The following is a 270,360-nucleotide window of genomic DNA, read 5'->3' on the forward strand; positions in this document are numbered from 1 at the left end:
ATATCTGATGTTTAATTGTTTCAGCTTGTGGTTCAACCATTAACAACTTGCCCATGTTATCCAGTGGTACGTCCTGTTATATATCTGATGTTTAATTGTTTCAGCTTGTGGTTCAACCATTAACAACTTGCCCGTGTTATCCAGTGGTACGTCCTGTTATATATCTGATGTTTAATTGTTTCAGCTTGTGGTTCAACTGTTAACAACTTGCCCATGTTATCCAGTGGTACTCCCTGTTATATATCTGATGTTTAATTGTTTCAGTTTGTGGTTCAACCATTAACAACTTGCCCATGTTATCCAGTGGTACTTCCTGTTATATATCTGATGTTTAATTGTTTCAGTTTGTGGTTCAACCATTAACAACTTCCCCATGTTATCCAGTGGTACTCCCTGTTATATATCTGATGTTTAATTGTTTCAGCTTGTGGTTCAACCATTAACAACTTGCCCATGTTACCCAGTGGTACTCCCTGTTATATATCTGATGTTTTATTGTTTCAGTTTGTGGTTCAACCGTTAACAACTTGCCCATGTTATCCAGTGGTACTCCCTGTTATATATCTGATGTTTAATTGTTTCAGCTTGTGGTTCAACCATTAACAACTTGCCTGTGTTATCCAGTGGTACGTCCTGTTATATATCTGATGTTTAATTGTTTCAGCTTGTGGTTCAACCATTAACAACTTGCCCGTGTTATCCAGTGGTACGTCCTGTTATAAATCTGATGTTTAATTGTTTCAGCTTGTGGTTCAACTGTTAACAACTTGCCCATGTTATCCAGTGGTACTCCCTGTTATATATCTGATGTTTAATTGTTTTAGCTTGTGGTTCAACCATTAACAACTTGCCCATGTTATCCAGTGGTACTCCCTGTTATATATCTGATGTTTAATTGTTTCAGTTTGTGGTTCAACCATTAACAACTTGCCCATGTTACCCAGTGGTACTCCCTGTTATATATCTGATGTTTTATTGTTTCAGCTTGTGGTTCAACTGTTAACAACTTGCCCATGTTATCCAGTGGTACGTCCTGTTATATATCTGATGTTTGTTTTGTTTCAGCTTGTGGTTCAACCGTTAACAACTTGCCCATGTTACCCAGTGGTACGTCCTGTTATATATCTGATGTTTAATTGTTTCAGCTTGTGGTTCAACTGTTAACAACTTGCCCATGTTATCCAGTGGTACGTCCTGTTATATATCTGATGTTTAATTGTTTCAGCTTGTGGTTCAACCGTTAACAACTTGCCCATGTTACCCAGTGGTACGTCCTGTTATATATCTGATGTTTAATTGTTTCAGCTTGTGGTTCAACTGTTAACAACTTGCCCATGTTATCCAGTGGTACGTCCTGTTATATATCTGATGTTTGTTTTGTTTCAGCTTGTGGTTCAACCGTTAACAACTTGCCCATGTTACCCAGTGGTACGTCCTGTTATATATCTGATGTTTAATTGTTTCAGCTTGTGGTTCAACCATTAACAACTTGCCCATGTTACCCAGTGGTACGTCCTGTTATATATCTGTTGTTTAATTGTTTCAGCTTGTGGTTCAACCGTTAACAACTTGCCCATGTTACCCAGTGGTACGTCCTGTTATATATCTGATGTTTAATTGTTTCAGCTTGTTGTTCAACCATTAACAACTTCCCCATGTGATCCAGTGGTACTTCCTGTTATATATCTGATGTTTTATTGTTTCAGCTTGTGGTTCAACCATTAACAACTTGCCCATGTTATCCAGTGGTACTCCCTGTTATATATCTGATGTTTTATTGTTTCAGCTTGTGGTTCAACCATTAACAACTTGCCCATGTTATCCAGTGGTACTCCCTGTTATATATCTGATGTTTTATTGTTTCAGCTTGTGGTTCAACCATTAACAACTTGCCCATGTTACCCAGTGGTACTCCCTGTTATATATCTGATGTTTTATTGTTTCAGCTTGTGGTTCAACCATTAACAACTTGCCCATGTTATCCAGTGGTACGTCCTGTTATATATCTGATGTTTTATTGTTTCAGCTTGTGGTTCAACCGTTAACAACTTGCCCATGTTATCCAGTGGTACTCCCTGTTATATATCTGATGTTTTATTGTTTCAGCTTGTGGTTCAACCATTAACAACTTGCCCATGTTATCCAGTGGTACTTCCTGTTATATATCTGATGTTTAATTGTTTCAGCTTGTGGTTCAACCGTTAACAACTTGCCCATGTTATCCAGTGGTACTTCCTGTTATATATCTGATGTTTAATTGTTTCAGCTTATGGTTCAACCATTAACAACTTCCCCATATGATCCAGTGGTACTTCCTGTTATATATCTGATGTTTTATTGTTTCAGCTTGTGGTTCAACCATTAACAACTTGCCCATGTTATCCAGTGGTACTTCCTGTTATATATCTGATGTTTAATTGTTTCAGCTTGTGGTTCAACCGTTAACAACTTGCCCATGTTATCCAGTGGTACGTCCTGTTATATATCTGATGTTTAATTGTTTCAGCTTGTGGTTCAACCGTTAACAACTTGCCCATGATATCCAGTGGTACGTCCTGTTATATATCTGATGTTTAATTGTTTCAGCTTGTGGTTCAACCATTAACAACTTCCCCATGTTATCCAGTGGTACGTCCTGTGATATATCTGATGTTTAATTGTTTCAGCTTGTGGTTCAACCATTAACAACTTGCCCATGTTATCCAGTGGTACTCCCTGTTATATATCTGATGTTTTATTGTTTCAGCTTGTGGTTCAACCATTAACAACTTCCCCATTAACAATTTGCCCATGTTGTCCAGTGGTACTTCACATTATATATCTAATGTTTTATTGTTTCAGCTTGTGGTTCAACCATTAACAACTTGCCCATGTTATCCAGTGGTACTCCCTGTTATATATCTGATGTTTTATTGTTTCAGCTTGTGGTTCAACCATTAACAACTTGCCCATGTGATCCAGTGGTACTTCCTGTTATATATCTGATGTTTAATTGTTTCAGCTTGTGGTTCAACCATTAACAACTTCCCCATGTTATCCAGTGGTACGTCCTGTTATATATCTGATGTTTAATTGTTTCAGCTTGTGGTTCAACCATTAACAACTTGCCCATGTTATCCAGTGGTACGTCCTGTTATATATCTGATGATTAATTGTTTCAGCTTGTGGTTCAACCGTTAATAATTTGCCCATGTTATCTAGTGGTACTTAACGTTATATATCTAATGTTCAATTGTTTCAGCTTGTAAATCAACCATTAACAACTTGCCCATGTTATCCAGTGGTACGTCCTGTTATATATCTGATGTTTAATTGTTTCAGCTTGTAAATCAACCATTAACAATTTGCCCATGTTATCCAGTGGTACTTCCTGTTATATATCTGATGTTTTATTGTTTCAGCTTGTGGTTCATCCATTAACAACTTGCCCATGTTATCCAGTGGTACTTCCTGTTATATATCTGATGTTTAATTGTTTCAGCTTGTGGTTCAACCGTTAACAACTTGCCCATGTTATCCAGTGGTACTTCCTGTTATATATTTGATGTTTAATTGTTTCAGCTTGTGGTTCAACCATTAACAACTTCCCCATGTTATCTAGTGGTACTTCCTGTTATATATCTGATGTTTAATTGTTTCAGCTTGTGGTTCATCCATTAACAACTTGCCCATGTTATCCAGTGGTACTTCCTGTTATATATCTGATGTTTAATTGTTTCAGCTTGTGGTTCAACCGTTAACAACTTGCCCATGTTATCCAGTGGTACTTCCTGTTATATATCTGATGTTTAATTGTTTCAGCTTGTGGTTCAACCGTTAACAACTTGCCCATGTTATCCAGTGGTACTTCCTGTTATATATCTGATGTTTTATTGTTTCAGCTTGTGGTTCAACCGTTAACAACTTGCCCATGTTATCCAGTGGTACTCCCTGTTTTATATCTGATGTTTAATTGTTTCAGCTTGTGGTTCAACCGTTAACAACTTGCCCATGTTATCTAGTGGTACGTCCTGTTATATATCTGATGTTTTATTGTTTCAGCTTGTGGTTCAACCGTTAACAACTTGCCCATGTTATCCAGTGGTACTCCCTGTTATATATCTGATGTTTAATTGTTTCAGCTTGTGGTTCAACCGTTAACAACTTGCCCATGTTACCCAGTGGTACTTCCTGTTATATATCTAATGTTTAATTGTTTCAGCTTGTGGTTCAACCATTAACAACTTGCCCATGTTATCTAGTGGTACTTCCTGTTATATATCTGATGTTTAATTGTTTCAGCTTGTGGTTCAACCATTAACAACTTCCCCATGTGATCCAGTGGTACTTCCTGTTATATATCTGATGTTTTATTGTTTCAGCTTGTGGTTCAACCGTTAACAACTTGCCCATGTTATCCAGTGGTACGTCCTGTTATATATCTGATGTTTTATTGTTTCAGCTTGTGGTTCAACCGTTAACAACTTGCCCATGATATCCAGTGGTGCGTCCTGTTATATATCTGATGTTTAATTGTTTCAGCTTGTGGTTCAACCATTAACAACTTGCCCATGATATCCAGTGGTACGTCCTGTTATATATCTGATGTTTAATTGTTTCAGCTTGTGGTTCAACCATTAACAACTTGCCCATGATATCCAGTGGTACGTCCTGTTATATATCTGATGTTTGTTTTGTTTCAGCTTGTGGTTCAACCGTTAACAACTTGCCCATGTTACCCAGTGGTACGTCCTGTTATATATCTGATGTTTAATTGTTTCAGCTTGTGGTTCAACCATTAACAACTTGCCCATGTTACCCAGTGGTACGTCCTGTTATATATCTGTTGTTTAATTGTTTCAGCTTGTGGTTCAACCGTTAACAACTTGCCCATGTTACCCAGTGGTACGTCCTGTTATATATCTGATGTTTAATTGTTTCAGCTTGTTGTTCAACCATTAACAACTTCCCCATGTGATCCAGTGGTACTTCCTGTTATATATCTGATGTTTTATTGTTTCAGCTTGTGGTTCAACCATTAACAACTTGCCCATGTTATCCAGTGGTACTCCCTGTTATATATCTGATGTTTTATTGTTTCAGCTTGTGGTTCAACCATTAACAACTTGCCCATGTTATCCAGTGGTACTCCCTGTTATATATCTGATGTTTTATTGTTTCAGCTTGTGGTTCAACCATTAACAACTTGCCCATGTTACCCAGTGGTACTCCCTGTTATATATCTGATGTTTTATTGTTTCAGCTTGTGGTTCAACCATTAACAACTTGCCCATGTTATCCAGTGGTACGTCCTGTTATATATCTGATGTTTTATTGTTTCAGCTTGTGGTTCAACCGTTAACAACTTGCCCATGTTATCCAGTGGTACTCCCTGTTATATATCTGATGTTTTATTGTTTCAGCTTGTGGTTCAACCATTAACAACTTGCCCATGTTATCCAGTGGTACTTCCTGTTATATATCTGATGTTTAATTGTTTCAGCTTGTGGTTCAACCGTTAACAACTTGCCCATGTTATCCAGTGGTACTTCCTGTTATATATCTGATGTTTAATTGTTTCAGCTTATGGTTCAACCATTAACAACTTCCCCATGTGATCCAGTGGTACTTCCTGTTATATATCTGATGTTTTATTGTTTCAGCTTGTGGTTCAACCATTAACAACTTGCCCATGTTATCCAGTGGTACTTCCTGTTATATATCTGATGTTTAATTGTTTCAGCTTGTGGTTCAACCGTTAACAACTTGCCCATGTTATCCAGTGGTACGTCCTGTTATATATCTGATGTTTAATTGTTTCAGCTTGTGGTTCAACCGTTAACAACTTGCCCATGATATCCAGTGGTACGTCCTGTTATATATCTGATGTTTAATTGTTTCAGCTTGTGGTTCAACCATTAACAACTTCCCCATGTTATCCAGTGGTACGTCCTGTGATATATCTGATGTTTAATTGTTTCAGCTTGTGGTTCAACCATTAACAACTTGCCCATGTTATCCAGTGGTACTCCCTGTTATATATCTGATGTTTTATTGTTTCAGCTTGTGGTTCAACCATTAACAACTTCCCCATTAACAATTTGCCCATGTTGTCCAGTGGTACTTCACATTATATATCTAATGTTTTATTGTTTCAGCTTGTGGTTCAACCATTAACAACTTGCCCATGTTATCCAGTGGTACTCCCTGTTATATATCTGATGTTTTATTGTTTCAGCTTGTGGTTCAACCATTAACAACTTGCCCATGTGATCCAGTGGTACTTCCTGTTATATATCTGATGTTTAATTGTTTCAGCTTGTGGTTCAACCATTAACAACTTCCCCATGTTATCCAGTGGTACGTCCTGTTATATATCTGATGTTTAATTGTTTCAGCTTGTGGTTCAACCATTAACAACTTGCCCATGTTATCCAGTGGTACGTCCTGTTATATATCTGATGATTAATTGTTTCAGCTTGTGGTTCAACCGTTAATAATTTGCCCATGTTATCTAGTGGTACTTAACGTTATATATCTAATGTTCAATTGTTTCAGCTTGTAAATCAACCATTAACAACTTGCCCATGTTATCCAGTGGTACGTCCTGTTATATATCTGATGTTTAATTGTTTCAGCTTGTAAATCAACCATTAACAATTTGCCCATGTTATCCAGTGGTACTTCCTGTTATATATCTGATGTTTTATTGTTTCAGCTTGTGGTTCATCCATTAACAACTTGCCCATGTTATCCAGTGGTACTTCCTGTTATATATCTGATGTTTAATTGTTTCAGCTTGTGGTTCAACCGTTAACAACTTGCCCATGTTATCCAGTGGTACTTCCTGTTATATATTTGATGTTTAATTGTTTCAGCTTGTGGTTCAACCATTAACAACTTCCCCATGTTATCTAGTGGTACTTCCTGTTATATATCTGATGTTTAATTGTTTCAGCTTGTGGTTCATCCATTAACAACTTGCCCATGTTATCCAGTGGTACTTCCTGTTATATATCTGATGTTTAATTGTTTCAGCTTGTGGTTCAACCGTTAACAACTTGCCCATGTTATCCAGTGGTACTTCCTGTTATATATCTGATGTTTAATTGTTTCAGCTTGTGGTTCAACCGTTAACAACTTGCCCATGTTATCCAGTGGTACTTCCTGTTATATATCTGATGTTTTATTGTTTCAGCTTGTGGTTCAACCGTTAACAACTTGCCCATGTTATCCAGTGGTACTCCCTGTTTTATATCTGATGTTTAATTGTTTCAGCTTGTGGTTCAACCGTTAACAACTTGCCCATGTTATCTAGTGGTACGTCCTGTTATATATCTGATGTTTTATTGTTTCAGCTTGTGGTTCAACCGTTAACAACTTGCCCATGTTATCCAGTGGTACTCCCTGTTATATATCTGATGTTTAATTGTTTCAGCTTGTGGTTCAACCGTTAACAACTTGCCCATGTTACCCAGTGGTACTTCCTGTTATATATCTAATGTTTAATTGTTTCAGCTTGTGGTTCAACCATTAACAACTTGCCCATGTTATCTAGTGGTACTTCCTGTTATATATCTGATGTTTAATTGTTTCAGCTTGTGGTTCAACCATTAACAACTTCCCCATGTGATCCAGTGGTACTTCCTGTTATATATCTGATGTTTTATTGTTTCAGCTTGTGGTTCAACCGTTAACAACTTGCCCATGTTATCCAGTGGTACGTCCTGTTATATATCTGATGTTTTATTGTTTCAGCTTGTGGTTCAACCGTTAACAACTTGCCCATGATATCCAGTGGTGCGTCCTGTTATATATCTGATGTTTAATTGTTTCAGCTTGTGGTTCAACCATTAACAACTTGCCCATGATATCCAGTGGTACGTCCTGTTATATATCTGATGTTTAATTGTTTCAGCTTGTGGTTCAACCATTAACAACTTGCCCATGATATCCAGTGGTACGTCCTGTTATATATCTGATGTTTAATTGTTTCAGCTTGTTGTTTAACCGTTAACAACTTACCCATGTTACCCAGTGGTACGTCCTGTTATATATCTGATGTTTAATTGTTTCAGCTTGTGGTTCAACCATTAACAACTTGCCCATGTTATCCAGTGGTACGTCCTGTTATATATCTGATGTTTAATTGTTTCAGCTTGTGGTTCAACCATTAACAACTTGCCCATGTTATCCAGTGGTACGTCCTGTTATATATCTGATGATTAATTGTTTCAGCTTGTGGTTCAACCGTTAACAATTTGCCCATGTTATCTAGTGGTACTTAACGTTATATATCTAATGTTTAATTGTTTCAGCTTGTAAATCAACCATTAACAACTTGCCCATGTTATCCAGTGGTACGTCCTGTTATATATCTGATGTTTAATTGTTTCAGCTTGTAAATCAACCATTAACAATTTGCCCATGTTGTCCAGTGGTACGTCCTGTTATATATCTAATGTTTAATTGTTTCAGCTTGTGGTTCAACCATTAACAATTTGCCCATGTTATCCAGTGGTACTTCCTGTTATATATCTGATGTTTTATTGTTTCAGCTTGTGGTTCAACCATTAACAACTTGCCCATTAACAATTTGCCCATGTTGTCCAGTGGTACGTCCTGTTATATATCTAATGTTTAATTGTTTCAGCTTGTGGTACAACCATTAACAATTTGCCCATGTTATCCAGTGGTACATCCTGTTATATATCTGATGTTTTATTGTTTCAGCTTGTGGTTCAACCATTAACAACTTGCCCATGTTACCCAGTGGTACTTCCTGTTATATATCTGATGTTTTATTGTTTCAGCTTGTGGTTCATCCATTAACAACTTGCCCATGTTATCCAGTGGTACTTCCTGTTATATATCTGATGTTTAATTGTTTCAGCTTGTGGTTCAACCGTTAACAACTTGCCCATGTTATCCAGTGGTACTTCCTGTTATATATCTGATGTTTAATTGTTTCAGCTTGTGGTTCAACCGTTAACAACTTGCCCATGTTATCCAGTGGTACTTCCTGTTATATATCTGATGTTTTATTGTTTCAGCTTGTGGTTCAACCGTTAACAACTTGCCCATGTTACCCAGTGGTACTTCCTGTTATATATCTGATGTTTTATTGTTTCAGCTTGTGGTTCAACCATTAACAACTTCCCCATGTGATCCAGTGGTACTTCCTGTTATATATCTGATGTTTTATTGTTTCAGCTTGTGGTTCAACCGTTAACAACTTACCCATGTTACCCAGTGGTACTTCCTGTTATATATCTGATGTTTTATTGTTTCAGCTTGTGGTTCAACCATTAACAACTTCCCCATGTGATCCAGTGGTACTTCCTGTTATATATCTGATGTTTTATTGTTTCAACTTGTGGTTCAACCATTAACAACTTACCCATGTTACCCAGTGGTACTTCCTGTTATATATCTGATGTTTTATTGTTTCAGCTTGTGGTTCAACCATTAACAACTTCCCCATGTGATCCAGTGGTACTTCCTGTTATATATCTGATGTTTTATTGTTTCAGCTTGTGGTTCAACCGTTAACAACTTGCCCGTGTTATCCAGTGGTACTCCCTGTTATATATCTGATGTTTAATTGTTTCAGCTTGTGGTTCAACCATTAACAACTTGCCCATGTTATCCAGTGGTACGTCCTGTTATATATCTGATGTTTTATTGTTTCAGCTTGTGGTTCAACCATTAACGATTTGCCCATGTTATCCAGTGGTATGTCCTGTTATATATCTGATGTTTTATTGTTTCAGCTTGTGGTTCAACCATTAACAACTTGCCCATGTGATCCAGTGGTACGTCCTGTTATATATCTGATGTTTAATTGTTTCAGCTTGTGGTTCAACCATTAACAACTTGCCCATGTTATCCAGTGGTACTTCATGTTATATATCTGATGTTGAATTGTTTCAGCTTGTGGTTCAACCATTAACAACTTCCCCATGTTATCCAGTGGTACTCCCTGTTATATATCTGATGTTTTATTGTTTCAGCTTGTGGTTCAACCGTTAACTACTTGCCCATGTTATCCAGTGGTACGTCCTGTTATATATCTGATGTTTAATTGTTTCAGCTTGTGGTTCAACCATTAACTACTTGCCCATGTTATCCAGTGGTACTTCCTGTTATATATCTGATGTTTAATTGTTTCAGCTTGTAAATCAACCATTAACAACTTACCTATGTTACCCAGTGGTACTTCCTGTTATATATCTGATGTTTAATTGTTTCAGCTTGTGGTTCAACCAGTAACAACTTGCCCATGTTACCCAGTGGTACGTCCTGTTATATATCTGACCTATGTACAGATGTAAGATGCTGTGTGTCTGTTCCAACATTGAGAAACCATACATTTGATTTCTCACTTAATTTGGATGGCTGTACACAATACATGGAGATAACTTTGGAGAACTACAAGGAACAATTCATGTTGAGAGACGTCACCTTTGGACAGGAGAATTACCTGTGGATTAAAGGAGTATTGAGACTCAAGTAGGTTTATTTTCTAAACTAGATTCAAACCAAGCACAATAGCAATAATTTGATTTTCGACAAAATTCTATGAAAATTGATAAAAAAACTTTTGGTTTTAGGACCAGAAATATAATGTGTATGCATTGCCAAAAAAGGTCTTTAAACATTATGTTTTTATAACAAATTATTTATCTGTGTGATTATTTATAATTAGTTTGTTGAACCCAGCTTTTTATGTTGCCTAGACCTAAATGTTGTTGAAATCTGTGTGATTTTCTGGACTTCGCCAAAATCCCTTCTTTTGGCCTTTACATGCAGTAACTATTGAAGATTTATAAGATGAGCTGACAATAATACTTCTATTTCTATTTCTAAGATGTCTTTTCATCAATTTTAAACACCTGTTATTTCGAAACGATAGACTTTTCCTTGCAAATTACTAATAAGGCTACTACAGAACTTGCTCATTTGTGATCTTAATATATACTATTAATATTTTACAATTTATTGCTACTGGAAAATCTAACCTTAAAATATTTATCAAAACAAATTGTAAGATGCATATGTTTTGGCAGCTTTAGCCACTCTAACAGGATTAATGAATAAAGGATGACTGCAAGATACTTTTACATAGGATTAATGTTATGATTATTTTTTTCTCGCCAGGTACACAATAGATGATTTACCGGCCCAGAATCTGTACAGAGTATCTGTTATCTTTGAGGTGTGTACCACAAATGGTTCACCATGTGAATACAGCCTTACAGTAATGGACAGTGTTGAACTAACAAGATCATCATGTCTTCCAGAGTGGGGTTATGGATATGCTGAAGTTGGTAAGTTTACTCTCACATTGATATTCATTTGATGTCAGTCACATCTTTGAGGGGCAATAATAAGGGTGTGATGCCAAATTCCAGATAAAAATTAAGTATTCTTTCCTTAGATCACAATAAGTGTAAATCTTTAATTATGTTGAAAATAAAAGCCCAATCCTAAATTTCTGCAAAAATAAAGGCCCAATCCAGATTCCAGAAGTCCTGAAAAAGGTCCTTCTGCCCCTCATCTTTATGCTTCCTTTTGGGTTAAAGTGTATATATTTAAAGATTATCGTTGGTTATCTCAACAAGATTGATTTTCTTGCTTCAGCTGGTCACAGCGAAAGCGAGAAAAGCAATCGAGTTGAGATGACCAATAATAATCTGTTTATCGCTATGTTACCTATGACAACGTTGTCAATTTCATGTTAATTTCATTAGCAACGCCACATGGCTCCTAAGTTTTTAGCGATAATTTTCCATCTCAAACAAGAAGTATGATATGAAAAATTATCACAAAAAAAAAAAATCAAAGGAAAAATGCACAAAAAAGCAATAAAATGGATTCTTTACATGTTTTACTTTCTTTGCAAAATAGCAGTAGATTTAAGGGCCAGCATGATAAGGCCTTTAAGAATGTGTCGTAATAGTTTTATGATATTGTAAATGTTTGGAATCTTATGTTGGCTGTAAAACCTTCAGGCCTCAACATTTAGTGAAGAGAATTTTCTCCTTTTTGAGACTTGATGGAAACAGAGATCCATTGGTGGCCTTCTGCTGTTGTCTGCTCTTTGGTCAGATTGTTGTCTCTTTGACATATTCCCCATTTCCATTCTCAATTTTATTTTATGCAATCATTTGTAAACTTTTGAATGTAATTTAGTTGCTAACCTATCAGTTTTTCTAATATCATTTTCAGGTTTTACAAAGGAACAATGGAAGACATCTCGAGGCCTTGCTGATGATGCCACACTTAACTCCTGGCAGATTGCCAAGTTATTGGAAGAAACTGAAATAGCACTTTACCAGAACAAACCACGCTGTGATCATACAATGGGAGACTACCAAGGATCTCATGATGGCTGGGTTAACAGTAAGTCAAAAATAGTCCTATTATTTAATTAAACATGCAGTAATTCAAATGTATGTAAATTAAAAAATCTTTCAAAAAGTGTAGCTGAATGGAAGCTTATTTTTGTATTTAGGTTTTTTTTTTTAAATGAAATAACTTTTCCAGAATTTTAGATGAAAAGAATTCTTTTAGCAAACAATCAAAAATTAATCTACAATTTTTACTTACTCAAATAGCCACTATAAGTATGCCCTGAATTAAAGCACAATAAAAATTCAGGATTCATCCTTTTTACAATTGCTGCATATATAAAAAATTATTTAGAAAAAGGCTATAACCAAGCAAAAAAGGAGGAAAATAAGCAGGAATCTGAAATTTTAATTCATCAGCCACCCAGATCGTTTGCAAATAATAGGAAAGTTAAATTAGATAAATTTCAAATATAGTTATAACATATTTGTTTACAGACTGTACACTAGGTGTGTCCCCTGGTATCCTGGATGGAGATATTGTTTGTTTGATTGGTAGTAAATGTTCTGAAGTATCCTGTTGTGTCAATGACCCTGAGACCAGGAGTGACTTCAATGCCTACCTTAGTCTGGACCCCTGTGAATTCTCCTTACTGGTTGGAGTAGAGAAATATAGCTTTGAAGTATCTCTCCTAGGCTTTGACTTTGGTGAGTATGGATTTGTTTTATGTGTTATAAAGCTTTGAAATATCTAATTTTGCTTTTGGCTTTGGTATGTATAAATTTGTGTTGTGTACTTATGCAGCTTTGAAGACCCTCTAATTGGTTTTGACTTTGGTGAGTATGAATTTGTGTAACTTTGTTGCAAATTTCTATGGCCTTTGCCATTTAAAATAGATAGTGAATATAGATTTACTCATGTTTGTCTGATTTCATTATATGAAGATTTGGTATGGTCTCACATTTTTGTTGTAAAGTAATGATTTGATCTTAAAATCTCTAAATCAAAAGAAATAAAGATAAAAAGGTTACTATTTTTTCTCTTTATCTCTTGAGATTATAATATTTGTTTATTTTATACTTTCAGAGAAGAGTTATGAGCTGGACCTTGGTGGTATATACAGAGTGAGGTAATTATTAAAATCAAACAAACAAGCAAACCCATTTAACGTTTGATAAATTTTAATACATGCCAAGGAAAGATCTGCATAGCATAAGCAATATTTTCGTATACTACTTTAAATGAAATTACCCACTATTTTTCAATGAAATTATTATCTATTTTTTGGAATTCTTCAAATTTGTGATAAAAGGGCTTATTGTCTTGGTCTTTTATAGTTGACTATAGTATATGAGTTTTTCTCATTGTTAATGGATGTATGGTTGCCTATCATTGCTTACATCCCCTTACTTGGATAGTTGTCTCATTGGCAATCATACCACATCTCCTTATTTTTAGTTTGATAGTTTCTGACAGTTGTTATTTTGTAGACTGGCATTTATCCTTTAATTCATATTCAAATATTAAAATGTATGTATGGGTATTGTGATGGTCAAAAGGTTGAGATTTGAATTGTATTGTAGAATGATGTAATTTTCTGGTTTATAGATATTGACCTATTACTCTGGTTGCCTTCGGCTGTTGTCTGCTCTATGGTCGGGTTGTTGTCTCTTTGACACATTCCCCATTTCCATTCTGATAGAATATATATATAAAAAAAAGTTTTAAACAATTAGAAGCTATACTCAAATTACAAGATAGTCACAATATTGTTTGTAGTATTTGGAAGTTTTGCCATTATATAATATTAAAGCCTGTGAACCAATCAGCCCATAAATGAACTTTAAGTGTCACGATAATTAATCAAAAATATTATCACTAGTAAAACCTTGTCCTGTTTCAATCCAAACATGATCACCTTCATTTACTCTGCAAATTACGAACTGAGTACTTTGAAAGTGTCCAGAAGGTATGCTAAGGATTTGCCTTGCTTTTACTACATTATCAACCCTGAGTTCTGTATCAATATTTTTTGCACCAGAGGTTCTTGTTGTCCAAGTAAACATGAAGACACCAGATACAGGTGATACAAACACACCATCCCCAGAGTTGAAATCAGCTCCTTTTTATACGACCGCAAATTTTGAAAAAATTTTCGTCGTATATTGCTATCACGTTGGCGTCTGCGTCGTCGTCGTCGTCGTCGTCCGGCGTCCGAATACTTTTAGTTTTCGCACTCTAACTTTAGTAAAAGTGAATGGAAATCTATGAAATTTTAACACAAGGTTTATGACCACAAAAGGAAGGTTGGTATTGATTTTGGGAGTTTTGGTCCCAACATTTTAGGAATTAGGGGCCAAAAAGGGCCCAAATAAGCATTTTCTTGGTTTTCGCACTATAACTTTAGTTTAAGTTAATAGAAATCTATGAAATTTTGACACAAGGTTTATGACCACAAAAGAACGGTTGGGATTGATTTTGGGAGTTTTGGTCTCAACAGTTTAGGAATTAGGGGCCAAAAAAGGGCCCAAATAAGCATTATTCTTGGTTTTCGCACAATAACATTAGTTTAAGTAAATAGAAATCAATGAAATTTAAACACAATGTTAATGACTACAAAAGGAAGGTTGGTATTGATTTTGGGAGTTTAGGTCCCAACAGTTTAGGAATTAGGGGCCAAAAAGGGACCCAAATAAGCATTTTTCTTGGTTTTCGCACCATAACGTTAGTATAAGTAAATAGAAATCTATGAAATTTAAACACAAGGTTTATGACCATAAAAGAAAGGTTGGGTTTGATTTTGGGAGTTTTGGTCCCAACATAATAAGGGGCCCAAAGGGTCCCAAATTAAACTTTTGTTTGATTTCATCAAAATTGAATAATTGGGGTTCTTTGATATGCTGAATCTAACTGTCATGACTGTATATGTAGATTCTTAACTTTTGGTCCCGTTTTCAAATTGGTCTACATTAAGGTCCAAAGGGTCCAAAATTAAACTTAGTTTGATTTTGACAAAAAATGAATCAGTTAGGTTCTTTGATATGCTGAATCTAAAAATGTACTTAGATTCTTGATTATTGGCCCAGTTTTCAAGTTGGTCCAAATCGGGGTCCAAAATTAAACTTTGTTTGATTTCATCAAAAATTGAATAAATGGGGTTCTTTGATATTCCAAATCTAACTGTGTATGTAGATTCTTCATTTTTGGTCCTGTTTTCAAATTGGTCTACACTAAAGTCCAAAGGGTCCAAAATTAAACTTAGTCTGATTTTAACAAAAATTGAAATCTTGAAGTTCTTTGATATGCTGAATCCAAAAATGTACTTAGATTTTTTATTATGGGCCCAGTTTTCAAGTTGGTCCAAATCAGGATCTAAAATTATTATATTAAGTATTGTGTAATAGCAAGTCTTTTCAATTGCACAGTATTGCGCAATGGCAAGAAATATCTAATTGCACAATATTGTGAAATATCAAATTTTTTTTTAATTAGAGTTATCTTTCTTTGTCCAGAATAGTAAGCAAGAAATATCTAATTGCAAAATATTGTGCAATAGCAAGATTTTTTTTTAATTGGAGTTATCTTTCTTTGTCCAGAATCAACTTAAATCTTTGTTATATACAATATACAATGTATATTCACTTTTTACTACCAACTGATAAATTAAAATAATCTTTACCATTCAGTGATAACAAGCAGTTTTTTTACATCTTAATATTTTATGATGTATTTAAATGAGTAGTTATTGTTGCAAACTCCATTAGAAATTTTAATTGAGATTAGTTTTGGAATAAGGGAAAGGGGGATGTGATTAAAAAAATTGGGTTCAATTTTTCTCATTTGAAATTTCATAAATAAAAAAGAAAATTTCTTCAAACATTTTTTTGAGAGGATTAATATTCAACAGCATAGTGAATTGCTCTAAGAGAAACAAAAATTTTAAGTTCATTAGAACACATTCATTCTGTGTCAGAAACCTATGATGTGTCAACTATTTAATCACAATCCAAATTTAGAGCTGAATCCAGCTTGAATGTTGTGTCCATACTTGCCCTAACCGTTCAGGGTTCAACCTCTGCGGTCGTATAAAGCTACGCCCTGCGGAGCATCTGGTTCATATTGAACCTCGTTGAATTCCACTATAGAATTTGATTTCAGTACAATATCAGTTGACAGTGAAACATATATAGAACATTACATTTTGGTCATTCTTTCCTGAAAATAGCATAAAAAGATTATTTATATTTTAAACATTAAAAATTCATGAAGTTTTTAAATGCCATCAATTATTTTGAATACATACACCACAGGACTTTTCAACATGATTTCAACACCAAATATGTTTGTATAGAAAGAACATAAAATTACACTTGGAAAACAATTGGTCAAGTTCTTACTGTTGAAAACTCTGGTAACTTTTATCAAGAGCAATCAAATCTGGCATTTTGTGCTTGCTTTCTCGAGTGATAGTACGTACGTTTTATCAACATTTCTCAGAGCATGTCACGAAATTAAAAAAAATTAAACTAGACAATCATAATCCATTTTTTTCTCTACCACATGTGCCAAAACCTGCAGAAAAAAAGTTATTGACTTGCAGATAACACTATGTTTGTTTATTCTTATAAATGCATTTATAAAGAAATATGAAGCTGAAATGTTTTGTATATAATGTCAATGATACAGGTATCCAAAGACCCAAAAAAAATAACTTACTTTTAGATAACGTTGTAACCTGATTGGTCAGATTTAAAATCCTCTGCTCTGTTTTTTCCATGGAGGTTTCCATGTAGTACATTCTGCTATCAGTATCTGTGTTATTTCTAATAGACTTTTTTTATTTGGTCGGGTTGTTGTCTCTTTGACACATTCCCCATTTCCATTCTCAATTTTATTAGATAGAACAACTTGCAGTAAAACAAATTTAAGGCATAACTTAAAAAGAGAATCCATCCTTGTTCAAGCTTAGTCCAAAAATTTATGAGAAATTGACCGAATTAAATTAACTTAGAGTAATATTTGAAACCTTTTGCAAAGTGTTTCCTTAAGTATTTCCATGATAACAACCAGTAGAAAGAGGTTGGGTATCAAGGGAACCATATTGAATTAGATACCACAAAAATGATGGATGAAGTATTTTGTTTTTCAAACACAGTAAAATGACTCAGGGGTTTTAGTTTTCTTGAAATTAGGTGTTTTTGGAAATTTCATCAGAAAAACTTCCTTGATCTATCTGTTTATATAACACACTTTTTATCAAATTTAATTAGAAAAAAAATCAAAATTGTATTGGAGAAATGTGGATTTTTAGTTTATGCATGGCTAAAAATCACATTTTCCTTGATATATATAATTGCAAGGAGACCTAGAAATCCTACAAAACAATGTAAACTTTTTGTATACGACTTTATATTTGAGAAGGTATAAGACCTTGATGATTGTTACTTTGTATACAGATGTCTATTGTTTTTGGGTTTTGGTCTGTCATACGATCAATGTCCCAGACCTCATTTTTAGCTCACCTGGCCCAAAGGGCCAAGTGAGCTTTTCTCATCACTTGGCGTCCGGCGTCCGTCGTCGTCGTCGTCCGTCGTCGTCGTCCTGCGTCCGGCGTTAACTTTTACAAAAATCTTCTCCTCTGAAACTACTAGGCCAAATTTAACCAAACTTGGCCACAATCATCATTGGGGTATCTAGTTTAAAAATTGTGTCCGATGACCCCGCCAACTAACCAAGATGGCCGCCATGGCTATAAATAGAACATAGGGGTAAAATGCAGTTTTTGGCTTATAACTCAAAAACCAAAGCATTTAGGGCAAATCTGACATGGGGTAATATTGTTAATCAGGTTAAGATCTACCTGCTCTGAAATTTTCAGATGAATTGGACAACCTGTTTTTGGGTTGCGGCTCCTGAATTGGTAATTTTAAGGAAATTTAGCTGTTTTTGGTTATTATATTGAATATTATTATAGATATAGGTAAACTGTAAACAGCAATAATGTTCAGCAAGGTCAGATTTACAAATAAGTCAACATGACCAAAATGGTCAGTTGACCTCTTTAGGAGTTATTGCCCTTTAAAGTCAATTTTTAACCATTTTTCGTAAATTTTATATATCTTTTACTAAAATCTTCTTCTCTGAAACTGCTGTGCCAAATTGATCCAAACTTGGCCACAATCATCTTTGGGGTTTCTTGTTTAAAAAATGTGTCCGGTGACCTGGCCATCAAACCAAGATGGCCGCCACGGCTAAAATAGAACATAGGGGTAAAATGCAGTTTTTGGCTTATAACTCAAAAACCAAATAATTTAGAGAAAATCTGACATGAAGTAAAATTGTTAATCAGGTCAAGATCTATCTGCCCTGAAATTTTCAGATGAATTGGACAACCTGTTTTTGGGTTGCGGCCCCTGAATTGGTAATTTTAAGGACATTTTGCTGTTTTTGGTTATTATATTGAATATTATTATAGATATAGGTAAACTATAAACAGCAATAATTTTCAGCAAAGTAAGATCTACAAATAAGTCAACATGAACGAAATGGTCAATTGACCTCTGTAGGAGTTATTGACCTTTGTAGTCAATTTTCAATCTGCTTCCTTTGTTTAATATTCACATAGACCAAGGTGAGCGACACAGGCTCTTTAGAGCCTCTAGTTATGGTTTATCTATTGCTAAAAATATATGTACAGTTTTTATACCCTTATTTAAAAAAATGGGGTATACTATTTGTTTGTCTGTCCCATGAATATTTTTTGTCACATCTTTCTCAGGAACTATATTTCAAGGATTTCTGAAATTTGGTTTCAGGGTTTATATAACTCAGCTATACTGTGTGATGCGTTTTCAGATTCATCACTCTACAATTTCCAGTTTACCGAACACTAGTATCATTTTACACATGATAGCCAAGTTGGAAATTTTTTATGCATCTTCCTCAGGAACTCTGATACAAGGATTTCTGAACTTTGGGTTCAGGGTTTATTTAAAGTCAGCTAAACTGTGTGATATGTTTTCAGATTCATAACTCAACAACTGTCCTGTTCTTGTCATCGCAATTCCTCTGAAACCACACAAAAGAATTTCATGAAACTTCGTAGATAATAAGGACATAATATGTTAGTGTGACCTATGGTTGTTAATTTCTGTGTCATTTTGGTCTTTTGTGGAGAGTTGTCTCATCGGCAATCATACCACATCTTCTTTTTTATATAGACATGAGAAATGTTTTATCTGTTCACTATGTAGATGTGCATATTGACAGGAAATTATGATTCAATATTTTTTCTAGAACTTCCTGAACTCAATATACATTACAGTCTGTCAGTCCTGTTCTTATCATTGCAACTCTCTGAAACCACACAACAGAATTTCATGAAACTTTATAGATAATAAGGACATACTATGTAGATGTGCATATCGACAGGAAAATTATGATTCAATTTTTTTCTTGGAGTTATGCTCCTTTGAACTTTTTGAAAATTTTGACCTAAATATACTACTGCAACAGTTTGTAAGCGCTCCTCTGAAACCATACAACAGAATTTCAAGAAACTTTGCAGTAGATGAGGACATAATATGTTAATGTGCATATTCACAAGAATTTTTTTATCAGTTGGCTTTTGTAGAGTTATGAGACTTTGAACTCAGGAATTTGGTGAGATTTTGTTTGTCCAGTGACAATGTGGGTGTGTGGGGTATGTATGTCTGCACACAAAGGTTCTTTAATTTTCATATTTATAGTTTCTACAGTAGTTATTTTGTAAGCCAGTTTTGATATTGTTGGGTTGTTGACTCATTGACATTTATCCTTAAATTCATAATAAGAATTTTTAAATGTAGTATGGATATAGTGATGGTATTATGGTTGAGCTCCTGCTGAAGGTCTTTGTTTTCTCTGGTACTACTTCCTCCATCTATATAAACTGACAGCCAGGAAATAGTAAGGTTTAGATTTAAGTTGTTTTTTGTAGAACAAGGATTGATAGATTTTCATCCCCGCCCGCCCCAATTTTCTTTTACCAAAATTTATGATTTCAGGCTATTGTTCATCTCTGTTACCGATAACCATCGATAATTTAGTTTGATTCAAAACTTCCTGTTTCAGTATTTCAACCGAAATGATTAAGTCGACATATTTGGCTGCTCTGTAATGAAAACACCACCAACCGAGAATAAAGATGGATTACGAGAAGGGCATGAAATATTAGGTTACGAGTAATACTCTGTCCAAAAACACAATCCTGGTATGTCACAAATTTCTGGGATAACAAAACCGTGATTTCTTTTATTTATACAATGACTTTGTGTCAGGAAATTTGGACTGTGAATGATATCCAAAGCACAAGAATAGTGGGACACATTGGAACAAAAACATGACTGTATTAAAGAAATTAACACAAGTACAAACTTGCGAGATTCATGACCCTATATTGAGTTCAAAAAGTTGGCAAACATACACATTTTGTTATAACTTATAGCAAGCCCTTAGTTTTAGCCATGACTGTTGTTTTTTGTTGACAAACAGCAATTAACCTCTCTCCTTATTCCCTCAATAGAGTCATTAAACAACTTCTTTATGGTTAAGTTCTTGTTTTTCATTGTAATTATATTTGTATCTTGTACAAGAATATTAAAAGCACCAATCCTATTATTATTATTACTGTTTGAGTTTTTCGTTTTACTCTGTTCTCATTATACTTGTGTCGCATACCAATGAATTTCTTCATTTTATGGGCATTACAAAACCATTGCTTAGAAATCAAAATAAATGTGTTGTATGTTGTCTAACCGAATAGAACATTTCACCATGTTTTTGCTATTTACTGAAAAAAGGTTGTAAAGCAGAAATTTAATACATGTAGAACAGTGGTTGCCAATCAGAAACATTTATTTAAGAATTTGAAAAATTATGTAGGATTCCTTATACATTTTTATACGTGATATCAGCTTAATTATTATTACACCTGCACGTTTGAAGAACACGTCACAAACAGGGTTTCGTATGAAATAAAAATAGAAAAATAAAATACTCCCACCTGCCCCATTTTTTCAAAAACGGATGAAATTTTACTAATTTAAGGTAGCACAATACAAAGATTTTTCATCCCAATCAGACATCTTTAAACTGATGTAATTCCACTCATCCTTCTTTAAATTTTATAAATGAGGTACCAAAAGAAAGAAGAATGATTTATCTTTCAAATTGTGATAATTTCATGATGACATAATTATTACATAATTAATTGTTATGTAATTAGTTGCTATATTGTGATATCATTACTTGAATGAATTTAACTTCTTTGTTATTCATAGCATCCCAAAATATTTTATAGATTCTTGCACAACACAGTTTGACCTCCAAAACTGTGTCTCATATTTTTCCTATTGTATTTCATTCTCTCATAAATCTTCAATGAAGTTTGCAACAGCAATTCATAAGAGATCACTAAATTCAATGTGGCATAAAATTTGTTCTATTGATGTTTTTGGAAATCTGAGACACAGTTTTGGAGGTCAAGCTGTGTTGTACAAGAATCTATAAAATATTTCGGGATGCTATGAAGAACAAAGAAGCTAAATTCATTCAAGTGTGGACATCACAATATAGCAACTAATTACATAATAATTGATTATGTAATAATTATGTCATAATAAAATTATCACAATTTGAAAGATTAATCTTTCTTCTTTCTTTTGGTACCTCATTTATAAAATATAAAGAAGGATGAAATGAATTACATCAGTTTAAAGTTGTCTGATTGGGAGTGAACAAATCTTTGTATTGTGCTACCTTAATTTAGTTGGCTTATTACTTTCTGGTTATTAATTACATGTAAAAACTAATATTTTTTGGCTCAAAATCGAATGTTCTAAATGAGATAAGTATTTTTCCGTCTCTTATTGTCAATGTTAATATTCTTTTTACTACATGTATTACTAATTTTATTGTAATTAAACTAGTATATAATATATTTTATGCTTTATTTTTACAATTAGAAACCATCCTCAATTGAAAGATAGCAATAACATTGTTTGAAGTTATGTCATTAGGTTAAAGTCTGTGAATCAAAATGCCCATAAATGAACTTTTACTGCCATGATATTCATTGAAGAAATTTTCACTGGTGACACCTTGTCCTGTTTCAATCCAAACATGATCACCTTCATTAACTCGGCAAATAACAAACTGAGAAGTTTGAATTCTTGTAGAATGTGTTCCTTGTAGGATTTGTCTAGCTTTTACAACATTATCAACCTTCAGTTCTGTATCAATAGTTTTCCCATTGTATGTGCGTATGGTCCAAGCCAACATGTAGACACCCGATACAGTTGATACAAACACACCAGTTCCTGAGTTGAAGTCTGCTCCTTCATCATACTGAATCTCATTGAATCTCACAATTGAATTTTTGTTCAGCACAGTATCAGATGCCAAAGTCGCATAGAACATTACATGTTCATCCTTCTTTCCTGAAAATAGCCAAACCACATTATTACTGTCATTATACAATCACCTTTGTGGTATTTAAATACCTATTACCTGACCAGTATAAAAAATTGTCAACACAATTTGTCCATTTAAATTGTACAATTTATACCTATTCCTGTCAGAACAGTAGATGTCTCCTTAAAACAATGACAAGTCTCATATACCATACCACATAGAAACAGTAGTAGTCTCCTAATAAAACCTAACAAGTCTCATATACCATACCACAAAGAACAGTAGATGTGTCCTATAGACAATAACTAGTCTCATATACCATACCACATTGAACAGAGGATGTCTCCTTATAGACAATTACTAGTCTCATGCATCATACCACATTATCTTTACTAATATAGATACTAAGAGTAGAAAAGGAAATGTTCTACTTGAATGGAACATTTATTCTGCCATACTGGATACTTGATATTTTATGCAAAACTGTATAATAACTATTCTAATTTTATTAACAACAAACTAATATACTAAGACACCATTGTATACACAGTATACTAGTTTCATATTCACAATCAATTCTAAATCTATTATACTGAATACATATGAAAATAATAATAAATGTATCATTGGGGCTTTCTAGGGGGCTACTCATTAAAACTTACAAAAATACTAATTAAAATAACCAAATCGAAAAACACTACCTAAATTAATTAAAAAATAAATTGCCTAAATTATGCAATTTTAAGAACCTGCAGTAGAGCCCTGACAGGTGAAAAATTTATTTTAGAACCGGACTGGTAGAGCCCAGACAGGTATAAATTTTAAAAATGAGAATACCTGCGGTAGATCCCAACAGGTACTTTTAGAACCTGAGTGGTAGAGCCCAGACAAGTATGAAAAATCTTCACTATTCCTTAAAGGTAAAATTTAAATGACTGATAGGTAGCTTGCTTTCCTCATGTTTCATGACCAATGTCCTGAATAGACTATTCTATTTAGATATGGGACTTTTTAAGCCATTTCTTTCTGTGTCTCTAAAAAGTCAAGATGGAAATATCAATCAGTGAATTTAGTTTATAAAAAAGTAGAATGTTTGCTTCATGGTGTTTTTGGGGAAAGACGGCTTCAAGCCGTCAATCCCCTATGGGGTTGACCAGAGTGACACTCCCTCACATCATTCATTTTGTTTTTATACATGTTATAGTGTGGGAAAACCCCCAACAAATCTTACTTAGATTGAAGAGAAGGAGACCCAGAAATGAATAGTTTGACTTTAAACACTTTTTTACACATTTCCCTTCTGTTTCTCACGAAATTATCGTATCTTGAACTCTCCTTTACACTATTTACGTTTATTTAACAATCCGGAAAAATTAGTATGACGAGATATTCTAAATATATCCAACCTACATTGTATTTTATAGTGACGTCATTCTTGGAAGAAGCAGGGATATCCTTCACCAGTTCACTGGTTATTTAAATCATTCTTAGAGATCGTGCACTAATCACAAATTTGTATTTGTTAAATCTAAACATAATATTGTTTACTGTAGATGATTTAAACATCAACATGCAATACTTTAATTTGTAGGTCAACAACTTTCAAAATAAACAAAGATCGTGGGGTTACATGACACAGGGGAAAGAAACAATTTTATTACTTTTTTCGGGTCTCACTAATTAGAGACAAGAAGCGTCAAAAAGCGACAAGAAGCGTCAAGAAGACTATTTAGCGACAAGAAAAACATATTCTTCTTGTCGCTTCTTGTCGCTAAAATTCTTTTTGTTGTTAATTAGTGAGACCACTTGTTTCTGTAAAAATTCTGAGAATCTTCCTCCAATTCAGGAGCACCTCAATTGATGAGTAATTATCCACTAAAATAAAAGTTAAAGTATTTAAACACTTCAAATGTGACATTTCATTGGATTAGCAGTCTTCTATTAAAACTAAATTTTTGTGTACCTACATAATCATTGTAATGGTAAAAAAAAAAAAAAAAAAATTTGCATTTTTATAGTTTTAACATATTTATATTTACAAATATTTCAAAATTATGATTTGGAAACAAGCTTCACACAGTTTACATCACTCATATTGTTTTTTTTATTAGTACCTGTTTCCCTGTGATGAGAGTTGTAACTAAGAACTTTAACAATGGAAATTTAAAACTGAATAGATTTTTCAGTCCACACTTTCTAAAGAAAAAACTTTAAAATCCAAGAGTACTGTCACAAAAAATGGAAAATGGCCCTAGCCTGCAGTTCAGTGGTACACAATCAAGATTTCCAAAAATATTGTAGTTGTTGTGAAATGACAGAATTCAGTTGAGTTTTAGATAATTAGCTATCAACTTTAATCAAATGTTTAGATTTAACAGATGCAGATCACTTCCATTGGTCCAAATTGAATCCTAAACTAAGGAAATGAAATTACATAAACAACAATTGATTTCAATATTGTCAACCTTTCTACATGTTCTAGCGGTTCTCTTTTTCATTCTTCATATGTAAACTATCAAAAGATACCCCCCCCCCCCCCTTTCCAAAAACATAATAAAATAGAAACAAGGGCCGTCTTTCCCCTCAGAGCTATTCAGCTCTTTGATTAATGTGGGATGTATTTTAAGTTTCTGATTCCTGATATGGAATTAAAGTGTTTGTGATATGGATTTTTTTGGATAGCCCATCCAATTGTGAATACTTATACAAGATGAATTATGTGTGGCTTGGTGTTTTCTAATGGGATATATTTTCATGTTATATTACGATTCCTGAAATTAAATAGTAGTGATGCTAAGTTTCATTTAATATTCAGGATCTACTTCAATTGGAATTACTGTTAAAAATTTATTTTCAATATATCAAAAAAAGTACAAATGGCTTAGTGAATAGAAATTTCAGTGCTTTATTCTTCATTATGAAAGTGGGATTTACCTACAATGATTTATTTGTGATTGTAAGCAAAATAAATAAATTTAAAATATATATCTTTATTAGAAAGAACAAATAGTGTATTAAATGTAAAATGTCAGGTAAATCTACAGGTAGTTAAATGACCACCTGTTGACAATAGCTCTCACAATACCTATTGTACAATTTAAATGGACAAATTGTATTGACAATTTTTTAAACTGGTCAGGCAATAGGTAATATACTACCGCAAAGGTTATTGGATAAGCACAGTAATATTAACAGTGAAATTTATGGAGTTAAAAAATAAGGAAATAAATACATAAACTAAATCACTACCCATCATTATTCCAACATTAAATGTGTTTGCATAGAAAGAACATAAAACTACAATTGGAAAAACAAATTATCCAAATTAAAGAACAAGATAACAAAATTAAACTTTCAAGCATTGTAACAACATTATTTTTTTAATAAACTCTTGAAAACTTAGGTAAATCTTGTAAATAGGAATCAATTCCAGCTTTCTCTATTTACAGCATGTTTTTTCAACTTTTCTCAGAGTATGTCACAAAATTTATTTAGGTTAGACAATCATTACAGGAAAATATATCTCTGCCATATGTGACAAAACCTGTGGAAAATAAATTGATGACTTGCAGAACACACTATACATGTTTATTCATTCTCATGCATGTATTTGTGAAGAAATACGACAAAGCTGAATTTTTTGGTATAATATTTCAATGAGACAGGGATAAAAACAAAAGATACATTGAAAAAGAAAAACTTACTTTTAGATAACTTTGTAACTTGATAGGTCAGATTTAAAATCCTCTGCTCCATGTTTTCCAATGAATTTTCCATCAAGTCCATTTTGCTATCAGTATCTGTGTTATTTCGAATAGATTTTGATGGTACAACTTGCAGTAAAACAAACATTAGACATAGCTTAAGAATAAAATCCATCCTTGTTCAAGCTTAGTTAAAACAAATATGAGAAAATTACTGAATTAAGTAAGTTAGATAGTAATATTTTAAACCAATTTGCAATAGTGTTTCCTCTTTAAGTATCACATTTTGCTTATTGGAAACTCCCAGTACTTTTAAAACTTTTATTTTTATGAAGGGAGGGGATTTTAAGGAAACATATTTTATAAGATGATGGAAGTGAAGTATTTTGTTATTCAAACTCAGGAAAACGCCTCAAGGAGTTAAGGTTTTCTTAAAATTTAGTGTTCTCGTGAGAAAAACTTCCTGGATCTGTCTGTTTATGAAACACCCTTTTCATTACATTTGATTTTTCAGAATATTACTCAAAAGTCTATTAAAGAATTATAGATTAGGTGTTACATGGTTAGAAATCTTACAAACAGCCTCTATATTGATATTTTGATTAGAATACATAAGAAAATAGACATTTACTATCGATTCTTGTCTTGACTGAGATGAAAGTTGACTACTGCAAGACATAGGAATCCTATATAACAATGTTTACTTTTTGTATAAGCTTTATATTAGAGAAGGTAGAAAATCTTTATGGCTTGTAAATAGCTATCAAAGGTACCAGGCTTATAATTTAATACGCCAGATGCGCATTTTGTCTACAAATGATATGAAGTTTTGGCACTGTGAGTTTTGGTCTGTAATACAATTTTCATGGTTTAGCGATTGCAGTACAGTTTTTATCAAGTGAATTTCTCACTTATTATTATTGAAAGGGTTTGAATTAATACTTTGACCTTATTTTCATGGATCTTGATAATGTTAACTTTATAAAATATCTGCTTGGTCTTAAAAACTATTAACATGAAATTTAATCATGATCAGAAATGCAGGTGCACATTTTACTGAAAAATGAGAAAACATTTTTCAAATGTAAAGGTCCTTCAGACTTTGATTTTTGTTTTTAGTTTAAATATTTATCTGATTTAACCTGTAATTATGCCTCCATCTTAAGCAACAGGGACATTATGTGTTTTCCATGACCTCTGTCTTTCCATCTGATCTTCTCATTTTTCATTTCCGCACTCTTACTCAAGTTTGCCTCATTCAATGTTATGAAACTGAAATACCATGCTAAGAAATAAAACTTGCAGACAGAATTCAAATTTTGGCAGTGGGTCATTTACTGTTCTAGAGTAATGCTCTATTTAACTTAAAAAGTTGCAAAGCTTGATCAGGGGCGTTAGTGTCCTCAGACACATTTTTCTTTATTTTTCTGATATTTCTTAGTACAATTCTTCCCGCAAAAAAACCTTAAATCAATGTTTGAATATATTTTTGCTGTAACTTATTAAAACATTTTGTATTTATAGTTTCTCTGTGGACGATCTGGTGAGCAGTGGAATGTATGTGGTCAACATGACGGTCAGTATCTGTTGGAGCAGCGGACAAGATTGTCAGTTTGTGTCACAAGTTTTCCAGAATACATTGTTACCTAAACATACATGTGATACACAGACGGATTTTGCTCATTCTGGTAACTATAGAGAAAGCAATTCTTTTCACATCATGGGTATTAAAGGTTGTTTAACACCTTCTATTAGTAGTACATAAGAAACTCTTGAATGTAAAAGTACTCATAAGTCATGAACATTTTTGTTTAGCTCGAAACAGAATTTCATCTTAAGTTGGGTTTTTTAACAAGCAGCAGGATTGCAATGAAAGAAATTAATATTGAATGTTGAACAGGAAATTTTTTTTCTAAACTTTTTGATTTGAAAACACTAGCCAGTTACTGTGTTATGGATCAAAAGCTATATGCTGACCTATAAATGTCTTAAATATTTCTGTTTAAGTGTTTAATGGTTTCTGTCTGATTGACAATTACCCATTGTCTGTATTTATTTGCATGCAATACAAGACAGTCCAGTTTTTTCTAAAGTGCAAGTTTAAAAAAAACAAGTTACTGATTTTTAAATACTCTAACCAGTTTTGTCATAACTTACTCTAAAGATTTAGATAGAGGTAAAGAATCAATAACAAAAATATATAATTTTTTTATCGCTTTCTCCATGAAGAAAAGGGGAGGGCTAAACAATCAAGTTCTTTTAAAGGGATCTAAAAAATCAGGATAAAGAAATGATTGATGACTTGTTTTCCTGATGCTAACATGAAATATATTGGTTTAATCTTTAAATTTTAGGATTTAGTTATAACAGCTGGCTTAATACAACTGGATATACAGATGCCACACCCCTGACAGGTGATGCCCTAGACGACCTTGAAGAAGTCCTTGACATTGTCAAGTTCTATGAACCTACTGGTTATACTGTAGTTAATGTCAGTAGTAATGGTTGGAATAATGGTAAGTGCATACACATGTTTTCATTGGAATATGGCATATATTAGAGTAAGGTTCCCTGAACAAATATATTAAAAGATTTTGAATTTATCAAGAGAACAGGTTTTTTTTTTCACACTCTTTACTCCACTTGAGTATTTCTTAATAAAACTATGGAAGACATTTGTGAGATGTCTTTATGCTGTTTATACAAGCGAGAGAAAGAAATAGGTAACTGTTCAGGCCCATTAACATATTTGATTGTATGATTGAAAAGCTTTTATAATAGATTTTACAGTGCTTCGATTTTCTCTGAATCGTTTAGATATAATATTAGAATATAAGTTAACATCCAAATTTAATTTTCTTGTTATTAAGAAATAAAAGATTTTTTTTTCTGAATAGAAAAAAGAAAGATAGATGTCACCTATTAGCAAAATAAACACCTTATCGCTATTTGTCTGCCATTACTGGACATTACAAAAGTTTCAGTAAAACTTTGACATCATAATAGAACATATCTGACGCCACAATGGAAAGTTATTGTTGTATGACGTTAAAGTATAAGCCTTTCAGATTTCCAAAAAGCTATAAGGTGTATTGCAACAGATCAACTCTTTTTGAATTATTCCTGTTGAGAAGCTGGTTGTTGTTAGAATAAAAATTGTTTCAGTAACTGTTGTCCTTTTAGCATAATGAGGGAAAAGTCTTCTGATTGTAGTCATAAGTGATTATATTCAAACAGTGAAATGAAAAATAGTTAAAATCCATGATATTATTTCATAATTTCAGAATGTGCATTGGGCATGGTAGAGTTACCCGACATTTCTCCTGCAGCTAATTGTACTCTTCAGCCACATTGTACTGCAGTAGACTGCAGTGTGTTCTCACCAAGACTTGGCAGGAGTTTCCATGCTGCTGTAGATATTGACCCCTGTCATGCTCGTATGATGGTACAGATAGAAAAAATGAACTTCAATGTTGGACTACTGGAAAAACAATATGGTAAGAATTTAGGTGAAAAAGAACTTAATCACAGAATAGAACCAAAAATTAGTCCCATTCATTTCAGCTGACAGAGAATGACTTAAAAACAGTTACATGTTCAAATGACCCTCTTTTAGGAAAAGATAAACCTTGAACAATTACTGTTCATCTAATAAATTTTACCTTCTAAATGTATTTGTTAAAATTGATACTATTACACAAAAATTACAAATTTAATGGATTACTAATGAAACTCTTTCATTAGGAATCCATTAAATTTGTAATTTTTGTATAATGGTATCAATTGGGATGTAAGTCTAACTCAAATTTTATGAGGTATAGTCTTGGAAAATTAGATTTACTAAGTCTAATGTCTGTACCTGCAACAAGTTTAGCTAGAAGTAAATAATACCTGCAGTTAGTCCTACTGATTTTTATCTAGAAAATGCAGCCTAAAATTACTGTCATGTAATATGTCTCCTGCTGAAACATTAAATATTGCAATAGATGCTTAAGCTATATAAGTGTATTAAAGTTAAAGTGTTTTGTTATGACATGGTTCTGATAAGCACTTTATGTTTAATTATATTTTAGGAGATTTGTGGCAAGTTTGGCTGATAGGAATTGTTAGAATTGAGTAAGTTGTCATTTTTACTAAATTTTTGTAATAATTTTACAATGTGTAACATCTAATTTTTTAATGAAGATATCTTGAGGATTGTATTAAATTCTTGTCAATTTATGACATAAATACAAGCAAACATTTAACCCTCTTTGTGAAAATTAGATTTTTTTTCTGTACACTTACATGCTTCCGTAATCAATTAAAACTATGAACAAAGAATCCTAAAAAAAATCGTTTTAGCTAGTCTATATCTATACTATTAAACGAGAAGACCTCATTTTTGGTGTCGCTTCTCTTCTTTCCAGAATAAATTAATCAACACGCCTCTGTGTCCTATAGGTACAGTGCATAGTCGCATTTGTCATCCATTCATATGATTATTCAGATTGAGTTATTTTAGGAGAAAAACGAGAAAAAAGGCATCCGGATATTGTCCCGTCATTGTACGAAATTTTAAGTCAGACTAGACTTCCGGTTTGCGTTTTTCTGCATACTTTGAACATACATACGAATAAAGTGTATTTTCAGAATTTTATCTGCTATCATTTTCAAGTTTACTATCCACGGCGGTCACAGAGTTTATGAAATAGAGAGGGTCTGTATACTATATCAATGATCACCATGGATCGATTAGTAAACTTAGAATTGAAAGTAAATACGCTTTATTTATATAGTAATGAATGTTCATAATATACAGATAAGCGCTAAAATTATTCATGTGAACTTTTGATACTTTTTCTGAAATTCTCCAGTCATTAAATCTTTTACAAAATTCATTGATTACATAAAAAAAAAGAAGATGTGGTATGATTGCCATGTTAAGACAACTCTCCACAAGAGACCAAAATGACACAGATATTTTAAAACAACTATAGGTCACCGTACAGCCTTCAACAAAGAGCAAAGCCCATACCGCATACTCAGCTTCAAAAGGCCCGAAATGACAATGTAAAACAATGCAAACGAGAAAACTAGCGGCCTTATGTATGTACAAAAAATTAACAAAAAAAAACCAAATATGTAACACATAAACAAACGACAACCACTGAATTACAGGCTCCTTACTTAAAATAAATGTTCATAACATACTAAATGTATGTTCATATTGAAATTGATAGAAAATAAAAAATTGGGAACTTTGGAAATAAAGGTAGAGGGTAAAAAACCATTTTCCTGTCCCCAATAACCTATGACTTATGATACTTTTGCTGAAATTCTCCAGTCATTCTGTATTTTACAAAATTCTTCCAACAACACTTTACATACTTTAAACTACCCTCTGAATGCCTGCGATTTCACGGGTGTGTTCTAGTAAGTATTTAAACTGAAATCCTCAATTACACAAATTATGCAATGTCATCATCATACTATCAACATGTAGTCCTCTGACAAATGATTTCATCAATACAAAATTCTTGGCTTTGGATGAAAACATATACAATGTATAATTAATTTTTTAAAAACAATTTTAGTTTCATCATCAATAATTTACCAAGTGAGAACCTGTACTTGGTGAACATGAACTTGAGTGTATGTTTCGAGTCGTCAGGAGCATGTGAAGTTGGACCTGTGAACATTTTTGTCAACACTTTACTACACAAGAAAATTTGTGACTTCTCCAGTGATTTTGTTGTAACAGGTATGCAGGGAAATATACTTTATAGTACAGTATAAACATTTAATGTGTTAACCAAGTTTCTTGCAAGTGGTCATTTATTATTTTTAAAAGGACAAAACGAAATTGAAACTAAACCTCAGATGAAACTTGGAATGGCGAGAAAGTTCTCTAAAATTAAATTGTCAGTGTTTTATCTGAATATTTCAAAGATAATTTTAAATAACTCGTTGTTTAGATTAAGAATTGGAAGAAAGGTTAACATTATATAAATAACATTTAGCTGAGAGGGTGATAGAGCAGATTGTAACCCCGAGAAAACATTGTCAACCGCGGCGAAGCAAAATTTATAAATCATATTTTTCTGTTCATCACAATTCTGTGTCTACAGTTTGTTTTACAATAGTTAAATTGTTCCTGTTAACGTAATGTGGTAGTATCATGTTGTACACTCATTATTGTTAGAGGAAATAAAGTCCATGTAGAAAGTCACTAACGTGATATCATTAGGTAAATCATGTGCAATTACATCCATTGTTATTTTTTAGGATTCTCCTTAGAGGCAATGATACAGACTTATCAATTAACTGAAGTGACCACACTTCCAAGCTACTTTGTACAGCAGGTTTTGAATACAGCCAGTGTGTCACAATATCTACTGGAGCAGTCATGTAACAGACTGACTTCACCATTTGGTACCACTTACGATGGATGGATGAAAGGTATATATTGATAGTTGTCAAAAAAAGGAGTTTGCATAGGCAGATTTAAGGAGGCCACCACTTTTTTAGCTTTATAATGATAAATGCATGTGTTTTACTCCAAGCGTTTGCTTGTCAGGGGGCCTTTTCTTGATGCAAACTACTTTTCAATAACAAAAAAAGAATATTTCTATAATTTTATTGCTATTTTTTTTCATTAATAGATAAACACATATATATTAAAAAGATACTGCAAATGAAAAAAAGAGTAAAAATAAGTTTTATGTTCAATTAGTCATTTCAGCCACTCAGGAATTATGAGTAATATTTCAAAATTGACTTGTACATCAAAATTTTGTGATTGGTCAACAGCTTTTAAAACAATGTGTATGTAGTCAATGAGGTAACTTTATTTTCAATTTGATGTATGATCATAGAAATCACCCATAATCCTAGATTCTTAAACAGAAAATTGAATACATCGAGACTATGGATTATAAATTCTGATTTCTATTGTTAACAGGTTGTACTACTCAGTCCCTGACACTGGAATATATCAAACCAACAGAGACAACCTGTTATACGTTACCAGATTGTACAGGGTTCCAGTGTTGTGTAGATGCCTCTGTCATTGGAAGGTCATTCTTGTACAAAATATCTGTTGATGCTTGTAAATACAAATTGACTGTCGCCATTGAAGGTCTGGAATATGAACAGAATCTTTTGACTTACAAGTTTGGTAAGTTAGATAAATTAGGAATACAATTGATGAATCATTGCATGAATAATAAAATAAACAAAATGATATGCAAATTGATTAGCAAAAAGAGAAAGACGAAATATTTTTCAGTTACCGGTACTCAGGAATTTTTCTAAAACTTTTTGTCTGAACATACAATCTTTGCAAAACAAGGTATTTATAGAGATTAGTTTTTGAATTAATAATGCTATAGTCCATTAATAATCGCAGTTTCTTTTTCAGTGAATTAAACAAATGATATCTCCTGTATATATAAAAGATGTTTCTTGATATATTTCAGGTACACAAGATAAGTTCTACATAAATGGTGTCTTCAAAATGGAGTAAGTTAACATTTTTTTGTAAAAACATCATATTCTGCCAAAAGAAATGAGCTTTGTCATAACATGAAATCTTTGAATTCGTTAAGAAAGTTTGTGTTTCTGATGCTATCTGATTGGCTGTTGAATCAGAATGTGAAATCATGCTAGATGAAGATATATGTTTAAAGATTAAAGATATGAAATTTTAATGAAGGGAACATTTTTTTTATATAAAAGTAATCCAGAAGAATTACTTTCAAGTTTAAACTTTTAGAGAATTATCACCAGGGCTGTTTGAAATACATAGCAAAATATGATACTAGAAAAAGGAATGAAAGAGTGTGGATATAAAATAAGATTATGTACATTTCAGCTACCAGATAGAGGAATTACCAATTGATGGTTCCTTCTTGTTGACAGTAACACTGAGTGTATGTTTAGAGGCCAATGCTGATTGCACTGTACAGAGAGTAGTAGCTAGTAGTCTCAAGATAGACAAACCTACATGTACATCCACTGGACAGTTTGCCATTCCAGGTAACTTAATAATTTATAGCGTGTAAACTTGAATGGATTCTGTTCGTTTTTAAAATCAGAAAGAGCAAATTGTGGAATTAATAAAAAGACATTACTTTCAGTTTTGGTTGAATTTTTAAAAAGTTTTCTGGTAAATTGCTTTTAATTTTCCACTTCAATGAATAGTTGCAGGTAGTCTAAAGTTTAACCAGCTTATGGGTTTGATAGTTACTGAAAACCACAAGTGCAAAAATAATGCCAATATACTTTGTCAAGAAATTTATCAAACTTAGAATTTTTAGAAAAAATTGCCAAAAAAGCCACTAGAAATTACTAAGCATGAAAAAATGTTTCTGCAAAAATAAGTAGGTTTACAATATACAATGTACCACAGTCAATATGCAAAAAGTAAAATAATAAAAATATCAAACTCTAAAGGGAAATTCAAAACAGGAAGTCCTTTATAAAATGTCAATATCAATAGCAAAAGCAAATTTACCAAATGGTAAACAGCTGTCATATTCCTGATTTGGTACAGGGATTTCCTAATGTAGAAAATGGTTGCTTAAACCTGGTTTTCTAGCTAGCTAAACTTCTGCAAGTTACACTGTACTAAAGCATAAATGATTTAAATACTTGCCCCAAATTGAAGGTCATATGATGACCTTTTGATATAGAATTTCGGTTAAGTTGTGTCATCATCTCTTTATGAAAATTATATTTGCAGGATTTTCAGTGACAGATTGGAAGGCTAGTAAAGGATTGGGTACATTTGATGAACTACCAGAATATGCTGCTTCTCTCCTTATGAGTGATATGAAGATAGCCAAGTATATGAAGGATCCACAATGTACCATTGCAGCACCAGGATGGCAATCTGGAGGTAATGACAATAGGATGAAGAACAGCAATTGTAACTTTTTTTATCCTGGATATGTTCCATGTATTGTATTTTCTAATTAATAATAAAATTGAGAACGGAAATTGGGAATGTGTCAAAGAGACAACAACCTGACCAGCGAGCAGAAAAAAACACAGCAAGATAATCCCACACCTAGAGGCATGCTTTATCTGGCCCCTAAACAAAAATGTGTAATAGTTCAGTGATAATGGACGTCATACTAAACTCCGAAATATATTTATGAAATAGAATTTAAAAATCTTACAAGACTAATAAAGGCCTGACTTGGGACAGGCTAAAAATTGTGGCAGGGTTAAACATGTTTTGTGAGATCTCAACCCTCCCTCTATACCTCTAGCTAGTGTAGAAAAACAAACACACAGCAATATGTAAAGTAAAACTAAAGTTTAAAAGTATGCCAAGTCTTTTCATTGAGATGCTACATTGCACCTCAGGAAATAAATCATTTTGGCATTTCACATCTCAAATGAAGGTTACTGAATATTAAAACTAGACAGTATTAGCTATATCTTGTTTTTAAATTTTTGTTACAGGTTGTCCATTGACTGTCGACAAGCCAATGCTCCATGACAATGTAACATGCCAAGTGACCAGTAGTTGTACTGGTGTCAAGTGTTGTGTGTACACAGAGGAATTGAATCGTAACATTGATGTGCACCTTCTACTGAACCCATGTGACCAAAGTTTGTCTCTCACCATTGATTATTTGGAGTACAACAGAAGTTTGTTTGACTTTGACTTTGGTAAGTTAAATCAGTTTCCAAATGGAAATAAAAAACTTTGTCAAAAAACATCTACATACATTAAATAAAATATTTTTTTCTGTAGAAAATTCTTTAATTTGTCCACATTTTGTTTAATTGGTTGCTTTCAGGGAGCAATTCGCCGACATATTTTCCGTATGCAAAGTGACCTTAGCGTGAACCTTCTCGTAAAAATCCAGTGATCGCAATACGCATGGATCTGTCACTGAAATAAACTGTTATCTGATTGTACATGTTAAACACGTGCTCAATATCCATCCTTCTTTGTTGATTGTTTTCAAACTGGTGACAATTGTTAAAATTAGGCTTCAAAACACAAACTTTAATAACCTGCCATATTTTAACAACCACACTGACCGATTGAAAATAAATTGACGATTACACGAAGTTTATGCGAAAAAAATTATAAAATCATGCACAGAAGACTAAGTTTATGATAGATGTATGCATTGGGGCAAGAATTGAATTAACATTATTTTTTACCTGTCTCTTTTTTCATATGACTTTAAGTGTAAATTGAAGTGTTTCCAGTAAAAAATGAATGTATTTTAAAATAAATCTTGTTTGTGTGGTCTATATAATGTTTTAATCTTTTACAGGAAGTTTACAGAAGTTCTACATGGAAAATGTTGTAAGAGTAGAGTGAGTATGATGATAAGAAATAAAAAAAAATTAAAAAGAAATTACTTCTTATAACCTAAGTGACTTTTGGATTTCTATATCAAAATAACTAGCATATATAAACACAGACTTCAAATAGAATTCTGTAATTGTTAAAAAGAGAAATATTTTAATCAGACCTTTTCTCTAAAGTCATATTTGATGCATATTAAAAATGTCCTCATATCCCAATGCAAGATTTCCTACAGAGCCAATTTACTAACTATGTATTAGATGCCTATTAAATATTAAACAACTTCAATATAACATGCACTTTTGTTTCAGTTCTTTTCTTGCGACAATAGTAATGTTATTTTAAGATATATTATGACTTTGTAGCTTGCCATAGTTCATATTATCAAACAATATTTCAGTTACATGATATATGATCTGACCAATGAATTCCAGTACCTTGTTGACATGAATATCAGTATTTGCTACGAGTCATCAGCACCATGTGAATTAGAATCAATGATTTTCCATAGTTCTGTTTTGCATAAAAAGCCGTGTCAATGGAAAACAGGCTTCAGAGATCCAAGTAAGTGAATATTACTCATTTCTAGGATCTGATTGGTTCTCTTCCTGAACATTCATAAAATATTTGCCACTGGACCTTAATCAACCAGCAATTGTCATCTAGGAATTGTCAAATGTTGTATTTATCTGATTTCATGAATTAAAAGAGATGTGGAAAATAGGTGAACGATTTTGAAACTTTAATAAAGATATTATTAAACTATAGGACATCTAGAGATAAACATGCCTTCTTTTTCAATATTTAAAAGATGTCTACAAAATATGTCTTCAAGTCTTGTATATTTTATTTGTTACATGATTATGAATGTAAAAAAATGTCAAGAAATATAATGTTCTGCCTGCATATCTGTGATATATTATAATTGTTTCAAAATATTATTTCAAATCATCATGTAGTTTGCATATTGGACTTGTTTATAGTTTTAATGCTGGCCAAAAGAGAAAAGGAATTATAGTAAATAAGGAAATATAGATTTTTTTTCTGATTGAGAAGCAAAGTTGACTGATTTCAAGAAATTAAACCCAAATATTTGGAATCTATAATGACTATTTTACAGATTTCTCTGAGTCTGGGTGGAGAAATGAGATGAACATTACATCTGATGCCCAGCTGTTCCCTGTAGACATAGCCAGACTGACAGAGGCTCTATATGTTGGACCTTATCAGGAAGATACACCGTGTCAAGGATACAATTCACCATACACAGGAGCTATCAATGGATGGAAAGATGGTAGGTTTTATGCATAAAATTATGTGTTTTTGTCTCCACTGCAGTACATGACAGAATTAAGACTTTGTGCATGAACATCAACAATCGTTAAAGTTTGTGATTGAATGACATATCCCTGTTTTACCATATAGTTTTTTTTAAGAAAATAGTGGTTTTTAAATTTTTGGTAATGTAAATGTACTTAGATTTATTGATTGTTTTACACCAGCTTTAGCACTATTGTCAATTTTGTGGTACCGTAGTAAGATTTTATTGGTGGAGGAAAATGGAGTGCCAGAGAGAACTTCCAACCACAGTTAAACAAATAAACAAATAAGCAGTACAGAGTTGCATGTTCCATTGAAATGTCAACTCAACAAGCTCATTTTCAAGATTGTTTGTTGCCTGATGGTAACCCTATTCTGCAGCAGATTGGCTTAAATGTTAAAAGTTTGATAAGATTCAATGATAAACATACTTTCTACATTACAGAATGTTCAGCCTCTAACTTGGAGGACTTACCATCTGATATAATGAAGTGTTACATACCTGCCACTTGTAGTTTTATCAGATGTTGTCATGAAGTTGGCCTCCTGGGTACACCAATGGAAACAGAGCTTGGAATTGACTCGTGTAACTTTGAACTGTCTGTCAGGATTGAAAAACTTGAGTTCAAAGTTCCCTTCTATGACTACCAGTGGGGTAAGTTCTAGTTTGGGATCAGTTTTTTTAACATTAATATTTCAATAATTCTTTTCATTTTTATTTTATTTTTGTATTGGGAAAGGTGAATGTTATGAAAAGTAGATAATCAAATATTTTCTATTGTGTACTACAAATTAGAAATATGAATTAGGAAATTCAGGCTATCTCCTGTAGTGATATTTACATGAAAAGTATGTTACTGCATATAAGAGAGAGACAAAAGATACCAGAGGGACATTCAAACTCGTGAACTCGAAAATAAACTAACAACGCCTGGCTAAAAAAGAAAAAAAAAACATCAGACAAACAATTAGTACAAACAACATAGAAAACTAAATACTAAGCAACACAAACCCCACCAAAAACTGGGGGTGAAGTCATGTGCTCTGGAAGGGTAAACAGATCCTGCTCCACATGTGGCACCTTAATACCATTTTATAAATTAATCATTAATGGAAATGGAATATAAGCTTATTTTTTCAGGACCCTATTCTTTCTAATGAAATTGTTATTTCAGGGGTTTTTCCTTCTTATAGTAAACTTGTTCTTTCTTCTTTATATTAATTGTAAGATTTTGAAATTTGATATTGAAGATATATATATATCTGGCTGAATCAAACAGTAAAACTAACAATGTCTTCCTCAATTTACAGGAGTTGTACAAAGTATGGACTTGTTTGGTTTGTTGACTATGGAGTAAGTATTGACTTATTTTTGTTCACTAAATGCAGTAAAGCATAATTAAAAAAGTAAGACTGAGTATAATCATTTGACCATCATACAATCGTTAAAGCCCCTAGGGTAGGATATAGAAATATGCTCAAAGAGTTCCATGCAATATTTCTTTCATAAGACCCTTCTGTTTTATAATTGCAAAATTATGAGTTGATTTATAAAATGCTATTTTTTTCTCTTTTTATATGTTGCAGTAGATGTTCAATTGTGATATTTAAGTAATCACATAAAATCAAAAGACATCAAGAGACCAACAAACACTCATCTAATAAACAACATACTTTGCACTAAATTGTTCTGAGTCTTAAAAAATTGTAAATAATATTAACATATTATATAGGATCTGTCATTCCAATCAATTTCTCTATAAAACAAACACATGTACACTCACATATAAATAAAGACAATGATGTATGTGGCAGAGTTAGACTAGTTTTGCTTCAGCAGTTAAGGCAGTTAACCCTCCAATTGATCTTGACCAGTGAAATAACAAAAATCAAATGATTAATGATACTTTCTTGATAGACAGTGATAACACAAGTGAATATATATATAATAAAATAGATACTTTTACCTACAGCTTTGTCATAGAGAATATATATGAAGCCAGACAGTTTTTCTATGAATCGACATTATCCTATATATATTTTTTTCTTACAGCTTTAGCATAGAGAATCAATATGACGCCAGACAGTTCTTGGTTTCTATGAATCGACATTATCCTATATATATCTTTTTCTTACAGCTTTGTCATAGAGAATCTATACCAGTCCAGACAGTTCTTGGTTTCTATGAATCGTCATTATCCTATATATATCTTTTTCTTGCAGCTTTAGCATAGAGAATCTATATGAGTCCAGACAGTTCTTGGTTTCTATGAATCGTCATTATCCTATATATATCTTTTTCTTACAGCTTTAGCATAGAGAATCTATACGAGTCCAGACAGTTCTTGGTTTTCTATGAATCGTCATTATCCTTACATATATCTTTTTCTTACAGCTTTAGCATAAAGAATCTATACGAGTCCAGACAGTTCTTGGTTTCTATGAATCGACATTAGTCAGTCAGGAGCCTCTGGCCTTTGTTAGTCTTGTATTATTTTAATTTTAGTTTCTTGTGTACAATTTGGAAATTAGTATGGCGTTCATTTTCATTGGACTAGTATATATTTGTTTAGGGGCCAGCTGAAGGACGCCTCTGGGTGCGGGAATTTCTCCCTACATTGAAGACCTGTTGGTGACCCTCTGCTGTTGTTTTTTATTTGGTCGGGTTGTTGTCTCTTTGACAAATTCCCCATTTCCGTTCTCAATTTTATCTTTTTTTTTACAGCTTTATCATAGAGAATCTATACGAGTCCAGACAGTTCTTGGTTTCTATGAATCTGACATTATCCTATGAATCCGCTGGACCAGTTGAAGCAGCCAACATACTTATGGACAAAGCCCTTCTATCTAAGAAGCAATGTGATTGGAGCTCAGACTTCCATATATCTGGTTAGTATTTATATATGTAGTAATATATCTTTCATGGTTTTGATTAGAAAGTATTAGATGTTTGAAAAAATAGTTGCTCATTTTGTTGATTGATAAACAAATGGAATAGATTATATTATAGTCGCCGTCACGTAAAATTGGCACCATGTTTTTTGTCAAAATTTTCTAAAATATCGACCGTGTTTACTAAAGATCATGTTTTTCAATTAGCGGAACTAAAATCCTGTCCAAATATCCACTACTGTCCTACCTTTTATTGTTTTTGCACTGTATAATCCTGACCTTCACATAATCCAAGATTAGTTTGTATGGTGGAATCCAACATTGTTATTACCGGAAGTGTTGTCGTGGAGTTCCACGTGCTCTCCATTTTCTTGTCTCTCAGAGCTTTTCGTCATCTTTACGTAAAAAGCGCTGGAAATTGTATCATCAATGACAATGATATTACCGGAGAGTAACGAATGTTATGGAAAAAGGGATCCTCATAGAAACCAAGATGGCGGTTTTACAATGTAAATAATCTTGAAAAATGTGAAGGTCAGGATTATACAGTGCAAACACAATAAAAGGTAGGACAGTAGTGGATATTTGGACAGGATTTTACTTCCACTAAATGAAAAACATCATCTTGAGTAAACGTGGCTGATATTTTTTTTTTTTTTTACAAAAAACATGGTGCCAATTTTACGTGACGGAGACTATATACCTGCTACTGTTTAGTGATTTATTGTATAGTTAAAATTTTTGTGATTTTACCTTCAATGTCAAAAGAAAAGGGCCAATTTTTCGAAAAAAAAATAAGTAGCTTGGGTATAAGTTCTTTTCAAGTTTATCAAAATACTATTTTGGATTCAAAATCAGATGAAAAGTCAAATACTATAATATATCTAATTGCAACTTAACTTGGAAATATGATTATATATAATGAGAGAAAAAAGCCTATTGATTTTGAGGTCTGATGAGCATTTAGGTATGTGTGCTTGCCCCTTGATTGATATAAGATTGTTAATTTTCATAAAGTTTTGAAAATTTGAAAAAGTGTTTAATTTTAGAAAAATATTTCAGGTTTTTCACTGAATGCGTATTTGTTAAACAGAAACCACGGACCTACTGATCCTTTGACACCAAACTTGTTACTACAGTTTATGGAAGATACCAACCTGGCTCCATTCATGCAGGATGAAATGTGTAACAGAACTGGTGACCTGTCTAACAATCAATCATGGACACAAGGTATAAAACAAATGATTATCTTATTTCATAGCATCAACTTTTCAAACCTATAAAGCTTCAGATCTTTCTCTGAGGAATAAAGTCAATGGGAAAATGTGCTGTAGAACCTTTTAAAGACATTTTATGGTATTTTGCAGTAATAGAAATATTGTTCAAAAAGTTCTTAAAATGAACATTTGATTGAATCACAAAGTAAATTGAACAAAAGAAAATGATTTGATCAATTTGCATGAAAATTTTGGTGAATTGTATATGTATATTCACATACTAAGTTCCCTCTCAATTTTGTCAAGCTTGTCACTTTTGTTGCAGAAAGCTTGACATAGGTATATTGATCCTGTGGTGGACGTGGCAGTGGCGTTAACTAACTTCTTTTTAAAAAGCTTTAGATTTTAGAAGGTGGAAGACCTGGATGCTTCATACTTTGTATATAGATGCCTTATGTTACAAAGTATTTTGCTGTCACATGTCCATTGTCCTTGACCTCATTTTCATGGTTCAGTGACTATTTGAAAAAAAAAATCAAGATTTTTTGTAATTATAATTTCTTTCTTATTATGAGTAATATGATAACTATATTTGGTATGTGTGTACCTTGCAAGGTCCTCATGCCCGTCACACAGTTTTAACTTGACCTCAACCTCATATCATGGATCAGTGAACAAGGTTAAGTTTTGGTAGTCAAGTCCATATCTCAGATACTATAAGCAATAGGTCTAGTATATTCGGTGTATGGAAGGACTGTAAGGTGCACATGTCCAACTGGCAGGTGTCATCTGACCTTGACCTCATTTTCATGATTTAGTGGTTATAGTTAAGCTTTTGTGTTTTGGTCTGTTTTTCTTATACTATATGCAATAGGTCTACTATATTTGGTGTATAGAAATATTTTATGATCTTTATGTCAGTTGTGCAGGTTTTATTTGACCTTGACCTCATTTTCACGGTTCATTCCTAAGTGTTAAGTATTTGTGTTTTGGTCTGTTTTTCTTAATTTATAAGCAATAGGTCAACTGTATTTGTTGTATGAAAGAATTGTTAGCTGTACATGTCTGCCTGACCTTGACCTCATTTTCATGGTTCATTGATCAATGTTTAGTTTTCTTGGTTAATGTTGAGTTTATGTGACAGTAGTAATAAAGCTTTATATTTAGGACTATCAACATAATATCAATGATTATTAAAGAAGGCGAGACATTTCAGCGTGTGCACTCTTGTCTTAACAGGGTTTCAAATTAACATTTGGTACTGGAAGGTCCTTTGACACTCCATACTTAAAGGTCAACAACCAAATTTCCAGGTCCTACTTTTACTTGAAATATTTCATAACTCAGTAAGATACAAAACTAATGTGCTTTTGGTTTTATGTTAGCTTGTTTCATTTTCAGTGTCACATGTTTAATAATATAGGGTTATTGCATGAATATTGGGGAATATTGTCCCGAGTAGAATTTTATATTGCACAAGCTTGCGAGTGCAATATATGTTCTACGAGGGACAATATTCCCCAATATTCATGCAATAACACTTTTATTATATAGCAATATAATATTTGAAAGTAAAAATTGGTTTAAACTAAGATTTTGTCATTGATGACGTCATGAATTTTGAAGATTTATTGCACCAGTGCAATATTAGAATTTATTGCACACTAACTTTTGGTTAAAATCTGTTGGAAATATTATATTGCTATACAATAATAGATGTAACTGTCTTGTATATTATGAATTCCGAAAATATTTTATTTTTTTTGGTATTGGGGAGGGTGTCACTTTCAGTGGGTGTGTTGTCTCAACGATTGGAAATTAATTACTAATTATACAATTATCTTGCTACAATGTTGTTTTTTTTACTATGATTTAAAGGACTATATGTATCTCTTTTTTTATATTGTTTAATCTGAGTATACAATTAAAGTAGCAGTTCCATTTCAAAGCTGTTTAAGTGTATCATATCTAGTTGCACTATTAGTGAAAATAAAGCAATAAACTTCCAGCTTTTTACTGGCCCTTCAAAATTGGGAAGAAATGACCCCTTGGAATTGAAATAATATGTTTACACTTTAAAAACATCTACATATAATATCAACATTTATTAATGATAAAGAAAATTACAATCCCATTGTATTGAATTTTGAGTTTCTGTCTAAAATATTTCTTGCTTTTTCTTCCATTACCATATATCTTTTGTTTTTCAATTCTAGTGTTATCATTTCATCATCAAAGATGTATTTTGTCACCTGCCTGTAATTATTTATTTTTTTATTTTATTTGATTGGCAAACCCAGAATTACCCTTATCTGGTATTGTAATTGTCTTCATTTTAGGTTTAGGCATCCATTGTTTTTCTATGTTGTTTGTCTGTCATTTACGATTTTACTCTGATTTACACATTACTTGTCAGCGATTCTCAGTATAAAGCTAGCAGTGGAACAAAATGAACATCGCTGCCATGAATAGTAAAGATGAAAATAAATTTTGAGATCGTTTCTTTGAAAATTTTAGTAAAAAGGTCAGGAAAGTAATTTTTTTTTCAAATCAAAGGTCCTTCAGGGGTAGCTAGTAACCAAAACAAAAGTCTGATTGCAAATGTGGAAGGTCCCAGACCTTGGAATACTGCTAATTTGAATCCCTGCTTAAACTATAAGTAATAGGTCAACTATATAGTTGTATGGAGGGATTGTAAGTTTCTGATATTTTCTCCTTTACACCGATTCCTATAATTTATGGTTTCTATGTATTTCATATGTTTAAAGAGGAGAAAATTGTCCACTTCTGGTAGTTTAGTTTAAAAATATTTATTTATAGTGGATTGGGAAACAAGTTATTGCAACTTTTATTTATCCCTTTCCACTTTGCGTGTGTGAGTGCTGCCTTATAGCTGCATTAGCCTGTCTTTTTTGAAATCTAAAAGGGTATCTTTTACATGCAAGCGATATGGCTCTCTCTTAACACAGGTCAGCCATTTATCATCCCCTTCCGATGGACTATCATTTTTTCTCAAGACCATACTCACAAATGGTGTCAAGGGAGATCCCAAAATTCAGTCCCTGAAATTTTGTCCCCTGATACGGGGATCAAACCGGGTACATTTGTGTTAGTAGTCCGATGCACTAACCACTTCTGGTGTCAAATGAGAGCTTGTAATCTAAGTATTTAAAGAAATATATGGTTTCTTAGTACTTTTACATTGATTGAGTGCAAAAATAAGTTATTTTGATTTAGATAATCTCACTTCCAACCTAAAGCAAGAAATGTAATTGATTTATCATGAACCAGCAAGAAGTTATAAAAATTGTCAAAATCTTGATTTTATATAGTCCTGCGACCTTGACCTCAATTTCAAGGACATAAAATCACAACAACCCAGATCTTTTACATGTATGATGGAGATGTTATACTGATTTCAAATATATATGAGTTAATAACATTAACGGTTTCTAATTTTCCTGCACCAGATGCACATGTCTCTTCCGTGATGCTTGTGGCCAAAATATTTGAAATCCAAAGCTTATATAAAAGATGAAGAGCTATAAGCTTTGCATGAGGGAGATACATTCCTTCATTTATAATAATTTCTATCATTTTGTAACAGAAAATTTTAATAACACAAAAAATCTGTATGTTCATGCCAGTACCGAAAAACTGGCTACTGGGCTGGTGATACCCTCTGGGACTAACAGTCCACTAGCAGAGGCATTGACCCAGTGGTAGTAATAACATTAATGATACCAATTTTCCCTCACCAGATGGGCATTTCAACAATACATGTCTCTTCACTGATGCTCGTGGCCAAAATATTTGACATCCAAAGCTTAAAATTCCCATAAAAGATCATAGAAACACTTAGACTCAAATGCATCAAAGTTGCAACATATTTTAACCAATTTTTTTACAAAAACCTTTTATTGCAGTATCTGTGGAATAAAAATAACATGTGAAGGTCAAAATCAAGAACATGACCTTGACCTCACCTTTCTCTCAACGGTTCAAGAACTACATAAGATGTCATTGGATCAATTTTGTCTCATTTGACTGAAGCATCCTTTAGGTAAAACAAACAAATTGGAACAAAACAAATAATTTCCTGTATGGTTACAAAAGAATAAAAACAACAAGAAAAAGAAAGTGTTGGGAGATAAATCCTAGAGTAGGTTTTCAACTAGGCAGTGTTAATGGTGATACTTTAATCCCTATGTCATGGGCCAAAAATCCTTTTATTAAAATGTGTCTTGAAATAAAACAAAAAAACATCTCAGAAGTGGATAAATGAATGTTGGAACAAATATAAAAGGTCTTCCCATGAAAAGTGGAAAGACTTTATAAAATAAAAAATACAGAAGGAAGGACTATCACTTTTATTTATTTCATTTCTCATTTTACTAACTAAGCAATATAAACTGCTGAGAAATAGGAATAGTTGTTACCATAGGTTTTATATGAACCCATGCTTCTCACTGAAACTTTATCTCCTTTCTCAAGGTTTAGCACAGGAGTGGCAGTTTCAGTTGCATCATGAAGCATTGGGCCATGCAGGTTCATGAGGTTTGCTCCATTTTTACTGATGTAAGCGTCTAAATAACCACCACGATTAGACATGACTGTTGCAGAAATAAGATAAAGTCCTGTCTTTGTTGCTGTAAATATTCCTGTCTTTGGACTATATCCTCTTCCTTGGTTCAAAATTACCCTGTCATATTTAATTGTATTACCTCTAGAAAGAGTTAAGTGGCTTTTCAGTGTTGCTGTGAAAGCAGGTCTGTCTTTTTCATTTCTTCTCCCTAAAAAGATGAAACGGTTGTAAATTAGGAAAATTATATTGTTTTGAAGGTCTTGCAAACCAATTCTTACTTAGTGAACTCTTTTAAAACATTTTAAATCAGTGGATTGAGCCTGGAATCCATTTCTGTATTTGTGATGGAACATTACAGTATTCTGTTTAAGATAGCTCAACAAATGGAAGTTTGAAATGACCTTGACTGGCTATACAGCCCTTGCATGGTCGCCTTATTAAGATGGCAACAACAAATGGAAGTTTTTAACGACCTTGACTGGCTATACAGCCCTTGCACATTAGGTACGATGGCTGGGGATTCTTCTTCCATCTTAGATTTGAAAAAGCAGATAACAAGCAATCGTTATAGATCTTAAATGAAATGTGCAAATTTCATGAGTATAATGTAATTCTTGCGCAAGACTTTTCATATTGATATAGAAAATGATGTATTTTATCATACTTACTGCTCTAGTTTGCAAAAAGAACTATTTTCGGTTTGGTTTACCTTTTTTAGCTCACCTGGCCTAAAAGGCCATGTGAGCTTTTCTCATCACTTGGCGTCCGTCGTCGTCGTCGTCGTCGTCGTCGTCGTTGTCTGTCGTCGTTAACAATTTTTCAAACATCTTCTCCTCTGAAACTACTGAATGGATTTGAATGAAACTTAACATGATTGTTCCTTAGTATATCCTGCACAAAATGTGCGCTTCGATTTTTGATCCGTCAAAAAACATGGCCGCCGTTACTTAAAATAGAACATAGGGGTCAAATGCAGTTTTTGGCTTATATCTCAAAAACGAAAGCATTTAGAGCAAATCTGACATGGGGTAAAAATGTTCATTAGGTCAAGATCTATCAGCCCTGAAATTTTCAGATGAATCAAACAAACCATTGTTGGGTTGCTGCCACTTAATTGGTAATTTTAAGGAAATTTTGCAGTTTTTGGTCATTATCTTGAATATTATTATAGATAAAGATAAACTGTAAACAGCAAAAAAGATCAGCAAAGTAAGATCTACAAATAAGTTAATATGACCAAAATTGTCAATTGACCCCTTAAGGGGTTATTGTCCTTTAATGACAATTTTTCACAATTTGTTCATCATATTTGCCAACTTTAAAAAATCTTCTCCTCTGAAACTACTGAATGGATTTGGTTAAAACTTAGCATGATTGTTCCTTAGATTATCCTGCACAAAGTGTGTGCTTTGATTTTTGATCCGTCAAAAAACATGGCCGCCGTTACTTAAAATAGAACATAGGGGTCAAATGCAGTTTTTGGCTTATATCTCAAAAACAAAAGCATTTAGAGCAAATCTGACATGGAGTAAAAATGTTCATTAGGTCAAGATCTATCAGCCCTGAAATTTTCAGATGAATCAAACAAACCATTGTTGGGTTGCTGCCACTTAATTGGTAATTTTAAGGAAATTTTGCAGTTTTTGGTCATTATCTTGAATATTATTATAGATAAAGATAAACTGTAAACAGCAAAAAAGATCAGCAAAGTAAGATCTACAAATAAGTCAATTTGACCAAAATTGTCAATTGACCCCTTAAGGGGTTATTGTCCTTTAATAACAATTTTTCACAATTTGTTCATCATATTTGCTAACTTTAAAAAATCTTCTCCTCTGAAACTACTGAATGGATTTGGTTAAAACTTAGCATGGTTGTTCCTTAGATTATCCTGCACAAAGTGTGTGCTTTGATTTTTGATCCGTCAAAAAACATGGCCGCCGTTACTTAAAATAGAACATAGGGGTCAAATGCAGTTTTTGGCTTATATCTCAAAAACGAAAGCATTAAGAGCAAATCTGACATGGAGTAAAAATGTTCATTAGGTCAATATCTATCAGCCGTGAAATTTTCAGATGAATCAAACATCCAATTGTTGGGTTGCTGCCACTTAATTGGTAATTTTAAGGAAATTTTGCAGTTTTTGGTCATTATCTTGAATATTATTATAGATAAAGATAAACTGTTAACAGCAAATATGATCAGCAAAGTAAGATCTACAAATAAGTCAATTTGACCAAAATTGTCAATTGACCTCTTTAGGAGTTATTGCCCTTTAAAGACTTTTTTCACAATTTGTTCACCATGTTGACTTACTTTAAAAAATCTTCTCTTATGAAACTGCTGTATCAATTTCAGCCAAACTTAGGCTAAATGAGTTTCAGAGTTTCAGAGTATCTAGTATAAATTTTATATTTCATTTCCTTGTATGTCAAGAAACATAGCTCCTATGGCTAAAATAGAACATAGGAGAAAATGATTTTTTTTTGCTTTTGAAGAAAATAGGACGATTCAAAGAACATTTAAATAAATTGAAAAGCCAAAATAATCATTGATGAGAGATTAAACCAAAAAAATTCAGGTGAGCGATTCAGGCTCTTGAGAGCCTCTTGTTTAAATTTGCATCATGAAGATAGGTAACTCAGATATAAGCGGAGATTTCTCATATAAAGTAATTTTTATAATAGAATGTGTTTTGATTTGCCCATTTTATTGTAAAGCAAGTAAAGGAATCTGGTGACTGAATTTTTTTTCTGTTTCTGATCTGAAAGCATGATATTAGAGCTATCTTCTTACATTTCTTTAAATTCTTTATTATTCTTTTTATCCCACATAATTGGTTTTCCATGCATAATCTTTTACAAAATCTGACAATTTTGCACACCCCATAGCATGAAAAAAAGCTTGGTAATCCATACTTTTTATTACATTTTTTGAAAAAAGCATAATATATAAACTATATTTTGACAAATGGTTAAAAAAATCCATAGATTTTTAGTCCCCCCCCCCCTCCCCCATCTACCTTAAGTATACCATGTATACATAGAGATATTGACTAATAATAAAACTGAAATTATAATGAAATCAGCTATTTACCTGATATTTGAGATCCAGACTTAATGGCAGCCATCATATCCACCAACTTGTCAACTATCTTGTTTTCTGAAAATGAAAGTTCAAATTAAACTTTGATTTATTTAGAGACTTTTTTATTATATATTGAAAAAAAAGCATGACATAAATACTACTTTTGACAATTCATTAAAAAACTATGGATTTTGGTTTTAATTCCACCTTATGTAATAAAGCTGTATTTTGATTGGATGAGAAACATGGTATTTTTCACCAATTTCTATATATTGAGATTTTCTTTTCTCTGCCGGGGTATTTGCCATTAGGGAATTCCATGTGCCGGGGTATTTGCTAGCAAATACCATGGCAGATGGGAAATACCCTAGCAAATACCATGGTAGATGGGGAATACCATGTCTAAAAATAACTCAATGAATTATTTCTATTCTAATATGACAAATTCATGGTCATTCTAAATATATGGTTCCAGATGAAATATTAAGGATAAAAAGCATAATTATTGAATTTGGACCGAATGACGTAAAAATTCCCGGAATGACGTCATAATTAAAACTCAATGAAAACGCATTGTCAACTGGTCACATAAAACTGGAATCCACTTGTATTACGCTTCAATGAAACTGATGAACAAAGTGAAGTAGTAAGCCGAGCACCAGCTTATTATCATAAAAAGGGAGATATATATAAAGTCAGTGACTGTACATAAAAAAATGATAAGAAATGTTCATACAGTCAATACAATTTGACTTCGCAAATAGCACAGCTGCAGTGTATACAAAAATTATACATTCAAGTTAAAATTTCATATGATACCTGAATATAATAAACTTTCTGAGGTGAAACATTCGGTGGAATTAAACAATTATATCATGCTTACAAGGGGTATTTGCCAAAAATACCGGTTTCGAGGTAATCGAATTTCCCTCGCCTAACGGCTCTGGAAATTTGTACCTCTCAACCGGTATTTTTGGCAAATACCCCTTGTAAGCATGATATATTTGTATAGAACCCCCCCCCCCCCCCCCCCTTCAACCTTAAGTATTCATATAAATTAGAAATGTTGACTAATAATTAAATTATATTGAAATTAAATTAATTAAACTATTTACCTGATATTTGAGATCCAGATTTAATGGCAACCATCATATCCACTAAGTTGTCAAATATCTTGTTTTCTGAAAATAAAAGTTTAAATTAAAATTTGATTTATTTAGAGACTATAGTGGGGTAGGGGTTATATGATGGCTGATTCTGGATTCACATTGAATTAAATGGCAAATCCTGAACTTACAATAAACTAATGTGTCTGATCCTGCATCATGATAAAATCAAATCTGAATTACTGAAGATTTAACTGATATTCCCTGTGTCATCACAATTAGACATCACAAATCCTCATTCCCAAAATGGACCTTCTGCCCCTCTAGACTCGGCATGGGTTAAATTTTGAAAAATTGTAAAGATAACTTTTTATTTTTATGCCCCACCTACGATAGTAGAGGGGCATTATGTTTTCTGGTCTGTGCGTCCGTTCGTCCGTCCGTTCGTCCGTTCGTCCGTTCATTCGTTCGTCCGTCTGTCCCGCTTCAGGTTAAAGTTTTTGGTCGAGGTAGTTTTTGATAAAGTTGAAGTCCAATCGACTTCAAACTTGGTACACATGTTCCCTATGATATGATCTTTCTAATTTTAATGCCAAATTAGAGATTTTACCCCAATTTCACGGTCCACTGAACATAGAAAATGATAGTGCGAGTGGGGCATTCGTGTACTGAGGACACATTCTTGTTGAAGACTGTATGTTTATCTTCTGATGTCTATTAGTTTTGATTTGATTGCTGTGTTCACTTTTGATTTTCCTACTTTCCTTTTCAATCATTACAGTTTAAATAGTTAGTTTTTCTTGAAATTGAACGAATACTAACAAAATAATTTGTTAACATATGCAGGTTATTTTTTCTAATGTAAATATGGAAACTTACCAAGTTTTGGGCATGATCCACTTTCCACTTCTTTGGCAAGCATTGAAATCAACAACAGACAGGTACTAAACACCAACATTTGGAAATACATCATGTTGAGCTTTTTGGAACTTTGATGTGAACTACGCAGTTTAGCTATATTATACTTTTAGAATTCCTGCTACACTGTTTCAAAATGATGTCATTGCATGTTTAACACTAGAATATATGTTAGGTATTCATTACACCAGTAAAAGGTATATGTATCGAGTTTCATATCACATTTTGAAAAAAAAAAGAAAAGATGAATTTGTACTTGATTTAAGACTTTTTTAAATGCTTTCTGAAAAAACAATTTTACAGAGACTGCATATGTTTTTAAGAACATCTTTATGTTGATGAATGATACTAGTTATTGTGTCATTTTGGATGTGATCACCAGTTACAACCAAAACATCTGTCATTATTGTGCATGTGAAAAATTTGAAGAAAAACAAATTTAATTAAAGTTATTTCATTACTTTCCAAGGCAAGAAGTAAAGATTCTTTATTTTAAGCTCCAAACATGCATTTGTGGGGAATTTCCCCAATGAGAAGTGTTGATGTGAATTTTGAAATTCTTACTAACATAAACTGAACACCTCAAAAGAGGCATTCAAATGAGTTAAAAAAGGTATTTGAGCATATTCATACTCATTCAAACAATATTATTTTAGAATGAAAACACTTATAACAACATACATAAGAGAAGCATTTGGTTCTCGAGCCCTAAACCTCCCTCTTGGAAATTTGAAAAGTTGGCAGTGTGGTACTCTTTTTTTATCCTTGTGACTAAAACAAACGGTTTATGAGGATAACTTGAGTCTCACTTATTTGATTGGAATGGACATTATACAGATGAAAATTAAAGAGATTAGAAAGGGGGAGAACTCTATTTTAGGGACAACAATTCATGTTCAACACTAAAAATTGACTATTTTTTTTAATTTGCTTTTTAGATGAAAACATTGTAACACATTTATATTAGTGAAAAATCAGTAATTATAGTAAATAATGATTTGTATCTTTCAAGAATACTTTAGTTTATTTTGAAACCTTCAAAAATGATTTCTTAATATTAATTTGTAGTTCAATGAGCATCAGCTTGCAGTGCCAGAGTTTTACTAGTTTTCTTTGATTGTAAACAATAGTTAGTCTTACACATAGGAGATAACTGAATTGTAATTTAAGCTCCGACGGCATCAATTGGGGAATTGATTGTAGCAAATTAAGTTTACTGATGACACTTTAGCTTAGACAGTAAACTGGTATTTGCGACCATCAAATCCCCAATTAATGCCGTCAGAACTTAAAATACAATATTGTTATCTCCATTCTAATGAAACTGACAGAAAACAATGTTAAAATATGTATTTAAAAATTGTCATATGTCGTCTGCGCTTGCATGTAAGTCCCATAACATCAATTGTCAATTGATGCAAGTGACGTTATCCAATCAAAATGGATGTTACAGACATTGTTGCATTAGAATATTAAGTAATGAGTTCCTACTGAAGATGTCAAACTTCTTAGTTATCATTGATTTGCAAATTGTCTTACTAATATCTGGTTGAAATTACAACTAAACATCCTGCATGTACGAACAAAATACTTTATATGAATAACTAATATATATTGATACTAGATTGCTGTAGTTTTCGCGTTGTCCCTCCAAACATCTGTCTTCTCAATCTACCTTTTCATCTTTCTGTCTGTCTGTAAGTCAACAAATTTTGTAATGGTGAAAACACCAAACGTTTGGTAGGACCTTTATAAAATTTTGAACAGTGATTGCACATATTATCTCTTATGTGCATATTTTTAGCTCACCTGGCACGAAGGGCCAAGTGAGCTTTTCTCACCACTTGGCGTCCGTCGTCCGTTGTCGTCATCCGGCGTCGTCGTCGTTAACAATTTACATTTTGAACTTCTTCTAGAGAACCACTGAATGGAATGGAACCAAACATGGCATGAATGTTCCTTATGAGGTGCTGACCAAGTGTTGTTACTTTGTAGCCGATCCATCATCCAAGATGGCCGCCAGCGGGGGACTTAGTTTAACATAGGACGCTATGGGAAATGCATACAAATGACTTCTTTTAGAGAACCATTGAATGGAATGAAACCAAACATGGCATGAATGTTCCTTATGAGGTGCTGACCAAGTGTTGTTACTTTGTTGCCGATCCATCATCCAAGATGGCCGCCAGCCGGGGACTTAGTTTAACATAGGACCCTATGGGAAATGCATACAAATGACTTCTTTTAGAGAACCACTGAATGGAATAAAATCAAACATAGCATGAATTATCCTTATGGGGTGCTGACCAAGTGTTGTTATTTGTAGCCAATCCATCATCCAATATGGCCGCCAGCGGGGGACTTAGTTTAACATAGGACCCTATGGGAAATGCATACAAATGACTTCTTCTAGAGAACCACTAAATGGAATGAAACCAAACATAGCATGAATGTTCCTTATGGAGTGCTGACCAAGTGTTGTTACTTTGTAGCTGATCCATTATCCAAGATGGCCGCCAGCCGGGGACTTAGTTTAACATAGGACCCTATGGGAAATGCATACAAATGACTTCTTCTAGTGAACCACTGAATGGAATGAAACCAAACATGGCATGAATGTTCCTTATGTGGTGCTGACCAAGTGTTGTTACTTTGTAGCCGATCCATCATCAAAGATGGCCGCCAGCCGGGGACTTAGTTTAACATAGGACCCTATGGGAAATGCATACAAATGACTTCTTTTAGAGAACCACTGAATGGAATAAAACCAAACATAGCATGAATGTTCCTTATGGGGTGCTGACCAAGTGTTGTTACTTTGTAGCCGATCCATCATCCAAGATGGCCGCCAGCGGGGGACTTAGTTTAACATAGGACCCTATGGGAAATGCATACAAATGACTTCTTTTAGAGAACCACTGAATGGAATGAAACCAAACTGGCATGAATGTTCCTTATGAGGTGCTGACCAAGTGTTGTTACTTTGTTGCTGATCCATCATCCAAGATGGCCGCCAGCCGGGGACTTAGTTTAACATAGGACCCTATGGGAAATGCATACAAATGACTTTTTTTAGAGAACCACTGAATGGAATAAAACCAAACATAGCATGAATGTTCCTTATGGGATGCTGACCAAGTGTTGTTACTTTGTAGCCGATCCATCATCCAAGATGGCCGCCAGCGGGGGACTTAGTTTAACATAGGACCCTATGGAAAATGCATACAAATGACTTCTTCTAGAGAACCACTAAATGGAATGAAACCAAACATAGCATGAATGTTCCTTATGGAGTGCTGACCAAGTGTTGTTACTTTGTAGCTGATCCATTATCCAAGAAGGCCGCCAGCGGGGGACTTAGTTTAACATAGGACCCTATTGGAAATGCATACAAATCACTTCTTCTAGTGAACCACTGAATGGAATGAAACCAAACATGGCATGAATGTTCCTTATGTGGTGCTGACCAAGTGTTGTTACTTTGTAGCTGATCCATCATCCAAGATGGCCGCCAGCGTGGGACTTAGTTTAACATAGGACCCTGAGGGAAATGCATACAAGTGACTTCTTTTAGAGAACCACTGAATGGAATGAAATCAAACATGGCATGAATGTTCCTAATGTGGTGCTGACCAAGTGTTGTTACTTTGTAGCCGATCCATTATCCAAGATTGACGCCAGCGAGGGACTTAGTTTAACATAGGACCCTATGGGAAATGCATACAAATGACTTCTTTTAGAGAACCACTGAATGGAATAAAACCAAACATTGTATGAATGTTCCTTATGAGGTGCTGACCAAGTGTTGTTACTTTGTAGCCAATCCATCATCCAAGATGGCCGCCAGCAGGGGACTTAGTTTAACATAGGACCCTATGGGAAATGCATACAAATGACTTCTTTTAGAGAACCACTGAATGGAATAAAACCAAACATGGCATGAATGTTCCTTATGAGGTGCTGACCAAGTGTTGATCCGTCATCCAAGATGGCCGCCAGTGGGGGACTTTTGAATGAAATTAAACATGTTCCTTTCCTTATAAATGAGGTTGTGTTGTCACTAATTTAGCCAAATTTTATATTTTTTTATATGATTTCAAAAACCCAAGTAGAATCAGGTGAGCGATACAGGCTCTTGAGAGCCTCTAGTTTCAATGTTAAAATGGACAAATTGATTTTGGAAAAAAACTCAGTATTTGTTAAAAAAAAAATCACAATTTTTAGACATACTTTAATTTTGAAGTATTTCGACCTTTCATTCATTGCAAGTGGGTCATGATAAGCACATTAAGTCATTAAGACATGCAACTTTTTGTTTATCTGCCATTTCTGAATATCCCAGATGTTCCCATGTCTTCGAACATGTTTCATGCCACATAGCAAGCCTTTCAACCAAATGAAGTCCAAAGCTTTGTAAGTGTTGTAAATGTTTGGTTTAAATTCTACAGATTTCATAATAATTATAAAGTATATAAACTATTTCTTTCTTTTTTCAGATTGTGCTGCTAACTTAACATTGCCAACTTTATCAGACAAAGTCAATGGCCACATAACTACTATGTGTACAGGTGTTCAAGGCTGTATAGAAAATGATTTGATTCAGAGGTCAATTGAGTTCTCTCTTCTACTGGATCCTTGTTCAAACAGACTCAGTATCAGTATAGAGAGAGCTAGATACAACAGAACACTGAGTGATTTTGAATATGGTAAGTTAATTATTGAAATATATGAATACAGATAACCCAAAATATTTTGAAATTTGTTGAAGCCTTCTCAACTTAACCCTGCATTTATTTAAATCTCAGTGTAGTAGACCAGACCAATCTACTTTTCTGATTCATGGAGAATTTCCCTTATTAGAGGTGTTCAACACTCAACAGGCACTCAAAAGAAGTTTACCTATCAAAAACATAGTATTGAAAACTGTCACTTATGACATATATTAAGGATTCGTTGAAAGAGAAATTGGTAGTTATACACTTTGTCTGCCATTACATAGGTTCCTGTCAAATTTTTAGGTCACAATAGAAAAAATCTAAGGTAATAATGGAAAAGTGATTGTTGTATAACGTCAAAAGATTCTCTGGTCAAAGGGCACTGATTTCCAAATAGCAAAAAGGTGTATTGTAAACTGAAATACAAGAAATACAGTGAAAAGCCTATTATTTTAACAACCCTATGTGACTAAGGTTTCTGCAAAATTAGAATTTAAAGCCCTGACACGATTTTGTTTTTGCTTGCTTATATATTTTTGAATAAAAAAAGGGTAAGTATAATATGCTATTTTTATTCAAGCATAAGCCCATGACAAGTTGGTTCCATTCATTGAAAGTTATTCAAAACATATATATTGTTGCAAAAATAAAGAAAACTTCAGAGTTAGTGTTGCCCTTCCTAATCCATAAATGGCTTATTCAAGAAAAGGTCTTAACCATGACTGTATTTGTACAAAACAAGAAGTATTATTTTAAAATATATTTTAAAAACACAAAAAAAAGTGATAATGTTTAAAACAATAATAATAATAAGGCCTAAATTAAAATATTGTTTGTTTGCCCTTTTCCGACCATATGTTTAGAAACAGGGTAGGTAGCTAGGTAGGTAAAATATTTTATTTATCTTTCTCAAAAAATAACATAGCTCGGTACATTTTTTTTCATGGGTAGGCAGGTAGGTATAATAATTTATCTTATAGATACAAAATCTGCATGACGTCATTTTTGTCTGTATTGCTTTTGTTTAATTATGCTTTTGCTAATAAGTTTCTGGGACTATTAGTATAAAGTCCCAGGAAGTATTGAAAAAAAATTATCCTGTAGAATGTGAAATTAATTCATATATCAAATATCAAAATATAGGGCTGTGCGGCATATTTTCAACGTTTATATGCCTGGAACTTTTAAGAGTTTTAACTTGCACTAATATTCTGTACTACGTACCTTGTACGCTTACCTCACCCTATAGGTTTTCTGTAAGAGATAACTTTGTCCTGGTAAAATATGTCCGGGCAGACATACATGACCAGTAGAAAAAGTCCCTAGAGTGTTAAAACTTTCGTGTGTGCCTGGGTTTCCATTAAAAATGATACAAGACTTGAAACTCAATTGTCACGTATTTTACATCGCATTTATAAATGATCTGTATGGAAAAACTTGGAGATTTGATTGCCAAATATTTACCACTTTTATACAGACGTTTGATTCATGTCAGATATAAATAATATATCAATGCTGGTTGAAGGCATTGTTAACATAATCATCCTGATCAACGGATCACAAAAGGCCATTCCTACATAGGATACAACGTCCGTTTACAAAATATTTTGTACACATGTTGATAATTTTGTATTGGAAGAACTTTTTTTTGAATGAACCCTACTCTTCAAATAAAAAGACACAGAGTAACGTTCGTCATATCATGATTTCAAAGCTTTCAACATCGATTTCAAACAAATGCTTTGAAACTCTAAATGCAAGTGTTCATGTCAAACGATCACATGATATCAAATGGACTAGACCTTATACGGGAAAGATAAAACCCGAGGATTCTGGTAAAAAAGTTTTGAGCGGGAAATACAAATATAAGATTTTTTGTAGGAACGGAAAAATAAAAGGGCAAACAAACAATATTTTAATTTAAGCCTAAGGCTTAAAATAGGGAAATATGGGAAAAAATAGCAAGCAAGATTTTCTTTAGAAATGTATTCAACAGAATATAAAAAAACATGATAGATGTTTTAATATCTTTTTTTGTGAGAATAATTCCATATACTGTTTAATTTCAGAGTTAACATTTGTTGTGACTTCATATTTCATGTTCCATCTTTTCTATTTGTAGGAGAGGATCATTTCTACAATTTACAAGGAATTGTCCGTCTCAAGTAAGTATTTGTAATATAATGATTGAACAGTTCTTGAAAAACAGATTGATATACCAAAGATACATGGCTTATAATTTGATAGGTTGTTTATGTTTGGGGAATAAAATAAAACCTTGGTGTGTCAATTAATTTAACATTTCATAAAGAGTTCATTTACAGGAAATGTACTGTATACAAAACACAATATAAAAAACTAAAGACTGAGCTACACAAACCGCACAAAAAACTGAGAGTGACCTCGGGTGCCCAAGGAGGGTTAAGCAAATTCTGCTCCACACGTTGCACCTGTCTTTTTGCTCATGTAGGTTCAAACCCAGTGATAATTAACTCATAAGCTTTCAAAAGGTGAATCTGGAATATCTTATTGTTGAACTCTGTGAAGTTGCTGTGGACTGTGTTCCAGTTCATCCCAAGGTTTGGTGGCATTTACTGGATATTTGGTCCAGTAATGTCTTAGATATTACTGGACAAGCTAACATTTGATTGTTCATTTTCTCAACCACCCTTCACTATGTTCATCTTCTTCAAACAACATATAATTCATTTCATTCACTGCCACCTTGATGAATTTCAGACCAAGTATTGTTATTACCTATATTGGTGGCTCATCATGGTTTTGTTTCCAATGATCACTGTTAAACTAGCACTTTCATCCTAATAAATCATATATCTTTTAAAGTGCAAAGAGGATCTTGATAATTAGATAGGCTATAGACCAATTGTTTCACCCCTGTAGATAGAAATGATGTAGTATATATCAATGATTTTACTTTTGGACTATCATCTGTCTGACAATTTGTGACCTATATAATGAGTAAACAAAAAATTCAAATGGGACATTGACAGATTAATTTCAAATTGTTTTATTAAATGAGTTTATAGTGTCCAAGGTGCAACAGAAAATTAATGGGCCAGTCCAAAATAATAGTACTTTTGTCAATAAAATTGAGAATGGAAATGGGGAATATGTCAGACAACAACCTGACCAAAAAGCAGTAGAAAAAAGAAACATACTTGATAGAACTTTGAAATCTTTGATGTTCACATAAATCCTTTATTTCAGATATAACATAGAGGATCTACATACAGAAGGTTATTATCTGTTAAATGTGGTTGTTTATTTTTCCTATGAGACATCTAGTTCCTATACACTGGAGAACACCTTTACAATCTTTGAGAACACCAAGCTACCTAAAAGAGTATGTAGCTGGAATCAGGGATTCAAAACCTCAGGTATGGAGTCAACTATTCTGATTAACATTTTTCTTATGCCCCACCTACGACATGTACATAGTGGAGAGGCATTATGTTTTCTGGTCTGTGCGTCTGTTCGTCCGTCGTACCGTTTGTTCATTTGTCCATCCGTTCGTCTCGCTTCAGGTTAAAGTTTTTGGTCAAGGTAGTTTTTGGTGAAGTTGAAAATGATTGTGCAAGTGGGGCATCCATGTACTTGGGACACATTCTTGTTTCAATATCTGTTTTTATGAAGAGCTTTTGAAGTTATAATATTTGCTGCTAATGTTGTTAATTTCAGTCTGTGTAAAAATATGGTTTGTTTAAAGTGAGCCCCTTAAGAATGCACAATTACAATTTATAATTGATATATGTTTAAGTGACAACAGTGATGGTCCAGGTAGGAACACAGTTAGGAGTTTTAACTGTGAAATGCTAATCCAAAGAATTCAACTAATTATAGTCAATTTGTATAATAAATATTTTTTTGTCCAATATTTTCAGGTTTCTCCAAGACCCAGTGGTATGCTGACAATGGAATAGTAGACGGACAAGTTCTGCCTGACTGGGCAGCATCATCATTCCTCAATGACCTTCACATTGCTGCTTATTTACAGACTGACCAATGTGGTCAAGGGGATCTTCAATATACAGATGGATGGAATCTTGGTCAGTTTATACTTTTCATTTTTTTGTTATTTTGGTTAATTCTAGAAGTAATATCAAATGATCACATTTACTTATTCTCATCACGCGCAGTGTTGAATACTTCAGGTAAAGATAACTTCTCCTTCACATGAAAATATTGAAAGTGTAAAGATTTTTAAATACTTTAGGGAATAGTAACTTCTCCCTCTAAGGAAAATATCAAGATTTATTTTTATGACTTTTGGGAGTAAAACAATTACATGAATAAAGGACTTTGTGCAAAATAAAGTATCTGCTAAATAATTTGGTTTATTGTCTGTTATACAAGTGAGAGGTTTATCTAGCTGTAAAATCAGGTTTAATCCACCATTTTCTACATAATAAATTGGCTGTACATACCAAGTCAGGAATATGACAGTTGTTATCCATTCGTTTAATGTGTTTGAGCTTTTGAATTTTCCTCAGAATTCGGTATTTTTGTGATTTTACTTTTTACAGTAAATGCAGTTATCGCTATTTTGTGCATTTTTCCTTTGATCTTTTTTTGTGATCATTTTTCATATCATGCTACTTGCTTGAGATGGAAATTATTGCTAGAAACTAAGGAGGCACATGGCGTTGCTAATGAAATTGACATGATTGTCATAGGTAAAATAGCAATAAACAGATTATCATTGGTCATCTCAACTTGATTGCTTTTCTCAATTTTGACGTACCGGCACAAGCGAGAAAATCAATCTTTTTGAGATGATCAACGATAATCTATAAATATTGCAGAAAGATTGATTATTCTGTTATTGGTTGCGTAACTTTGTAGCAAACTTGAATAACAAAAAATGAATTAAATGACTGAATTATTAAGGAGACTGTTTAAGAGGCTTACTTCTACAATCTATCGTCTCCAGGTCTTCAAAATTGAATTCTTAAGACCTAATGAGCACAGCTGCATATATATGATATTTATTTAGCATGACAAAACTCCACACATTGATGCTTCCTGTAAGATTTAGAAGGGATGATTATAAAAACAGATATTAAACCTAATATTTTTTCAGGTTGTACAAAGACTGTCATTTTACCCAACATCACCGACTCCACAAAATGTCACCTGACATCAGCTTGTACTGCAGTAGAATGTTGTACTGAAATCGACTTCCTCTCAAGGTCATTCAGGACGTACCTACATATTGACCCCTGTACACAAATATTGTATCTTGGAATTGAACATTTCAATAGAAATGTTTCTTTGATTGGTTACATGGATGGTAGGTTCAATAATGTTATTTGATTAGGGCAATACTTCACATATTATACAGCTGGGGGTGTAAGCTGACTATAGTAAGTGTAACAGTTCCCAGATTTAATGATAATTTTAATTAATCTTTTTTGTGCACAATTATTGAAATTTGGTATTAAATTGTTTACGTTGAATTTAATTATAAATTATCTGTTCACTAAACTTTGAAATTTTCAAAATTCTAAGGATTATTTCCCACAGGAATAGCTAAAGATAACCTAGGCTAAAACAGTGAAAGACACAATTTTTTGTGTCATGTTTGTTCATAGTATTTATCAGACACAGTTTGTTCACAGTATTTTAGAGACACACTTTTCACAATCAATGCAAATGATTGTAAACTTTGAATTAGAAAATCCTTCAATTTACTGAACATGGTGAAATTTTATTGAAGTTTCAGTAGATATTTTATATATTTTAGGAACCAAGAAACAGTTTTCACTTGTTGGATCTGTTATGATTGAGTGAGTATTGTGATTTATGTTTTTCATCACATAAGAAAATGTTGTTTTAGCAACAAACAAAAAGACACAGGCAAATTATAATTCATAGGTCGGAAAAGGCAATAAGACAAACAACTGTCAACAAAACACTACATAGAAAACTTGTTCTCTCAAAGACTTCTTTTCATGTAAAATAAGTTTTGCAAAACTCGATAAAAAGTTTGCTTCATTTTTTTAGCTTTGTTTTGTTGTGTGACTTCTTTTGATTGAGGCTTATATTTTATTTATATTATAGAAAATTTAAAAATTGACATTTTAATATCATTTATCTAATGGATACTTAAATTTTACATCTTGTTTATATTTTCTAGCTACATGATAGAAGATATACCAGGAGAGAGTATGTATTTGGTCAGTATGAATATATCGTACTGTTACGAGGATGGACAGCCGTGTTATATGGTCACTACAGTGTTTGACAATACCAGATTACCTAAAGATATATGTGAATGGAAAACTGACTATCATATTCCAAGTAAGTCAAGATTAGGTGCTTCCTATAAATTTTGATTTAAATATATTTACATTACTTTTAAGGTCAAGGTCACATTTAGTTATAATAGACTGTGATTTGTGTTTGAAAGTTGTTTTCAGGTCACATCAAGCTCCTCCATTTAATTAAGGGTATGAGGTATGTGTGCTTGCTTATTAAAGGTTTAATTCTTTTAACTTATCAATATTTGGTCAATAACTTATTTTGATAATACAGAGTTTTGTCCCATTAGCATTGTAAAACTAAACTTGAAATATATATAGCTAGCTATAGTTACAGTAATAGCAAAGTCTGATAGGTATAAGAATGCACAATTTTTATCTGCTGCATTTTTTTTTTTTTTTTACAGATTTCTCATTTGAAACTTGGCAAGGAGATCAAGGATTGACCATAGGTGACCCGTTACCGATGTGGGCAGAATTTTTATTGTACGAACAAACTGGTCTATCTCCTTATTTACAAGACAGTCTGTTTCAATGCAGTAGAACTAGTGCTAAGTTTAACTCATCTATTGCTGGTGGATGGAGTAATGGTAGGTGTCGTCATTAATATTTTAAGATATAAATGGCCTGTCCTGTTAAACTTTCGATAGTGAACCCTTATAGGAATTTGATTGCTCCTAAAATATTTGAAAAAAAATATTGTTTTATGTTTATATACCTGATGTGCAAATGAATGTTTTATTACATCCTGTTAGTATATTTTTTTTTAATTTTTTGTAAGTGTCAGTGTCTGAGGAAGAAGTAAAGCAAGTTCATCAATCTATTTAAATTACTTTTGAAAAACGAAATCACGGTAAACTATGACTAGAGTTATTGTTTTCATTTTTTATACAAAACATATTAGATAAAGAAGGCCTCACCAATTTGATTCTTAGTTCTTTGGATTTTCCTTCTCTGTTTTGGAGAAATTAACTTATCAATTAAAACAAAAAATTACTGCTTCCATGAATTTTTGGTACGCTTCTGCTCTAAGTTAGAAAAAAATCACAAATGCTTCTGATTTTGTATACGTTGTACTACAAAGTCAAAGGTGTTTTTTTGTTGTTTTTTTAAGTATATATATACAATATTAATTAGTGTCAAAAGTATCTAATAGAATTCATTTTGGAATATGTTGTTCAATTTTACAGTAATAATCTTGTTTTATTTATTTTTAGAATGTAGCCTGAATACCACCATACCAGATCTACCTAGCAGTTACACGGATATAACATGTCATGTGACATCAAGGTGTACAGAAATCGAGTGCTGTGTTGACTCTGTCAAGCTTCAAAGACCTTTCCATGTGGTTGTCAAATTAGATCCATGCAAGTTTGTCATCAATGTAGGAATTGAAAACTTTCAATTCATATTGGCCATGGCAGACTATACATTTGGTAAGTTATTTCTCAATTTTCATGTCTCAATTTCGTCTTTGATATACATGAAATATTTATCACTGTTCTTGAAGCAAACACCAACCATTGAAATACTGATAAATCTGTACAATAGACAGAAATTTTACTTTTACAGTGGTGTGACCATACATACATGAATACAGGGGTGTAACCATACATGTAACCATGTTGTCTGTGCTATTGTCGAGTTGTTGTCTCTTTGACATATTCCCCATTTCCATTCTTAATTTTATACATGGTCACAATAATGTATGTGGCCAATGGAAGGCCTTTTTTCAGAAGAAAACTAATGACAACACTGGAGTAACATCCCATGGTCTAAACTTGTCCATTTTCTAGAATTCTTAATAATATCTTAATCTAAATAATTCTCTGTTTTTACATAATCAAGGTATGATAACAGCACTTATTTTACTGATTGAATTTAAAAATCAAAAAGTAAGATGACAGGCCTTTACTTTTTCTTTTTTTTAATTGAATATTCAGGCAAGTTACAAAATATCAACCCACTTCTAAAGTTCTCAAATAAGTTAATGCTATCCTTACATAATGACACTATTTTTAGATCATGTTCAACTTCTAGCATACATAATAAAGGCAAATAAAGGAGAGCATTTTGTAAGCAATTAATGGTTTTTATCTGAGATCAGATTCATATATTTTTTACATACACAATACCATTGCTTTTATAACATCTTCTATTTTAGGTGAACAGAGGAACTTCTCCTTAGGAGGAATAATCAAGGTTCAGTAAGTGAATATGATTAAAATCACTCATAGAAACTTAAAAATCAAGATTGACATTTTTCCAGATGTGTCCAGAAATTGTTGAAAATCACAGTTATACAGACTTTTTTTTCTAAACACCTTCAGATATTGGGCTGAATTTTGGTATGCTAGTTAAGCATGATGAGTTACAGATCAAGTTTAAGTTTCATTCCGCTCCACTAATTTTTGACGAAATTACAAGCTTTGGACTTTAAGAATTTTTTTTAAATCACAGTTATACAGACTTTTTTTTTCTACACACCTTCAGATATTGGGCTGATTTTTGGTATGTGAGTTAACCATGATGAGTTACAGGTGAAGTTTAAGTTTTGTTCCGTTCCGCTAATTTTTGCTGAAATTACGGGCTTTGGACTTTGATAAATTATTGAAAATCACAGTTATACAGATTTTTTTTCTATACGCCTCCAGATTTTGAGCTGATTTTTGATATGTGAGACTACCATCATGTTTGTGTCCACATGTGTTTATAGTGAAATTGCAGATTTTTCAACTTTTTGGGACAGGGCCATTCGTGTCGCTTTGACACATCTACTTTTATAACGATTTTGCAGTATGAAACTACACAGTTTGATGTTAACAAATACCATAGTACCAATATTCTAATCTTTTTAGCTCACCTGGCCTAAAAGGCCAAGTGAGCTTTTCTCATCACTTGGCGTCCGGCGTCCGGCGTCCGTCTTCCGTCGTCGTCGTTAACTTTTACAAAAATCTTCTCCTCTGCAACTACTGGGCCAAATTAAACCAAACTTGGCCACAATCATCATTGGGGTATTTAGTTTAAAAAATGTGTCCGGTGACCCGGCCAACCATCCAAGATGGCCGCCATGGCTAAAAATAGAACATAGGGGTAAAATGCAGTTTTTGGCCTATAACTCAAAAACCAAAGCATTTAGAGCAAATCTGACAAGGGGTAGAATTGTTAAACAGGTGAAGATCTATCTGCCCTGAAATTTTCAGATGAATCGGATAACCCGTTGTTGGGTTGCTGCCCCTGAATTAGTAATTTTAAGGAAATTTTGCTGTTTTTGGTTATTATCTTGAATATTATTATAGATAGAGATAAACAGTAAACAGCAATAATGTTCAGCAAAGTAAGATTTACAAATAAGTCAACATGACTGAAATGGTCAGTTGACCCTTTTAGGAGTTATTGCCCTTTATAGTCAATTTTTAACCATTTTTCGTAAATCTTAGTAATATTTTACAAAAATCTTCTCCTCTGAAACTACTGGGCCAAATTAATCCAAACTTGGCCACAATCATCTTTTGGGTTAGTAGTTTGAAAAATGTGTCCGGTGACCTGGCCATCAAACCAAGATGGCCGCCATGGCTAAAAATAGAACATGGGGTAAAATGCAGTTTTTGGCTTATAACTCAAAACCCAAAGCATTTAGAGCAAATCTGACACGAGGTAAAATTGTTTATCAGGTCAACATTTATCTGCTCTAAAATTTTTAGATGAATCGGACAACCCGTTGTTGGGTTGCTGACCCTGAATTGTTAGTTTTAAGGAAATTTTGCTGTTTTTGGTCATTATCTTGAATATTATTATTGATAGAGATAAACTGTAAACAACAATAATGTTCAGCAAAGTAAGATTTACAAATAAGTCAACATGACTGAAATGGTCAATTGACCCCCTTAGGAGTTATTGTTCTTTATAGTCAATTTTTAACAATTTTCATAAAATTTGTAAATTTTTACTAACATTTTCCACTGAAACTAATGGGCCAAGTTCATTATAGATAGAGATAATTTTAAGCAGCAAGAATGTTCAGTAAAGTAAGATGTACAAACACATCACCATCACCAAAACACAATTTTGTCATGAATCCATCTGCTCCCTTTAATATTCACATAGACCAAGGTGAGCGACACAGGCTCTTTAGAGCCTCTAGTTTAACATTCTAAGTGTTTTCAGGGATCTTAATTTAAAAGAAAAATAAATGGCCAACTACTGATAGTTTAAGTAAAAAGAATTTCCATTGCTCACTATTGTACTCCCTTTATAGTAATTAATTCATTTTCTGTTTTATAGGTTTACTGTATTAGATATTGAGTCAGAAAATGCCTACCTAATAGATATGAAAGTTTCTGTATGTACGGAGAGTGCCCAGGCTTGTGAGCAAGATTATGTGATTGCAGAAAATGTCCTTCTACCAAAAAAGCAATGCACATGGGACACAGGATTTGTTCATACGAGTAAGTCAAGTACACAGAACACTAATTGTGTGTGCAGTGCAACAAATATCACATGAAGCATGAAAATATAATTTATTATCAAGAAAACCTCTTTCATTAATACTACTCCATATCAACAGTCACTTGTAAGTCTTTTCAGGAAAAAGGCTATTACAAATATTTAATCATCAATGTTTAGTGAGAAAAATGTTTAGTAAGAAAAAAATATCAGTTTGTAATTTGCATGTGCTAAAGAAATGATTTTTATGCCCCACCTACGATAGTAGAGGGGCATTATGTTTTCTGGTTTTGTGGGTCTGTTCGTCCGTCTGTCTGTTCTTTTGTCCCGCTTCAGGTTAAAGTTTTTGGTCATGGTAGTTTTTGATGAAGTTGAAGTCCAATCAACTAGAAACTTAGTACACATGTTCCCTATAATATGATCTTTCTAATTTAAATGCCAAATTAGAGTTTTTACCCCAATTTCACGGTCCACTGAACATTGAAAATGATAGTGCAGATGGGGCATTCGTGTACTGGGGACACATTCTTGTTTTTATTTCTCTGATGTTACCATGTTACTGAGAAATCAATTTTATACTATAGACACAAGTTATAATAGACTAGAAAAAAAGCTTCTGTTCATTGGAAGAAGCAGTCTATTTGATGTCAGATGGATTATGCCCCTTGCTTTCTGAAGCAGTTCTTTTAAATTAAATGGACAATGAAATGTTCATGTTCTGGTAATTCTGCAGTAAAATGCCCATTGCAAACATAGCAATAATTTCCAAATATTCTTTATATGTCTGAAAGGCAAAGTAAATACAAGTTGGAAGCATACTTGCCAACCTCTGACAATGAGAAATCATGTCATGTCAACAATGTTCATAATTTTACGTTATACAAATTTGTTAATATAAAAAACAATATTTTACTGTAAACTTTTATTGTATTCAACAGTGGTCTGTTTTGATGCTTTTAAAGCAACACCAATAGATATAGGCACATATTCAAAATAACTGCCAGTTTGGTTACATTGACTTGATAACAAGGCACACAATATATCATTGTCAAGTTCTGATCAGATTTCAGTGTTAAATTATACCCCCGCTTTGAAAAAAAGGGGGGTATACTGTTTTACCTCTGTCTGTCCTTCCGTCAGTCCATCAGTCCATCAGTCCGTTAGTCTGTCAGTCAGTTCGTCTGTCCCATGAATATTTTAGTCACATTTTTCTCAGGAACTACACTACCAGGATTTTGAAATTTGGTTTCAGGCTTGATATGAGTCAGCTATACTGTGTGATGCGTTTTCAGATTCATCACTCGACAACTTCCTGTTTACCGAACACTACTATCATTTTACACATGATGGCCAAGTTGAAAATTTTCGTTCCATTTTTCTCAGGAACTACAATGCCAGGATTTCTGAAATTTGGTTTCAGGGTTTATATAAGTCAGCTATACTGTGTGATGCGTTTTCAGATTCATCACTCAGCAACTTCCTGTTTACAGAACACTTACATATTTTTACACTATTAACATTATCCACTTGCGGCTGGGGTATCATCAGTGAGCAGTAGTTCACAGTTACACTTGTTTCTTTAGAATTCTAAATGCTCTCTCACAGTCATAATTAATATTTGGCTGTCCAGAATAGCTTTATCAAGCTTTGAAAGAGTGTCATCATGGTTATAAAGTTTTTTATGCTATCTAAAATTTCATCTGTTATCTCTGCCATTGCTCCCAACAAACTGTATATGTTGCTATTGCCTGGTCAAAACTATGTAGTTCATCAGAACACAGCTGGTACTATGAGAACTAATCCAACAGTTCTGTGATATTTCAATCCCATATGGCCTGTAGAAATCTGTTGGCTAGATTTGAAACTGAAAAATATTTTATAATTTGAATACCATTAAACAGGATAAATGTTTAACCAAATAGCTACATTGTAGTTCTCCTCTCACATGTATTGTTATGATTGCAACATAGGTTGCACATTGTTTTACTCGTTCCTCGATCATTCAAACTGGAACTTCCAAAATTATAATGAAATATAATATATAAATCTTGAATCTTCAAGGTATGTGCACATTGTTTTTGCTTAGCAATCGACTCTTTAGGAGACGGTATAGGTCCTGAAAGCGACCTCTTTCTGTGGGCATTTCCCCTAAGTGAATTTGAAAGAAAGAAAGTCACAAAAACTTAAAAACTAATCACTACTTACCATAAGGGAATTTGCTGTTTGTCATAAATATAGAGAGAAAAAAAAATGGCGACCAAACAATTACGTCGAAATGTTTAGTATTTATCATCTTATAATAAAAAAAACTTGAGAATCGCAATATCACTAATGTCCAAAAAATAGAAAAACAAAGAAAAAGCGTGTAATTGCATGGAAAGTGGCAAAATACCTGTTCATGCAATGTGACAAAATCCTCACATGTAAACCGTTGAAAAAGCTTGTATTACAGGTGAATATCATGTCAGTTGGCAACTATGGTTCGACGATTTTTCGATACATCTTCTTTATAAGCAGGTTTTTAATTGTCACCCAGTGATGATGAGTTTACATTTTTAAAAAGAACACAATATAATAATGAAGATACTCTAACATCTATGATAAAAATTATAATCCAGACAGCAATAGGTGAATAAAATCACATTTGTTTGCACAAACAAGGAAAGAAATATACAAACACAAAAATAAACATTACGAGGGTACATTAGGTCCAAGGGCACAGTTATCGTCCTTTGGTTTTCGTTGTCTACGAATATAGTCCCTAGTATGAACAGTGTATAACTTGCATGTTTAATTTGATACACTTTCCCAATTTATAAGTAGGGGGATGTAATTACATGTTATTAGTATTTTGGTGCTGAATCTTTATGTTAAGTAGTGATTTGGTCCAGTTCAAAAAGGTCAAATTTTATCACGTCTGAATCTGTCAAACTGAATTTTACACCCCCTTAACATAGAGTTGTCAATATTTTGAGTTAGAGCTGGTAGAAGTTTCTATAATTTTGATATTATTTGTCTCACTAGTAGTACACTACACTGTAAAAATCTTTTTAAGAAAGAGCAGGTGCGATTTTTTTAATTTGAATTTTTTGTCTAAAAGAAATGCACTACGAAATAACTGTGTTCTCAGGCCATTACACAATTTATTAGTGCCTATTTTTATATTTTTTCAGACATCTCTTTAACACAGTTTAAAGTTGATAATCAGATCTCTGGAAACTTGGAAAGCCATGATGCCTCTCGGTTTTTGAAGGAAGCTTTGATATCTTATTACCTATTAGCCACACCATGTGACAGAAACAGTGACACATATTCATCTGCAGTAAATGGATGGACTTCAGGTTAGTGAATCAGAATTTACAGTAGGGTCACTTAATACAAAGTTGACTGTATAAAAGGAGATGCTGGGTCAGGGGTCGAAATTAGCACTAGTCCGGTAGTCCGGGACTAGTAAAATTTGCGTCGGACCAGTAGATTTTGTAAATTTGTCAATAAAAATCACTGATTGCATCGCAATCTCCGTTTGTTTACAAAACAATTTACCTGTGAAATCAATTACACGGTACTGGGGGGTATTACAATTGATCAAGTTAATTAATGTCTCGGGTGAGCGTCCTTCACAACAATATAAAATGTGGAAATTTTTGGAAAGAGTTAAACTGCCGGACAAAAAAATTAAGATAACTGAAAATCAAAAGGAAGATCGAAATAAAGTATACGAAAGTGACAAAAGGAAACGCAAATACCAAAAATCATGGGAAAAAGATCGTGAATGGTTGCATTATATAGTAGATCGGAATTTAATGAACTGTACAATATGTGAAAAATTTGCAGTGACAGACCTAGATAGGAAATGTATTTTCGTAACTGGATCGTCAAATTTCAGATTGGATTCTGTACTTGCTCATGAGCAATCAGAACAGCACAAAAAATCTTTCTGTCCTTGATCCTGAAAATCATTGAGATTACCAAAGCCTTTATCAAAATCATAATAAAGACTATTCCTTTGTCTAACTTATGTAAACGAAAGCATCAAAATAAAATTAAACATCTGTCATTTATATTAGTGTTTGTCAAATTAATGTCATTTTTGCAGGACCAGTAGATTTGGAGCCGGACCAGTAGAGTTTTCAGTCCATTGGTCCGGCTGGCCAGTACACAAAAAAGCTTAAATTCGATCCCTGTGCTGGGTATACATCATTGAGACATTAACCCAACATCACAAATATGAAAATTACATTAAGGGGCCAGTATACAGACAGTTAATCTTATTTTACAGTAATACATATGATGATATATAAAAAAGAAGATGTGGCATAATTGCAAATGAGACAACTTTTCTAGACAACTTTTCTAAAGTGATCAAATGACACAGAAATTAACAACTACAGGTCACCATAAGGCAAATAAGCAATAAGCAAAGTCATACCACATAGTCAGCTATAACAGGCCCCAAAATGAAAATTGTAAAGCAATTCAAACAAGATAACTATGATGATGGTAAAAATTTATTGCCTTTGTCTTTTTTTAGCTTGTTCTGTTCTTCCCACAAGTAGCTTGCCAGCACTCATGAATACTGTTTCATGTAGCTTTGACATATCCTGTGAAAAAGTTACATGTTGTTTTGAAGAAACAGAAGTAGGTAGAAGTATTGAGGCCAGTGTTCAGATAGATGCATGTAAAGGAGAGCTGATTGTGACACTTGAGAGAATGACCAGAACTATATCCTTGACTGGCTATGTCTGGGGTAATTATTCAATGTTTTTATGTCACCAGCTCCTAAGAAGGTATACTGGTGTACCTCTGTCCATATATTTGTTTGACAGTTATATATTTCTGTCTAATTTTCCTCTGCAACTACATTTAGCCTTTAGATGTTTATTTTCAAGCTTTATCTTGGTAAACAACACTGTGAAACATGTTTTCAGTTTCTACAATGGTCTACTTCCTATTTGCCAAAAATTATATCTTTAAAATGTCATGCACATATATTTGAAATTTTCCTAACTTTTTTCAGCAACTACATGTCAGAACATCTATATTTCTTGAGCAATAGAACTCATTATGTCTTTGTGAACTTTTAAAAGATTGGAGAGAAAAAAAATCTGAGTTAACTTCAGTATCGAAAATTATTAAAAAAAATTATTTTAAGGACATATGTAAAATTAGATGATTTTATTTTGAATAAAGGAATAAATATTCCATATTTTCAAAATTTGTACTTACTTCTTCTCAACATTTATAAGATATTGCCACATAGAATGAAAAACTAATTAATTGTATTCAATATATGAGTTTACTACTTAAAAAGCCTCAAATTTTTTTTTAAACAAACAACATTACTTTTTTAGGAACAGAGGAAGTGTACAAGTTGAATGGAGTTTATGGCCTTAGGTAAGTAAAATAGTTATGAAAGCACTGACAATTATATGATTAAAAGGTACAAAAAATTTGTTCTGGCATGATATTTGTTCTGCCAGAACATAAATATTCCATAGGAAATATGTTCCACTGGAATTTATATCACAGAAAATTTATATATTTTATAAAGAAATGTGTTCCTGCATTGTAAATTTTTTAAGAATTATATAGAAATCATCTGTGGAAAACAGTCCTTCCAGAATATATTTCCATTGGAACAAATTTTGGCTCACACAGTGTGTTACAGGTTGACATACGAAAAATTATCTAGTATGTATTATCTTTGGTTCTGAGTTTTGTTCTAAGAAATTTAAGCATCCTAGAAATTCTATTGCTGTTCTTCATCTTAAAATTATTTTCACAATAATTCAACAGCACATACTCTTTACAATGTGTTTAATATTAAACGACAAGTCCCTTTGATCGTACTTTGAAGCTGATTATGACTATATATTTAAATGATAAATTACATGAAAAAAGAAATGAATTAAGTTTTTCATTTCAAATAATTATTTTAAAAAGTGGAGGTATACTACTGTGTGATGAGATTTCAGATTCATCACTCAAAAACGTCCTGTTTACTGAACACTTACATCATTTTAAACATGACATCCAAGTTGAAAATTTTTGTAACATTTTTCTCAGGAAGTACAAAACAAGGATTTCTGAAAATTGGTTTCAGATTCATCACCCAACAACTTCCTGTTAAAAAAAAATGTAAAAATTTCAATTTCGCATAAAAATTAGTACGTTGTGAACAATTGTATGGGTTTGTTTCTATAATATTATATATATAGGATATTGTAGATTTACAGCAAAAAACATTTCATGATATTGTAGGTTTAGAGTGAACAATCTTGTGACCAGTAACAAATACTTAGTGAATATGGACCTGATGGCATGTTATGAAGCCAGCGGTGCCTGTGCTTAACAAGAAACCATTCTAACTAACTTATGTACATAATATTGTAGGTTTAAAGTGAACAATCTTGTGACCAGTAACAAATACTTAGTGAATATGGACCTGATGGCATGTTATGAAGCCAGCGGTGCCTGTGCTTTACAAGAAACCGTCTTCACTGACTTTGAACTTGCAAAACAAGTTTGTGATAGGTCAACAGGATTTATTAATTCTCAGTGTGAGTGTGCAAAACTTTGCATGTTTTTTTTCTGAGTCTCTTTCAACTTGTTGTTTTCTTTTTCTTTTTTTCATCAAAATTTATGTATCTATCTTTTCTATTATTTTTGTAGGATACATTTCTGTTTATTCATAAATTTTGTAGAAATCTATTTTTATGTGAATTATCAGGCTTAAGATTTTTTTTTCTTATTCTAAGAATACAATATCAAATATACTTTTTGTGTCTGACACATTCCCCATTTCCATTCTGATAATATTTTTCTGATAGTGACGTAATTTTTCAATAGCTATATATTGGCTGAAAACCTTAATACAAAATATTGGCAAAAACAATTTTATTACAGTTTCCTATAGTTCATGGCTATCTTCAGTTGGTCTACCAGACAATACTTCACCCCTACCAGAATGGGCCAGACTACAGCTGATAGATGATCTTGATGTCAATAATTACTTCAGTCTTGAAGACAAATGTTACAATGTAATGACTCCATTTATGAATTCAACTGCAACAAATGGCTTCAATAATGGTATGTAGTATGCTAAATTAAGCCGTTAGTGGTCTCCTTTAAATTTTGACCTTTCAGAGCCTTTTATTGATTGCTATTCTGTATGGGGTTTATTCATTGTTGAAGGCAAGATAGTGACATGTGGTTGCAAAATTCTCCACCTCTAGCAATCATACCACCTTTTCTTATTAAAAAACTTTTAATGTAACTGAATTTTTTAACTGTTACCTAGAAGATGAGTAAACTGTGATGTGTTTTAAAATTTTTCATGGATTTCAAAAGATTTGATGGTTTCAAATTTAGTGCACAGTTTATATGAGATTGAAAAAGAAAATAATTCAACTATAAGATCATGTTTTGCTTAAAATCACATCTAAGCTGGAACTTAGGCAAATCATCAGTCTTGTGAATTAGGTTTCTTAACTTATATTACTAGTATTCTGATTTCATTTCTAATAATTTATTTGTAAAACTTCTGTCACAGACTAAATATAACATATACAGGTACTGAAAATATGTTTAAAAAAAGAAATGAAAGGGAGAGGGGTGCAAATAAATTCTGAAGCCCACCTACAGATGTGAGATTTTCTCACTGTGTTGAAGACCTATTGTAGGCCCTGGGCTGTTATCTGCTCTTTAGAAGGATTGTTGTCTCTTTGACTTATTCACCATTTCCATTCTCAATTTTATTCTGTCACTAAACTTGAAAGTGTAAATAAATTGTATTGATAAACACATTTATTGTGTGTTGTGTAGAATAATAAATATGCATACCTGTCAGATGGTTGACAAAATGATTTGTTTCTCCTTTACTATAAAAAATAAATTAACATGTATTGACAAATGTAAACAAAACAACATTTCATATTTTTGTTATTCAGAATGTGTTACAACAATTGCACACAATACATTTACATCAGCTGATACCATTGTGTGTAGTATCCCAACAGACTGTAATGGGGTACGTTGCTGTGTTGATGTGCCTCAGCTAGCTACATCACTGGAATATAAAATGATTGTGGACACATGTGGCAATAGATTACGTCTAAAAGTAGACAAACTGGAAACAGACATATCATTACATGATTATGACTTTGAATCTAGTGGCAAATTCTCCTTATATGGCTTGGCTGAAATAAAGTAAGTTTTGTTTATATTTTATATTTATTATTATCTAAATATGGCTTCTTTCCTGTTTTTTAAACCAAATTTTCAATTTGATAGTTAATTGCTTCATATTATTCTTTTGAAATGTAGGAAAGCAAATTTGTATTGATACAAAAAGTAGCCAATTTACTGAATATATTTTTTCTCCATAAGATAACATGTGAAACAAGCTAAAGGTTACATCCAATTGTTTCAATAGTTTTAACATATAGATATACACAGTGGCAGATCTAGAAATTTTCATAAGAGGGGGCCCACTGACACCTAGGGGGTGGGGATTCCGTCACGCTTCAGTGATTCCCTATATAACCAACCAAAATTTTTCTGAAAAAGAGGGGGCCCTGGGCCCCTGCTCCCCCTCTAAATCCCCTTCTGATACATAGAATCTGTGATTTGCCTTATTTATAATATTTTCATATTTCTTTTTTATAGTTACCTAGTAAGCAATCTGTTGCTAAGTAACCAGTATGAAGTTACAATGTCAATAAAGTTCTGCTTGAATGGCGATACTTCATTGGCGTGTGACCAGGAATACACTATCTTTAATCAGACAATCATTGATAAAACAAGCTGTGATTACGATACAAGCTTTAAAGATTCAGGTAAGATATAGACTGGTTTTAGTTTTCTTCTGGGTGACTTTTGGTTACTTTTGTCATTTGGTTGCTGTCTCATTGATGTATACCCAACATCTCCTTCACTCATATTTGGAATAAAAAAAAACATTTATGATACATTGTACTGACTTCTTCTTCATCTCAGGTATAGAACAAAACTTCAGGATACTAAAGATTATTCGTCATTGCGCATGAGTGCTATTTATCAAAATTACGATCTTGTCAATGCCAAAAATTATCATCTGGGTTAAATCAGTTGACAAAGAACACATGACAGACAGACAGACAAAGAACACACGACAGACAAAGAACACAGGACAGACAAAGAACACATGACAGACAAAGAACACAGGACAGACAAAGAACACAGGACAGACAAAGAACACACGACAGACAAAGAACACAGGACAGACAAAGAACACACGACAGACAAAGAACACATGACAAAGAACACACGACAGACAAAGAACACACGACAGACAAAGAACACACGACAAAGAACACACAACAGACAAAGAACACACGACAGACAAAGAACACATGACAGACAAAGAACACACGACAGTCAAAGAACACATGACAGTATAGATGCCTATCAGACAAATATTTTTAAAATCTGCTTAGCAGGAAAGTTACTAATTAGCAGTATCATCATGATCATTCAATAGAAATGATTAAAGAGCAAGATTACCAAAATAAGCTTAAAGTTGTTATCAACAAAACACTTCATTATATTTCAAGCTCAAATTCATATTTCCCTGAATTGTGGTGGTAACAATGTCTATTTTCTGCACATAATAAATTGTATAGATTTTCATGTTTCTACAGAATTTATCTGTTTTTTTTTGCAGGATTCTCCTTATCAACATGGTTAGCAGACAGAAGTCTTGGACTAACAAACATGTCAACAGTTGATGCTGATGATTTATTACAGTTACTACAGATAGATGATTTTATGGAGTATTCCAACATTTGTAACTTTACTGGAGCACCCTATGCTGGGGCTGTAGATGGATGGAATAATGGTTTGTATCATATAGAAAAATCTGACTTGCATTTTTGTATACAAATTTTTTTGTCAAAATGACAGTAAAGATGGACAACTCCAATCTTTTTTTAATTTAGTTGTCTCCCCTAGAGTTTCATGAGATTATCAACCCAATATTATTACCTTTTCCAATCATTTGTTGAATAAAAAATAAAAATACTGTTTCATCTATAGAAAGAAGTTCTTTAAACAATACTAAACTAACATTGCTTCTTCCAAAAAGCTGGTTTGAAAATAGGTCAATGAAATAGACTAATTTTCAATAAAGAAAAGAGATGGCTTTGGTTTAAGAATCATTCCTTAGCTTCGGGTTTATATAAGTGCATTTTAAAAACTGATATAATTGTGCCTTTGCTTGATTGAAGTCTTAATTCTTCAAAGCTTTATCTTTACAACATATATGATAACTCTAGATTTGGCTTTTGCTTCTGAGTGAGTCTGTCATATATAGTGATGGTTAGTTTGATTTTTATTTAACTTATAAAACAATAAAAATATTCTTTTACAGAATGTGACAATGTAACATCAGGGGACTTAACTGCTCTAACTTCATCAAAATTACTCTGTCATATTGCAACTGATTGTATATCAGTTTCCTGTTGTGCCAAGTCTGAAGTTCTGAAAAGAGACTTTTATGTTGCTGCGACTATGGACACTTGTAGCTACACACTTACGATACAGTTGGAAAATCTTATCATTGAAAAAGATTTATTAAGCTATGCATGGGGTATGTTACTAAGCACCAGAAGCATAACACTATGAGTCAAAATAGTTACAATGAATTCATTTCAGGTTTCATTATATCTTATATAAATTTTGATTGTAACATTTTTTGGGAAAAGAATATATGAGGTATTTTTCTTCACTTAAATTGCTCTTTTCTTTAATAAATTTTATTTTTACATACGAAAATAGAGCTCTCAGCTCTTTGCCTCATCCAAATTTATAGAACTCATACACAATGCTAAGAATCAACACTCACAGACAGAGTTTGAATTTGGGCAGTAAGTCTATTACATTTCTGGAGTTATGCCCATTTGTTCTTGTAACTTAAAATATAACAAAAATACCTAAGATTAAAACAATAAAACTCGTTTATAACTGGCAGTGACATCAATTGCTCTCAAAAAGTATTTTTCAATTTATTAGAAGTAAGCTTTAGCAGGGCATACATGTCCTCAGACACATTCTTTTTTTTTTTTTTATAAATTTGTCTTCATCTAGAACCTGCATGAGTTATGTCATTAACAATTAATCATCTCATACAAATTTTTAGACAAATGACACAATTTTGAAAGACAAATATACTTTATTGTATCACTATTTAAATGATAAAGCACTTATTTCTGTTTTCAGGAACAATGGAATACATAAACCTCTATGGAGTTTTGAGAGTTGTGTTTGATGTTACCCATGTGGCATCAATGAAACACTTTAATGTTGATTTAACTATAAAATTGTGTTATGATTCTGCATCAGGGTCATGTTTACAAGAGCATACCATATTTACCAATAGCAGACTTTACTATCCTGAGTGTACAGAGCCTACTGTACCTTTCTATGGTAAGTATCAATTATTGACTTTTTCTTTTTATGCCCCATTTATTATGCCCCATTTATGGGCATTATGTTTTCTGGTCTGTGTGTCCATTCGTCCCTCCGTCCGATTGTCCTGCTTCAGGTTTAAGTTTTTGGTTGAGGTAGTTCTTGATGAAGTTGAAGTCCAATCAACTTGAAACTTAGTACACATGTTTCCTATGATAGGATCTTTTTAATTTAAATGCCAAATTAGTGTTTTTACCCCATTTTCAAGGTCCACTGAACATAGAAAATGATAGTGCGGATGGAGCATCCGTGTACTAGGGATACATTCTTGTTTAATGCAAAACCATTTTCTCCAATCATATTTTATAATTCAAAACTCATATGTATGAATAATTAACCTCATCAAAATAATAATGATTCCTTTGTTATATTGTCTGCTGATTTGTCCTACTAACTTTCTATGGAAGAGTTTGTTATTATTAGCTCACCTTGCCCAAAGGGCCAAGTGAGCTTTTCTCATCACTTTGCGTCCGGCGTCCATCGTCCGTCGTCCGTCGTCGTCCGGTGTTAGCTTTTACAAAAATCTTCTCCTCTGAAACTACTGAGCCAAATCAAACCAAACTTGGCCACAATCATCATTGGTGTATCTAGTTTAAAAATGTGTGGCGTGACCCGGTCAACCAACCAAGATGGCCGCCACGGCTAAAAATAGAACATAGGGGTAAAATGCAGTTTTTGGCTTATAACTCAAAAACCAAAGCATTTAGAGCAAATCTGACATGGGGTAAAAATGTTTATCAGGTCAAGATCTATCTGCCCTGAACTTTTCAGATGAATCGGTCAATCGGTTGTTGGGTTGCTGCCCCTGAATTGGTAATTTTGAGGAAATTTTGCAGTTTTTGGTCATTATCTTGAATATTATTATAGATAGAGATAAACTGTAAACAGCAATAATGTTCAGCAAAGTAAGATCTACAAATAAGTCAACATGACCAAAATGGTCAGTTGACCCGTTTAGGAGTTATTGCCCTTTATAGTCAATTTTTAACCATTTTTCGTTAATTAAAGTAATCTTTTACAAAAATCTTCTCCTCTGAAACTACTGGGCCAAATCAATCCAAACTTGGCCACAATCATCTTTGGGGTATCTAGTTTCAAAAATGTGTGGCATGACCTGGTCAACCAACCAAGATGGCCGCCACGGCTAAAAATAGAACAAAGGGGTAAAATGCAGTTTTTGGCTTATAACTCAAAAACCAAAGCATTTTGAGGAAATCTGACATGGGATAAAAATGTTTATCAGGTCAAGATCTATCTGCCCTGAAATTTTCAGATGAATCGGTCAATCGGTTGTTGGGTTGCTGCCCCTGAATTGGTAATTTTGAGGAAATTTTGCTGTTTTTGGTTATTATCTTGAATATTATTATAGATAGAGATAAACTGTAAACAGCAATAATGTTCAGCAAAGTAAGATCTACAAATAAGTCAACATGACCAAAATGGTCAGTTGACCCGTTTAGGAGTTATTGCCCTTTATAGTCAATTTTTAACCATTTTTCGTTAATTAAAGTAATCTTTTACAAAAATCTTCTCCTCTGAAACTACTGGGCCAAATTAATCCAAACTTGGCCACAATCATCTTTGGGGTATCTAGTTTAAAAAATGTGTGGCGTGACCTGGTCAACCAACCAAGATGGCCGCCACTGCTAAAAATAGAACATAGGGGTAAAATGCAGTTTTTGGCTTATAACTCAAAAACCAAAGCATTTTGAGGAAATCTGACATGGGGATAAAAATGTTTATCAGGTCAAGATCTATCTGCCCTGAAATTTTCAGATGAATCGGTTGTTGGGTTGCTGCCCCTGAGTTGGTAATTTTGAGGAAATTTTGCTGTTTTTGGTTATTATCTTGAATATTATTATAGATAGAGATAAATTGTAAACAGCAATAATGTTCAGCAAAGTAAGATCTACAAATAAGTCAACATGACCAAAATGGTCAGTTGACCCGTTTAGGAGTTATTGCCCTTTATAGTCAATCTTTAACCATTTTTCATAAATCTAAGTAATCTTTTACAAAATCTCCACTGAAACTACTAGGCCACAATCATCTTTGGGGTATCTAGTTTGAAAAATGTGTCCGATGACCTGGCCATTCAACCAAGATGGCCGCCACGGCTAAAAATAGAACATAGGGGTAAAATGCAGTTTTTGGCTTATAACTATGAAACCAAAGCATCTAGAGCAAATCTGACAAGAAGTTAAATTGTTAATCAAGTCAATATCTATCTGCCCTGAATTTTTCAGATGAATTGGACAACTGGTTGTTGGGTTGCTGCCCTCCAATTGGTAATTTTTAAAGAAATTTTGCCGTTTTTGGTTATCTTGAATACTATTATAGATAACGATAAACTGTAAACAGCAATAATGTTCAGCAAAGTAAGATCTACAAATAAGTCAACATGACCTAAATGGTCAATTGACCCCTTAAGGAGTTATTGCCCTTTATAGTCAATTTTTAACAATTTTCATTAATTTGGTAAATTTATGTAAATTTTTACCAAATATAGTTCTCTGTTACTAATGGGCAAAGTTCATTATAGATATAATTGTAGAAGCAAAATCGTTCAGTAAAGTAAGAACTTCAAACACATCACCATCACCAAAATACAATTTTGTCATGAATCCATTTGTGTCCTTTGTTTAATATGCACATAGACCAAGGTGAGCGACACAGGCTCTTTAGAGCCTCTAGTTATGCCCTACCTACGATAGTAGAGGGGCATTATTTTTTCTGGTTTGTGCTTCCGTCTGTCCATCCGTTCCGTCCATCCATGCGTCCGTTCACTTCAGGTTAAAGTTTTTGGTCAAGGTAGTTTTTGATGAAGTTGAAGTCCAATCAACTTGAAACTTAGTACACATGTTCTCTATGATATGATCTTTCTAATTTTAATTCCAAATTAAAGTTTTGACCCCAATTTCCCAGTCCACTGAACATAGAAAATGATAGTGCGAGTGGGGCATCTGTGTACTATGAACACATTCTTGTTTTTTTAACTTATAAAACTATTTTCTCCATTTGTAGTTTATAATTTAAAAGTCCCATTTATGAATAATTAATCTCATCAAGATAAGGATAATTCTTTTGTTTCGTATGTTGTCTGCTATTTTTTTCCTGTGAACATAGCATGATAGAGTGTTTCTCTTTTAACTTCTGTGCCATTTTCTCTTAAGTAAATTTGTTATTAAATAGTAATAATTTTCTATGGCTGATTTATGCTGTTTAATCCTGACCATATATTAAGGGGATGTATTTATACAGGCAGAATTCTATTATGAACTGAAATGATAACTGACATGCATTAGATTAGTCACGTTACGAATGATTTTACAATAATTACATTTTATATTTTTTTCAGGAATTTCATTTGATTTCTGGAAGCCAGCATCTTGTTCTCTGTTTACCACAGGAACATACAATCAAGGTATAATTACACAAAATATGTTTGATCGTAAATTGAATAATAAGAAAATAAAAATAGTTGCTTAATATTATGAAGCAGTTAGCAACATTGAATAATACCCCATTCATTTATTTTTCAGGGGTAACAATTTTCATGAATGAAGGAAATCTTGCATGTTATTAGTAGATATTTAATTTCATGGTTTTGCCATAGTCTGCATACAACCCTGTAGAAAAATTGTCATTCAATGAACATTTAATAACGTTTTTTCACCTGTACTGTACTGACAAAATCCACGAAAAGGTATCCAACAAACAAAAATGAATCCACAGTATGAACTGGAAGGAAAAAAATATATTGCTATGTGATTTTTACATAAGAATATGGATATATATATTTGCAGAATTTAAACCGTAAGAAATTTTACATATGAATATTTGGTGTAGTTTTGTTGTCAAAAGATTGCCTTAATTTAAATTTACTACTGAGAATGACAAAAATTGTGTACATTGTTGCATATTTTGAGTAAAATATATTGTTTACATACTAGTTCCAAATAAATATTTACATGAGAGGTGTTTTTCATAGAGACAAACATTGTGGTATTTTATTTATTTGGTTTCAGCAAGGCCAAAACTAGCTGAAATTTGAACAAAAACATTTCGTTTTCAATATTCAAATGTCTGCAAGGATAGAAACTGAAAATCAGGATTTCAAAATTTGGTAAAAAATACCAGCTCTTTAATACCGTTTTGAGGCTATAAAAACTTATCCACTACACATGAAAGATTTTTGCTGTACCAGTTCCAGTGCAAATTTTCTCTTTGATCTTTATCAACTGGCATCGCATTACCTACCTATTATAAAATTGAGAATGGATTAGGGGAATGTGTCAAAGAGACAACCGTAACACACCAATTGGTCTTCAACACAGCGAGAAAATCCTGCAGCAGAATGGTCAGCTGCCTGCTGGTAACTAGTGTTTGTTAAATAATTTACTTTCTTGTCTTGAATATGCATGAAATATTTGTAAATGGATTTTACCCAAACAATTATCAATGAATTTTTTTCTTAAATGATATCTTCAAAGTACAGAAACAATAATGTTATTATTCAAATGTTTTTAGGCTGTACTGGAGTATTTTTTACCACCTATGCTCAGACAAGATGTCAGATGGCTGCTGACTGTTTCAGTGTCAAATGTTGTTTAGATTTGGACTTCATGGCTGGTTCACGTAACACTGAGCTTACCTTCGCTTTGGATACATGTGCTGATCAAATTGACTACACTCTAGAGAGACACGCATGGACAAGAAATGGACTGGCTTCAATTAATGGTATTACTTTTGTAATGTGACCACTTTGATATTATAAAGGGTTAAAAAGACGATGATATTTTTTTTATTTTAGAAGATCTGTCATGTGGGGATTTTTTGTTTTTTTTAAAAACATGGATTTATTGCTTCTATTAATGTTCCACATGTATCTATAAAAAAAATAGTTTCAATGGCTAAAAAGTAAATGCAAAAATGTAAAAAAATTAATAAATGTTGACTTAGTGAATTAAGGATGTTTGCTACCCAGTTTCAAAATAACAAGCTTTTATAAAGACTATTATATACTGATAGTATATAAATATACAAACAAAAAAAGCAAAAAACAATTATGGGTCAGTGTGCACATTTTTGAGATATAAGCCATTGAAATTTTGGCAGGTTATAATTCTCTATAGACTTTTCATATATTTAACATTGACAGCTTTTTTCTTACAAAACAGATGAAAAAATAACAAGGATTTTATAAGATTTTCAAAGAAGATATTTTAAACTTCATGTTTAATAAAAAAATGGAAAGAAAAGTAGGAGTTAATGGGAATTTTTTTAAATGGCTCTACATGGATAAAACCAGAGAATTCCCAATATCTGGTAAAAATTCAAAAACATGAGGAGGGAACTTCCTTAAGGATGTCTGCTGCTCTAATTTAAAATAACAAGGATTTCATGTGATTGCTTAAAATGAAAACAACTTTGATATTTAAACAAAATAAAGTAATAAAATCGATAGTCTCGTGTGTAGTTTTCAAAATACGAGACATTTAGAAGATGGCGGGAAAAGGGTTTTCTTCAGACTTTACTATTTGTTAACATTGGAATTGTTTTTTACCCTTTAAACCAAGAAAAAATAACAAGGATTTCATGACAAAAATTCAAATGGTCATAAATGATCTATTGAACAGATTTATGAAAACAAAAGTGGGGTCTCGTGTAAAAAACTTTTTAATACATTTGTATGGATAAAACCTGAGAAAATCGAAAATATGACAAGAATTCAAAAACATGACCAGCAGACATCCTTAAACTATCAAAACCATGATGACAGTTAAAACAGCTGTTATCCACTGATAGGAATGTTTTTTTCTGGAATTATTGAAATGATTATCATTTAATTTTTTTTTTTACAGGAGACAATATAGTTGAACCATTGAATAACTCATTCCAGTTTAACTTTACCCTGGACACATCAACCTCATTTACAGCTTACAAGACTACCATAGGATTGACTGCATGCTACATTTCTCCTGGAACATGTGAAGATTATCAGTTACTGACAGCATCTGACCTGAAGAAAATGACATGTGCAGGGCGTAGGAGACGAAGACGTGCTGCAACAACAGAGTAAGTGCTCTTATACTTCCCCTTAATCTAATTTTTTGAGGGGCCTCGGTGGCTGAGTGGTTTAAGTAGTTACTACTGTAATCACTAGCAGTCAACTCTGAGGTAACGGGAGTTCAAACTCCACTTGTGTAGGTGCGTTCAACTCCAATCTTAATTGACTAGGATTGTCAGTTTTCCTATCGAGGGTCAGTGTTTTTCCCTGGGCACTCCAGCTTCCTCCACCAATAAAAGGTGTCCACCAAGAAATAGTCTAAACAGGCACTTAAAAGTGGTGCTAAAACACCCAAAATAAAATCAGTCTAAGTTTTTGAAGAATATGAAGGAATCACCCTGTCCTTAATGATACTAAAATATAATCAAAGGAGTAAATTTGGTAAGGGACATATTTTGCCATTATCATCAAGTTCAATGTTACATGATAGAAAAGGTTTTGCTAAAGTCTTATAAAACCTCAAATATAGGATTTCAGTTTTTTGAAAATTTAATTTTACGTTTATTGCTTTGTTTACTTTCTAAGGGTTGACGTCACTGACATGAAAACAGGTCTACAGATATTGACGGATAGAAATGCAACTGAGGAAGAAAAGAATATTTATGTAGCTGCCTGTATTGAGTACAGTGTAAGTATAATGCAGTAGACTTTTCATTCATCCAGTTTCCTCACTTTGAAGAGTCAACCTAATAATAAACAATTATTGATAAAAAAATTTCCCCTAAATTATGCATGGAATATTTGCAATTATTATACTTCACGTTTAAATGCCAGATTTTGATTAGCTAAACTACACTCTTATATTTAGTGATAATGACGGAATGAGAGAAGAAACATCCTTTAAAAGGTAATACTGTACACCAATAATTTTTTGCGAGCCATTTTTAAAAAGATTTTTTGCATGTGGAAAAATATCGCTAGTAGAAAAATAAAGCGAATATTAATTGATTATCTTTGATGTTATTTTAGAAAAATAGTAAGGATTATTCCATAACATATGTGGGTGATGGTGATGAAAAATCTGGTGGAAAGTCTGCTCTTAAAGCTCTTGGCAGTGGAAATCCTACAACTGTTGGTGTGAGTGGAGAAGTCTTTAGTGGAACCTTTACAGTACAGGGAGGTAAATATAACAGTAGAAGTAGAAGTCTTCAGTGGAACCTTTACAGTACAGGGAGGTAAATATAACAGTAGAAGTAGAAGTCTTCAGTGGAACCTTTACAGTACAGGGAGGTAAATATAACAGTAGAAGTAGAAGTCTTCAGTGGAACCTTTACAGTACAGGGAGGTAAATATAACAGTAGAAGTAGAAGTCTTCAGTGGAACCTTTACAGTACAGGGAGGTAAATATAACAGTAGAAGTAGAAGGACAAAAATTACAGACGCGAAGAACAATGTTTTGAATATTACAATAAAAAGAGGTTAATATTACAATAAAGGGAGGTAAATTTGAAAGTAGAGGAAGGTCAATATTACAATAAAGGGAGATAAATATCTTCTTTTTATTTTTATTTGTTAGCTTAGATTTAAGGGAGATGGAGGTTGTAGTTTATAAAAAAAGGTAAAAACTTTGGAAATTGAAATAGTTCATTATAATCAAACATGGAAAACTATCCAAACAAGATTAGCAACACTAAAAAGCAACAAACCAATGATAAAATAAAGATTAACTGACAAGGATTGTCAAAATTCCTGCTGCTGAAGTGTGTTGCTCTATCCAGGGTCTCCTTACTTCCTCTACAATAAAAACTGGTCACTATGGTACAGCTAAGGGCAATGAACAAACAAAATAAACTAATATCCAACTATAATTGTCTAGTAGCTACAATATCATTTTCCACAAATGTACATTTAAAAAAAAATTGTCTACATAATTTAACTTTTTGTAGGTGAAGAAATCTTTAATTCACTGGATGTAGCTGTAACTGGTATAAAAGATGCCTATGCTATTGGTCAAGGATTGTCCGAGGTTGGAGCTAAACTTTTAGGAGAGAAGTTAGCCAATATGACAGTTGGTGACATTGAAACTTTAATGGACTTCAAAAATGTTGATCCAATATTAGTGGCCCAGCTTATGAAAGATCTGAGAGATTTAGCAAAGGCATTGGTATGTTTTTGATAATTGGTCTATATGATAGTTGTATTAACTGTCTCTGTGTTGACCCTGACATAGTATTTAGGTTAATTGTACTGGCTAAAGACTTGAAAAATCTAGTCCAGAGCTAAAACAAACCTGTCTTGAAGTTGTGCTATCCAAAGAATTTAAACTCTTCCAATATGGTATTTGACGCCATTAATGACAAAATTTTCATCTGGTTTTGTAGAAGTCCGCATACAAATTGGTATATTCATGGTTTACTTATATCCTGAAAATCCATGAAAATTGGTAACCCACATATAATAATGAATCCACAGTACCTCTAAATATTTGATAATAACTGAACAATGAACTGATTCCATTAGATTTTTTAACTCATTTAATCTACCTATATCTATATAAGATGCATTAATTTTGTTTGCTCTTACCTGCAAATTTTAGTTACAGAATAATTATGTGATGTGAATATTTTTTCTGTTCTTATATTTTGAAATCATGGAACATTTAGGTTTCTTATTGAGAAAGAAAATTTCAGCAATCATAAATAAAATCTTTGGTATTCATTTTTGTCTTTCCATTTTTCAATTTCAGTATTCTGAGTTTCTTTCCAAGCTACTGTCCAATGGAGACGAGGTGTTCAAATCTTTTGACTTCACACTAAAGGGAGACTTTAGTTTTCCTAAACAGGATGTAGATCTGTTTAAATATAGTATTCATATGTTGGTTGGAGGAATTTTACCAATGCAGTTTTGTAAGTTGTCACATGTTAATTTAGTAGAATGTTCAGTATATTGATCATAAGTAAATTAATTACTGTGTTTGGTTGTGGATAATGCACCCTTTTTTAGCAAAGACATAAAATTGATTGCTTCAGAATAAGCGTGTTATTTCAATTATAAGAATAAATTTTGATGTAAGTTTTTCTATTATTTCAGCGTTTGGTTCTGGAGCATACTATGGAATGAAGTTTGAGATTGGTGCCAAGGTGTTAGAAATGAAGGCTATATGTGGTGTAGAACCTTATGGTGGGGTGACAGTCTATGGTGAACTAGCTATTGGATTTGCATTGTATGGAAAACTTCGATTAGAAGGAAGAATAATGGACCTGCGTTTCCCAACAACAGCTGAAATTTCATTTAACAAGTTCCCTCTAGATGTTGGGTAAGTGGAAGATTTCATTTAACAAGTTATCTCTAGATGTTGGATAAATGGCAGATTACATTCAATAAGTTCCCTCTAGATGCTTAGAATAGCAACATCTACCTTTTTTTTATCATAATTATCAGAAGACTCATTAAAGGAGTTATTTCCCTTGAATGATGATTTTGGTTTGGCTAATTTTCATATTTTTACAAAAATTGAAAACAGAAACTGTTAACAAAAAAATGATCAGCTGTACCAGATCTACAAAATGCCTAATAACTGAAACCTTGGATGACTGATTGACCCTAAATGACAATTTTCTAAGAATAAGAAAATGTGGTATGATTGCCAATGATATAACTATCTACCAGAAATGACAAAAAAGTGGTTTTTTTTAAATTGGTCACTGTACATAAATCTATAGTAAATGGAGAGAAACTGTTAACATAGAAAATTATCACCAATACAATTTTCTTTTACAGCCTGGTTATGTTCTTGGAATTGACCCCAATAGAGCTGAACCTGTATGCCCTAGTGACCTTAGAGGTTGATATTGTTGTTGCTAAGTTTACGAAAACCTTGTTTAAAGCTACACTATGGTCTTATAAAGCTCCAATCATTTCTATGAAACTGATTGATAACAAGAAAGATGAAGAAGACAAAACTCCTCCAGATATTTCACCATTTACTGATGGAGCTGATACAAACAGAAAGAAAAGGGTAAGGAATTCATTTGTATGGTTGTTTGATGTCAGAAGTTCCCTGACTTGGGTGAATGTTCTGAATGTTGTAACTGAGCATGTTGAAAGTTATTAAAATTATTCATTCTTCCCACCTCCATGTCCAAAAGGATGGGTATAATAAAATATTTATAAACCAAACGGAATCAAAACTATTGTCTGTTTCTTAAAAACTCTTAAAATAGGCATTATTTCCATTGGGTACTTTCACTTTAAAGCAACTATCGACATATTACATCACCAACATTTCATGCCATTTAAGTTTTTTTGCTAAAGCAGTTGTTGATTGTTTCCAAAGTATTCAGTTGCCTCAGGGCTGTTATTTGTTATTGGAATAACTTAAGGATTTAGATAGTAGTATTTTCGTATAACAATTGAATTAAGAATTGAAAACAGAATAGATTGTGAGATGTGTTGATGACAACCCTCCTCCTAAAAAAATTGTTCTAAAAATGAGCAAAAACACTATTCAACATTTCAAACTTAACAACAATGTCTGCAATGAAATAAAATCTCCCACAACTCTCTAGTGAGATTGTTTTTTTTCTTTTAAATATTTAGGCCACACCAAGTTGTGAAGTAGAACAGATAGCAGATAGAGATTATGTAGAGCCAATGTTTGAAATTGCTGTACGTGCTGAGGACGACAGAAGTGACGTGGCTTACTTCCTTGATGTTGGAACAGTACCGGGAGGAAAAGATGTAATGGATCAGCATACTCTTGGTGGACCAAAGACTTCAGTTGATGAGGCAAGTCTTTATAACATGCCAACATTAAAGTTTTCATAATATTATTACTTCATCAAAATTGTATCCAAAAAAATACTTTTCAATTGCCTTGTCTTTGAGATGTTCTTGCAAACTGTGAAACAAATATACTTTTCTTGTCTTCAGATATTAAATCATATAAAAAGAAAACCTTCTTTTTATGTATGTATCTTAGACTGATTAAGTTTTGGGCCAAGGTCCAGATCTAAGCATCTAAATGAATGGATTTTGTCAGTTACAATCATGGTAAATAATGAAAATTTTTACAGAAAGAGGATCACTGCAACCATAATTATCTGTGGATTCATTTTTGTCAAGCCTTCAACTTGTACAATACTTGGACAGAAGCTTGTTAATGATCATAAGATAGTATCCAGAAGTAAATTTTGTAAAACAAAAAAAATCCTGTTTTTCCATATTTTACTTATAAATGGACTTAGTTTTTCTGCATGAAAATTTCATTCACTCTGTGGTTAAATGTTTTTAAAATTTTAATAACGTTCTTAAACTATCCTGGATTTGTACTGAACTTTGAGAGAAGCTTTCTTTTTATCTAAAGCTAGTGTCTAGAAGGAAATTTTGTAAAAATGTGTACCTATATTTCTGCATTTTACTTATAAATGGACTTAGATTTTCATCCAGTTAACAATGGTTAGCATTACATACAGTCTGCAGTTAAAGTTTTTAAAACATTTACTAGATTCATAAACTATCCTCAAACTTGGACAGAATCTTCCTACAATCAAAAGATAGTATCAAGAGGATTTTTTTCCAACAAAAATAGGCAAGACAAATTTTATTTTCTTAGGTACCAATTTTCAATAATTCATTTAATAAAAAAAATATTTTCATCAATACATTATTTTGTAGTTTTAGTAAAATTCTGCATACAATCTTTTAGGTAATTTATATTTCATTGAACTATGTGAAATGTAAGTTCACTTAAACCAAAGAAATCTGCAAAAAAAATAATTATTCTCAAATTTAAAATGAATCCACAAAATATTTTAGAGAAGAAAGTTTCCAGATAATATATATGTAAGGGTCAAGATGTAATGGAGAATGATTGACATTAAAATGAGCAAGATCACTTGCTAGTATGCAAAGTCCAATTGGAAAATTATTGGTCTTTTTAATTTATATGTTGTAATTTCAGAGACTTAGTGCTACTGGAGTCCCTCTATATTTTACAATGTACGCACAAAATGATGCTGGTGTGCGCTCCATGGCAACCTGTGATTTACATACATATGATGTAACTCTTCCTGGTGGTCGATTTACGGAAGACTTTTTATCAACCAGTAATCCAGCCGTTATGAAGGCATCTGTTGTTGTTTATGAAGACTCTGATATAGTCATGACACAGGTCGGATTGGGGTACGGAAAAGATGTGTGGGGCGATCAAATAATTCCATGGACTAGTGTCAATGTTGATGCAAATGCCTTTGTACCACCAGATCTAAGTAAGTATTTGAGTTTCATAATGTAACTGATGTATTAAAAGTTACAGGGGTTGCACTTAAGCTCCTCCCACTGATACAGGAATATTGATTTCATCGTTCAGCTAGCAAGCAAAGTATAATCCATCAGATTTTATAATTTAGATAGGAAACAAATGACTTTAAACTATTGCTCCTTTTTTTATTGGGTCCCTGCCTGTCTGAAAGTGGACTCCTTCCACAGAAAGTACTATCTGCATAATAAACAGCTGCTTTTCCTGTTTTAGGACAATAACTCTAAAGTGCTTTGAGCAGTTTTCATGATAATTAGGTGACTGCTTTATTTCTTTTGATGTGAGCTCCTTTTAGTTCTTTTATGAATTTCTGATATGCCATTTAGTAGTTATGGAATGCTATTCTTTGAAATAGCGACAGGGGTAATATGCCCTCATGGCACAGCTGTTTATTATAATTGACATACTCTTTTCAAATTATTCTATTGCAACAAAATTTTAGTAGAATTAAATATAAATTTTATATTGTACCTTCAATATTTATTATTCAGGTAATGACCCACATAACCATAAAGTTATGGAAATGTTCACAGACTTCAGAGTAGGTCGACTGATTGCACCATTAGGAGGGGAGATAACTCAAGAACATTCAGTTGGTGATTGTGCTAAACGATGTGCAGACTTACTGAACACCAAATGTATGAGCTTCAATTATGACTTCAATGATGGCACATGTGAAAGGCTGGAAGGAATAGAAGGCCACCACTTCAAGCTGGCTCAGTATGGAATGTTCCTCCATTACGAAAGACTTGGTATTGGACATATCTTGAGTTTTGATTATAATACTTTGTGGCTGACCCATAATAAGACACATTACTTCAACTTCCGTATCATTAACGATTTAGGATTTGAGAGTATTATTTCTACCCCGGGAATAATGTTGGATACTACACCTCCAGAAACAGGTGAGCTATCTTTAATCATAAATACTTTATAATTCAAGAGTTTTATTTCCACCCCAGTTAAAATGGTGGATACTATATGCCTCTAGAGACGGGTGATATATTTTTTAGAGGAGCTCTATGAACAAAATAAGAAAGATTTTATATGTTCATGATGTTATGGATGTATATGATACAACTTTCCAAAGTACATAGACCTATGATACCAGTTGTGGTACAAGATGCATGTTACTGAAAGAACCATTCATTGGTTAGGATCATAGCCAATCATTGTTTTAGGAAATATCATGCATGCAGTCCATTGGATATTGCAAACATGGATTATAGACCTCTTCCTAATTTTGTAGTAGACAAGTATGAAGGCTTATTTGAAAATGTCCATAACATATTAGGAAAGTAGAGAATTTTTTTTCTAACTGATTGAATAAATACTACAGTACAGCCTTTCAACGAAAAGAAATAAAACCCGTAGCACTACAGACTCCTAAGAGGATCTAAAACGATGACAAAAGACTCTGATTCAATCGGTAATGAAAGGTTGACTATCAAACGGGAGCGAGAAATAATAATTTACAGTCGTGCACCTGATGACGACAATCAAAGTCTCGATTTCAAGTTGTTTTACAAATATGCTTCTCACCACTCCAAAATCTACGTTCATACATTACTTTTGTACAAGTTAAACGACTTTCATGACCGCAGGTTAAGTTTTCTAAATGTTTCAACTCGAAATGAAACTCCTGACCACGATTGTTTATGATTCCGCCATTTTGTTTTTCACAAGGTTTTTTCTTCTCAACAAACTTTGAAAAAAACATATTTTGACAGCGTTTTTACGCCCGATACTAAAATGTAGAATGCATTTGATGTTTATCATAACATCTATGGTGCAACTGCACCAAGAAACATGTCTAAACGGTATTTTTACTGTTTGCACTGTGACCGTCTAAAAATAGAAATCTATGTATCCTTAAGGATAATTTCGCCCTCAGCTCCGTGGTGCCAAAAGGATAATTTCGGCTCGCGCTCGAGGGTGCCAAAAGGATAATTTCGGTAAGAAAGGGTTAAGAGGGATAGGCTATGTAACTTTTTATCAGTTTTTCATTTAAAATATAAAACTCAGTGAAAGTGTAACTTTCTGGGATGTTACTGCATTTATCTGACCAAACATATTTTGTTGTCTATTGAAATTGAAATTTCTTCATACTGAAAGATATAATAGGGGCAGATAGAGGAAAATGTTTAAGATGTGACGATTTATTAGAAAAGTTAAGTGTGATTGTTACGATTGCCCTGCTTATAAACATGAACATGATGATGAGTGGGACCCCAAAAAATTTCTATACTAATTGTACCAGAAGATGTAAAATAATGAAATATAACTATAGGTTTGCTTTTTATGCCCCACCTACGATAGTAGAGGGGCATTATGTTTTCTGGTCTGTGCGTCCGTCCGTCCTTCCGTCTGTTCGTTCAGGTTAAAGTTTTTGGTCAAGGTAGTTTTTGATGAAGTTGAAGTCCAATCAACTTCAAACTAAGTACACATGTTCCCTATGATATGATCTTTCTAATTTAATTGCCAAATTAGACTTTTGACCCCGATTTCACGGTCGACTGAACATAGAAAATGATAATGCGAGTGGGGCATCTGTGTACTATGGACACATTCTTGTTGTTAATTGATATGTGACAAGGTATATATTTTTGATAAACAAAAATATGAAAAAAGTACTTGATGTCTCAGCTGCTCACCCCTACCAAAAAAATATTGAAGTTATTTTGCAAATTTGATCTCCTGTACTAGATCTGATTTAAATAACATACTTTGGCATTCATTTTTAGCTCACCTGGCCCAAAGGGCCAAGTGAGCTTTTCTCATCACTTTGCGTCCGGCGTCCGGTGTCCGTCGTCCATCGTCCGTCGTCGTCCGGCGTTAGCTTTTACAAAAATCTTCTCCTCTGAAACTACTGGGCCAAATCAAACCAAACTTGGCCACAATCATCATTGGGGTATCTAGTTTAAAATATGTGTGGCGTGACCCGGTCAACCAACCAAGATGGCCGCCACGGCTAAAAATAGAACATAGGGGTAAAATGCAGTTTTTGCCTTATAACTCAAAAACCAAAGCATTTAGAGCAAATCTGACATGAGGTAAAAATGTTTATCAGATCAAGATCTATCTGCCCTGAAATTTTTAGATGAATCGGTCAATCGGTTGTTGGGTTGCTGCCCCTGAATTGGTAATTTTGAGGAAATTTTGCTGTTTTTGGTTATTATCTTGAATATTATTATAGATAGAGATAAACTGTAAACAGCAATAATGTTCAGCAAAGTAAGATCTACAAATAAGTCAACATGACCAAAATGGTCAGTTGACCCGTTTAGGAGTTATTGCCCTTTATAGTCAATTTTTAACCATTTTTCGTTAATTAAAGTAATCTTTTACAAAAATCTTCTCCTCTGAAACTACTGGGCCAAATTAATCCAAACTTGGCCACAATCATCTTTGGGGTATTTAGTTTAAAAAATGTGTGGCGTGACCTGGTCAACTAACCAAGATGGCCGCCACGGCTAAAAATAGAACAAAGGGGTAAAATGCAGTTTTTGGCTTATAACTCAAAAACAAAGCTTTTTGAGGAAATCTGACATGGGATAAAAATGTTTATCAGGTCAAGATCTATCTGCCCTGAAATTTTCAGATGAATCGGTCAGTCGGTTGTTGGGTTGCTGCCCCAGAATTGGTAATTTTGAGGAAATTTTGCTGTTTTTGGTTATTATCTTGAATATTATTATAGATAGAGATAAACTGTAAACAGCAATAATGTTCAGCAAAGTAAGATCTACAAATAAGTCAACATGACCAAAATGGTCAGTTGACCCGTTTAGGAGTTATTGCCCTTTATAGTCAATTTTTAACCATTTTTCGTAAATTAAAGTAATCTTTTACAAAAATCTTCTCCTCTGAAACTGCTGGGCCAAATTAATCCAAACTTGGCCACAATCATCTTTGGGGTATATAGTTTAAAAAATGTGTGGCGTGACCTGGTCAACCAACCAAGATGGCCGCCACCGCTAAAAATAGAACATAGGGGTAAAATGCAGTTTTTGGCTTATAACTCAAAAACCAAAGCATTTTGAGGAAATCTGACAGGATAAAAATGTTTATCAGGTCAAGATCTATCTGCCCTGAAATTTTCAGATGAATCGGTCAATCGGTTGTTGGGTTGCTGCCCCTGAATTGGTAATTTTGAGGAAATTTTGCTGTTTTTGGTTATTATCTTGAATATTATTATAGATAAAGATAAATTGTAAACAGCAATAATGTTCAGCAAAGTAAGATCTACAAATAAGTCAACATGACCAAAATGGTCAGTTGACCCCTTTAGGAGTTATTGCCCTTTATAGTCAATCTTTAACCATTTTTCATAAATCTAAGTAATCTTTTACAAAATCTCCACTGAAACTACTAGGCCACAATCAGCTTTGGGGTATATAGTTTGAAAAATGTGTCCGATGACCTGGCCATTCAACCAAGATGGCCGCCACGATTAAAAATAGAACATAGGGGTAAAATGCAAGTTTTGGCTTATAACTATGAAACCAAAGCATCTAGAGCAAATCTGACAAGAAGTTAAATTGTTAATCAAGTCAATATCTATCTGCCATGAATTTTTCAGATGAATTGGACAACTGGTTGTTGGGTTGCTGCCCTCCAATTGGTAATTTTTAAAGAAATTTTGCCGTTTTTGGTTATCTTGAATACTATTATAGATAGCGATAAACTGTAAACAGCAATAATGTTCAGCAAAGTAAGATCTACAAATAAGTCAACATGACCTAAATGGTCAATTGACCCCTTAAGGAGTTATTGCCCTTTATAGTCAATTTTTAACAATTTTCATTAATTTGGTAAATTTATGTAAATTTTTACCAAATATAGTTCTCTGTTACTAATAGGCAAAGTTCATTATAGATATAATTGTAAGAAGTAAAATCGTTCAGTAAAGTAAGAACTTCAAACACATCACCATCACCAAAATACAATTTTGTCATGAATCCATTTGTGTCCTTTGTTTAATATGCACATAGACCAAGGTGAGCGACACAGGCTCTTTAGAGCCTCTAGTTTAATGCAACACAGGGCTTACACAACTATCTATGGGCTTTAAGATGCAATATATTGTATTTGCCATTGCCAAATAACTTTTAGTGGCAACATATAACATATAACATTGTCAATTAACACTAAGTGGCAACATATGTCATATACTATAGTCACATATGGCATTTACAATTACCAATTGACTTTTAGTGGCAACTTATGACACAAACCTTTGCTATTTAACTTTTAGTGGCAATATATGCCATAAGCCATTGCCAATTCTTTTTTAGTAGCAACCTGTGGCATATACAGTCTATTGCCAATTGACTTATCAAGTAAAACTTAATCATACATAACATTGTATTCTAGGTCCTATAAACAACAGCACCATCGACTATTTGGAATTTGTAGATTGTAGTACAAAAATAATACCAACTGATAGACCAGACTTCCTTATGTGGTGTAGAGGTGAAAATTCAGCAGTTAAAAATCACAGGTATTATTCTGTTTGATGCAATTTTCAAGGGTATGTTATAATAGGATACATAGATAAAAGTGTGTACTCTATCTTTATGTAGAACACTAGGAGTTCTGTGAATGAAAAGTCACAAACTTTGTTTCTGTGGATTCATTTTTTTCTGTGGATATCAATTTTTTGCGGATTTCTTAAAACTTGCATATTCATGGATTTCTTGGTTTTGCCAATCTCTGTATACAAAGCCTATTGAAAATGTGATATTTGTTGAACATATGAATTTGTTCACCTTTACCAACGAAACCCATGAAATCGGTATTCAACGAATAATAATGAATCCACAGTATACAAACTACACAAATACCAGGTGACATCTTGAGGGCTTCATTGGTATAGAACTATTTCAATCTTAAAAGTGTATTGCTACAATCAGTTTAAGAAACCTTTAAAAGCATTTTAAGGGTCAGTAACTGCTTTTCTAAACAGTGTTAAACCTTTCATTTTTTACTTTTTTTTGTAGAGTAATACAAGATGGACCAGAATCATTAGCAGTTTTCAATGGAGCAATATTTATGAATGATATGCTGTATACAAGAGCAAATAATTATATCTCGGGTAAGAAGAAAAAAAAGTATTGGCTCACATAGGAGCATCATGTTTTTGGTCTGTGCATCTGTTTGCCTGTCCGTTCGTCCTTTTGTTTGTCCATTAGTTTGTCATGTCTCAGGTAGTCATAGATGAAGTTGAAGTCCAATCAACTTGCAACTTAGTACACATGCTTCCTATGATATGATCTTTCGAAAAATTAGTTTTGACCTCAAAATGCCAAGTGCGAGTGGGGCATTGGTGTGGAACACATTCTTGTTTTAAATGGTTGTTGATATAAGTAGATATAAACAATTTGACAACAAAATTATGTGTATTGTGTTGGTTGTTTTTTTTATGTTCCACCTTTTATTTAAAGTACATTTTTAATACAAGATAAATAACATATTGGTAAAACCCCACTATTTCACATCTTGAAAGCTGAAGCAGGAAAAGGAAACTGACAAAGGATAGAAATTATCAGGATATCAAGATCTATCTATAGTACTGTAAAATTTCATCACATTTTAAAGTTATTTCCTTGAAAAAACATTCTTCAAATATTTTCATTTTCAGACTAAATACCCTCTCACACAAATAAGAATAAGTGCTAATAAATAATCTATTGATTAGTGATTATAAAAAGATTGACTAAAGTTAACAAGTATTTGTAAAGTTTGCTCTTAAGGAAGTTCTCTAATCAGTTTCAAAACAACAAGCTTTTCATAACACTAGTATATATTGATAGGAGATTATTAAAGGAAACAAAAGAGCCAAAAAAAATATAGGTCAATGTGCTTGTTTTCGAGATGTCAGCGATTGAAATTTTGGTGTGAAAATTTTCTCTCTTGATTTTTCATAACTGTATCATTGACAAGTTTAAGTGCTCAAAAACTATTAAAAAATAACAAGGATCTTATAAGGCTTTTACAGATGGCTTATAATCATACATGTAAAAGATTTATAAAATAAAAAATAGGGGTTAATGGGCAAATTTTTTCTAAGGCTTTCAAATGGCAAAACCAGAGGATTCCGAAAATCTGACAAAAATTGCAAAGTATGACAAGCAAACATCCTTTAGATTCAATTGAGAATGAAATTCATTTTTTTATTGAATATTCGAACAACAACGAGCCATTCATGTTGTTCCGACACATCTAATTTGTATTAAAGATCATTATATTTTGATGTTTTAGCAAACTGGGATGGATTCAATGACAAGCAGTCTGGACTTTTATTTATCTCTGTTACTGTTGGTACTGAAATCTGTGCAGAAACAATCCATGAACATTATGATCCACATTCTCATCTGTTTGACATATCTCAGTGGACACATAGTGCTATGATAAGTCCTCTTCCAGCACCTTATGAGCAGCTCCCAGGTACGTGTAACATAATTTGCATAAATAATAAAATAATTTTCAACATATTGAATTATTTGTTAAAGAACAAGTGTGGACACAAATTAGTGTGGATAATATGTTTGGATGTTTGACTGTTTTCTAACTAAAAAAGAATCTGTGTTGCCATATAGGGTTCTATATTGAACTTTGCACAGTGACAGCCAACCTGTATCAAACACTGAAAATAGCAGTGTCTTTTATTTAATTTTTAGTTTTAATGTTCTAGACTGTCATGCAGGAGACACTAGTTCTAAATGAGTGCGGACTGTTCATAGATTTTGTTTTGCTTCCAAACTTGACATTAGTTTGAATATCAAATCTACAACTTGGCCAAAGTACTATGAGTGCTTCCTGTATATGATATGTTCAGTCCTGCAAATAAATTTTGTGCAACGTTCCATTGGAGGATTTCCTTTCAACATTTTAACTTTGAAATACCTTCTATGTGAATACTTTTAAAACATTTATAAAACTATTACCTTAAGGGAACATAGCTAGCTGTGTGTGCTCCAACACTGGAGAGATCTATGTCAAGAAGCAGAAGATTGAAAGGATTGTCAAATAATTCTGATCAAATATTTTTTAAGGAATAAAAATTTCATGCTTTGTGTAGATAACTGATGCTATTTCAGAATGCATATTTTAACCCAATAAAGTAATACATGTTGTTAACCACATAGTTCTACTGTTTAGCAGTATGCCAGGATCCAATAAAAAAATTCACGGATTGAACAAGCTAATATATATGTGAATATGTGTTTCTTTAGTAAGATAGTTCTTTTTATTAAAAGAATTTGAGTAGGCCACCACAGCATATACCAGTACTCAGTTCTGAAAAGACCTGGAAATTAGTAATTAAGACTTGTTATATTTTCAGATGGCCAGTATTTTATTACAGTAAGAGCTATAAATGGGGTGAAATATGGAGGTCCTTTTGCAACAACTGTGTGCCACACAACTCCTTACATCGTTGACAATTCACCTCCAATTATATATGAGCTATATAATATTCAGTATGATGAATTTCAGTATAACCTGACCTACAGACACAATTCTTCGTAAGTATTGAAAACTTTAACACAAGTCACAGCCCCTTACATCATTGACAATTCACCTCCAATTATATATGAGCTGTATAACATTCAGTATGATGAATTTCATTATAACCTGACCTACAGACACAATTCTTCGTAAGTATTGAAAACTTTAACACAAGTCACAGCCCCTTACATCGTTGACAATTCACCTCCAATTATATATGAGCTGTATAACATTCAGTATGATGAATTCCAATATAACCTGACCTACAGACACAATTCATCGTAAGTATTACTGGTATAATGCTATCATACTGTCATGCTAGTAAAAAGAAGACTGGGCTTCGATTGCAGCATGAGCAGACTGAAGTCTTATATTTATATTTGCTGAAATAGAATTATGAGCAACAACTGGTTGATTCAGAATCAGAAAATTGGTGACATGTCATATTGGGCACTGTATTGCTGCAGATATGATTTCTGTAAAGTTCCAGCAGTTTAATATCATTTGACATTGAGATGTTATCATCCTGAATATGCATTGGTAGTTAAACACAAATGATTCATTATTACAGTGTAAACTGCCTAATCCGACACCTGAGTATTCCAACATCCTTAATTAACCGACACATTTTCATGGTCCAAGAATATGCATATCCTTGCAAAAAAAAATAAGTATTCCTACATCCAGTTACCGGTAGTCCAACATTTTTTTCGGTCCCCCAGTGTGTCTGATAACCCAGGTTACACAGCAGGGCTTCCAAAACGGTCATATATTATGGTCATTTGTATAATGTCCGGTAAAAGTCCAGGCGGGCAAAGCATGAAACGGTAATATATTTTTTAGTTTTCAAGGCTTTTCCGGTCATTTTTACATAATTCACAATCTTTTTGACCCAACCTTTTGCCTTTAACATCAACACATTTCCGGTCATAAATGTGACATGATGATTAATTACTATCAAAACAACACCTACTTCAATACTTTCTAATTTTAATCAAGGCTAATTAGTAGTTGGACAGCTGAAATCTACCTTTTCAGGTGACAGGTGAACTATGTTCAGTATCGGACATCGTATAAATTGATCGGTTTATTCACAATTATTTTCTTACATTTCAGCGGTTTGTATCTAATTGATTTAGTCCAAAAGATTAAAATTATTAGAAATTAGTTTATCAACATGATTTGATGAAAAATTTAAAAGGGTTTTAAATGAAAAATCGCCAGAACTACGTCGTATGAACTAGAACACGTGTGCGCATGTGCACAGGTATTAAATTTAATAATGCATCCTACATTTCTTCAAAAATGCTAAAATTATCATTGATACCTGTATCTAACATTCATTTCAAGTATTTTGTTGAAGAAATAACGTGGAAAGAGCTTCTTCTCTCAGTCGTGCTTTGTAAACATACGCGGATTTTACGTATCCGTTTATGGTCCATGTTTTACCATTGTCAAGTCAACATCCGGTTAGAACAATTTGAAAACAAAAGTAAAGTTTTTGACAATGTCATTTTTCACAAATAAAAAGTCTAAAGCAGATATGAGCACGCTGATGTGCACACTTTGAATGATGCACTGCCAATTTAACAGTTACATCCGAACATCAAATTCATATCATATCAAAGTAAAGTTTAACATCAATTTTTTTTAAATGTAATGTCAATCATTGGAATGGCCATCTGATTACCATAATTCCCTTTTGTGACTAAGTCTTCAGGGATTAAAATCAGTATCAGATATGAAATGTCCGGCTGGCTCTAATATTTTTTGGAAGCCCTGTTACACAGTATATGAATTGTTGTCTGTTGACGTGCTTATTCAGTGCATTTTCAACTAACATGCTGGAAAGATGTGGATGAAACTTCAATCAGTTGTAGAACAATATCTGAGAATGTGAATAAAGGAATAAAAACCCACGTCTACATGTTCAAGTGAGATATTTTAACTTCATTAATTCAATACTGCTATAGGTTAAAATATTCTCTTGTCAGCACAGCTTCTCTAAATAAGCTTGATGGATATTGATAAAAACTTGAACCTTTGTATAACACTTCCCAAATAATATATATTAAACTATATATGTTTATGTTTTCAGTGATCCAGAATCAGGTATATTTTATTATGATTGCTGCCTTGCACTTACCCAGAGAGACTGTTATGGGTTAGTCTTTATATATGTTTATGTTTTCAGTGATCCTGAGTCAGGTATATTGTATAATGATTGCTGCCTTGGACTAACCCAAAGAGATTGTTATGAGCTTCCCTGGACACGACTAGATTTCACTGATTTTGTTACGATTACTGTATCCATAACAGCTGGTATACCAATATGGGTCAAGAACAAAGCTATTAATAATGGTAAGTAATGCTAATCAGATTCTATTTTTAATTTAGTGCTTCCGTCATTACTTTCTTTTTAAAAGGGCATATGTAGCAGTTTGAAATAACCAAATTCTGCACAATGTGATCTTCAATAGTAAGAGACTTTCAACCAAGTATGTTCCTCTGAATACTGCATAAATGAGCTTCCAACAACTGCTGTGAATGCAAAATTTGTAAAAAATGTTTTGATGTAAATAAAAAAAAATTATATGTACACATATATATTTTTTTTCTTGAGAATAAGTAAAATTGACTGTTGCTCACAGCATCCACAGTGCTTTGATTTATAAATGCTGTATAATTTTCAAAAAGTTGTAAATATATATTATACTAGAAAAATACCTGTTTTTACAGTTATAAGTATAGGACATAGCTAAAAAAAAATGTTCTAGATATTAACTCCCTTGAAAGCCAAGGATTTTTACAGTGAGTTGACTGTTAGTGTTGCTCTCCACCAATTGCAACTCATTCAAAATATTGCAATTTTACACATATTTTACTGAATATGAAATGTTTTAATTCACATTATGTCTGATTCTTATAAATATAGAATACTTTTAGAAAGAAAAACTATATGAAAGCTTAGTTTGGACAATTTAATAGCAATTCAAAAAAGTATTCTATATTTATAAGAATCAGACATTATGTGAATTAAAACATTTCATATTCAGTAAAATATGTATAAAATTGCAATATATGTTTGTAGGAAGTTTCCATGGGGGAGATAATAACTTTTCTTTCAAAAAGTCTTTATTCAAAAAAATAATATTTTAGGTTATCTCCCCTGAAAACTTATCAATAGCATATTGTTATTTCACACATATTTTACTGAATATATGATGTTTTATTTAAAATGATATCTGATTCTTATAAATATAGAATACTTTTAGAAAGAAAAACTATATGAAAGCTTAGTTTGGACAATTTAATAGCAATTCAAAATAAACAGTTCCCCTTCAGCATGGAAATGAATATAATATAACTATACAAACTGATAAACTAATTTTTGTCACAACATCATTAAAGTGGAGTTAAAGTCTCATAAGATTGTAAGTATATTTTATTTCATCACCTTGCACTTTCACATTTTGACTGAACAATTTTTTCAATTTTCTGACCAGTTGAACAATTTGGTTTAATAAAACAAATTGCAATTTGGTCAAAATTTTGAATGAGTTTCAATTGGTGGAGAGCAACACTAACAGTCAACTCACTGTAATTACTTTTATTGTCTATGTAAGTCTATAGATAAGATAAATACTTGTATGAAAAGCTCTGCTCAAACTTTGCATTTTAAATATAATTAACGGCAGAAGGAAAAAGAGTATCAGAACAGAACACAAAACGATTGAAACATTTTTTCTCCAGGTTTTTTCAAGGAATAGGAATGGAGGGCTGTATGGACCTTGTTTTACGTTACCAATCCCCAATACATTTTTTGGGGGGAAATTGGTGTATTATAAAAATATAGTTACACCTCATGAAGTATAAAATGATGTATAAACTCAAATATAACTTTTTCTAGAATAACCCTTAGTGTAATTTGATTTTAATTACAGTGGACCTGAGAACAATTAAAGCAGCAGACCAGCCAATCATTATTGACCCAACCCCTCCAATTGCTGGTAAAGTGTATGATGGACAAACTTCTGATGTGGATCTTTTGTTTACCAAAGAACAAGATGTGGTAAGATTTTCAGAATTGGTCAGTTTCTTCAAATATAAATGCAATACGATGAATGACCTCAATACATCATAATTGTTTGCACAATTGTTCTTCAAAGTTTTGAAATATATATATCTATTCTTCTTATTTTGTATTTTGCACAATTGTTCTGCAAAGTTTTGAAATATATATATCTATTTTTCTTATTTTGCAATTATAATACAAGGCATATAATTTTGTCTCTGTTGGAGAGTTGTCTTATTTTCAATCATACCAAATCTTCTAATTTTTAGGTAAGATTACATTGCAATACTGTGAATAGTTACCTTTTTTGAAAACTTAATGAAATACAGTCCAATTGTGGAATAATTTATGTTTACAACAAAGCATCTTAAAAGTGTTAATATTTTTCTTGAGAATGGTCAGTTCTAGTTTATCTTTTTAAAATGGTCTTCAAAAGACAACAGGTGTTAAACCAAATTGCTCAGTTTAACAAGGTTACTATCAAAGAAATAGGTTTTGCTAAGCTAAGGCTCTAGGTTAATCTAGTAGACCAGTAGATAATAAGTTCACACCTGTATGGAAATAAAAGTCTATAATCATCCAGTAAAAACAAGTCAATTCAATGTTTTTTATGCCCCACCTACGATAGTAGAGGGGCATTATGTTTTCTGGTCTGTGGCTCCGTTCGTCTGTGCGTCTGTCCGTTCAGGTTAAAGTTTTTGGTCAAAGTAGTTTTTGATGAAGCTGAAGTCCAATCAACTTGAAACTTAGTAGACTTGTTGCTTATGATATGATCTTTCTAGTTTTAAAGCCAAATTAGACTTTTGACCCCAATTTCACGGTCCACTGAACATAGAAAATGAAAGTGGGAGTTTCAGGTTAAAGTTTTTGGTCAAGGTAGTTTTTGGTGAAGCTGAAGTCCAATCAATTTGAAACTTAGTAAACTTGTTGCTTATGATATAATCTTTTTAATTTTGAAGCCAAATTAGACTTTTGACCCCAATTTCACGGTCCACTAAACATAGAAAATGAAAGTGGGAGTTTCAGGTTAAAGTTTTTTGTCAAGGTAGTTTTTGATAAAATTGAAGTCCAATCAACTTGAAACTTAGTACATATGTTCCCTATAGTATAATCTTTCTAATTTTAATACCAAATTAGATTATTACCCAATTTCACGGTCCATGGAACATGGAAAAAGATAGTGCGAGTGGTGCATCTGTGTACTTTGGACACATTCTTGTTTCTGCACATTTGAATAAAGAGTTTTATGCATATTTTTTTCTATGACAGATATGTGCCAACTGGCAAGGCTTCTATGATCCTGAATCTGGAATTTCATTCTACATGGTTAGCATAGGCTCTGAACCATTAGAAAATGTTACAGACGTTTCTAACTTGACACAAGTAAGCCGTCAGTTACACGATGCCTGCGTTCTCCTGCAAGAAGCTGCTTATCTTGAACATGGCAGAATTTACTATACAACAGTCTGGGCATTTAATGGAGCAGCTAGACAACTGAATATTTCAGGAATTTCAAATGGAGGTAAATTAAATTTATATACGTATACAAAATTTACAGGTTCTAAATAACAGTACATGTGTTTGATGAAAATTCAGATTGTCTTCAGAAGCTTCTGTAGACCATGTCAACTAGTTGTATCAGTCATAAATGGAGCCTGCATGGTTAGCCACTAGGCCCGAGAACACAGCTATTTCGTAGTGCATTTCTTTAAGACCATAAATTCAAATTTAAAAAATCGCACTTGCTCTTTCTCAAAAAGATTTTTACATTGTAGTGTACTACAAGTGAGACAAATAATATCAAAATTATAGAAACTTCTACCAGCTCTAACTCAAAATATTGACAACTCTGTGTTAAGGGGGTGTAAAATTCAGTTTGACAGCTTCAGACGTGATAAAATTTGACCTTTTTGAACTGGACCAAATCATTACTTAACATAAAGATTCAGCACCCAAATTCTAATAACATGTAAATACATCCCCCTACTTAATATTTCATGCATTTAATATTAAGAAATAAATTGGGAAAGTGTTTTAAATAAAACATGCAAGTTATACACTGTTTACAGTAGGGACTATATTCGTAGACAACGAAAACCAAAGGACGATAACTGTGTCCTTGGACCACTAGTCAGATGCTCTAGACTAGTAGAATTAAAATCAGGCTGGTGAATTTTTGCAAAACTTTGTTTAGGCATATTAGGAAAAATGTCTGAATTGTGATTGGTTTACTGTTAAAGGTCTTTCTAGGCGCTGCAGCTTCTACCATAATTAAAAATGAACGCCTTGATAAAGCCAATAATCCTGAAACTGGTATTTAACAAAAACAATCATGATACTTTTTAGCAGGTGACAAAACGGACGTGCTTTCAATTGATTGTAAGTTTTTGTGCAAAGATTTGGTAAAACCCCATCTTTTCTAAAAAAAAAAAAAAAATAGAAACAATCTGCAATTTTTTATACCTCATATATGACTTTTTTTATGCATGTAAAATATTTCTATTACTAGTATTGGTTGATTTAACTCCATCAGTGCCTGGGCAAGTTATTGATGGATTGCTGGATAATTTTATTGACTTGGACTACACATCAAGTCAGGCTAAGGTAGAGGCCCAATGGAAAGATTACTATGACCCAGATTCTACTATTAAACAGTATGATGTACAAGTGTCCAGTGCTCAGTAAGTGTATTTACTGTGGATTCATTGCTATTGGTTATACAGTGAAACCTGATTAAACCGAACCCTGAATAAACCGGAAACCTGTCTAATCCAAACTTGTTCTAAAGACCAATTATATCACATTTTATGCATTGTGAACCTTATGAAACCGAATACCTGCCAAAACCAAATAAAATCTCAAGTCCCGAAAGGGTTCGGTTTAGTCAGGTTTCACTGTATACCAATTTTGGTGGATTTCAAGGGTATAGATTAATCACAAAATTAAATTGTTCAATGAATGACCCATTTTCTTTAGACTTGTATGCAGACTTTCGCAAAACCTTGAAATGAAGTATCCCCGAACATTTTACTTCCTTAACCCACGGAAATAAATAGATCCACAGTATGTATAATGTAGTATAATTGCCATTGAGAATACTCTCCACCAGAGACAAAATGACGTAGAAGGTCATCGTATATATTTTTTGTCCATTCTTACGATTTCTTTGTAAATTTAATACTAAATGATTCGTAAATGGTAATACTTAAATCTTCATTTTGCTTAGTTTAAAAAAAACCTAATAGTTAATTTGATTTGCAATTAATTAGGAAGTCAGACTTTATCTAGTTTTTGATCACTTACATGAAATTTTTTATTAATAGGTTTTATACTATATAGATGGCTTTAAAGTAAAAACTTTCTTTCAGAAACATGTCCAACGACTTCTCGGTGATTAGAGAATGGGTGACATTCAGTAACGATTCCACCAGTGCTAAATGGCTTAATTTCCACTTGGCACACAGAGATAGAATCAAGATAGAACTGAAAACAACAAACGGAGCTTTGAATTCCATTGTTAATGAGACTGATACATATGTTGTGGACTTAACTCCTCCTGCCCTGAGTTACCTTGGAGACGGATTGACACAGGGTGGCGATATTGACTTCCAGGTAGGAAGTAAATTTTAGAAGGGAGATTTCCAACTTGAAATTGAAAAAAAGTCAAATTATTTTCTGTCTTATGTTTAATTTTTACTGCTGTATGTTCCGTAAATTAAGGAATTTTTTAACAAATATTAATAATGGGAATAATGCTTCTGGTTGAGTAGAATCAGTATCTTAATAATAAAAAACTTGCAATCTGATACAGGTATCTGTATGAAGCATTATCTGAAATCACTATTATTAATCTAGCGTTTTTGTTCAGTCTTCAAAATCATCAATAATACTGGTAAATGCATACTTTTTTTTTAATTTTCAGTATGTCTTAATGTATCTTTTGTAGTCTTATGCCACTTCCTTAAGTACAAACTTCAAATTTGAAGACCATGAATCTGGACTGGATTACTACAGAATACAGATTTATGAGAAGTACCAGGGTAGCAAGAGACAACTTGTCCCAAGTAAGTTAAATGGCTCAAATCTGCCAGAGCACAAAAAGAATCAGTTCTTAGTCCATAGATAAATGCCTCAACTTATCATTAATTCTATTACGCTAGCAGGATACAGATTATTCTTAGAAGTTCTGTCATTCAAATCCACCTTAAAGAAAAAATACTCTATTTTTTTTTAAGCACAAAAAGAAAATTCCAATTATGCTAAATAGAATAGGCTTTCAAAAAATTTAGATCATCAACCTCATTTTCAAAAATATAGCCACTTAAAAATTGTCATGATTTATGTAAAAAGTTTTAAAAAGAGACTTCTTGAAAAACTTATTGTGTGATAGTTCTGCAATTTTACAAAGAATAAATATATATATGTTGTGTTTTTGTTTTAGTTATTAAAGGTAACTGGTTGGATCTAACTGATGACCCAACAAGGACATCCTACACTCACAGTGGAATGTCCCTGAACCTTGGTGCCGCTTACAGTATCAGAGTGGGATCCCTTAACAAAGCAGGACATATGGCAGTATTTGAAACTGATAGTGTTAGAGTGGATACATCACCACCTTCTGTAAGTTCAAACTTGTTATGCCCTTAACAATTTGAAAAAATTGCTGAATTTTTCGTTTCTGTTCTCTAACTTAGATTTGCCTGAACCAATTATTATGAAACTTAAACACAATATATACTTATTACCATAAAACTCATGATCAATTACAAATTTTGGTAATGTTACTTTAATTGTATCAAGTTATGTCCCTTTATAACTTTATATTATATGCAATGCAAAGGGGACACATTCCCATGTATTTAATGACAAGTTTACTAGAAAGTTGTGTCTTTAATAATTTTGTATTTGAATCAAATGTATATGAACTCTCGTGTATGGATGAAATTTTGTCTAAGCTTCTAATATTTGATCTGAAATTTAGAAAGAAAGACATTTTTCAGAAGTGCAAACATTATATCTTTTTCATCACCAGATAAAAGAGTTTAAAATAACTCAGGAAATTTTTTAAATTGATATTGATATTTATGCCTTGTTCACACAGTAAAGCGAATAGCAATTCCAATTAGAATTGACGTTAGGACGTAAAACGTTTCGAATGCGAATTAAACTAATTCGAATTAGTTAATGTGAATCGAATTCGAATTACGTGTGAACTCAGCATTATTTATTTGTGATAGGTTAAGTGGTTGAGAGTAGGAACATTAATCTCTGGTCAAGAAGAGGAGGTTGGAGGCTATGTGTTTCAGGCCAATACAAAAGGGATCAAGGCAGCCTGGTTGGCTTCTGACCCTGAGTCTGGTATCATTGGGTATGAGGTTGCTGTAGGAACTACTCCTGGTAAATATTCTTTTACACATAGATATCAGTAGATGTATGAGGTAATTTCTAGTGATTTATCTATATATTTAGAATGTTGAAATACTGGGTAAAGTCGGTTTTATTGTTGAAATTTAAATTACTAAGGATTAAAGTTTACCTTATATTTTTTTTCCATAAGTAAATATATTCAAATTGATAGTAATTTATTATCGAAACTTTATGTTGTCCTTTTTGTCGAGCCTTCGACTTTAATCGAAAAAGCGAGACTAAGCGATCCTACATTCCGTTGACGGCGGTGGCGTTCACAAATATTCACTCTGTGGTTAAAGTTTTTGAAATTTTAGTAACTTTCTTAAACTATACTGGATTTCTACCAAGCTTGGAAAGGACTTGTTTATGATCATAAGATAATATCCAGAAGTAAATTTTGTTAAAAAATAAATCCATTTTTTCCGTATTTTACTTATAAATGGACTTAGATTTTCTTCCAGTTAACATTACATACAGTCTGCAGTTATAAAGTTTTTAAAACATTTATTAGATTCAAAAACTATCCTGGATTTTTATCAAACTTGGACAGAAGCTTCTTACAATCAAAAGATAGTATCAAGAGGAATATTTTGATTTTTTTCCTCACTTTTGTTGAGCCTGCGATTTACAGCAAAAGTAGGCGAGACACCGGGGTTCCGTGGAACCCTTACAAATTTTTTCATTATTTAAATGGAGTACATTTACGTTTGTAAAAGTCATTCAGTAGTCAACTAATATATGATGTTTTTCATACAAATTTGAAAAACTGTTTCAATTTCTTTTCCAAAAAATTCCAAGACAATACAAATGTTTCTTCATTTACAATATTCACCTTTTTGTCTCTTTAATATAGGTGGGACAGACAAACTAGATTGGACATTGTATGGTGCAGAGAATGATTTGTATATACAGGGTCTTAGTCTGGATGTCACCAACCTGACTACCCACAAGCCTGTGTATTATGTCAGTATAAAAGCAGAGAATGGAGCTCAATTATTCAGCTCTTCCATGACATCTACTCCTATTGTGGTTGTTGAAGAGGACAGAGCTGGTAAATTATGTAGTAAAATATTTTTAAAAAGAGAGAAATTTGGAAATCATGATGGGAAATATAATCTAAGTTGATCTATAAATAAGTCTTTCTTTACTAAATTTTCCATTTGCTGAAAAAATTGATACTAAAAAGTTATAACAAAATAATTTCATAGGTATGACTACAGGTAAAATATGCAGGTGATTTTACTGTATAATAATGAAATAAGAAAAAAATAAGGATAAGTAGTGTGATCCCCAATGTGACAACTATCCACCAGAGTTCAAATGATGTGCATGTAAGCAATGTTTTAAAAGTCATGGTTCATCCTTGTAGTCTTCAAAGTGTTTAATACCCATTACTTATAGTCGGTTATTATTGCCAATTGCCAATGAGACAACCATCCACTAGAGTCCATGTGACGCACATGTAAGCAATAAGAAGTTACTGTACAGACTTTAACGACCTTTAACCCATACCTTATAGTAACCTTTACATGCATTGTTGACATTAACACAGAAGTATAGTTTTGATCCTCACACATAAAAATAATATTATGACTTGAAGTGGGATTTATCAAAATTGTTGTACATGTATAGGTCTTGTTGTGGACGGCGCTGATGGAACAGATGAAAATACACCAGAACTGGGTGTGGATGTAGACTACACTGTGGATACCACTACTGTAACTGTTACGTTTGATGGATTTGAAAGTCATCTCCATGGTGTGATGATGTATGAGTGGGCTGTAGGTACCTCACCAGGTGGAGAAGATGTACAACCATTCATGAGTGAGGGTATTATACATTCAGAGGAAGAAAATGTAGCAGGAGACGGTAAGTATGGCTTTGAATGGCTTAATTTATCATCCATCGTTTAGTACCAGATAGGATAAATTATATATGGAAACAATCATTTATTGTATATCTGTTCACTATCTTGACCAAGAGGTAGATAAAGCTAAAAAAAAGCAAAAAATTTAGTTTTTGTCTATAATCGATAAACATTGGAAATAGAGCCATTTTTGTTTGCTTTTTGACAATATATGTAATTAAAATCTTCTCAGGGAATCTGAGTCAATATCTTCTGTGAAGCCTTAAAAAAAAATTATACTGGTGTGTGCTGATTAATTACCATTCTGATCTTTATTTTTTTCTCTGATTATAAGGAATCATATCCCCTGTCATGGTAACCAATCAAAATGCAGGATTAGATCCAGTCTAATATTAAAACTTACAAGGTTCAAATATGCATATTAAAAGAATCATGCTCTCAAATTTGACTGAATTTTTAGAAAGCATAATATCCAATCTTTTTCTGACTTGTAGGAGTAACAAGTTCTGGACACGCCCATGCCACATTACCATTGGAGCCAGAGACTATGTATTATGCCTCTGTCAGGGGAATCACTAATGGTGGAAATGTTGTCCAGTCTTCATCTGATGGTTTTACAGTTGATGTTTCACCACCTATGATCAATATTGACAGGTAAAAAAAGAGTTATTGTGTAGTATTTATATATGTTATTGTAGCAAATTCTATTCGAAAATTTACAATATGATAAATATATATATAGACATTAACGGTATGTGAGATATCTGTTAAAACATGTATTATCAAATTATGGAATCATTCTATAGTGCTTGATCTGACATCCCATTAGAAATGTTAGAAATCATGATTTTATAAATGACCTTGGATGCAAATTTTTAATCAACTAATCATTTTGAGTGACACATTTACTGTAAACATAAATTGACAGGATTGAATTAAATTTGTATGCCTCCATCACATTTGATGGGTATTGTTTTCTGTCTGTACTTCTGTATGTCCCAAAATTAAAACAACACAACAGTATGTAAAAATGAAATATTGACAACAAGTAATTGTATTTTAATAGGTTAACAGACAAGATCCCATCAGATCAAGACATCACTAGTGGTAATTCTCTTTACCAGACAACAACTGACTCACTGACTGCCCAATGGACATACAATGACACAGAGAGTGGTATAGAACGTGGATGGTATTCAGTAGGAACCTATCCATTTGCTGAGGACATAGCCTCAATGGTAGAGGTAGAGATTTCATCCAAGGATTTCAGTACTTTACCATTGGCTTATGTGACTGCTGTTGATACAGGTATGTAAGACACACAAAAATTTTATAAAGCGACAAGACCTTTGTCTACTCTAAATTTGCCTGGCTCATGAAGCATATATATAACGTTGCTGGGCTTCTAAAATTTCGTATATGACTTTTTAGCTCACCTGGCCTAAAAGGCCAAGTGAGCTTTTCTCATCACTTTGCGTCCTGCGTACGTCGTCGTCCTGCGTCGTTTACTTTTACAAAAATCTTCTCCTCTGAAACTACTGGGCCAAATTAATCCAAACTTGGCCACAATCATTTTTGGGGTATCTACTTTAAAAAATGTGTCCGGTAATCTAGCCATTGAACCAAGATGGCCGCCACGGCTAAAAATAGAACATAGGGGTAAAATGCAGTTTTTGGCTTATAACTCAAAAACCAAAGCATTTAGAGCAAATCTGACACGGGGGGTAAAATTGTTTATCAGGTCAAGATCTATCTGTCCTGAAATTTTCAGATAAATCGGACAACCCGTTGTTGGGTTGCTGTCCCTGAATTGGTAATTTTTAGGAAATTTTGCTGTTTTTGGTAATTATCTTGAATATTATTATAGATAGAGATAAACTGTAAACAGCAATAATGTTCAGCAAAGTAAGATCTACAAATAAGTCAACATGACCGGAATAGTCAATTGACCCCTTTAGGTGTTATTGCCCTTTATAGTCAATTTTTAACCATTTTTCGTAAATCTTAGTTATCTTTTACAAAAATCTTCTCCTCTGAAACTATTGGGCCAAGTTAATCCAAATTTGGCCACAATTATCTTTGGGGTATTTACTTTTAAAAAATGTGTCTGGTGACCCGGACAACCAACCAAGATGGCCGCTATGGCTTAAAATAGAACATAGGGGTAAAATGCAGTTTTTGGCTTATAACTCAAAAACCAAATCATTTAGAGCAAATCTGACATGAGGTAAAATTTTTCATCAGGTCAAAATCTATCTGCCATGAAATTTTCAGATGAATAGGACAACGCGTTGTTGGGTTGCTGTCCCTAAATTGGTAATTTTAAGGAAATTTTGCTGTTTTTGGTTATTATCTTGAATATTATTATAGATAGAGATAAACTGTAAACAGCAATAATGTTCAGCAAAGTAAGATCTACAAATAAGTCAACATGACCGAAATGGTCAGTTGACCACTTTAGGCGTTATTGCCCTTTATAAGCAATTTTTAACCATTTTTCGTAAATCTTAAACATCTTTTACATAGATCTTCTCCTCGGAAACTACTGGGCCAAATTAATCCAAACTTGGCCAAAATCATTTTTGGGGTATCTACTTTAAAAAATGTGTCCGGTAATCCAGCCATGGAACCAAGATGGCCTCCACGGCTAAAAATAGAACATAGGGGTAAAATGCAGTTTTTGGCTTATAACTCAAAAATGAAAGCATTAAGAGCAAATCTGACATGAAGTAAAATTGTTTAACAGGTCAAGATCTATCTGCCCTGAAATTTTCAGATGAATCGGACAACCCGTTGTTGGGTTACTGCCCCTGAATTGGTAATTTTAAGGAAATTTTGCTGTTTTTGGTTATTATCTTGAATATTATTATAGATATAGATAAACTGTAAACAGCAATAATGTTCAGCAAAGTAAGATTTACAAATAAGTCAACATTTGGAAATGGTCAATTGACCCCCTAAGGAGTTATTGTCCTTTATAGTCAATTTTTAACAATTTTCATAAAATTTGTAAATTTTAACTAACATTTTCCACTGAAACTACTTGGCCAAGTTCATTATAGATAGAGATACTTGTAAGCAGCAAGAATGTTCATTAAAGTAAGATGTACAAACACATCACCATCACTAAAACACAATTTTGTCATGAATCCATCTGCTTCCTTTGTTTAAAGTCATAAGAAACCTCAAATTAAAAAAAATCATGCATATGTTTTTTATAACTTAATGGATAGTTTTCATTATACAACTTATGTACATATACTTTTTTCTGAGGAAAATTCTTTAATGTGTCCACATTTACAAGAAGTTTATTTGTTTTTAATTGCTTGCTTCCAGGAAGCAATTCGCCGACGTATTTTTCGTATGCATAGTGACCTGAGCGTAACCCTCTTCGTAAAAATCCGGCGACCGCAATACGCATGGATCTGTCATTAAAATAAACAATTATCTGATTGTACATGTTAAACACGTGCTCAATACCCATGCTTTTTGTCATTTATTTACTATAAGTTGACAATCGGTAAACTTCGGCTTTAAAACACGGCATTTAATGAGCAGCCATATTTGTTAAATCATAACAAACAGAGAGAAAAAAAATTGACGATTATACGATATATTTGCGTAAAAAATGACAAAATCGTGCACAGAGCTCTAAGTTTATGATATAAACATGCATTGGTTCAAGAATTGGATAAATATTATTTTTCACCACTTACTGGTTTCATATGACTTTAATATTCACATAGACCAAGGTGAGCGACACAGGCTCTTTAGAGCCTCTAGTTTGGCTAAAACTAATTTACAACATTTTAGAAGCCCAGCGACGATAAGATTGTTTGCAAATGTTGATTATGAGACTAACAACTTACGAGTGAATTTTTTTTTTTATTTTACCTTACCTTTCAATTGACTTGTTATGATAAATATGTAAAAAAAATATTCTAAACATGTAAAATCAAATTAAAGAAAATTGTAAATATACTGAACGACTTTAGAAACGCAACACTCATTTTGTTGATTTTTTTACCAAATCTTTTTTGATTCTCTTACAACTACTTTTCATGCTTATCATGCTACTTTCTCCTTACAAAAAATCAAAATCTGACTTACCTGTGGTTATTGAACATACCGAATTTTTGAAGTTGCACGAATTTCTTAAAGCGAAATTTTGGTCCCATAAAAGATTGTTTCAGTTTTTTTTGCTTTGTGAAACAGTTCTTTCAATCCTTTGCCTTACTTATTTTTTTTTAAATGTTGCATCTGAATTTTGCCAAGTCTGAGAAATAAAAAAAACAAAGAACTGAATTAGCCCTTAAGAATACTGAAAACATGAAAACATAAATGTGCTGCAACCATACCGTATGACTTCAGAAACTCGTCCTACTGTCCTTCTGACAACGATACAAGTAGACAAGATTTGTTGCTGACCATCAATGAACAGATCAACGTGTAGTGACAATGAAACATCAACAGAATTTGATTATGCAACGTCATTTGCCAATCATGTTTACGGCCGCAACGTCAACTGCTAACCAAATTGCCGAGTGCCATTGAGTACAGACTCATGCCATAAATGTTTCCCATGAACTGCATTGCCAAAGAATTGATTGCAGGAAAACTTGTATAGCCCTCAAGTTCCAACCGCATAATTGCCAAAACCAATTAATGGGTTGAACAAATGCAAAATCAAAAGGTGTAAAACAGAACCCAAAACATGTCAGACAGAATTTGTTGACCTTTCTGACAATCATTTTGGCGTTTGTAACAGGCAGTCATCGCTTTTGACGCTGACACATTCATTAAAAAATAACACAAAAATAATCTAGTGTTGCGTTTCTAGAGTCGGTCAGTATAGAATCAAGATTTAGTATGAGTGCCAATGAGAGAACTTTCCATCCAAGTTACAATGTGTAAAAAAAGATGAAAATTTGTCCATGGCGAATTTGCACCACCCACTCTAATGCATGAATATAACAAATATTTAACAAGTAACCAATAATTTTATCTATGTTGCTCAAACAATGAAAATAATCAAAACTGCACAAACCATGTATTGCAATCGGTTTCTTTTTTATAACAAAAGATTTTTATTACGAAACAAAAGCAGTTGTCCCCTCGAATTCAGAATACAAAAACTATGCATTTTAGGAAAGCCAAACATTATCAGCGTCTGGGCAGAGAACAAAGCTGGACTTGTATCTGAAGTAGCTACAGGATCAGTTATCATTGACAAAACTCCACCAGAAGAAGGCTTTGTCTCTTGTCCTGATTATGTTGGGGTAAGTATACCTCTAGTTTTATTATTAACAAATCTTCACCTGGAGAATGCTTTGTCTCATCATCAGGTCCTGATTATATTGTAAATTGCTTAAAATAACTTTAGTTATACATGTGAATTCAACATCTATGAAAATGACATGTAAAAAAAAAAATGCATCGATATGAATTTAAGCCCATGAAAGACCCCATTTGGTGATGTTGAATATACATTTAATGAGACAGTAACCAAACAACGCAATTAAAAGAAATAGCAAAAAATAAATATTGTAAAATTTTAAATGGGGTGAAACATATACATTTAATATTAAATTAAAGGGGTAATACTTTAAAATATTAAAAATAATTTATCTTTGTTGTTTACAGGTGAATGCTCCTATACTGTGTACATGGCATGGTTTCCTGGACAAGCAGAGTCCTATCCAGAAATACATCATTACAATGGGAAGTCAACAAGGATCAAATAATATCTACAATGGAACAGAGGTCCCAGGATTCATAAGTGAATATTCAATCCAAGGTAAGTTCTAATCCAATATCATTGGGAAGTGGACAAGAATCAAATAATACATTCAAGTTGACCTGTGATAAATTTTGCTTTTCTTTTTAGGTACCTTTTGGTCATTAAGGTTGTCAGGCATGTAGTTCTTTAAATCTATTGCATTCAAAATTTTGGATTTAAGCATTCCTGATGAAAGTAACCCCTGAAAAATGCCTCTAACACACAAATTTACAAAGTTATTTCCATGTATTTCACTGTAATTCTAATTGAGAAATCTTTTTTATTGTGTAGGTCTGGGTGACCAGTTACATCATGGTGATAAATATTATGTGACAGTGACCGCAGTGAACTTTGTTGACATGGAGTCCTATGGTTTCTCTTCTGAGATTGGTATAGACTCGACACCACCAACGTATGGTAAAGTGATTGACCTTCACACTACATACAGGGTAGATGTCACAGACACTGAGATGACATTAGCCATGAATGCCAAAAAATGTGACACTGATGATGGTAAGAACATATTACAGTAAAACCCGTCTCATGTGAAACATTTTAGGCTTTTTTGTGTTTTTTTACATGCTTGACTTAGTTTTGGGGTTTATTCAAGGTTATGTTTAAAAGAATTACATTGATACACTGCAGTTTTTGTCTTGTTAGGGACGACATCAAAAGATCAATGTAAGATAAACAACTTAATTCAAATAGTTTTGGGGTGGGGGATTGGGGGGGGGGGGGGGGGGGCGTGGGGGGTTGAACTGCTGCAAGATTTGGTCATCCAACATTGATTTTTACATATATATCCATATGGGTCAATCAATTTTTTCCAAATTAAATTAAGAGGGGGGTGGGGGTCAGTGAAAAAACTATGTGAATTAAGTTTTTTATCCTTTGAACTTTTGATGTTTTATGTCTTAAATAATTTTCTACAATTATAAGTAGAATATATACAGGGAGAGGTGGTATTAGTGCCAATAAGACAACTCTCCATCCAAATAACAATTTATAAAAGTAAACCATTAAAGGTCAAGTTACGCTGTAATTGGAGATTGAAATTATAGCTGTCCATTTTGTATCTCAAATGATAAAGATGAATTAATTAAAATTTGCAGAATGTGATTTGCTGGATGCCACTTGTTCAGAGTCTATGACTTCAGTGTCAGCCACCTGGCAAGCATTCCAAGATCCAGAATCTGGAGTACTAAGGTCAGTTGAAGATACAGAAAAATTATAGCTAATAGTCTATAAAATTTGTGACTGAAGAAAGATCTGCCATGAATACCAAATTCTTCAAATAGATAAATCAATTTCTTTTTTCTTTTCTTTTTTTTTAACACTTGAATATAAATTTATTGCACTAAAGCTGATAACAATGACCTTACCGCTACAGCATTAACTGTAAGGTACCCTGAAATTGTAAGTATCTATAAGAACAGGGTTTCATATAGATAAGTATCATTATCAATCCATTTCAAGATGAAATAACACAACAATTTACAAGGTCCTGACTTGGGACAGAAACAGGAACATGCGAAATAGTTTTAACTAGTTTTAAAAGTTCTCAGCCCTCACCCTTTTATTCTTGATATGTGAACCAGCAAAACATACACAAAAAGAAAAAGCACTGTACTCTAATAAACAAAACAAAATCTATGACATAATGCACTCTAAAATTCCTGTACTTTATAGTGCAGGAAGACAAGTCATCCTCTTTTGCAGTGCCTAGAACAAACTAGATGAGAAAATAATGACATTACTTCAAACTATGAATAAATAAATGAATATTTATCCCTTGAATTCTAAAATGCAGTGATAAAATAACACTTCATAACATCCATATTTGTACACCATAATAATAACTGCATCTTGTCATTGGTTGAATAACCATTGTTTATGACATTGTTAGATACAATGTTTTGGTGTACACTTCTGAAAATATTACTCAATATGCCTTATTTTCTGAAACAGTGCATTATGCATCATGTCTTTGTTATACATCATCAGGTACCAGATAGCTCTTGGGACAACACCTGGAGGTGGACAAATAAAGCCTTTCTTTGACATAGATTTAGAAGAAGGAGTAAGATACTATACCATAGGTGGTCTTAATCTTGTTGGTTATAGAGTGGTAAGTTTAAAATTATTTAAAATTCTTTTACTATAAGTTCAAACTTATTGCATGTGCATGGTGTTTTTGATTTGTAGACATTTAAACTTGCCTTTAGAATGGTCACCTCCTTTCAAGAGTCACCTGTCTCCAATGGTTACTTTAACAATTGAACTCTTTTCATCCGTCACCTGTCTAATAGGGTCAGTTGTCACCTAATTTGTGCACCTACTTATCATTTCAACTTCTCACAACTGGTCATTTTCATGTTTTTTATTCCAACCAAAAAAAAACCAGTCATGATGGAAAAAAATATATGTTTAGCATCAAGGTCAATTGAATGAGAATCAGACCCTGTTTGAAACCAAGAGTGTGTAGTAGGAGTTTCAATTTCTTAATTTTCATGTGTTGCTCTCCTTTCAGTTATTATTATTATTATTATTTACAGTGCTTATATAGCGCTTATCTAAATAAACATTTACTCTAAGCGCTTTACAATGCATTTAAAAAACAATGATACAAGTACATATATATAAAATGATAAATAAACACAATTTAAAAAAAACAAAAAATTATGTTTCCATTGAAACCTGTATTTTATTTCTCCACAACTATTAACTATAAATTATGAATGTTTTCTTCAAATTTACAGTGCCAGAAACTACTATTTTTTCATTTGCTTGCATACACAATACCTCTGTTGATTGAAAAAACAAATTTTTTGCCATGATCCCCGCTATGTCAGAATTGAAATTTACTTTAGAATCTCATTCTCACCTCTTTTGAGCAATATCTTTTGATACTTTCCATGAGTGAATGTTTAGTACAGTTTAACTGTAATGGAGTGTAAAATAGGGGATAAAGAGTTTTGTCTTTAGCAGAAAAGACGATTCAGATTTAAAAAGTAAGATCACAAAAATACTGAACTTAGAAGAAAATCAATTCAAAAGGCCATAATCACATGGCAAAATCAAATAACAAAACACATCAAAAATGAATGGACAAGAACTGTCATATTCCTGACTTGGTACAGGCATTTTCAAATGTAGAAAATGGTGGATTAAACTTGGTTTTATAGCGCTAACCCTCTCACTTTGATGACAGTCTCGTCAAATTCTGTATATTTACATTGATGCGTAAACTAAACAGACACAATAAATAAAATAGTCAAAATATGGGTACATCAGTCATCATCGTATAACAATTTTAAAAGGAACAATTTAACAGAACACAAAAACATCTATCTACAAACACATTCATTGATTTGTGTGTCTGACGTCAGAAAATTTTATTATACGTCACATAAATTTGTCATTCAATGTGCATGCAAAAAACTTCTTGAGAGAGGATTGTAAGAGGACAACTCTTGGATCTCTTTAGGATACTCTCATTTAAAAATTTTGAAAAGAAATGAAGGGCTCTGTTGTTACATCAAATATAATTTAGCCAAAGAACTGACTATGCTTTTATTGTTTTTCGTCTTTATCTTTTTTTCTCCATTATTTTGTAATTGCTGCATTTTAGGTTTATGTCTCTGTAAAAGGAGTCAATGGTGCTGATCTGACAAGTGTTGCTACATCCAATGGACTCTATATGTCTTATCTAAGTCAGGGAATGAACCCTCTTAGTCATGTAGGGGTCGCTGATGTATTGGAGAATTCTGTCGGAGATGTGTAAGTAAATACAGGAACTTCTGTGAGGAGGAACAAATATATGTTGACAAATCTAACGGTGTCTGATGTATTGAAAAACTCTATAAATAGATGTAAAAACATTACAGTCTGCCTTATGAGTTTGTCAACCTTTTACATAATAAAGTATAAACTATAAAGAAAAATGGTTTTGCTCTAAATTATCATATTGTCACCTCTTCAAAAGAAAAAGTATAAGGACAACGTGAATCACATTTACATGAATTGGTGTTAAATATTTCAAATTTTAAATCACCATTACTTTGAAATCTTTCATAAGGGAGATTGTACTTTCAAAAAGCATGAGTGTTATTAGTCAATAGAATTACAAGTAACTACATGTATTGTATTGCATCTTAATACTTTCTGAGTCTTAACTAGCTATATATATATATTGTAACACACAGTATATCATTTCAATAATTTAAAGGTTTGCAGACAGCTTCCAATGAAATAAACATTGTTTTTCAAGATGAAAATTTAGATTAAAAGTTTTGCCAATAATTTGTAATAGCTAGTATATCTTTTTTACAGTAACTTCCAGTCATCAGACCACACTTATAGAGCATCATGGGATATGTCAGGTGATCCATGTCCAGTCAGTAATTATGAATGGAAGATACAAAGGCTTGATGGTCTTGTTGTTCAAGATTGGCTGCAAATGAATTGTAAGTTGATTTTTGAGCTGACAGGTGGCCTAAAGGGCCAGTGTGATCTTTTTCCCATCACTAGGTGTCTGTTTTCTGTCATTGTCTTCCATTGTCAGTTACTTTTTACAAAAATCATCTCCTCTGAAACTACTGGGTCAGTTGGAACCTTACTTGGCCACATTCATCATTGAGCTATCTATTTAAATAAATGTGTCCAATGATTCCACCAGCCAAGTATATGTCTGTTTACAGGACGTATTATGGTATACTGTTGTTTGTCTGTATTGAACATATCGGCCAATAACTCAAAAACCCTTTAACCATTTCTCTTTAAACTTTGGTGAATTGTTTATACCCGTATCTATTGACTTGATTATGCTCCCTTTCTATTTTTATAAATTTTCGATTTTATGTTTCCTAGTTACAGGGTTTTATTCATAATAAAAAAGAGGGTATTTTCAAGTTTACGGAGAATAACTCAAAAATACTTTCATATTTCGATTTTTATAAATTTTACATTTTAAGTTTTCGAGTGACTGGTTTCTATCTATTCATGAATTTCTGATATGACATTGAGAAGTTATTGATCTTTATTCTTTGAAAAAGCAACAGCCTTTTATGCACTCATGGTGCAGCTGTTTATTATCAATTATCTAAATAATTAATATATTTGGTCTGAAACTTTAAAATGTGAGTAAGCTTCATGTACTTCAAATCTTCATGGCAGACATTTTTATGCCCCACCTCTGATAGTAGAGGGGCATTATGTTTTCTGGTCTGTATGTCCGTTCGTCTGTTGTACCAGTCGTCCGTACGTCTGTTCGGCCCGCTTCAGGTTAAAGTTTTTGGTCAAGGTAGTTTTTGATGAAATTGAAGTCCAATCAACTTGAAACTTAGTACACATGTTCCTTATGATATGATCTTTCTTATTTTAATGCCAAATAAGAGTTTTTACCCCAATTTCACGGTCCACTGAACATAGAAAATGATAGTGCGAGTGGGGCATTCGTGTACTGGGGACACATTCTTGTTGACATGGTCATTCAAACTTGTGTTAATTGAGATCCATTACAAATTTAAGATATTAAACATATTTAATTTTTAAGTGAACACTGATGGTATGACAGATGGATTAGGTTTGGAAAATGGAAAAATGTACTACTCTTTAGTGAAGGTGACCAATAAATTAAACTACACCTACATCTTAAGATCAGATGGTGTCACTATAGAGAAAAATCCACTTTTACCAGGAAAGGTGTTTGACGGCGACGTTAGAGGCTACGATATTAACTACTTGCCATCCAGTAATATTATCTATGCCAACTGGGATGGATTTGGTTTACCTGCAGATGCCATTGCACAAGTGGATGTATTATCAGGTTATATGCTTTAATTTGTTGTATTTTGTGAAATATTAGATGTTCATTTCTTAAAGACTGAAGCAAATGGATAATGAATGTACTCAAAGAAAAGCAATAATTTGTTGTTTTTACAACTCATAGAATGTAACAAAACCACATAACTTAAAAATGAGGACAAAACAAACATTCCTTTAATAATATTTAAGGTAGATCATAAGTAAATCTTTTTTGAGACAGATTTTTTTTATACTTAGCCAGAATGAAGATTTTAATATGCTCTTTTCAAAAATATAATAAAAAGTAGGGGTCACCGTGCTATTTTTCAAGCTATGAGTCGTTGAAAATTGCCTAAATTTGGTTAGATTGTTAATGGAAAAACACAATTGTGTGCATAAAAAATAATCTATGAGATAGAATTTTGAAAAAAATTGTGAAAAGATAGGTTTTGTAATATGTTTTAAGAAAATAAAAAGAATAAATGGTGTCACCGAACTTGTTTTCTTGCTACAAGAAAAAAGAAAAAAATTCCCTATCTGTCCTGTATAAATTTTTTACTAAAAGAGTTATCTTCCCTTAAATGGCTCATTTGAAAAAAATGATTCAAAAAGCAAAAGAAAATGATATTTGTTTAATTATTTTGAATCATACAATAAATTGCCAAGTTTTCTTTATATTATTAAACAGTCTATCCATCAAATTGCAAATCTGTCTCCAAATTTGCAGATTTAGGCAAATAACTAGACCGATTTTTTACTGTGATTGTTCAATCCAAGATGGCGGTATACCATGAATCTACCTTAAGACTGAAAGAAAAACAACCAATTGAAACATTTCTTCTATTACAGTGTTGACGGATGAATTTAACTTATTGAATATTTTACAGGAAACCCTGGAATGCAAGTGGACGAGGCACAGTTAGAGGCACAAAATCCGAACCAGGAAGTAGTTTATTATGAGGTTGCCGTGGGAACAGACAGAAGATTCCCCAAAACCAGGGATGATGTTGTTCCATTTACAAATGTATACCTAAACAAAACTGTCATTTTCTATGACCTTGAGTTGACCCCATTAACTGGTATCTACTACTTCACAGTAAAGGCATACAGTGCCTCATATTCTATAGCAACAGTCACCTCAAATGGTTTCCAGGTTGGATTTGATGGAGGAGTAACAGGTAAGACCTGGATTGAGAGAACAGAATTCCCAGGGGTGATACCAGGATTTTTGAAAGGGGAGGTAATTCCAGACAACTGAATGAATTCGGCAGAGCATTGTGAGGCTAAAAAAATTCTTTGCTAAAAAATTATATTTATTATCCAATCAAAGAGGGCATAAGCCCTCTACACCCAGGTCCTGTGTAAGCCACTGATTCCATAATGACACAAGATCAGAAAATATTAATGAAATTAACATTATGTGATCAAATTGTTTTCACATGATTATATTGTTATCAAATAAAGCAAGAAAATCATAATTTGTTGTAAATTATTATGAAAAATATTATAATTCATATTGAATTTGTTTGTATTACAGCTGGGGTTATTGTGATGGAGAGATACATTCCAACATACACCTATTTAGAAATTCAGTTTGAAGGATTTAGTTCCAAGTTGGATATTTTGATGTACTACGTAGCTTTGTCAAACAACTCTGATGCCAATAATACTAACTGTAAAGCATATGTAAGTTATTTGCTAGAATATCTCTTTTATAATGGAAAAGAAATGAAATACTGAGATATCCCAATGAGACAGTGAATGACCCAATGTTCCACATGTCAACATACATGCTTAGGAAGAGACAAGTTTCTATACAATATGTAAAGGTCTTAAGCTCCAGCAGGGCTTTATATCATCTTTTATTCAGTTAAAAAAATGTTTGCCTTATGAAAACAGATGGAGAGAATTTAAGAAACAATACATAGTGAATTAGGCTTACAAAAATAGCAAATTTTTATCAAATCTCAGTACTGGCCTAGCTTTATAGTAAAAGGAGCACAAAAATTGACATAAAGCACTAGGTATGGATATTTGTAATATAATGATGCTGTCTAGGTATATGTATTTCTAAAAGTTAATTCCTTAAAAAAATGAAAATATGGAGATGTGGTATGAATGCCAATGATGATCCTTCATTTTAAGTGCCAGTCTGTCTAAGAATCAGGCAGTGGTGAAAACATGACAAAACAAAACCCACCCAATTTGACATTGGTTTCAGTTCATAATATGCAGTAATGCACAAAAATAACATTCATTTCCATTTTCTGTTCTGGTAATAGAAGATACAATTTGGTTGAAGTGCACTAGAAATTAACGAATAAGGGGAGATAACTTTGTAATTTGCTATCATTCTAACCTCGGTGGATTTTTCTAATCATGTTTTAATTTTTACCTAAATTGCCTGATTCTTACAAAGACTGACACTTAAATAAGAGACATTATTCATTCATCTCATCTACTTTTTAAGACTTGACTCTCATTTTGCACAGATTGATGGTGGTTCAGCTACAGTCGAAAAAAAGAAGGAATTATTTACAGATTATGATGTCACTAATATTAACAAGTATACAGTTACCACAATGACAGGAATCAATCTGACACAGGGAGCTACCTATTATGTGTATGCTATGGGTAAGTCTAGTCTGACACAGGGAGCTACCTATTATGTGTATGCTATGGGTAAGTCTAGTCTGACACAAGGAGATACCTATTATGTGTATGCTATGGGTAAGTCTAGTCTGACACAAGGAGATACCTATTATGTGTATGCTATGGGTAAGTCTAGTCTGACACAAGGAGATACCTACTATATGTGTATGCTATGGGTAAGTCTAGTCTGACACAGGGAGATACCTATTATGTGTATGCTATGGGTAAGTCTAGTCTGACACAAGGAGATACCTACTATATGTGTATGCTATGGGTAAGTCTAGTCTGACACAGGGAGCTACCTATTATGTGTATGCTATGGGTAAGTCTAGTCTGACACAGGGAGATACCTATTATGTGTATGCTATGGGTAAGTCTAGTCTGACACAGGGAGCTACCTATTATGTGTATGCTATGGGTAAGTCTAGTCTGACACAGGGAGCTACCTATTATGTGTATGCTATGGGTAAGTCTAGTCTGACACAGGGAGCTACCTACTATGTGTATGCTATGGGTAAGTCTAGTCTGACACAGGGAGCTACCTATTATGTGTATGCTATGGGTAAGTCTAATCTGACACAGGGAGCTACCTATTATGTGTATGCTATGGGTAAGTCTAGTCTGACACAGGGAGATACCTATTATGTGTATGCTATGGGTAAGTCTAATCTGACACAGGGAGCTACCTATTATGTGTATGCTATGGGTAAGTCTAGTCTGACACAGGGAGCCACCTACTATGTGTATGCTATGGGTAAGTCTAGTCTGACACAAGGAGATATCTACTATGTGTATGCTATGGGTAAGTCTAGTCTGACACAGGGAGCTACCTATTATGTGTATGCTATGGGTAAGTCTAGATCTTGACTAGCTATATATTGTTTCCACATTTGTTGTCAATTGTTTAAGTTTGTAATTATACAAACAATACATTTTTCTGTTTCCACAGTTTATTTCTCCAAACTTATTTTATCTTATATAGGTACTGATAAATCTGGAGCTTGCGGTATGGTCATGCATGAATTCACTGTTGACACCACACACCCAGACAGGGGCAGGATAAAAACTGGACCCTATTATGATATGGTTTGTAATTTTATGGCTATATATATTAAAGTGCCTAATCATTTTTGTCCCCCATGTTAGCAGAGGACTTGGAAATACTCTGCATCCGTCCATGTGTCCATCTGGTCTTGTTAGAGCTCTCAAAGGAACAGTTCTTGCCAGATTTTTATAATACTTATACTAAAGGTTGATATCAGCAATGTCTCTCACAATTTGTATAATGGTAGACAATTAACTTTAAAAAAAAGAGTTATTTCCCTTTGAAATATTTAATTTATGTAAAACGGCCTTGTTATCCCTCTCACGGATACAATGGACACAATTCTTGCCAGATTTTATAAAACTTATACATTGTACTAGTATCCGCTAATTTTCTTGGAGATGTTCTGTAATGGTGCACAAAGTTGTGTCCTGGGAAATATTAAATTTATGTAAAATGTCTTCATTAGGGTTCTCAAGGATACAAATCTTGCCAGATTTTTATAAAACTTACACTTTAGGTTAATTTGAAAAATTGTGAACCAACACCTGAAGTGGTTATCATGCGGTTGGGTAATAGCGGGTGGATACCACGCGGTATTCACAGTTGTCTTTCACTATAAAAGCAAATAAACGTAATTAAAGACAACAACACCCATCAATTACTGCATGGTGATTAATTTATTGTGGTCGACATGTTTCGCCAACAAGCGTGGCGTCTTCAGGACAATATTATACATGAAATCAAACAGTGAAGTACAAATTTTGCGGTTGTGCGGTTTGCCTTAACAATAGAGGTTGTTATGACGACGTTATAGATATAAATAGAAAGTGAAAGTGAAAGTAAAATAAGAATCTAGTATAGTTCAAAGAGAAAGTTAGTCAATAAAGTTATTAACGATGTGGTTATCTCCTATTCTTGCACGTCTGTGTAGTGGTCCTCATAGAAGTTTCTAGTGGTAATAATGTAGAAATGATGGAAGTAGCTCATAAAATGTCAGTTCATTTCCAAATTGGACAACACCCCATTGGCCATCCCGTACCAATTCAACTGGCTTCGCTCCGAGGGAGGTACTGCTTCCACTAGAAACTTCTATGAGGACCACTACACAGACGTGCAAGAATAGGAGATAACCACATCGTTAATAACTTTATTGACTAACTTTCTCTTTGAACTATACTAGATTCTTATTTTACTTTCACTTTCACTTTCTATTTATATCTATAACGTCGTCATAACAACCTCTATTGTTAAGGCAAACCGCACAACCGCAAAATTTGTACTTCACTGTTTGATTTCATGTATAATATTGTCCTGAAGACGCCACGCTTGTTGGCGAAACATGTCGACCACAATAAATTAATCACCATGCGGTAATTGATGGGTGTTGTTGTCTTTAATTACGTTTATTTACTTTAGGTTAATATCAGCAATATCTTGGACAAAGTTCTATAATTGTGGATGATCGACTGTTTTTTATGCCCGACCTACGATAGTAGAGGGGGATTATGTTTTCTGGTCTGTGCGTCCGTTCGTCCGTCTGTCCGTTCGTTCATCCGTCCGTCTGTCCCGCTTCAAGTTTTTGGTCAAGGTAGTTTCTGATGAAGTTGAAGTCCAATCAACTTGAAACTTAGTATACATGTGCCCTATGATATGATCTGTCTAATTGTAATGCCAAATTAAAGTTTTGACCCCAAATTTATGGTTCACTGAACATAGAAAATGATAGTGCAAATTTCAGGTTAAAGTTTTTGGTCAAGGTAGTTTTTGATGAAGTAGAAGTCCAATCAACTCGAAACTTAGTATACATGTTCCCTTTGATAAGATCATTTTAATTTTAATGCCAAATTAGAGAATTTATTCCAATTTCACGGTCCACTAAACATAGAAAATGATAGTGCGAGTGGGGCATCCGTGTACTGTGGACACATTCTTGTTTTAAATAGTTATGCTCCTTGGAAATATAAAATTTATGGAAAATGGCCTCATTAGACCAATATTAGTGTTAGAACTCTCACGTGTACAATTTTTGAGGATTTTTTAAAACTTATACTATTGAAATGTTTCTCAATAAAAACTTTTTGTTTGCATTTCAGCCTGTGACTTACAATCAAGCCAATACATCACTATATGTGTATTGGGAGGGGTATGGTGATGATGTATCTGATATAGCCACATATGAAGTATCAATCTGGAGAAATAAATCCTGTTCAGTAGATGCTGAGTCTGAGATGGTCGTCAGCTGGATAACCCTATCAAATAATTATACAGATTACAGTTTCATAGATCAATCTCTTAATGTAAGTTTTACATGTACATTTGTACTATGAACCATTGTAAAGACAGTTTGATTCATAGGAGTATGATGATAAATTCTATCGTTCGATAAAATATTTTTTACACCAATATTATGCTGTAATTTGGATTTAAACAACTATAGGTTACTATATGACCTAAAACTACTGTGTGGACTCATCATTTATTTTCATGGTTACTCTTTTTCATGGATTGAGTAAAATTTGAATTTTCATGAATATTTATTTGGATGGTCTTGCCAATGCAAAGTCTGCATATAGAAATTTATAATGTTTTGAACATTTAAATTGTGGTTCACCTGTATTCACAAAGTCTACAAAAATTAGTTTTCCTCCAATAATAATGAAGCCACAGTATTAACACAATCCATACTGTATAGTAAGCTCTGAAAGCATTTGAAACATTTTATACAAGAAAATGTGGTTTGATTTATATTTTTCAAAATTAGGAGATAAGGTATGATTGCCAATAAGATAACTATCCACCAGAGTTCAAATGACATGACCATAAGCAACTTTTACAACATTCAACAATGAGAAAAACAATTAATGTTTATTAAACTATAAAATATTCTGACATGAAGATGTGAATAAATTCAGACCAAAAAACTAATGGAGATACCTAAAAGACATGCCAATTGATAAATAAATCGTTTTTTCCAAAGCCCTTTTTCAGTGTTTTTTTTCTTCTATCTTGTTTATGTAAAATTTTTGGACATACAAAATTGCCTGAAAATATGTGTTTTCTGCACTTCAATGTCTTTATCAAAATATAATTATAGAAATATTTGTAATTATACAAGAGAGGCAAAAGATACCAATGGGACATATAAACTCAGAATTAATAAAAAAAAAAACTAATATAGCTGACTATGCAGTATGGGCTTTGCTCATTGTTGAAGGCCGTACGGTGATTTATAGTTGTTAATGTCTGTGACATTTTGGTCTTTTGTGGATAGTTGTCTCATTGGCAATCATACCACATCTTCTTTTTTATATAACAATGCTATGACAAAAAAGTAAAAAGAGACCAAATGGTAAACAACAGCACAAAACAGCACTAAAAATGTAGAAAAACTAAAGAACCCCACCAAAAACAGGGGGATAATTAGGTGCTCCTGAAGGGTAAGCAGATACAGCTCCAAAGCCATATAATAATTATTCTAAACAAAGTATAATACTTTATAGTCTAGAGTAAAAGGTTGATATCATAATATGTAATTCATTAACAGAAATCAGAACCACTAGTTGTCAAGTTTATCATCACAAATGGAGCAGGTCTCTCCATAACAGATGAATCGGTACCTATATTAGTAGACATGACCAAACCAACTCCGGGAAAAGTTGTTGATGGCTGGGATTTCAAGAGAGATCGTGTCTGGTTCAATTCTCCCAGCAGTGCTAAAGGTTTGTATGTAAAAAATGATGGCTAACTGTGATATATTTTGAAAAACTGGTGAAAAAAAAACTTTTTTATGCTGAATGCTTTTCAACAGAACTAAATATTCATCTTACAGTAAGATAGACACTGTAGTCACTGAATAATTAGGTTATTTTTGGAAAAAGACAGAAGTTATGCCTTGAAAAAAGGCACATACCAACTTGTCAAAAAGTTTTGTTGCAGAGGTTGTTTAATAAGCAGAGAGCTAGGCACTACAGCTAAATGAGGAATTTTTTTTAAAATGTGTCCCTATTCTGACTACTATGGATTCATTATTATTAGTTGGATACCAATTTTTGTGGATTTCGTGAGAACAGTTGAACCACGAAATTAAAAGTTCAACGAATGACACATTTTCTTATGGCTTGTTTGCAGACTTCGGCAAAACCACGAAATCAAATATCCACGAACCTGGAAGTTTTCCTCAATCCACGAAAATTGGTACCCACGAAAATAAATGAATTCACAGAATTAAAAGCTTGGCTGTGTATATTCATTCATTTCTCACAGCCAAAAATACCTCACTTGCTGTGACAACCTTCACAACTACTGTGGATTCATTTATTTTCATGGAATGAAAAAAAAAGTATTTTCATGTATTTGCCAAAGTTTGCATACAAGTCTATTGGAAGTTTGAACCTCATTGAACATTTGAATGTTTGGTTCAACTTTACCCATGAAAAAACATGAATTGGTGATCACATGAATTATTATGAATCCACAGTATATAACAAAACCATTGAAGCTTGTAGGAGCTACAAAAGATTAATTTATTGTAAAGAGAATTGCATAAAATATTTTTCAGGATCTATTCTGCATTTGGCGACTCCATTTGGTCAGGCATGTCCAACACGTCCAGTATCAATTGTCGATGATAGCGATTGGAAAATCTTACAGCAAATAGGCTTCAGAGATCCAGAAGGACAGGACTGGCCCATAAAGATGCGTACAGAAAATCTTGGACATGAAATTTATGATGATGAACTATGGATAAAGTTAGGAAGAGATACAAATTTGAACGCTATGTATTCCTCAGGATACTACAGAAAAGCTGACTATCAATTAGGAGGAGAGTGGGAGGTTAGTTCAGTATAGTATAACTTTACAGTAGAACAGTCACTAACCTCGTTTTGTTTTTCAGAATAAACAGTCTGTGACTCCATATATAGTATGTATTTAAAGTAAAACCAAGATTCTTCAAATAGTTATTAAATATTCTAGTTGGCAAAAAATAAATATATTTTTTTCATTATAGTTGTAGATTTAAAATTTTGACTTCTATAGCAAAATATTGAGAATGGAAATCTGGAATATGTAAAAGAGCAGATTACAGCCTAAGGCCACCATTGCAGTCAAAAATCCTGCACCCAGATGTCAGCCTCAGTTGGCCCCTAAATAACAAGTTAACTTATCAATTTTTAAATTACAGTTTGAAATCAAGGCTGCCAGTGGTGAAGGTATGGCTGCCACGTCTGTGATGTTATGGGACGGACCAGAGGGTGAAATAATGCCATACGATCATGTTCCAGAGGCTGACTGGTCTGTCACTGTCTGTTATTGCTGTTTTGAAAATCCAATACCAGCAGTGAGTGCAAAACTTTTTATATTTTAATTGTTGAGAACCCTTGTAACAACTCTTTGTCATGTCCTTATGTGACTTGATGCATGGCAGAATTATGTCCCTATATTCAATTTATCCTTATTTTCCACCTTCCTATTGTAAATATTATTAATTAGTTCTCATTCTAAGCATGCATGAAATATTTGCTGCTAGACATTTATCAAACAACAAAAAAATCAATATAATATGAAATATGACGCCTGACCCTGAACTTTACCCCATGGTTAAATAATTTCTGCATTTTTTTAATGGCCACCCCTTTAAATATAATTATTTTTTTGGAAATGATTAAGATCCACACCTTCAATGTATATTCAGTATTACATTGATAAGACCTTTTCAGTGCACCTTAACTGTTTGTCTCATCTATTATATATATAACTCTTCATATTCAAAACAAGATAATATCCTAAGCCAAATAATTAAATGTTTGACATTATTCTTCATTTTTAGACATGCACTGCCTGTGACTGTACGGCATATTTAGCTGAAAAGTTTGGTAATGGTACAATAGTAGCACCAACAACTGAAGCTGTTCCTGTTGTTGATAACGGTACATCATCTCTGTACCAAGTGGTGCAAAACCCTAAAGGTGGCGCTGTCATCACACCTATTGATTTATCAAAACAGCCTGCTAGAGCATCGTGTGGTATTGAAATTTTCACAGGTAAAATATGATTATTCATTATCTTTTTGTACCAAGATAATTTTTTTGTAGATATCTTTTTGATTAGTGAATTCAAATCAATTTTTCTAAACTTGAAAATATAGAAATATAAGTATTCCATCACTGAACTAAATGAATAATTAATGTGCTAGGCTGTGATTGTTTTTCTGGGTTTTTTTTGTGGGGGGGGGAGGGGAGGGGGGAATTAAAATTTGGTGGATATGTTGGGATAACCAACTACTCCTACTTTTTAAAATCCAGATCAATTATAATAAAACTGATCGAATTCACCTCCTTTTAGTAATTAATCAGAAATATTTTAACATGATACATTCAGCTTTTTTACCCAATACTGCATAGTTTTTAGCTTATTTTTGTGTAATTTTGCTTGCAGTTCCTTTTGGTTCGAGATGCAATGATATAATCTTGTCATAAGAGTTTTATTCAGAAAAGGAAAGCCATTTTTTTATATGAAAAATATTCATATATAGATGTTTTATTGTCTCCCATTGCCAAATAGTTTTGCATTGCAGCAACAAATCTTTTCTTTCAAACTTTTATTTAACATGTACCAAATCTCGTAATTTTTCCAATTGAAATATTAAACATCTCAATATTCTGTTTATAGGTGATGACCCACATGTTGTTACATGGTGTAGAATCTTCAATGATACATTACCCCCACAAGTGGTAGAAGATGTCCTCACTTTTGACCCCTCAGCTGATTTCCACACTTACAAGATTGTTGTTGACTTTGAAGCTGATGAAGCTGTAAATGTAAGTTTGTAAAATGATTTAAAAAAAATTACTGTTAGTCAATATCATTGTTTTTTAATAAACTATGCATCCGTTCCTTCGTCCATTTGACCGTCTGTCCTGCTTCCGGTTTAAGTCTTTGGTAAAGATAGTTTTTGGGATACGATTGCTGTCAAGCAATCTGTAGACTTTTACCATTGACTCCTTTCAATTCTGCCCATACCCTCACGTCGACCATTTTATTCTAAATATTGATGAACATCTCATATTCAGAAGATTTTTTTTCTTTAAAAGGTAAAAACAAACAAAGGGATTGAATTAAAACAACTTTCTTATAATTTTCTTCTCATAATCTTAATGTTTCGATATTTCCCTTTTTTTATATGCTAGTTTTTTCAACACGGAAAATCAGAATTAAGCAGTATTTATATTTAGTGTTTTTATATATTTAGAAACAGGTCACAGAGGGAATTCTGCAGTTTTGATAAATGTGAGAGTTCTCCAAATTCCGATAAAGCTATTTCTGTCAGATAAGAACTGAAGTAGAGTTTTCTTATATGTCACTGTTTTGCAACTGATATTTGATATTGAACTTCCATAAAGAAATACAGAACCATCTAGGTCGTTAGATTAACATTTACTATATGTCCTTGCTACAAATCATAAGTCTATGGTTTGTTTATGTATACGCATGCATATAGTTTTCTTGACCTCCAGGGGTATCAGACTGAATGGTTGCTCTGGATTCCCCAGTCCATTGATTAATTTGAAACTCAAGAGATCATTTCTATGTCTGTCTGCTATTGAGGGTTATTGTTGTTGCATAATTTAAATCATGTGCAATATTTGAATTTAAAAAAAATGTAGTCAACATCGTAAAGTTGTAACTAGAACACCCCTTCAGCCAAAATGGAGTCTTCCATATTATCGCTTTGAGTTGTCGCCCTTATACTTCTGTCAATGTCAGAATCAAAATAGGATGATACGTCAAGAAAAATTTACGCCGTTCTGTCAATAGAGGTCGAATTATGTTAAAAGTGATGGCAATTTAAACAGAGGAATGTGTACGGAAAGGAGTCGTGCCCACTGACCTAAGGAAATTAAATATTTAATGAATTAGAAATTGGGTTCCTCCTAGAATTCACGTAGGAAAATAGGTGATAAGATACGAAGTGAAATACCTTCTCTCACTCACAGTGACTGCTGTGGAAAGTAAACTTGGAATTGATAGTACAAAAATAAAACACAATAATAACATTGTTCATACACTTGTATCTAGGATTAGCTATTTTTATGCCCCATTTATTATGCCCCATTTATGGGCATTATGTTTTCTTGGTCTGTGGGTCCATTCCTTTGTTTGTTCTTCCATCCTTCTATCCGTCCGTCTGTCCCGCTTCAGGTTAAAGTTTTTGGTCAAGGTAGTTTTTCATGAAGTTGAAGTCCAATCAACTTGAAACTTGGTAAAGAAGCCCCCTATGATATGATCTTTCTAATTTTAATGCTCAATTGATTTTATCACATTTTCACGGTCCACTTGTTTAAAGTTAAAAAAAATTTCAGGTTATGTAAATTAAAAAGAGAACACAGGTACATTTTACATGTGCAGTTGAATTATTTTTAAAAATAGCTAATATCAATGAAAACAATGGCAATCCTATCCCTTAGAGCAATCATGTGTAACTTGAAACTTAGTACACATGCTTCTTATGATATGATCTTTCCAATTTAAATGCCAAATTAGATTTTTGACTCCAAAGTCCACTGAACATAGAACATGATAGTGTGAGTGGGGCATCCATGTAATATGGACACATTCTTGTTTACATTAATCTTATGGTTAATGCTATGAACTAAATTTAATTCAACTTACTTTTCAGAAATTATCATTTTCGGCTCTGATATTTTGTGTAAGATTTTAATTGATTCCTATTTATTTTTCAGCCAGCATTGTGTTTCTATTTGTATGTGGATGGTGTATTGTGGAGTAAAGTTTGTGGAATACGTGATCTGAGTACTGACACAGACCTAATCTTCCATGTGTTCCCTAAAAATAATTATTTACCGCCAGTTGTTGACACTTTTAATCCTTACTCCACCAAGGCATTCTTTCGAAATGTAGTTTTGCCACCAGAACCAAGTGCATATTGCAGATATGGTGCTCCATTCAGAGGAGGAGAAAATCCAATAATCAAGTACGAAATTGGTATTGGAACTACGACATTAGGCACAGAGGCTGTTCCTTACAGGGAAAAGATATCACCATGTCTCCCGTGTTATAACTTCTGCTCACGTTACAATTGTAATTCAACATGTGACGCTGATGAACATGTGTTATACCAGTTTATGCTTGACAACTTTACTCTACCAGCTACGAAAATTGAAGACAATGAGACTAAACCAATAGATTATTATTTCACAGGTAAAAACCATACATTCCACATCTTCTTATTTATATCCTATTTATAAGTTATGTTCATACTTTTATAGTAGAATATAATGCCATTTAATTGTGCAAAGGCCCAAATGACAGAAATTCAATGAACATCTTTAACCCTTATACTATGGGGGGACTGTAATATCAAAGTCTTACCAAACATACAGTTATTTGACTCAAATGGTTCTCCATACTTTTAGAGGTCAACTTTCTGACATTAATTTTGAATTTTATTTATATTTCCTCAATCTGATTTTATTGTATTATAAATGTATCTCAGGTTTAATGTTCATTTTGAGCTCAAATTTGAACTTTGTATTTTAAATCAGACAAATCTGTGGTTTCTTTTTGAAAGAGTGTGCATCCTTTTGATGTCTGACTCACGAAGGTCAGAGACCTAAAACTTCACTAAAAAGTGCAATCTTGCGGGCATTAACTCCTGATAATATTTATTATTGAAATATGTCTATGAAATGACTACTTCTGGTTGCAGGTCCAGCTGAAGTCAAGATCAGAAATATCAAGAAATTGCAGATTTTTTTGTGCAAATGACCTTCTTTGGACCCTGATCACTATGAACTTAGAACTGTTGTGGTTAATGTGTTCACTGGGGTCCACTCTACATGCACACTTAAGTTGGAAACATCTATCAGTATCACTGTATTCCAGGTTAAGAATGAGGATGACAAATCATGCAAATGGATGCTTTTTGTACCTGATGACCAACTTTTTGGCAAATGCCTTTACAAACTTCTTACAAAAGATGTCATACCCTAAAAAATCCCAAATCAGATAGAATAAATCAATCAATAAGACAGGGCTCACACTACTTCAGAATTATAGGGAGAAGTGACTTCTCTTTTTGAAACTGATAGGGAGAAGTGGTGAGATTTGAAAGAGAAGTGCACATTCGCGCGGGTGCGCTACAATGTTTGGATTTTTTCAATAGTATAAAGGGCCATATGTAAATAATGTTCTTTTTATGTTGTTCAATTCATATGAGTAAAAAATTACAATTAAAGTAACATTTGAAATTAAAAGTTGTTTAAGTTTTACTAAGGTTCTTGTGAGAAACTACCAACTAAATATCTAGCACTAAAAAAAAAAAATTATTTTAAAAAATGTAAAGAAATTATATCAATTACAATTTAATTAAAAATTATGTTGTGTATGAAATCAAGGACGTATATGTTAGTTATACGTCCTTGATGAAATTCAGTGTTTCTCATAAAAAAAATTATAAAAGTTATTAAGCTGGGCCATAATATATTGATATTAGTATAATAGTCTCAGAGTTAAGCAACTTTAATCAATAGTTTGAAACATTCATAAAAAATATAGGGAATTATATACACCAATCAATTAGATGTAACTAAAAGTCTGTTAATGCGTGTGGGATGCGTAATTTTTCCCTTTGGGATCAATATTCTTCTGTCAGCTGTTCCATCCGTGCGTCCGTAGTAATTATTGTAAAAGTACGGATTTCGGTCATAGCTGGTCCGGTTCAGATCCGTAGTTTAGAAATCGGTCAATGGCGGACAAATGCAAGAAAATTTACAAAAATAAACGATGTTTGACAAGTTATTTGGAAAGGAACATGACGTTTTTAATGCAATAAATGGATTAAACATTTACTGGAGGCAACTTTTATCACGTTTAAATGAAGTAACAAACTTATTTTGCCGCCGAAATTTAGGTTGATGTACGTTTTCGAGTAACAAGCACCGGAATTTGCGAAAATGCACGAAGTGATAAAAAGTTGTATTTTTATCAAATAACCTGATACACACTGCGAAGACAATGCTTCAAAATCTTTTCTAAAGATAATGAATAGTTTATGTCTGAATTTCTTTAATTATCAGTAAAAAATTAATGTTTCATCAACTTGGTAAAAATTGAAAATGTCCGATGACGGAAGCGACTGAAAGCGACTTTCGTCAAGAACAGGGCGACTTGTTTTCGCTTTTGGGGGTCGGGGAAAGCGAAGTAACGGTCGGGAGGGCGACTTCTTCGCCCAAGTCGCCTGGTAGCGTGAGCCCTGATAAGAGTAAGGAAAATTACAATGCAAACTTGAATTTGTAGATTTTTTTTACCATTGAAAAAAGTGAGTTTTTTTCTTTTATATATAAATGATTTTTTTTTTTTTTTCAGTGAAAGCTGTGCTTAGTTCTGGTGTTACCACTGTTGTGTCTTCAGATGGATTTTACATTGACGATACACCACCAATATTTGATCCTGATGTGATGGGGGGCGATTTTTATATTGATGTAGATCAAGGGGACTTCACTCCTGTCAAATATCAGGGGTCCAACAGCACTATAAAGGCGTTCTGGAGATGTTTTGATGAAGAGAGCGATGTAGTGGTTAGTTTTCCTGACATAATAAAGATGGCCTTGATTTATGCTCTGGTGTCCCAATCAAAACTTAAGCTGGAGTTCTGTTACCCTTTTAATATAATTTAAAAATTGTATAGATTTTTATATATATACTGCATAGGTAAAAATATAACCTTCTCCTGTATAAGAAAATATCCCCTTTGCTCTGTGGAGCTCAGATTTCTTGAGTAATGTGAACTTGTAGTAAGACTTTTGGCTGTGAAAAAAATACAGGGCTAAGTATCATAAAACAAGTAATGGGAAATTTATTGACCTTACCTTGTATTTCTGATCAATTTCCCCACCTATTCACATATTTTTAGGCTGGTATAATGTGACCTATTCCAGCTGCATGTCCTATCACCTTATATAGGTAGTGGCCCTTCAACAATGAGCAAAATTCATACTGTAAAGTAAATCACCTCAATTGTTTATCATCCACCTGTTGAGTGTTGCAAGGATTTCATTATTAAACTGTTTTCTTTTCACTTGTTTTGTAGGAAAATTGGTGGGCCATTGGTACCACAGTTGGTGGACAAGAGTTGCAGGAATTTGAGTCTATAGGTACCAATCAATTTGGCATGAACAATACATTTGAAGACATCTTGGAACACAATACCACATACTATGTATCCCTGATCTGTGAGAATGGGGCTGGGTCGGCTGTTCGATTCAATGATACTAAAGGTATATAATATTGCATCCAATTTTAAAATGACTGGCAATTCAACATTTTGCCAAACAAGTTTTTCGCTTTCGGCATACTGTTCAGTCAAAAATTATTGTATGCATTCGTAATTGTGGTTCTTAAAAAATTGGCAAAAATGTGTGATTTACTATTGTGCTTTCAGAATAGAATGCATACAGATATATTTATCAGATATCAGAATGTGAGGTCTTAGTCACTCAGTCGCATTATTAAGACATTGCAATAACTTGAAGGAAATTTACAAAAAGATTTATGTTAAAATGAAGTAGGTCATCTAGAAAAGGTGTAATTGCATGTAGAAAGAAGGTCACTTACCAAAAATGGCTTATTTTGAAAATGAAAAAAGTTGAAAGAAAATTTGAAAATTTTGACAAAAGAATAGGGGTTGGCCTATTCCAGCATTCATATATTCAGGGCTTTCTAATCAGGTCAAGTTTAGAATTTAATAAATATATGCAGGTGTTATTGTACTTCTGGAGGCTCCAGTAGATGATGTAAATGCCTCTATACCTGGTGCTACCCAATTATCAGCTGATGTTGTTCCGAAAGATGCTCTACAGAGTACTGATCCAACCAAATTAGGAGTAGCATTTACACTAAGTCATGATGACTCAGTTAATAGATATGGTAAGTTTACTATTTAACACGATACATGCACTGAAAGAAACCAAATTCAGTGCTAAGTATCTTATTAACATATTCATAACTTGAATTTAGAATCTTATAGAAAGATTTCCAAATGTATGCATGTTAAAGGACATTTAAAGCTGTCTAATTCATGGTTCACGATCTGACTCCAAATATCATTTTCGATTTACATCATACTAACACATATTTCAAAATTACAAAAAGTTGAAAAGATGCAATAATCAATGCATGGGCTTGTGATAATATTTCAGCATTTCCTGCAGATTAGTAATTTGAATGGATGTAAACAGATATATTATGTTATTCAGGTCTCAGACAGGGTATATACTGTGACATTCCCGGCTTAAGAGTATATATCCCCTGTGAGCCGAATCTGTTTGGCTTTTGACTACGTCACTTAGTTAGTAACAGTTCTTATGAGGATGTTTTCAAGATTCCAATTGGGAATAAAAACGTTGTATATACACTGGCAGTTTCCAGAATATATACTGACATCTCTGTGTTGTCCAATCACAAACCTTGATATATTTGTAATCCATAATATACATATATTTCTCTAATTCTTACACGATTTATCCCTTTCCTGACATGTTGATTAATTTTATTTCATCAACGTGTGGATCACTTTATTGGTCAAAATTTGATTATGACGTTGAATTTTCTTGCTTTTCCTTGAATTTCTTATTGTGACGGCACGAAAAAAGGCGATCCATGCCAAATGACATCACATAGAAAGAACACATCTTTTTGCAGATCATTTGAAAAGAAGTATTGAATTTGTCTGCATATTGTTTAAAAATCATTAGAGAAACAGATTCCACCACCAAATCTTGTGTAATACGATATTTATCCACTCTAGACAGTTAAATTTGATAATTTAAATGTCTCGAGTGAATAAATATTGTATCACACTCGATTCAGTGATAGAATCTTTATATATAGGAAGACAAGCACATGACAGTATGAACTTCACGCAATTCTGTTATCAAACCCCTTATTTTAATTTTTCTATAGTCCTGGCTTACTGAAAATATATATCCTTGTTATAGTTTTTTGAAAATTTTCAGATTTGTGTTTTGGGACGGATGAAGAGAAGGATGATATTTTCCCATGTACTTGGGTAGCATACAATGTTTCTGGAACGATCATGGTTGAAGACGGATGGATAAAAATCAATGGAATGAACATGAGGCGATTATCTGAATTAAACCCTGTGCAGGATCCAGACATGTCTGAATCGGACCGTCTCTCCAGCGCCAATAATGCCTTCAACATGGAGCCAGGACGTACCGTGTTTATGATGATGAGGTTATGTAATGCAGCCATGAGATGTTTTAACAAGACAATGGGAAGTGTCATAATAACCAATGCCAATACTGATCTAGAAACATCCCTCAATGGATTAGCCATTACAATATCTGTCACCCCAAGTTCTCGTAGAAGGAAGAAGAGAGCTGTTGGAGATGATTTAGTCATTGTTACCCCAAGTAGTAAGTATAATGAAGATGTAAAAGAACAATTTTGGTTACTATTCAAACCTCTAAAATAAATGTCAATTTAGAAGTCAATACTTTAGAATTTTTGCACTCTTAAATTATTCCTACATTACAAGTACCCATAATTAGTTTTTACTAAAAACATACAGTCAAACTCCAATCTTTTATATTCCTATATAAGAATAAAACCATTATCTTTGCTTTCATTAAATGCACATGTCCATTGATACAAGAATTCAAATCACAATACATCAGATGTTTACATATAACAGATATAATGCTCAACCAAAATGATAATATTTTGTTGTCATGATAGAATTCCATTATTTTTAGTATAAAGTTTGAAAGTTTATTGAAGAAAAATGTAGAATATGCTGACTTAATTTGGAAATTTTTGGAATGTTTTTGTTATCTCAAAAAGCTGCGATGGGATAGGTGTTGCATTAATAAAGCATACATTTTAATTTTGATAGTAAAATATTAGAAAAAATATTTATATGCATTATTTTCTGGGATATTGATAATTTATCTTGCATTTTTGTATTGTATGCATTGCACTAATTTTCTGAAGTTACAAAATATATTCATGTGAGAAATTATACATCTTAACCAAAGTTAATCTGCATTCTGGTGAAAAAGACATCTAAGGACCAAATTCCAATTAAAATTAGAACCTTTCATATATGTATATATATGTCAGAAAGTTTGAATGTACTTTTTGTTATTAAAGGTATATACTGTAAATTCAGAAATTATTGCGTGCATTTTTTATTGTGATTTTGTTATTTTAGACTATAATGTGATTTTGATTTTTTTTATATATATACATTGAGAAAAATACTGTATAATTCACATAAAATTTGCAAAAATGTGTGCTTAAATTATTTTTTTTAGATAATCACCACATATAATTTCTTGTTTTTCTTTAAGATTTGACATCTGGACACAGTACAACATTTACAAAACTCACTCAATCTGAGTTAACGGCTTCCTATGAATCTGCAGCATCAACAGATTTTGTACCTTATATTGTCGATCCATCTACTACAACTGATTTGGTGGATAGAACTCTCCTAGGAAGGTATAATTGTGAGATAAAAAGCAGTTGGCAATGAAAACTTCTCAACATTATAACTTTTTATGCCCACCTACGATAGTAGAGGGGCATTATGTTTTCTGGTCTGTGCGTCCGTTCGTCCGTCCGTTCGTTCATTCGTCCGTCTGTCCCGCTTCAGGTTAAAGTTTTTGGTCGAGGTAGTTTTTGATGAAGTTGAAGTCCAATCGACTTCAAACTTGGTACACATGTTCCCTATGATATGATCTTTCTAATGTTAATGCCAAATTAGAGATTTTACCCCAATTTCACGGTCCACTGAACATAGAAAATGATAGTGCGAGTGGGGCATTCGTGTACTGAGGACACATTCTTGTTTTAAGTTCTTAGTTTATGTCCTTGCCTCTGTAAAGGATCAATATCAAGAATAGTTAATCCGTGTTCACAGTTATGTAAAATTGCTCTGCCAATTTTTTAAATCTCTGGTTTGACCCAAAAAAATCTACAATTTGTAATCTCACTCCCTCAAGAAGAGCTAGCAACTACAACGCCACTGAGACAGTTGTAAACAGTCAGGGGCATTACTTAAACAAGTAACAATTAAAATTACCTATACAAGTTATGTTGAAAACGAGGCTATTTTAAATATTACTTATATACGTAACTTTTCTGAATATTATTTTTATGGTTGTCCAATAATACAGATTTTACTAGCTTTAACAATTTTTCACAGTCATCTGGTTATTTTTCCCATGAAATATAAAATCTAATCCTTCTGAAATACTAATTAACTTGCTGACGCACTTATCTTTCATACCACGCTTCTGGTTCAAAGATTGGTCTCTTGGGACTATTAAATTGTCATTTTCCTCCAAAATATTGAAGGAAGACTGATATAAATAAGAGAGATACTTGTGAATTAATTAAGATTTGAAGTTATTTATAACTGGTAACCAAAATCAACCACATATGTTCCTTAAATAAGTGTTATTTCTATTTTTTTCAAAAATGTATAAAATAACCGATTCAAGTAATATTTTTGTAATAATTTTTAATGGAACCCTTTATCTCTATACTCCTCTCAAATCTAATAAATTCTTTATTTTATATCATAAAATGATGTAAAAACTCATTCAAACTACATTTAGTCTATGCTTCTGTTAGAATTTAAAATAACTCTATTAAGTTATTTTATTATTTTTAAAAACAAAAAATACTTATATAAGTAACTTTAAAAAATAACTTGTTTAAGTAATGCCCCTGACTGGTAAAGATAAAAAAAAAAGCCAGAATCATCTAATGTCAGCTTTGCCTAGAGAATTTCAACCTTAATTATAGATTATTCATTGTGACCCTGCAATAAAAGGCAGCATTGTTGTTATACTAATTATATACTTAGCAGTGTATTAAGTTTGAACAAACTTTAAGGTTTGTTGCCATAGAATTCATATAGATATTTTTTGTTTTAGGCTCTATGGAAGTGAATTTGCCTTTGCCTTTGTGTCTGTTGGACATATTATGATGCCTGGCCCCATTCTGATGACCTACAGAGACGTTGCTGGACCAGGGCCACATGAGTCAGGCAATAGGACTTTATTGACAAACTGGAATCCAGGTAAAACAAAAAAATATTGATTGTACCTTTTCACTACTGTAAATTCAGAAATTTCATTTTTGCGATTTTGTCACTTTAGACTAAAATGCGATTTTAAATTTTTTGGTTAAATTGAGAAAAATCCTGTTTAATTTATATAAAGAATTTCAAAATGCAAGTTTAAATTATTTCAATTATAACCCTGTGGCATCTTTCGCAATAATGAAAACATCACAATATTTTTTTTTAATTTACAGTATCTCTTGTATTTTGAATTCATTGTTTAGGTGTAATACCACCAAATCATGGTACGTCACATCCGGTTGTATACGAAAGTAGGTCTAAAAAAATATTCCCTTGAATTTGACAGTTGTAGGTAATTAATCCTACATTTTATTGCAGTAAAAACATTTTTGTGTCATAAACATATGTCTTGGGTATTTCAAAACACCATTATTTTTTATTTGGGATTTTTATAGAAAATTTTGTAATCTTGAGGTTACATGGTGACAACCTTGTATACAGATAAAATAAGGGGAGACATTTGATTGGTTAACTTCCAATGATGGTTATTTTCTTATATGCAATGAAATGTTATGTGAATTTTTCTCTATAGTACTGGACAGGATAAAACTTTACTCATGCCAAGTATTTTTTTATTTGAAACAAAGATAAATTCTGCACATTTTTTTGAAAAGTGCAAATTTAACAAAGACTAATAGGGGAAAATCAATGGTGGTATTACACCTAATATTTAGGAAAAAGATGTCATATTGATAGCATTTATTTGAGCTATTCTTAAAATACATTAGGCAAACATGATATGTTCTTTACTCTTTGCTTATATTTGTTGAAATAGCATTTAGCATAATTAATTAGGGCCCCGCCTTTAGGCGGGTCGCCCTATAGTGAACAGTCCGTCCGTCCGTCCGTCCGTCCGTAACACTTTAACTTTTTGTCCACTCCATATCTAGGGAACCATTATGATTTCATACTTTATACTTTACCTGTTTTTTAACCACCACCAGAGGGCGTGTCATGATGTATGTACAACTTCCTAGGTCAAAGGTCAAGGTAAAAAAAACTTTGGTTTCAGTTGACAACTCTGTGTCCTGTGGTGAAGATCGAGTCCGCTCTATATCTAGGGAACCGTTATGATTTCAAAGTTTATACTTGACATCCATTTTAACCACCACCAGAGGGCGTGTCATGATGTATGTACAACTTCCTAGGTCAAAGGTCAAGGTCAAAAAAACTTTGGTTTCAGTTGACAACCCCGTGTCCTGTGGTGAAGATCGTGTCCGCTCTATATCTTGAGAACCGTTATAATTTCAAATATTATACTTGACATCCATTTTAACCAACACCAGAGGGTGTGTCATGATGTATGTACAACTTCCTAGGTCAAAGGTCTTTCTGTCTGTTGGTCTGTCCATCGCTAACAAATTTGATCCACACTATATTTTGAGAGGACAGCTGTTATTATTTCATACTTTATACCTGACAAACATTTTCAACTTAACATATATATTAACCAACACCAGAGAATATGTCATAATGTATGCATCCTAGGTCAAAGGTCAGTCTGTAGGTCTGTCCATCTGTTTGTTGTTCTTAACAAATTGTGTCCGTTCTACCTCTCGAGTCATATCACTATTATACTATGAAAGTAAGTTGAGAATATTTATCAGTTTTAACTTAAAATCTTAGAATAAAATCACACATGAGACTATGTAATAACTTCAAATAATGCTTCATATCAGATTATTCATACAACTTATTTACCCCCACGTTATTGACAGCGTGGCCCACAGAGATGGCTCCCATCTCAATGGTATCTAGTTTATCATGATTTGTCTTTTTTTGTAGAAATGGCATTCATCATCAACATATCTTGATTAGAAGTTGTTTGTTTTTGAAACTAAAATAAATTGTGTAAGTTTAAAGCCTTATTTATCCTCCTTTCTTAGTAATAGTTACAAATAGTTATATCATATTTTTCAGTGAGACAAGTTTGGGAGGAGTCTAGCAGAACTTGTATTAATGAAACAGATACTGAAGTCTTCCATAATGACAGTACTGTCACTGTAAAGGTATTTGTTGTATTTTTATTTATTATCATTTTTGACTCTTTGCTTTTTTTTATAATCATGCTTACATAGTTTGCCTCTAGTGCTGTTGAGGTACAGTAGAATGTTCTCCATGTTTGAGATGTAAACTATACTTTTTTGCACTTTTATTAAAAAGTTATTTTTTTAAACATCTCTAAGGACAGGCTTCCTACAGAAAATTGAGCAAGATTATGGATTTTTTCTACTCTGTGTAAAAAAAAAAAGCTTTTGAAAAGACTGTTATAAATTTTATAGTATATATAATGGACTGTAGGAATGTTCTTTACCATCGGTTATATTTTCGGCTACTGTTAGGGTCAATTTGCTTAAAATTTTACCGTGATCTGTCAAAATATACTTGTTGTCATTTGTCAGAGGTCTCAAATTATTTGAAACATTACCACTATTTTTATTCATCAAAGTCAGTCAATTTTTTTATTGTCATGCACAAAAAAATACTGTTAATGTTATTTGACAAGAACTTTTACCTTTATTCATCATGAAGATACCCCCATTACCACCCTCATAATAAACCTTAAAAAGCAGGAAAAATTAAAATTCTGTGTTCTTGTTTTTGAGATATCAGCAATTGAAAAATTGGTAAGAAATAATTTTATCTAGATTTTTCATACATTTAACTCTGGTATCTTTTTTCTATTTTAAAAACATATGAAGGTTTAATTTTGTATACTTTCTGCTATTATTACAGGTATGCAACACCTGGAGAGCGTTAACAGAAGATGCAGTCAATGAACCATACTTTCGCCATGAAACAATGTTTTCACTGACAAATGCCAAAGCATCCATTACAAATTCAGAACCCAAACTTGCAGTACCAGATGTTATCTACATGTCAGAGGATGCAGGTAGGAAAGAGAATAAAACTTTGTCACACCTTCTATAAAGATCCCATAACTTTGAATTTAGAGATTTCTGTGTGCATTTATTATTGTTATTGTGCATGTTGGACATTTTGCAAAAGTGCCAGATTTTTTATTACGTTTTTGGTACTGTAATACTTCATATACAAATAATATCAAAATTTAAAATATTTTTTTTTAATTTTGACTTATCTTTCCTGTCACAGTTTTCACAATAATAAAACTTTGCAACAGTTTCTAAATTTATAACAGCAAACTGAGGCACACCTCTGTTGCTGGATTTTTTCACTTCATTTAAGACCCATTGGTGGCCTTCAACTGTTATCTGCCTTTTGGTTGGGTTGTTGTCTATTTTACATATTCCCCATTTCCATTTTCCATTTTACTTACCAATCTAAATTGTTGATATTGTTTGACTAGAATACACTGTTGTGCCAAAAAGATCTTAAGATCTAAACCTTTTCCTTTATTTTTATTAGCTCACCTGGCCCAGAGGGCCAAGTGAGCTTTTCTCATCACTAGGTGTCCATCGTCCGTCGTCGTCATTAACTTTTACTAAAATCTTCTCTCTGAAACTACTGGGCCAAATTTAACCAAACTTGGCCACAATCATCATTAGGGTATCTAGTTTAAAAAATGTGTCCAGTGACCCGGCCAACCAACCAAGATGGCCATAGCGTAAAATTGTTTATCAGGTCAAGATCTATTTGCCCTGAAATTTTCAAATGAATCAGACAACTGGTTGTTGGGTTGCTGCCCCTGAATTAGTAGTTTTTAAGAAATTTTGCCGTTTTTGGTTATTATCTTGAATATTATTATAGGTAGAGATAAACTGTAAACAGCAATAATGTTCAGAAAAGTAAGATATACAAATAAGTCAACATGACCAAAATGGTCAGTTGACCCCTTAAGGAGTTATTGCCCTTTATAGTCATTTTTTTACCAATTTTTCGTAAATTTTTGTAATCTACTTCAAAAATATTTTCGTCTAAAACTACTGGGCCAAATTTAACCAAACTTAACCACAACCATTATTAGGGTATCTTGTTAAAAAAATGTGTGCAGTGACCCAGCCAACCAACCTAGATGGCCGCCATGGCTAAAAATAGAACATAGGAGTAAAATGTAGATTTTGGCTTATAACTCTGAAACCAAAGCATTTAGAGCAAATCTGACAGGGGTTTATATTGTTTATTAAGTCAATATCTATCTGCCCTGAAATTTTCAGATGAATTGGACAACTGGTTGTTGGGTTGCTGCCCCTCAATTGGTAATTTTTAAAGAAATTTTGCCTTTATTGGTTATTATCTTGAATACTATTATAGATAGAGATAAACTGTAAACAGCAATAATGTTCAGCAAAGTAAGATCTACAAATAGAATGAAATTCAAAACAGTGTGGCTGTGGCCATTGATTGACACATTAAATTCATCCATTGACTGGGACAATTTAGGTGAACGTTTGTATGTAACGACCATTGCTCACTGTGTACATTTTAAAAACACTTAAACTATGGGGTCACCAAAGGTTCTCAACACCTTAATGAAGTAATTCGAAAAAATTAATCAGAAATAACACAATGTTTTGATTTATATAAATTCTATAAATCAAAACATAAAGGTTATTTCTGATTAATTTTTCAAATTATTTTATAATAAAAGGCGTTAAGAAACGTTCACGTAAATTGTCCCAGTCAATGGATGAATTTAATGTGTCAATCAATGGCCACAGCCACACTGTTTTGAATTTCATTCTAAGTTCACATTACCAAAACGGTCAGGTGACCCCTCAAGGAGTTATTGCCCTGTATAGTCAATTTTTAACAATTTTCATTTATTTGGTAAATTTTTACAAAACATTTTCCTCTGTAACTAAAGGGCCAAGTTTATTATAGATAGAGAAAATTGTAAGCAGCATGAATATTCAGTAATGTAAGATCTACAAACACATCACCATTACCAAAACATAATTTTGTCATGAATCCATCTGTGTCCTTTGTTTAATCATGTTAATATGCACATAGACCAAGGTGAGCAACACAGGCTCTTAAGAACCTCTAGTTTTCTCTTTTATAGCTGTATGATATGTGTATTTTTATGAACCATACAGTACTGACTGGTAGCTACTACAGTTATGTGTAATTTATATATTTTAGGTACAATACAGTACCAGTTGGAAGCGACAGATGATGAGGGAGATAAGATTGAGTTCTATCTGGTCGGTAACTACACTAATTATACCATGGGGACACCTATCCTGTCTGTTGATGGAATGTAAGTTCATTTAATGATGATTTGGCAGCTTAAAATTGTAAAATACAATTCTTTAATATACCTTCTTGTATTTATATTTTTTTAGTTATGCATTTAAATTCAAAATGGGTTTTACACCCCCATCAGGTTCTCCATTCAACTTGTATCATGCTAATCACCTAATGCTGACATTTGAGTTTAAGAAATTAAAGATATAACATATTACAAATCTATGTGGGTCATGTAATAGACTACAAAATATTGAAAGTAATTTTGTTTTAAAAAAAAATCAATGCTGTTGTCAAGTCCTTGTAATCTGCTGTACACTTTGTAAGAACTGTTATCTCTGTATGGTTATTCAGTATTTGATTTTATGATTTCAATTTCTCTGCAGTCTGCTGTATACACCTTGTGAGGACTGTCAGGGTATTGAGACATTCCCAGTCATCTTACAGGAAGTACAAGATGATCCAGATATTATTCCACCAATTAATGTAACAGTATGGCTGACTGTCAATGTCACAGATATAATAGACCCACCGGTCATCTTCCTAACTTTGGTAGGAGAATCACAACTACCAGCAGATCCTACAGAACCAGTTATTGTAAGTTGTCTCCCTCATTAACCCAGTGTGGTTACCAGATTACTTTTCCCCTGTTTTGTTATGTAGATCTTATGGAACCAGCTATAGTAAGTTGTCTCCCCTTAGTAACCCAGTGTGGTTACCAGATTACTTTTCTCCTGTTTTGTTATGTAGATCCTATGGAACCAGTTATAGTAAGTTGTCTCCCCTTAGTAACCCAGTGTGGTTACCATGTTACTTTACATCTGTTTTGTTATGTTACTATCAGTATGAAATAAGGAGATATGGTTTGATTGTCAGTCATGCAACTTTATCGCACCGCGGGTAAATTATCACGTTGTGATTGGTTTAACGCCGTCACATGGTGACCCCCTATGAGACCGTAGGGGGTTAGTAAATTTCATAGGGGGTTCATGACGTGTTAATGGTGACGTCATCTGTTAATGTTGTTATGTTTCATTGTTTATTTTTCAACAAAACGCAGCAAAAAAAGTCTAGCGTGCGATAAATTCGTTATACGGTTAACTACTGACCCCCTACGGATCCATAGAGGGTGAATAAAATCCATAGGGGACTCGGCCTCCGGCCTCACCTTATATGGATTTTACTAACCCTCTATGGATCCGTAGGGAGTCAGTTGCGAACCATATAACTTATAATAGATATAACAAACAGCAAATAATGGCTATTAAATGTCGTGGGCTACTCATTAGTAGAAGGAAGTTACAGAAAAGAAGAAGGCTGAGCCCTTTAATTACAGGGACTATTATGAAAAACCAGTCATTTGATAAAACTGCATAGTTCAGATGTACAAGGACTCTGTAACAAAAAAATAAAATTTTATAATAATGCATGTGCACTTGACCCTGAAGGTTAAATATTATCCTCAGTTTAAGTAAGTTGAACAATTTTCAAGTCAATACCTAGATGACAGCTACTAAATATAAATCCAAGTAAATGGAGAAAAGTCATTCCCTGGTGATTACTCAAGGATTTTATGTGCTTTTTTTACACCTATTTGAAAGGTAAGAAAGTAATTGGTGAAACTGTACACAGTATAGAACACTTCCTGAGGATATGCGTTCAACCTATTCCTTAATTTAAAGAATGATTGAATTTTGTCCTACATGTTCAAGGGGAGAAAAGTAAATACAATTGCTTCAATATTGCAGTTTGTGGTAAATATTCACTAGTGAGGCAGAGGTTAGTTTAAACATACTGAGCTGGCAGAGGTTACCTTTTGTGTGTTGAACCACAGTTCTAGTTTAACGTTATTGTATGAAAAATTGGATTTATCAATTACAGGTTTATCTGGAACAAAAGAATGAATGGAATGAGCCTATCTGGTCCCCATCCTGGTATGCTTTGATAGGAGCTTATGATATTGAATCAGGGGATAAACCACAGCTAAATGTTCAGGAACCAGTTAATGGAACCTTGATTATCACAGACAATACAACAATGTTGCCAACCATTGCAGATCCATGTCCAAATGTTACACAAAGAAGTGTAAGTTCATTTCAGTAGAGATTGAAAAAAAAAATGAAATTGGAATATATATTTGCCCCCAAAGATGGTCATCAGGTGCAAAAAAGTCAATTTTGACAATTTGTCCTATTTCTTGAACTGTAGTCTGCATGTAGAGAGGACCCCACTGAACACATGCATTAACCACACCATTTCTTAGGTCAGAGTAAAACTGATCTGAGAACAGCAGTCTTTGGAAGGTCCTTGGCAATAAAACTTTTTACTTCAACTATAGACCTGCAACTGGAAGCAGGTAGTCATTTCCTAGGTATATTTCAATAATAAACACAATCAGAAGTTATATGCCTGGGTGTTTGCACTTTTTCCAGTTTTATCGGATTTCAATTTTTTGAAGTTCTTATTTGAGCTCAAAATGAAAATTAAACTTGAGAAACATGACAATTAATAAAGTGCAGTTGAAATATCATGCATACACATGGAAATTAATTTCATAAACTTGAATTCTAAAAGTTTTGGAGCAAAATAATGATATTTTGGGTATGATCGTAATATTACATGCCCCACATGGTTAGGGTTTCAGCACCAAATTTAAAAAAAAGTTATTTTCTTTTTACAGGATAATATGATGTTCCCATGTGATCTCGGCCTGTTGAAGCCAATAAATGAACATGAATGGTACTACATGAAGTTGACATATATACAGAATTATTCCTTCTCTGGCTACGATGAGGCTAAAGTCTACTTCTCTGATGCTAGTGGTGCCTTATCACGTCTTGTCACCATACAGTTTACCGTGTTGGAGTCACCATGTCACAATGAAGGAGAATGCGAACGTTAGTATACCAAAATATCATTGTGAAAGAAAATTGATTTGGGCAGCTGCCAAACAGTGACTCTTATGCATATTTTCATGAACTGTTCAACCAAAGCTTTTCAAATTTTAATATGTTGTTGCTGATGTCAAAATGGAGGTAACATTCAATATTGACGATTTCACTTACATAGCAGTTCAGGAGTTATGGTTCTTGAAAGATTGAAAAATGGTGTATCCAGTCATGTACATGCTTTAACTCATGAACCTTTCAACCAAAAGCTTTTATAATTATAATATGTTGTCATCGTGACTAATGACAAAATGAAGGTCAAATTGGATATTGATAATTGTTCAGGAGTTATGGTCCTTTTGATATTGAAAACGCCATGGCACACATTAAATAAATGTCAAAAATCTTGTTTGCTATCACTCTGACAGCCTCTTTTTAAACTGTAATTTGTTGTTAGTTGGTATATAGATTGTATGAGGGATTTTTTGTTCCCCATATTTCTGACTTCTGTTTGACATCTCTTATATCCTATTTATTCATGAATGCAAATGTTTTATGTTTCAGCAAAGAACAAGAGTGTATCTTATCCATGTGAACATTACCGTAGGGCTATTGAAAGTTTTGATATCAACTACAACTGTATATGTGCCTCTGGTTGGACTGGTATACATTGTGAAGAGAATATCAACGAGTGTATTAGCTCCCCTTGTCAAGACCCGTTCGTGTGTTATGACTACATTGACTATTATAAGTGTGCTTGTCCTGAGGATTATCCAAACTGTTTGTTGCGGCCATGGATGATTGCCTTGATCATGATAAGCTTGTTGATTATTGTTGTGATTGTATTGTTCCTTGTCTACAGATGGAAAAGACGAGAGTAAGTACTTTTATTTATTGATATCATGAGTTGTCTCCCATGAATGATTGCCTTGATCGTGATTAACTTATTAATAATTGTCGTGATTGTACTGTTCCTCATTAACCTGATGGAAGAGACGAGAGTAAATATCTAGTTATTGATTACATGGGTTACCTTCCATTTTTAGTTTCTTTTAATTTGTGTAATGATTTACATACCCGCTGTAAAAGTAAGAGTGTATGGCTAGTCAGTAAGGGTTCAATAATATCAGTGGAATAGTAATCTTTTGTGGATTTCCTGGGTAATGAAAGTTAATCACAAATTTAAACGTTCAATGAAGTTCAAATTATAAGATTGAATGCAGATTTAATAAATTCTTCACTCCAAAAAAAATTGCTACCTACGAAAAAATAAACAAATCAACAGAAAAACATTTTAATATCATATTTGATATGATAGATAACTTTCCACCTGAGACCAATGAACATATAGATGTCAGCAACTGTATTAACAACAGTGAACTAAATTCAATACTGTATAATAAGCTGTTAAAGGCCCATGCATGACAAAGTGTGAAATAATTCAAACTAGAAAAAAACAGCCTAATTTATGTTAAAAACAATAAACAAAAACGTATATGGCAGACAGCAATTATCGGCCTATAATGAAGAATGTTATGGGGTTAAATATGTTTGTGTGCATTCAATCCTCCCCTATGTTGTGTTGTAACAGCACTGCCACTGTCCTGGAATTGGGTAGGGTTGAGGGCTCACATACCTGCTTTACTTTCCCCCATCTTCTTTATGTGCTTGTCCCATTTCAGGAGTCTGTTATTCAGTGGTTGGTTGTTCATGTCTGCCATAGTTTTTGTTTATTTTTGTTAGTATAAATATGGCTTTTGGTTGTCTTTTTTAAGTTTGCTTCATTTTTAGCTCACCTGGCCCGAAGGGCCAAGTGAGCTTTTCCCATCACTTTGCGTCCGTCGTCCTCCTGCGTCCGTAGTCGTTAACTTTTACAAAAATCTTCTCCACTAAAACTACTGGGCCAAATTTAATCAAACTTGGTCACAATCATCATTGGGGTATCTAGTTTAAAAAATGTGTTTGGTGACCCGGCCAACCAACCAAGATGGCCGCCATGGCTAAAAATAGAACATAGGGAGTAAAATGCAGTTTTTGGCTTATAACTAAAAAACCAAACGAATCGTTTAGAGCAAATCTGACAGGGTAAAATTGTTTATCAGGTTAAGATCTATCTGCCCTGAAATTTTCAGATGAATCGGACAACCCGTTGTTGGGTTGCTGCCCCTGAATTGGTAATTTTTATGGAAATTTTGCTGTTTTTGGTTATTATCTTGAATATTATTATAGATAGAGATAAACTGTAAACAGCAATAATGTTCAGCAAAGTAAGATCTACAAATAAGTCAACATGTCCGAAATGGTCAGTTGACCTCTTAAGGAGTTATTGCCCTTTATAGTCAATTTTTTAACCCTTTTTCGTAAATCTTAGTAATCTTTTACAAAAATCTTCTCCTCTGAAACAACTGGGCTAAATTAATCCAAAATTGGCCACAATCATCTTTGGGGTATATAGTTTAAAAAATGTGTCCGGTGACCCGGCCATCCAACCAAGATGGCCGCCACGGCTAAATGTAGAACATAGGGGTAAAATGCAGTTTTTGGCTTATAACTCAAAAATCAAAGCATTTAGAGCAAATCTGACTGAGTTAAATTGTTTATCATGTCAAGATCTATCTGCCCTGACATTTTCAGATTGACCCGACAATCGGTTGTTGGGTTGCTACCCCTAAATTGGTAATTTTAAGGAAATTTTGCCGTTTTTTGTTATTATCTTGAATATTGTTATAGATAGAGATAAACTATAAACAGCAATAATGTACAGCAAAGTAAGACCTAAAAATAAGTAAACATGACCAAAATGGTCAATTGACCCCCTAAGGAGTTATTGTCCTTTATAGTCAATTTTTAACAATTTTCATAAAATTTGTAAATTTTTACTAACATTTTCCACTGAAACTACTTTGCCAAGATCATTATAGATAGAGATAATTGTAAGCAGCAAGAATGTTCAGTAAAGTAAGATGTACAAACACATCACCATCACCAAAACACAATTTTGTCATGAATCCATCTGCTTCCTTTGTTTAATATTCACATATACCAAGGTGAGCGACACAGGCTCTTTAGAGCCTCTAGTTTTAGCTCACCGTGGGCCAAAGGGCCCCATGTGAGCTTATGCCATCACTTGGCGTCTGTTGTCGTCGTCTGTCGTCATAAACTATTTCAAAAATCTTCTCCTCTAAAACTACTGGGCCAATTACCTTCAAACTTTAAATAAATTTTCCTTAGGGTATCTAGTTTATAAATTGTATCTGAAGTTTTTATCCATCCACAAACATGGCCGCCATGGCTAAAATAGAACATAAAGATCAAATGCAGTTTTTGGCTTATATCTCAAAAACTAAAGCTGACATGGGGTTAAATTGTTCAATTGGTCAAGATCTATCGGCCCTGAAATTATCAGACGAATCGAACAACCTATTGTTGGGTTGCTGACACCAAATTGGTAGTTTTAACAAAATTTTGCAGTTTTTCATTATTATCTTGAATATTATTATGGATAGATATAAACTGTAAGCAGCAATAATGTTCAGCAAAGTGAGATCTACAAAAAGGTTATTATGACCAAAATTGTCAATTGACTCCTTAAGGAGTTATTGCCCTTTAAAAACAATTTTACACAATTTGTTCATCAAGTTTGCTAACATTTAAAAATCTTCTCCTCTAAAATACAGGTGAGCAATTCAGGCTCTTGAGAGCCTCCTGTTTGTCATCCTTGGGACTCATATTGCTAACTCTTGAAGATTTCTAACCTATAAAATATATTTTTTTTACTTTCAGTAGCCACATACCTTGGGTTCAGAAGTACATCTTATGCCAGAGTGATGACAAAAACAACTCATTTGGATCCACAGACTCCTTTGAAGATTATATGGATGATGATTCAGATGGTGGATTACCCAGTAGAAACCCCATATTTGGTATGTGTATTGTATATGGAATTAACATGAATTATTGTTTAACTTATTGGTAGGATATCATTGAATCTCCAAATCTCATGTAATTAGATTTCAAAAGCATTATATGCACATGCAAATCCAAGCTGGGCTTATATATCATATTGATGTTTTTGTTGATTCCAAGTTGTTTTATCACTATTAACTATGTATTTTCACACATGATAACTTGAAAATTTAGCTGTTTATAACATTATGTGGTTTTAATAGTATTTGTTATTAGGTCACCTGACCTGAAAGGAATACACGATATTTAAGAATATTTTAGCAGACAAATAAATCATACCCTTGAGACCATCTGTTGACATAAATAGTTAGTTACTTAGAAATAACTATTTGATAACTAAATGAAGGAAAATATTCTTTATATTCAAGTTTTTTTGTTTGTTTTTTTTTACATGTTTTTTTTTGGGGGGGGGGGGGGGGGGGGGGGGGTTACATGTATACACTACTTCAGATGTCCACAATATTAGATAAACAGGGAAATTAAGAATATCGTTCTGCAAAATATTGACTTTTTTACCTTTTTTAGCTCACCTGGCCTAAAAGGCCATGTGAGCTTTTCTCATCACTTGGCGTCCGTCGTCGTCGTCGTCGTCGTTAACAATTTTTCAAACATCTTCTCCTCTGAAACTACTGAATGGATTTGAGGGAAACTTAGCATGATTGTTCCTTAGATTATCCTGCACAAAGTGTGTGCTTCGATTTTTGATCCGTCAAAAAACATGGCCGCCGTTACTTAAAATAGAACATAGGGGTCAAATGCAGTTTTTGGCTTATATCTCAAAAACGAAAGCATTTAGAGCAAATCTGACGTGGGGTAAAAATGTTCATTAGGTCAAGATCTATCAGCCCTGAAATTTTCAGATGAATCAAACAAACCATTGTTGGGTTGCTGCCACTTAATTGGTAATTTTAAGGAAATTTTGCAGTTTTTGGTCATTATCTTGAATATTATTATAGATAAAGATAAACTGTAAACAGCAAAAATTATCAGCAAAGTAAGATCTACAAATAAGTTAATATGACCAAAATTGTCAATTGACCCCTTAAGGGGTTATTGTCCTTTAATGACAATTTTTCACAATTTGTTCATCACATTTGCTAACTTTAAAAAATCTTCTCCTCTGAAACTACTGAATGGATTTGGATGAAACTTAGCATGATTGTTCCTTAGATTATCCTGCAAAAAGTGTGTGCTTCGATTTTTGATCCGTCAAAAAACGTGGCCGCTGTTACTTAAAATAGAACATAGGGGTCAAATGCAGTTTTTGGCTTATATCTCAAAAATGAAAGCATTTAGAGCAAATCTGACATGGGGTAAAAATGTTCATTAGGTCAAGGTCTATCAGCCCTGAAATTTTCAGATGAATCAAACAAACTATTGTTGGGTTGCTGCCACTTAATTGGTAATTTTAAGGAAATTTTGCAGTTTTTGGTCATTATCTTGAATACTATTATAGATAAAGATAAACTGTAAACAGCAAAAATGATCAGCAAAGTAAGATCTACAAATAAGTTAATATGACCAAAATTGTCAATTGACCCCTTAAGGGGTTATTGTCCTTTAATGACAATTTTTCACAATTTGTTCATCATATTTGCTAACTTTAAAAAATCTTCTCCTCTAAAACTACTTAACCAAATTCAACCAAACTTCAACTGAATGATCAGTAGGGTGTATAAAATAAAGTTTGTGCTTTATTTTTTATTTCGTCAAAAAACATGGCTGTCATGGCTAAAAATAGAACACGGGGTAAAATGCAGTTTTTGGCTTATATCTCAAAAACTCCAGCATTTAGAGCAAATAAGACAAGAAGTTAAAGTATTTATTAGGTCAAGGTCTACCTGTCCTGAAATTTTCAGCCGAATTGGGTAACTGGTTTTTCAGTAATGCCCCTGAATTGATGATTTTAAAGAAATTTTGCAGTTTTTGGTTATTATCTTGAATATTATTATAGATACAGATAAACTGTTAATAGCAAAAATGTTAAGCAAAGTAAGATCTACAAATAAGTCAATTGACCAAAATTGTCAATTGACCCCTTAAGGAGTTATTGCCCTTTAAAGACTTTTTTCACAATTTGTTCATCATGTTGACTTACTTTAAAAAATCTTCTCCTTTGAAACTGCTGTATCAATTTCAGCCAAAGTTAGGCTAAATGAGTTTCAGAGTATCTAGTATAAATTTTATATTTCATTTCCTTGTATGTCAGAAACATAGCTCCTATGGCTAAAATAGAACATAGGAGAAAATGATTTTTTTTTTTGCTTTTGAAGAAAATAGGACGATTCAAAGAACATTTAAATAAATTGAAAAGCCAAAATAATCATTGATGAGAGATTTAACCAAAAAAATTAAGGTGAGCGATTCAGGCTCTTGAGAGCCTCTTGTTTGAATGAGGTATTTATTTATAGATAACAGCACTCAATAGAATTAAATACCATTTATAATAAGCTTGTACGTAGTAGATATAACAGTTTACCTGTACAGAGTTGTCGTTACTGTACTGACATATTTGTGTACACAATTCTGACTAAAATCAATAATACAGCTGATAAGAAGTGTTTTTGATAAAAGTCCACTTAACTATTTTATTATTACCATATAACCTTTAAAAAAATATCTATGATTTCATGTAATTACTGTTCTTTACAAAACAGATGCAATCATTAAATTTGTATCTGACACCTCCTGTATTGTAATAGTTTGCTCAATGAAATGTTTAAAATCTCTGTTGTCTAGCATACTTACCTGGTACAGGGAGCACCGTGATCAAAAAGGCGGTCTCCCCAGGTCGAGGCCTTTCCATTGCACTTCGGATAGGCTGAAGCTTGCGAATGCCCCAAATGTGGGCATCTCGGGTACGCAATTTTTTAGTGTGGGGGACTGCGTTCGCGCTAACCCCTGAACAATCAAATAAAAATAAAGTCCTTGCCATTAAACTTTGCACAACCCTCACTATTTGTTCAAAGTTTATTTTATTTTGTATTTTTTTGGGTGTGCGTTTGATTTTTCATTTTGTTCACGGCACCTATCGAAACCTGAAAATTTTACTGGTGTAAATTTCCCTGCCTGTTCTTAGTTTTCATCTGTTCTTTAAACATTTTCTTGATAAAACAACTAATTATCGAGTTTACATTAAATTGTCAACTGACCCCTTAAGGAGTTATTGCCCTGTATAGTAAATGTTAACAATATGTTGTAAATTATTGTAATTTTACAAAAATTTCTCCTCTGAAACTACTGACACAAATTAAACCAATCTTGGCCACATTATTGGTTCATACAAATAAAGTTTGAGTTTTTTCCATTTGAACAGAAGCGGTTTAACTAAGAAATTTCCATCAAAAATTAAATTCTTGGGGTTCTTTGATATGCTGATTCTAGCAATGTACCTAGATTTTGGACCATTATAGGTAAATGTTCAATTTCAAATTTTTCAGTTCTTTGACCACATTTATTTCGTGTCACAAACCCATGCTGTAACAAATATTCAATCCCAATTCAAATTCAGAGATGTTTTAAGCTTAAATGTTGTGACCATTCTTGATCAACTGTTAAGGAATTTAACTCTGCAGGAAAATCTGGTTTGCTGTCACTCTGACAGCCTCTTGTTAACCTTATTTAACTTGATTTCCCAAACCACACTAGATACAGATAAGTGACACAGGCTCTTGAGAGATTCTAGTTAGTGGAAAGTTAAAAAAAAAAAAAAAAAAAAAACACTGCCAGAATTTAAGTTTTTTTGTTTCTTGAAAATCTTTGTAAGAAATTGAACCTTTTTGTGTTATATCTCATCCATTTACATAACTTTACTGCAACTGCAAAAAATGTTTTTGTTACTGGTACAAAAAATTTTCAGATTTGTTTCTTTTTTATTTACAGATTTTATAGATCCAGATCAAATCTCCGATGACATGGTAAGACATTTTTTTTAATTTGAGTTTTTAACATCAACTCTCAGTGGATTAACTAACGACATAAGATAATAGGTATGGAGGAAGAGTAATATGAAATATAGGTTGATGAGATCTGTTCTTTATTTTAGCATAGAAAAATCATTTGTCAAATTTTTGGGCTCAAATTACATTGGAGCTATAACTTTGCTGAAAATGTCTAGGAGTATTATATGACCAATAAACTTTTTTCTCTCGTTTCTTGGACCACAAAGGGGACGTGCACTATACACAAATGCGCACTATACACACCAAAAGACGGAAGTTTTTTTTTTTTAACATTTCTTGGAGATTAACAATAATTTACAAAGATAAATTAGAAAGTTGTACTTTAGATATGCTTTAATGGTTTTTCATTCAACTTTCACAAGCTATTGAGAATGGTAGAGAGATGATCAGTATATAATTTGATGAATTACACTTTAATCATTCTAGAGTAACAGGACTCAGTTGGTAAAATAAAACGTCTGTATTTAAGCTTTTGATTTTGCCACTTGATAAGGGACTATCCATTTTGAATTTTCCTTGTTTTGTATTTTTGTTTGTTTACTTTATGGTGTGGAACTAGTCTCACAGTAACTAACTTTAAAAAAATGTCTTTTCGTGTTGTATTCTTTAGATTCCAGAGGAGTGCATTATTCTTTGTCTACATTTTTCTAAAAAAAAGTTTAAAAAAAATGCTGTTTCATTATTGTAGGACTTCCCTCCAACAAAAGATGAATGTAAAAATGAGAAACGCCATATGATGCCTTCATTTGAACCTGTGGTCCCTCCTTCTGATTTTAAAATTGCTCCACATCCATCTGAAACTGTTGAAGCCAATCTGTCAGCTGATATTGATGTCATGTCAAAACCTGGCTGGACATTTCCTAGAATGGATGCACCAACTGAACCAGGATCTTCTGGATATGGTGCCTCAATGCCACATGCTTTGTCCAAGAATGAGGCTCGATGGGCACTAACTGATCAAACCAGTGGACATCCAGCACCATCTAGTAGTAAATCTCCACATCTTCTCTATGACCGACAGACAACCACATTAGATCCTGAAACAGTATCAATGTATGATGAAGCAGATCAAGAGACATTAGAAATGTGAGGAGGGCTTTGTTTAATAATTGATATTTGAAGCTTTTTTCAGTACTTTTCAAGACAGATTTGTCAGAAAATTATATCACATTTCTGATGTTTTTCTTTTTTTTCTTAAAAATGTCATTTTAAATTTTAAAAAAACTAAATTCATCCGTCCAGGTTTTTTTTATGTGATTTATATCTGTCCTAGTATTTTTATGTGATTTATAACTGTCCAGGTATTTTTATGTGATTAAAATCTGTCAAGGTATTTTCATGTGATTTATATCTGTCCAGGTATTTTTTTCTGATTAATATCCGTCCATGTATTTTTATTATGTGATAAATATATCTCTATACATTTTGATAATTCATTTTTTTGTATGCAATCTCATATTAATTAATCAAAGTAGTAAAAAGTTGTTAGTATACTTAGCAACCCAAGAAATGCACCACATTTGATATGGTCACAGTTTTGTGTCGTTCAGTTGTTGACATTTATTTTTGTATGAAATGGAAAATAAAAAGAAATTACTTGAAATAATTTAAAGTAAAAACCTTTTAAATTTTAACTAATCTAAAAGCAATGATAGAAACAAAATTCCAAGCCAAGAGATAATACATTTTTTGCTTTGTGTTCAAATTCAACTATAAAAACAGAAACCAATTACTGCATCGTTCAATTATTCTAAAGAATTCCATGAGGCTTCAACTTTCTCTGAAATTTTAGATAAAAACATATTTGATTAAAATAACATTTTTAATTTGAATACTATATTTTCCTACACATAAATTTTTTCCACAAAATGTCTCAAACTTCACTGTCCTGATTTCAAATTCTGACCAATGTTATCACTAACTTTATAGATTATTATAGGAATTTGATTGTTAAATGACAAAGATTTAAACAGTGGTGGTTTATGAATTATGTTGTCACATATATGTATTTATGTAATTTTTATAAATTTGGGATACATGTTACATTATGTGGTTCAGAAATCAAAATCTCAGTTCAAAAGGTTATGTGATATTTTAATCTGCTGTTATACTTTCATACTATTCAATTTTAGTGAAAACTTATTTTTCTTACCTTTTCTAATAAACTTTAAAAAAAAAACTGGTTTTCATTTATTTCTATGAGGTGGTTGGGGACAGATATGTGCTTCTTAGTGAATAAAATCCACAAAGTGTGTCTTTGCCATGGAAAATATATGATGTAACTTTATTTCCTCTATGATAAAGATTTGGTGTACATGCAATATATTAAATAAAAAAAGAAACAAAGAAACAAAGAATGTAAGTTACAGTTTTAAGTTTTAAGTTATAGAAGAGAAAACATGAGCAGTGTCTAAAATGGAGAACACTTAAATATATTCTATTGATTGTTTAAAACTCTACAAATTTTTTCGAATGAAGAACACACTTTTTTGAAGAAAGAAGTCATCATTTTCTAATTCATATGATGTATTGCATGAAAGAATTTATGTGAATTCAGGTGATGTGAGACTATCCATAAAGACACAGAACTAAACACTAATTATTTCCTTTCATATATCATCTGTTTTGTCTTGTATCAAAGTATAGGCAATTCAGAGTTCTTTATAACCATTTTAATCAACCGGACCAAGCTAATTATTTATCTATGAAAGAATGTATCATCGAGAAAATTGATCACCACACCAATTGCCCTATACTGAGTACTCCTTTTCCAAAAAAAAATTCTGGAAAAGGAATTACGTAGGTACTGCAATGCCATATGGTTGCAATGATTACAACCAAAGGAGTAGGGAATTTTTCAAGTCCAGACTGCAGGGATGACATTGTAAGGAGCTTATTTGATTCTACTTTAAGACACCATTGTAGTCATGATCTAAACATTATCATCAGACTTCTCTGAAAGTCTTCCAAATCTAGATCGGTAAGCGGCTTTCTGATGCTTGGAGGACATTCTTTCACATCTTTATCATCCGCTAGGGTAACATTACATAGAACTATTATTTTTATACTGCCTGTTAATTTTTATGTTCCTAATGTTTTCTGGTCTGCGTCCGTTCGTCCGTCTGTTCCGCTTCAGGTTAAAGTTTTTGGTCGAGGTAGTTTTTGATGAAGTTGAAGTCCAATCAATTTGAAACTTAGTACACGTGTTCCCTATGACATGATCTTTCTAATTTTTAATGCCAAATTAGTTTTTACTCCATTTTAACGGTCCACTGAACATAGAAAATGATAGTACGGATGGTGCATCCGTGTACTAGTGACACATACTTATTTAGAATATGTTAGAAATTATGCACTTGACTAAGGATGCATAAATATATTTTCTCCAATATACAGAGATGTCAGTATAATTTGTGATGTAGCTCTTTTCGGTCATTTAAAACCAATACGACCGGGACCATTACATGAGGAAAACAGGAAATTCCATCCTGTTCAGTTTACCAATAAAGGAATTGATGCGATCAACATCAGCAACGTTCTTCGTCACAAGGACTTCACATCTAAAATTCCACTTAATTTAAAGATCAGTCTCACGGTTCCTATTGTACATGGAAAAAATTAAATGTTGGTTTCCCCTAACATGAAAAAATTTTTAAGACCCGGCAGGCAGGCTTTTTTTTTGTAACCATGCGTAATTTTATATCTATATGATTTGTTTCTATAGCAAAACTATAATCTTGCATATTTCCAACACTTTTAGTTGTCTCTGCACTTCACATTTATTTGGGAAAGATTTAAAAATGTTTTGATCTCCTTCATCACTGATGAATCTTAAATAATAAAATTAACGGTATCAATTTTCTTGCACCAGATGCGCATTTCGACAATACATGTCTCTTCAGTGATGCTCGTGGCCAAAATATTTGAAATCCAAAGCTTATATAAAAGATGAAGTGCACAATGTTTTGTCATTGGGGCTACTCAGACCTGAAATGCTTGTCATCAGTGCTATTCAGAGCTTGCGGCTTGGAGTGGGTTTGTATAGTCTATTTTTGGCACTATTAATTTGACCCGGCTCGTTACTTATACATCCCGTCATTGTGTAATTTTGTATTCTTGTCTTTCATTATTGCTAATGTGCGTTTTCTATATACCACCTTTTTTGTTTCTTTGTTGACATATTTGTTTGTTTTTATATTGATAAAGATTATCACACAGTGTTGACTGTTGTACCCCTATTTTGACATTTTTACCTATTATGTCTGTTTGTTTTGTTCACACAAATCGTTGTCAATATAATGGAATTTTTTGCAACCGTCATACAAATGAGAAGCTTATCTAGCTATGAAACCAGGTTTAATACACAAATTTCTATATAAGAAAATACCTGTACAAAGCCAATCGTATGACAGTTGTTATCCATTTGTGTGATGTCGGTTTAAGCTTTTGATTTTGCATTTGATTTGGGACTTTCCGTTTTAATTTCGGTATGTTTGTAAATTTACTTTTCCCTTGGCTTCTGGGAAAAGGAATGAACATATATTTGGTCTACAAATTTGCAATGTTGATTTGTAGCAGGTAAGCAATTTTTATACGACCGCAAAATTTGAAAAAAAATTTCGTCGTATATTGCTATCACGTTGGCGTCGTCGGCGTCGTCGTCGTCGTCGTCGTCCGAATACTTTTAGTTTTCGCACTCTAACTATACTAAAAGTGAATGGAAATCTATGAAATTTTAACACAAGGTTTATGACCACAAAAGGAAGGTTGGTATTGATTTTGGGAGTTTTGGTCCCAACATTTTAGGAATTAGGGGCCAAAAAGGGCCCAAATAAGCATTTTCTTGGTTTTCGCACTATAACTTTAGTTTAAGTTAATAGAAATCTATGAAATTTTGACACAAGGTTTATGACCACAAAAGAACGGTTGGGATTGATTTTGGGAGTTTTGGTTTCAACAGTTTAGGAATTAGGGGCCAAAAAAGGGCCCAAATAAGCATTATTCTTGGTTTTCGCACAATAACTTTAGTTTAAGTAAATAGAAATCAATGAAATTTAAACACAATGTTAATGACTACAAAAGGAAGGTTGGTTTTGATTATGGGAGTTTAGGTCCCAACAGTTTAGGAATTAGGGGCCAAAAAGGGACCCAAATAAGCATTTTTCTTGGTTTTCGCACCATAACATTAGTATAAGTAAATAGAAATCTATGAAATTTAAACACAAGGTTTATGACCATAAAAGGAAGGTTGGTATTGATTTTGGGAGTTTTGGTCCCAACAGAATAAGGGGCCCAAAGGGTCCAAAATTAAACTTTGTTTGATTTCATCAAAATTGAATAATTGGGGTTCTTTGATATGCCGAATCTAACTGTCATGACTGTGTATGTAGATTCTTAACTTTTGGTCCCGTTTTCAAATTGGTCTACATTAAGGTCCAAAGGGTCCAAAATTAAACTAAGTTTGATTTTGACAAAAAATGAATCAGTTAGGTTCTTTAATATGCTGAATCTAAAAATGTACTTAGATTCTTGATTATTGGCCCAGTTTTCAAGTTTGTCCAAATCGGGGTCCAAAATTAAACTTTGTTTGATTTCATCAAAAATTGAATAAATGGGGTTCTTTGATATACCAAATCTAACTGTGTATGTAGATTCTTCATTTTTGGTCTTGTTTTCAAATTGGTCTACACTAAAGTCCAAAGGGTCCAAAATTAAACTTAGTCTGATTTTAACAAAAATTGAAATCTTGGGGTTCTTTGATATGCTGAATCCAAAAATGTACTTAGATTTTTTATTATGGGCCCAGTTTTCAAGTTGGTCCAAATCAGGATCTAAAATTATTATATTAAGTATTGTGCAATAGCAAGTCTTTTCAATTGCACAGTATTGCGCAATGGCAAGAAATATCTAATTGCACAATATTGTGAAATAGCAAATTTTTTTTTAATTAGAGTTATCTTTCTTTGTCCAGAATAGTAAGCAAGAAATATCTAATTGCAAAATATTGTGCAATAGCAAGTTTTTTTTTAATTGGAGTTATCTTTCTTTGTCCAGAATCAACTTAAATCTTTGTTATATACAATATACAATGTATATTCACTTTTTACTACCAACTGATAAATTAAAATAATCTTTACCATTCAGTGATAACAAGCAGTTTTTTTACATCTTATTTCCTTATCTTATCTAAAATGTTTTTAGATAATGTATGTTGGACATTTGCCAGACATGACTATGATGTCATTTTCTATTTTTATTTGCCAATAACTTTATGTAAATAATTTCATTGGAAATTTGCCAATATAAAATGTTGCTGATGAAGTTTTTTTTATTGTTTTATACAATAAACAATGTATATTCACTTTTACTACCAACCAATCTTTACCATTCAGTGATAACAAGCACTTTATTTTACATTTTAATATTTTATGATGTATTTAAAAGAGTAGTTATTGTTGCAAACTCCATTAGAAATTTGAATTGATATCAGTTTTGGAAAAAGGGAAACGGGGATGTGAAAAAAGGGGGGGGGTTAAATTTTTCTCATTTCAGATTTCATAAATAAAAAGAAAATTTCTTCAAACATTTTTTTGAGAGGATTAATATTCAACAGCATAGTGAATTGCTAAAAGGCAAAAACAAACTTTTAAGTTCATTAGACCACATTCATTCTGTGTCAGAAACCTATGCTATGTCAACTATTTAATTTTAGATTTAAAAAGTTTGAAGAAGAAATCTTTAATTGTAAAATTTGTAAAATCTTGACATTTGTTTTGTGTAAAAAAAAACCATGTAATGTCAAAAATTTGATCACAATCCAAATTCAGAGCTGTATCACGCTAGAATGTTTTGTCCATACTTGCCCCAACTGTTCAGGGTTCGACCTCTGCGGTCGTATAAAGCTGCGCCCTGCGGAGCACCTGGTTACATTTGCCGTAATCCCTCATCAAATGCAAAAAATACTACGGCAAAGCTTTTTCATGTGTCAACTATATCATTAACGATGAGACTATAACTTACCATTATAGAATTTCCCTACTTGGTAAATGCACTTAGACAGAAAAGGGGATAACAAGACCACTCATAAAGCTCGCATCTTAGTTAATTCGTCATCCATACAAACGTCAAGTATGAGAACTATGCACTTGTCAATTCAGTTTGAATTTGTCCCCCATAGACTGTTAGTATATGATATATCAATTTGGAAAACGTGCCGTTTTTGTGCATTGAGGAATCAAAATCTAGTAAAATCTTCAAATATGTCGCCCCTTTAATTTAGAATTCGACAACCCATTGAAAAGTATCGACGTCAAAGCTTTTCCCAAGCGTTGGCAATATCGACGAAGGAAACCATTACACAGTTCAAATCCTTAGATGAGTATATGCACTGTTTTCTGAAAGCTTCAAAACAGTAGAATTTTTGATTTAAGTTAACTTTTTCCACAGACACTCTGGACCCTTGTATCTGTTACCGATATACATTTTAGTGTAAAAATAGAATTTTTGTTGTTTTTTTGTTGTTTTTTTTTTGTTGTTAAAAACATTCAAATATTTATAAATGAAATGCTCTTTCATTTATGACGATATCTAGTTTATAGAAAAAAAAAATTATTAAAAAAATAGATATCTGATTTTGTGTATTCCAAATTACCTTTTAAAAAAGCAGCAAATTCGATTTCTCTTACCAATGAAACGTGTTACAAAGGCAAAGAAAAAAATCTGAGAAACAATAAGTAAACCCTACATTTTAAATGTAAGCAGTCAGGATCATTTAAAAATTTGTGCATTAATTACCATGCACTTATGGTTAGGCATTATTTCTTGTCGTTTGTGTAATTATGTCCTTGTGTTCGATGGGTTTAGTTTTTGGTTTCGTGTATGAATAACATTGATTTGAAATCAAAATGTGTTTGGTTTATGTCATGTGAAGACAAATATGATCATAGTGTGTTGTAATTAGTTGTCAAATACCTTCAAATAATAATGCAGTTTTTTTATTATATGTAATAAATTATTAAGTCTATACTAACAATGAAGACTCCAGGGTTGTTAATCATATGTACATATCATAATTTGAATTGATTATTCTGCTCTTTATGAGCGACGTGATTGACAAATTAAACTATTCTTATTCTGCCTGTATGTGAACTGTCTCGTTTGTCTAAATGTTCTCGTATTTTTCTTTGAATTTATTCCGTTCAACTGTCTAGTTGATCTAAATTTTCTGGTGTGTGTCGTATCTGTCCAGATTTTTCGAGTTAGATATAGAAATTCTTGTTTGTCTGTGCGACTGCATAATTGGTCTAAATTTTCTCTTTTGTGTTCTTTCTTGGAGTTTATATGTTGATTTCTTGTTTGTTTGTGCAACTATCTAGAAGCTCTAGATTTTCTTGTATGTGTTCTTTTCTTTGGATTTATATAGACTATAACTGTTTAGTGTCGTTAAATATAGTTGTATTTGTACGAGGCTAGGAAACGAGGTGTATGCGAGCTTTTAGCGAGCTACTACACCTGTTTCGAGCCGAGTAATGATAAATTTTCCTTTACAAAGGACGATGTTTTTTTGTATGTGTTCTGTTCTTTGGATATATATTTTTCCCTAAAAGCAAATCATCCCAATCCACCATTAATTTACTCAACCGTCATCACAGGTAATATGTTAACAATATTAACTATTTCATAGCATAAGAAACTTGCTGGAGAAATATCTATCCCGAGAGCAGACTTGGGGTAATTTTAATTGTAATCGTTAATCAGCTGTAATTAATTACAATTTTGCAAGTAATCATTGTAATCATTAATCAGTCAACAAATCTGATTACATGTAATTTAATTTATCAATTACTTTTCAAAAATCCCCTGTAATCCTGATTACATTTTGATCACATTCTGATTACAATGAAAAAATGTAAACTAAAAAAAAAGTCACAATTAATAAACATCTAACATGTTGAAATAGTTTTGTTTACTTTAAGCATGTTAATTGATTTCTATACTTTGTCAGTAAACAGTAAACTGTTACAGAAAAGTCATCATTAGCCTAAGTAAAAGATATTGTACACATATTCACAATTTAACGATGTACGTATGTATTTGATAATGAATATTATATTCAAATAATACTTTTCTTTAACCCCTGAATTTTAATCTTTTGTTGATATTGTGATTTTTGTCAACTTGGAATTGACAGATAGGAGATTAATTTAGGTTTGTTTTTATTGCAATTACCAGTTATGTATACCTGCAGGGCAATATATAAGATAAAAGATAAATCAGACATAAGACAATTTATCTAATTAGCCCAAACTAAATTTAAAGTTGTACAAACATATTGTTTAAATTTAATAAATTTTGGTATTTATTTGGACAAATTAAATACAATGATTTTAAGCATTTTTTCATTTTGTATAAAATTTGTTTAAACAATTCTAAAGTACATATATTAAACATTCTAACATAGATTTTAACTGGGTAATTTTATTTCATCGATATTTTAACTTTTACATACATATAAAGTCTGGAAGAGGCCAGAAAACAAACACCAAACTCTTTATAAACCTTTATTAATTGAAGTCAAAATAATTCCAGAAATCAATAATGATGAAGTGTAAAAGGTCATAGCCAGTTACACAATGTTCAGGTATAGATAAAGTTTGAAGTTATTATTTTATAACGTATATTAAACATGATTAAATAAAATCGTTTCTCAAATTAGAGGTTTATTCACTCAAATCATTCAAAATGTTGTCTTTTTTAATTTAAATTCATTGTAATCAGATGTAATCATGATTACTTTGAAAATGTAATCATTAATTTAATCAGATTCTTTTAGAAATGATGTGATCATTAATTTAATTTAAACGTTCAAATTACAAAGTAATTGTAATTCTTAAATCAATTACATTGAAAGTAATCGGACCCATCTCTGCCCGAGAGAGCAAGGGTTTGTAATATTGTGCCTTTTCACCATTTCGTTCGTATGTGACGTCATGGTTATAACTTTTTGCGTTCAGGCCTGGTTTGTCACTGAGTCAGGCGTGTCTATTTTCTGTGTTGGTCTTCAATGTATTATGTATTCGTGTTTTGTTTTCTGTAATTTGTTAAGACGTCAGTTTTATGATGTAAATCTTTAAATTCATTTGATTAAATTTACTGTTTGCAATAGCATAAATTGTTCTATATAATAAGGATGTTCTTATCACAAGCAGAAAACCCTAGCCGTATTTGGCACAACCTTTTTTCAACTTTTGATCCTCAGAGCTGTACAACTTTGTACTCCACCCCTTTTTTTGACTTTTGAACTTTTATATCTGGGCGTCACTGGTAATTCTTGTTTGGACGAGGCGCGTTTTTGACGTAATGAATTTTAAACCTGATGCCTTTTGTTATCTGTTGTTCGCGTGTTTCTAATACGTTCTCCTATTTGTTTGTATTGTGGTCCTGTATTATTATGTTGTCATTTTGATGTTATATATAACAATGCCATCAAAGTGCGAGGTTTGGCATGCCATAAAACCAGGTTCAACCCACCACTTTTTTCTTTAAAAATGTCCTGTACCAAGTCAGGAAAATGGCCATTGTTATATCATAGTTCGTTTCTGTGTGTGTAACATTTTTACGTTGTGTTTCCGTTGTGTCGTTTGTTTTCTCCTATATTTTAGTGTACTATAAGACGTGTCACGGTACTTTTCTATCCCAAATTCATCTATTTGGTTTTGATGTTATATTGGTTATTTTCATCGGATTTTGTCTAATGCTTAGTCCGTTGCTGTGTGTGTTACATTTTAATGTTGTGTCGTTGTTCCCCTCTAATATTTAATGCGTTTCCCTCAGTTTTAGTTTGTTACCCCGATTTTGTTTTTTGTCCATAGATTTATGAGTTTTGAACAGCGGTATACTACTGTTTCCTTTATTTGGGCAGTCATAAAAAAAATCAATGTATCAAAACATAAACGGAGAACAAAATCGTAGTCAAAGATAATTTTAATCTTATGGAGGCAAAAATATAGAACTCCAAGGCAAATTCATAACGGCAAATGTCAAAGTCAAAAGCTCAAACACGTCAAACGAATTTAAACAACTGTCATATTCCTGACTTATTAATGACATTTCCTTATGAAGTAATTTCGAGTTTCAAATTCTGTTTCTGTACCATAGAAAGATTGAAAATGATACTCCTTTTAAGAGTAAAGGGAATGTGTGTCTTTTTAATATCTTTCCAATATTCATCTCTAAATAATTGTACATTGTATGTGTGTTTCCTCCTTGGAAAATTGGGATGTTTTCTACTCTTTGGTCGGGTAGTTGTCTCTTTGACACATTACCCATTTCCATTCTCAATTTTATTGTTCGGTCTTTATACATAAAAGTTGTTTATAGTAAAATGACAATTTCAATTCGAAATAGTTTACTAGTGACTAGTGCGTAATCTTTGAATTTGAATTTTGTTTTCCTTTTTGTCTTTACAATGGACGATGTTTTCTTGTATGTGTTCTGTTCTTTGGGTATATATTTTTTTCCCTAAAAGCAAATCATCCCAATCCACCATTACTTAACCGTCATCACAGGTAATATGTTAACAATATTAACTATTTCATAGCTTAAGAAACTTGCTGGAGAAATATCTATCAAAAGCTCAAACACGTCAAACGAATTTAAACAACTGTCATATTCCTGACTTATTAATGACATTTCCTTATGTAGTAATTTTGAATTACAAATTCTGTTTCTGTACAACAGAAAGGTTGAAAATGATACTCCTCTTAAGAGTAAAGGGAATGTGTGTCTTTTTAATATCTTCCCAATATTCATCTCTAAATAATTGTACATTGTATGTGTGTTTCCTCCTTAGAAAATTCATATAGAAATTATAAAACTGTGTTGTAATAACGTATTTATTGAACAACAGTACAAACAGACGTACAAAAATACATTTAACAAAGTTATAAAATCCCTTTGTGTCAAATAATTCCACTCATGGTGAGGCTTTCCTATTTCTACCCGTTGCATCTATACTCTGCAAAATAAATAGTAAGATATTTAATTAAGGTTATACATGTACGAAATCTACTCTAATTACAAGCATGTGTGATAAGAGTAAACACTTGTTATTAAACTTTTGTAACAAATTACAGGCAGTATACACCAAGGGGACACTCAAAACACATAAGTCGAAGATAAACTGACAACGCCATTGCAAAACGAAAGACGACTGAAGGAGAAGTCAACAAAATACTACAAACAAAACTATTTAGTAAAGTAACAATGCAGGAAGCATATTTGTTTTGTGTATTAGTCCATATTAAAAGCTCAACATATGTACGAGTTTCGTTCGGATTACAAATGTGTATCTTAAAGGGACTACCTGTTTGGTTGTGTGGGTTCTAAGAAAAAAGTTATACTAGTAATATCTGATTATTAGGAAGTCGATAAAATGAAAATCGATAATTTCACGTAAGACAAAACTAACAACTGTTCAATTGGTCTCGTTGTGACCTCTTATGATCATGGCTTACAAATACGACAAAAACGGTATTGAAACTGAAGCTTCTAAAACGTTAATGCGGTAGTTTGAACGTACATTTTATAATACAATCTAGTTTGAAATCAAATGACGAATGTTTATCAAATTACATTAAAACTAAATATATTTATATACTGACCAATTCATTTTAGGGATTTTCTATGGTCAATCAACGAACCAAAACTTCATTAAACAACATCTCTTGTAAATGATACGTCTGTAATAGTCGTTATATCCCTCACAGTCTCCGGGGTAGTATACTTCTTCAAATGGATCAGGACAATCATTGGGGAAACACCGACAGGTTCCGGGTATCACTTGACCATCTGAAATTATAATGTGTCCATAATTTATTTGTACAATTCAATTGTGATATAAATAATAGCAATTATTGCATGTTTTGTTAAATTGTGCATCGAAGGAAACCGCTGACCCAAAATGAATGATATTGTTTTTGAAGGGTAATACATAGTTGAACTTTCAACAACATTTTGGTTTTTGTTAACGATGCTCCTCTGGCTCCATTTTGGGACAAATATTGCTGTTTATAATTGATGACTTGTTTAGAAATTAATTAAATTGTCGCTGTTTTACGATAGTTTCCTTTGATCTTACTGACTGATTATTTCCTTTCTCATTACAGTAGAGTTATATGAAAAAGTATCGCTAGAAACCGGCAAAGGTAAAATAGCGATAAACAGATAATTATTGATCATCTCAACTCGATTGTTTTTCTAACTTTCGCCGTACCGGCGCAAGCGAGAAAATCAATCTTTTCAAGATGACTTATGATAATCTATAAATATGGCTAAAACGTAACCATACACATATTTGTCAGTGAAACTATCAGATTCAATGTTAAGTTGTTCTCTTTCTGAATTTGCATGATGCAGTTGACGCTGCATGTTAAAACAAATTAATAATTACAATTCATTTATTTACTAGATATAAACGAACACCAGCTAATTAAAACAAACAAAAAAAATCAAATACATGAATTAAATAATAAAAAGGTAAATACCTATTGAAATAAGTAAAGAAGATTAAAATTGTTTCAAAAAGATGAAAAAAATATAGGTGGTCTGTAAAAATAGTAACATCCAGTCAGGAAGATAATGACCAACAAAACATATGTATAATGTGTTTGTGGCAGTAGCAATTATATCGCACGTGATTATTTAATGGGAAATTATATTTTCCGGAAACGAAAAAAGGTGTTTAAAACATTTCAATGTCATGTTTACAGAATTTTTTTATGTTGCAAATGACTTGATATAGTATTTCAATTTATTTTGGTTGTACGATACATATGTCCACTTGGTTATTTCAACGATTTAATCAAAATAATGTTTGTTTGCACGATTTGATTGTTTGTATTAAGTGCATTTGTCTCCGTGAGGGAGAGATAGATGGTTTATAACGTCATTTACGCGTTTGTTCAAATTTCAATCTATGTAGCTTCTGCTTGGCATATTTATTATTGTTCGAGTTGTGGGTTCACTGATCTTCCTTTGCTATAAAAATCTTTTGTGTTCTAACAAATATTTTTGTAAGAATCTGGAAAATGTCGTTTTAAAAACTTGCACTTTTCCTTACATATATGATAATAAATTAGATAACTTAGTTAATAGGTATGTCATTTTTGTTATAAATATAATACATCCCTAAGTATAAAACAGGAGTAAAAGAAATAGGGAGATACAAAATAAAAAAACCACCAGGTATCTTGAATCGAAATCTGATTAGGGATCCAGAACCAGAGAAACAACTACATGAGACCGCTACACGATTGGTAAGTAAAATTTGTATCTGCTTCCTCCCACATAGTATAATCCTCCGTTGGGAGGGGATCAAGTTTTTACTTAAAAATGTCACTTAACAAAGTGTAATTGTTACTCAGAATTCGGATCATCCGTAAAATTCGGATTAAGATACCCGGTGTGAATAAGGCAACACAAATGAAGGCAACAGTAGTATACCGGTGTTCAAAAGTTATAAATCGATTGAGAGAAAACAATTCCGGGTTATAAAATAAAACCGATGAAAACCACAGATAGAAAAATAAAATGGTCATAAAGTAAAAAGGCGGCAACCAACAAACAATCCACATTGTAACTGCCCGGGAACTGACAAGATTGTGCAATACCAAAACAAAACGCCTTGAAAATAAAACCTGCTGTCAATTCAGGTGCTCCAGAAAGCTCAACAATAAGCAACCAAAAAATAATAAAATATACACAGCAACTGTTGTAATATTTGCACTGATAAATAAGAAACATTTTGTAATTTGTTTTACTGTAAAGCATTTGTTCAAAAAATCATTCTGAAATCCGTAAAAATGCATTAGAGACGCCATTCATAAAATATTTCATCACTTTCGAAAGGAATTTGGTAGAGTTATTTTCCGTTTTTCGGTCCTATTAAACAACTTTATTCGTAGTTATGATATGATTTACACATACAATAAACATTGTTGCACTAAAAGTTTGTGTGATTGGTACAAGGACGCCCTTTTTGTCCTATTATTTAAGTTATGTCTTTATAAGTGTTTAGCAATGTGGAAAAAAGAATTCAAAAGATTCGAATTCCAGAATTATAGTAATATAAATTCCACAACAAAACAAATTAAACAAACATTTATAAGCATATTATAAGCATTAATTTGATAACTTACCGCACACTAGCAGCAAGGTAACAACAAGAAAAACACAGAGTAAAATGTGTTTCATCCTTTTCAATATTAATTTAGCGGATGATCAAGTTATTCTACCGGTCTAAAGCGGACGATCAAGTATTCCCAAATATGTAAAACCTGTATTTTATGTTTACTGATATAAAGAGATCCAAATGGGGGCGTGGTTTTGTGTCTTATTTGCATGCTCATAACATACGTATCAATTTATTATAACACAAAAATGTGGTTGTGGTAAACGATTCTGATTAATTTCAAACTGTAAGGTGAATGATAAGAAATGACATTGTCAAATGCAAAATTTAATTAGCAATAAAAAGCATAATATATAACGAAAAGTGGTGAAATATTAATAATTTTTTAATAATGTTTATTGAAAGTTGACAAGTAAGAATGACTTTTTACTATAAAAATAGAAAGAATTAATTAACAGATATCTTATATTTTGATAGAAAGACGGATAATTGATTTATCTTTCATTATAACAGATCTTTTTAATAAATATTTCAGAGAAATATGTAAACAAGTTCCGTTTCCTTATATTTTTTTTTATCAAGATGCGTTAAGAACAGAACTAGGATCAGAACATAAACCGCAACTACATGTAGTTACTATAAAATCCTAAATGCAGATGGGCATCTTTCAATGACCTTTAATTAACTTATTCAAAACCAAATGTTAATTAATATATTTGTTTGATAAAACACTAGTAATTCTTAATACTATAATTAGTTTGCGGAATAACAACTAAGTATGATAATTGTTTTTATGACAAGGTAATAATTACTACTATCTTCGTTGTTTGAACTCTGGTGGATAGTTGTCACCACACCTCTATATGTTTTGTATTTACAAAGTAACTCAAGTTAACCAAGTATCTCATTCTTTATGCACGGCATTAATTCATTACGTAAAGTTGTTTTATTGACCAATCATTAGCATGTACTTTACAGGGTTGAACTTTTTTTATGAATAGTGAGGAAAAAGAATACTTGGTGGGTGTATATTGGACAACTTTCCAAAATATGCCGGGAAATCACCATATATCGTAGAAACTGAACTTAATTGATTTTATTCAGGTCGGCTGTCACTGTGAAATATTTAGCGATGAATCAGAGACAGTCGACAATCTGATTGCAGATTAAGGTGACATAGTGCGTCGATTGTCAATTAGCGTTCTTCTCACTGAAGAAGTATGAGCAGATCATGTTCTACTTGTTTTTAATTTATGAATTATGTACTGTTGCAAGAAACTCTCTAAGACAATGGTGACTAACAACGAATTTAGCTGTTACTCACTTTTAAATTATGACGATAGACGGGTAAAGCTGTTACTCACTCAGACAACGATGACTATACACTAGTTAAGATGGTGCTCATTTAGGAAAACGAATGATGACTTAATACAGGTTGAGATGGTTGAGATGCTGTTTATTCTGACATTGATGATTATAAATGGTTTAAGATGCTGCTAGTCCATACAATGATGACTATATGCGGGTTAAGTAGTTATCAAAGGTAACAGGCTTATAATTTGATACGCCAGACGCGCGTTTCGTCTACATAAGACTCACCAGTGACGCTCAGATCAAAGATAATTATAAAGCTAAACAAGTATAAATTTGAAGAGCATTAAGGATAAAAAATTCACAAAAGTTGTGCCAAATACGGCAAAGGTAATTTATGCCTGACGCTGCTATTTCAGAAAATAATGACTTTATACGTGTTAAGATACTGTTCACTCATGTAACTATTATTTAAAACCGGTTAAGCTGTTACTCCCTCATACAGCAGTGGCTACTGTTGCTCTCACTTAGACAATGCTGACTATATACGGTTTAAGATGATACTCGCTCAGGCAATGATGACTATAAACAGGTTTAGGTTTTACTCATTCAGACAATTATGCCTATAGTTGGGTAAGATGTTTCTCACTCAGAAAATGATGACTTAAGACGGGTGAAACTGTTACTCACTAAAGCAATGATGACTATAGACGAGATTACTTTTTGTTCACTAGGCCATAACTATAGGTGGGTTAAGATGTAACTCACTCAGACAATGAGGACAATAGACGGGTTAAGATGTTACTCACTCAGATAATGGAGTCGATAGACGGGTTAAAATGCTACTCACTCAGATAATTGAGTCCATAGACGGGTTAAGATGTTACTCACTCAGACAATGGAGTCCATAGATTGGTTAAGATGTTACTCACTCAGGCGATGAAGACCATAGACGGGTTAAGATGTTACTCACTCAGACAATGAGGACCATAGACGGGTTAAAATGTTCCTCTCTCAGACAATGGAGTCCAAAGACGGGTTTAGATGTTACTCACTCAGACGATGAGGATCATAGACGGGTTAAGATGTTAATCACTCAGACAATGAGGACCATAGACGGGTTAAAATATTACTTACTCAGACAATGAGTACTATAGAAGGGTTAAGTTGTTACTCACTCAGACAAAGAGGACCATAGACGGGTTAAAATGCTACTCACTCAGACAATGAGGACCATAGACGGGTTAAAATGTTCCTCACTCAGACAATGGAGTCCAAAGACGGGTTTAGATGTTACTCACTCAGACGATGAGGATCATAGACGGGTTAAGATGTTACTCACTCAGACAATGAGGACTATAGACGGGTTGAGATGTCCTCACCCAACCAATGATAGCTAAAGCTTTTAGTTGTATCTGTTACGCACCCAGACAATGAGGACCGCTTACGGGTTTACTTTAGGCTGATATGATTTGGTTGCTCACAGACGTTTAATGCTTCCCACACTACATATGTACGTTTGTTAAATTCAAACTCAACTCCAACAAAACGCGTCCTGTGCGTCCTGTGCACTGAGATTGGTTTCATACGTTTTTACGATATACTTAAATTCAATATTGCACGGATATCTCCAACGCTTTAGAAATGTGAACATATGGTTTTTGTTTACCATATTCTTAAGCAATTCATGATGAGCAAACACACACCCTTTGATTATATAGTGTACGGTTAAACATCAAAAGATTTTTGGTTATAATCTTTCACTCAATTGTCTTGAAATTGTTTTTATCAAATCATACCTTTCATGGCGTTGTCAGTTTATTTTCAATCTATGAGTTTGACTGTCCTTCTGGTATCGTTCGTCCCACGTTCATAGTCTCAAAGTGCAAAAAGTAGCGTTTTCTTAAAGGGTCACTAGCTGTCAAATTCATAGTCACCCATTTACCTCCAATTCTCATATTTGATTTATAACAATGTAAAACATTTATCCAAACTATCAAAAGTCTAAAATAAACAGTTTACAGAGCATGCCGTAGATAATATAAAGGTTTGTTTCGTGTGTATTTTAGTCCAGACGCCATCTAATAACTACCGATTTGACCCCAGATGACCATATAAGCGATGTAAACATAAATAAAGATATGAATAGATTAAACCAACACGTGTAATTGGATTTTTATAGGTCTATTTAGTTTTATTTTATAGAATAAAAATAGATGTTTCTCATTGTTTTTAACCGTATAAGAATGATTTTATGTGGATCGAATTAGTAATCAAATGATTTACCGTAGTTTTACTTTCGTTGTTGACATTCTTTTTTCTTTAAATAACCAGTACACGTACAATGCATGTTGTCAATCTCTAGCTAGGGGGTAAATTGAAATTCACATGAATACGGATTTAAAGAGGTCGACTCATTCACTTGTAAGTGAATAACTAATTATCAATGTTTCTTAGCGTAATTTGACAAAATTGAACCTTTTTGGCTGCAAAAAGCGAATTGTTATTTCACTATTTCATTATTTATTGAACAAAAAAAAACTTTAGATTTTTTATATATCTCGAAGCTAGTGCCCCTCTTATATGCAAAATAACCTATTATACTTTATAAAATGCATGCGTTCGGAGCACCTTTTCTGAAGTTAACTTTCAAACCTATAGGGTGCTATAAACAGTTTCGTATAAAAAAAAAACTAGGGGTTATTCCCCGACTAAAAATAACCATGGGAGAAACCCATGTTTATTTACTTAATTGGTGAAAAAAGTATCATGTTTTTTGTATTTGATTGTAAAAAAAAGTTAATTAGCTTTCAATTAAAATAGGTTGAATGATTGAAATAATCTTAAAAATTATATTAAATATTCATGTTTTGAGGGGAGACAACACTGTAAACATCCTGTTTTTAAGGCAGTGAAAAATGAAAACTTATTTGCAGCCACTGTAGCTCTTTTCGGAGCAGGAGACCGTACCCTGAAACAAGATTTTTTTGAAAGGTCTGGTAAAAACCTATAAATTTCATACAGTTTTGATTAAGAAAAATGTGCACGTATCATGTCTTTATGGGTATGAGCATGACCTTATTTCAGGTTTTTTATGTTCAAATTAGGCATTTTTCCCCATGTTCTTTGGATGGAACTTTTTGAATGTGACAAAAGTACTCTTTATATTTATTTCATTATAAACTAGAGAACATTCTGATTCCAGTAATATCTAGTTTTATACAAGTATCTTTATTAATCAGTCCACCACTAAGGGTCACTTATGCATGGTCCCTCAAAATATGACGTCATAGAAAAAACTGTTGATTGCACCCATAATCATTTGAAAACCTGGGATGTATAAATATGTAAAAACGCTAAGAGCTAAATGACGTTAACGGACCAATATAAATAGCCAAAATACTTAATGTTAATGCCTGAAAACGTTCAAACTTAAGTCTGTTTCTAATTTCTTAATTTCAATATTGTTCTATATTTATCAATATTTTTTCTATAACATGTAGTCGTGTAATTAATAAATGCCAATGTATAACGATAACAATTTGTATAATTGTCGCCATGAATTAATATGTAGTGATTACATTAAGAGGATAAATTTCTAACTATGATAAAATTAACATTAGCATGTCATAATCTGACAAGCAATTGTAATAAATAATAAAACATGATTGTTTGATTTATTTATTTCTGCAGTTTGATTTCATTTGAAATTCAAATGCAGGAAGAAATTATAGTTTAAGGGAAAATTGAAAACAAACGTCGTTCACATTTGATTGGCTTTGATATATGATTTTAATATAAAACACATCGCATGTGGGATAACAGTATACGAGACAACAACACTAGTACCGAATGTACTACCCCTGGTCGACGTTTAGGGCATACGATACAGTTTTGATCCCGTATTTACAAGTTGATGAAAATTTTCATATAGGCTACTTTTTACCTGATTAAGTCAAATATGTAATAAAAAGTATTGTATTATTATTATTTTTAAAGTTTTCTAGTCCTGAATACGCATAAAATAATTGCCGCTGGATTATTTCCTGGTTTAAGCATTGAAATGTCAAAGTCATGATAAGAATTGCATATTTTTTGTAAATTATACAGTTCTATGAAAAAAAGTTGACCTTGCCGATATTTCATGTCTCTTTTTGTATCAAGCATTAAAGCGTTATACAAAAAGAGATTTCGTCAACGATTTCATTAACATAACAAAACTATAAAAAAAAGAATGTAAGTGGCTCACCTGTGATATTTTAGGCTATTATTTAAGAACATTAAATGTTGTTTATTACGTCAATAAATAAATTATATATAATAAGTGGAGGTGGTGTGATTGTTTATAAGCAAATATCCAACAGAGTCCAAATGGGATGGATTTAAGCAGCTTTATGCCACCATACTGACATCAACAATGAACAAACCAATATTGTAAAGTTAGCTTCAAAAGGCTACGACATGACACAATGTGAATCAGTTCAAACGAAAAAACAAACGGCTTGATTTTTTTTTACAAAACAATAAACGAAAAACAAGTATGACAGATGGCAACCAACGGAAACCACTAAACCAGAGTTCCTGACTTTCAACCACCGGGGAAGGTTTTGGATCCCGCTGACATGTTTAAGCCCGCAACATTCTTTATGTATATGCTTGTTCAAAGTCAGGAGCCTGCAATTCAGTGGATGTCGTTTGTTGCCGTGTGTTACATATTTGTTGCTCGTTCATTGTTTTTGTACATTAATTAGTCCGTTAGTTTTTTCCTTGAATTGTTTAACATTTGTAATTTCGGGGAATTTATACCTATAAACTATGCAGTATGGGTTTTTGTTCATTGTTGAAAGCCGTAAGATGACCTATAGCTATTAACTTCTGTGTCATTTGGTCACTTTTCGAGAGTAAGTAATCATACAACAACTTCTTTTTTAAATGTATAATAAACAAATTGAAGACAATACAAAAGCTCTTGCTTCAAGACTGTCTGTTCCCTCTATGATGGGGTAATTTTAAGGTATAGAAAACAAGGTGGTGTCTTCCTTTAAGTAATATTATAGTAATATTACGAAACTGAGCGAACAAACACAAGAACATTTTGAAAATATGAAAGACCAACGCTATGGGGAAAGAAATAAAGTATGGTAACTAAATGCATCTGGAGAACTATAGCGTACTGTGGACACCACCAAGAGTGACTTTAGTATTGAAATAAGGCCTTCTTAATTTCTCGAATCCTGTGCTGAGGCCGAACGTCAGCTGTTGAGTTTCTTTTATAGACAGTAACATCTGATCGAATGACATACATATAATATTGGAGTGCCACGCACTTTTTAACAGCCACCTGTTAGGTTCTTGTTGCAAGACAAAATGTTTGGCAATTCACAGAACGCCGTCTTTGTCAATGATCCGTGTCAAGCTTCTATCAGACATAATTCACTAAATTGATAAACTGTTTAATTTGTTAATAACAAACTTCACTAGCCAAGGATTACAATCCAGTCTGCTACACCAGAGAGGTCAGTAGCAAAGATGAGTCGAACGACTAATTACTAAATATTTGATACCGGACGTGAGAAAACAACTACATGTTCATTCTAACAATTCTGCAGGGGTCTTTTAGCGGTGATATAGATATCCTAATTAATAATCTTTTTTCGATCATATTTTGATTAATCGAGTAAATAGTGACTGTACGCCGGATGAACTTATATTTGTTCATAATTCTACTCTTATAGTTACAATGTATTCCACTAAGTTATTTCAAAATGGATGAGTATTCAAAAAAGGTTAACATTTAACCGCAAAAAATGTAAATGTGCATGTACCAAACCAGGAACCTACCAGCAGCTGTCTTAAGTTACACCAGTATGGTGTTTTATGTCTTATATGAATTATATTCACAACCCATCAAGACTGCAGATGATTTACAGCTTGTCGTATGGTACATGTACATTGTATAGAAACGTGTTAAAGATAACATTGAATGTTTACCTCTTAATGTCGTTTTTGTAGTTACATGTATGTGCCGTTCCACTGATTTATACCCGAGGACAGGTATCCTTTTATATTTACTAGAATGAAAGCATTCTATTGTAAATAGGCTACATGTAACTAAAGGATATCAATGATGACCAATATAATTTCGCTAAAAAGGATCTTATCGGGGCCTTTTATAGCTGACTATGCGGTATGGGCTTTGCTCATTGTTGAAGGCCGTACGGTGACCTATAGTTGTTTTAATGTTTGTGTCATTTTGGTCTTTTGTGGATAGTTGTCTCATTGGCAATCATACCACATCTTCTTTTTTAAATTGTAAATCTGTAAAACATGTTAACTGATTAAAAGCATATCATACATGTATATAAACGTTATTATAATTTCATTCGTACAGTTAGAGAAATAACAAGAAACTTTAGATATCGTTTATCCGATAAAAATCAACAGTTGTGTTTATACTGAATACTAAAAGGGTATATATTAGAAATATTTAAAGGTATTTTGTGATGACAAAAACAAGGTAAGAAAACATGACGTGGTTAGGGTAACAACAACTGATATAAATAACCAAAACAACCGGGAATCAAGTCCATTCATGACATCATCCCACGTGATCTTCAAGTTATCAAAATCTGAATCTTTTCCATCTGGTTTGATTGTATTGCTATCCTCACTGCTGACTGAATTTTCATTCAGCAAGTATTTTTCTTTCCTGTGACAACATGATAAACAAAACCACGAATGTCGTTTTGCTAAAAAACGTAAAGAAGATGGAATTGGTCGGTCCTTATATCGTATATAAACACGCGTCTGTATAGCAGAAATAAGAACTATGCATGTACACAATACCGCAAGGGCCGTCAGATACACTGTCAATATTGACGTCTCGTGAGAATTTGGAGGCAGGCGAGAGCTAAGACTCCCAAGAAACACGGCAAATGTTAAATATACTGTCATGGAAAACCCAATTTTCCCTTCTCCAACTGGTGTGATGAAGACACTTAAATTCAAAAAAGATAATAAAATTATAGGCACAAGAAATGTTAGCACTGTAAAATCCGGCATGCGTCTTAGAAAAAAGTTCACACGGAGTAACGGCGTATCTCCCCAGTTGTCTATTGTCAAAAGCGTATCAATCACTTCCCATTCGACATGCGGTTCGTAGAATTCGAACATTACTTTGTCATCTAAAGTTCCAAATGTAATGTCTTCCACACCATAACCCCACACTCCCACAATTAGACTACACTCCTGCTTGTCAAACGGATAATACTTTATATGTAGCTTACACAAAACTGAAAAATGTTCTCCGGCGAACCATCGAACGGTTCCGTCGTTGTTAATAATAACCGAAAGTGCAGGATCGCCTATCAGATTAAGCCTGATCATGGTATTCAAAGCTGATATCTCTGGTCTCCAAACATTATTTTGGTATGTTGTTATATTTTTCACGCCTCCATAGTCAGAAGAGTTCCATTGCAAGTATTCGTCTTTCCAACGAGTTTCGAAGAAACCATAAACAGTAAACATTTGAGACTTTTCTTTAATTTCCGTTATGGACACAAGCGAGAAAGTAAACTTCATGTTAACAATGTCTTGTAAATTCCTCCTTGGTTTAATTCTTCTGTCGTAGTTGTTAAAAATATCTTTGTACACATTTTGAATATCCTCTTTTGTTGGTGTACAGTAGCTGGTCAAAACATTTAGAGCAATTATTATGAGAATTGCAATTGTGAGTGTTGTCATTCTGTGGTACATGTTTTACTGACTTAAATCGTTAACATTGAAAGATTTAAGAATGATCATGATGATATAGTAGATAAAATGTACTAAACAAATTATCAATTAAAGTAGACCAGAGACATGTCATACTGTTTATATGTCTCTTAAGTAACAAAGTAATGAAAAAATGTATTCAATCAACATACCTAACTTACAATTGTGATTCCCCGACGTCGTTGTTGGTCTGCGATAATTATTTAGTTTGATAGGTGATGTCGATACCTTACCTCTTTGTGAACAAATTCGGTTTGTATATTTCTATATAATTTTGTATCGTGTTCGAACATTTATACCACACATATTAAAAGGTTAAATCGTTTATAAAAGGAACAAACAGTATTGGTCCGAGAACTGACCCTTGTGGTACATGTATGCCACCAGTTACATTATGCCACTGTAAGTAATTGCCATTAACTTGTACTCTTTGCTTTCTATCATGTAAGAAGCTCTGGACCCAATTACATGTTTGGTTACTAATTCCATACGATCTTAACTTGTTAATTAAACGCTTATGTGGAACCTTATCGAAGGCCTTCATAAAATCAGTGTAGATAGCGTCTATAGATCCTCCAATATCTAGAATTTCAGTCCAATGTTCTAATACTTTTAATAGTTGTAATTCTGTTGATCGTCCCACGATAAATCCAAATTGTCTATCACTAAATAGGCCGTATTTGTTCATATGGTCAACAATTCTCTTTCTTAATATCAATTTTTCCATGATCTTACATATAATACTTGTACGGCTAACTGGTCTGTAGTTTGACGCAAGCTTTTTATCTCCCTTTTTAACAACGCTGTTATCTGACAAATTTTCCAACCTTCTGGTACAATACCGGATGAAAATGAACTATTGAAAATTATAAAGAGTGGAACGTCAATTATGTCTGCAAGTTCATATAAAACTTTAGGATGTACCTGGTTGGGCCCTGGTGACTTTGACGTATTTAAGTTTTTTAGTAATTTGTTAATTTCTTTTGGTTTAAAAACTTCATCACTGGACGGTTCATCATACTTAATATCTTTCAAAAAAGTTTCATCCTCATCATCTTCTTTAGTGAATACACTTGTGAAAAATTCGGCAAGTATTTCAGCCTTATCAGTATCATTGCTTGCAAGAAACGTTTTGCCATCTCTTTTATCGTGAAGTTCAGAAATACCACTTTTCGACTTTCTCTTTTGAGTTTTTTTTTACAATATTTGTCTTTGCTGATTCAGCAATGTCTTTTTCACGGTTTTTACGTTCTCTAATTAAAGTTGACTTTGCATTGTTCCTACTAGTAGCTTTAGTATACTCCCTATAACTATCATTCATTTGTCTCTCTTATTTGAATACTTTCCCCAAGCTCTATGTTTTTTCCTTATTACTCTTCTGGCTTCTACACTTAAAGGTTCTTTATTTATGCTTCTTTTTCGATATTTTCTTTTTAGGAATATGGTTATTCATTGCTATTTGTAATCTATCCATAAAAGCACTAACCATTTCTTCAGTGTTTTTGTCTGCTAATAATTCTTCCCAATTAACATTTAAATCTTGACGTAACATTTCAAAGTCTGCTTTAAAATAATTAAACCTTTCCGACTTAGATACTTCATGTTAAGGAGGTAGACCTAGGTTAAGGGAAATAACTCTTAAAATCATCAGTACGTTTGTGTCAACCATTGTCATAAATATATTCTAAGCTTCTAGGTTACATAGATTTTTTCCAATCTGTTTCAGGTAAATGCTTAAAAAACATTGATGAAACTTGACTTTAACAAACACATAACTGATTTAAAAAGTTGTCTCCCTGAACAAAGGTCTACCACCTTAATATAACATTTATACTCAAAAACTAAAACTAAAACGTTGTGATCACTATGCCCTACTGGCTCTTGATATTCTATATTGTTAATAAAATATTTATCATTTACCAATACTAAATCTAATAGTGATGGTTCCTGGTTTATGCGATATCTCGTAGGTTGATCTACCATTTGCTGAAAGAAGCAGTCTCTTATACATTCTAAAAAGAAAACTTTTGAATATAAGCTCATTATAGATACCGGGATTGAAATTTTGTATTTGCACCAGACGCACGTTTCGCCTACAAAAGACTCAGTTACAAGTTACAAATTGACAATTTACGAATTAAGAATTTCGACCACGTTTGCTTCCAATAAAAATCAGAACGATCAGACTTTGGTATTATGACACACCTCAAAGACCATAATGAAACGGCACACCATGGATAACCAAAATTTAAGGCACAAAAGATATGACTCAGACACGAATTGGACACGTTTTTACTACCATAGGTATCTGAGGACAAAGGCAAGGTCAGAGCGATCAGACTTTTGGAAATGACAAACTCAAAGACCATGATGATATTGCCTTCCAAGTTTGATGTACCACAGTTTTAAAGTAAAATGAAAAACTTACCCTGATTTGGATATGCATTTTTACAGTCTGCAGATGATAGCAAAATAAGCAACAACATGAGTTTCATTTGATATGGACCACTTCGTTACACAGTTTAATTTGGCTATTGTTTGCAGATGTCTATTCTCCATTTCAATCAATACTTCTCACACCATGTAATGTTTAAGTCAGCTTCTCAAACCTCTTTCCCAATCTGTTTATTTTGGCACCTTCTGCATAAATGAAAAAAAATAAGAATAGCAAAATTCGAAAAGTTTATATATTTTTCACATAAAATGAATTTAACATTAATATTAACTATCTAGTCCCTGCCATGTCTTAAAACTTTGCCAGGTGCACATTAAGGTTTGTCTGTGCTCAAAGTAAAGCCAGTTTGTGGTGTAAATACGGCTATATTAGCCAAAAGGTAATGATGAACCTTAAATATGTTTTACAGTAGAAAAGTTGTGAGCAGGATACGAACAGACATGATTTTACTATCAGAGGGTTCAAAGTCAAGATCAGTAAGTAAGTAAGTAAGTAAGTAATTTTTATTGGTTTGAAATCCAAAATTACAGGATTGATACCAAGACAATACAAAACATACAAACATATATTTCATACCAAATTCATAAACATTGTATATTTATATAAGGAGGTGGTACCACAAAGTTACTTAGTACTTAAAAAAGCATTTCTAGAAATGTACATGTCGCTTATAAATTTAACAATAATTCTAATTATATCAGTCTCACCACACGTATACAAAAATTTAAATCTTGCTTCATTAGTCATATTTAAAAAAGATGGAACTATTTCACTAATTTTGGAAAACAATTGGTCTCTAGTTATGATCTGATCAGAGCGACAAGACTTTAGTATGACTCGCCCCAGCCTTAGATGCAATTGCTTACTAAATAAAGTTAACTGAAGTTTTACGAAACAAAAGTAATGCACCGGACAGGAAGCCAGACAGAAAGACAAAACGACATGGTGATTCCTATATATAACCAAATACTTTTTATTTAGGGGGGGGGGGGGGGGGGGTATTAAGCAATCTTAGGAGTTTGCAAACATATCAACTATCTAACTTTTTCTTTATGACAAATATTTTATTATCATGAAAAATAATTCTCAGTAAAACTGTCTGTGCGTCATTAATTCTTAGTAGTTTCAATTGTCAATTTACAGCTATCATGGGGTTTCTACACTCAAATTTTGAGACTCCCAAGTTCTTAGTCTGGTAACAAATACATGTAACTCTCTAGCTATCACAATATTTGTATATTCATAAGTCATGTGTTCTTAGTTCACTTTTTTAAGATGCAAGTTCATCCAAAGTCTAGTAATTTCATGCACTCTGTTAATTTTGTTTTTATGCTTTATTGTATATTTAATGTGTGCAATGATTATCGAGCTACTAGATTAGGTTTTAATACAAAAATTAGTAACTCTAATTTAAAAAGCGTCTAACAAAAGTAGTACTCATACATTAGTTCTACATTACTGGAAGAAGACCACATTTCCTAAAAGAAGTTGGTCTTGCTACTTTCGGTTCCGGTGGTCGATGCCATAGTAAAGTGTTGTTATGGAAAACTTACCAAAAATCAATTGAATAAGGCTTAACTCATCACATCAATATAAAGAAGAAAAACATCAAACATAAAAATAGACCGGACGTGGCAAGGTATTTATTCATCCCTCATCCCTAACAACAAAAAGAACACTTAGTACAGATCTGAGAGTACTTGCAGTTACTTACAGCTAGTTTGAAAACCGTAATTAAGATTGTTCCGGTGTCCCGTCATTCCGTTGATTATATAGTCTTCTCTGTTGTTATATCTTTCGACATACCATTGAATGCAAACTTTCCAGACATAAAAGCTAAATAGTTTTTTATGGGATATTCAGCATGTCAATTCAATAAGTCAGTGGAGATAAGCCATGGATGTTTCTCATTGATTGTCATAAAAATATAAATTAGAATGTAAATATTTATACTGTTACACATAAAAAGATCTTAGTCCAAGTGCAAATATAGTATGATGTATGGGTGCAGCCTATGATAAATTATAATATCTAATCATGAAATATAATAATATGTTTTCTTGTGACAGTCAGTGTCTTGCAGGAAAAGACACTGAACCAAGATGATTGTAATTTATGCTTTAGTCCTTGTACTAGTCTACACATTTCAAAACTTTTTTTTATGCTTTCTGGTAACACATCAAAGCTACACTATTGTAAAGAAAGCCAAAATTACAAGTTATTTTTAATAATTTGACCTATCTCCTTTTCCTTAAAACCCAGTAGCTTCTGGGGGACTTAGCGGCCCCCTGAACTCCTCGCTTGATCTGCTACTTTTCAACTTCAATCAGTTACTTCAAAACTTATTGAAAACCCTGCATACATAAATTATGTGACAGAGTTAAACATATTAGCGTAATATCAACCCTCCCCCTAACCTGGGACAGTGGTATAACAGTACAACATAAGAACGAACTATAAAAATCAGTTAAAAAAGGCTTAACTCATCAGATGGACAAACATACAAGTGGACGTGGCCGGGTACTTGTACATCCCGACAATAAAAAGACACTAGGAACAGATCTGAGAGTACTCGAAGTTATCTGACAGCTAGTTCAAAGCCACTAACAACAAATAAAAAAATCATGTATCTAAGAATAAACTATCAATCCGTACATATCAAACATCCAATGGATTTAGTGTAAAGACGTCATAAACAATCAGAGAAAAACATAACCTTGTGCAAAGCCAAGTTACAGATATCGACAGATTGTAGATCCATGAATGTGTATATGTATATAACATACTAGTAATATTTAGTTTGCTTTTAATTGACTGAGAGCAAAATCAATATTTATACCAATAAAAACAATATTCAATAATCTTATTACAGTGTTGAATTGGTAACCCTAATATTATTTAGTTTGCTTTTAATTGACTGAGAACAAAATCAATATTTATACCAATAAAAACAATATTCAATAATCTTATTACAGTGTTGAATTGGTAACCCTCAAATTATTTAGTTTGCTTTTAATTGACTGAGAACAAAATCAATATTTATACCAATAAAAACAATATTCAATAATCTTATTACAGTGTTGAATTGGTAACCCTTTAGAATAAGTTTATTTAAAGGAGCGATAAGTTTACAAGGATCATTTCTAAATTTCCGGGCACTGTTAACGACATCTCCGTTTGAAATAACTTTTCTACAAGTACAACCAAACTTCAAAACCGAATCTTTATATCTATGGAAAAATTTAGTAAAGGTTTTAAGTAATTTATGGTAACGATATCCCTGGTTTAATAATTTACCAGTAATACATAGATTGCGTTCGTTAAAATAAATCAAAGCACCGTTAGCGCTGTAGGCAGTTAACCAAAAACCAAGGCAAACATAATTATGAAAACTGTGGCATTCACAGTTGCTTCAATTGTTTTTTTTAAAGATTTAAAAGAACAAACATTAAACATTCATATGTTGTGCATGTATGTTCATTTAATGAATTAATCATTAAGGCAAATAATTCATATTTTATCAAGGTTTTCAAAAGCAACTCATATATCAAGTATATTTTTTCATGGTCACGAGTCAGCAGTGGTACAAGTTTGCAATGATTGCAGTTGTTCTAGTTGATAGTTAATGTTGGTATTAGTTGAATGTTAGTAGTTCAAGTTGACATAGTACGAGCTTGTAAAAGTATGAATAGACTTGCTTCCCTGGAAAGAAAACTGAGTTTGTGTTCTACAGTACGAAAGTTATGAGACACAAATCAGACACATGTTTACTACCGCAGGGACTCCCTCTATATTTCATTTGATTTATTATATTGTTCTATACATGAATATATCTAGTTTAGGGGTGGGAATCTCTACCGTTACAAAGTTCCCAAACAGGAGGGGTGGGGTGTTCCCAGGGACTTCACCTGTATTTCATTTGATTTGTTATATTGTCACATACATGAATATATATGGTTTAAGGGTGGGGACCTTGACCTTTTCAAAGTTCTCATACAGCAGGAGTGGGTTGACCCCAGGGACTCCCCTGCATTTCATTTGATTAGTTATATTGTCCCATACATGAATACATATGGTTAAGGGGTGGGGATCTCGGCTGTTACCAAGTTCTAAAACAGGAGGGGATGGGGTGACCCTAGGGACTTCCCCTATATTTCATTTGATCATATTTATATAGTCTCATACATGAATGTATATGGTTGAGGGGTGGGGATCTCATCCTTTTTAAAGTTATCAAACAGGATGGGTAGAGTGGCCCAAAGGACACCACCTATCTATAATACTAAAATTACGAGGTCCAATTTGTCAGCCGTCATCGGGTAAAAACGACAAATCAAAGAATTCAACTCTATATATAACTAATATAGGACAATGGTGTAGATTAAAAATTACACCACTCCAGACCCTTTTGTTTTCCACATAATTAATATTGCCAATAATTAGCAAGTTCCGGGTCTAATCCGATACCGATATCAATAGTATATTATTCACCTGTTAGCTATTACCTTATCTGTACGTTCCGCATTTGACAGGCGCACCACCAAACGGTGTATTTAGGATTTTGCTATATACACGGGTCATAATCAAAGGGCTGACACTACTAAATTCAATCATTGTCAAATTGTTCCCCATTGTAACTTTATTCAGCAATCAGCAAGACTTTCTAAGATAACTAATATAGGAAAATGCTGTTGATTAAAAAATACCCCATTCCTGGATAGCCTGGACCTTTTGTTTTCCAAATAATTAATATTTCAAATAATTACTAAGTTCCAGGTCGACGGGTTCAAACAGAAAGATTTGAAAGCAGAGAAAACTGTGTATCTTATAATCGACATGACTTTATCAGATGACAATACCAATTACTAAAATAAGGCTTAGGCATAGTTATATACTTTAATTCAGTCACGGACCCGCGATATCACGACTGTGTACTTGTATATCATATTGTTTGCTTACATTCAAGTATTATATTATCTAGTTGCACTATTTGTGAAAATAAAGTAAGAAACTTCCAGCTACTTTAACTGACCCTTCAAAATTGAGAAAAAAATATCCCTTCAAAATTGCAGTAATATGTTAACACTTTAAAGCATCTTACATGCATTATCAACATTCATCACTGATAAAGAATATTTATACTGTGACCAGGAACATATATATTGTTAGATATACTGATCCCAGCTGTCATATTGAATTGATTTTGACATTAAAATTTGTCAGAAAGTAATTTTGAGTTTCTGTATCAAATATTTTCTGCTTTTTCTTTCATTTACATATATCTTTTGGTTTTCAATTCTAGTATTTATATTTATTTACCATGCATAGATGTATTTTGTCACCTGTCTAGATTTTTTTCAGTTGATCGCCAAAACCCGGAATTACACTTATCCGCTTCCGGAATCGGATCCGTTATTGTTTTCACGGCAGCCATTTTGTTTTCAATGTTGTTTTTGTCAGTCAGATACGATTTTATTCGAATTTACACATTTTTTGTCGGCTATTTTCTTTATAATTCTAGCGGTTGAACAAAATAAACATCGCTGTCATGAATAATAATGATGAAAATAAGTTTTGATATCGTTTATTTGGAGACTTTGGTAAAAAGCTTTGCAAAGCTTAATTTTGGAAGGTCTGTCGGGTGTAGCTAGTAACCAAGTCTAAAGTCCGACTTCAAAAGTGGAAGGTCGCGGATCTCGGATCACTGCTAATTTGAACCCTGCCTCCATATTGAAAAGATACGAAAATTTCGTCTTCTTATTTGCAATTGCCGCCAACAGCATGAACAGTTGAAATATTTTAATAGACTACTGACGTAGTTGACTACGTATTGACGACAAACAATATTCCTACGACTTTTGTCATTTCAGAAATCTAAACTACTTGTCTTTAGAGATTTTCGGCGATTGAATATTTCATACATTTGTTCTATGACATCTTAGCCAAAAGCTCAGGGTATAATAATCTACATAAGGACTCCTAATGTGCTCCACTTCCTATGTGCAACTTCAAAACTGTTGGGTCGTTCGACGATCATTTAATTTTTTTCTGGTCATATTTTTTGTAATCGAGAATTAAAAGTATGAAATCAAAGAGCAGACTGCTCTGAGGGATACGATTCCCATAGTTTTCATTGACACATGTATAGCAGTTCTGCCAACTTTTCATTAAGCAAATGCGTGAGATTTGGCCAAAATTGAAAAGATCAAAGAGGAAAATAATAGATTCAAATACTGCCGCAAAAAAGCATGAACATGCGTGAGTCTCGCTCATTTTTGGCAGCCCTGGTACACCTGGATAGTATTGTTTTCAAAACTGATTCGACTGCACATGCAAAATGTAATAATCTGAATAGTCACTCAACTTTTAAAATAGCCAATTCCGGATACAAGTGTATGAGCAATTTACTTATTGTGTTTTATTTTTGTACTATCAATTCCAAGTTTTTTTTCCACAGCAGTCACTGAGAGTGAGAGAAGGTATTTCACTTCGTATCTTATCACCGCTAATTCTAGGAGGAACCCCATTTCTAACTCTTTAAATATTAATTTCCTTTGGGTCAGTGGGCATGACTCCTTTCCGTACACAATCCTCTGTTTAAATTGAGATCGTTGTTAATATATTAATACGACGTTTATCGACATCTAACGAGTTAATTTTTCTTGACGAGTCGTATTGTATTTCGATTTTGACGGGAAATACTTCCGGAAGGGAGACAACTCGAAACGATAATATGGAAGACTCCATTTCGGCTGAATGGGTGTTATAGGTAAACCTACATTTATTTTATTTAATTGATGCATATGATTTAAAATTATGCAACAACAATAACCCTCAATAGCAGACAGACATAGAAAGAATCCCATGAGTTTCAAATTAATCAATGAAGCGTGGAATCCAGAGCAACCACTCAATCTGATACCCCTTGAAATCAAGAAAACTTTACGCATGCGCATTAATACATAAACAAACCTGTATCCCAAAAACTGTTCAATTAGTTATAAATAACGTAATATCCAACAATGGCACGTATTTTAGCATTTATTGAGTAGAACACAAATCTAGGGTGCTCGCATAAGGCAGCTTAAATGCCTAAAAACGTCACAACAAACACGAGCATAGCGAACGATTTGTGAAATATAAACACCGTAAGATGGCGCCAAAGGAACATCCCCATCTAAAAATGGAAAATTAACAATAGGGAACGAACAATCGTCTACTTCCTTCTGAATTCGGCAATAAGTCTCTTAAATATTCTGGAGTTCTATTTTTCAAAATGTTGTAATAAAGAATAAGTCTATGATTGTGTCCTCTTTCAGATATTTTCCCCATCGAGTTTCAACATATAAATTATTAATACTGGTGAGTTTAGTACCCCCATGATGACCAGGGCTGCGTCAAGCTGGATATTTTCAAGTAAGCAATCAAATTCTGGTTTTTGAGAGTACCAAACGACATTGCCCTATTCAAGAATTGGGCGAACAAATGATTTGTAAATTTTAGCTCATCGGGGCCCGAAGGTCCCCATGTGAGCTTATGAATCACTTGACGTTCGTCGTTGTCGTCTGTCGTCGTAAACTATTTCAAAATTCATCTCCTCTGAAACTACTGGGACAAATACCTCCAAACTTTAACTAAATTTCCCTTAGGGTATCTAGTTAATAAATTGTATCCGAAGTTTTGATCCATCGACAAACATGGCCGCCATAGCTAAAAATAGAACATAGGGGTCAAATGCTGTTTTAGGGATGAAATTGTTCAATTGGTCAGACTCTATCAACCCTAAATTTTTCAGACGAATCGAACAACCAATTGTTGGGTTGCTGCCACTAAATTTGTAATTTTAAGGAAATTTTGCAGTTTTTTGATAATATCTTGAATATTATTAAAGATAGATATAAACTGTTAACAGAAATAATGTTCAGCAAAGTAAAATCTACAAAAAAGTTAGTTTGACCAAAATGGTCAATTGACCCCTTAAGAAGTTATTGCCCTTTAAAGACAATTTTACACAATTTGTTCATCAAGTTTGCTAACATTTAAAAATCTTCTCCTCTGAAACTATTGTGCCTAAAACTTCTTAACTTTAAATGAATATTCCTTCAGTTAATGAATTTAGTTTGTGAATTGTCCGTCGACAAACTTGGCCGCCATGGCTTAAAATAGAACAATGGGGTCAAATGCAGTTTTTTTTTGGTTTATATCTCAGTAAATTAAGCAAACAAATGTTTAAAGGGGCAAGATCTATCAGCCTTGAAATTTTCAGACACATTGTTGGGTTGCTGCCACTAAATTGGTTATTTTAAGGAGGTTTTGAATAAACAAGGGTGTCTCACCGTCATTTAAGCGGTCTCAGGTAGGTTTTTGCTATATATTTTGAATATCCAACTGGCACTTTGGGCCCTCCGTAAACATAGAAGACAGGAAGTGTACCCGAATTCCTTTTAGTTTGTATCTACTTATAACTAACTGTCTGCTTAATATTTGCCAGATTGAGAGATCAGGGGGCTTTCACAATTGCCCTGTGCCCTTTGTCCTGAAATTTTGACAATTTAAAAAAAAATCATATAAAAACTCACTTACTTTTCATAAAAAGTACATCCTTAGATTCCTGAGATATTTTTCTCGACGTTTAAATAGGTCACATGGTGATCTGCGGAGGTTTTGTGTCTTGTTTTACTGATTTATGAACTTACTTTCAACTTTTCATCATCAATTTCTTCGTCCGTCGAATCCTTTCAGATTTTTCCTAAACTCCGTGTTGTTTTTAGAAAGGGTTGTGTTTTGAAAGGGAAGTAACTCCTTACTAACCCCATATGGTAACTAACCATATATGGTAACATACCTATATATTTTTAGGACACCCTATATCAAATATACATAAGTCACCACGTGTATTCCTTTAATCAATCATATCCTCTATGAATCTATAGGAGGTAAGATAAGTGCACATGTGTATATAATAAAAAAATATGTACGTATATATGATAAAGGGATTGTTTTAGATACCAGGATAGTCGTCTGATGTGTGAATATTTTGATTGTATCGTATTTGTGATTGACTGTAAATTGCATTGTGGGTTGTGCATGCATATCCGGAGATTCCAACCCTGTCAACTCACTCAGACTTTTCCCTTTTGAGTTCATGCTGTTCCCTCTTTTTGAATTTCTACCTAGCTTTGCATCATTATGATGGATCAACTAGATTTGAATATCGGTAAATCACTGCCTTCCAATTAAACAAACACAACCCAGAAATAGAGTTAATTCTTTCCAAGGTTTTAAAGACCATCGTCGATTGTATAACGTAAGATCGATTATGATTTTCGAGCAATCAGAACTTATAGCTTTCCATTGCATTTTACCGTGTTAAGTATTATTCTACAAATATCAAATCTGTTCGATGCAGTCTTGAGTATAATTATCATTCTGTTCGCTGCAGTGTTGAGTAAATTGACCGCTGCATTGTTGAGTAAAGATCCATTAGGGGATTGCAACATTTGAAAATAAATCAAAACAATGTATCGGTTTCTTTTTAAAGGATTTCATTCAATATTGGTACTCTTTTCGTTCATTCCATTGTTTTCTTCATTAAACATACTTTATGCTCAAAGCAACCCAAATTTAGATGGAAAATATGGACTGAAGTATTCGCTTGAGGAATTACATACAAGGTCATTATTAGAATGCCATGTTAAATGTTATTCTAATCCAGAATGTTTAACTTATTTCTTTCATTTTAAAAAACAAAAATGCATTTTACACCGTGATACATTCATGTACACAAAACCGGAAGTGACGGAAGGAGGATGGAGACATTACCACACAAAAGATGGTAAGTTTTAAATGCTTGTACAATGGTCTAGATTATAGGTCCTTCATTTCTGTATTCTTTAATTAAATAGGTTTTATTTTCTCTTTAGGCCATTTTTCTCTTTTCTTTGTATTTTAGCACCCGACTATTTTTTATTTTTATTAAACCGTTTTTTTCTAATTTTTAGTTTTTTTTTCTCTCCCTTGTATGCTCTGCTCCGTAAACCCCCATTCAGATCCTTATGTACGTTATATGGTAGTAATCATCAAATCAGGAGGGCAACATGGACGCATATACTTTCAAACGAAGCAGTTTTTCTTGGCATTAATTTTTAAAAATGCAATTATAAATCATCTTATTTCAATTCTATATAAAAGTCACTTTGTTAGAAAGCAAACGGTATATAAGTCTCAAGAGTTAACGGATACGACGCAGGACTGCCTTACATGTTAGAGGAGGGTTGGACACCCGTTAACATGTTTAACCCCGCCACATTTTATATGTGTCTGTCCCAAGTCAGGAGCATGCTATTCAGTGGTTTTCGTTTGTTGCTGTTTTACATATATATGGTCTTCGTTCATTATTGTGTACATAAATTAGGTCGTTTGTTTTCTCGTTTGAACGATTTTACATTTTGTCGTTTCGGGGCCTTTTATAGCTGACTATGCGGTATGGGTTTTTCTCATTGTTGAATGCCGTATGGTTACCAATAGTTGTTAAATATCTGTGTCATTTGGTCTCTTGTGAAGATTCCTCTCATTGGCAATCATATCATACAATTTTTGAAAATAATTATAGTCCCATAATGTCATGCCAGTGAAAAGGTACAGGAATAGTGACAACACACGAAACAGTGCAAGACTGGCAGTAAAATGGTTCAGGAATTAAAGACACATAGTTTTTTTACAATACAAAAGGTACAGAGTTAAAAGATGTAAAATGTCTCATGACAGTAAAACGGTACAGAAATAAAAGGCTCATAGCTATAGTGTATTGACAGTACTTAAATGCATGAAGTGTTATAACGTTAAAAGTGTACAATGTACATGATATAAAGGCCCATAGTGTCATGACAGTATGATGGTACAGGACTTAGAGGCACACAGTTTCACAACAGTAAAACGGTAAAGGACTTTTAGACACAAAGTGTACCGACAGTAAAACAGTACAAGACTGAAATCATATAGTATCACGACTGAAAGACACAGAGTGTCAGGATAGTAAAACGGTACAGGACTGATAGGTACATAGTGTCAGGATAGTAAAACGTAACAGGGCAAAAGACGCATAGTGTCATGACAGTTAACTGCACAGGAATCAAAGACACATAGTGTCATACCAAAAAGGTAACGGAATCAAAGACAAAGTGTTATGACATTAAAATGGTACAGAAATCAAAGACAAAGTGTTATGACATTAAAATTGTACAGGAATCAAAGACAAATCGTGTCATGCATGACAATAAAAGTGTGTATAACATAAAGGCATAAAGTGTCATGACAGTTAAACGGTACAAGAATGAAAGGCACATGTTATCTAATACTAAGTAAATGGTATATTTGTACACTTTCAAGAAATTTAAATTTTGATTTTTTTTAGGAAGCTGTCGATGTCCACCGGCAGATGGATTCTGGTATTATAGGAAGCTAGAATTGTGCTTTAATTTAAACGTACCGATGACACTCAACTTCTTAGTCGTTAAACTCAATTGTGCATCATTGAGTGCCGAGTTGATACAAATAGATTCGATCGACAAACAAGAATTCATTGAGTTCATCACAGGTATATTGTAATATGTATTTATATATATTGCCCCGCTCGCACTCATATATTCCCATGTCCAGCGAACCACGAAATCGAGGGCAACAATCTAATTTTGCCCCACCTACGATAGTAAAGGGGCATTATGTTTTCTGGTCAGTGGGTCCGTCCGTCTGTTCGTCGTACCGTTCGTCCGTCCGATCGTCCGTCCATCCGTTCGTCCGTCCGTTTGTCCCGATTCAGGTTAAAGTTTTTGGTCAAGCTAGTTTTTGATGAAGCTGAAGTCCAATCAACTTGTTACTTAGTACACATGTTCCTTATGATAATGATCTTTCTGATTTTAAAGCCAAATTAGACTTTGGACCCCAAATTCATGGTCCACTGAACATAGAAAATGAAAGTGAGAGGAGTTTCAGGTTAAAGTTTTTATTCAAGGTAGTTTTTGATGAAGTTGAAGTCCAATCAACTTGAAACTTAGTACACATGTTCCCAATGGTAACTATGATCTTTCTTATTTTTTACCCGATTTCACGGTCCATTGAACAATGAAAATGATAGTGCGAGTGGGGCATCCGTGTACTTTGGACACTTTCTTGTTTTGTATATGTTTTCAAAAGTTTTGGTTATTATGAACATTCCCATGTCCAGTTAACCGCGAAATCGGGGCAATATATAATCTATATCATTTCACCTTGAAGGTCATCTTCCAAAAGTATATTGACCACAGCTTCGCTTCGATCCACACACTTTTAAGTAGCTGACCAATCGGTCCATATATTGCCGTATGGGTCGCAGTGTCAACTCATTGTTTTTGGTAGTTTTTTTTACTTATTTGGCCATTGTTGACGATACTTTACAGGATGTGACAAGATCTCATGTAGGTTTTTTTTTCAAAGTAAATAACATAATATTCGAAATAAAATACACAACATATATTTTATTAATAAAAAAAAACACATTATAAATTTCTTCCGTCTTGGTTGTGTAAAAAAGTACTACTAGTAGTAGTTATAAATCATGTCAGAACGGAAGAACCATATTATTATTTTTCATACATAAATCACATTTTGCAACTTCACCTCATAAGCTAACCAAACCTTCAAACAGACTTATTAAGAAGGGATAATTATACTTACTATACTGTTGTCTGGTCAATAAAGATGACATATTTTGGAATTAATATTGATTCACTCATAGAATCGATGCATCGGGAATACACACATTTATTCTAAAACCAGTTGTTGGCATGATACGGGTTATATTCTTCTCATATATCTTATGATGATATGATACTAAACCCCTAACGAGAAGGATTGTGCTTGATTTTCAAATGATGAAGACATCATCTTTCAATCAGTTTAATTTAGGTCTGGAGCTGGCATGTTAGTAACTGCTAGTAGTCTTTTGTTAATTAATGTATCATTGTCATGTTTGCTTAGTTTTTTTTGCTACCTTTCCTGACATCGGACTCGGACTTCTTAATCTAAGTTTTACTGTGTGTATTGCTGTGTGTTCGTTTATTCTACATTGGCTAGAGGTATAGGGGGAAGGTTGCGATCTCACAAAACATGTTTAAGCCCACCGCATTTTTGCGCCTATCCCAAGTCGGGAGCCTCTGGCCTTCGTTATTCTTGTATGTTTTTTTTAATTTTAGTTCATTTATAAGTTTTGGAGTTTAGTGTGACGTCCATTTTCAATAAACTAGTACACATCTTTGTTTAGGGGGCAGCTGAAGCCTGCCTCCAGGTGCGGAATTTTCTCGCTGTGTTGAAGACCAATTGCTGGCCTTGGGCTGTTTTCTGCTCTTTGGTCGGGTTGTTGTCTCTTTGACACATTCCCCATTTCCATTCTCAAATTTAAGTAGCAACACAATCAAACAAGTATAATATCACATTTTAACTAGTGAAACAAGTTTTTGTTGACCTTGTAAGCATCTTTTACATTATATGGACCATAAGTAACTTAGTAAGGTTGGAAGATTTTGTTCATATTTCAGCAAACGAACCAACAAAGAGAGTATGTATCCAGGGCACAGATGCTTTATTTCCTGGGGTTTGGACGTTTGATGATGGAACCCCGATGAATTACTTCAACTGGAATGAGGACAGTCAAGAACCAGATGGGGGACAAGGGTATATAGAAATGATGCAGTCTGCTGGAGGTAGATGGCACGACGTAAGGAATTATAACCAGGCTTATCTGTGTCTCCCTATTTGTGAAAGGCGATAAAATCACAAATGATCTGAACTGATGATATAAGAAAACATTAGACCAAATGTAAGGATTATTTGTATACTCAATAAAGATTATTAATTTTTCTAGATTCTGACGATTCATTAAAAACCCATTACTGATGAGTGTATTGATAAGAATGAATATTAGTTGACATTTGTACAGCGATACTTCTGATACAGACACGACTTCGATGCATTTCTTAAGCTTATGTATATTGTATAATTGGTTTTCTTAAGCTTATGTATATTGTATAATTGGTGGTATTTCCTATTTCTACGGGAAATTTTGCTGTCTTATCAAGGATTACTGTCGATGTCGATTTTTTTTGTAAGATAAGGCTCTCGTTTTTTCTTCATAGACGTATTTACACGTGTATGCAAATTTGTCCGCCATTACTTAAAATCATACAAGTTCCCGTAAAATTTGACATCACAATTTAAAAAAATTGACGTCATAATTAAAAAGTGATTGTTGCTTGACGTCAGAAGATTATTCGGAGACAGACCTTAGGTCATCGGGACAAAATTCAGCTAAAAACCAAAAGTGTAAATACGTTTATTATAGTCCTGTTTAGTTTCTACCTGCAAGTTTTGAAAGTTTATGGCATTCTTGTAGGGTCATATGAAATTTGTGCAAGACATTTGTTAAAAAATTCATATTAATTGATATGCCTTGTAAACCATCAATTATCTGCTAACGTAAAAAGTTCTGATACTTCTTGTTGTGCTTTAAATTTTCAAGAACAAATCATACAAATATTAAGGTTAACATATATGAACAGTAATTACATCAATGTATTGTAAGCCTCTGATATTTAGGTGGAGAAGCAACCTACCGTCTCGTAGATTGTATTTTTCAAATTTTTTATTGATTTTTATTATACTTCTGCTGTAATAGTTCGAGATATGTATAAGTGTTATGAGAAGGAGTTTCAGTTTCAATCTGTTTATTGATAAGAAAAGAAAAATATAGTTCTAGCCTATATAGGGCAGTATTCAATAACTTTCAATCGGATTTGACAAATTGAAAAATTAATCGAAAATTCTAACGAACTCGATAGTAATACTTAATAACAAGTCCGTACCTCTAGATCTTTATCTAAGTATATTTTCCCATTGTTATGCATATGAAGACAGGTTTATATAATATGCTAGGACAAAATATCATTAAATATTGAATCAAATATTAAGGTCTAGAAAACAATAATTTGTACAAATCAAAAGAAAAATTATAATAGTATTCAAAATTTTATGTTATACAAACACATCGCCTTTATTATAAATGTGTTTTTAGATTAATCCCACAAAGAGATGCAGGATTGTTTATCTCTCTTTTTAATCTATATGTAACAAAAGAGATTTTAATAAGTGTGGTACAAAAAGAAATTAACAAACAAACAGAGTTCCATGTCCTTCTATTCAGTCTTTATGCACTGGAAATTCCACTATGATACTGATACTGGTCATTCCATACCACTGACATCAAATTTAATCACGGGATGAATCGCTTCATATTTTAGATTTTTTTTTACGTCTTTGTGTTGTTGGTTGTTGTCTCAGTAATGTATTGAATTCAGAAAACTATCAAATTCTAGTACCGAATGATATGTCTATATGTAACCCATTCAGTATACTTGCCTTTTAATTTAAATTCTCCCTCGCCCTGCTCGTCCGAATTTAAAGCATTTAATTTCTAATTCAATAGGCTATAAACAAGACAAACACAGATATAGGATTAGTTGCTCGCAGTAACATCTTATTTTCTCTTGCGATACAATATTTTATTTTACTGAATTGTACATATTTCTTCAATCGAAACATTATATAAACACATGACATATAACATTGTTCCTCTTTCGCATCGTTTCTTTTCCCCATGCTAATGCCTCCAACGCCTGTACGTACAATAAACATAGCAGCAACTGCACATATACCTATGTGACCAACTTCAATCCGACGTAACTGCGAGCACCTTCGATACTAATACATTTAAATCTCAAACTTTATATAGTACCTTTAAACCACACCCATAAAAACCGCCAAAACTTTCCTCGTGCCTCCTGCACCTAACATCAAACTTATAAATAGTACATACTGTTACAAAACCAGTATCCAAACTAGTTATACTAGTTCCCATCTGTAAATATTAACTACAAATAGCAAACGGGAAAAACCCTATTTTAAACGAAATAAAATACATATTATATATAACTGGTATGCTTTTTTTTTTATTTATATGCCAATGGCTCTGGTCTGCTGTGGTTTAAAATCTTATAATTGAGGTGATTATATTCATATTTATATATGATTATCAAAATTATTGTGTCAAATATTAAAATCTTTGTGATAAATTACTTTGCACTTCATGAACCCTTTAATTGATTTCAATAATATCGTATCCTATCTTATCTTAAACACCGAACCCACTTATACTCATTCTCACAGACCAGTACCAAATATTAAGAAATAAGAGGCAGGGGTTTCCAATATGAAAGTGTTCAGCTTCCGTTCAATGGTTCAATTTGACATCACGATTGAATTATGTGCCTAGTTTCCCTAGCGAACACATTCTGTAGGTAATCAAAGAATTGACCACTGAAGAGAAGAGATTATCGAAGTTTTTCTATCAACAATTTATGTATTAAAAACATTTTACAGCAATATTTTTTATCGCACAATGCCAGGTAATTTTGGCAGAGGATTTTTCTGTTGTCGAGTTGTCTTTCTTGCGATGCGTCAACATGGTCAATGATAACCACATTGTGACATTGATAGCCTCCATCGATTTGAATTTAAAATCCCGCCCTTGACACGTCATGAAATAGAAGTTCCTTCATTGATTGATGTGTGCTGAACACCACTTTGGGCACTATACTGCTATCGTGGTGGTCACTATTTACTAGTGGAGCAAACTGGATTGCCAAGAGATGACCTCCGACATTTGCAAACTGACAATCTTAGTCAATTAATATTAGAGTCGAGCGCACCTGCAACGTGCGAGACTCGGACTCACAACATCATTGTTGACATGATTGTGATACAGTAGTTTGACTACTTAAACCACTTCATAATAGAAGTTCCAAGGGGAACCATAGTCTTTAATCTTAATTCGTCTGGAACAAAAATTACAGTATTTGCCCCATCCGAATTAAATGGTAAAGAATATTTGTTTCAGCAAGAATAGTTATATGGCATTGCTTATAGCAAAGTTTCCAGGGGATCTTCTCTAAGACGGAACAAAAATACGTTGACAGGCATTCCTTACGGGGGTTTTCGTTATCATTCCGCCATCTTAATTTCTTTGTGGATTTTAGATAACACAAACTTTCGTTACCATCAACATTATTCATGTTTTTTTTTTATAAAGTTCCCGGATCTTTAATATAAGATCAACAAAAAGAATTTCATGTGTGTAATGGACAATATTTGCCTTAGCTTTAGGAAGAATCACAGTTCGATATGTGTACTAAGTAATGAAATTAGTTTGGAGCCATAATCAATAAGATACAGCAGAAAATTCTTTAAAACGAAAAATGGTCAACCATGAAATTCTCTTTAAACTGAACACCTATTATTTTGTACATCCCTAAACTAACAGAGCGAAGCTCTGAGATGGGATTGCGAACCAATTTAGTCTTTTCCCATCTCGCAGTACAGTCTCTGATCAAGTAGGCCGTTTTTTTTGCTGTTCTATGACCGTTTGTTTTTCCGTTTGCATGGTTTTACACCAGTCAAAACTATTTAATTCAAGGTTCAACTTATATAAATAACAAGAAACGATTCAGGAAAATATAAACATTTCACACTAGAGGTTCAGGTAAGGGTGGAGGTTGGTATCTTTTAAAACGTTTAAATCCGCTTCATGTTTGCACCTGTCCAAAGTCAGGAACCTGATGTTAGTGGTTGTCGTTTGTTGATGAGATTCATAAATGATTCTCGTATTTTATATAGATTATACCGTTGGTTTTTCCGTTTGAATGGTTTTACACTAGTCATGTTTTGGGGTCCTTTATAGCCTGTTGTTCGGTGTGAGCCAAGGCTCCGTGTTGAAGGCCGTACCTTGACCTATAACTGTTTACTTTTATGAATTGTTATTTGGATGGAGGGTTTCCTCATTGGCACTCATACCACATCTTCTTATACTTATGCATACCAAACCCTCACTCCAGTCCTCGTTTATTAATAAACAAAAATATCATTTTGATCTTTTTTAAGAATAAGATCATTTTGTTTATAAATAACTATAGTTACTCTAAAAATATTGTGTTGAAGACAGTATTTTGACCTATAATGGTTTACTTTTACAGACTATCATGACTTGGATGAAGAGTTTCCCCATCGGCACTCAGACCACATCTTCTTATATCTATTAACTATAGAATCATGTATCAAGGACTATAGAAAACAATAATGTGTACAAATCAAAAGAAAAGTATAAAAGTATTCCATATTTTAAATTTTATAAAATCATCACCTTTATTCCCAATATGTATTTAAATTAACCCCACAAAGAGACACAGGATTGTTAATATCTCTTTTAAACCTTTACTATGATGTGACAAAAGAGCTTTGAATAAGTGTGGTACAAAAAGAAAATATCTAGTAAAGAGAGTTCTTTGACCTTCTAATAAGTAATTTTGAACTGAACATTCAACTATGATACTGATACTGGACATTCCTAAGCACTGACATAACTCATAATCAAGAAATTATTCTCAAGATATCTTTAGTTTTATTTTGTACGCCTTTTGGTTGTTTTCTCAGTAGGGTATTGGTGACAGAGCGGTCTAAGTAGGCAAGAGAAAATAGTAGTTACTACCGTAATCATTATCCAGTCAATTCTGAGGTTGTGAGTTCGAACCCAGCTCGTGCGGGTGCACTCGAATCCAATCTTAATTGACTACGATTGTCAGTTTTCCTATCGAAGGTCGGAGGTTTTCTCCGGGCACTCCGGCTTCCTCCACCAATAAAAACTGGCCGACACGAAATAGCCTAAATGCGGTGATTAAAAGTGGCGTTTAAACACCAACAATCAATCAATCCGTAACGTATTGAACTCAGAAAACTATCAATATAGTACACATATGTTTTTGTGTAACCCATTAAAAATATTTCTCTGTTTATATTATATACATAATTGTGATGTTTGTCTACTTATATGCTTATTGCTGTGGTCTGTTGTGGTTTACAATCTTATAATTGAGATGATTGTATTGATATTCATATATGGTTATCAAAATTAGTGTGTCAACGATAAAAATCATTGTGATAAATTACTTTGCTTTGCATGGAACATTTAATTTGAATAACAAATATCTAATCTTTAAGTTATCTTATCTCATACCACAAGTCCCCTCATATTCATAATACCAGACCAGTAACGATCAGTTACAAATATTAAGAAATCAGAGGCAGTAACCCCAACTGACACAACCTATCGGTAATTAAAAAAATTTGACAACTGAAGAGAAGAAATAACCGTAGTTTTTACTTGTGAATTAAACAAAAAGTCATATTAAACAGATTTTTTTAATCGCACATGTCAATTTTGGCATAGGATTTTTCTATTGTCGAGTTGTCTTTCTTTGGATGTCAGTGACATTAATAGCCTCCATTGATTTGATTTCAGACCCCTCCCCCTGACACGCCATGAAATAAATGTGCCTTCGATGATTGGTTGGTGTTAAAATGCCACTTTCAGCACTATTGCGCTATTTCGTTGAGGTTATATTTATTAGTGGAGGAAACCGGACTGTCCAGAGAGAACTAACGGCATTTGAAAACTGATTATGATTGGATTCGAGCGCACCTGCAACATGCGAGACTTGGACCAACGACGTCATTGTTGACAAGCTGGTGATACAGTAGTTTAACTACTTAAACCACTCGGTAACTTTCATTAAAGAAGTTCCAAGGGAAAGACATATTCCGGAATCTTTTTTCTTAAAGTCATATGAAACGAGTGACTGGTGTAAAATAATGTTTATCAAATTCTTGAACCAATGCATGTGTACATTATAAACTTAGTCTTCTGTGGACGATTTTATCATTTGTTACGCAAACATATCGTATAATCGTAATTTGTTTTCTTTCTGTCTGTTATGATGTGAAAATATGTCAGCTCATTTATTGTCGCGATTTGAAGCCGACAGGAACAGTGATATGGCATTGTTTATACCAAAGTTTCAAAAGGATTATATAAGGCGCAACAAAAATACGTTGACAGGCATTCCTTACGGGGGTTTTCGTTATCATTCCGCCATCTTAATTTCTTTGTGGATTCTTGATAACACAAACTTTCGTTACCATCATCATTATTCTTGTTTTGTTTTATAAAGTTCCCGGATCTTTAATATAAAATCAAGAAAAAGTATTTCATGTGTGTAATGGACAAACATTACAGTATTTGCCCCTTACGGAATACATGGTATAGACTATTTGTTCCAACATGAACAGTTAAATGGCATTGTTTATACCAAAGTTTCAAGGGGGTATTCTATAAGGCGGAACAAAAATACGTTGACAGACATTCCTTACGGATGTTTTCGTTCCACCATCTTAATTTCTTTGTGGATTCTAGATAACACAAACTTTCGTTACCATCAGCATTATTAATGGTTTTTTTATAAAGTTCCCGGATCTTATATATAAAATCAACAAAAAGAATTTCATGTGTGTAATGGACAATATTTGCCTTGGCATTATGGAGAATCACAATTCGATACATGTAGTTAACTTAGTTTGGATCCATAATCAATAAGATACAGTAGAAATTTCTTTAAAACGAAAAATGGTCAACCATAAACTTCTCTTTAAACCGAACACCTATTATTTCGTACATCATCAAACTAACAGAGCGGAGCTCTTAGACTGGATGGCGGACCAATTTAGTTCTCCAATCTAACAGTACAGTCTCTGATCAAGTAGGCCGTTTGTTTTTCTGTGCTATGACCGTTTGTTTTTCCGTTTGAATGGTTTTACAATAGTATTGGTTCAACTTATATATATAACAAGTAACGTATTAAGGAAAATATAAACATTTTACACTATAGTTTTAGGTAAGGGTGAAGGTTGGTTTCTTTTAAAATGTTTCAATCCACTGCATTTGTTTGCACCTGTCCTAAGTCAGGAACCTGATTTCAGTGGTTGTCGTTTGTTAATGTGATTCATAAATATTTCTCGTTTCTCGTTTTTCATATAGATTATACCGTTGGTTTTCCCGTTTGAATGGTTTTACAATAGTAATTTTTTGGGCCCTTTATAGCTTGTTGTTCGTTGTGAGCCAAAGCTCCGTGTTGAGGACTTTGACCTATAATGGTTTAGTTTTCAAATTATGACTTGGATGAAGAGTTGTCTGATTGGCACTCATACCACATCTTCTCATATCTATTAAATATAGAATCATGTAGCAAGACCTATAGACAATGATAGAAAACAATAATGCGTATGTTCCGGACCATATGAGTATTTGGACCATACGCGTATGGTCATGACCATATGCGTATACTCATATGGTCCGACCATACGCGTATGGTCCTACCGTACGCGTATGGTCGGACCATATGAGTATAATACTCGTTTGGTTATTAACGGGTCGGACCATATGAGTATTTGGACCATATAGGTATATTTATTTTTCCAAATTACATTATAAACGTTTCAATAATACAAGAACTTTATCTAAAAAAAACAGTGATGGTTTAAAACATGACAATTTTTTAATTTTATAATAAAAAAAACTACGTAAAAATTTAATATTGATGCCATAGTTAGTTTTCATCGCTAGTTACATTAGTGCATGTAGGCTTGGATGACATTCACTTCCACACGGTATCATAGCTTTTTTGCATTTGCAAGTTTTGTGCACGATCTTTTTCATTTACACATTTTGTTTGCGAGTGAAAAACAAGCCTTTTTTGCAGCTGCGTACAGTGATACCGCGGTCTTTGGCAATTCTGATGTCTACAGTGTTTTTAAGAAGCTCTAGATCTCAAATATCGTAAAATGGTTGACTGCAATACACCATCTTCACAACACAACTTAAATAAACTAATAGTATGCTACTTTCCAGTGACTTCTTATGTAACAGTTCATTAAGAAATTTTTGGAATTTAATTTTTTAGTCGACATATTGCCATTTACTCGTAATAACAAATCGGTTATGACCATCGGTAATGACCATCGGTATAAAATGTGTTTACTTTAAATTTGACAGTTAAGTAAAATTAACAATGTGAAACTTCTTATTTTTATTTAGCTTATCTTTTTATTATAATATAACGATAAAATTACCTATATGATAGCGTCTTTTGAATGAACGGTCATACCATATGAAGAGTTTAGAAGTATTAAAAGTAAACTGTAACAGAGTGTTAATTACCCCGACCATACGCGTATGGTCCGACCATACGCGTATGGTCCGACCATATGAGTATATACCCATATGGTCATGACCATACGCGTATGGTCCAAATACTCATATGGTCTGGAACATGTACAAATCAACAGAAAAATTATAAAAGTATTCCAAATTTTGAATTATATTAAATCATCACATTTATTCCCAATATGTATTTAAATTAATCCCACAAAGAGATGCAGTGTTGTTTATATCTCCTTTTAATCTTTACTATGATGTGACAAAAGAGCTTTGAATAAGTGTGGTACAAAAAGAAAATATTAAGTATAGAGAGTTCTTTGGCCTTCTAATTGCACTGAACATTCAACTGTGATACTGATACTGGACATTCCAAATCACTGACATAACTCATAATTAAGAGAATATTCTCAAGATATCTTCAGTTTATTTTACGTCTTTGAGTCTCAGAAAAATATCAATATAGTAAAGAATGATATGTTAATATGAACCCGTTAAGTATAACAATTTGTGTTTTAAAGGGACACTAGCTACAAGATACCTGAAACATAATAAATTCTGTTTTTTGTTTGTTCAAGCATTAATAAAGGTGAAATAGTGACATAATAATTCGCTTTTAGCAGTTCAATTTCGTCAAAATAAGCTAAGAAACACCGATGATGAATTATTCACTTGCAAGTGGATAATTCGACCTCATTGAATCCGTATTCATGTGTACTTCAATTTAACCTAAGGCTGGATTACACATGATTGATGCGTGTTCGGTTATTAAAAGAAATGAATGTTAACATTAAAAGTGAAGCAAAGGTAAATCATATGATTGACTTATTCAATCCACAAAAAAATCATTCTTATACAGGTAAATTCGATAAATAGCAAGTTTTTTAGCGTTAAACCTGAAATCTAATAGACATAGAATAATCGATTTGCACGAGGACCATGTCTATTAATATATATATTCATATTTATATCGTGTTATGCGACCGTCGGTAGGTTCTGGGGTCATCTCGATATCTAATTAAATGGTGTCTAGACCGAAATACACAAGAAATTCTGATATATGATTATTATCTAGAATGTGCACTGTTAACTGTTTATTTAAAACTTATTATAAGACTAAGTTTGATATATGTTTTAGTATGTTATGAATCAAATATGAGAATTTGATTCTAATCGGTGAATATGATTTTGACAGTCAATGCTCCTTTAAAAACATTATACAGCAATGTTTATTTATTGCTCAATGTCAGGTTATTTTGGCAGAAGATTTTTCTGTTTTCGAGTTGTCTTTCTTATGTTTCGTCACTTAGACATCGATAGCCTCCTTTAATTTGACACCAAAAGCCTGCCCTTGACACGTCATGAAATAGAGGTTTCTTTATTGGCTGATTGATGTTTAAGCCACTTTCAACACTATTGTTCTTTTTTTCGAAGTGAACACTTTTTATTAATGGAACTATCGATATCCGAAAACTGTCAATATAAGTCATTTCAAATTGTCGTCGAGCACGAGGATTCGGACTCATACTACCAGTATTGACAGGCATAAGACAAATAGTTTGACTACTTCAACCTCTCGGCCACCTTCTAATAGAAGTTCTAAGGGGAAGAACTATTCTTTCATATTATGTCGTCTGGAACTTTGAATGGAATAGATCCTAGATAACAGAACATTCGTTACCATCAACTTTAGTTACGTGTTTTTTTTATAAAGTTCCCGGTTCATTTATACAAAAACAATAGTTAGAGTTACATGTGTGTAAATATAGACAATATTTGCCTTGAAATAATGAAGACTCACAATTCGAAAACTAATTTCGTTTGGGACAATTATCTTTAATATATAACCCGAATCGTCTTTGAAACAAAACAAAAAAATGGTTATCACTAGACTTCTCTTTAAACTGAACATTTTGTTGTTTCGCTAATCGCCACAATAACGGAACGGAGCTTATAAATGGAATTGCAGACCAGTTAAGTCATCTCCCATCTGGCAGTACAGTCTTTGAAAAAGTAGGCCGTCAACTTAACTGTGGAATGTATAGATATGCAGCCACAACAGCATAGGATGGTTAGATCTTGGTGTAGAGCTGAAAACATGTGTTGTTTGATAATTGTTTGTTTGTATTTATTTCTGTATCTAGTTCATTTAGAGACAGTCTGATACTAGTGGTTGATTTGGTCTGTTATATTGTTAAGCATTTCCTTATTTATATATTTACACCCTTTAATTTGATGAATGTACTACGTATTGCAGTCTGTCAGTTTGTTTCTGTCATGAATATAAACGAAAAACTACCGCTGGTCTTTGACAAGCAACACGCAATCCTAGGCAACGCTTCTTCTGGTAAAGCAGTGAACAGATGATTCTGATTGTTTCTAAGAGAGATTTTGATTGGTCTTTTTTGTATACAAAATACCCAAAATAATAGGTGAAATTGTCCAAATAGTTATCAAAGGTAGCATGTTTATAATTTAATACGACAGACGCACGTTTCGTCTACATAAGACTCATCAATGTCGCTCGGATCAAAATTGTTGTAAAGTCAATCAAGTACAAAGTTGAAGAGCATTTTGGACCCAAAATTTCCAAAAGTTGTGAAAAATACGGATAAGATAATCTATTCATGGAATAAGAAAATCCTTAATTTTTCGAGAAATTCATATCTTTGTAAACCGGAAATTCATATTTTAAAAATGACCATATAAATGATATTCATGTCTACACTTCGGTGTTGACATGCCAAAAGAAAGGGGAACAACAGTTGCATTGTGTTATAAAATTTGGCATAAAGACTATGCCCATAAGCAAAAAAAAGACGATACGAAAATAATCATAGCGCAATCCTGTTAGTTCAGAAATTATAGCGATTTTCGCAGAATGAACAAAATGCGAGATTGATTATAACGATTTGGATAAAACTGCATACAGATAAAGGTATAAGATATTATAATGAAAGTTCTTACTATTGAGGTTCTCATCCAGTCCCATTATTAGCATCAATAAAATCATCACTATAATTTCTGAGTTTACACTAAAACAACAAAGATAAAAAAAAATGGCATAAATTCATGTTCCGGAGGATTCGTTATTGGAACCCAATCAGAACAGTTTGACACTTTACCTGTTATGCCTGTTTTGTTCACAAATCGTTGTCAATATAATGGAGTTTTATGTTGTATTTGATTTAACCTTCTATCAGGTTCGAAACGAGCGCCACTTGCGAGCCTTTAAGTTATGCAGACGAAATGCATACGGCATACGGAATTATAAGACTGGTACAATATATTTTATGAATGTTTACTCAGCTACCATTTATTTTATGTGCACAACAACCCCTTTTAAACGAGTTCGATTACTTTCATACATCATAGAAACCTATTGAAAGCTTAACACATACAGTTGTGTTAAACATCTACTTCATAAATAAAATATGTGGCCCTTATGTGATGAAAGATGTCACATACGACACTTTAAGTTTCCTTGTTGCTAAACTTAAATTTGCATCAGCAAAAAAAAAACCATCTAAAAAACAAAATAAACATTGGTATAAGGTGATTTCAGTAACCTTGAACCAGTTGATGGAAATCATTTCTAACTAAATTTATGTATCAAGTGAAAAAATAAACGCTTTTTTTTGTAGATTCAAGTAACTTAATATGAACCAGACGTATCTCCTGATTTGAGTAATCTAACAGAATATGTTATTGAAACCATACATTTTCATGTTCAAGGCGTTATCTGAAAAACTAACAATTTAAGTTCAAGGAATGCATATTGTAAAGATTTATATTATTTTCTACTTCTAATTTTCGTGTGATTTGAATATAAAATAATTATGAATGACAAATACATACATATATGATTTATTTATTTAGGTAAGACGGTTTCAGACAAAAACACACGTTTCTAAGTTACCTTCGAGTTATCCGAAATATACATCGGAACTATAAACAACTGTCATCCTGTACAGGTTGGTCTTTAGTTAGCTATACACTTTAAACCAGGTTAAATACATATTTTCATCGTGAAATACATGCACCAAGTCAGGAATATGACAGTGTTCCAGTCGGTAGAATATAGTCTAGCGTTTGATTTTATCATGATTTATGGACTTCTACTGTTTGATTATATCTTAGAGAGACATACTTAAATTAGGCTCAACCATTGCGTTAATTTCAGTCAGTAATAAAATAGTTATAATAAAGGCATAAAAACGTGCTAATCAAAGACGATTTTAATCTATTCTCCTAACAAGTGTGTAACAAGTTTGACATTGGAACTTAAGGATGTTCGCTACTCTCTTTAAAAATAACAAGCTTTTTAAAAGACTGTTATAAATTGAAAGTATATAGATAAAGAAACTTAATAAGCAGAAAAAAGTGGAGGGTCCGTGTGCTTGTTTTCGAGATATAAGCTGTTGAAAATTTGGCGGGAAATAATTCTCTCTAGATTTTTCTTTTACTTAACATTGACACCTTTTTTGTTTAAAAAACTATGAAAAAATAACAAGGATTTCATGAGATTTTCAAATATGGCTTTTTAAATAATATGTAATAAAAATATGAAAAGAAAAGTATGGGTTAGTGGGCAATTTGTTTTAATGGTAATACATGGATAAAACCAGGGGATTCCGAAAATCGGGCAAAAATTCAAAAAGTAGAGGAGCAAACATCCTTAAGCAAACAAAATCAAAACAGATATTTATCAACTTGACTAAAATTAAGTTGGCTCGTTTAATTTTTATAAAATTTTGACAAAATATTTGCTTTGACCCTTTGAAAAAAAAAAAAAAAAAATTCAAAAAGCTTGAACCAATCACTTTCTCAGTAAAAATGGTTGGATATATAGCAATTTGACAAACACTAGTTTTGATCATTTAGAAGCTTAATATTTCCTTAAAAATACAACGTGATTAAAACGTTTAGCTAATTTTACAGAGTTATCTCCCTGTAGTGTTAGGTATGATAGGTACCACCTTAAGCCAAAAGAACTTCCACCAGGAAGAATGACAAATCGTTGTATTATCACCGGCGATAAGGAGGTTTCCAGATGCAATTGAGCCATTAAAAATCAAATACCTTGTAGCTTACACTACACAGATGTACTAGCATCATATTTCACTTCATTGATAAAAACACAATATTTTGTAGTTTTAGACGATTTATAATTACACAATTTATACACAGTTTACTGTTATTCCCACATATGCCCCATATATTGGATTCCAACAGGATTAGGATAAAGTTCTCTAACAAGTTCCAAAACACACTCCGGCATAATTTTCCACTGGTGCATAACAACCCATTCGCAACCTCCAACTCTTTTCTTTTTATCCAAATACTATGGAAGTAACCATCCATACATATTGTTTATACATTTCCAAAATCTTCTGTATATCCTTATTCGTATCTGGTGGTTTGCATTTGAGGGTGGTTGACTATTTCCTACCCATGGAGTTGTAATGTTTGAGGTAGCAACACATGGACTGATGAAACAATAAGGACATTGTCCTTCTGGTAATTCAATGTCCTCATGAACTGGATCTGGATCTCCATTGTCACCAATGTCATCTCTGTCACCACTTTCATCCTGAATATTTCTTTGACCTGAAGCAGTACTTCCTCTTTCATCCTTTTTAGACCTATTTCTCTTTATAAATTTCTTTTCTAAAATAAAATTGCAGTCATAAATAATAAAATACATATAAATATTATGATATGCATTCTGTACATTTATATTTGTCATATTAATATTATAATAATACAATAACATAATTCAATTTAAAAGATAAATTAATATTCGAATTTACAGAATAATGTTTTATTGAAATATTTATAAAGTAAATGAGAAAAAAAATATATACTTACCAACAATACATGATGTCATTTTGTGCTCTTTCAAAAATATCATCAATTTATCCCTTTCCTCTTCATTTACTTTCAAAACCATTTCACATCTTTTTTCCATCTTTGCTTTTGCGCTTTCCTCTTTTACATTTGACCTGGTCTAAGTCATGTGATTATATGTTTGAATTTGATTGGTCTAATAAACTTTGCGCCTAATTTTTCAATTTGAAATCAAATCCGATTGAACCAGATCATTTATCAAAGTCATGTGATTTATAAACTTCGAATTTGATAGGTTTGCTCATTGATGTGCTTATATTCTTTCAATTTAAAATCAAACACATTATTTAGTTCCTGTATACAGTAAGTTCCAAGATAGCTAGCAATATGGATATACTAAGTAATATTACAAATGTGGAGTATTTTAATAGAAAGAGACTTTCAAATGGAGAAGTGAAATCATACAAATATGTCAGAATACCTCGAAAATCCATTGACTACAATTTTGACAATGACTCACAAAAGTTGGCATTTGATGAAAAATATGAAGGCCTAAAGAGGAAAATGAAAGTAAAATCTAATATGGACATTTTGAATATTTTAATGGACTTTTACAATCAGAACTGTTCCACTCTAAAGCAGGAAGAAATAATAAATCCAATTGATAATAGTGGACAGGATGACCAAGACCTTTTTGTTTGCAGAAACTGTTTGAACTGGTACGTCTATCACAGTGGTATGGTCCTCTAGAACCGGCCGAAATGACAAAAATTTGACACGTTGCAAGACTAGTTGTTAAACCAGTTAAAACCACATGTTTCCCGATTTTCTGGCATTCCTCATCGGCACTGATTTTATTTTTTTATTGAAAAAACAAAATACTGATCCCAAAATTTTGAATTGCAAAAACTTATGAAACACAAATAAGATGATTTCTTTCACACAATACTGTAAACTCTGAAAATAAAGATAAAATTACAAATTTAGATGCATAACTACGTGAACTAACTAAGATGTGATGATGCTCAAGGCCAAAATAATGATTTAATCAACAATTACCTAAACAATGGAAGACCAAATAAAAAACTGTCTAAGGACAAAGTTATGCAGGAGAGACTCTTCTTATTTTTGCCATGAAATTTGAATAAAATCAACAAAAAAGAAACTTTCAAACATTTAGTGTGAAAACATTAAAAATTTTGAATTTACAGAATGATGCATTGACATTAAACTTTAAAATAATTATTTTTTATCCAAAGAATGGACCTGCATTCTATACAGGTATACAGAGAGTTTATTCCTTATTATAACTTCAAAAGATAATTATGTGTAAAACACTCTATAGAATTATCTTTATTGAAACTTTACACAAAATTGTTTTGGTAACATTCCACTTCAACATTTGTAGCTTTACCTAAATGACTGCTATTAATAACCTTTAACAAGACAGCTACTGCTTTACCGCACTTTCGCTATCAGCTTGAGATGGCAAGTAACTTGTGATAAAACTTGGACACTGACAGCTATGTTCTTGGGGTATACGTTTTTTCAAAGGAATCTTGAAGTACCCATGATCGTTGCAAAATCGTTTCAAATAGTTCAGTTATATCTATAAAAAAAACCCAGTTACAATTCACTGCTTTTGGAACACCAGTTCAGTAAAAGTATATTTATATTAAAACCACTGAGAATTTTTCTACTCTCAGGCAAAGAAAGCATGAACATAAATATGACTTGATTTTTTGATTATTTGTTTTCAATATTCTCGGAACTTGGAATTATGTCTGGTCATCAACCTGTTTAGATTTGAATGCCACTGATTTATCATTTATAGACTAAACTCCCATCTGGCAAACTAAATTATAAGTCTGGTATCGTTGATTACTTTTACTGTGTTTTAAACTTTTTACCATCTGCATAACGCGGAATAAAACAGTTGAAAAAACATGTTTTCGAAGACTGTGATCTGTTTTATTGTTTATCAATGTGTTGACAGATTTTTGAATAAAAATCAGTAGAGCTCACAGGTTTGATTAATGATGTTAAAAGGTCAAATCTTATCTTGTTGTTTATTATTTTCACATAAAATGATATAAAAAGTATCAATTTAATTTCAAGATTCACGGCTAATGAGCTGTGACCAATGACTTTTACTTTTATCTCCATTATCTTGCAAGCCTTAATATCATACAATGTAATCAGTAGCAATTGATGGAATTGAATTCCTTTAAAATGTATTAATAATATGTTTATAACTATTAGAAACCTTTATATTTTGTCTCTGTCTGGTGAACTGGTAATCTTCAGAATCAAATCCTGTAAGTAAATTAGCAGGCATTGTTTTCGATCCACAACCAGCGACCGAATTTTTTTTCTTCTTCAAATTTACCTTATGTATTTGTAATATATATTGAAAACATGCACATATGAGTTAATATAGAGTATAGATGTATGCATTGGTATAATAATTGTTATAACATCATAATGATCATAAACTAGTTTTATACAACTTTAAGTAAGGCGTGCCATTTCCCCTAGTATAGATCTTTAGATGAATCAGTTTAAGTCGATTTTCCCTCAAACTGTTGCACATAAGGACACAAGATAAGATGTTAAATGGTTTCACTATGACATAGAAAGGGTAAATTCTGTGTTTCGTATGTTAATGCATCTTCGACTTATGTTAAATCCCTGAGTATTCTTGAACAAAACAATTTGTATTCGTCATGCAGACAATCGTCATGAAGATGCACAAACATATTGTTACTAATCAATAATCAAGCGGCAGTCCCTCATCCTTCTTCGACCTTCACAGAAATAGAAATTTACCTTTCGATATTATTTCTTGTTTTCCCCCCTCTTGTATGGTTGTTTTTGAAAACTACCTTATTCATCTGGCTAACTTCATATATTTTTTAAATATAAGTTTTAACCTTTTGACCAAAAATGTAATATATGTTATCAAGTAACTCACTAATAGTGATGCATCATAATGGAAAATTTTCGATGAGAATTCTAATTCTTTGATATCAAATATTATTCAAAACAGACATGACAGAGGCGAAAGGTTTCAAACTCTTTTATATTTTGAATGTTTGAAATACTAAGGCTTTTCTTCCTCAGGAATAGATTACTCAGGTGTATTAGGCAAAACTTTTTGGAATTTTGGGTCCTCAATGCTCTTCAAATTGGTACTTTATTTGGATTTTTTTACATTTTATTTCGAGCGTCTCTCGTGAGTCTTTTGTGGAAGAAACGCGCGTCTGGTGCAAATACATAATCCTGGTATCTATGATGAGTTTTTTGTATGTTATCATGGTAGTGTTTTTAAAATTTATTTCAAATCCAACGACTAAATAAGAAGTGAAACCGTTACGCTTCTTATTAAAGCAGTCGCTGCATGGACTGATATCCGGGTGAAAGTAAGTATAATTTCAACCCACCATTTTTGCCTTTAAAAATGCTATGTACCAAGTCAGGAATATGGCCATTGTTATATTATAGTTCGTTTCCGTGTGTGTTACAAATCAACGTTGTGTTTCCGTTGTACCGTTTGTTTTCTCTTATTTTTGAGTGTGAATTCACATTACTAAAAGACGTGTCACGGTACTTATCTATCCCAAATTCAAGTATTTGGTTTTGATGTTATATTTGTTATTCTCATAGGATTTTGTCTAATGCTTAGTACGTTTCTGTGTGTGTTACATTTTAATGTTGTGTCGTTGTTCTCCTCTTATATTTAATGCGTTTCCCTCAGTTTTAGTTTGTTACCCCGAGTATGTTTTTGTCTATCGATTTATTAATTTTTGAACAGCGGTATACTACTGTTGCCTTTATAATGTCGTGTGTGGTTTATTTCATAATGATATGTGAAGCTGTTCTTTTTAATTGTATGTATATTCACGTACTACAATAGCTTATTAGAATTGCATCACAAAAACAAAATATAAAACTATGATTTTGCACCATGACGCCGTCCCTTATTTTGTCCTTTTTACTCATATAATGAACGCCTAAGCAATGACATGTTATCTAAAAAAAAATCTGATTTCACAAATATTAAACTTGGTATTCATTGTTTTATTCCGAAGTTTAAATGCTACAATTTTGTTTTCAAAATTCGGAGGCAGCAAGTTTTGTATGCACAAACTCTTCCATGACGATCCACTTACCATTTACCCTGTTGCATTGCATGGTTCATTTGTATTTGATTACAACATTGGGAAAGCATATTGCAATTAAGAGAAAAATAATATATTGACGGCTTAGAAAACTTGCATGTCTAGATGACTGCTTTAATCTGCTATCACATACAAGAATGGGAATTTAATATTTTCCAAAAAAGACCCCCTAAACAAATACATGCTTTGCAGACACTATATTTCTAGAATGATTATCACAATACCGTTGCATTTATTGCATTATCTAATGAATTAACGTTGGATCATCGATTGAGTATAATTCTTCAACCTTTAGATGTAGGAATATATGGTTTGCTAATTTTATAAGATTTTGCTTTACCTTCGATGTTATAGCAACGTGTAATTATCCACATTAAATCAGGTCTTCTGATTATTGATTATTGTCACTGAAGTAGCTTAATCCAAAACTGTCTGACAACGATTAATATAGGAACCAAACTAACACTATGAAATATGGAGACGTAGAGATACTAGTAAGTCAAAAGGAAAGCACACAAACGCAACAAAGCAGAAAACAAATAAAATGGTGTATATTCAAGGTATTAAAATCATGCAGAGTATAAGAAAGATGAAATCGTTTTATGATTTTTTTATAACATTGATCTCTTTATTTCATGCGTCTATGTGATCTATTGGTACATTTGCTTACGGAACAGGATGAAGAGTAAATACAAACCAATAAGAGGGGAAATTCATGTATATAATTCTGCTATCGAACTAGAAAACATGCACAAGAGAATGCGTAGAAATAATCATTTCAAACAGAATCATGCACCAAGGAAGTCAAAGTGACTAAAGCTGATTTAAATGGATAACAGACAGCATAGATGACGACTTATAAGCATAAAGGAGTATGTTCAGTAAGCCCCCTTTTAGGCCCCAAAATTTATCAGTTTTACAAAATTGTTAAAATGTAATCTTTTAGTTATTTATTGGGATGTTAAATGCTTCTGTTGCATAAATATGGGCTGCTTTTGACAATACAATGCACATATATCGGGTACTTGCATCATTAATTCCTACTAAATTACTGAAATCTTCACAATGTTAGCATTTTAGTTAAATTTTAGACGGTTTTCGTCTTAAATGAAAGTGGCCGCATTCGTGTTCATTTTTAATATTGAAATATAAGTTGTATTTCATGATAATACATAACATATATAAAGGTTGTGGATGAACACGGATGCGGCCACTTTAATTTTTGACAAAAAACATCTTTAGTCTAGAATCGAACCGTTTTTAATGAGTAAATCAGTTAAAATCTTTCACATAAACTTATTGAAAAAACTGAAATAGACACTTAAGTGTTTAAAAAATGTCTAAAATCTTTTGTCAGATGAACTTGAAATTTGAGGCCAAAATCGGCCCATACCGGACCTACTCCTTTGAGGATGCAATCTTGAATTAAATGTGAAAGTCCATTTTACATTTAAAATTTTTAAAAAGTATGACAAAATGACAGAACTCAAAGGTAAATACAAACAGGGAAAAGTTAAACACTCGTCAACCAAAAGAACGACACGACAACAACTATCATGTTCCTAATTTAAGATTAAACTGCGTATTAAAGAGTCATCCCAAAATTCACCTTACTATCCCTCTTATGATATCAGAATTGCTTCTAGAAGCATTTTTCTGCATCATATTTTAAAATATCAAACTTCATTCAAACATCACGAAAGCTTCCGATTAATAAATATTTTTTAAAATCTGAAAGTTTTCTAACTCATTAAACGTGACTCGATTACGTGTAAAGGAAACTGTACATACGCACATGAATGTATTAATGAAAAATACAATATTTTCTTAAGGAAATTCATAGAAATTACACAAAAGAAAGAGACGAATTTACACATGGCATTATTTGATTTGGAAATAATTGAATATAATCTACCACATTATCTCAATTTCCAATCTATGTTGGGATAGTCTAGCATTGACAAAGAGAAAGATGAGATTGGATTTCGACAACTGATTTACCGAAACACGACAATTGAATTTAGCATTAGCATCTTATGAGATGAGAAATTGTCGTGACGTTTTGTTATATTATCGAATTAAAAAACAATACAAATAACAAAAGTCAAGAAAAATTTAATAACGATTTACGTCTTTGAAATCATCTATTCATTCAGTACATAATTAAGATTGTGTCGTGCAATGTTTTATGTCTGTATGAACACAGAAAAAGAAAAAGAATGTCTCTTATTAAGTTGTTATTTCCAATTGATGTTTATGTTGGTGTGCAAATGTGCGTATGGGTTGTTTTTTTAATTTTTAATTTACAATTAAATTCGAAAAATGTCAGATGTTCTAAAACATCTTTACTAAGAGCCATGATATGACATATAAATCTTAGTTGCTTGCAGTATATTATATTTCTTGTAAACAATGTTAAATAGCATAATAGACAATTATAATATATAACAACAATATTCTTATATTTCATATAAAAAATGTCAAGGATAGCTAAATTCAAGCTTGGTATAATCATACACTAATATGTGACAAAATAGTGAACTGAAAAGTAAATCACAAAAATACTGAGCCCCGTAGAATATTCATAACGGAAATTCCCTAATCAAATAAATAAATAAAAGGCTCAAACACACCAAACGAATGGATTACAATTTTCATAGTCCTGACTTGCTACAGGCATGTTCTTATGTTGATTGACTGACTGACCTTTCTTCATATAATAAAACATAACCCAGCTTAAAACCTTATAAGTGTTTCCCATGCATATATTACCCATATTCATTAATATCCAAAAACAAGAACCCGTTTCACATCTACTCTAACGAGTTTTAAACAAATAAATAATATAACTATTATACAGGAAAAAAACTATTCTCAACGAAAACAAAAGAGAGGCGAAAGATACCAGAGGAACGGTCAAACTCATAAATCGAAAATAAACTAACAACGCCTTGGCTAAAAATGAAAAAGACAAACAGACAAATAATAGTACACAAAAAAGAGCATAGAAAACTAGAGACTTAGCAAGAAGAATCCCTAAAAAACTGGGGGTGATCTCAGGTGCTCCGGAAGGGTAAAGCAGGTTCTGCTCCACATGTGGAACCCGTCGCGTTGCTCTTGTTATAACAAACCCGTTCTCTCTTATAGTACTTTATTTCTAGATTTTTTAACTGGATGAACCATACATATGTATATGCATTTTGCTGTTTGTTTATGTATCCTATATATAATCTGAAAATATAAAAACTTGAAGAATTAATGAGAAGAAACAATATATAAAAGTAAACATATATAGGTAAAGGCCGCGAGAACTAGTTCATGAGCACGCATAAGAAAAAGTTCTCAAGTTTCAATACCAAATATAAAAGAACAGTAGCACTAGTTATACTCTGGTAGATGAGGTGTTCATCAACAACTACATCGACTAACTTTATCAAATTCAAAACAACAATGCTATGAATTATATTTAACGGATTATGCTGACATCATGATTCCTATTTCTTTTTAATAGTCCTCAAAAAGAAATATTTCGAATTATAAAGTATTAAAACATTAAGTGATATTAACATCAAACGATCACACAACTCAGCTTAACATAAAGAACATCATTTCTTTAGGAGAAAATCATTGAAATTGATACATACTATTTTCACATCTCTTACTCCGCTGAAAAAGATTAAATATCAAATATCAAACCACTAGAAAATGACTTTCTATTGATATAGTATGGTGATACCCTTAGTGACCTGAATTTCATCAGCAATGTTATCAGCAGAATGGTAGAAATACAAATTTATAAGTTATTAGAATTTAATTCGATGTACTGATTGAGCATTCAGAAAATTTATTTCTCGTCAGTAACCAAGTAACTTTTTATCCACATCTCAGATTTTCCAATTCGTGACACAACGCCTACAAAAATGTCATATGAATATATTGCACAATATTTTATCATTTCAATCTGTGCAACAGAATCTGTATTTTGCGTGATTTGCAATACGATTTAATTATCAAAGTGCAAGTTCATCACACTATCTTGCACTTCATCTTTTAAGAAAACATCACTTTCCGTGTTGTTGAAAGTGATCAGGAAATATATTTCACTTGCTATAAAGATCGATTTCCGGAGTTGCACTTTCTTTGGTAATAGTTTATTAAAGAATCGCGAAACATGTCACAAAACTTTATTTTTCATTATTTATTACATGGCCATCAACTTTAGAAAAGACAAGTAGAAAGTGATTGGTAGTTGAACAAACACAATGATTGTCTATCATTCTGATAACTCGTCGTTCATGTCATGTCAATCAAGCGGAAAATCTTCTTGACATTTCAAGAGCGAGGCCGAAACTACTTTACCCCTGACTTCATTTCATCTGACAACAACACGGAAAATGTCATCCGAATAATCTAATTAGATCTTTATATCATGAAGGGAAAGGAAATTATTTATTTTTTAACAATAGTCGGTTTAATCTTTGAGAATTACAAAGATAACGCTTTCCTGTTAGATGAAAACCAGTATAACGAATGGTGCTACCATTCAAGCATCTTAAAGAACTTCCAATTATCTCTTGAAATAGTTATATGCGGGTATGTTTAAAGCACAACTTCTGCCACTATTGAAGCACGTCAAAGGCAGTCAATTTACATGCACAATAAATGTATCAGTTTAAACTAAATTTTCTTGCATAATATTCTTTAATTTAGGAAATACAACCGTTGTAAACGAAATACAACTGTAACACAGACAGTTGCAAACAATAAAAACGGCGATCAAGTGGACAGGATTTATTATTATTAGACAATTATCAAACTCTAAATAGACATTATATTTTTTTAATTTGATACTTGCCGCTGGCATGAATTTCTTACTTAAATAAGGATGAAAAGTGAAATGGTAGCAATAGTTCAGTAAAATGTCAGAAAACGACAGATAATGCAATGTTCACCACGGAAATAACTAAACGAAAGTCCGCAATATATTTTAGTTCCAAGATTGTTCCAAGTCCTTTTGAATTCTACTCACCACAATTATGTGAAAACGACAGAAATCTTAGCAGTTTTGGTATCAAAGAGGTCTTCATGAAATCCTTCTATGGTTGCTTGCTCCACGTTTGCTACAAATAGTTCGTTGCTATGTGTGTTAGCGTTTGGTGTTTTTTTTTGCATTTTGGAATTCTTCATGTTCCTTAGTTTAACTCTCATGACTGATGTGTTTCACTCGGTTTTGGTTTGTAATTTTTTTTCTCTCAATCGATGTTTGACTTTTAAACACCGATATACTAATGTTGCTTTTATTCATAAAAGTAGGGTTTCATAAGAGCGAAGTGTTTAAAATAAAAAAAAGATCTAAAATAAATTAGAGCTTAAACAACATGAATCCATCCAAGAAGGCGATAGTCAACTTAGGCTAAGTAATGAACATAGAAAAAATAAAAGGATTTTGCAATGTAAGTAGAATTCTGACTTCAGATCTTACGACACAAGAAGACTCTTACGATGTAATAAAATAGACTTTGAAGGATATAACATAAATAAAAAGGGCCGCATATAAGAACATTTAAAATTTCTAGAAGAAGATTAAATTAATCCAAAGAGGTTTACTCTGACAAATGATTGACAAAAAACACTGAATAACACTAAATATCAGATATATTTAATATTACCCAATGAGTTAACAACGGAATCTGATGAATTATAAAATGTCTTAATAACGATTATCTGTCATTTTTGACAGACTGATGATGGAATCAACTATTCAGATGACAACCAGTTCTCTACGATTTTTGATAGATACATAAAACACATCATGTACTTGAAATTGGTAAATATGACTATTATGCAGAAACAAATAGAAATGTAAGGAGATGTAGTATGATTGACAATAAGACAGATATCCACCAGAGTCCAAATGGCGTGAATGTAAGCAACAGTAGATCACAATACGGCCTTCCGACAGTAAATAAAACCTATACCGTATAGTCCGCTATAAAAGGCCTGACTTGATAAAATAATGTGAAACATTTCAAAAGAAAAGACAACGGCAAAATTTAAAACAGAACAATACACAAAAAACAACAAAATGCCACAAAAAAAAAACCTACCCCGATAACCATCGAAATACGGGCTACAGACTTTTAACAGATGTACAAAGAGTAAGTATTGCTTGTATCATACATATCTATAGTTCACACGATAGAAAAATGTGTTTGTTCAAAGTGCGTGCGACTACGTTCACTATTAAGCTACGATAACTTATTCTCTAATGGCATGTTAACTTGGTTAGATAATACGTTGAAATGCCAAGGATTTAATTGAGCAACAATTAAATTAGAGCTTAAGAATTCCAATATGTTAACTGTACCTTGAGAAATACGAACATACTATTTTAAGTTCATCATTATATTTAGTCAATAAGTTTATTCTCAATGGTATTTGAACAGCAATTATGGCGAAAATTCGCTTTATTTTTTGGAAAAAATATTCAAGTTGTCAAATGTTTTATTGAATTATATCTATGAACATATTAAAGTGAGATGAAGTTATCTTACTACCCTGTCAAGTGATAGAAATAATAATCTTTTTAAAAATTGACAAAAAGACCCTCAAGGCATATCTTTGAATATATAATAATAATTTCTAAACATTTACGGATTGTGACATTTTGACAGAGTATAATATAAAGAACAGGTAATGCATATAATTAGCAGAAAAGGTTTACTCTGTAGACACACACAGTCTCAATCCTTATGGAGTGCATATGACATCCGCATTTTTACCTTGATTTGCATCTTTAAATTGGCTTAATGAGATTTTAATTATGGTAACCTAATGTTGCCTCAAATTTGATTACTATTAAATGCACAATTACAAGTACAGTAGCTACCAGGTTAATATAATTTAAAGAGAAATATCAACATTTTAAAACATGAAATGTTAAAACAATTAATAAACTTGCAATATGCTTTGCTTTGTTACAATCCCTCTGAAAATTATTCAGTACGATCCTTAGCTGACCAGAAGAAATATGTCGAATGTGTCAAGAAACTTGATTTGCCAATCAGCTAAGGATACTATACATGGCTGGTGTTAAATAATGAAAGACACTTCATAAATAACAGTCAGACTAGGAGACGACATTTGACGACTGGCAATTGTTACACCAGAAATTAATCAAGAAGACTTGGAGACGACACTTGAGACTGGCAATTGTAACACTAGAAATTATTCAAAAAGTCACCTCGTTGGGAAAAAAAATAATCAAATTGTGGGGTTGTTTGTTTACATAGTAAAACACCCGTGTGTCTGAGAAATCTACATAGAATAATTAGGAAAGTACGCATCATGACAAAAAATCAAGAGTTATCATTGTGAAGTGTACTTCTTGGTATGCACATATCTAAAAAATTTCAAATTAATTATCTTAAAACCTTCCATGTTAAAAAGATGTAAATAATATTGCACCAAGCCATAATGTCAATCATGTTCTATGATTGCATCTCAAGATTCACTTGACACTGCATCTCTCGACATCAGTTTCATTAAGATTATAGTCAGTTTGTGTTGTCAATCAATTTTTGCTGATCAAACACATTTTCGAGCTTTAATTTGTCTGCAAGATTATACAAGATTATACAAATTGCGGCAGACAAGATGGCTTACGGGACACAGATTTGTTATTAATCTATGTTATTAGGTTTATTAGTGTTTTCATGACTTTTACAAACCAATAAAATTATACCTTTGAATCAATTTGAACGCTGATTGAAAAAAGAAGATTGATTTTAAAATCTAAAATACGGGTATCAGACATGTTTAAGAACTAAGCAGACTAAATTTAAAAATGTTAATTAAAAAAGATGTGATATTCAATGTAAGTATCATATAATTAAACACATTACGCTTATAATAAAGCTTTACTTAAGCTTGGGTCTCAGCATACATTTTTTTTTATTTCTGCAGATTCTGCGGTAAACGTCTAAGGAGCCTGTTGTTCATTGGTTATTGTCTGTTTTTGTAGTTCATAGGTTTTTTTGTTTCTTATATAGATTAGACCGAAAGAATTATTTTACACTAGCCAATTTTGGCTTTTTATAGCTTTCTTACCAGGCTCCGTGTTGAAGGTCATACTTTGACCTACCAATGTTTATTTTTATACGTTCTGGCTTGGAAATGGAGGTGTCTTATTGGTACTCGTACCACATCTTCTTAGTTATAAGGTATAACTATACATATGTACACACTTTCAATGTCTGTACCAAGTCAGGAGTATAAACGTTGTTTTCCATTTTCCGTTGATTTTGCATTTGATAAAAGATTTCCGTTCTAAATTTATTTTCTGAAAGTTTGGTATTTCTATTATTTTACTTTTTAGGTCATCTTGAAATTTTATTTATCAACAAAATTCTTATTCAGGTTTATATTTACATTGAACTTTCTAAATTATTTTACACATAACGGTTCCTGGATTGCTCGTTCAAGGTCAAAGTCGCTATGTGTTTTAACCAACACTCAAGTTATCAAGTTGACAGCACAGAAAAAATATCACTTAGGATATATATATTTCACGAACGATCGCACATGGCAAGAAAGCCAAACCAAGTTAATTTCGCAATGATTTGATCAAATGGACTAGACAACATAATTGCTCAGAAACTAGTCAGTTGCGCAATACTTTTGGTCATAATTAACCAATATTGCTACTCTTAACACTATATATTGACAGGTTAGCAATTCATGGTTCTCATGCTTGTGTTATTGATTTGGGCACGTGATTGCATATGTAAAATTGAACAGATTTCAACAAATTGGCAAATATACCATCGAAACGAGCATAGCCTATATTTCTGCAGTTAAGGATAACGACAAATGAAAAGTATATCGGGACCTTTATATGTAATACACCGAAACACGCAGAAATTGTTTCGTTGTGTTTTCAGTTCATGTAGTTGACCATTAGTTTAATGAAACCATAACAAATTATGTTGAATCACAAATTCGAAACCAAAAGCCATTTAAAATTCAACAAATTGCCTGCATTTGACATTAATTTACTAAAAATGAGACGAATTTGAATAGAATTTTGTGCTGACGAAGCTATCTTCAATTATTTATTTTTGGAAGTAATTAATGTTCCGTTTTTTTTTATAAATAAAGCTTTTAAGTATAAATTTCCGATTTGAAATTTCACCGTAAACTTTCATGTGGTATATTTTCCCTGTAATTGTTTTCCACGCAATACGATAATCAGTGTTGACGGATAAGAACATTACTCTTTATATCACAATTTGAAGACTTGATTTCAACGCACGCCGTCGACATGTTTCAGTGTTCTTATACCGTGTATTCTTGAAAAGCCGTCTCATGTTTACATGTATCGAATGCGTCATATTACATGTAGTGTTATCCCTCACACAAATACTGAACCAACAGGATTATGATGAATTATTGTATTAGGCACTGCGGCCTTTACAAAACTGTTGACTGTTACAGTGTGATTTGTCTCAAAGTGTTATCGAAGACTACAAATAGTCGTGTGTTAAAACTTAAAGATTGTGTTTAGTATGGAATGATGAATTAAGATTATTATTTCATGCCATAACCTTTACACATTTAAACATGTTTAGGCGCTCTATTTATAGACATCTTTATAACGAGGTGGACATATATTACATGTACACGTTCGAAAGCTAACCATTGTGATTTGATGATTCAAAAACGGCATAGAAAATCAACCGTTTTCACGTTAAATAAGTTTATGTAAACATATCTTCATTTGGCCCTTTTAATTTGTTTTAATACGAGCGTCAGTAATGAGGCTTTAGTAGACAAAACACTATTTTAATCCTGGTAGTAATGATGAGTTCATGCAGAATGATTTAATATAATTTCCTACCGAGCAAGAACACCACAAATGTCCATTTTGATACCAGTGTTGTTCTAAATACTTACATCGTGTCAACCACGTGCAGCTTCTGTTCAATTTGAATTAGAACATGACTTTGTTTCAAAAGTGTAAGGAAAATGTCATGTTATAATTGACTTTGGACTAGCTTTCAGTCAAGTCTTTTCAATAGAGGGACGAAAGATGCCAGTGGAACATTCACACTCATGGATAGAATTGTCAACGCCATGATTAAAAAAGAAAAAGACAAACGGACAAATAATAATACACAAGACACAAACTATTCAAACCATTTGTTACAAGTTGTTCTGATGATGTGCCGTTTCATTCCTGGTCAAGGTAAGTTGATGGTTTAACGATAATAAACATGCCTTACCTCATTACATTCCTTATTCCTAGGCTTGTAATTGATTGGTTGTCGTTAGTTACCGTCTGCCATATAAGTTTTCGTTAATTGTTTTCTGCATAGACCAGTTAGTTCTTTTAAATTACCTATTGTATCAGACAATGCACTGAATTATCGGTTTTAACTTTTACATCATTTTGTTTCTGCTGGAAAGTTTTCTCCTTACAAAATCGCCTTATTTGTGTACTTTGATAATAGCTGCATGAATAGTAAAATATTTATATTAGATAAACAAATAATAACAATTACATCTACGTATTTACTCGTATTTTTTAAGCAGACATATCGTGTTCGTAAAGTATTTAGTTTCTTCTAAAAAAGAGGCGAAATGGTCTTTTCACTCAATCGAGAGAAAGCTCAGTTTGAAACAGTTTAGCAAAAACTAAGCACTTATAGGGTTTCATTTGTACAGTTCGACTACAAACATTTTTTAAAGGTCTTTACAATATTTATAAGTTCCTTGTATATATGTATCCATAATAGTCAGGAATCTTATGTTCAGTAGTTGTCGTTTGTTGGTGTGGTTCATAAGTGTTTCTCGTTTTTTATATATAGATTGAACCATTGGTTTTCCGTTTGAATAGTTTTACACTAGTCATTTTTAATGCCCTTCATAGCTTGCTGCTATGTGTGAACCGATACTTCGTGTTGAAGACCGTTAACTTGGATTACTTTTATAAATTGTAACTTGAATAGAGAGTTGTCTCATTGGCACTTATACTACATCTTCTTATATCTATAAATACTTTCATCCTGTCCCGTTCAGAAATATAAATCTGTACAAAAACGTATAAAAGTCTGTAATGAAAAAGAAGTTGGTGGTACTAATAATTAGTAGGGATCAGACAGACAAAACAAATTCGATTATAAGTCTAATACTAACCCCTCTGCTGGTATACTTTTTGTTTTGTTCACACATCGTTGTCAATATTATGGAATTGTATGTGATTGTCATACAAGTGAGATGTGAGGTAGCTATAAAACCAGGTTTAGTCAACCATTTTCTACATAACATTACTTAATCAGGAATATGACAGTTATTATCCATTCGTTTTATGTGTTTGAGCTTTTGATTTGGCCATTTGATGAGAGACCTTCCATTTTAAATTTTCCTTGGCGTTCGGTATTTTTGTGATTTTATTTTTTTTGTGATAGGAGAAACTATGATAAACCTTAAAAAGCACAAAAATAAGGTTCTTAACAGCATGTCATGAAACGGCTTACAACATCTTTGTACATGTCAATTTTGATGGAAGTCGAACAAAAACAAACTAACGGAAGGTCAATAAAAAAGAAAAAAGAAGACAAACAGCAGTCCATAGAGACACTACCCAGAAATAAAAACATTATAAAAAATGGTGGCGAACTCGGATGCTTTGTAGGGGAGCCATTATTATTGATCATGTCTTGGTAATTGTGCAAATTATTACACATGTAGATATGTATTTTTTTTTTTGGTAATTCCTCAACGTCTGAAAAGATTTAAGATTTGATAAAAGGCTTACTTTTTAAAAACAATCTTGGAGTGTTATGTTTTTGTTATTTAAAGGTACCAGGATTATAATTTAGTACGCCAGACGCGCGTTTCGTCTACACAAGACTCATCAGTGACGCTCATATCGAAATATTTAACTTGTTATTGAATAGCCATACACAATTACGATGTCAGTATCTTCATTCTAGGGATATAAATCAGTAATACTGAACTTCTATTCAAACCTGGTTGACAACTTGTTGAGGTCGCGATATTTTTGCAGAATTGAAAACGTGATCATCAAAAACTTCTGACAACTATCTTGGTGTTAAGTAAACAAATTCTTACAGATACGGAAAGAAAATATATCAATGGTTTGGATATTTTTTTTCCGAAAAGTATATAATTATCGGAAGATGAGTCTATTTCAATATCGTAGAGTTGAAACGAAATATCTTTGTCGTGAAAGGAAATGTGTTTAGATAAAGAAATATTTGTCCTGAATAAAAATTACATTCTCTGAAAGGGCTACCCATTTAATATGAAACGTTTCGATAATTATTCAAAATGATGTTAATCACATGCGACCTATCATTTGATAAGTATGAAATGACTTCAGGTATCTGAGGAGTTAATCTTCCACATATGTCAAAAATCATTGTTAGGGCGTTCATATAAAAAAGACACACTTGCAAAGGTATGGGAAGAGTAAAATATCACACACAGACACAAAGACGTCTTTTGACGACTAGTTATGCTCACAGCAACTATACTTAATTAACCTGACTAAAACATGTTATTGATATTTTTCGTTTACGAGACTGATTGTCTACAAATTGTATAAGAGTTCCTAGAAAAAACACACATAGAAAGAAGAATAGTGTAAACAAATTCGTCATAAATATCAGGTTTATAATTTCGCGCGACAGACATGTGTTGTTATCAAAATACACATATGTGATGCCCGAGTCAACACTTTAAAAAGGCCAAAAAGAAATACGGAAAAAAGACAATAATAAACAAAAACTATACTCCTATGTGAATTCAAAACGAAAAGTATCTTAGAAAATGCAAACTCAAAAGATCAAACACATCAAACAAATGAAAAACAACTGTCATTTTCTGGCTTGTTACAGCCAATACTAATGCAGAAAATGGTGGGTTAAACCAGTTGTATAGACAGCTAAACCTCACAAATGACGAAGTTGAAGAGCATTGAAGCCCAAAAAATTCCGAAACAACACAATGAAATGCATGTATACATGTATATTCTAATCATTCTGCAATCAGTAATGTGTTGCTCCAACATTAGTTGCAAACAAATTTAGAGGCAATATGAACCAAACTTTTATATAATACCAATTTACTGTATCTGCGTGTTGTGATTCCTCTCATCAAACCTCTGTATACTAGTCTTATTAAGATGTATGTTTTATAATGATTGTTTCTCTATTAGCAACTACAAATGTGTACCAATCTGACGATATTATGTAAAATTGTCAAGCAGACGACAAGACATCGGATATAAGGAAACAAATAAATGTCCTATTCTTCATTAGTGTTGAAAGTCACTAGCACTGGACGGTGTTTTTGAATAAAGATATCGTTAGATGTATCACGATGAGAAAATGTTTTATAAATTGTGGTAGTTATGAACAATCAGGTATTGAGATAAAAGAAAAAATAATACAAACATAATACACGAATAAATATAAAACACATTTTAGGGATGGTCAGGTTAAGGTTTTTTGTCAGATTTTCTGACTCTTTGTGGTTTTTTTTAATTTGATACAGGATAAAATAGTATGCACCATATAACCCACATTTATTTTCATAGAAGACTTCAATTAAGAAATAATTGATGCAAACTATACTTTATTGTAGTTTTAACATGGGTAGGCATTATATTCGTCATTATTTTTGCGATAGTGAGGGCTAAAATAACACGAATATAATGCCTACCCATGTTAAAACTACAATTCAGCATCGCTTGCATCAATTATTTCGATTCTGAATAGGACAATTAAGGTAATTTCTATGTCCGATAAATATTAGGGTAAAAGCGTTTGTGTAGGCTCTTCCATGAACCTCCCTGTTTTGTTTGTAAAGAAGCAAACGGCTAGCACTGTGATTTTTCAGAGAGAGGAGTTTGAACTGCCAGCATGAACGGTTGTCGTATATGGGTCAAATATGTCAATTTCGGAATGCAACACATCACAATCATAATAATTGAATTAGTAACATCATGTGCACCATTTTAGAGTTTGAAAGTGTTTATTATATTAAGTGCATGATAATTTGATAGAATAGGAAGAAGTCAATATACGCATACAATGTACTCTATGCAATAATTTGGGGTTGGGTCTTTTAGCGATTTTATCATTTGCTATTAAAAAGCATGACACACGCATGGTATCCAATTTAATTCCAGGACATTTTGGTGTAAATATATTTATATGCTATTTACATCAACACCGAAAACCTCATTCTGGACAGAATACGTATATCATTCATATCTTTTTAACTTTCACAAATCTAATATACATAGAACATTCACTAAGAAAAAAATTAAATGTTCAATGTTAAAAGCTACCCCACAATTTAATTGAAATGACAGACATAATCTGTTGAAAATTAGCTGATTGTATACGGTTTTGGCGGAATGTTATCCTCGCAACTTTATGTGTTCTTTTTGATACCATACGTACAGCACTGATCGACATTCAGACAAAGAACTTTATGACAAGCAATTAATCGCATTAACTTTCTATAATTCTGTCTCAAGATAATACTTGACATGTTTTTTTTTTACACAATTCCATTTTTTAAAATAAAACTTTTAAGTACAAAGTTCCGATTGGGAACTAAACCTTTAGCTTTCATGTGTTATTTTTCTACTGTATATGTTCTCCACGCAATACGGTAATCAGTGGTGACCGATAAGAACATTACTCTTTATATCTCAATTCGAAGACTTGATTACAACGCATGCCGCAAACATGTTTCAGGGTTCTAAAACCTAAGATTCCTGAAAAGCCGTCTTAGTTCTGCATCTATCGATTGCGTCATATTACGTGTCGTAATATCCCTTACACAAATACTCAACCAGTAGGATTATGATGAATTACTGTATCAGACACTATGGCCATTACGAAATTGGTAATTGTAACAGTGTTATAGTCTCACAGTTTTATCGAAAAGTTAGAATAGTTGTGTGTTCTGAAAACCTAAAGATTGTGTTTAGTATGGAATGATGAATTAATATTATTATGTCATGCCATACCCTTTACACATTTAAACATGTTTAGGCGCTCTACTTATAGACATCGTTTTACAGAGGCGGACCTATAATACACGTTCAAAAGCTAACCATCTTCATTTAATGAAACAGAAACAGAATAGAAAATCAACCGTTTCACGTAAAAATAAATTATGTAAACATACCTTCACTTGGCCCTTTGAATTTGTTTTGATACGAGCGTCACTCCTGAGGTTTTTTTTAACAAAACATGCGTCTGTTGTTAAAAAATTCCGATTCTAATATCCATTATGAGTTCATTCAGAATGATTTAATCTAATTTCCTACTTAGCAACAGCACCCCTCTTCATTTAATGAAACAGAAACAGAATAGAAAATCAACCGTTTCACGTAAAAATAAATTATGTAAACATACCTTCACTTGGCCCTTTGAATTTGTTTTGATACGAGCGTCACTCCTGCGTTTTTTTTTTAACAAAACATGCGTCTGTCGTTAAAAAATTCCGATTCTAATATCCATTATGAGTTCGTTCAGAATGATTTAATCTAATTTCCTACTTAGCAACAGCACCACAAAATTAATGTGAATGTTGATACCAGTTTTATTAAAAAAAATTACACCGTTTTAATCACGTGCAGCCCCTGTATTATTGGAATTAGAACATGACTTGGTTTCAAAAGTGTAAGGATAATATCATGTTAGAAGTGACCTTGGACTAGCTTTATGTAGTACGCTATAATCGGTACTTTGTGTATTTTATTTTTCGCAGTTTTTGTCGATTGATTGTGTCTAGTCGTTTCAAAATAGTCGTTACAAGTTGTTTTAATGGTGTGCTGTTTTTTTCCTATTCATGGTTAAGCGGTGCTTGGTAAATATATTGAGAACAACCCGTTTAATAATTTCTTGCGTCCGAAGCGCTTTTCTGAATTTACATTCATCAGGAACGCTCAAAGCCATACTTTGAAATCCGAAGATGTATAAGTACCGAAACTGTTGAAGAGCTATTTGTCAAAAATACCTAAAATCAATGATAAACATTCTTTACCTCATTTCAAATTTCATATGTTCAAATTTTTAATGCCTTTTCACCATCGTATGTGACGTAATTTTTAATGCCTTTTCACCGTCGTTTGTGACGTCATTTTCATAATTTACTGCGTTGAGGCCTGGACTGAGTCGGGTGTGTCTATTCTGTGTTTGTCATTCATCATGTATTCGTGTTTGTTTTATGTAATGAGTCAATACTTCAGTTTCATTATGTATATCTGTTATATTCATTTGATAAAATTTACTGTTTGCAATAGCATTAATTGTTCTAAATAATTAGGATGTTCTTATCCCAAGCATACAAACTTAGCCGTATTTGACACAACCTTTTTCAACTTTTGATCTTCAGTGCTGTACAACTTTGAACTTTTTTTTCGCTTTCGATCTTTTATATCTGGGCGTCAGTGGTGAGTCTTGTGTGGACGAGGCGCGTTTTTGGCGTATTACATTTTAAACCTGATGCTTTTTGTTATTCATTAATCATGTGTTTCTTTGTCTATTACGTTTTCCTATTTATTTGTATTGTAGTCCTGTAATATTATGTTGTCATTTCTATGTTATATTTAACATTGCCATTAAAGTGCGAGGTTTGGCATGCCACAAAACCATTATATTATAGTTCGTTTCTGTGTGTGTTACAATTTAACGTTGCGTCGTTTGTTTTCTCTTATTTTTGAGTGTAAATTGACATTGCGATAAGACGTGTCACGGTACTTGTCTATCCCAAATTCATGTATTTGGTTTTGATGTTATATTTGTTATTCTCGTGGGATTTTGTCTGATGCTTGGTCCGTTTCTGTGTGTGTTAGTTACATTGTAGTGTTGTGTCGTTGTTCTCCTCTTATATTTGTGCGTTTCCGTCAGTTTTAGTTTGTTACCCCGATTTTGTTTTTTGTCCATGGATTTATGAGTTTGAACAGCGGTATACTACTGTTGCCTTTATTTAATGCGACTAGTTCCAAGACTTGTAATTGATTGTTTACTGTAAGTTTCGTCTGCCATATTAGTTTTTGTTAATTGTTTCAGCATAAATCAGTTAGTTGTTTTCTCTTTTGAATTACTAATCGTATAAGACTGTGCACTGAATTATCGTTTTTAACTTTTCGTCATTTTATTTCTGCTGGAAATAAATAATTACATCTACATATATACTCATATTCTTTCAGCAGACAAATCTTGTGTTTTTTTTCGTCGAAAAAAGAGGCGAAAGGGTCTTATCATTAAATCGAATGAAAATTCTATTCTTAACAACTGTAAGTAATGGGTAGTGTTTTTTTTTTACTTTTGTTTGTATATTCTTTCCTGTTTCATTGGCCATTCGTCTGTTTTTTCTTTCTAGTCCATTACTTAAAGCTGGTTGCGAGCTCGGATGCTTCGTAGGGAAGCGGTTATTGTTGAGTATGTCCTGGTTATTGTACAGGTCGTAACAAATTTAGGTATGCATTACATTTTTTTTTGGTAAATGCTCAACGTCTGATAAGATTAAAAATTTAATAAGGGATTTTTTTTTCTATTTTTCTTGAAGCTCGATATTTTTTATATTTATCTTTTCATTGAGATGCCGTAAATAGTTTTCAAAGGTACCAGGATTCTAATTTAGTACGCCAGACGCGCGTTTCGTTTACATAAGACTCATCAGTGACGCTCAGTTCAAAATAGTTATAAAGCCAAACAAGTACAAAGTTGAAGAGCATTGAGGACCCAAAATTCCAAAAAGTTGTGTCAAATACAGCTAAATAAGGTAATCTATTCCTGGGATAAGAAAATCCTTAGTTTTTCGAAAAATTAATAGTTTTTTAACAGGAAATTTTCAAACAAATGACCATATACATGTAATTGATATTCATGACAACACCATGTCAAGTGCTGACTACTGGGTAGACGCTGGTATCAAAACAAATTCAAAGGGCCAAATGAAGGTATGATTACATAATTTATTTTTATTTGAACTCTTTCGTTATCAGTATCTTCATTATAGGCACAAAATCAGTAATACTGAACTTATATCTATCCTGCTTTATGTTATATGTCATTATGATATATTTTTATTATGAATTAGAAAATACGTTGAACCACAAACGTCAAAATTATTCAAACGCGTAGTTGAATTTACTATTTGTGGATTCTTTGAAGTTCTATATAACTTTTGGACTATTTTAAATCTCGGTCTATTTCTGATATCAATTCTTACATACTTTTGATTTTTTTAACCGTGTATGCTAGCATTGCCCATGTGAAATTTTAAAATTGTTCGTATATACGTTGAACGACAAATATATGTGACGTATAAAATTTTCTGACTTCAGACACACGAATCAATGAATGTGTTTGAAGATAAATGTTTTTGTGTTCTGTTAAATTTTTCCTTTTAAAATTGTTACACGATAATGACTGCTATACCCATATTTTGACTATCTTATTTATTATATCTGTTTAGTTCATGTATCATTGTAAATATAACGGAATTTGATGAGACTGTCATCAAAGTGAGAGGTTTAGCGCTTTAAAACCAGGTTTAATCCACCATTTTCTACATTTGAAAATGCCAATACCAAGTCAGGAATATGACAGTTCTTGTCAATTCGTTTTTGATGTGTTTTATCATTTGATTTTGCCATGTGATTATAGACTTTCCTCCGATTGGATTTTACTCTGAGTTTAGTATTTTTGTGATTTTACTTTTTACAACTTGTAGAATTATTTTTACTGAATTTTATTTATTATAGCGATATCCGTTTTATATCCATGTTCGGTAACAACTGCCATTAACTGTGTTCTTCTTTTTTATAAGTAAACATTTTTTTAAATTAGGCAATAAAAATATATCAATGATTTGAATATTTTTTTACCGAAACAGTATTTTGTTATCGGAAAATCATTTCATTACCGAAGAGTTTAAATGAAAGATATTTGTCGCGAATGAAACCGACGTGCGTTAAGATAGATAAATGTTTGTCCTGAATAATAATTGCATCCTCTGAAAGGGCTAGCCATTCAATTTGAAACGTTAAAATTAATATAAAAACGATGTTTGTTACGTGACACCTTTAATTTGATAAGTATGAATTGGCTTCAGTTATCTGAGGAGTTGATGTTTCACATATGTCACACATCATTGTTAGGGCGTTTAATAAGAATGCATCACGTGCAAATGTATGAGACACTCAGACATAAAGACGTCATTTAACAAATAGTTATTCTCACAATAAAAAATAATCAAGTAACCTTACAAAAAATTATTATAGATATTTGTACGTTTACGAGACACATTGTCTACAAATAGAATAAGAGTTCCCAGAAGAAAAAAGACACACATCCAAAGAAGAATATTGTAAATAAACTCATCATAGATTCCAGGTTTAAAGGTTTGCACACCAGACGTATGTTTTGTCTTCAACAGTCGAATACGTGACGCTCGAGTCAAAACGTTAAAAAGGTCAAAATTAATAACTGAAAAAGTAAAATGATATAAAAAAATGTAGTCCAAGGAAATTCAAAATCAAAAGCTTAAACACTTCAAACGAATGGAAAACAAATGTCATATTGCTGGCTTGGTATAGGCAATTCGCTATGTAGAAAATGGAAGATAAAACGGGGTTATAGTTGGCTTAACCTTTAACGTGACGAAGTTCAAGAGCATTTTAGGATACACAATTTCGAAACAACTAAGTGAAATGCATATATACATGTGTATATTGATAATTTCTGGAATTTACAATGTATTGTTCCAACATCAGTTGCAGATGAATGTAGAACCAATATGAACCAAACAATTATAACAATGTTCTGTATCCGATTAGTTGAATTAATCCCTTTATATACTAGTCTTATTAAGATGTAGGTTTTATAATGATTGCTCCCCTATTCGCACCTACAAATGAGTATCAATCTGACGATATTATGTAAAATGGTCAAGCAGACGACAAGCCGTCGGATATAAACAGACAGATAAATTTCCTATTCTCCATTTGTGATGAAGGTCAAAACACTTAAAGCCCTGGACAGCGGTTTGGAAGAATGTCATGTTAGAAATTACCTTGAACTAGCTTTCAGTAGTACTCTACAATTTGTACTTTGGGTATTTTATTGCTTAATGTTGTTGTGGATCTGTTGTGTCAAGTCATTACAAACTATTTGTCACAAGTTGTTCTGATGATGTGCTGTTTCATTATGGGCCGGTACTAAACCGGTCCATTATATTGTATGGGTATGAGATTGTTAAATGAGTTTCTCCGGATCTATATTTTTTTCCTGTGGTATATGAAATTAAAAATTTTAGGTAATTGAAAAAAAAAAAAAATTTGTATTAATTTTCATATAAAAAGAAGATGCCAAATATCTATAACAACTACTGTTCATTGTTTTATTATACACAGAATGCGTGCGATTTCCTAAATCAGGTTACGTTTAGAAATGTAAACAAGGTACCATGCAAGTTCATACAACTACTCGTCGTCGGAACATTGGAAATGATTAATAGTTTTTTTTTCTCCCTCAAAATAGTAATTTTATTTTGATTATCATATACACAGTTTCCATCATTTAGAAAAAAAAACATATTTACTTTCAACGTACTAGTAAACGATCACGGGAGTTTTTATAGGTACCATGTTGCAGTAACTGAAAGTGATTTTCAAACATCTCAAATATCCACTTGGTGTTTCTTCATAATTTTCAATTTTACTGTAACCAATCAGATTGAAATGAAGTCATTTTGTCAAATATTGGTAGTTGTTACGAAGAGAATAATTTGATATATTGTCTGAAGCTTTCTGATTTTTTGTTGTAGCAGTTTTTTATTCTGTCGTATACCCAATGGAAATATGATGGGAGTAAAAGTGGCCGAGACAAAATTTGTATCACTACGTGGTAAAACCCAAATTTCGAACGTTTTTGTTGCTGTCCTTCATCTTCAAGTCACCACGAGGCATTCAACGATGACCAATAGTTCTCATAACTGGTAGTAAGTTCAAGTTGACCCTTTGCATCGGTTTCAGCAGAATTCATGGTTAAATATCACACAAGGCTACATTCCTATTTTTATGACTGTTTGTTAATACTTTGAAATTTCACCAAAACCGAAAAAAATTTAAAAAAAATATGTCTAGGATTTTTCTACCTTTACTGAGAGGAATAGTTTGACATTTGTTTGCTGAAAGATTTTTTTAAAGTTTTGTCAAACGAAGTTGGGGAAGCGATATAGTGTTTCATTTGTCCGTCACAAAGTTAAAGTTTATCTATCTGAGGAAGTATAAGTCATAGTTATTGAGACTTTGTTCATAGATGCGTCTTGAATAACCAAGGTCCTGATAAAATAAGGTTATTTTTACCTACATTTCACATATGAGTGACTGATTAGTTTGCGTTAGAGTCCATATTTGAGATACAACTCGTAGAGAAATAATATTTTGTCAGTAGATGCGTCTGTAATAGTCAGAAACGAGGGTCCTAAACAATATGTCATCTTAACATAAAATTCATGGATGAGTAAATAAGCGTTTTAGTCCATATCTGAGGTGAGGAGTACATATATTTTGTCAGTAGATGCACATTTGATAGTCACGAGTTTCAAAATCAAGTCTTTTAAATTAATTAGATGATATTCAATTTCATCAACTGCACAAATATAAAAATAATTGGATTGGACCAGTTCTGGCAATAGAGGATTAAAGTCATCTCAATATACAGATTGATTATATAATACTTTACACTTTATTTACACCAAAAAAAAAACCTCCATATTTCCGCTAAAGAAAATTGTCATGCACCAATTAACTCTATTTTTTTTATTAGTTCCAAAGCTTGTAATTGATTGGTTGTCCTTAGTTTACGTCTGCTATATTAGTTTTCGCTAAAAAAAATTCAGCATAAATCAGTTAGTTGGTTTCTGTTTTGAATTGCTCGTTGTTTCATATCTAGACGTTGCATTGAATTATCATTTTTAATTTTTACGTCATTTTATTTCTCCTTGAAATTTGTCTCCTTAGAAATCGTTTATAATAATCGCCATATTTGTATACTTTGATAATAACTGCACGAATAGTAGAATATTTATATTAAATAAACAAATAAATAATTACGAGTTCAATATTTTTGTAATCTTACTTTTTACACATCTTGATCTAAAAGTATCTATTTTCTTCTAAAAAGGAGTTGAAATAAAATATCTTTGTGAAGGGAAATGTGTTTAGACAAATAAATGGTTGTTATGTATAATAATTGCATCCTCCGAAAGGGCTAACCATTTAATATAAAACGTTATTAGTATTATTCAAAATTATGTTTATCACGTGACACCTTTCTTTTGATAAGTATGAATCGGCTTCAGTTATATGAGGAGTTAATTTTTCACATATGTCACAAATCACTGTTAGAACGTTTTTTTTTTATAAAAAGACACACTTGCAAAGGTATGGAAGGAATAAAATGTCACACTCAGACACAAATACGTCATTTGACAAATAGTTATGCGCACAGTAAATATAATCAATTAACCTGACTAAATACCTTTTTCAAAAAATTTTTGTTATTATTTGTACGTTTAAGAATGATTGTCTACAAATTGTATAAGAGTTTCCAGAAAAAAACACACATAGAAAGAAGAATATTTTAAATAAATTCATCCTAAATATCAGGTTTGAAATTGCGCGCGAAAGACGTGTGTTGTCTATCAAAATACACATATGTGATGCCCGAGTCAACCCCATAAAAGGCCAAATTAAAATAATAAACAAAAACTTTACTCCGACGTAAATTCAAAACGGAATGTCCCTTAGAAAATGCAAATTCAAATGCTTAAACACATCAAATAATGGAAAACAACTGTCATATTCCTAGCTTTGTACAGCAAATACTAATGAAGAACACGATGGATTGACCCAGTTGTATGGTTAGCTAAACTTGACACGTAACAAAGATTAAGAGCATTGAGGACCATATATTCCGTAACAACATAATGAAATGCATGTATACATATTTGTTTAGAGGCCAGCTGAAGGACGCCTCCGTGTGCGGGAATTTCTCGCTGCATTGAAGACCTTTTGGTGACCTTCTGTTGTTGTCTGTCCATGGTCGGGTTGTTGTCTCTTTGGCACATAACCCATTTATTTCCATTCTCAATTTTATACATGTATATTGTAATCATTCTGCAATCTATAATGCGTTGCTCCAACATTAGTTGCAAACAAATTTAGAGGCAATATGAACCAAACTTTAATATAATATCTTATATATAGTATCTGCGTGTTATGATTCCTCTAATCAAACCTTTGTACACTAGTCTTATTAAGATGTATGTTTTATAATGATTGTTTCCCTATTCGCACCTACAAATGTGTATCAATCTGACGATATTATGTAAAATGGTCAAGCAGACGACAAGACGTCGGAAATAAACAGACAGATAAATTTCATATATTTCATAAGTGATGAAGGTCAAAACACCTAAAGCACTGAACGGCGGATACAGATTAAGAAATAGTTTGATGTATTAATGAGACAATGTTGTATAAATTGAGGCAGCTCTTTACACGATCACAAAATGAGACAATAGAAAAAAAAAACAACAGAATACACAAATAAAGATACAACAAATTTTAAAAATGTAGGTTTAGGATTTTTTGACAGATTTTTTAACTCCTTGTTTTTTTTTAATACGATACAGGGTAAAATAGTATGCACCATATAACCCACATTTCTTTTCATAGCAGACTTTAATAGCTCATAAAAGTGTCATTAACAAGATTTAGGCAGATTTTAACTTTTTTTCTTACGATTTGAAACCCAATCAGCGTCAATGCTAATTACACGGTACAAGTCCCAGTCAGTCTTTTCCCGCCATTCATTAAAAAATCAAATATCACAAAAAGGAGTTCCATAACCATTCATTATTAGCTTGTTTTGTTTCTAAACTAATATTCTTATGACAATCAATTTCGAATTCTATTCTTTTTTTTTTATTTCGCCTTACTACATCTCTACGGTATAAGTCATAAAAAATAAAATAAGTAAGGGAAATATTAATATTTCAAAATTAGTATTTATTCTATTTTTTTTCTCAAAATTTTTATACAGGACTAATTTTTGTGTGTGTAAGAGAAACATTGAGGGTGTAAGCCCGAATGTGTATATCTTTTAAACACCAAATATATTGTTCTCAATGCAGAATGATATTTTCCAATAATTTAGGAGGGCAATTTTTGTTCTTGATTACCTTTGATTTCCTCTATTCAATTTTTTCCCCCCTAACTTCTTTTAATTTACAAAATTGGATAAATGAGAATGAACTAATTTGATCATAGTTATTGAACAACATGATGTATACAGTGTATTCAATTTCAAAAAACGACCTCTTGATGTAAAATATTCACAGATGAGTCACCAAAACCGAAAAATATCACTATTGACATATCGTCTTTACGACAGACTTCACAAATCTAATAAGCAGCATTGAACAATCAAGCAAAATTAAAGTGGTCAATCTTAAAAGTTACACCAAATGAAAAGAAAGACATTGTCTGTTGAACACGGACTGATTGTAAACACTTTTGTCGGATTGATGTCTCCTTAACAAATACCTTATTTTGTTCATTTTGATTCCATACGTACAGCACTGATCGACATTCAGACAAATGAACTTTATGACAAGCAATTAATCGCAATCACTTTCTATAATTCTGTCTCAAGATAATACTTGACATCGAATGTTTTATACAATTCCGTACATGCCAATCATTTTTATTATATAATACGATTTCGTGACTTCTTTTGTTGTATGAGATTATGTAAAACTTCCTGGCAGACGACATGAACATTGTTGACAGGAAGCATATACGATATCGAGTATATATCATTATTTTTCAGATGACATTGACTTTTTGGGGGTGTTCATAACATAAAATTAAAAAAGTAATGGCAACCAGCTTAAATTTCGTAGGTCAGCCAATCAATACTCTGTTTTGTTTGTTTGTTTCGTTTTTTTTCGTTTAATTCACAGGGCCAGGATCTAAAAATTGTCAAGCTTTACAGAATTTGGAAAAATAAAGAGTCGCTTAATAATTTACTTAAATTATTTGTCAACAATTTAACATAATTTGATTTAATACACCCCAAATATCAGCACTACATGTTGTTGTTGAAGGTATTTTAATCAAAAACTGCAAATTTGACATGCTTTTACATAATGTTGCATCAAATAAAAGTGATAATCAAAATGCTATAATTATATATGCAATATGTTTCAAGAAGGCAGTTTATAGATATACTTCAAACACTAGCTAGTTTATCGTTAAGAAAGTAATTCTTGTACATTTGTTTTGGGGTATAAATACGTAAATCTGTTAAAATTACATTTCTGTGTTATTATCAAGTATTTCTTACTTGGTCATCTGCTTAAAGATAACCCATGTAATTGTTAGAACATTAATGTACATATGTTGACATGTCAAACTGCAAAGGAGTAGGTCCGGTAAGGACTGATTTTGGCCTCAAATTTCAGGTTCGTCTGACGAAAGATTTTGACTACTTTTTGAATACTTAAGTGTCTATTTTATTTGAATTAATTAGTTTATGTGAAAGATTTTAACAGATTTAGTCATTAAAAACGATCCGATTCAAGCTCAAATATGAAAAATCTACCTAATATGCCGAAAAATGTCTCTTTTCAGATGGTTTTTGGTAAAAATGAAAGTGGCCGCATCCGTGTTCATCCTCAACCTTTATATATGTTATGTATTATCATAAAATACAACTTACATTTCAATATAAAGGATGAACACGAATGCGGCCACTTTCGTTTTACACGAAAACCGTCTAAAATTTAACTAAAATGCTAGAATTATGAGGATTTCATTAATTTAGCATGACTCAATGGTGCTAGTACCGGATATATGTGCATTGTATTGTCAAAAACAGCCCATATTTATGTAGTAGAAGCATTCTACTGTCCAATAAATAACTAAAGGTTTACATTTTAACAATTTTGTAAAACTGCTATATTTTGGGGCCAAAAAGGGGTCTTACTGAACCGACTCCTTTACGTAAAGATTGAAAGATTTTTGAAAGTGCCCTAGTGTAGTGAAATAAACTCAGGAGTAATAGGCCTTATCTCTTTTTCATATTTTCAAGGGTAAAAACATGAGTCTGATATGTGTATTTAAGGCTAGCCGACTATTCCGTGTTACCAATCGATTACACATTTATAGATTTGAGCTCTAAAAGACTGCAGTCTGATTTAGGGACAGCACCATGAATCCTAGAGAAAATATTGTGAAAAAGTGGAAAAAACCCATATTTTTCAATATATAGAATTAAAATAAAGATGAAATAAATACACAATGTTTGGGCTGATACATACAATTTACCTTTTTATATAACTACGCGGAAATAGTTATTTGGTTTTAAAGTTAATTAGATTAACACAATGTTGACTGCTTCATCCTTTTTTTTATAGTTTTTTTTACAATTATGTCAGTGTGTTTTGCTCAAACAATCTTGTCAATATTAAATAATGATGTGCTTCTGTCATACAAGTAAGAGGTATAACTAGCTATAAAACCAGGTTTAATTCGACATTCTCTGCACTAGGGAATGCATGTACTAAGTCAGTAATATGATAATTATTTTCCATTCGTGTCGAAGCTTTTAATTTTTCTATTTGATAAAGGATTCTACGTTTTGAATTTTCCCTGGAGTACGTTTTTGTGCTGTTTAATTTCCCCCCATTATATAAATAGCACCACCACATATGCATGATATCGCTCTTACATTTGCACGACGAAGTAACAGCTTAAACAATAAAATGTAATTCTCATGCAAAAAAATAAATGTAATGCTTTAAACTGTATTATCAAAATAATATATATTTGTTTCATTTTTGGCTTGAAATTAACCGTTTAGATTAAAGAATCATCGCCCAATTGCTCTATGAGAAACCATTTGTTTTCTTTTAATAAATCGAAAATTTCCATCGGTGGCCTCAGGCTTTTCGAAGATACATTGTTATTTATTTAAAATAAATTCCTGTAAATGTTTTGATTAAGTAATTAGAAGAAATAAAAATTCTAACCTTATATGATTTGTTACGGTCAACAAAGTCAAACCTTCTTCACATGATTTTTATATTTGTTCTTATGATGTGCTGTTACATCCCTGTCCAATGTTAGGGTCATTTAAGTATTCATAATTTAAAGTTTGTTGAAAAGAACGTTAAAACGCTAGTATTTCTGAAAGACTACTATGTAAATGATATTAGGTATGGCCTGTTTTATGCAATTAATTGATTGTAAATCACTGTTGAGCCTTTGCTATCCATAAACCATTCTGAAAGGGCAAAGCACTAAGAACAAACAGTATCTTAAATTCAAATGTAAAATATATATTTCTATATGGGTCAGAAGCGTGGCGACTAACAGCTGCGTTTACCAAAACATTGCAAGTTATCATGAACAGGTGTCTAAAAAACAATTATTGTAATTAAGTGGCCAAATACAATTAGCAACACAGAATTAGTGTAATAGACAAGACGTAAATGGTCAAGTAAAAACCAACACAAATGTACATGTAACTAGACAGGCGTTATATTGGAAACCTCAGGGCCAACGTAAAAGATCAGAGGGTGACCAAAACCAGCAACACAGAGATCCAACTTCTGATCTTCTGATTGGGAAAACATGGAGAGAGAAAAAGAAAATAGCCAAGAGCAGGACAAGATGGAAAGCAAATTTTGTCACCCTACGAACACCAAGGGACAAAGTGGATTAAGTCAAGTATGTCAACTCACTATTGACGTATATCAGGCTTTTTATCTGAGACTAATAGCTTTATGAGGAAATGAATATGTTTTTCACTTAATTTGACTGTTTTTCATCCCTAGATTCGGTGGGGTCCTTGTTGTTTTTGTAGCCCTATTTGTGACATTTTGTTCATGTCAATATAATGAAAATTGATGCGATTGTCGTAAAAGTGAGAGGTTTAGAGTTATAAAACCAGGTTCAATCCACCAATTTCTACATATAAAAATGCCTGTACCAAGTCAGGAATATAACAGTTGTTGTCCATTCGTTTGACGTATTTCATCCTTTGATTTTGCCATTTGCCGTTTTAAATTTTCCTCGGATTTCTTTTATTTTACTTTTTTCTTTCTTCTATCAGGTCATTTCTATGCAGAAAATAATGTATAGTGAATTCTCTGTTAATTCTAATACGTGTATATTCAATTCATTCTTAATATATGTATATAAATCATGTTTTCCCATCATGAAATAATTTACCTGTTTACAAAAATATCACATGTTGGAGAAACGTTAAAACACCCCCAATTGTTACATAATTATTCTGAAATTCCTACATGAATATCTGTTTTTTACCCTATAAAATAAAAAATAAAATGTTGGAAAAGCAGAATAAACTATTTTATCACCAAGAAGTTAACACTCTACAGATCTGAACAATTCTCATTTCTTGATTCAAAATATGAATGAAGAAGATCATTTTTGATGTTCCTGCTCTTACCTATATTATGATGAAACAGATCTTTTTTTAGGAGAACACGTTTTTCATGAGATAAAAACGATTGATATTTAAATATATTGGAATTATTCGTATAAAGATTGGCGATTTTGTATTTAAGAAGATACAAACAAGTGTTTGTCAATAAAAGTCGGCAATTCAATATTAGTCTTGAAAATTCTCTTTGATTTCATTTGATCAAATAGTACAATAATATTAAAAAATAAACCAACCCAAGATAGGCAGTAGCGATCATACGTTACACATTTGTTTATTATGTTTGTAAACATGTTTCTTGCGATTTAGCTGACATTTTAAAACATTGCGAAGCTCGGCAGGATCTAATACGCTTTCTGGAATTACGCCCTTTTTAAAATATGCTGGATCTGCATCTGATGCCCATGATTATTATGAAGTGAAACAACAAGAACAACAACATAAAACACGTGTTACTACAAATATGTTTTATCTAAGAAAACTCAGTAGATTATGCATATCAAAACTATTTGTAGAACAGTACAAATCAATTTAACATCGTAAATGGTTATACTTAAAATGGTTATATTACTGTAGGACATTTTGTCCCCGAGGACATCTTCTGAACAGTATCAAAATTGCATGAATTTACGAAGATTTAACAGGATATTGGCTCGGACGTTGCCATGTTTATAAAGGTCAGAAACAGACGTCACCATGGACACGGTGTCGTCTGATACGGCAGGTATCCCATCATCACCAGACATGACAAATATCCAAAAACATGACTCATTCAGATCATCATACTAGTGACAATAGCAATTGTATACACACACAGCCATGTTTAGTTCTCCTTCAAGAAATTTTATATATTGATGAATCTGAACAACACTGTCGCATTTCGAAATGTGAAGCCAAAGGCTGCAAAACTTGTGAAACCTTAATAACAGATGTTCGATTCACAAGCGTTTTAACTAAGAAGTCTTATTTTACCAGAGGTTACGATGATCTGAATTGTAGATCTATAAATGTCGTCTATGGATAAGATTGTATCATATGCGGATTGGTATACGTCGGTGAAACGAACGGAAGGCTAAGCAAACGTGCGGTCATAGATCAGACATTAACCTCAAAGATAACGACATTCTTTACCAGTATTTTAATCCTGAGCATTCCATCGTTTCTATGACAGTTCGCATTATCTATAAAATATACCACAGGACTACCAATCCTCACCTTGCAACACCTCTCCGTAGACAAAAGAGGACTTCTGGATTCGACAATTGGGAACTGCGACACCATATGATTGCAATGACAAAATTGATGGTATAGGTATTCTATCCAGTCCTTCGTGTAGCTCGGTGAATTTTATGAATAATATCAACTCTCCTCCTCGACTAAGACGCAGTCATGGTCATCGTCATTATACATCACCTACTATGCATGATGTCTCCATTAATTAATTGCTGTCATTTATACAAAAGCCGTTAGGTATTAATCACATTCCCACAAAACTTTATTCATTACCCCTTTCAAAACTTCATTCTCTGTTCAATTTATGTTTGGAAACCACTGTTACAAACCCTCATTTAAACCAATACAAACTTAAAGCTATAATTCCGGATATTACATGGAAAACATGAAAAAAGAAAAGATACTTTCTTAAACTTTCCTCTGCCAACAAAGGTCTCGATGGTGTTAACTGAGGCATTATCCTTCATCATTAATTAGTTCAGTCAAAAATACCTCCTTATTTCAAAGATCAGTCTTAACCAATAATTTCTTATACCTATACCTAACCAATTGCAACTAAAATTTATTACAAACACGTTTTACAGGATCTCAATATGAACGACTTCAAGTCTTAACCTCCTGATTGCACCTGTGCTAGTTTCCAATTCACATATCATCCGGCTGTTCACGTTATTAACGGAGACCTCAAGATGGTCAATAACACTTCCCTGCGAAATGAGTTATTCAAAGGTCCGAAATATCGTGAGCTTATAATCCATTTTCAATTAGAATGCAACTTCAAAGTACTGATGATTTCAGTCGCAGAATTAAGAACCTGAATGGGTCTATACCCACGCTACGTCAATCTTTAAAGACCCAAACATTGCAAAACACTTGTCCTACCTCAATGACAAATATAGTTGTTGTCCCTGCAGATAAAGCCCCAAACAACATCGTTTTTGTGTGTAAAACTCATTACATATACTGCTTGATAAATGAACTAGGTATTGACAATTCACATGGAAACTCAACATATACCCTCGCGACACTTACCACATAGGAAATCCTGGATGATCATAGGTCTGTTCTATGTTCTTTTCTAGAATATCAACTAAAGATAAAGAACTGGATCTTCCATCACTGTATTGGATATCTAAACTACATAAGTGTCCTTAGAAACAACGGTATATTGCTGGGTCTTCCAAGAGCTCCACGAAACCTCTTTCTAAATTATGAACATTTATTTTATCAGCAATCAAAGCCGGGCTTTAAAGTTATTGTAAAACTGCATATTCTAGAGGTGACGTGAATAAATTGTGGATACTAAAAAATTCCAAAGATATTTTAGAGTACATACAACTTAAGACTCTTTCATCTTGCTATAGTAATAAAACATTTGACTTTTTCTACACTTTCCACAAGTATTCCCCATACCAAACTAAAAGATAAATTGAAAGAGTTGGTATTGCTTTGTTTCATAAAAACGAATGGCCAACGTAGATATAATTATCTGGTCTTAGTGAGGGATAAATCCTACTTTCTAAAGGATCACACTGATTCAAACAAAATTCTCTGAAACTGACATTATCAAGATGCTTGATTTCTTTATTTGTTACGTTTGAAGGACGTGTTTTTCGACAGACTGTCGGAATTCCAATGAGAACCACTTGTGTCCCTCTTTTTGCCGACTTGTTTCTTCATTATTATAAAACTGACTTCATACAGGAACTTTTTAGGATGAAAGTTAAGAAGTTAGCAATATCCTTTAATTTTACTTTCCGTTATATAGATGATGTTCTCTCACTAAATAATTTAAAGTTTGGTGACTATGTTGAACGCATCTTTTCCATCCAACTAAAGATAAAGGATTCAACAGATACAGTTAAGTCTGCCTCATATCTGGACTTACATCTAGAAATTGACAATGAGGATCGGTTGGAAACAAAGCTTTACGACAAACGAGATAATTACAGCTTCTCAATTGTGAACTTTCCATTTCTATGTAGCAACATTCCGGCAGCGCCTGCATACGGAGTATGTATCTCCCTATTGAAACGATATTCCTGGGCTTGTATTTCCTATCATGATTTCTTTGATAGAGGGTTGCTGCTTACAAGGATACTATTGAACCAAGAGTTCCAAAAGGTGAAGTTGAAATCATCCATTCGTGAATTTTACGGACGCAATCACGAGTTGTTTGACCGTTATGGAATAACCGTTTCACAGGTGGTATCGGATATGTTTCTTACGTCGTAACTACAATCCTCTTCCCGTTTCATGAATGTGACCTACCGAATAAGACTTATTACCGGGTTTGTAATAACATGAGCAACACGACGGGTGCCACATGTTGAGCAGGATCTGCTTATCCTTCCGGAGCACCTGAGATAACCCCCAGCTTTCGGTTGGGTTCGTGTTGCTCAGTTTGTAGTTTTCTATGTTGTTTCTTATGTACTATTATTTGTCTGTTTGTCTTTTTCCTTTTTAGCTATGGTGTGTCAGTTTATTTTCGATTTATGAATTTGACTGTTTCTCTGGTATCTTTCGCCCGACTTCAATATCATTTGATTTAAATTGCGCCCGGGAAGATATCATTTTTTTAATACAATTTAATGACACAAAAATGGCTCCAACACATTTGGAAGAAATGCGTGTAAATAGAACTACGATCATGGTGAATAGCTTACATACAAACAAAAACACTTGTTAATCTAACAAGAAACTGTTCAGATTTGACAGGCTATATTCTGTATATAATTGGTATAACAGCACAACATTACCTTAGCTGTATTTGGCCAAACGTTTATGAATTTTTGGTCCTCAATTCTCTTCAACTTTTTACTTTCTTTTCTCAACAGACCAATACTAAACCAAAAAAGGAAGAAAGAAAATAAATAAACAATGCATCAACCTGACAATATTAGCAGTACTCAGTTCTTACTTTCAATATTGGACATATATAAGTTTTGAAAGGGGTAATGAATAAAGTTTCGTGCGAATGTGATGAATACTTAACGGCTGTTGTATAAATTAGCATTCCGCGCCGCCAAAAAGTTAATTATGCTCGTTTGATTTCATAAAATTTTACAAAATATTTTAACCATTTTATAACAATATAAAAATTTCCAAAAAAATTGAACCACTTACTTTATCAGAAACATATTGGCCATTTAGAGGTTTGGCAAATACTAGTTTTGATCTTTTAGAAGTTGAATATTTCCAAAACAATAGAATGTGATTAAACGTGCAGCTGACTTTTACAGAGTTATCTCCCTGTAGTGTTATGTACAACCTTAAATTGACTTGCAGACAACAGGAAGAAAACAATCACGAGATACACGTTATGCCTTTTATTTTATTACTTTTATAATGGAGTCAACGTCTGTGATGGTTTTTATTTATCTCTAAAAAACATAGTTATCATATTTTAATGTGATAAGCTTTGAGAGTACGAATAATATTTAGGAATTCAAAGCTTCAGACAGGAACTACTTAGAACTGTAAAAGTAGGAAAAGAGTTCAAATAGAAGTGAATCCAATCCAAGAACAATGTTTGGTTACTAGTAATTGATTGTTTACAGCTTAACATCCGGTGGCAAATATTTGTCTTATTATTGTTGAAGTATGTAAAAGATAATATGAAAAACAGGAAAACCGGCCATTTTTGATAACGGTAAAGTCGACAAGATTAAGTACTAAGTCAGGCCCGACTTGTTATTTTACTAAAGTTTATAATATCTAAAAAATGTTTTGAATTTTTAGTTGTAGTGGTTATTACTTTTTTAATATGAAATGGTACGTTTTTAGCGTGGTCCTATACTGAAATTGTGTTAACTGTTTAATCAAAAGTCTCCCAGACGATGAGCAAAATATTAAAAAATATATCAGTTTATCAATCAAATTAGATGTTTTAAGCATTTTTATAGTTCTTAATATATATATGTTGTACTGTTAAACCATTGCCCGCTAACATGGTTAACCCTGCCATATTCTGTATGTGCCTGTCCCAAGTGAGGAGCCTGTTATTCATTTCGGGGCCTTTTTTAGCTGACTATATAAAAAAGAAGATGTGGTATTATTGCCAATGAGACAACTATCCACAAAAGACCAAAATGACACAAACATTAACAACTATAGGTAACCGTGCGGCCTTCAACAATGAGCAAAGCCCATACCACATAGTCAGCTATAAAAGGTCCCGATAAGACAATGTAAAACAATTCAAACGAGAAAACTAACGGCCTTATTTATGTAAAAAAAAATGAATTATGCTGTATTGGCTTTGCTTATTATTGAAGGGCGTACGGTGACCCATAGTTTTGAATTTCTGTGTCATTTGGACTCTTGTTAAGAGTTGTCTCATTGCCAATCATACCACATCTTCTTTTTAAAAATTATGATTTTCTATTGCACTTCTGTTTTATTCCTCTTTTTAAGGAATTAACCAATTTATTTTTTTTCAATCTGAAGTCACCGAGACGAAAAGTAAATACGTGTCTACTTTCAAAATAATGTGCTGTCAAGGAAAAAGGAAGCATCAAGACATGATGCAAATTAAAAGCATTTTTTTTTAAAGAATAGTGATGATTTACAAAGAATGAATAGTTCCAAATGGAAATCACGATTCGTTAAAAAAACATATATCCCCATCTGCGTTGGAGGATAAGATGGACTTAATTTATGACTGCATAAATCTCAAGAAAACACATCAAACGATGCTGATCCATTATAATAATTAGAAAATTTAATCAACATCAGCTGTATCGTTTTAATGCAAATTATATACATTTGTACCACTATATGTACAAGGATTGACAAGATAAATTAAAGCAATAGCAAATATATCGGATTTCCAGTGTGTAAAAATATTTAAAGGATTAACAATCATTGTAAACATTCAGCTCTTAAATTTTATAAAGACAATGCAAATAAATTTGTAGGAATTACATAATCAAATTGGAACTTGGGGAAAATCAATTCAAATTGCGTGAGTGTGTTTGAATGATTTGGTACTAAAAATGTTACAGTAATTCATTGACTGAGAACTGATGAAAAGTAAACAGTAAAACATGACCAATACCAAGGCGATGTCTTCTAAATTGTTTGTTCTAAATATTTTGTATTGCGTTCTTAATAATGTTCAATATAAGTTCAAGTTTTCGTGTACGTGTATAGCTGCTTGATTTCAATTTAAATAAAACTCAACTTTTTATTTAGTTGATTGTAATAACTAAGTAAATTGGTAAAATTTGTCTAATGACAGTTTTGCTAGAAACGCATAAAAATAAAGATTTAATCTTTAATATTTATTGATAGTTTTGTAATCAGCTCGGAGGAAAGTAGCCTGAGTAAAGGAGGAAAATGTGGAGCGTCAAGATGCCAATATATGAAGCTATACAAGACGCAGGTAAAGAAAACAACCTCTATAAGTTATTCAAATTTCCTCAAATAAGAGGACGTCTAAGAAAATTTGCCATATATACAATAACAACATTTCACAGAAAAATCAGAGAACGAAATTAGAACAAAACAAATTAATGAACGAGGTATGATTATTCACACATTAGCACGATTACGACAGTAGACTGATCACAAACTAATGCGCAAACCTGCACAAAAAACAGACAACAAAGTAACATGGCAACAAAAACACCAGGGCCCAGTTTCACGAAGCTGTCTTAGGACTAAGACATGTCTTAGAATGGTCTTACGACATATCTTAGTCCTAAGTGGGTTTCACAAAGCGGTCCTAAATTAGGACATCTCTTAAAGTTGGTCATAAAGTTAGGACAACGCGAGAGGTGTCTTATGATGATCTTAGGATAGTTATACATTTATTTATATAAATTACACTCATTTTGTAACTTAATTTTGAAAAAAAAATATCTTATTATTATCTAATTATCTATTCTCCTGTTCCTGCTTAAAACATATATAAATTGACGGATTATCAAGATTTGTCAACAATGAAAATTCGATGTATTGATATAAAAATTGCACGATTTTATCTCTTAACCTTTTATAACCAATAAAGTCGAAATTGAATTCAACTCACTTGTACCAAAACAATGTCATAATTTTATATTTTTTTTTCTTAATTTTGCATTTAAAATTTCATATTTATATTGATGTATTGTTTAAAGATAATTTATATATAAATTACTTTTATTTTTTTATATTTATTTTGCAAATTATGTCATTATATTAATCAATACGTTTAGAATAATTTATGGTAAGACATACTACATTTACCTGATTTTTTTTCCGTAGATCATATTTATATTTGAAAATTTAAAGAACTTGCGACAGGTTTAGGATGTCTTAGCTAAGATGATCCTAAGACAGCTTCGAGACGAGGTCTGAGATATGTCCTAGGATAGTCATAAGAGGATCATAAGACATGTCCTAAGATATGTCTTATGACATGTCTTAGGATAGCTTCGTGAAACCGGCCCCAGGGGCTGTGTCAACGAAGCTGTCCTAGGACTAGGACATGTCTTAGGATGGTCTTAGGACACGTCTTAGTCCTAAGTCAGGTTAACGAAAGTCTCCTAAAATAAGATATGTCCTAAATTTGGTCCTAAAGTTAGGACATACAAATAGGTGTCTTAGGATAGTCCTAAATGTTACAATGTCCTAAAACGTAATAAAAACAGCAAATATGGCATAAACTCAATACTAAAAATACTTATACAATATTAAACTATCAAACTATTATAAGAATTAAATTAATAAAACATTTTTTTTTCAACTTTTGTTAAATATTCAATTGTATTACATTAAATTATTTCGTGCTGCCTTTTTTGAAGCCTAAAAAATACTATCAGTAAAGCAACTTTTTTGCGACTTACCAAAACGGTGCAATAAAAATTTAAATATGGGAAAAAATTACTTCTTTTTTAACTAATCCTCATTCGATACATGTAATAAATCGAGTGGACCTAAGGACAAAACTAGTTTACGTAATAAAATTGCAGCACGAATATCGCATTTAACAAAGTTTTGTGACTATTTACTTTTGTTTTCGTATTAAAATCATTTATAGCTTCCATCATATTGTTAAATAACGTATTTATTAGTATTACGTTAAATCTTTAACTTTTAATTGTTTTCCATATAAAAGTCATCCTCCCTTCCCTCTCTTGTACAGAGGGTTTCTTATCGTCGAGTTGCAAGTTGCGAGTTAAGAAAGTCGAGTTGCGAGTTAAGAAAGTCGAGTTGCGAGTTAAAAAAGTCGAGTTGCGAGTTACAAACGTCGAGTTGCGAGTAATAAAAGTCGAGTTGCGAGTTACAAAAGTCGAGTTGCGAGTTAGGAAAGTAGAGTTGCGAGTTACAAAAGTCGAGTTGCGAGTTAGGAAAGTCGAGTTGCGAGTTACAAAAGTCGAGTTGCGAGTTACAAAAGACGAGTTGCGAGTAACAAAAGTCGAGTTGCGAGTTAGGAAAGTCGAGTTGCGAGTTACAAAAGTCGAGATGCGAGTTACGAAAGTCGAGTTGCGAGTTACAAAAGTCGAGTTGCGAGTTACAAAAGTCGAGTTGCGAGTTAGGAAAGTCGAGTTGCGAGTTACAAAAGTCGAGTTGCGAGTTACAAAAATATTGTTTACACCGAATTTTCAGGTTTGATTCACATTTGATAAACAAAACATGCATGTACCCGACCTTAGTTATTCCCGTGATTGTGGGATTTGAAACAGTTATATGTGATACTTATTTATAAGAGTCTAATATAAGTTAAGTTCTGGAAGCATTTAAAACAAATAATGTATCCTTAATGGACGAGATCGATCTTATTTAATCCAATGCGTTTTCACTATAACATAAAAAGAACCGATCTGACCATAAATTACCTTTCGTAAACAAATAATCCTAAAAATAGAATAGTAAAGGAAATTCTGCATCTCGCGCGAACTATAACACATTGCAAAATCATTGAGAAAATAGTTTGCTCATTGGAATTTCGTATGGACTTATTAATCATTATTTTGGATCATACATCACAGGTCATTAAACAAAGATATGCGTGTAGACTATCGCTAAATAACGAACGGCCAATGCGTTTGAAGATGAGGATTTGCGGCAAACAAATAGAACTTATTGATTTAGAAGATAATAAAAAAAAATAGCCGAATCTATGTTTACTTTTCGTATTCCATCCATCATTTTTAAACACGCCGAACATGCGCAGATTTATTTTCATATCTTAATATAACATATTCACCTGAAAAAAGCGATCGATCTAAGCATTTACACTTGAAAAAAGATCGATTCAAATAAGATTGATCTTTTTAAAGCAACATCGATATCTGGAAGTAGACTTTTTAAGACCGATTGAAGATCGATCTTTTCCGTTTTCATTATTCCATCCATCGTTTTGAAAAACGTGTGTTTTTGCCGCCAAACATATGTAATAATTGCCATGCAATCGTGAGAGATATGTACAATAAAAGTGAATTTGAGCTAAAATAGACAATGTGCTTAATTCTAATTTTTATTCCCAAATTGGAGTAAACTAAGGGGATATTTTGAATCCCAACCTTTTCAAGATTTTTATAAATGAATTTTACCGGATGCATTTAATGAAACCCCAGATGCTGTTGATATAAATGACCGCAGAATTGACTGCCTCATGTATGCAGAGGATCTTGTTATTTTTTGTCTAGTTCCAAGGCAAGTCTTTCAAAAACGACTTGATAGTTTATCCTGTACTGTAAAATGGTGTTTAGAGGTCAATCTATTTAAAACCAAAGTTAATATGTTTAACAAACCTGGAAAACTTTTAAAAGAATATTTGTATTGCGAAAAAGATATAATAGAATGTGTTTACAATTATAAGTATCTAGGTTTAAAATGTATATTGACTTTTTAAGCATGGAAAAGGAGAGTTATACAAAAAATCACTATAAGCAATATTCAAATTGCGAACTTCGTCATCTTACAATCCAAGTAATTTTACTCTATAACATATATATATATATGACCATACAATAAAGCCTATTTTAATGAATGGCAGTGAAATTACAGGAATGTTCAAAACTATATCTGCAGCATGCCAGAAAGAAAGTGAATATTTATTACAGCACCTTTACATATGAACGATTTTTTAGATGAATCCAATTTCAAATATATGAAATATATTTTAGGTTAAACAAATAGTCTTCTAACTGTATAGCTGTGCTAGGAGAGCTTGATATATTCCCTTTGTATTTTTCAGTTGTATTATCAATTATGAAATATCGGTTTAGAATTAAAAAAAAAAACAATATGAAAGATGGTTTACTATATGATACCTTTATGTGTAACAAAAACATGTTCACTAATAATATTGAATGCTTTAATTCATCCATACACATACATTATTTTTTTTCAAAAAGCTGAAATATTCATAATTTGGAAGTAAAGCTTGACTTTGTTATCAAGTCAGTTAAGCAAAAACTTTGTTATAGTTTGGTAAAATTTGAGAACACAAAAAGAATAGATACAAATAGTAGTAAATTAGATTTATATTTCAAATTAAAAACTTATTTTCTAAAGAAATGTATCTACATTGTACATGAATCTTTAAGCAATTTTTTGATGAAGTGTCGTCATATGTAAAATCAGAATCAGTGCCCACGATCTCAAAATAGAAAGAGACAAGATATAAAACTTTGAATATAGCAAGAGACCATTTTAAAGGATTTGAAAGAAATGTAGTTGAAGATGAACAACATTTCATTACAAGTTGTCCAGCATGTACAAAGATGATCTGCAGGGAGATGTTTTTGTAGGAGATATTTTTCAGTATTTTTGCTAATTTTTCATATCTCTCAAATGAGACAAAATTTGTTTTGTTATGTATATTTGAGAATGTGTCTGTACATAAATATTTAGGGAACTACATTTGTATATTATTACAAGTCTAGATGTTAAACGAAATGTAAATGAATATATGTTACTTAACAATGATAATTGTAATGATTTTATAGTTCAGGTCCTGTCTTGAATTAAATGTATGTGACTTATTTAGAATACTATTTCGTTTCAACGTATAAAATATGGCAGTGGCTGTTTTGTCGACTCCCTTCGGGGCTATTTTACCAGCTCCAGCAGAATAGCGATTTATATAGAGTTTTGCTATTTTGCCGGTTTTAATTAAGTTAAAAATAACTTATAATTGACAATATCAAACATGTGAACACTATATAACTCAAGTTTAAACCTAAGTGACTCAGTTAAATAAGTTACCGAATACTTTAAAAAAAAAAATACTTATGAAATCACGATGTAGCAATAATCATTTTATACTTTCCAATTAAATCTTACCTGTAAAATGGCGCAAATGTAGTTTTTACAATAGTATCTTTGACAGCTACATTTATAAAATAAAGAATAAAAAAGGGGAATGAGTCAAAGAGACAGCAACCAAATCAAAATATACAATTCAACCAAAGGTCATTGGGTCTACAACACAGCGAAAAATCACACACCTAGAGGGAGCCCTGATCAGGCCCCGCAACACAATATTAGATAGATCAAGAATATAGACGCCAGTCGATGCTGCTAAATATAAAGATGAACCAAAATTAAAACATATACAAGAGCAACAAAGGCTAAAGGTTCCTGACATAGGTCAGACACAAAAATGCGGCGGGTTTAAACTGGTTTTATTCACGCCCATCATTTCCCCTTCATCTCTAGCCAATGTATAAGACATATTTAATTTTAACATCCTCAATTTTGAGTGTCACTGACAAACAATAAATTTTGCGGTCCCTAACGAATCGGTATTGCCCGGCTCTGCAGCTGCCCCAAAAAGCCCATTTTAAACGAAATCTGCAGAAGGGGTGTTTTACATATATGTACTATAGTTAAGTTGCTATCTCCCTTTACGTTTAATACGACGGTGCTATGTATTAAATTTAAAAATAATTAAACTGCAAGCCATCTGCTGTATTTCAAAAGGCTATCTGGTTCTTCAGAAAATAATATACATAGTTATTATCTAGTCCATTTTATTTTTACAAGAGACTCAGATAAAGTCCAAACCACAAAAATAATCAACAACACTATAGTATATGTACAATTCTGTTAGCAATCATCATTCCAAAATGTTATATACAGTTACACCAAAAAATTAAAATATTTTAGTTTCCATATTTTTACGCAATTCGACTTTTGTAACTCGCAACTCGACTTTCTTAACTCGCAACTCGACTTTTGTAACTCGCAACTCGACTTTCTTAACTCGCAACTCGACTTTTGTAACTCGCAACTCGACTTTCTTAACTCGCAACTCGACTTTCTTTACTCGCAACTCGACTTTTGTAACTCGCAACTCGACTTTTGTAACTCGCAACTCGACTTTCGTTACTCGCAACTCGACTTTCTTTACTCGCAACTCGACTTTTGTAACTCGCAACTCGACTTTTGTAACTCGCAACTCGACTTTCGTAACTCGCAACTCGACTTTTGTTACTCGCAACTCGACTTTTGTAACTCGCAACTCGACTTTTGTAACTCGCAACTCGACTTTTTAACTTGCAACTCGACTTTTTTAACTCGCAACTCGACTTTCGTAACTCGCAACTCGACTTTTGTAACTTGCAACTCGATTTTCTTAACTCGCAACTCGATACTCGACAACAAGTGAATCTCCTCTTTACATATATCTATACTATTAAACGAGAAGACCTCATTTTGGGTGTCGCTTCTCTTCCTTCCACAATAAATCAATCATCATGCATCTATGTCCTATCGGTACAGTGGATAGTCATATTTGTCATCCATTCATATGATTATTCAGATTGAGTTATTTTGGGAGAAAAACGAGAAAAAAGGCGTCATTGGACGAAATTTTAAGTCATATTAGACTTCCGGTTTGCGTTTTTCTGTACACCTTGAACATACATATACTACGAATAAAGAGTATTTTCTGTCTGATATCATTTTCAAGTTAACTATCCACGGCGGTCACAGAGTTTATTAGATAGAGATGGTCTGTATGATATATCAATGACCGCCGTGGATCGATTATTAAACTGAGAATTAAAAGTAAAAACAAAATACACTTTATAGTAATGAATGAGAGGGGGGGGGGGGGGCAGGACCTTTTCGGGACGTCGGGATCGGGTGCTTTTAAAATCGGAATTTCGGGATGACGGGATATTTAATTCTTATTAAATTCGGGACCTCGGGATTACCCGGGATATCGGGATCAGGAACCCTACGACACCACCACCCCCTTTATGAATGTTCATAATATACAGTTAAGCGCTAAAATTATTCATGTGTTATTAAAATTAATAGAGAACATTTTTTTGGGGGGAAAGGAGAAGCCGGGCTAGAAAAACAATTGTACCTATGACTTTTGATACCTTTACTGAAATTCTCCAGTCTTTAAATCCTTTACATAAATTCATTGATTACAAAAAAAAAAAGATGTGGTATGATTGCCAATGAGACAGCTCTCCATAAGAGACCAAAATGACACTGAAATTAACAACTATAGGTCACCTTACGGCCTTCAACAATGAGCAAAGTCAATACCCATAGTCAGATATAAAAGGCCACGAAATGACAATGTAAAACAATTCAAATGAGAAAACTAACGGCTTGATGTGTGTACAAAAAACAAATATATAACACATACGCATACGACAACCACAGAATTACAGGCTCCTGCCTTGAATGATCATTATATACTAAATGTATGTTCATAATGAAATAAATAGAAAACCAAAAATTGGGAATTTTGGAAATAGGAGGAGGGATACATGTACAAAAAACTTTTTCCTGTCTCCAAGTACCTATGACTTTTGATACTTTTCCTAAAATTCTCAAGTCATTAAATATTTTACAAAATTCTTCCTACAACACTTTACATACTTTCAACCACGCTCTTAATGCCCGCGATTTCGCGGGTGTGTTCTAGTAAATATTAAAATACAATACAATCGATGTCATAGAAATCTCTATATATTTTTTTCAATTAAATATATATGTGTTAGGATGGTCCTAGGACCATCGTAGTTAGGACTGTCCTAAGACAGCTTTGTTTTACATCCTAAGACATGTCTCAGACACGTCCTAAGACCATCCTAAATAATGTCCTAAGACCTATCTTAGGACATATCCTAGGATACTTTCATTGACACGGCCCCAGATTAATATTTCAGTGCACTCTTTATTGGTGGGAATAAGACGTCTCTGTATTGTTTATAATAAAAGCACAAAAAATAATAATAATGCATTGAAGAATAAAGAAGAAAATATTTTACCAGATGTGTGACGTTTTAAAACTACATAGCAAAATAATATGGAAAATCGAAAATCTTAAACTGATGTTTAGTAATAGTAAAATCTCTTCAGTTAAAAGCCTTTTGAATTCTGGTAGATGTTCATCGTTACTGCGTGTTGATGGCCGCTTTATTGGAGTGTTTCCTGATATTTCTTTTCTAACTTTAATTTTGAGTTTTCTTTAATGAATTAAAAATAATTTTGAGATGCGTAATCGACTATGCGGCATTAAACAATGAGCAAAATCTACGTATAGGAAGTTTTTAATCATAACTGGCTATAGTATGACAAAAAATGGAAAATTTCAAGGAAAACCAACGGTCAGATTAGAACTACAAGCATGAAACGAATAAGAAATTAGACAAACAGCAACCAACCACCACCTTTGCATTACAGGTTCATGGATTCGGACAGACAGATAAAGAAAGTAACTGGGTTAACGTGTTTGTTTAATGCCAAACCCTGTTAACCTTGGACAGTGGTGTAAATCACAACATGCATTAACTATATCTGTAACTATCAATCAGCGTGGGTTCTGTGCTTCACACAAAACGATCAACAATCAACAATATTTCTTTGCAATCAAAACGTACATTATAAACGTACGTTTCAAATATCACGATTTCATTGATAGTATGTTATCTTTAACATCGTAGCTATTATAACTGAGGTTTCTAATGGTAAATTTGAAGTCATTCATTGAAAATATTTACAATCTCCGTCGTGATTTGGACAATGTGGATATTTATAAAATTTCTGCTTCAGATGTTTATACGGATATATTTCCGTATCGTAGCCACAATCCCGTCCCTTTTTCTTTAATTCTTCTAATTACCGTATAAAACCTATCACCGACTGTTTACATGCCATGAGCATCGCGAAAATGTGTTTAGTAAAGCAGAACTTATTACCATGTCTGATGAGTAAATCGCCTGTTTTGGTGGTGTTTGTGTCGCTCAATATTTGTTTTACTGTATACTATTTTGTGATCTTTTCTTCGGTTTACTCTTTTGTCTATAGAGTTGTTGTTGGTTTTTTTTTCGATTTTATAGTTGTCTTTGATACGAAATGGATTTACCGTCATCAATAACACACAGAGAAAACTATATATTGAAAATCGTGTCAAACAATTGAGATTAAACCATGTACATAATATTTATTACCACCATTGTCCTAATTATATGTATTCAAATTTTGCAAAGGTGAGACATTCACATCATCATTTCACATGAAATAGTGAATATAACTTCTGGGTTCCTCCAGTTAAGAGTCAACAAAAATACACATTTTATTTTAATGGCATACAAGATTGGAATATGTTGCCAATTAATGTTAAAAAAATAAAGAAAAAACAAAGGAATTCAAAATTAGCGTCAAAGAGCACTTGACCAAAAGTTATAGTGCAGCTTCATCAGACTCTTTTTTATATTATTAATCATATTTTTATATGAATTTTTATGTCATATCAATTTGTGTGTAACAGTTATCTTTTTTTGTATGTCGAAACTATAAGCCGTTTACATGAAGGGACCCCATTGGAAACAAGCTTTAGAGCTTTCATGGGTTATCCCTGATAAAATATCAGCAATTTTTTTCATACACTTAAAGATACTGCACTCATAATAATGCCAATATATTTTACCATATATGTGTTAGTATTGTCTTTATGTATCGTATATAGTGTGTATTGTAATTATAAAATTAATATGCTTGATATTTTATTGAATAAAATATTATAATTATCATTATTATAACTTTTAAGATAGATAGCTATATTATATATATAGACGGGTTATGTATTACTGAAGAACGAGACATGATTCAAGCAAATTGTTAAAATATAGCTGACTTTGCGGTATGGGCTTTGCTCATTGTTGAAGGCCGTACGGTGACATATAGCTGTTAATGTCTGTGTCATTTGGTCTCTTGTTTGGATGTGACCCCCTTGAAATCATACCACATCTCCTTTTCATATGCGATATCTCCTTTTTACTGTACTTTTAACAGTACAAGTTCGCCACCCTACATCACAGTCGACCTACATTTTTGATTCATTGTTAATTTTTCTCATCATGAATATGCATGACATATTTTCCACTTTACTTAAAGCAAACAACAATTACTCAATGAATCTAGCGATAATAAAGGACTTTCTAATTACATCGCTTTATGACTGACATACGTGGTAGTAATTTCTAAGGTCAATCAATCTCTCCTGAGGTATTAAAAACTTTATTGAATATATATTCTTTATTTTAATCAAAGGTCGCAGTCTTCCGAGTAATATTGGTATTTATATCGTTTGCAGTGTAAAAAGGCAATGGGGTTTGATTGTCAATCAGACAACTAACTACAATAACTAATGAACGAAGATGTAAACATCTATAAGTCAATGTACGACCTTTGAAAATGAGCAAACAATACCGTAAAGTAAGCTAAATACAAAAGGCGCCAGCATGATAATCTAAATCAATTCAATAGACAAAATATACGTAAAACGTTTCTGTCAGACAGCAACCAAACGACGACCACTGAACAAGAGTAAGATAGACAGAAACACCTTGAGTTCAAAACGATAGAATCCTTATGTGTAAAAGTGGTTATAAATACTAAAAAGTGGCTGATTGCCGGTCTATACAGACCACAGTTATTTACAGATAATGAGTTTAAAAACGATTTTATACAATCATATGACAAGATTTCAGTAAAATATGACAACATTGTATTTCTTGGTGACCTAAATTATGACCTACTTTCTAAAGAGAAGAAACAGACATTAGAGTCAGTCTGTGATATATGTGACCTAGAGAATGTAGTGAAAGATGCCACCTGCTTCACACAGCACGCTGAACCAACATTAAATGATGTTATACTAACTAACAAAAGACATAATATACAAAATGTAGTCAATTTCAATTGTGCAATAAGTGATGTACACAATATGATATCATTTCAATTTAAAAGCAATGTGCCAGCAATTAAACCTCATTGACAATATAAATCATATAGAAGTTTCAAAAAATTTGATCATGAGCACTTTTTGAGAGATCTTGAACAAAGTAAATTTAATGAGAAAATAGATGAGAACAATGATGTCAACAAAGCATATGAAGACTTTGAATCTGATCTTCTAAATACTGTAAATAAACACATACCATTGAAACAACGAAAAAATGTACAAAGTCCTGCTCCATTTATGAATCAAGAGCTTCGGCAAGCTATATTTAAGAAAAAGATGTTGTACAATAAATACAATAAGGTAAAATCTAAGAAAAACTGGGAAAAATACAGAGCCCAGAGAAATTTTGTAAACAAGATCAAGCGTAAATCAGTTAGAAATTATTTTATAGAGCGTTGTGTAGGGGGACCAAAAAGTAAAGACTTTTGGCCCACCATCAAACCTTTCTTAACAAACAAAGGTAGTTATTTTGAGAACAACATTATTTTATGTGACAAAGATAACATTATAAATGATCAGTCAAAGGTTGCTAATATGTTTAATGATTTTTTTGTTAATGTAGCAAAAGATATTGGATCAGACTGTACTGTAGATCAGAACCACCCTAGTATAAAAGCTATATATAATAATTGTAGAACTGAAGGTAATTTAATTTTTAAATGTATAGAAGAGAAGTTTGTAGAAAAACAAATAAACAAACTTGGTATAAATAAGGCTACAGGTAAAGACAGGTTATCCGTTAAAATACTGAAATTGGCAAAACCAGCAGTTGTGACACCAATAACAAAATTAATAAACAAATCTATTGAGCACTCTGTATTTCCAGACAAACTTAAAGAGGCTCAAGTGGTGCCACTTCACAAGAAGAATAGTCAACTGGAAGTTGGCAACTATAGGCCAGTCAGTATTTTACCTGTTGTATCAAAGTTTTTCGAGAGAGCCATCTTCAAACAGCTAGTTGATTTTTTTCAAAATATATTTCACCCATATTTGTCTGCCTTTATAGCAGGATACGGCTGCCAGACAGCACTTTTGAAAATCATTGAGGATTGGAAGAAAGCTATTGATGATAATCAATATATTGCTGCTGTGTTGATGGACCTCTCGAAAGCCTTTGATTGCCTTCCTCATAATTTATTATTTTTAGAACTAAAGGCGTATAGGTTATCTGAAACATTTTTAGGCTTGATAGACATCTATTTAAGTAAAAGAAAACAATGTGTAAAAGTTGGTATAGATATAAGTACCCGGAAAGATATATATAAAGGTGTGCCGCAAGGCTCTATATTAGGACCTGTACATTTTAACATTTTTTTGAATGACATTTTTCATTTTGTTTCAAGCAGTTCATTGTATAATTATGCAGATGACAATACTTTGTCATATTCACACTCTGATATAGACACTGTGGTAAATATTTTAGAAAAAGAAAGCTTAGAGCTAATAAATTGGTTCAGTCTAAATCATATGAAGGCCAACCCTGACAAATTTCAGGCAATAGCCATAGGCAAGAAAACTGAAAATAAAAACATTTCATTTAATTTAGATGGTAATATTATACATTGTGAAAAAGAAGTAAACTTATTGGGTGTAACAATTGATTATCAACTTAAGTTTGATGCCCATATTTCCAATATTTGTAAAAAGGCATCAAGACAATTACATGAACTCAAACGTATTGGTAAACATTAAAATTTTAACAAAATTAGGTAGACTTACTATATATTATTCATTTATAATGTCAAATTTTAATTATTGTCCTGTAATATGGCACTTCTGTGGTGATTGTAACACAAGAAAAATAGAGAAAATACAGAAGCGTGCCCTAAGACTTATATATGAACACTATTGTAGTTCCTATCAACAACTGTTAATTAAATCAAAATTACCAAGCTTAGAAATCAGAAGAATTAGAATGATAGCAATAGAGGTATATAAAATTATTAATAAACAATGTCCATTATATCTACATGAACTTATTGAAATTAAAAAATGTAACTACTCTTTTAGAAATAACAACATAGCAGATGTTCCCAGGGTAAGGACAACTACCCATGGGCTACACTCATTTAGATATGCAGGAGCCAAACTCTGGAACGAACTGCCAAATAAAATGAGGGAAGAAATGCCATTGGGTCAGTTTAAAAGTTTGGTTGGTAATTGGGAGGGCAGTTCGTGTCGGTGTTCCTCCTGCAGATCTCAATGAGCTGTAGATCAGTTTATTTATTTATCTTGTATACTCTGGCTTTTAAATTATTTGGCATAATTTTTTATTTGTGTTCTTAATGCTTGAATTACTTTTAGTGCTTTATAATAGATATTGCATGAATGTTAGTTTATCTGCATTTTATGTTTGCTTATATGCTTTAATTGTGCTTATTGCTGTGCTTGATAACATTATTTATTTTGCATGATGTGCTTTATGTTTTATGTGTTGAATGTATTGTGCTTGTCTTATATGTATGTCGGATAAAAGCTCTACAGAGCTTATGTTGTATTGATATATGTATAACCGACTTTAAATAAATCTTTTATGCTTTATGCTTTTTATGCTTTATGTAATTGATTTTAAACAGGTAGACTACCTATAATTGTTTAAGTTTTACAATTTGTGATTTGGATGGATATTTGTCTCATTGGCACTCATACCACATCTTCTTATACATGTATCTACACACATAATGTCGCGTGGTTAAACACGTTTGTGAGCGTATAACTATACCAAAACTGCATGGGACAGTGGTGTTACAACACAACAAAAGAACAAACTGTCAAAATATGTTGGAATTGGCTAGATTCATTAGATCTGCACGAAGAAAAAACAACTAGTTAACGGACAGAGTACTTAAAGGTCCAATCTATAAGAGTACTTGCAGTTATCGAACACTAGTTCAAAACCAATTTCAACTAAAAGTTAACCATGTTTTCCCAACTTACATACCAATTAGTGCATATTAAACGGATTCAATGTAAAAAACAAAACAATTTATCAAAAAGGACAATAAACCACATATCTTTCCGACCCAGTTAATGGAATTCCATAAGTCTGTCATATACGTAACATTTTTAGTTTAATCAGAAATAAAAGCAAATAAAGCATAAAGTCAAACATAAACTAATCTCACATCAACAAGATTAACAAAGATTTGACATCTAGATAACCCCCTACATTTTCATATTTTTTCTTCCGCTACATTGTAGCGTTCCAGATACGCACATTTTGTCACAATAAATAATAATCATGTCTATTGATCTGTAATCGGGATGGGAAGCAGTTTATGGGCTGTTAAATCTATTTACAGTTAATCCTATTGGAATCTTCTGTGAGTAACGTTAAGCGGTCGAAAGAGATTTTTTTTTAGAATAGACACAAAGTATTTATCGTGAGAAAAAAAAAATTCAACGACGAGACTATACTAGAAAGTCTCAGACAGTGAGAACGTCTTATTTTGTTGCCGCCGAAAGATAAACTGAACTTTTACACATCAAGAGTCAAGAAAATTGCACATTAGAAAACTTCTTTTTTTTAAATGTTCTAATAAAATATGTCACAATTTAGCTTCCCATACATATATTGTAATTTTCCGCTCATCAAGGAAGGAATATCTTAAAATTTGGAATGACCAATTACCATTTATATCTTGAACCACGAAGAAAATGGACCTTTAAGGAGGTAGACCTAGGTTAAGGGAAATAACTCTTAAAATCATCAGTACGTTTGTGTCAACCATTTTCAAAAACATATTCTAAGCTTCTAGGTTACATAGATTATTTTTAATCTGTTTCAGGTAAATGCTTAAAACACATTGATGAACTTGACTTTTACAAACGCTTAACTGATTTAAAGAGTTATCTCCCTGAACCAAGGTCTACCCCCTTATGTTAAGAAAAACTTAAATGCATATACAATTAAAAAGATCTCGCACAATTGTGTGTTTTAATTATTAATGTCCAGTGGCAAATACTTCATACTTTTATTTTGCTGTTTAAGTTTGCGTATGAAGCTTTTTAAAAGTGATAAGTTTAAATAAAACAAATGTCAAGAGTCAAGTTTGGATAGATGAAAGCAATTGAAACTTGCTGGATAAACAAAAAGAACATAGGATCCAAGCAAATTGTTTGAGATCAGTGCTATTTCATTTAGGTGAGTTAGTAAAGTATAGTCTAACGGTTAAGTTTTAGATATCTCACGTGTATTAATTAATGTATAAGCCGTTCAGTCAAAACAGGGTGCGCGATAATATTTGAACTCTAAACGCCTGGTTAATTTTAGTTTAGGGGCCAGCTAAATTACACCTCTAGGTGCGTGATTATCTCGCTGTACTGAAGACTCATAGGTGGTCTTCGGCTGTTTAATGCTCTTTATTCGGGTTGTTGTCTCTTTGACACATTCCCCATTTCCATTCTCAATTTTAAGACAAGGTGCGTCGACATGGTTACCATTGCCAAATGAAATGCTGATTTGCGCCGTGTACGATTAAAATAGCTACTTTGTTTTGACTAGATCTGAATACGAATTTACTCACCGAATAGCGTATCGGTACAATAAAATACATAATAGAGCTTTCTTACAAATTGACGAAAGGTACGAACGAACGTAAAGGGAGCACGTATTTCATTTCCACAATAACAGTTAAAAGAGTCTTTGTTTTATCCAGTAAAACAGCATTCTTTTCTAAATCAAGTTTATTTTTCAAAAATAATAATATCGAAAATAATACACGATTTTAATATAATCAAACAGAATAAAATAGTGTCAAATACACTTACGTCCGATACGTTACTTCTGTAAACCACGAGTACACACATTTCCGCGGGAATTTTTTAAGCACGAGTTTCACGATTAACTTTTCAATGGCTGTACGTTAGTCTAAATTTAACGACAAGATTCACATTTTTTTTTGTATATTACACTTTCAGCAAATTGTCAAAGAGGAATATCGAGATTTGATTAAAAAAAAATGATGCTACAATGTTTTTAAAAAGTAATGTTGAATAAATCTAGAAAAACAGATCTTGTATATCAAGAAAATAAATCTATAATTTTGCACTATATACATTGTAGATTTTAATATAATGACAATTTAACAGTACACATGTTTGGAAGATAGACGCGAAGTTGTCACTTATAGTCCAGTGGCTAATATTTCATTAATGTTCTGGACTATAGGCAAAACGCAATTATACGCTAAAATATTCGTTCCATTGCTGCGGTGTATCATATATACACATTTGGGGGGATGGGGGGGGGGGGGGGGGGGGGGGCAATGAATATTACCAGAGGTGAGGCGATGATTCAAAGTTATTAAACGAGCACCAGCATATGGCAAAGTATGAAGATCATCTTTTTTATTCATTTTCATTTTATTTATTTTTTGAGCGTTGCAAATTTTGAATGAAGGAAGTATTTGTGTTTTAATTTTTTCTTATTTTTCTATAAGGGAAAAAGACAATGTCTTTGCTTTGGCATTTTCTGAGGTTAAACAGTGCAACATTGTAATATTGAAGAGTAGGGGAGGGGTCGGTTTTTAGTCTTTTAGAGACATTTTATTCGTCTGACTACTAGATGTATTCAGGATATTTTGTAGATTTAACTCCTCCGACCTGGTGGTATTAATTTTAACCTATCGTACGTCCCGAAATTCTAAATATATCTAAAAAAAAGTCCAATTTAATAAGTGTGTTTGCATGTAGGATAATTGTCCGAAATTCCACGACTATTATTTAAATATGTCAAAATAAAGGATCCCTAAAACGAGTCTTACGTAGGATTCGTCAAGCATACGTACCTTTCGTCAATTTGTAAGAAAGCTCTTAAAGAACTTGACAGTTTTAACAATCAC

The 270,360-nt window shown here is 32.6% G+C and overlaps 5 protein-coding genes, 2 long non-coding RNA genes, 1 other non-coding gene and 1 pseudogene across 8 annotated transcripts; 4 read left to right on the forward strand and 5 right to left on the reverse strand.

The window, feature by feature from the left end:
* The first annotated feature begins 10,238 nt into the window (after positions 1 to 10,238).
* LOC139500339 (uncharacterized) lies at positions 10,239 to 62,458 on the forward strand. Its single transcript, XM_071289080.1, has 29 exons — positions 10,239 to 10,491; positions 11,140 to 11,309; positions 12,211 to 12,384; positions 12,831 to 13,040; positions 13,420 to 13,462; positions 28,014 to 28,177; positions 28,844 to 29,005; positions 29,774 to 29,986; positions 30,563 to 30,605; positions 32,066 to 32,232; positions 32,757 to 32,930; positions 33,433 to 33,648; positions 33,950 to 33,992; positions 34,345 to 34,508; positions 35,215 to 35,370; positions 35,943 to 36,152; positions 36,773 to 36,815; positions 37,208 to 37,371; positions 37,928 to 38,101; positions 38,573 to 38,782; positions 39,439 to 39,481; positions 40,853 to 41,016; positions 42,082 to 42,249; positions 56,429 to 56,638; positions 58,770 to 58,812; positions 59,876 to 60,045; positions 60,550 to 60,714; positions 61,749 to 61,958; positions 62,412 to 62,458. Exons 1-29 carry the CDS (start codon positions 10,262 to 10,264, stop codon positions 62,456 to 62,458), a joined length of 4,350 nt encoding a protein of 1,449 aa, XP_071145181.1. The 5' UTR covers positions 10,239 to 10,261.
* On the reverse strand, positions 14,141 to 17,286 carry LOC139501839 (uncharacterized; annotated as a pseudogene).
* LOC139501286 (complement C1q and tumor necrosis factor-related protein 9-like) lies at positions 22,328 to 26,664 on the reverse strand. The gene is made up of 2 exons (XM_071290323.1): positions 26,490 to 26,664; positions 22,328 to 22,811 (listed from the first exon to the last, which is right to left on the reverse strand). Exons 1-2 carry the CDS (start codon positions 26,662 to 26,664, stop codon positions 22,393 to 22,395), a joined length of 594 nt encoding a protein of 197 aa, XP_071146424.1. The 3' UTR covers positions 22,328 to 22,392.
* On the reverse strand, positions 46,592 to 52,032 carry LOC139501285 (EMILIN-2-like). Its single transcript, XM_071290322.1, has 4 exons — positions 51,894 to 52,032; positions 51,024 to 51,089; positions 49,918 to 49,983; positions 46,592 to 47,029 (listed from the first exon to the last, which is right to left on the reverse strand). Exons 1-4 carry the CDS (start codon positions 51,985 to 51,987, stop codon positions 46,635 to 46,637), a joined length of 621 nt encoding a protein of 206 aa, XP_071146423.1. The 5' UTR covers positions 51,988 to 52,032; the 3' UTR covers positions 46,592 to 46,634.
* Positions 62,459 to 62,810: 352 nt separating the features above from the next.
* LOC139501282 (uncharacterized) lies at positions 62,811 to 161,709 on the forward strand. Its single transcript, XM_071290316.1, has 78 exons — positions 62,811 to 62,968; positions 63,336 to 63,518; positions 64,146 to 64,364; positions 65,093 to 65,135; positions 67,213 to 67,376; positions 70,548 to 70,715; positions 71,906 to 72,121; positions 72,726 to 72,768; positions 73,768 to 73,934; positions 74,281 to 74,463; positions 75,324 to 75,582; positions 76,042 to 76,211; positions 77,078 to 77,251; positions 77,783 to 78,001; positions 78,631 to 78,837; positions 82,238 to 82,303; positions 83,410 to 83,619; positions 84,744 to 84,957; positions 85,475 to 85,577; positions 85,919 to 86,069; positions 86,836 to 87,053; positions 87,636 to 87,795; positions 87,980 to 88,205; positions 88,670 to 88,907; positions 89,489 to 89,677; positions 90,852 to 91,158; positions 91,700 to 92,113; positions 96,582 to 96,708; positions 97,208 to 97,302; positions 98,469 to 98,654; positions 99,553 to 99,733; positions 101,911 to 102,077; positions 103,661 to 103,788; positions 105,061 to 105,313; positions 106,301 to 106,472; positions 107,160 to 107,403; positions 107,738 to 107,855; positions 108,233 to 108,411; positions 109,029 to 109,188; positions 110,054 to 110,251; positions 110,833 to 111,069; positions 111,562 to 111,721; positions 112,134 to 112,375; positions 116,216 to 116,346; positions 116,711 to 116,864; positions 117,138 to 117,359; positions 117,959 to 118,052; positions 118,851 to 118,974; positions 120,478 to 120,626; positions 121,179 to 121,312; positions 122,401 to 122,673; positions 123,539 to 123,829; positions 124,189 to 124,337; positions 125,144 to 125,285; positions 126,286 to 126,389; positions 128,445 to 128,648; positions 129,896 to 130,070; positions 130,910 to 131,184; positions 131,534 to 131,689; positions 132,179 to 132,392; positions 133,021 to 133,169; positions 135,093 to 135,570; positions 137,737 to 137,948; positions 138,461 to 138,647; positions 139,129 to 139,296; positions 140,385 to 140,807; positions 141,744 to 141,894; positions 143,337 to 143,482; positions 145,466 to 145,554; positions 146,282 to 146,438; positions 148,610 to 148,727; positions 149,101 to 149,311; positions 150,596 to 150,799; positions 151,395 to 151,611; positions 152,167 to 152,479; positions 155,386 to 155,525; positions 159,451 to 159,485; positions 160,219 to 161,709. The coding sequence occupies exons 1-78, from the start codon at positions 62,836 to 62,838 to the stop codon at positions 160,618 to 160,620; spliced, it is 14,682 nt and encodes a 4,893-aa protein (XP_071146417.1). The 5' UTR covers positions 62,811 to 62,835; the 3' UTR covers positions 160,621 to 161,709.
* Positions 158,309 to 158,472, forward strand: LOC139502370 (U1 spliceosomal RNA). The gene has a single exon (XR_011658809.1). It is a non-coding gene; the product is annotated as a U1 spliceosomal RNA (small nuclear RNA).
* A 9,701-nt stretch (positions 161,710 to 171,410) lies between the features above and the next one.
* LOC139500982 (uncharacterized) lies at positions 171,411 to 174,887 on the reverse strand. The gene is made up of 3 exons (XR_011658417.1): positions 174,728 to 174,887; positions 172,193 to 172,379; positions 171,411 to 171,546 (listed from the first exon to the last, which is right to left on the reverse strand). It is a non-coding gene; the product is annotated as an uncharacterized lncRNA (long non-coding RNA).
* Positions 174,888 to 182,433: 7,546 nt separating this feature from the next.
* Positions 182,434 to 184,275, reverse strand: LOC139501010 (neuronal acetylcholine receptor subunit alpha-5-like). Its single transcript, XM_071289955.1, has one exon. It carries the CDS (start codon positions 183,784 to 183,786, stop codon positions 182,509 to 182,511), a length of 1,278 nt encoding a protein of 425 aa, XP_071146056.1. The 5' UTR covers positions 183,787 to 184,275; the 3' UTR covers positions 182,434 to 182,508.
* Positions 184,276 to 197,676: 13,401 nt separating this feature from the next.
* LOC139500983 (uncharacterized) lies at positions 197,677 to 200,157 on the forward strand. Its single transcript, XR_011658418.1, has 2 exons — positions 197,677 to 197,855; positions 199,831 to 200,157. It is a non-coding gene; the product is annotated as an uncharacterized lncRNA (long non-coding RNA).
* Positions 200,158 to 270,360: the final 70,203 nt, after the last annotated feature.

Source organism: Mytilus edulis, chromosome 13, assembly GCF_963676685.1.
Source record: "Mytilus edulis chromosome 13, xbMytEdul2.2, whole genome shotgun sequence".
Classification (NCBI taxonomy): domain Eukaryota; kingdom Metazoa; phylum Mollusca; class Bivalvia; order Mytilida; family Mytilidae; genus Mytilus; species Mytilus edulis.

What these genes read in the sequence shown, in the direction of transcription:
- LOC139501010 (XM_071289955.1), bottom strand. Translation starts at nt 183,786, where the DNA reads ATGTACCACAGAATGACAACACTCACAATTGCAATTCTCATAATAATT.
- LOC139501282 (XM_071290316.1), top strand. Translation starts at nt 62,836, where the DNA reads ATGTATTTGGTCAGTATGAATATATCGTACTGTTACGAGGATGGACAG. An exon ending in AAGTTCCCTCTAGATGTTGG is followed by an intron (nt 88,206 to 88,669) that starts GTAAGTGGAAGA and finishes TTTCTTTTACAG; the next exon opens with CCTGGTTATGTTCTTGGAAT. An exon ending in GAGAATTCTGTCGGAGATGT is followed by an intron (nt 120,627 to 121,178) that starts GTAAGTAAATAC and finishes TCTTTTTTACAG; the next exon opens with TAACTTCCAGTCATCAGACC.
- LOC139501286 (XM_071290323.1), bottom strand. Translation starts at nt 26,664, where the DNA reads ATGGATTTTATTCTTAAGCTATGTCTAATGTTTGTTTTACTGCAAGTT. An exon ending in AGTTACAAAGTTATCTAAAA is followed by an intron (nt 22,812 to 26,489) that starts GTAAGTTTTTCT and finishes GGCTATTTTCAG; the next exon opens with GAAAGAAGGATGAACATGTA.
- LOC139500339 (XM_071289080.1), top strand. Translation starts at nt 10,262, where the DNA reads ATGTTACCCAGTGGTACGTCCTGTTATATATCTGACCTATGTACAGAT. An exon ending in AAAGGAGTATTGAGACTCAA is followed by an intron (nt 10,492 to 11,139) that starts GTAGGTTTATTT and finishes TTTTCTCGCCAG; the next exon opens with GTACACAATAGATGATTTAC. An exon ending in TTACGATGGATGGATGAAAG is followed by an intron (nt 32,931 to 33,432) that starts GTATATATTGAT and finishes TATTGTTAACAG; the next exon opens with GTTGTACTACTCAGTCCCTG.
- LOC139501285 (XM_071290322.1), bottom strand. Translation starts at nt 51,987, where the DNA reads ATGATGTATTTCCAAATGTTGGTGTTTAGTACCTGTCTGTTGTTGATT. An exon ending in TGGATCATGCCCAAAACTTG is followed by an intron (nt 51,090 to 51,893) that starts GTAAGTTTCCAT and finishes TTTTATTTTCAG; the next exon opens with AAAACAAGATATTTGACAAC. An exon ending in ATCTGGATCTCAAATATCAG is followed by an intron (nt 49,984 to 51,023) that starts GTAAATAGTTTA and finishes TTTCATTTTCAG; the next exon opens with AAAACAAGATAGTTGACAAG.